Raw genomic sequence first — 251,867 nt, 5'->3', positions numbered from 1 at the left:
GTTTGAATCTCAGCCAGTCCCTGCTGAACCAGCTGAGATTCAACCTGTCTATGGCCATTGAAGGGGGCAACCAGCATTGAAGGGGGCACACTATACCTTGATTACTGAAGGCCCCTTTCACACTTGTGTGACTTCAAAGTCAAACAATCTTTTTACCGCATTTTTGCCGCGAAGCAATGCCTATTACATTTTTCTTTTTGCGCGCCCCCCCCCCCCAAAAAAAATAAATTTTGAGCACCAGCCGCCACTGGGTTGGACCCCGCTGTTGCTGCCTACTCCGAGATCTTGAATGTTAGTGGTGGGGAAGTTGACATGGATGATGACGTGTCTATGGAGGTCACATGGGTGGCCACAAGAGAGGAGGAGGAGGAGGGGAGTTCAGAGGGAGAGACGGACCAGCAGATAGGGAGGAGAAGCAGGAGGAACTTGCATTGCACAGGAGGGACAAAGCCATCAACCATGTACAGTCACATCTGGCGCTCCCAGGACGCCGACACATGGCTGACAACAGTGTTGCCATCTGCAGCCTTTGCAGTCAACACATAAGTCGCGATAAGCCCAACACTCACCTAGGAACAACCGCCTTAAGAAGGCACCTCTACTCCCATCACTGAGCCCAGTGGGAGCAACGCCATCAGAACCCACAAAGCCACACTCCAGGCTCTCACCGTCCAGCCTCTTTTCCTTCTCCTTCTCCTCTCTCCTCACAATTGTCCTCCACTCCACCTTCCACCATGCCGTCCTCACGTTGTTCTGGAAAAAGGCAGTCTTCCGTGGCCCAAATGTTGGAGCGTAAAAAAATGATGATGCCGGATAACCCTCTTGCCCACCGCTTGACTGCTGGCTTGTCGGAACTGATAGCCCGCCAACTACTGCCATATCAACTGGTGGACTCGAAGGCCTTTCGGAAATTTGTGGCCATTGGAACACCACACTGGAAGGTCCCAGGCAGGAAATATTTCTCGCAGAAGGGCATTCCAGAGCTGTATTGCCATGTTCAGCGGTAAGTGAATGTATCTCTGGCACACAGTGTCGGTGCCAAGATACATCTGACCACAGACACGGGCAGGGAAGGTATATCACTTTTACTGCCCACTGGATGAACCTTCTGACAGCCGTTAAGCATGTAAACCATGGCACCCGTGTAGATTTTACCGCCACGGATTGCATGCAGGCCTGCTTCTTATTCTCCTCCTCCTACTCCATCCTCCCTCTCCTCCTCGGCTGACTCCTCCTTTTCCGCTGCTTCCGTTTCTTCCTCTGCGCCGCCCAAGATCCCCAAAACCTATTCCACATGCCAGGTGAGACATTGCCATGCTGTGCTGCGTCTGTTGTGCCTGGAAGCCAAGAGCCACACTGGTCCTGCACTCCTTTCAGCTTTGTGTTCACAGGCAGATCAATGGCTGACACCACTCAATTTGACAGTTGGTAAAGTGGTGTGACAACAGTGCCAATCTGCTGGGCGCGCTGAAACAGGGCAAAATTACACACGTGCCATGCATGGCACACGTCCTGAACTTGGTCGTGCAGCGATTCGTTGCCAAATACCCTGGGTTTCAGGACATCTTGCGGCAGGCCAGGAAAATCTTGGGCCGTTTCCGAAGATCTTACACAGCCATGGCTCGCCTTGCTGACATTCATCAGGGACACAACCTGCCCGTCAGGCGTCTTATTTGTGCCTGCCCGACGCGATGGAACTCAACGTTGCATATGCTTGATAGGCTGCTCCAGCAGAAACATGCAGTTAACGACTACCTGTAAGAACTCTGCAGCAGGACAGGTTCTGGGGAGCTTGGTTTTTTTTCACCTCGCCAATGGCTGCTCTTGCGCGACGCATGCAGACTTCTGCGGCCATTTGATGAGATCACCAAACTGGTCAGTCACGGCCAGGGTGCCATCAGTGACATCGTACCTTACGCCTTCTATCTGGAGCATGCATTGCGTTGTGTCATTGATCAAGCCGTCGAGGAGCAGGAGCAAGAAGATGAGGAAGTCGCAATGTTGGATGAATTCCCAGGGGGTGCTACTCCATCTGAGACAAGTCAACAACAGGAGTCTGAAGAGGAGTCAGAGGAGGATGGTGCCGGGGCAGATGAGGAGGAGCAAGAAGAGCATGCTTTAAACCTATCTGGGATCCCTGGTGTTGTCCGTGGATGGGGGGAGGAGAACGAGGACGAGATTATCCTGGATGACAAGCTGGAGCCAGGCCACTACACCGCGTCCAGTTTAGTGCGAATGGGGGCCTTCATGCTCCATTGTTTTAAGGGGGACCCCGGTATAAAAAGCATAAAAGGCAAGGACCAGTGCTGGGGGGCAACGTACTTAGAACCCCGGTACAAACAAAAAATGGTGGAAATGTTACCACCATCACAGAGGGCGGTCAGAATGCAGCACTTCCAGGCCTTGCTGCGAGAAATGCTGCATTCTGCTTTTGCGTGTGCTGGCAGAGGATTTTCCACTCACAGAGAAACAGTTGCGAGTAGCAATCCAATAGGGCCTGCAAGAAGAGGGCGGTTTGAAGATGTGTTGGTCACTTCAGATATGAGATCCTTCTTCCAGCTGACCCATCGACAGCTGTACTCCGGATCCAGCATCAGGGAACGCCTAGATCGACAGGTGTCCAACTACATCGGGTTAACGGCCGATGTGGACGCTCTGAGGAGTGATGAACCCCTGGACTACTGGGTGGGCAGGCTTGACCTCTAGCCAGAGCTTGCACAATTTGCAATGGAACTGTTGGCTTGCCCTTGTCCAGTGTCCTGTCCAAAAGGACGTTCAGTGCAGCTGGGGGAATCGTGACTGATAAGCGCACTCGCCTATCTCACGACAGTGTTGACTACCTCACATTTATAAAAATGAATGAGGCATGGATCTCTGAGGAATTCAACACATGTGACCAGTAGACCATTTTTGATTACAATTCCTCATGACAGGCCGAAAATATCCGCCAGACCGCCATCCACCCACAACAATTCATGGTCCTTGGCTTCAGTAAATACAGCGGCATAAAAGGCATTTTATGTCCATTGAATGCCTAATTTTTGGGGCCTTTCATGGCCGACAATTATTTTTTCTCTCAATGCCTAATTTACCTCCAGCCACAGAATACAACATTCTTAGCTGTCAGGTAAACCCATGTGGGCTAATTTTTGGGGCCTATACTGGCCGACACTTACTTCTGGATCCTGTCATTGCCTAATGTACCTTCAGCCACAGAATACAACGTTCTTAGCTGTCATGTAAAGGCATGTGGGCTAATTTTTGGGGCCTGGAATGGCCGACACTTACCTCTTTATCCTATGAATGCCTCATTTTTCAGACTGGAATTGAAAATCAATGGGTCTGTAAACGTTCTGCCAAATTGTGGAATGGATGCGGAGCCATTTTACAGATGTGTGAATGGACCCTATATGTATTTGACATGTATTTACCGGCTGCTGTCAGTTCTGGCTGATTTAGAAAAAAAAAAAATGGTGGGACTATTTGTGCACAGCTAGTAAGTCTTTTGTGGCTGCAAATATGACCTAAACATTTTTAAAGTTCGCCTCCCCTTAAAGTCAATGGGGCCCGTCGCGAACTTGTGGTTCGCGGACATTTGAGAACGTTTGCGGCTAACATTCGCCCGGCCGATGTTTGTCCATCACTATTGACCATCCTTGCTAAATGAAGAAAAACAAGTTTTATTTACTTCCATTGTAAATTAAAGTGGAGCTCCACCCAAAAGGGAAAGTTCTGTTTTAAGGACTCATCCCTCGCTCCTTTTGAAGAATTGGCATTTTTGTGGAGCGGGGGGGAGCGAGTACCTGATTTTGACAGGCACCCGTTCCCACTTCCGCTCTGATCTCCTAGGCAATGGGAGCGGAAGTTCTCCTCCCTCCACCCCCTGCAGTCTTCTGGGATACATGACAGATCCCGGAGTCTGCATCCACCATTCACGATGTGCAGCACTGCTCACGCATGTGCAGTGGGCACCCGGCTGTATAGCCGCAAGCTGACATCAGCTATGAAAGACATACAATTAGTTTTTGTTTGTGTATCGCAAGCATATTACTGTACATAGGCTCCTTTTTCCTAAGCTAATGATAATAAAAATTGAACTGAGTTTTTTTTTTTTTAACCAAAGTTACCAGTTGTCTTAGGATTGCTACCCAGTTTCACCAAACGTACACTGTACATCTGCTATTTATGTAATGTTGGGTGATCTTACCTCCACTACCCAGTCCAACATGAGACATAATTGTTATTTTTTTAAATTGAACAAGACATGTCAGCTCACCGATACCCTTTGATGCCTTTACGATGACATAAGTTCATCTGCTATGTTTATACCCACTGTCTATTTTGGGATTGTTGCATAATTGCTGTGAAATAGCTTGTGTCATGCAAAAACCTAATTCATTATATAGCTGCCTTCAACACTAGGATTTTCAGTTGATAACCCTGTGTAATCACCTAGAGGAGGGTGCTGGTGCTACCAAATAACTTCTTTAACAGTTTATTCCAAGAAGGGGATAGGGAAGTTACAACATGTTGTATTAGAGTTCACCATTTATTTGAAACAGCGAAATACACAGATTAAAGAGATGTATGGGAGCCTCTGCGTTTGGATCAATGCACCCACTTCTGCCCGCATTAAAAAACCATGACATGTTATTGTGGATGTGCAGCTGCTGCATGTGCATGCACTTATATGGGTTACCTGCATACAGCTCCTAGGTGGATGCATACGCATCTGCTAGTGGCCCTGCACAGAGAATGGATTTAATTGCTCATCTGAATGAGCCCTTCATACCAGTGACAGACTCTACGCTGCACCTGAGCTGCCTGAATAGAGGAAATACACCAATTAGCTAGGGGCATACTTAGAGGTCGCAATTGCGACACAGCCCCATGTGGACCCTCTATACACCTGGGTGGGAGGAGTGGTGGGGGCAGCTGCATATAGAGGAAACGGTCTATCCATTTTCCTCCTGCAGATGCTGAATGTGGAGGAGGAGAAGGGGGGGAAAATGGTGAAATCGGTTCTTCTATATACAGCCCCCCCCTACTGCCCCTTCTATCCAGCTTCTTTCTGCTACCCCTGTGTGCTCTCCAGCTCCCCTGAGCTCTTACCTGGCCCCCGTGCTCCGTCCTGGCTCCCTCCCCTTGTCAGGTTCCCCCCTCCACACTCTCCCCCTGGCTGCTGCGGAGGATATGTCAGGATGAAGGGGCTGGTAAATGTGTTATTTACCAGCCCCTTTCTTTTCTGAATGGAGAGTCACTAACACTGCCAATTCAAAACTGAAACATAGTAAACTGTGTTTACTATGCTTCAGTTTATGAATGAATGGGAAGCTCTGTACAGGGCTTTTCCTGTTCATTCATTTAATGCAGCTGAGGCTGCAGAGAAGGAGAATGAGGGCTGTGTCCTCAATCTTCTTTTCCTGTCTCAAAAGGTGAAACGTCAGAGGTCTTGCACTAAAATGATTGCTCTTGCTCTAAGGTTTGCAGCGATAACTCACATTTGTGTTTTGAACGTCATTTACATATGCAGACCCGAACTACATATACATTTGCTTCTGCAGGGACATAGGCACTTTAATTTTATGTTTTTTTATTGTTTATTTTATTTTTATTTTTTTATTTTTACACTTTCACTTTACTTTTTTTTGTTTTCGATCACTTTTATTGCTATTACAAAGAAGGTAAACATCCTTTGTAATAGTAATAAGGCATGACAGGTCCTCTTTATGAAGAGATCTGGGGTCTATAAGTCCCCACATCTCTGCTCTGGGCTGGAAAGCCTGAGATAAAAAAAAAAAACAAAAAAAACATCTCAGGCTTCCCAGCCAAACACACGGCAGTGTTTACATCTGCTGGGGCTGGACATGACGTCATGACGTCATAACGTCACGTCAGGGCTCCGAGAGTCATAGAGATGACCGGAGACCATCTGGTCCTCGGTCAGCTCTATGGTAAACTCCCGCCGCCAGTGGATTCTTTCCCTGGCTCACCAATCACGAGCTAGTAGAATCACCAGAAGGCGGCAGGAGGGGACGTCCCCTCCTGCCACCTGTAAAAACAATCAAGTGGCTGAACTTCTGCTATGATTGTTTTTTATGTGCAGGGAATCCCTGGCAGAAAAAAAAGATATCTTACTAATGCCTGCAGCTGCACCCATCATTCAGATATCTCCACTAAAAGCCCAGGACGTCATATGGCACTCAGCGGTATGGAAGTGGGTTAAAGAAAGCGGGATTCATCAGACCAGGACACCTTCTTATATAGCTTCATGATCTAGTTCTGATGCTCACATTCCATTGTAAGTACTTTGGGCTGTGGACATAGGTCAGCATGGGCACCCTGACCAGTCTGCACCTAAGCAACACCATGCACAACAACTGTGATGCACATTTTTTCTGTTTTTAACCGCTTGCCGACCGCCGCAAGTAAATTTACTGCGGCGGTCAGCCCCTGCCAGGCAGAGTGACGTTAATTAACGTCACTAGCCTGGGAGGGTCTGGGGAGCGAGCGCGCGCCCGCGGAGGCGCGCGCCCGCACGGTCACGGACCCCCCTGCGCGTGTGACTAGCGGACCCGATGTCCGCCGGTCACTCGGCGATTGCCGGGGGAGAGGGAGAAAGTCAGGCGGCTTGTGTAAACAAGCCACCTGTCATTCTCCTCGGTGTAAAAACACTGATCAGACAGATCTACTATGTAGATCCGTTGATCAGTGTCCTTACACCTCAAGCCACAGCCAATCACAGTAGAAAGCACGCCCCTAGGGACACACACAGCCCCTCCCTCCCAAATAAAGTTAACCCCTTCACTACCAGTGTATTTTTACAGTAACAGTGCATATGTATAGCACTGATTAGTGTAGAAATGTCACTGGTACCCCCAAAAGTGTCAAAAATGTCAGTCAAGGGTCCGATCTGTCCGCCGCAATGTCGCAGTACCGCAAAAAAAAATAAATCGCAGATCGCCGCCATTACGCGTTAAAAAAAAAAACAACAAAAATGACAAAAATCTTTCCCTTTGTTAGTAAACGCGATAACTTTTCCGCAAACCAATAAAAATATGCTTTTTGCGATTTTTTTTTACCAAACAGGTAGGATAAAACAAATTGGCCGAAAATGTTAAAAAAATTTTGATTTTTACATTTTTTTGGGGGGGAATTTCATATAAAAAAATGTGAAAAATATTGTTATTTTTGCAAAATTTACGCTTTTTTTGTTTATAGCGCAAAAAGTAAAAAGCGCACAGGTGATCAAATACCACCAAAAGAAAGCTCCGTTTGTGGGGAAAAAAAGGACGTCAAATTCGTTTAGGTACAGCGTTGCACAACCGCGCAATTGTCCGTTAAAGTCACGCAGTGCCGAATCGCAAAATACCCCCTGGTCGTTTAGCAGGAAAATCCTCCGGGGCTTAAGTGGTTAACACAACAACTTCAGGAAAAACATGTTTACATGCTGTCCAATATATCCCACTGACTTTCAGAAGTCATTTTAATAGATATTAAGTGTTATTACCTTAACCTGTCAGCATTCATAATTTTATGGCTGATCAGTGTACACCAGCAGTTACGCTGAACAGGCTCAGCCGGCCCATAACCAAGAGCTCTAAGGCTACATTTACATAAGCAGCCAGAGGCGCATAGTTTGCTGCATTCAGAGGTGGCTAAATGCCACTTTTAGACACAGAAAAATTCTGTGCTATTATTACTACCTATAAACTGGCCAATCAGCTGCGGCCAGTTTGTGTGCAGAAACGCGGACTCTGCAGTGGTGACATGCAGACAGCAGCAGCGTTAGACATTAATTGTACACAGTGCTACTGTTCACACACACTATGTATAGGCAGCTTTTACAACCGCTGTCAAGAATCTATTGATTCTTGCTGGTGGCTGCCCCTGTGCAGCCATATGAATATAGCCGAATACTATTAGACAAATCATATGTTTCTATAGTGTGTACTTGTCTGAATTGAGAGCACTTTAGTGTCATTTCTGTCTGCTGCAGCTGAACTCCAGCAGATTGACAGCCTTCTGTTTTATTTCTGTGTGCTGTGTGAATAGTAGGGGTGGCCCTTTCCCTGTGCATAATATAACTTCAGCTCTCGGCCCGCTTTTTTTCTCACAACTCAGACAAGCTTTATAAATTCTGGACTGTGAATGGAATTTACAGAAGAGAAGACTGCAGATAAACAGGTACAACTTAACCGCTTCTCAACCACCCGCCGCCTATTTACTGCGGCAAGGCTGCTCTCCTGCCCAAACCGACGTAGGTCTACGTCGGTCGCGCGCAGGCAGCTAGGGGGCGAGCGCGCGCCGCCGCCGGTGCGCTCCCGCCCCCACTCGGCAGCGGGGAAGCCGATGCACGGGTCAGGCGACTCTGATTGCTGCCTGACACCTGCGATCGTTCCCCGCTGAGAGAGAAAAACGTTCAGCTGTTGTAAACACAGCTGACCGTTCTACTTCCTGGAATGACCACAGAGCCCCTGTGATCCTTCTATATAGGTCTCTATGATCCATTTCACAAGCCCCGCCCCTCCAGAGTTAGAATCACTCCCCTAAGCTCACATTTAAGCCCTTGATCACCCACCCCTTCCCTGCCAGTGTCATTATTAGAGTAAAAGTGCATATTTTTAGCACTGATTACTGTAGTAATGTCACTGGTCCCCCCAAAAGTGTAAAAAATGTCAGTCAGGGGTCCGATCTGTCCGCCACAATGTCGCAGTCCCGCTAAAAATCACAGATCGCTGCCATTACTAGTAAAAAAAAAATTTAAAAAAATGACATAAATCACTTTTGCACAAACCAATCAAAATATGCTTATTGTGATTTTTTTTTACCAAAAATATGTAGCAGAAAACAAATTGGCCTAAAATGTTAAAAAATTTTGATTTTTAATTTTTTTTGTTTGAGAATGGTATATAGCAAAATGTGAAAAATATTGTTTTTTTTCAGAATTGTCGCTCTTTTTTTGTTTATAGCGCAAAAAAAAAAAAAAAAAAAAAAAAAAAAAATCGCACAGGTGATCAAATACCACCAAAAGAAAGCGCTATTTGTGGGGAAAAAAGGACGTAAATTTAATTTGGGTACAGCATTGCATGACCGCGCAATTGTTAAAGTCACGCAGTGCCAAGTTGATAAAAGTGGCCTGGTCATTAAGGGGGCAAATCATTCCGGTCTTAAAGTGGTTAAGTAGGAGCACTTGTTTTATCTCTGTGAGGCCAGTCACTTCAATAGGTATATGTAGGGGATTTACAACCAATTTAAATCTTAGGTATAAAATATTATTTGATCTTTTGATAAATATGTCCCACGGCCAATGTAATGATGAAGGGAAGTTCACAAGATTTAGAGCTGTGAACTTGTAGGGGGCTTCCTGAAAATTATACAAGTTGTTGCTCTCTGCTGTACTTGTAATTGGAAGGGCACCACCTGCCCATACACCCCCCTCCTGAAATGTTTTCCTTGGGCGGGTTGCCTAAGCCAGTTTTTGCATCTGACATAGGTGGAAACAGGAGGAGGAGAGCTGCACATAGCTAACAAACGTACATTCATGTTCTTAGAGATCGCATTGAAGAAGCTAGGCATACTGTGCATCCATGAAAAGCTAAATACACAGCTTTCTAACCTTGCGGACAACAAATAAAAATACCTTATTGTATGATTTTTATAAAGGAAGAACTATATGCATTATAAGACAGTCGTAAAGCAGGCAGTTTTCTAAGATGCCCATCCGTGTCTGTGCCAGAGCTGGTAATTGGGGGTGAGCCACACATACACTATCCTCTCTGTGTGTGAGCGGAGTGCAACGCCAAGGAATAAGGCGCTTACTGTTTACTTATGTCCGGCAGTAGAGTGGGTCAGGAAGGGAATTGCTGTTACTGGCAAAGAAACACTGGACACTTGTCTGCAGGTGTGTGTCCATGTGCACAACTGAATGCTATTTAGCACATTTTATACATTCAGATTTCTAGAGCAGATTTATTTCTGCATTGAGAAAGAAAACTATATTTTCAACAATCGTTGAAAATTAGAAAAACTGGCATTAGCTAATAGTTTTCTTTAGCGGTTTCTAACATATGTCAACAAATTAGGAAATTCTGTAAAGTAGAAGAAATGGAGAAGTGGAAGAGTTTCACACTGTATAATATAGTTTCTGTACTTTATACCTTATTAGCTCAGGTCTCATGTGTATGTCTGCTGCCAGCATATCCAGCTATTTTCAGACAAATTCAAAATAGCGTTTGAGCGCAAAAACATCCCAATGGATTTATGCAACCCAACAATAATTGTTTGGATTCCTTTAGTAGAAATCATCAGTGGAAGGTTGCCTTAACCACTTGACCTCCGGAAGACCCCCCTCTTCATGACCAGGCCATTTTTTTGTGATTACGGTGCGGCGTTACTTTAACTGAAAATTGCGCGGTCATGCAATGCTGTACGTAAATAAAACTTAGGTCATGTGATGTAATTTTCCCCCACAAATAGAGTCTTTTTGGTGATATTTGATCACCTCAGCGTTTATTTGCCCTATAAACAAAAAAAGGTCAACAATTTTGAAAAAAAAATATATACATATTTTTTACTTTCTAGTATAAAATATATCCAATGTTAAAAATGTAAAAAAAATCTAATTTCTTCATAAATTTAAGCCAATAAGTATTCTGCAACATGTTTTTGGTAAACAAAATCTCAATAAGCGCATATGATTGGTTTACGTGAATGTTATAGTGTCTACAAACTATGATACATATTTATGGAATTTTTATTTATTTTTTATACTAGCAATGACAGCAATCAGCGACTTATAGAAGGACTGCGATATTGTGGTGGACAGTCAGACACTAACTGACACTTTGCGGGAGCCAGTGACACTAATGCAGTGATCAGTGCTAAAAATATGCACTGTCACTGTACTAACGACACTGGCTGGGTGGGGGTTAAACATCTAGAGTGATCAAAGTGTTAACTGTGTGCCTAGCCAGTGTTTTTGTGATGTGTGCGCTGCTTTTACTAAGGTAAGAGATGGATTTTATTGCAGGGACACACAATATTTCCTTTCCCCCCTGTTAGAATGGAGACCTGCCTTGTTTACTCAGGCAGATCTCCGTTCTTTGTGTTTTACCAACGATCGGTGGGTGCTGCTGGAATCCAATGCCTGGCACCCACAGATCGGCTTCTGCTGTGACTAATCACATCAGAAGCGGCGCGCCCCCTGTAGATGGAAGTGCAGAATCACACACACACACACACACACACATATATATATATATATATATATATATATATATATATACACATACAAACCCAATTCCAAAAAAGTTGGGACACTGTACACATTGTGAGTAAAAAAAGAATGGATGAATTTACAAATCTCATAAACTTATATTTTATTCACAATATAATATAAATAACATTAAAAATGTTGAAAGTGAGACATTTTGAAATGTCATGCCAAATATTGGCTCATTTTGGATTTTATGAGAGCTACACATTCCAAAAAAGTTGGGACAGGTAGCAAAAAGAGGCCGGAAAAGTTAAATGTAGATATAAAGAACAGCTGGAGGACAAATTTGCAACTTATTAGGTCAATTGGCAACATGATTGGGTATAAAAAGAGCCTCTCAGAGTGGCAGTGTCCCTCAGAAGTTAAGATGGGCAGAGGATCACCAATTCCCTCAATGCTGTGGGGAAAAATAGTGGAGCAATATCAGAAAGGAGTTTCTCAGAGAAAAATTGCAAAGAGCTTGAAGTTATCATCATCTACAGTGCATAATATAATCCAAAGATTCAGAGAATCTGGAACAATCTCTGTGCGTAAGGGTCAAGGCCGGAAAACGCATACTGGATGCCCGTGATCTTCGGCCCTTCGACGGCACTGCATCACATACAGGAATGCTACTGTAATGGAGATCACAACATGGGCTTAGGAATACTTCTAGAAAACATTGTCGGTGAACACAATCCAACGTGCCATTTGCCGTTGCCAGCTAAAACTCTATAGACCAAAAAAGAAGCCAAATCTAAACATGATCCAGAAGCACAGGCATTTTCTCTGGGCCAAGGCTCATTTAAAAAACTGTTCTGTGGTCAGACGAATCAGAATTTCAAGTTCTTTTTGGAAAACTGGGACGCCATGTCATCTGGACTAAAGTGGACAAGGACAACCCAAGTTGTTCTTGGCGCTCAGTTCAGAAGCCCGCATCTCTGATGGTATTGAGTTGCATGAGTGCGTGTGGCATGGGCAGCTTACACATCTGGAAAGGCACCATCAATGCTGAAAGGTATATCCAAGTTCTAGAACAACATATGCTCCCATCCAGACGTCGTCTCTTTCAGGGAAGACCTTGCATTTTCCAACATGACAATGCCAGAGCAAATACTGCATCAATTACAACATCATGGCTGCGTAGAAGAAGGATCCGGGTACTGAAATGGGCAGCCTGCAGTCCAGATCTTTCACCCATAGAAAGATTTGGCACATCATAAAGAGAAAATGCGACAAAGAAGACCTAAGACAGTTGAGCAACTAGAAGCCTGTATTAGACAAGAATGGGACAACATTCCTATTCCTAAACTTGGGCAACTTGTCTCCTCAGTCCCCAGACGTTTGCAGACTGTTATAAAATGAAAAGGGGATGCCACACAGTGGTAAACATGGCCTTGTCCCAAATTTTCTGAGATGTGTTGATGCCATAAAATTTAAAATCATTTTATTTTTCCCTTAAAGTGATACATTTTCTCTGTTTAAACATTTGATATGTCATCTATGTTGTATTCTGAATAAAATTTTGAAATTTGAAACTTCCACATCATTGCATTCTGTTTTTATTCACAGTGTCCCAACTTTTTTGGAATCGGGTTTGTATATATAGATATATATATATATATATATATATATATTTATTATCCTGCAAAGGAGGGCTGTGCTGTAGCAGTAAATCTGGAACTGGTTAAAGAAGAAGAATCACCAGAAGTTGTAAACCTCTGTATTTACCGTCATTCTTTGTACTCAACTTTGTACCAGACCTTCCCACCAGTTGCCTACTGTGTCAGAGGAGAGAGACTACAGTAGTAATTGTTTACTTGTGTTGTTGTGAATGACCATACTGGAGAGGAGTGCCATCATTCTCAAAAACATGAACACACAACATATGCCAGATACTACATTTGTCTCTCTCGGACAACTGAGCCCACACAAAACTCACCTGCTATCCTGGGGAAAGAATCTAGTGTAGTTAGCTTGTGTTTGTTGTTTTGGGCTGGTGTTTTTATGAATGACAGCGCTGCTCTCTAGCAAGCTCATTCACAATAACAAAAGCCAACAGTTACTACATTAGTCTCCCTCCCCTGAAAAGCTGGCACCTGGGTCTGGGCTCAGTCTTTTCTAGCAATATAAGGAGGTCTTTTAGTCTTTCTTATATGATTAAAGGACAGTCTTTTCTGTAAAAGGAATATGGCAGAGGAGGCAAAGGGCTGCAAGGTTAGATGGGGGCCACAGAATGAAGAGGAAGAGGAGATGGCTTCAGTGCTGGCTGTATCTCTTCTATTACAACATCCATAATTTGGGCTTTAGCCTGCTGTTGAAGCTACGGCAAGCACAGGCTTTTTAAAATCCCATCTGGTCCCACAGACTTTGGCAGTTCTCAGCTGGGTTTAGAACTGGAACCAATGTGAGTTGATCAGCTCCTAGACTTATGAGCCAGCTATAGAGTGCTCAGTAAAGTGACTGAAATTTTCAATTAGTGTGTGGCTGTTCCTGTTTGACAGAAGTTGATCGTTGGATTATTGGCACTTCCTATGCTGAGCTCCAATAAAAATCTTTATATAGGGCAGAGCTGGATAAGCTAATAACGATTTGTAATAGGTCACTAATACATATGATTTTTTGCTGTATAAGATTTTCCTGACCAGATCCATACCTCCACCCCATGAAGACAAAGGGCCATGTAACAGTGGCAATTTAGTACCAGTGATTATTGGCTTCTACAAATTGCCAATGCCAGCGATGACACTCAAATTTGTAGCTTGCTATTCAATTGCTATAGCTGCTGGTGATCTGTTGCTGCTTTTTTTTCAGATGAATTAGGTTAACTAATTTTCTGCATAGCAATATGCACTTAGCTGCTTGCTTGTAGGTGCATATATGTGTCTAGTCTGACTTGCACAACTGGCCTCTGAAATGCCCAGCAGGTGCCTATGACTCAGATTTCAGACCACAGTGCAGTCACAGGGTTGGATGCTTCAGAGCTCCTGACTCAGCTAGACACAATCATCATAAGCTCTTTTTGCTGCATCAGCACACATTCATAGTAAAAACATCAGAGGGTAACAGCGCCAGAACACAGTTCAAAGTTGTCATTTAACGGGTCTAATCTTGGGGCCAATCAGTGACGCATTAAGGAATGTGTAAAGTGCAGTAATCCACAGCAACTAATCCACAGTAACCATGACCATCTTTCTTTTTTCTGTCTGTTCTAGTCTAAACTGATGAATCCTACAATCTGTTTGGCTGTCTGCTACTGCACTTTGGTCATAATCCCCGCTGGTTGCATTGCCTCCTCAAACAAGCAACGCCAAACACAGGGATGTTTTTCTTTTCGCTTTGGTGTGGTGTCTACACACATACTTTTATTTTACAACACGTAGGGAAATATCTAGGAAAAAAAAAAAATATTTATATATATATATATATATATTATATATATATACACACACACACACACACACACAGTGGGGATCGAACGTTTGGGCACCCCAGGTAAAAATTTGTATTAATGTGCATAAAGAAGCCAAGGAAAGATGGAAAAATATTCAAAAGGCATCAAATTACAGATTAGCCATTCTTATAATATGTCAACAAAAGTTAGATTTTATTTCCATCATAAAAAAAATAAATTTCCATTTTATTTCCATGTAAATGATGGAAATAAAATCGAACTTTTGTTGACATATTATAAGAATGTCTAATCTGTAATTTGATGCCTTTTGGAGATTTTTCCATCTTTTCTTGGCTTCTTTATGCACATTAATAAAAATTTTTACCCGGGGTGCCTAAACTTTCGATCCCCACTGTATACATACATACACGCACGCATGCACACAGGTATTCCAAAATCCTTTGTAAAATGTATTTTATTGTGTTTTTTATTGAAAACCACAGATACGTAGAATGTAAAATGTTGTGAACTGCAAAAACGATCTTGCTTTTGCGTAGAAGATCAAATGTTATTCATTTTAAATAAAAACAGTGTGGATGAGGAAAATACTGCATTATGGCTGCTAGATGGAGCTGTATTTCCCATGATCCTCAGTGCCATCTAGTGGCCATATTGCAGTATTTTTCCAGGTAACAGGTTTTATTTTTTTCCATTGAATGACATTCAACCGGCAAAGAATATAAGCCAAGAACATTCGATTTTGCAGAATAAATTTACAAGTAATTTCAATAAACCAACAGCTATGCAAATTTTTAAAAAACACACCCCAATATTTTATCACACACATCTTCCATTTCCCCAGCAATTACGTTCTGGCTGTGCATAAGTAATACTAATAATTACTGCTCTAATGCAATGTTTCCCAACTCCATTTTTCAAGTACCCCCAACAGGTCATGTCACTTTTTTCAGGCAGACTTGACCAGATGCTCCATGCATCCCTATTCAGCGGTGACATTCCACTGACACCTGCTGCTATCCCATCCAATCCTGTGTGGGAAATCCAGACGGCAGAGGGACAGGCGGTCCATTTTCATCCAATATCCCCATAGAAGAGAGCGGGGATCTGACAGGTCTGTCTCTGCACACAGAGCCGAAATGGACCTGTCATCTGCCTTTTCAGCGGGGATCAGCAGATCGATCCCCGCTGAGCAAAACGTCCGCCGGCAGAAAGCCTGTGTGTAAGGACCCTTAGGCAGTGAAACGAATCAAATCACCTGTGCAAAATAATGGAAAGCCTGAAAATATGACCTGTTGGGGGTACTTGAGGACTGGAGTTGAGAAACATTGCTCTAAGGTAAAGGTTTATAACCCATTTAAGCTTTGTGGTGTGGGCAGCCATACAAGCATGCTGAGAAAAGAAAGTTATGTTTACGTAATTGGTTGACAGCTTAATAATGTGAATATAGGGTGCTTGAGGATTCAAGAACACTAGATGAGAGATTCTCTGCCAGCCCAGCATTGGGTAATTTGTATAGTGTATGATATATTTAAAAACTTATAAATATTGCACTGATTTTCCTTTTTGCACCTTTGTAGAATGAAACAAAAATATGAGATCTCCCAAGCGGAAATGCTCAATTCTCTAAGAGGGAACAGAAAGTAGCTGTTTCCTGTCATTACTGTCTTCTCCTCCTCTTCACATTAGTCCCCTTAGATGTAATAAAAAATAAATGTGCTGACCATGGATAAATCTAATTACAGGAGGAAAAACATGTATCATAAATAAAAATATATATGAGAGAAAGAGAGATTCCAAATATACTCAATTCATAACTAATGTTGCAAACGAGTGATTTATAATTTAATTCTTGCATGTGACTGCAAAGCCCTGTTTTCAGTAGGCTATTCTGCACCATCCTGATGGTAAAATCTCTTAAAGCTGAACTCCAGGCAAAACAGTTAGACCCGGTTCACACTTCTGCGTGTGCCGGGTTCGCATGTCATGTCGGAGCGCACTGCTCCGACATGACATGCGATCAGCTGTGCGGTGCGAGTTTAGCCATACAGTTTGTATGGCTAAATTCGCACCGCACCCGCAGCAAAGAGGCACAGGAGGCATTTTTGCTGCCGCATCAGGATCGGATCGCACAGCGGTTCACACTTGTGCGATCCGATCCTGTGCGAACTGCACGATCGCACTGCGATATGCGATCAAACTGGGGGTGTCGTTAAGATTACATTGACACCCCCAGCGGATCGCATATGGCAGTGTGAACTGCCGGGGGTGCGTGTGCGATGCGGGAACAGGCTGCAAATTCGCAGCCTTCCCGCATCGCAATAGTGTGAACCGAGCCTTAAACACACAGATATAACACATGTAATACTAGGGTCGTTGGTTTGAATCCCAACTATGGCACTACCTGCACAGAGTTTGCATGTTCTTCCTGTATCTGCATGGGTTTCCCCTGGGTACCCCGGGTTCCTCCCACACTCTAATGATATTGTAGGTTGATTAGCTCTAAATTGCCCCTAGAATGTGAATGTATGAATGTGAAATAGGGACTTTAGATTGTAAGCTCCTTGAGGGCAGGGACCGATGTGAATGTATAATACATATGCAAAGCGCTGTGTAAATTGACAGCGCTGTATAAATGCATGAAATGTATTTATAGTATGACTAGGAAAAAACAGCTTGTTCGTGTATTTCTGTGAGACAGCGGGTGACGTCACAACTCCTCCTACCCTCCGTACTCATTACGCCCCAAGGGGAGGGACTTCAGAATAACTCTGCTGATGAAGTCCCTCCCCTTTGGGACATAACGTGTACAGATGGATGCGTAAGAGGCGCATTTTGTTCTTTAATCAAATCGTGTTTATCAATATTACACTATGATCTGCTTAAATATTCTTCCTGGGCTGATCGTATGGGCCAATTGATATCAAGAGAACTACTCTGTTTGGTCTGTCTGATCTGGGTCCGATAAGGAAGTGGGAATCCGGACGGAGCTCCAGTGATCTAATTATCCTTCTTTGGAGAAGATAAAAGACAAAACGTTCATTACCTGCTGTTAGTTCAGGGGTCCACTAGCAAGGTGAGAGGCCAGCATATATGGTGGAGGATATGCACGATTGTATCACACCCATTCATCAAATATACCAGATATATGTTTCAGAGCACTCTCTCTGCACGGGATTCTTTTGCATGGACTTTTAACTTGGACATGTTTTTTTGAATTTATATTATAGGGGCTGAATTTTCAGCTTTATTTATTAAGCGCTGCACTATTGATTTTTGATTGTACAGTCAGTCTGGTTATGTAAAATGACCACACGTGTTCAGCAGCTTTTTCATAGGGTGACATATTGATATTTGCACTGATACAATTTTCTATCATAAATCAGACGATACTGACACCAGGGGGCCACCAGAGCATCTGCGGCGTCTGACAGAGGACCCCGAGACCTCGCAATGAATCTCAGAACCTTCCGGTTGAGACGAGAGGCCAACAGGTCCACATCCGGGGTCCCCCACCAGAGACATAGTTGTTGAAACACTTCAGGGTGAAGGGATTATTCGCCCGGGCACAGAGCCTGATGACTGAGGTAGTCCGCCTGCCAATTTTCCACCCCTGTAATGTGCACGGCAGAGAGCACTGGCACAAAGCATTCTGCCCACCTTACAATACCGGCCACTTCTTTGGCCGTTAGGGTACTTCTTGTGCCCCCTTGGTGATTGATATATGCCACGGCCGTGGCATTGTCCAATTGAATCCTCACTGGACACCGCTGCAGATGATCCATCCACTGGGACAGGCATAACCTGATCGCTCAAATTTCCAGGATGTTAATCGGCAGACTGGATTCCTCCCTGGACCAGAACCCCTGGGCTGTTGCCGTGCCCAGGACCCCTCCATACCTGGACAGGCTGGCGTCCGTGGTAACCACTGTCCAGAACAGAGGGAGAAAGGATTTCCTTTGTCAAAGCCCCGGGAAGCGGAGCCACCAAAGCAGAGATCTCTCGCGTCCTTACTCAACAGGATCAACTTGTCCAGAGACTGGGGATCCTTGTCCCATTTGGATAGAATCTCCTTTTGCAATAGTTTGGTATGAAAATGTGCGAATGGAACAGCCTTAAAGGTGGAAGCCATCAGGCATAGCACTTGCATGCAAGTTCTGAGAGAAGACCGACTGTTGGACAACAGGAGCCGAATCGCATGTTGCAATTTTAAGAGTTTTGTTTCTGGGAGGAACACCCGGGCTGAGGCTGAATCCAGAGTAAGCCCCAGGAAGTCCCAATTTGGTGGACGAAATCAATGCTAACTTTTGAAAATTCAGTCCAAACTCCTGGAGAGTTCTCACTGTGATGTCCAGATCCTTCTGCAGGACAGATGAGGATTCCGCCCTCAGAAGATGATCATCCAGGTACCCCAGTACTGAAATCCCTTGCTGTCTGAGCAAGGCTAGCACCGGAGCCAACACTTTCGTGATGGGTGTTTGTCTCTGGCACCTATAGTTACAACGAACTATGGTAGTACAACTAAGAGCTTTACTGCATTGGTTTTAAATGTTTGTACATTCTGAATCCTATATTAATATTTGTAACAAAATGTATATTTTTTAAATTGACTCTTGTTATATGCCTGAAAAAAATCCTATTATGGGGTAATTGTACTGCCATTCGCGAATACCCGAGCAGCGGAAGCGAGACCGAAGGGCAACGCCACAAATTGATAGTGCTCATCACCTTTGGCAAAACGTAGAAAACGTTGATGTCCGATGTATATCGGGACATGAAGGTAGGCGTCCTTGATGTCGATGGAGGCCAGAAAGTCTCCTTGATGAAGAGAAGCCACAACTGTACGGATGGATTCTATTCTGAATTTCTGAACCCGCACAAAGTAGTTCAGGGCCTAGAGATCCAGAGATCCAGGATTGAGCAAACTTTCCCCTCCTTCCTGGGTACTGTGAAGAGGTTTGACTAAAACCCCTGAAACCGTTCGGACAGTGGAACCGGGACTATTACCCCTTGTGACAATTCCTGCACTACTCCCAGAAGACCGAAGCCGATCAGCGGACAGACTGAGATTGGAGGGGGAAGAACCCCGCCGGAGTGCTTCTACCAGCGCTTTCTCATGCACAGAGAAATCATCCTCTCTATCTGAGCCCTCGAGATGCGTGGGCGAAGATCCCGCAGGGTGGCTAGCGTCCGCAGCGGCCATTTCAGTCTAAGGAGGTAGATGAGGCAGGTGAAGGCGGAGGGCGCTTTTTGCACGACCAGGTCCACTTTACCCACTAATGACTGTAGGACCACCGTCATGGCCGAGGGAGACCCAGAGGATTCCCCCCCCCCCTCAGAGTGGGTCCGATGGTGAGATGTGTTCTGTAGGCTCCATGTACCCTGGTGCCACAGTGCCCCAAAAAAACAGGGAAGAAAAAACACCTATGTATATATGCAAGTATATAGCTATAAGTTGTTGGCACCCCACAATACTGACACCCGTGAGACTATAAGTCCCAGCGCTACTGCGAACAGGGTGGGAGATACCCCCAGGACTCACCAACCACTGCATCTCAGATGAAATGGAAGAGAAAAAGCACCAGCTGCAACACACCGATCCCAGGAAATAGCAAGCGGCCGTGCTAACACTACATGTCACAGCCCACTCGCCACTCAGTGCAGCTACAGGAAAATGGCCGCCGCCGCTGTTGTCAAAGCAGCCACCTCAAACATGACTGCTGACTCCGGGAACATGGCAGGCTAGCATGTTCCCACTCACTGAAGTGATAGTGCAGAAGACAGAAAAACACAAGCAAACCACCCACCATCCTGGGGAACAACCCCTACAGAGGGAACCCAGGAGACCTACCAACCCCAGGAGGACCCCGCAGACACCCCAGAATCCCGAGGGAGCGGGGGCACTACTCGCCATACTGTAGAAGCCAGGCGGGGGTTCACTCTGAGCAGGTTACCTTCCCATCTCAGTACAGGGGGTGCTGCGGCCCAGAGGAGTGCTGAGACTCTGGCCGCGACCAGGTCGTGTGCGTCCACGCGAAGTGTCCCACTTGCAAGCCAGTCCTTTCCATGTGACCCTGTCATGGCCGACCTAGCACAGAACACGCTCTCTGGCCAGACTGGGACAACCATAAAGGTCTAGGATATCCAGTGCATCACCCAGTCTGGCGGTTGATTGCAGTTCTCACAGGAACAACTTAATTGTAGAAAAATAAAAAAACAACAAAAGGAAAAAAATACAGTTTAAAAAGGAAAAAAGTGCCAGGACCAAAGATCCCAGCAGGGAGCTAGGTCCTTACTCCTGACAAGGCAGAAAAAAACTGAGATCTTAGAGCAGGAAGTGGGAGTATACCACCTGGCACTGCCCCATAAGCTTTGATAACTTCTGTTAACCCTTTTCCACCTAGTGTCCTACTCCTAGGAAGCGCAGCATAACCCATCCATCTAATGAAGATATGAAGCTGTGTCCGTCAATGAACGAAAGAGAAATATCATTGTTTCCTGATTTTTCAGCGAAAGTCCAGAGGCAAAGGGTGAAATTTCTGAATATCAAAAAAAAAAAAAAAAAAAGGGCTACGTGCAATACTATATGCTGCACCCGGCAAAGCTAAAGATCATGGCTGATGGCTCCCCACATTTTTCTTTGATAACCCTACCTCTGCTATGCACTGGCTTGACAGAGAAGCGAAATCTGGGGCAACGCACACCATACCGAGGATAAGCTGCTTTTTTTTCTCTTTCTAATATGGGTGCTTTTTTGTCTGAAATAGGCTATATGGCAGAGAAGACTATGACTGTTCTATTTTTTTCTTTTCCTTGCATAACCTGTTCACCTAACCTGTTTGGTTGGCATTGAATTGCCTGAGTGTTCTGCAGGTTCAAAAGATCGCTCCAAGTTACATGGAGCATTTCCCCTCAGGGCTGCACTTTGACCCCACAAAATGGTCCTGAGTGGACTCTACTCCCCTCATGTTAAGGAGCATGTCTTGTTTCGTTTGGTCCTGTTGACTTGGCACTTTATGTACGGTTACATTACTTGGATCTTTTTTTTTTTTTTTTTTTTTTTTTATACAGGGCGGACTGAAATTTTTTCATACATTGCTGACTGTTCTACATAAGGACATTAGATGGCGCTCCAAATATGCTTATCTATCCCTGAGGGATGTGGTAATATGTCTGCTGTTTAAAAATATAGATATTTCCCAGGCTAGGAGGGTGACTTCCGGCATCCTCCTATTTTTTCTATATCATTAATACGTTGGCTAACTCTGCTATAGGCCTGCTTATCCTTTAATGAAATGCGAGGGGCTTATGGGACAAAGCTAAATGAGGGGCGATTTTCCAATATTTTTCTAGATGGAAATCCCATTTAGGGTGTCTCCAGGAGACGCATCTGCAGCCAGATTCTGTCCACCTGTTACACTCCCGCAAATTCCCTATTCAGTCCCACTCAATATATTCCTCTTTCTCTAGGGGAGTAGGCGAGTTGATTTCTGATATCATCTCCTTTACCTGCCTGGAGCAGCGGGTTGACAGATGGTAGATTTGTCTTTTTGGTTTTGCAAACTTAGGGGTTCTTGTGCCTTATTGCAGCTATACCTCCACCCTTCTCTTCAGACCCACTTAAGAAACTGGCACAATTTATGGCCTTGCACCATGGTGTTCCTGTTGAAGCCTTAGGAGACTTTAACAATGTTACTAATCCACAGTTGAATAGATGGTCGGTCCATCCGAGATCTACGCCTGCCGCCCCTGATAGAACCCCTTTTGCCTTCCTGCTTTCTGAGATGGGTCTTTGGGATGTCTGGCAAGAACGAAATGCCGATATGAAGTGTTACTCCTGCCATTCTGCCTCTCATGGTGGACTATCTCGAATTAATTTAGAATGAGGGAATAATGCCATCCTCCCCTATATTAGACTCTACATATGAACCCAGTCTTCTCTTGGATCATGCTCCCTTCTGGGTGCATTTATCTACTGCAAACTTACCCACTCGACTAATTCTGGAGCTAGGGCCATTCTATTTTTAGATGCTGCCAAGGCTTTTGATAGTGTTGAGTGGCCATACCTCTGGGAGATTCTGTCTCGGTTTGGCTTGGGGGACAACTTTATCAATTGGGTGCACGTTCTTTACTCTGCCCCCCGTGCCAGGATCCGCATTAACACGCTTCTCCTTTTTCCTTGCTTAGAGGAACTCTTCAAAGGTGTCCATTGTCCCCACTTCTATTTGCAATGGCAGTGGAACCCTTGGCCATGTTGATCTGTAGGAACCCTGTATTGTAGGTTTCTGTAGAGGTCCTTTAGCAGATAAGATATCTCTTTATGCGGATGATGCATTGTTATATCTGGGAGACATGAATGACTCACTGCAAACTCTAATGGGAACTGTCATTGCATTTGGGGAATTCTGTGGATTCACCATAAATTGGTCTAAATCGTTTCTTATGCCCTTTGATCCGCTGGTATCGCCCCTCCCCGTAGATGCCTCTCAGATACCTGGGGGTGGTGATATCCCTGGATTAGTCAGAATATCGGACACTTAATCTAACTCCTTTAGTAGGCAAACAACAGATTAAATGCCAAGGTTGGTGCAAGTTACCATTGTCAGTAGTGGATAGAGTGAATTAAAGATGATCCGGGCCCCACAGCTCTTATATATCTTCCATAATTCACTTATTTCTAATAAATGGTTTGAACCAATAGACTCAATTTCGTGACCTCATATGGATGAAGAGGCAGGCCCCGTATTAGCTTGAATAGCCTACAATATGGCAAAGATATGGGGGGTTGGCGGTTCCACATACCAAAATGTATTTTTTTTGGCATCCCAATTGCAGCAGTTCGCAGGTTGGGGGATTAGGGACACTAATGATCCTATTGCCCAATCGGTGTCTTCTTCTAATCCCGTGCTGACGGCTGGTTCTCACTTGGAGATGGGTCTCCCAAGTATCCCCTTTATCTCTCCAACAGCAAATCTGCTTAGAAAGGTTTGGCAGGCAACCAGGGAGGCACTATCCATTGCCGGACCTGAGTTCACTCCATTGTGGAATAACCCCAATTACCCTGAAATATGCAAGCTACAGGGATTTTCCTTATGGAGGCAGCAGGGGATATGGTTTTTCAGTCAATTCTACTCTAGTGGCACTCTCAAGGCGTATGTGCAGAATTCCGCTTACCACACAAACAATTTTAACAATATTTCCAACTCAGGCATGCAATACAGACCTAAAAACAAACGCTAAATCTGGTCCTCTCTAGCTCCTTGCTGCTGCAAGAGGTTATGCAGGCAACCAACTGCAAGGGGTTATCACGACCATACTGTACTATGTATAGATAGTATTGTTATCATTCATTCAGGATCTTGCTTTACTTAAATGCAGAACCCATTGGACCACTGATATTGGAGATATAGATGGTAATCAATGGGACATGGCCATAGAGTCTCTTCCAGTTGGGTCAATATCAGCTTCCTATACATTTTCCCAACCGTTTATCCTGCACAAAAAACTTATCGTACGCCTACTAAATTATTTGATTGGGGCCAGAGGCATTCTCCGCTATGCCCAAAATGTTCAGTCCACAGAGAAGAGTTTATAAATATATGGTGCTGCATGAAACTTAAACGATATTGGGCAGAGGTTATACAGACTATTTCTGATCTAGCCCAAGCACCTATACCTCTCACCCCGCTGGTGTGTCTGTTGGGTGCGATTGATGCTGAAATGTATCCAAAAGGTATTTATACAATGGTAACCAGATTACTATACCTTGCTAGGAAGTTGATTGCCTGATTTTGAATGGCATCTACTGTGCCTCCTAGGGCCCAGTGGGTTGCCTATGTTAACCTTCTTAGGTAACAAGTGGCCTATCGCCATCGTAATGCGATCAAAAAATTCATCCTGGTCTGGCAGAACTGGCTAGATAACCCTAGCCTTGCCCCTCCACAGCTAGAGATGGATAGAATGTTAGGGATTTAAACCCACCAAACGTCTTAGTGACGTTTGCCTGAGCTTGGGACTTTTCCTATGTTCTATATATAAAGTAATAGGTGCAGCGCTAGAGAACAAGCGTATAAAAGTTCCAAAAAAATCTGTATGTAGTCCTATTCGGTTTAAATCAGCAAATGTCTATGATTCCAAGATGGTATTGCTGGGTTAAACATATCACCACCACCAGATGTCACCAAACACACTGACCCTTACCGTCAGGCTGATAAGACTGCACCAGATAAATAATCTCCACGCTGGTTCATCCAAACTTAAACCATAGATCTACATAAGTTCTCAGGAACATGAATGGCAGATGAGTCACAGATCCTCATATGGCCCCAAAAATAGTGAAAAGGCTCATAGTGCAGTAAGTTAAATTAAAGTAGTGCTTTAATAATAAAATACACTCACATTCTATCAGGATGGCTTCAGCGTATAAACAGTGTGGGTTATTTCCTTCCAAGAAGATGGCCGCTGCGTCCTCCAGCGCAAAGACGTCACACGTTGCGTAGCGACTTATATAGGTGTAGTTAAACTGATATCTTGAGCAGATGTCCATTAACAAGCTCAGGTGGTTTGATTAGTCCTTTTTGCGTTTTTTTGCACAAAAACTGCACATGTGCTACATATCCGGTGACTGACCTTTTTTTTCTGTCTATATATGTAATACTATTTCTGTCTATATATGTAATACTATGTGCAGTAATTGCGTTCTGATTGATCATACTAATGTACTGTATTAGTCACTTACAATCCTTGTCAAAAAAAAAAAAAAAAGTTTTTTTTTTTTTTAAATCAAAAGGATAGGGAACTCTTTGCTTGGCTGAACAGGAGCATTGGCAAATTGAGAAAATGCACTAGGCCAACAAGATAACCAAAAGAGTTCTTAAGAAAAAATAGCACTGCTTCAAAAGGAGGCTACTATTATGTCTAGAACTCTCATGGAGAATCTCAATGTAGAATGTCTCTTGGATCTCAAGAATCAATCATGTCTTCTTAAAGAAAGCATTTTCTTTTCTGGAATAAAGACTATTGTCTTATGTCAAGGACCAGGCCCATGTATTCCAGGTGAAGGGAAGGCTGTAGAGCAGATTTGTAAAAATTAATCACCCCACCGAAGGCCTAGAGAATCAAATTTGTCTTGGTTATTTTCGGATAGCTGCAAGGAAGACAAGTCCTTCAGAAGAAGGTCATCTAGACCTTGGGCTGAGTTATAAGTAGGGCAAGCAGAAATGCTTAGATATTAGTGAACACTCTGGGAGCCATGGATAGGACAAAGAGCAGTGCAACAAACCTGAAGTAGTTGCCTGCCAATACGAAGTGAAGAAAGTTCTGATGAGATGGGTAAAAGGGAACATCTAGATAAGCATCTTGGATGTCCACAGATGCCATGTACTACTCTCATTTTAGAGGAAATTACTGAACTTGTGGATTTCATGTGAAATTTTGGGATGAAAGGCATTTGTTAGGGGTTTTTATGTATAGGATAGGTTGGTTACCCCCCCGCTGGGCTTTGTTACCATGAACAGGTTTGAGTAGAATCCTCGGAGCCTGTCTTCTGGAGGTATTGACACAATGGACCCCTGGGACAAGGGCTCAGGACATTTTGCAAATCTAGCTGTCCTTGGGCGATTTTTGGCTGATTTGAAAGAAGTGATGTGGTAATTTTGAACTACATTTTGAACCCATTTGACACCAATGATTGAACCCACAGGTCTGGGACGTCTCTAACCCAGAAAGATGCAAACTGTAACAGACATGAAGTGAGGGGGCACTTCAACATGAAAAGGGTTTTGGTGGAAGGCTTGGCGGCCTTAGGGGGCCACGTTATGTACCAAAAGGCATGGCTGTACTCAGGGTTTTAAGTTGTAGCCTGGTAAGAGTGGACAGGTGCCCTGCGTTTTCAGGAGTTAGAGGTTCCTGTATAGGGTGGTTTTGAGATCATGCACTGTGGTCCCACGTGACCTCTTTTAAAAAAAGGTGTCTCACCAAAAAACACCTTCCTTGGAAAAGCATATGTGCAAGGCACCTTTTGGAGCCAGTTTCAGCTGTCCAAACGTCTAGCCGGTAGGTTATGTAAAGATTACAGACATTCTGGAAACTTGTCTCAGAATATTCTAGAGCATGTTCACAGAAAAGTAGAGCAGAATGCAATTGCTGTGTAACAGCACAATCATGAAATAAAGGGTCATGTTAGTTGCTCATTGTCCTAGTCCAGTTAGCTGCATTTTCACATACTGAAATTGCAGCAACAGCTGGTTGCAGGGCTGGGCCTGCAAGAATAACCATTTGCCTAATGGGCACTTTTCCCCCCTTCCTGCCCAGACTAATTTTCACCTTTCAGCACTGTCACACGTTGAATGAAAATTGTGCAGTCATGCAACACTGTACCCAATGGGTTTATTTTTTGCTAAACGTTTGGAAAAAGACCGTAAATTCAGAAAAAAACAAAAAACGAACAGTTGTCAGTTTATAAAATTTTGCAGGCAATTTTTCTCCTTCACTGACGAGCGCTGATGAGGCAGGACTGATGGGCACAGATGAGGGTGCATTGATAGGCTGAAGGGCACCGACAGGGGGCACCGATAGGTGACACTTATTAGGCATTGATTGGCAGCACTGTTGGGACTGCACTGATAATCAGGACACTGATAATCAGTGCCCATGTCCCTTTCACACAAGTCGGCTATCCGCTCTCCTCACGCTGTGAGCGTGAAGAAAAGAACACTGATAACCGGTTTGTGTTTACATGGTTATCAGCTGTGATTGGATACAGCTGATCAACTGGTAAAAGGCCATTTTGATTGGCCGTTTACCCCAATCTGTGATCAGCTGTGTCCTAGTGTCCCTCCCCCCAGAACTGGCCGACTGTGCTGTAGCCCTCATTCGACCGTAGCATTATCGGTAAGTGGTTAAAAAGCTTTCAGGTGTATTTCAAACCAGCTGGTTAGCAGAATCTTTGAAAGGAACCCTGAGATGCTTGTTTAGGACAAAGACAGCAGGATCAACTACAGGAACAGCCCACTTCTTTGTGAACTATTCTTTAATTGGATAGAGTTCTGTAAAGAGTTTGGGGAGGTGTGGAAATTATTTTCAGGAGTGGCACAGTTGTCATAGACTGCACATTCTATCTGTTCAAGTATTGGCAATGTTTTGTAGGTCTCTCTGTACCCAAAGGGATATTGTGAGACGGAGGAGAGTAAAGCATCGTACACACGATCAGATTATCTGACAAATGTTCGTCCGTTTTTTTTGCATGCTAGATTCATATCGAAAGTGAAGAGGTTACTCAACATACGAAAGTTCTCGGACGTCAGAATTCAACTTCAGAAGTGATGACGTGTTGAATTGTTTGGTATGTATTCTTTCATTGCCAAGCATGCGTAGCCTTGTTCTTACGATTTTTTTTCGGACAAAACCTGTATTGATTAACCACTTGCCGACCGCTCACGTTGAGGGTACTGCGGCAAAGTGGCTCGTTATCGTCCAGCGACGTAGACCTACGTCGCTGGATCCCGCCCCCTCTCGGGGGCACACGTGCACCGCCGGAGGCTCGCTCCCGCTGTATTCAGACACAGCGAGAGTCGGGCCAGGGGAGGAGAGGCGGTGATCACCGCCGCTCTTCCCCGATCGTCGGGGATCGAGTGAGTAAATCCGCCCACTTGTGTAAACAAAGCGGGCGGATCTCCTCTGTGACAGTCACAGATTACAGGATTCAGCATAGCTGAACCTGCGATCTGTGTCACACAATCCCCACCCCACACGTCAGCAAGCATGAGGCTTACATTTAACCCTTTATATTTATAGCCTGCACATTCTGCTTTTGTTGTATAAAATTTGTAATTGGCTGTGGAAAGCACTATACTAACAATCTGAAAACCGAAAGACGAAATTTTACTTCCGATTTTCTTAACGTGTGTATGGGCCTTTAGTTTGCATAAAAGGCTTTTGCGGACAGTGGCAATGAAATTTGCTGAAGCTCCCACTTCGATAAAGTGACAATTTGGGAGAGAAAGGAAAATCTTCCATAGCTTCCTCAAAATCCTCTTCAATTCCTTCTGTGTCTGCATCCTCTAGGACTGGCATATCAGGATCAGACTCAGAAACGGGAGTAGGAGTAGAGGCGAGGCATTGCGTTTTTGAGCCCTGGACAAAAATGGATGCATTAGGCTGCAATCTGACAATAGGAAATATGACATATGCATAGAATTCTGATTTAGTCAAATAGACTGCTTGTTGTGTTCCTGAAATAGAGCTAGAATCAGATGTGGAGACTGCTCGGGTGCAAGAGACATCTTGACTGAGGTTGAGTGTTCAGCAGCAGAGCGAATGCTTGCCTGCGATTTTGCCTTTAGCTCTCTTTTCCGTGGTCTCCGCCATAGTTACAAGTGAGGGTATTCCTTTGTAAGATACTCATGAAATAGGGTGCGGGGTTATAGGGAAAGCATGTCTGTAAGGAGTACACAGAACCTCGGGTGTAGACAATCCTGTAAAAAATCCACGTGGTGAAAAGGCTGGAGTACCTTATAAGGCATCTAGGCGGAAATGGTGTTAAAGTATGCGACTAGTGGGGTAATGCAACACCTGGTCATCCACCTGAGCTTGAGCAGTTGGATTTCAGAACCGTATTTGAACAGTTTTACACTGAGGTGAATACATTTCAAACATAGACCCGTGTTTTATAAAGTAATGGCCAGTGATCCTGTCTTACCGGTCAACGGCACTAGAGTGTAAAAGTCCAGGCTTTGCCCATCGCGGTGGGCATAGGGGTCTTCAGGAACTGAGTACCAAAGTGATGGACCATGGCCCTGGACATGCATAGCACCCTGCAGTTATCTCAACATGTTGCACCAAGTGCCAAGATGAATGTGAACGCAGGATTTAGTACCTGAAGCAACAATACAGGCTATCTGCACAGCTTGGGGTTCAGGTACAGCTCCCAAGGCTTTACCGAGGATGCGCTGAACCAGATAAAACTGCCATTAGAAGACAACGAGGCATTGACAGAGTAATGGTAAGCTGAAAGAAAAATAATAAACGAGTTACATTAAGAGTCTCTCTGAAGGAGAAAAGGTCCATCACCTTCAGGCGCTAGCTCAAAACCAAGGACTCAGAGTGTGGGGAAAGGTTATAGGAGAGGTGCCCAGTGGTGGTGTCCTGTAAAGCTTTACCGGTGCCCAGTCACGTGAAGGTACACGCCTAGAACCCATGATGTATAAATATTCTGCCTATATCCTTTACTGTACGATCAATAAATACTTTAAGGACCCCTGCACACCTGAATGGGATGCACCATAGCATAGGCTTTTCCATGCATTGAGGCATGTTGCATTAAGCAGCCAGTTCAAAATGAATAGGCTGTTCGGTACCTGAATAAAAAAAATGCAGGTCTTGTTGCATTTTTCACAGCGCATGACAATATGCACATTATGTGCCGTGGACCGCTTAAGTGTATGGTTACACAGGTATGTGTCAGTCGTGCCTTAGGGTGCCATTCAAAATAAATGGCATCACAATGCAGGTAGTGTAATTTTTCTTATATATTGATCGGTCTGTGTGGGGTCTGCGAGCGAGGCATTGAAGGAAGAATCTACCAGTCTCCTTAGGTGGATAAATTACCATAAGAGTTGTGGCGGAATTCCATCTTATCTGAGACCTGGGTACAGCATACCACTTACCAAGGCTAGACCCCAAGGGGTCATCTGGTAAGTGTGTTGGACATCTGGTGGTGGATTTTCTTTTTCCTCTTGCTACCTCGCCAGGAGAAGGCACCTTTTTGCACAGCACAGAGCACTTTATAAGTCACTGGACTAATTTTCGTTATTTGATACTTTATTTGCAATTTTGCACATAAGGACTGTTTTTAACATGAGCACAAGTTGTGAACAAGGGGAAGTGGTCCCCTTTCGAATATAGAAGCACCTTAAGTTACTATATTGTATTTTGCTGCTAATATTGCATCTGTGTTTTTGCACATAAGTGTTTGTCACCAATTTCTTATTATAGAGTTCATGCACTGTCACTTTTTGCGACACTTGCACTGTGCACGGTCACTTTTATTTGCTTACTCTATTAAGAATATTTATCTGTGTAGATTTTGAATAATTTATTTGTGAGCGCTGTCCCCCTTTTTTTCAATATTTATTAAATACGTGTTGTTTTAGGACTAGCAGCCCACCAACAATTTTATGGTTTATCACTAGTACAATTTATATTAATTAACACTAATTTCCTAGGCGCGGTCACGTGATTTATAAAATCACCCCTTGGTTTGTTTCAGTGTAAATGAGCACCGAGATAAACATTGCAATACCCACTCAAAATTCCTCCATACATTTCCTATAACACATTAAAGAAAATCTGCCTACCATAGTTGAAAGGTTGGAACAGGCACATACATGTATACCAAAACAGTATAACTTGTAAGCTATTCCATCACTGCAAGGCACCATGTAATGTGGGTACTCAACAAAGTGTCATGCATTCCATTGCTGAATGTGCTGGAGCACAAAAAATAATAGATCAAACCAGAAGTCAGAGACAATATAGTTCACTGAATGCCATGGTAGAGACAGAGCATGTGTGTGCTTTGGGGATTGGAGAATGCTTGCTAAGACAGACAGCACATGACACAGACAGGATGATCAAGCCCTGACCCATACCTCTCTAAAATTGATGGAGTTGCTCTCTTGGACAACCAATGCATCTATATTATGGTGGCGTCAACTTTGTTATAACTCCTAGGAACAGGAAGGAGTGTAGACTGTTCATACACACAAAAAGGTATACATACATCGCAAACATACTAAATACATCAGAGGGCTTTTCAAAGTTTTATTGAATAACTGTGTAGTTCTTGCAGAATAGAAAGGCTCCATTCTCTGTGTCTGTGTCACAGCCAAAAAATATACATTATATATTTATATTAATAAACCCACCCCAAGAAACTCCCATTCATTTCATTTGTTGTTGTAGTTTTCTCACAGAAAGCCATAAAAGCCCTAATTATCACTTTATAGAGTTAATAAGAAAATATATGTGGAAGTTAAATGAAAAATATACACAAGAAATGTTAACAGAAAAAAAAATGTGTCTAAGTGCTGGGACAGAACCGTCCTTTTTAAGGTTAACTCTTGCCTGTCAAACCAGTCTGCCATTGTAGTAAAATGTTTGTAGGCTGATCTGGCAGTGAGAGGGGAAATGTGGATGGGGGTCCAGAAACAGGAAACAGTCGGTAATCCTGATTAATCAGCTCTGAGATTAAGATCCAAAAATGCGCTGCACAGCAATGCGCAACAGACCTCATTCAGCACTGAAGGAGTAAAAAGTCTGACAGCATCAGGCAGATGTAGAAGCAGAAGAAGAGTGTTACTCTATAGTCTCTAAAAGGCAAGAGGTATAATATTTATATATTTAAAAAAAAAAAAAAAAATGGCAGGAGAGAAGTAGCACAGTCCGGCCTGTAACCGAGTCCCTTGGCAGTTATGATATAACTTTTGCTTCTGGTAAAAATGCTTCCCAATACTTAGCCAGCTGAAATAATAAAAAATACAAGTCAGTATCTGAAAGAAAATGTTGACAGGTTGTTAATACTTGTACACAGATATTTGCTAATGTCCACCAAATCAATTGCGTGTATATACATCCAATGCTTTTTTTTTGTTTAGTTTTTGATAGAGCACAGAATGGTTAAAATCTTCTGTTAGGGTCCTTTCACACGAACGATCCGATCAGATCCGCCTGTCAGTTTTTTTAGGCGTCCCTATGGGGACGTCTTTTTATTGCATCCCTATGGGGCAGCAGATGTCAGCGGAGACATGTCGGCTGACACCCGCTGCTATTCGATTCCGATCCTGTCCATGAAATCCGGATGGATGGAAACCCTATTTTCAATCCGTCCAGCGGATCAGATCAGATGGGATAGGATGAGAACGGACAGGCGGTCCGTTCTCATCCGATTCACCCATAGAGAGCAGCGGGGCTCTGAAACCTCCCTCTCTGCACACAGAGCAGAGACGGAGCTGTCATCCACCTGCTCAGCGGGGATCGGAGGATTGATCCCCCGCTGAGCAGAGAACGGACCTCGTCGGCAGCGCAGCGTGTGAAAGGACCCTAAGGAAGGTTTTTAAATGTACCTGTGCCCAGAATATGAACATTAAAGTATTTATACTGTAGATTCCCAACTACCCAAATCTCTATAGCGGCTTGTAATATTTAACCAATTCATTTAGGTTTTAGTTTCTGACAGTTTAGAAACATTTGCTGTGTAGTTACATATAAAGGGGCTGGCAGGTTGCCAAGGTTCGGTAGTAACAGAAAGCAATAGTCAAAAGCTAAGATTTCAGTGCCTCTGTGTTTTGAACTTTTGAGGATGAAATTCTTTCGACAGCACCTTGCCACCTATAGTTAATTGTTTGCTTTAGCTGCACTAGCAGGAACGGAAATGCTCCAGGAAAGCTCTTTTCATGCTGAGCTAATCAAAATGACCACAGCTGATCACAGTTGATAGTCAAATGGCTGTGTGTCATTTAGAAGTTGATTGGCTACACCTGATTGCGTTTACAAGTCATTTTTAGAAGGGGGCAATCCTTTGTAATTATGTTTTTGAATTTTTTTCCTGATATGTTAATGTTATAGCTTTCACTTGGATAGCCATCAGAAAATAATGTGTGTGTCCTGCCAATCTCCTTCTGAAAATGACAGTTGCCTAGCTTTGCCTAAATTCCATACTTATGAGTTACAGACCTGGAATAAAAATCAGAATTCTGTACTGCACTAAACATGTTACTGGACAGTAGAGCTGCATGATTCTGGATAAAATGAGAATCACAATTTTTTTTGCTTAGAATAAATATCACGATTCTCTCACAATTCTCTGCGTAACATCTTTTACATTACACAAAACATTGGGCTAAGTTTACTGTTTAATTTTTTTAAACTCATTAAAGTGTATTTTTTCCCAAAAAACTGTTTGAAAGACTTTTGCGCAAATTCAGTGTGACATAAAAGATTGCAATGATCGCCATTTTATTATCTAGGGTCTCTGCTCAAAAAATATAAATAATGTTTGGGGGGTTCTAAGTAAATTTCTAGTAAAAGCTACTGATTTTAACTTGTAAGCAAAAAGTTTAGTCTTTAGGAGGGTAAACTGCCCTCACAGACGGAAATACGAACTGATATATTGTAAAGCATTGTGTTTATAGTTATCTAGCAGTCTTAATGTCTCCTCTCCGTGGCCGCCGGCCACTGTCTCCCCTCTGTTGGGCACGGAGGGGAGACAGTGGCCGGTGACCAGGTGTCGTACATTGGAAAAGATTGAAGAAATTCCAAGATTTCTTGCTTACAAATATGGTCATTTTGCAAAGCGGCTGGATCCAAGCTTTAACTTATTACAGAGCTATCCAGGGTCACCAAATTGAAAGGATATCATTCAACTTATTCTATTAAGGAGAAGATCTGGCATGCTATTAACCTTATCAGCTATAAGTACAGATTAGATGATCCCACTCAAATACAAGCGTTTGTGACCCCTAACAAGGGTCCATCCTTTCTGGTAAGTAGGGTTCTTGAAGGGGGGGGGGGGGGGTTCAAGTCACCTGGCACGAGTGATCATCTTTCAGCACCTTTGTATGTACACTGGAGCACTTCATTGTACTATGTTTATATGCCAACAGTTTTTAGTTCTATTTATTTTATTTTATTTCATTTCAGGTACTTATATAGCGCTGTCAATTTACGCAGCGCTTTACATATACATTGTACATTCACATCAGTCCCTGCCCTCAAGGAGCTTACAATCTAAGGTCCCTAACTCACATACACACACAGTAGGGCCAATTTTTTTTGTTTTTTTCTTTATACAGGATCCAATTAACCTATCAGCATGTCTTTGGAGTGTGGGAGGAAACCCACGCAGGCACAGGGAGAACATGCAAACTCCAGGCAGGTAGTGTCGTGGTTGGGATTCGAACTAGCGACCCTCTTGCTGCTAGGTGAAAGTGCTAACCACTACACCACTGTGCCACCCACTTTAGTGCACTTGAACTTTCATTTGTGGACTTTATCTATGCACTGGACACCTATGAGCTAAGAAAGAAGGCCCACTTCTATGATGAGGTTCCTTGTCCTTAGTAGCCTGTGGAAGAAAAGTACTCCCCCCGTGACACCTTTAATGAGATCATCCAGGGTAGCTCCAAACAGGCGATCTCCTTGGAAAGGAAGATCAATCGTGGCCTTTTTTGAAGGCTGATCCGAAGACCAACACTTAAGCCAAGACACGACGAAGGACCACTGCCAAAACAGAGAGGCGAACCCATCAGGGGAGCCGCATCCAAAAAGGCATCACAGATAAACAGCAGCCCCTGGACCAGCTGGTCCGCCAGCTCGACAAAGGCAGGGGGAAGCTGCTCCCCCTCCAGGTCATGGCGTAAGAGCTTAGCCCACTTGGTTAGAGTTTGCGACACCAGGGCAATAGTGAATACCGGCCTCATTGCCAAACCAGCTAAAGTGCAGGCCACAACCACATCCTCCGTCGGATCCTTAAAGGCCAGGGACTCTTCAACCGGATTCATGGTTGCCTTGTTTAATCTGGAAACAAGAGAGTCCACCACCAGTGGCACAGTGCACTTCTTAAGAAGGGACTCCTTATGGGGTAACACCTAGTAAAGCGCTTAGGGACCCCCACGGGGACGCTTTTGTCGTCCCCAGTCTTTATCGGCAAGTCTGTCAAAATGGGCAGGCAAAGGAAACACCTTTGCTGCTCTGGAAGGCTTCTGAGTGCCAAAGGGTACCCTGCACCTCCGTCACAGCTTCAGCTGCATCCTCCATCTTTAGGGTCTCACACACAGATACAATTAGTGCATCCACCAGCACCCTCTCGTGTGCGGTCGCAGACGTGGAGGAATCATCCTCAATATCGGAGGATTCCACGCGCATGGTTGCAGACCCAGCAGGGTGACCCACGTCTGAATCAGAATCTGATGAGACAGATAAGGCAGGGGAAGGCGGGGGGCACTCTTTGCTAGGCAGTCACCTTCACCCAGGAACACAAGGGACTCCAGGACCACTGTCAGTGCATGGATGGATGGTTGGGACCCGCAGCCTCAGAGAGGGGATCAGGTGGGGAAATGTGCTTCCAAAGACTCCATGAGTCACCAGGGGGACCCCCACAAAAGGTGTAAAACACTGCTAAGGGACAACCCCCACTGCCCTGGCACCACCACCTGGTTGCCAGGCACAAAGCACCAAGCGATCCTCAGCAGAGAGGGAGAGGACCCCACCAAACTCACCACCCGCAGAAACAAGCGCCTGCAGCCACCAGGAAAATGCACTACACATGCGGCGATCAGGAAGTAAAATCACCCTGGAGTCAGCACCTGGGAATGAGGGGGGGGGGCTCTCACCGCCTGTCATGGCCACCGCTATTTTCAATGGCAAACCACAGCAAAATGGCCACCAGACTACAGAAACATGGCCAGTGTGTATAGGTATACACAGGCTACAACAAAATGGTGGCACCACGAGGCATACAGGTAGACCATGCCTCAAGGACAGATCCAAGCAGGATGGAGGGGCACTGAAAGGAGCCCCCACCAGGTACAACCCTCCCCTCCGCACAGTCGATCGTCTAGGGCGCACCCCCCTGGCCCCCATCACTAGTAAGCACCCTGCCCCCACCCCAGGAACAGTGGCCAGACCACCCAAACAGCCCCAGCGTATGTGGAAGGGGGGGGGGGTGGGGCAGGTGAGGGATTTGGCAAGGGGGGGTGCCTGCGGGAAGGAGGGGAACCCGGGGGTCTGATCGTCCCAAGGAGGAGCCAGGGTCCACCCAAAAATCCTCCAGGGGGAGAGGGGGCCCAGCTACTCACCATACCAGGAACCATGCGGGCACCACTCCAGACAGAACCCCTCTCCGTTGAAATGGGGGGGGCTGTCGGCTAGGAGGAGTTCTGCGACTCAGGCCGAGACTCGCTCGTATGCCATTTCGCGAGGAGTTCAACTCGCAGGCCAACCCCCGTCCAGTGGGGCTATGTCATGGTTGACCTAGCGCAGAGCTGAGGTCTACGTGCGCTTGGTGGCCAGATTGGGGTGACCACTGGATCTAGATTATCCAGCTCGTCGCCCAGTCCGGCAGTTAATTGCAGATCTCACAGGAAAAATCCAGGAGAAAAATGTTCAATCTAAAAAGAAAACAAATGTTGCCAGGGCCAAAGATCTCAGCAAGGAACTAGGTCCTTACTCCGGACTAGGCAGAGTGGCTATAGCAGAGAGAGGGAGTATACCCCCTGGGACTGCCCGTAGGCGTAGCCAGAATTATTTTCTGCCTAGTGTCCTACTCCGATAGGAGGCAGAATAACCCAATGGTTATGAAGCTGTTTGTTAATAAACGAAAGAGAAAAAAGTTTTTTTGACTCACCAATAAAATCTGTTTCCTGAAATACAGTATTTCAGGATACAGGCTTCTTTATAGGATTATGACTATATGCTGCTTAAAGTGTTACTAAACCCAGGACCCTGCATTCACTATATTTTGCCTCCCACAATACACAGAACATGGAAATGCAATAATTTTAATAAATATAAACGGATACATACCTTTTCTCATCAGCAGTATACAGCAGTCTTCATTCTCCACTGATTGTCCTACGAGGGTTGCAGGGCCCCTTACCCCCTGTCTGGACAGTGCTGTTTGGAACTGTGCCAATCACATGCACCCTCCAAGGGAAAAAAAAAAAAAACTCTCTAGCAATACACAAAAACTGAGCATGTGTAGTATCTCAAATGCTCTGTTCTATCAGCAGATAGATTGGGAACAGTGGAAGAATGGGAGGATCAGAAAAGACAGGATCAAACAGCCTTTTTACACAATGCGAAGGATTAACCTCATTTCTTGATGTGAGTATAACAAGCATGCGTTACTGCATATACAAACTGATTTTATTGATTTTACTGATGTGGGTTTAGTAACACTTTAAGGTGATTGAACACTGGCAAAAAAAGAAGGCTACTGGTACATCCATCCCTAGCTAGCCATGGAGGGGAGGATCCTATGTCCTGTACTGTGCTCCAGGAAATGCATTTTACTGGTAAATGAAAAATGTTTACTTGATGGTACATTACAAGACACAGGAATCTTTAAATCGTTACAAATGGAATGTCCAAAAGTAGTCCAACTAAGGTGTGGGCAACACAGCGAAAAAAGCCAGAAATCCAACATAACCAACGGGTCAAGATGGGCTCAAAAGACTAAGCATGTGAACAGAAGCCCAGACACCAGCATTGGAAGTCTGAGTAAAAGAAGCGTGATGGGGATAGAAGGAACCATATCCTTTAGATTATAGGCTCTAATGATAACTTATTTGATCCATCTAATAAAAGTGGCGTGAGAGGCAGGAAGACCCTTACTAGAACATTTAGGAAACAGGTAATCAGATTTCCTTAAAGCAGAAATAGCTGACAGGTAAACTCTGTAAACAAACTCAGGTAAATCGGGCACACCATGTCCAGATAGTAGAGAGAAAATTGGTAAGTGGGTGTAAAATTCCGCGCTAATAAATGAGAGAGAGAAAATAAAAATTATAATAAAGACTAGCAGCTGCACATAGGAATCATAGAAAAAATCCCCATAGTATCTGGTAACAGTATGTGCTGCGCTGGAAAATATGTGGTTAGAATATCACTAAATGTGACATTAGTGCAAAAAAATTATTTCTAAATACAAATTATAATAATTCAACTAATTTCTTATAACATGTGTATTGTCCAATATACAAAACAATCAAGTCCATGCAGAAAAAAGGAAAAAAAAATCTGTATCCAAAATCCTCGGTGATGTGGTAAAGTGAATAAGAAAATAGAATTCAAAAAGCCAAGCGTATGACGAAACCGGTCGGGCGAGTCAGACGTGACGCAACCACGCCCCCAACAGCCGGCTTCCACGATTTGCCATACCGTAGGAGATGTTCGTTCTCTTCTAGGCGTTGGTCTACCGCTTTACATGCATAGGTCATTCATCCAAAATGTGAGTTTGTTACTATTTTAACTAAATAAACGGATTATATTTACGGAATTACGCTGTCCCTGTCATCATCTCTCTTGTATATACCATATGGATTTCTGCTTTGAGTCGGTGAGGTGACACCCTGTGGCCGTTTCTGGTATTTCTACCCAAAAGCCCATATAGGTCTACTCATTAATTTGAGTGACCCACTCAATTTGGTAAGCTGTCAACTTATTTAATCACACGGTGACCTGCACTATGGTGTTCTCTTTATCTTCAAGATACCTTGTGGATGTAATAACTACTGGGACTTATGGCTTTTTGAATTCCATTTTCTTATTCACTTTACCACATCACCGAGGATTTTGGATACAGAATTTATTTTCTTTTTTTCTGCATGGACTTGATTGTTTTATATATTGGACAATACACATGTTATAAGAAATTAGTTGAATTATTATAATTTGTATTTAAAAATAATTTTTTGCACTAATGTCACATTTAGTGATATTCTAACAACATATTTTCCAGCGCAGCACATACTGTTACCAGTAGAGAGAAAATTCCCTAGGGATTTTCTGAGCCAGCCATAGGGAAGGACGGACAGACAATATACTTATTAATGTAGAAGACAGACATCACCTTTGGGAGGTGGGAGGAAGAGTGGCTTCTGAAGAGCTGAGTGAACCAGAGTGATATCCGAAGGTGACACCAGGTAATGAATACAAAGAGAAATGTGAGCTAAGGCCAGAGGTCTCAAACAAAATAACTAAGGCAGAGATTTGTCTAAGGGGAAGTTCCGTGACTTGCACCAAGCAAAGTTGACCTTCAAGGTGCGATGGTAGACTTTGCAAGAAGTCAACTTCCTAGCCAGTCGCTTAAACAACCATGCCATTAAAGCACGTGACTGAGGAGCAGGATGGGGTCCTGGTCCTTAAAGTGGTTGTAAACTTTAGACATGAAATCATAACAAGCATATCCTTATCTATATTATGTACTGGTCTAAATTAAGCTCACTAAGTGTAATTTCTGTATGATGCTTCGTTCCCCTACTATCAACATCAATCACATCTGACAAGTTTTCCTAACACCAAGAGAAAAAAAAAAAAAAAAAAGAAGGAGACAGGGGAGGGAGCTCCAGCAGATTGAAAGCCTCAGCTCTGTTCCTGGGTGCTGTGTTAAGGGGGATGTGCCCTCTCCCTCCAATCAGCTCCCAGAGCTCTGCAATGTGTAACTTTTTCTGAACTCTCAGTAAAGCTTTCAAAATGTAGCACTTTGAGCAGATGTAGAGAAGATAAGACTGCAGATAAACAGGTACAACTTGGTACGATTGGTTTAATCGCTGTATCACCTGAGGCCAGTCACTTCACTGGGTATATCTAAGGTTTTACAACCACTTTAAACGTATGAAGTCCGGACAATTAAGGAGCACCCACAAAGCCTCTGCTAGGAACTACAGTATGTCTTGAGACCATGCCCTCCTGGGCCAATCTGGCACGATGAGAACTGCTGGAAAGTCCTCCTTTTGAATCTTGCAGAGAAGGGGAAAAGAATATGCAGGGGCAAAAAGGCATAAATCAAGTTGAACTGATCCCATGGCGTCATCAGAGCATCCACTCTGAATGCCTGAGGATCCCTGGACCTGGCAACAAACAAACCTGCCTAGTTTGTTGTTGAATCTGGACACCAGCAGGTCCACATTTGGAGTCCTGCACTTGCGGCAAAATCCTCTGAATGGAGAGCCTATTCACCTGGATCCAAAACCCCAGCAATTTTTCACGCCTGGAATGTGGACTGTGGACCTAGCTGGAACATGAAGGTCTGCCTAAGAGAGGATCAAGTCAGCTTCCCTTTTTGCAGTGCATCTTCTGATGCCTTACTGACAACTGACGTAGACCATGGAACTGTCCGACTGGATTCTAGTTGGATGACTTTTCAATAAAGGAATACATCACTGAAGGGACAACCGAGGTGCCCCTGTTGATGGAAAGGTGAACTTCCTTTGGCGACTAAGTCCCCTGCACTGGGATGTTCAGGACTGCTCCCCAGAGCATAAGGCTGACATCTGGCATGAGAACCTTCCACAACTGTGGAGGAATGGGCTTTCCCAACTCTAACGTGGTCCAAGGGTCAAGTCTTTTGTGTCCCATAAGGCCAGAATATTGAGTTGCAATGATCTAAAGTTAAACTGGGTGTACATGACAACAAGTTTTTCCTGTGCCAGAATGACCCCAGATAGAACATGCCCAGTGTTGGAACGATGTACTCCAATCTGTGAGATGGGTCCAACGATGACTTCTCAGGGTTGAGGATCCAACCGAAGTTCTACAGAGCCTGTACATTCTATTGAGCAAGGAGCAGAGCCAAAACCAGGAAGCACCTTGGTAAAAAACCTGGGGGACCATAGACCGGGCAAAATAAAGGCGATCAACTGGTCAATGGATTAAAATTTAATGAAACCAGGAGCCAGCAGTACAAGGAACAATACTCATTATTAGTAACTCCTGTCCCATCTGCTGATTGTTGTGGTTTTTATTATGACTACATTTAGGCTTTAAGCCAGAGAATCCTGCTCATGTGTACAAAGAAAAAAGCGCATCTTGGAAATTTGGTAAAGTGTATCTGCTAAGCCATTCAAGCAGTAATGCAAAGTGGTGGGCAAAAGGTCTGACAATAGACAGAGGGAATCATATGAATGGAGCTGGGATTCTGGGCAAAGCATTTGGTCCAGACAGCAATGGTCTGACAGACAGCCATAGAAACAACTGCGGGTTACATGGCAGGGGCTGCAAAGACAGCCTTAAGGAGGGCCTCTAACTTATCCACTGGGTCCTTACATACAGGACTATCCCCCATGGAGGATAGTGAGCTCTTGTGAGATCTTGCTAAGGCAAGAAATAGCTGGATCCACCACAGGAAGCACCCATTTCCGAAGGGAGCTCTCCTCAAATAGGATACTGTAGAGCAAAATGTTTAGGAAGAGAAAGACATGTCTGACTGAGGCTAGTCTCCATATAGGACAGGTCCAACCTTGGGTTAGATACATTGTAAAGACATAAAAACCAAAAGACATGTACTTATAGAAACTATATAAAACATTGTGCTGGACAAGTGGAATGTAAAGCACTGGAAAACCGTATTTAAACCAGTTTTATGTTCAATAAAGTAATGAAATGTATTTTAAAACATTACTAGTATAACTAAAATTGTATTTCTCCTACCTACACAGTCCCCTGTAGAGGTAGAAATTAACTGCTTGCTTTGCAGGGGGGAAATTTGTTTCGGGTTTTAAAAATACTGACAATCACTTTAACCATTTGCCTCCCAAGCCTATTTTGACACGTCTCATATGTATGTAAAAATCTGCTTTTTTTAAAAAAAAAAAAAACCAAAAAAAAAAAAAACGAGATTATTACTTAGAACCCCCAAACATTATATAGCCCTGCCTGGGTGAAAAAAATGTTGGTTGTTGCAATTTTTTGTCACACAATATTTGCTGAGAGGTTTTTCAAATGCAATTTTTGTAGGCAGTGCTCAGGAGTTGCTGAGAGATAAAGACAGTGGGTCCTTGATTTGTTAGCATCCAAAAAATCGAAATATGAATTTTAAAGTAACAGAGTTGAAAAATATCCCAAAATAGCATTAGCCTCATACTACACATTCACTGGTTGGAATTTTTATCTTCTCCAGCTGCAGATTTACCATGACACACAAGATGGAGTTTTTCCATCGCACAAACAACTATTTTCAAGTATAGTTATTAACTACGAGACTACAGGTCAGCTTACAAGTCAGGGTCTTACTTTGTGCTGTGAATTCAAGAGTGTTTCTAGGTATTTCACAATATGACTTTTAAAGTCCTTCGATTTTTCTTTCTGTAAGAGGAAAAAAAAAAAAGGTAAGTCCGACAATAAAAATTACCCCCTCAAATATTCAAATTAAACGGTTCTGAAATCAAAACATTTTACACAATAAAAAGACTATGGAACCCCTCAGGTATGAAAGTATTTAAAAGAAGTTTGTCTATAGCAGCCAGTTTGACTTCTACCATTTTACAACCAATACTGTATCATTGAAAGGAAGATTTTAGGCAGCACAGACATAAGGACCATTAGTCATTACAGATAATTATTATAAAATCAGTCACAAATTGCAAAACACCAACTAAAGGCAATAGCAACAGCAGATGGAGCTACAATCTCAGTGATCGCTCTTAGCACTTTGCACACAATAATAATGAAGACACCCCACAGTTCATCCTCCAACAAAAAAAATACACTGAAGCAAAGTTATGATTATGAAAACTAATTTGCTCTACCATGAACGTGATGTAATATTATGGGGTGGAAAAGTCTGGAGAGTTCTCTACAGTGAAGGAGGATAAGGGCAGGCTTTCTGCTACAAGCAAGAGACTAAAGTGACTGATCCCAGCCACTAATAAAAGTATGGAAAAGGAGGACCCTAGCACATACTCAAGATGTCCTTGAATGTTCATTTATTCAGGTCATGGTATAGCAATAGTTAGTCACGTGTAAGATATTATAACTGAGGAAGCTTGGAATGGTGAATTACAAAACAAGTCCAGCTGTATGTTACTACTTGTAAGATTTATCATATGAACAAACCGTTTAAAAAGTATCCTTAGCATTAATACCTCCCTGATTGAGGCAAACTATAATTTTTTCTTGAGATGGTATCTAGTTCCAGTCAGATTGGCGTCTGCTGTCCAGGGGACCTCCTCCAGGTGCTTTCGTGGTTGCGGCCAGGAGGGAACGGTCCTCCATACCTTGTGGACGTGCAGGAGGGTAAGGCAGTTTTTGACCCGCACATACAATTTTATCTATTCCCTCACTCAGGTAAATCTAAAAGTTTCCACAGCAGGCGCTCTTGGGGAGGCCAATGGAGGGGATTCCAGGATATGCAAGAGGCCTAATCGCATTTATTTTCACAGCAGCTAGGATATCCATCGCCCGATCCTGGAAATCACCCATGGTCCTTTTTGATCTCCTAAAGGCAAAATTGACATGGATCATGATTAATAAAACCTATGGCGGCTATCCTTCAGGATAAGCTGGCCTACTTTCAGAAAATATGGAGTCCCTGGACAAAATACTTGTCAAAATCCACCTGGATGTAGAGACACCAGCCCCCTGTGTAGGACTAGCCCACAGCCTAATACTTAAGACACTTACACTTTCTTCTTATCTTTTCTCACCTCCCCTTTTTCTTTCTCTATACTCCACCTCCACCCCCCCCCCCTTAATTTATCTGTATTCACTTCCACAAGATGGATTTTAGTCAAAGCCACTCTTGGTCCTGAGCGACCAAGCCACTTAGTAAAACTTTGAAGGGCTAGAAAGAGTCTATATAAGTGAACAGAACGCAAGTAAGAATATGTTCAACAGATTGCTAAGTATTCATTACTATTCGTCTGTTATTTTTTATTCAGTAGTTCCCCCCGTTGGGAACTATAAACATGATATTTAGGTATGTTGTCCACAATTCGACCTTTAGTTCATCGGAGATATAGCTACTTTACCAGTGAATCGGTGGACACACAGAGGTCCATGAGTAGCTAGGCTGATAACGCTAACATTTCCTTCTTTTTATTATTTATTTCTTCTTTTATTATCTGGCATGTACCTGGTTCTATGTAATATGATGGACCAACGAATGGTTTCTGTACTGTACTACACTTTTATGATGTTGAAAATTCAAATAAAAACCATTGGAACATAAAAAAGTATCCTTAGCGTTTTTTTTTTTTTTTAAAAAGGTAGAACTATGAGCTCCCATTGAAAATATATGACGCAGCTCTTGTGTCCTAAAGCCAATATGCCAGCATAAATGTGCGGGCAGTAAACAGAGATCTTGGAGAGTGAAGGAAGCTGTCATAGAAAGGATAGTACTCAAGTGAGCTCAGCCCAACCTGCCAGTTATACTTGCGACAGAAGCTTGTGTTGTGAATATTGCTCATCCCCATCTCATGCATTTGGTGACCAGAGGGATTAAAAAACGTATACTTCCTTAAGTCTGTCAGTGAAGCCCATCTATTGCAGCTTCCTGTGATTGTGGCAACAACACTGCACTACTCAAAATTAGGAGCAGAGTTGCCACTCTAATGTAGGCTGTGCCTGCTTTAAGTATAGTGGGTGTGGCTATCCGCATCGTCACTGCTAATTCACAAGCCTGCGGCTTTATCATCAACCAGCAACTGGCTACACCTAGTCCTGCCCACGGCTTTCTGGATTGACAGCACTGCCTCTGCTGCTGAAATCTGTGAGCTGCCTTTAATAAAGGCTTGTTAATCACATCACATCACAGTAACTGGATTTGGTACTTGTTTGACCGCTTCCGGACGACCCTACTACTGCATATATACTGTGGCAGGACAGCCCAGCCTGGGCAAAATCAAGTACCTGTACGTGATTTTAAGCACGAGATCTGGGGCGCGCGCTGATCGTTCCAAGGAGATGCAGACCGCCATTCTGTCACAGAGGAAAATGGAGATCCCTTTGTTTCTGCAAAGAAGAAACACGGACCTCTGTTTCCATCTAGTGCATCCATTCCCCCCCAGTTAGAAATCACTCCCTAGGAGCACACTTAACCCTTTAATCGCCCCTGATGTTAACTCCATACCTGCCAGTGTCATCTATACAGTGAATTTTTTTTTTTTTTAGCACTGATCACTGTATTGGTGTCACTGGTCCCCAAAAAGTGTCACTTAGTGTCAGATTTGTCCTCTGCAATGTCGCAGTCCCACTAAAAATCATTGATCGCCATTAACTAGTAAAAATGTAAAAAAAAAAAAAAAGTCCATTAATCTATCCCATAGTTTGTAGATGCAATAACTTTTGCTCAAACCAGTCAATATACGCTTAGGATTTTTTTTTTTTTTTTACCAAAAACATGTAGCAGAATACATATTGGCTTAAAGAAATGAAGAACTTAGATTTTTTTACATTTTTTTTTATTGGATGTGTTTTATAGCAGAAAGTAAAAAAAAAAAAAAAAAAATTGGATTTTTGACTTACCGTAAAATCCACATCTCTGATATTAATTGACGGACACAGCTCATGATCGTCTTAACCATTGTTTATACTGCCCCCTACAGGAGTAGGACACTAGGCAGACAAAAAAGTCTGGCTACACCAATGGGCAGTCCCAGGGGGTATACACCCTCTCTCTGCTATAGCTACTCAGTTTTGTTTGTGTCAGAAGAATTACAAATCCACAGAGGGGTGGGTGCTGTATCCGTCAATGAATATCAGAGAAATGGATTTTACAGTAAGTCAAAAATCACATTTTCTCTTTCGTTCATTGACGGACACAGCTCCTGATCTTCTTAACCATTGGGACATCCCAAAGCAGTGGTAAACAAGTGGGGTGGGAACAGCGAAAAATAAATTCCCATGGCTAACTATAGCCAACCAGGTGAACAGGAGCTGAACGAAAACTGGAGCTTACCTGAAAAAAAAAAAAAATACACCCTCAAAAAGGACCAGATCCCTAAACAGAGGCAGAGGCAAATGTCCACCAAAAGGCCACCTTCTGGGACAGTGTGAGCAGGGGAATCTCCCGAAGATTCTCAAAAAGAGGCTTCTGGAGGACAGAGCACCTAACTCCCTGTAGAAAAGTATGCACCAGGGAGTATGTGGCCAAAGGCCATTGAAATAAGATCACTAAGGTCGACACCTGACCCTTGATAGTACTCAAGGCCAGTTTCTGTTCAAAAGGAAGGTCAAGATCCAAGCCACCTAACAAGAGCGAGGATGAACCCCAAGAGACTCACACCACGCGATGTACGTCTTCCACGTACGATGGTAGATCCTCCTAGCTTTTAACAGTGACTGTAAAGCAGGACAGAAGATTGATCCTTGGGACAGCAGATCCTCCCTGAGAGGAAGCTTCCAAGGAATGTCGGCAACCAGCCGCACCAGATCAGGGTACCAAGCCCGGCGAGGCCAATCCGGGACCACTAGGATGACTGGAATCCCTTCTGCCTTGATTCTGCGTAGAAGTCTTGGCAGAAGCTTGAGAGGAGGGAAGGCGAAAATCAGATTATACTGACTCCACGGGGCAACAACCGCATCTGTGGCATTTGCCAGATAATCCTGTGACCAAGCCACAAACCTCTGCACCTTTCTGTTGAGCCGGGAAGCCAACAGACCTCGGGGATGCCCCACCGGAGACACAACTGATGAAACACCTCCAGGTGAAGGGACCAACTCCCCTTGGTCCAACTCTTGCCAACTGACGTAATCCTTCTGCCAGTTTTCCAATCTGGGAATGTGTACGGCGGTGAGGGCTGGAACGAACCACTCTGCCCACCTTAGAATCCGGGTACCTCCAGAGCCGCCAGTACACTTTTTGTGCCCCCCTGGAGACTGACCTAAGCCAATGCTGTGGCATCGTCCGATTGAATATGCACTGGATATCTGATCGCTCTGCGTTCCAAGATATTAATCAGTAGTTTTCCAGTGTCAAGATCCCAGAGTAGAATATTTGCAGAGGACGCCTCCCCAACCAGACAGGCTGGCATCCGTGGTGACCACTGTCCAATACAAGGGGAGGAACCTAAGACTGCAGATTCTTGTCCCCATTTGGACAGAATCTCCCTTGCAAAGACTTTGTATAGAACTGTGCAAATGGAACCGTCTCGAAGGTAGACAGCATCAGGCCCAGCACCCGCATGCAAGTCTGGAGAGATGGCCATCTGCTGGACAGCAGGAGACGAATTTCAGCCTATAGTGTCTGGAGTTTGACCAGAGGAAGGAGCACTCTGGCTAAGACAGAGTCCAGAGTCAGACCCAGATAGTCCAGCTTGTGGACGTAACAAGAGTAGACTTCTGAAAATTCAGAAATCAGCCAAACTCCCTCAAGCTCCTATGGTGATTTCCAGGTTATCCACCAGAGCAGTAGCAGACTCCGCTCGCAGAAGGAAGACGTCGAAGTAGCCCAGTACCGTGATCCCCCATTGACATAATGCAAGGACTGGGGTCAACACTTTCGTGAAGACCCAAGGAGCAAAGGTGAGACCAAAAAGTAACGCCACAAACTGATAATGCTCCTCCGCCACGGCAAGGCGGAGGAAGTGCTGGAGACCGACACATATTGGAATGTGAAGGTAAGCTTCATTGATGTCGATGAAGGCAAGAAAATCCCTGATGCAGGAAAGTCACCACTATGCGAACAGACTCCATTCTGAACTTCTGCACCCGCACAAAGCAGTTCAGGGCCTTGAGGTACAGAAAAGGCACCTGCCTTCCTTCCCGGGGACTGTAAACAGGTTTAAGTAAAACCCCTGACAACTTTTCAAAGTTGGAACCGGGACTATCACCTGTAAAGAAAAGGTTTGCACCGCCCCAAAAAGAGCCTGTAAGCGGACCGGGGACAGTCGTACGTCGGAAGGAAGAACCTTACCGGAGTGTAAGAACGAAGCTCGAACATGTACGCTGGACCGAATGACCTCGTTGACCTACTTATTCTCGTACCAGGAGAGTCCACGGGTCAGGGAACCAGCGAAGACGTCCCCTACCCCAGATACGGGTGAGAGCGCACCTTCCTGCTGAAGGGGCCTTGTCCGCGGGTCTGGAGAAGCCCACATTTGACTCGCCAGACCAAGTTCACTTGGATCCTCCAGAGGGAGGCCCAGAAGGGCTCTGATCCCTTGTCAGTCAACCCTGAGGGACGAAACAACTTCCAGTAAGCCGAGAAGAAGGGCCCACGTCTATGAGGGTCCTTGCCCTCGGTAGCCTGGTGAGACCTTTAATAATGTCATCCAGAGTAGCAAACAGGCGATCTCCTCTAAATAAAAGATCAGTCAAGGCCCTGTTAAAGTCTGGCCTGCAGCCAAAAGCCCCCCCCGAAGGACCACTGCCAAAAGAGAGCTGAGACACTAGGGGAGCCGCATCACAGATAAACTGCAGCCCCTGGACCAGCAAGTCCGTCAGTTGAGCAAAGGCAGGGGGGAGCTACTCCTCCTCCAGGTCACTTAGCCCACTTGTTCAGAGCCTGCAACACCAGGGCAAAGGTGAATATTTGCCTCAGTGCTGAACCAGCCAGGGTGCACAAATTTTAGGCCACAGCCTACGCCTTCCTGTTAGCTGGGTCCTTAAAGGCCAGGGGACTCTTCAACTGGAATCATGGTTGCCTTCTGGAAACCGGAGGGTCCACCGCCGGTCAAACAGTCCACTTCTTAAGAAGCGACTCCTCATAGGGGTATCGCCAAGCAACTCGCTTAGGGACCCCAAGGGGACGCTTTGGTCGTCCCCATTCTTCAGGGACAATTCTGTCAAAAGAGGAGGGGAAAGGGAACTCCTTTTGCCGCTCTGAATGGCTTGTGAATGCCAAAGGGAACCTGCTCCTCAATCGTAGCAGCAGTTGCCTCCTCCAACTTAAAGTCTCAAGCACAGATACAATCAGTGCGTCCACCAGCACCTTTTCGTGCACGGTTGCAGAAGTGGAGGAGTCATCCTCACTATCTGAGGATTCAGGGCGCGTGGTCGCAGACCCAGCTGGGTGACCCACGTCTGTGGCGTCCAAATCAGATTCCGGATCTGAAAAGACAGATTAAGCAGTGGAAGGCAGGGAGGGCACTTTTATGCCAGCCCATCGCCCAAAAACCACCTCCACCCAGGAGCACAAGGGACTCCAGGAACGTCGTCAGTGCATCAATGGATGGATGGGAACCGGAGGGCCCCGCAGCCCCAGAGAGGGGATTCAGGTGGGGAGAGATGTGCTCCAAAGACTCAATGAGTCCCCAGGGGGACCCCACAAAAAAGTGTAAAAAACACTGCTAAAAGGACAACCCCCCACAGCTCTGGCAGCACCACCTGGTTGCCAGTCACAGAGCACCAATTGATCCTCAGCAGAGAGGGAGAGGTCCCCACCAGACTCAACACCCCACAGAAACCAGGCACCACAGCCACCAGGAGAATCTGCACTGCATAAGTGACGATCTGGAATCAAAAGGATCCAGGAGTGACCTCTGTCCATCAGACGGCCCAGGTCAGAACCAAGCTCACTGACTTTGAACGCTTATGGGCAGCCCGCGACCCGCATTTGCTCTCGCTCCTGTATAAATTGTTAGAAGCAGCCAAACCCTCCCCCAAACCATATTTTATCAGGGAATGGGAACGGGACCTGCACCTTGAGTTTACCTCGGAGCACCTCTACCGCCTGTATCGTTTGACCCACTCTAGCTCCGTGGATTCCAAGACACAGGAGAATAATTATAAGCTGCTTACAAGATGGTATTGGGTCCCAGGGACTATAGCTAGATTTTGCCCTGGTGTTTTGGATGAGTGCTGGAGGGGCTGTGGGCAGAGGGGGACGCTCCTTCACATATGGTGGACATGACCCCTGATCAGGCCTTTCTGGGAAATGGCAAGGAGACTCTTCCAGGATGGCTTGGGTCTGGATGTGCCGGACTCTCCAGGGCTTTTCCTACTGCATGTCCCCCCCCCCCAGTGCCCATCCCAAGATATAAGTGGGGAGCTCTCCCACACTTACTCAACGCCGCCAAGCGCCTCATTCCTATCCATTGGAAGACCCCCATATCCCTAGCGAGGCGGATTGACTTCGCAAAGTGAAGGAGATTATGGAGGCTGAGGAGTGAATGGCTACGTGTAGGGGTACCCGGGATAGGTTTGATGCAGCTTGGTCACAGTGGCGTCGTTACGCACCCAACTAGCTCCCGGTGTCCTCCAGTCTGGATGTGGCCCCCCTGGCTCTAGCCGACCCCTCATTCCACCAGCAGGTACTGCAGGCCTCCCACCTTCCTGCTACGTAACATTGCATATGTTCCCATGTCAGTTGCCCCTGGAGCCAGGTGTGGACACCCTCTGGTTACCTGACCTTTCCCTTTTGGATGGCAGAGTTCCCCCCCTTTGTTTTTATTTATTTTTCATTTTTCCTTTTCTTGAGCACTGTGCGACAGCTCGCCCTGTTGTGGTGGACCTAGATGGCCCGTGCTGTTTTTGTTCTTTTTCTTTTATAAGCTTTATTGTTTGGGGGCATGGGCTCGCTCTCTCTCCTACCTCATCGGAGGGGGAGTGGTGGGTCAGATGGGGCCAAATGCCTGGACCTGGGGGAGCCCTGCCACCACACAGGTTTATGCCGGCCTTGGTCTCCACCCTGGGGCTTAGCCTCACCTTTTGATCTACTGGTTTGCAGATTTATTGTGGTTTGTCTAGTCTCTACTGTTGTTGCTCAGTTATGCACCATTGGCCTTGATTTGCCTCATGTTGAGTTTTCCTCTTTTTTTTCAGCAACTTACTGTATTGTTATAACTCTCTCAATAAAAACTGATTATCCAAAAAAAAAAAGATCCAGGAGTCAGCACTAGGGAATGAGGAGCAGCTCCCATTGCCAAAATCGCGGCCCAGACGGCTCCACTGTCATGGCCACTGCTATTTTCAATGGCAAACCACAGCAAAATGGTCGCCGGACTACACAAACATGGCCGCCTTGCATTGAAGCACACAGGCTACAAGAAAATGGGAGCATCACAAGGCTCCTAGAGACCCAGGAGGGATCCCTAGGCCTCAAGGACTGGCCCAGGCAGGATGGCCACCCCCCCCCTGCACTGCCCCCATAGCTTGCATCGTGCCCAGCCCCCACCCCAGGGAGTGTCCAGACCACCCACACAGTCCCAGCCTAAGGGGGGGGGGGAGAGATATGATGGGGGGGGGGACAAATGAAAGGGGGTGCCTGGGGACAGATGGAGGAACCCGGGAGTCTGAACATACCAAGGAGGGGCCCACGTCCACCCCAAAACCCTCTAGGGGGAGAGGGGGGACAGCTAGTCAGCATACCAGGAGCCAGGTGGGCCCTGCTCCAAACAGAACCCATCGCCATCGAAATGGAGGGGGGGCTGACAGCCAGAAAGAACGCTGCGACTTGGACCGAGACCCGGTTGTATGTGACCTCATGAGGCATTTAACCCGCAGGCCGAACTAGCGCAGGGCTAAATCTGCGCGTGTTCAATGGCCAGACTGGGGTGACCACTGGATCTAGATTATCCAGCCTGTCGCCCAGCCAGGCAGTTAATTGTAGATCCAGAGCGGTGTCCATCAATGAATGAAAGAGAAAGGTTTATTTCCTCAAAATTGACGGCCTTTTTATTTGGGTACAGCTTAACGGACCGTGCAATTGTCACTAAAAGCAACGCAGTGCCGTATTGCAAAAAAATGGCCTAGTCAGGAAAGGGATAAAACCTTCCAGAGCTAAAGGGGTTAAACGGTCATACATAGTTGTATTTTAAGTATTACAAAAAACATTTTCATTCAAGTTCTTTTAACATGCTGAAAGAGCTAACGAAAACCACTAATATTCTTGTCTACAACAGTAACAAAGGTACATGATTAACATAAGCTAAACAAACATTCACAAACGGAGTATGGCAAATGCCTAACTCACAAGCTTCAATCTTAAAAGCACAATTGCTACAGCACTTAATGATGCATAGAACACTTCAAAATGTTGAAATTCACTGTAGATGATATTAGCACAGGTACTTCTGGTGTAGACACGTCAGTATGGCTGTAATCATTCAGAAGCTGCACTTTTCAATGTACATGCAAATATTTTTACAATACTAGCAGCAATTCAACCATGATAAACAGCAGCTTAAATTGTCATGCAGTTCCCAGAAGTGGTTTAAACACAGTTATTACTGACTGTCTCTTAGGAAATGACTAGGTTTATCTCGATTACTGTTCAGGATTCAGCTTGTCACCATCACATTGGTTTTCTTGTCCTTAGAGAGGATGAAACATCTTTCCTAAAGAATATGGAGCAGTTTTTAAGCTGCGCAGCCAGTTTGTGTCTAAGGACATAGTACTTACATGAGCAGATTGGATGGGAACCCAATATTACCTCTTCAACTTATAAAAGGCCATAAAGCGTATATCAAGCCAAAAACTTGTTTATAGTTTTGACAGTGTGGGGAAGGACTGCTGTTTTCTTTTTTACACTGCTATCCAGGAAACGGTTGGGGAGATTTAGCTTCACTTGTCCTAAAGACAAGGATTTCACAAGGCACAAATGAGTGAACATTTGCAACTGGGACACAAAAAAATAAAAAAAAAAAAACCTCACAGGGGTTCTAGCCTTCCCCTACTCTACTAAAGAAAGCTTTTTCATTTTGTACTGCTGTTGGAGAGTTCTTTTTGGTAAAATGTCAGCTGAGCAGGAAGAATAAATAAAAAATCTGGGGATCCTAGACAACAAAAAAAAATGAATGGAATTCTAATTATTTTCCACGTTATCCAAAAACGAAGAAAAAAAAAAAAAGAAGTGTGGCTGGACCTACACTTCAAAATGACAGTAAAGCATATTTCAATATAGCACATCATGCAAATAGTAAAAACAGCAGGTTATTCACATTACGCTGAATTCTTATAGCAAACTGTAAAATGTAGGTAATCATGGTTATTCATGATCAATATTAAAATGTTCAGCAATTAAGTGGCCTTACCTCAAACCTTGTGACCTCCTTCCGAACAGTAATAGAAATTCTTTCAAAATCTCTCTCATACTGGGTGACTTTGGACTCCCACTAACAAAACACATGACCAAGGTTTAGAATGTAAATCTAATGTAAGCAGCAACATAGGGCTAAATTACAGAGTTTAGAAGTTTAAGTATAAAAAGCGTGCCAAATAAAAAAATGATGTCCTTTTCCATTGAATTTAGAATCCTGGTTTAATTTTCAATTTCACAGTATACTAATGAAATTAGGCAAATGAGTGGTTGCTATTAGCAACAAGAATTGTTTTGCTTGCAAACTTATCATGAACAAAAATGAATAGTGGTTTATTTCTACTTGTGCCTAGACTGTAAACCAGGGGGTCCCCAACCCCCAGGCCAGGGACCATTGCCTGTCTGTGCCTTGTCCGTAACAGTTTGTGGCCTATTGGTAACCGGGCCCCACAGCAGGGGGTGGAAGGAGCTTCAGATCGGAATAGAGAGCTCCTCCCACCCTCTGCCTGGCTGATAGGATGACATCGTCAGCCAGGCTGGTGGGCGGAGGAGCTGGGAGGACATAGAGACTTAACAGCCTCTGCCATGCAGGTAGGAGTCCTGTGCAGGGGAGGCAGAGATTATTGTTAGAGAGGAAAAGAGGAGGAGGCAGACTGCAGGAGTACTGTAATGTAAAGGTGGGCTGTGATGTAAAGGGGGCACTGTAATGTAAAGGGAACTGCACACTAAAAGGGGGCTGTGATGTAAAGGGGGCACTTTACATGGCAGTGCCCCCTTTACAGAGCAGTCCCCATTACATTAATGTAAAGGGGACTGCACTGTAATGTATAGGGGAACTGAGGACACTGTGGGACTGCTTTATAAGGGGGAACTGTGATGTAAAGGGGGACTGTGGACACTGATCTAAAGGGGGGGGGGCTGTGCTGTAAAGGGGAGTTGTGATGTAAAAGGGAGTTAAGGACAGACTTTGTGAATAACCCATCCCATGACCCGTCCACAACAACCACCATCATCATCATCATCATTCCTCAGGCTCCCTAGGAAAATTGGCTGCCATGAAACAGATCCCTGGTGCCAAAAAGGTTGGGGACCGTTACCGTAAACTATACACATATGCTGAGTAGCTTGTAGATACAAACCCTGGAAGGATTATATGAATGCTTATTTATGAGCAATTTAGGACAAATAAGCATTAAAATCATTAAATTACTGCAAGGAGACCATTTACTACTGTAGCTGTAAAATGCATTAACTTATTTTTGGTGGGGCTGTGCCTGCTACTTGCCAAGTGTTAAAGGTCACCATATTCATAAATCTCTATTCCAGGGATTCCCAAACTATTAAGACATTGTAAAACTCTGACATTCCCATACATGACTAGGCATGATGGAATAGTTTCTGAACAACTGCAGGGCCGTAGTTAGGGAATCCCTGCTCTATTCTAATCACAGCCTGTAACCTATAATGGCTCGGGTGCATTAACTAAACTCACAAAGCAACCAGTTTGTGTACACTTGGGCTGCTATCTGGATGCACACCAGCAGTATCCCATCCTAGGTTAAAGTCAGCTTAAAACACATCTAAACCAAAAACAAATATATTTGCAGCTTACCAGGCCCTAATTTTTTTCATCTTTTCCCCCTTAATTTTTACCAGGCGATCCACGCAGTAACACACTTCTTGTCCTAAGGAGATGTTTACTCACTGTACCATGTCTATGATGTCTATGAAGAAGCAGCGTTTTCACCCAAGGTGGCTCTCCTGATCTGAGCCACAAAACATCCCCCCCCCCCCCCATATCTCTGAAATTGGAGAAAGGCATTCCATAGTCCAGGAAGTTGAAATATATATATATATATATATATATATATATATATATATATATATATATATATACACACATATACACATATACATACACACACACAGTACTGTGAAAAAGTTTTAGGCAGGAAATCGCCCCCCAAAAATCGCCGAAAGTAGTGCAGAAACTACTTTTGGGAATCGGTACAGCACCGCAAAGTCGCACCGATTTGGTTAATTGAATAAAATAAACTATTAAAGTAAAAAAACAGAAGAGAAACCCAAATCAAATCAATATTTGGTGTAACCACCCTTTGTCTTTAAATCAGCATCACTTCTAGGTACACTTGAACACAGTGTTTGAAGGTAGGTTGGAGAACTAACCACAGATCTTCTCTGGATGTAGGCAGCCTCAAGTCCTTCTTTCTCTTCATGTATCCCAGACAGACTATGTTGAGATCAGGGCTCTGTGGGGGCAAAACCGTTACTTCCCAGACTCCTTGTTTACAGTGAAGGTAGTTCTTAACGACATTGGCTGTAAGTTTGGGGTGGTTGTCCTGCTGCAGAATAAATTTGGGGTTAATCCCACACCTCCCTGATAGTATGGCATGATGGATAAGTATCTGCCTATATTTCTCTGCATTGAGGACACCATTGATCCTGACCAAATCTCCAACTCCATTTTCAGAAATGCAGCCCCAAATTTGCAAGGTACCTCCACCATGCTTCACTGTTGCTTGCAGACACTCATTGTACCGCTCTCTAGCATTTCAGCAAAAAAAAAAATGGCCTCCTGCTACAGCCAAATATTTCAAAAATCTTGACTCCGTAGTCCAAAAGCACCTGCTGCCATTTCTCTGCACCCCAATTCCTACGCTTTCTTGAATTGTTAAACCTTGTTTCCACGTCCGAGGTTTGACTTTTTAGGCGCAATTCTTCAATGAAGATCACTTCTACCAGACTTATCTGGGCAGTAGATGGATGTACCTCGGTCCTACTGGTTTCTGTCAGTTCTGCGATGATGGCACTGCTGGACATCTCTCGATGTCGAAGGGAAGCAAGATGTGTCTTTCATCTGCTGCATTACGTTTCCTTGGTCTAACACTGCGTCTACAGTCCTCAATGTTGTCCGATCAATGGCGCCCTCAGGCAGATATTTACCCATCATGCCATACCATCAGGGAAGCTTGTGATTCCCAAATTTATTCTGCAGCAGGACGATGACCCCAAACATACAGAATACTGACATTAGGGAACGATTATCAGAGTAAAGAAAAACAAGGAGTCTTAGAAGTGATGGTTTGGTCCCCACAGAGCCCTTAGGTCAACATCAAGTCTATCTGGGATTACATGAAGAAACAGAAGAATTTGAGGAAGCCTACATCCACAGAAGATTTGTGATTAGCTCTCCAAGACATTTTGAACAACCTAAATGCAGAGTTCCCTCAAAAACTGTGTGCAAGTGAACCTAGAAGAATTGATGCTGGTTTGAAGCCAAAGGGTAGTCACACCAAATATTGATTTGATTTAAATTTTTCTTCTGTTCTCTCACTTTGCTTTTCCTAACTGGATAAAAATAAACAATTAAAAAATATATTTTTGAAACCATTCTTACTTTACAGGATTTGGTCACACCTGTTTTAAGCGTTTGCACTGTACTGTATAGCTCAAATTACACAGTTAGCTTGTTTATGATTTAAGACAGATTGTCTGAGAAGGTTCTTCTTCAAAAAAGTAAAGCTTACATTTGCAAAACAGTCTTCTGCATGCACCTTTCCTTTTCCTTGCTTACCTCAGAGATTTCATCCTTGGCTTGCTGTAATTTATCTGGTTTGTTGGCCCACAACAGTCTAGCCTCATTCTCCCTTTTTTTTTGTAATGTTGACTGGGCATCCTGCCAGCGCTGCCAGGCCTTCATTCGCTGGTCAAAAGCACCCTTCAGTAGGTAAAATACAGCAGTTAATCACTACATTAAAAATTTAAATCACAATCTATATGAACACTAGGAGGAATATGTAAAGCCAAGCCACTCACCCGCACTGCTGACAGTAAGCGGATGTAATCTGCTAGAAGCTCAGCTAGCAAGTAGAAGTCACTGTTGGCCTGTTCCTGATGTAGTTGTTCGATCTTCTCTTCCACCTCTGCTAACTGGGATAGAGCTCTGGAAAGAGCTGTGTTATCCTCAGAGCTCCCCAGCATGGCCAAACTCTTGGCAAACTGAGCAGTATTCACAGCCAGCTCTGTAATCAGAAACAATACATTTAAAAGGTGTTGCTCAAGCCAATATTTATTTTACAGTTGGATAAAGTAGTGATGGGTTAGAACCTATTTAGCTTTCTTGCCCCCTACTTCACTACAACAGCCAACCAAAAGACTCCTCCTCCCATCTGATCAGGCCTGGAAACAAAGAAAATAAAAGTAGAATTACAGGCAAAACTTTTTATTTCCATTTTGGATAGAGTAAGGGAGGGTAATAACCCGACAGATTTATTTTTTGGCCATCTGTTTAATATTGTGGAGATTTCCCTTCACTTCCTGTCTCCTAGCCAAACAGGAAGAGAGGAAACCTCTGCAAATAAAGGGATATCCATGGGGACCCCCAGGTCCCCTGAACTAGTGTTCCCACTGGAAGATTTTCCCTCAATTACTTTTCTGGGGACAACCCAAAATGTAGCAATATTTTACTTTCACTTTTAGCGATAATGGTAAACAGAACAAAGAAGTTGAACCTCCCTACCAGGGGCACAGACCACAATAAAAACTGACAGGCATTCTAATCCCAGTCTACTCTATCCAAAGAAACAAAAACATTTGCCTTTAGGTGTATTTTAAAATCCCCACTGTCACCTCCTTTCCTTTTCCGGTCAGGATAGAAAGTAAGATTATAACGTTGGTCCATGATTTTTATTTCTGGGCTTCCTCGGGGAGTCACAGGGTTTTCATTTTGAAAGATTTAAGGGCTTACCTAGCCAGTATGCTTTTCAGGTGAAGGCAAACCTTACAGTCTTCACTCAGGACTATTATCAAGTGATAAGCTTCTGTCTATCAGGACCTGGGTTTTAACAGCCTTGCCACCTGTCAGACAGCAACCAAGAAGCAGGGTGGAAGATCAACACTGCTTAGAATAACACATCTGTCCAATCTGAAAAAAGGTCATGGAGTGTGAACTAGTGGATGAACGTGGTCACGTACAACACTTTCCAAAGACAGTCAAAAATGAGAATGACTGGAATTGCTCTCGGGCTCGATCCTTCAAAGACTACAAGATAAAAGTTCCAGCAAAGGAACAAAACAGTTCAGGGCATACTCTGCATTTGCTGTCGGGTCACATGTCCTGGAGATGAATCAGCATCTAACTTCTTAATGAGCCAAGAAGCCAGCAAATCCACAATTGTTTTGCAATTTAGACATATGATCAGGAACACCTTCAGACAAAGAAAACATTTCCCTGTGTCCAGATGTCTGTTGGAAAAAAAATAAAAAATCTGCCTGCCAGTTCTACAACAAGAGAATGTGCACCACAAGCATTGCTAGAACATTCTCCATTTCTGCTGAAACGCTCCAGGTGCCTCTATGATGACTGATGTAGGCAATTCTGATTGAACCCGATGGCTTGAAAGGGAAGGGTTCCAACAGACTAACTGCTTGTAACTCCAGGATGTTAATTAGAAGAACCGATTCTTCTGGAGACTAGCAACCCTGTGCAAACATGATCCTGAACTCTACCCCAACCAAGAACAATGGTGCCCATCATGAAAATCTTCTAATGTAAGGGAATTAAAAAAACTCTGGCCTCTGATAATACCTGGGAGAGAAGCCACTATGGCAGACATCTTGGTTTGAGGACGTAAAGGATCATATTGTAAGAGAAAGACTACAGGCATACCCCGTTTTACGTACACTCACTTTACGTACACTCGCGAGTACGGACATGCCCCGAGAGTGTACGTAAAGTGCCTCGCAAGTACGGACGTTCCGACATTCCCGCGCCGCGCAGCCGCAGTATACCCTGGAGTTGCGAGAGGCCAGGTTCCTGCCCAGAATACGCCCACAGACAGCTCGCCACGCAGCCGCAGTATACCCTGGAGTTGCGAGATACGCCCACAGACAGCTTGGAGTTGACCCCCAGCCATCCGCGAGTTGCCTGCCAGCCATCCCACAGCCTGGAGTTGCGAGTGAAGAGGCCAAGTTCCTGCCCGGAGTAGCCAGGCCCCAGTTACCGCCAGCCAGGGCCCAGTTACCGCCAGCCAGGCCACAGTTACCGCCAGCCAGGCCACAGTTACCGCCAGCCAGGCCACAGTTACCGCCAGCCAGGCCCCAGTTACCGCCAGCCAGGCCCCAGTTACCGCCAGCCAGGCCCCAGTTACCGCCAGCCAGGCCCCAGTTACCGCCAGCCAGGCCCCAATTGGTGCCAGCAAGGCCCCAGTTACTGCCAGCCAGGCCCCAGTTACCGCCAGCCAGGCCCCAGTTGGTGCCAGCCAGGCCCCAGTTGGTGCCAGCCAGGCCCCAGTTACTGCCAGCCAGGCCCCAGTTACCGCCAGCCAGGCCCCAGTTACCGCCAGCCAGGCCCCAGTTACCGCCAGCCAGGCCCCAGTTACCGCCAGCCAGGCCCCAGTTACCGCCAGCCAGGCCCCAATTGGTGCCAGCAAGGCCCCAGTTACCGCCAGCCAGGCCCCAGTTGGTGCCAGCAAGGCCCCAGTTACCGCCAGCCAGGCCCCAGTTGGTGCCAGCCAGGCCCCAGTTGGTGCCAGCAAGGCCCCAGTTACCGCCAGCCAGGCCCCAGTTACCGCCAGCCAGGCCCCAGTTACCGCCAGCCAGGCCCCAGTTGGTGCCAGCCAGGCCCCAGTTACCGCCAGCCAAGCCAAGAGTTACCGCCAGCCAGGCCAAGAGTTACCGCCAGCCAGGCCAAGAGTTACCGCCAGCCAGGCCCCAGTTACCGCCAGCCAGGCCAAGAGTTACTGCCATCCAAGCCAAGTGTTACCGCCAGCCAAGCCAAGAGTTACCGCCAGCCAAGCCAAGAGTTACCGCCAGCCAAGCCAAGAGTTACCGCCAGCCAGGCCAAGAGTTACCACCAGCCCATAGTTGCCAGCCCACAGCCAGCTCAGAGTTGCCTGCCAGCCATCCCACGGTTGCCGACTGCCCACCGTTCACCCAAAAACCTGCCAACATACAGGTAATTGCACTGCTGTAAACATTAGAGCAAATGTACTGTACTCGTACGTTACCTGTACTGTGTATTTTTTTTTGGTAACACCTGTATCCACTGTTCTTTTGATTGTTACAGGTACTTTTCGTGTACAGCACTGTACATCAATAATGACAGATACAAAAAAAAAACGTCAATCTATTACCTTGGATATGAAGGCTAAAATTATTAAATTGTATGATGAAGGTGTACCTCAAGCTGAAATAGGCCGAAGGCTAGGCTTCACTCGGACTACAGTTAACACCATCATGAAAAACAGAGAAAAAATTCTTGCAGAAATTAAGAGTGCTACACCCGTTAACGCAACAACAATTCGAAAAAGAGATAGCATTGTTGCAGACATGGAGAGACTCTTAACACTTTGGATAGAAAATCAGACTACACGTCATGTTCCTGTAAACCAGGCAATTATACAAAGTAAAGCCTTAAGCCTATTCAATGACTTGAAGGCTAAGAAAGGTGAGGCAGCAAAGGATGCAGAATTTTTTGCAAGCCGTGGATGGTTTGATAGGTTCAAGAAAAGGTCTAACCTACATAACATTAAAATACAAGGAGAGGCAGCTGCTGCAGATACTGAGGCTGCAGAAAGCTATCCAACAGAATTGGCCAAAATTATTGAAGACGGAGGCTACTCCATGGATCAAATTTTTAATGTGGATGAGACTGGGCTATTTTGGAAGAAGATGCCTGCAAGAACCTTCATCGCAAGACAGGAAAAATCAATGCCAGGCTACAAGCCAGCTAAAGATAGAATAACCCTTCTGTTAGGTGGCAATGCTTCTGGTACCTTAAAGCTAAAGCCTTTGCTAATTTACCGATGGGAAAATCCGAGAGCTTTGAAGAACTACGTTAAAACTAGACTTCCAGTGCACTGGAGAGCTAACAAAAAAGCATGGGTAACTGCAACCCTTTTTGAAGATTGGTTTGACACCTGCTTTGTTCCAGAGGTGAAAGCCTATTGCAAGGACAACGGTGTCCCTTTCCACATTTTGCTGCTTGTTGATAATGCCCCTGGACACCCTCGAACGCTAGATGAGCTGAACCCTAACATTCGAGTGCAATTCCTACCACCAAATACCACCTCACTACTACAGCCAATGGATCAATGTGTCATAGCCGCCTTCAAGTTGAACTACTTGAAAAGAACATTCAGCAAGTGTGTTGCAGCAATAGACAAAGAAGAAGGTGATGGTAAAGAAGTTCTATCCAAATTCTGGAAAAGTTTTAACATCTTGGATTGCATTAAAACTGTAAGAGATGCTTGGAATGACATAAAGGAAACCACAATGAAAAGGGCCTGGAAAAAATTATGCCCACAGTTAGTTGATGATTCTGAAGGCTTTGAAGAACATGTAGCTAATGTTACTGAAAATATTGTAGAGATGGCAAGGCAGTTAGAGCTGGAAGTGGAGCCAGAAGATGTTGCTGAACTGCTTGCATCCCACACTGAGCCCCTCAGCAATGAAGATCTTCTAGAACTTGAAGAGGAGAGAGAAGAAGATGTGCAGGATGAGGTTGAGATCATTGAACAGCCTGAAGGCTTAACTACAAAAATTCTCTTTGAAGCTTTTCGTCATCTTGATAGCGCCATGGCTCTTTTTGAAAAGCATGATAGGGATTTTGAAAGAAGTTCCAAAGTCAATGCTAACATTTCAGGGGCTTATGCCTGCTACAAAGAAATCTACAGGGAAAAGAAGAGAGCAACACTTCAAACCTCCATAGACAGTTACTTTCCTAAAAGTCCATCAGCACGCACATCATCCACATTGACTGACAGTCATTTTGATCCTAGATCATCATCAACGGACAGTCCATTTTCACCTCTGACATCCCCATCAAGCCCTGCTTCTACTCTGATTGATCTTTGTAATACACCCACTTTGCCAGCAAGACAGTATCTCGCCTTTGAAGACTTGACTTGTGAAACAGAAAATTCTTGTATGCCTGCCAGTCCATTTTCAGCTCCGACATCATCATCAAGTCCTGCTCCTACACTGATTGCTATTTGTAGTACACCCAATTCTCCAGCAAGAAAGCGTCTCGCCTTTGAAGACTTGACTTGTGAAACAGAAGATACCTGTATGCCTTCCAGTCCATTTCCAGCTGCTCCTACTCTGATTGCTACTTCTACTTGTAGACCCAATTCACCAGCAAGAAAGCGTCTCGCCTTTGAAGACTTGGCTTGTGAAACAGAAGATACCTGTATGCCTTCATCATTCCTACTACATTAAACTCTCTCAGCTTCTCTGGCCTTGCGACAACAATCAAGATGGGGTAAGCTTACAATTTTTTTTTTAATACTGTACTGTATTATGTTTATTTTAGTTATCAATGCATTATTTATATCAGTTATGCCTCTAAATGACTATTGGAATGTAGTACATGCATTGAGAAGTGAAAAAAAGGTATTGCTTCACTTTAAGTACATTTTCGTTTTACATACATGCTCCGGTCCCATTGCGTACTTAAAAGCGGGGTATGCCTGTACATTAGTCCCACACAGTGGAAATATTCTGTAGTGAAAGAGCAAATGGGACTGCTTCACAGGTTGATACCAGCAATAACAGACAGCTTCACAAGAAAGATGGATGTCTTGAAGTAGTACTTTTGTCAACGTCTCCTGAGGCAAGAAGGCCTTGGCCTGAAAAGGAATCCTGGAGGAGAGGGCCCCAAGTACTCCAAGTGAGGTGATCGAATCAAAGTTGACTTTTTATGTTCTGATGCCACATAAGCTTTCCAAATCTCTGCAAAAGTCATCAAGCACCCCCCACCTAAGAAGGAGCGGGACCTTTCTACATAGGTTGATTTATCCACAAGTTCTGATCCTTTGATTTGCCATAAATGTTTAGAACCCCCTAAGCCAGAGAGGATGGAAGAACTGTGGTCGGGGAACTGAAACCTAATGTGAAAGAACAAAAAGGAATGTTTTGATGCAGGGCAGGATAGTGTCGACCTGCACTGTTGAGTCTTGTTTTTGCATGCCTGGGATAGTACTATTACTAAGAGTACTATTACACTTAATTGCATTTTTTAATGATTTTATCCAACGAAGAGCCGAAAAGACTGCAGCTCATAAAGGATACTGGTGAGAAAGCCTTACTACACCACAAAAAATAAGGATAGAGAGACAGATATAGCGTTCTCTATTTAATACATATATACACTTTATATATATATATATATATATATATATATATATATATATATATATATATATATATATATATATTTCTATTGCTGGCTGAAATTCAGTAGGTGGGGTCTCCTCCTCTAAGGAAGGGAGAGACAGACTCAACCTCCGAGTTCTCTGGATGACCTGAACAGATATAGAAATGTTGGAGATCTCTGTCAGATTCTGCTGAAGAAGATTGTGAAGGGTATTTGAAGCCCTTGCGATTAGGGGAAGCAACAAGTTGTACTGAGTCATAACAAAAACAATACTCCCACTGAATACAGGAAGCAGAATGAGCAACAGAAGATGAAAGAGGAAACTTGAAAATGGCCACTGATGCAGGAAAGTCTGGCTAGGTCTGTAGGAGGCATAGAAAACCAAACTTTTTCTGTACTTGGTTCAGCTTTGCACAGAGTACAAATTAAGTCCTATTTGGTAGATCACCAGCAACTGCAGAGCAGCCATCCTTACCCTGAGTACAAGACATGTCAAAATAGCAGTAGCTGCAACACCAGAAAAAAAAGATCCAACTCCTCAAGAATGTTCATGGACCGCACTAAGTGAGGGCCTGGAGAGGTACACAGTTGTGTATGGCTATTCAGTTTGCATCTCTTCCTCTAGTAATAATTTTGGGCTTCTCAAACTGCAGTAGGCTAACCAGAATAGCCCTATTAAAATAGGATTGCCTCATAAATGCTTGGTGCACTCACCACAGCAGATATTTGTCCTCTGAGGAGGGTATTTTTTCAGGTTCCCATGAGGCATTTGTATTCTGCACTGTCAGACTCTGGACCTAAAGGTGGGGACTTTGGAAAATAATATAATATATCTTACTGAAGACTTTAATGTAGAAATGCTTCCACTGTACCAAGTTATAGCCTTAAAGTGGTAGTAAACCCAAAAGCAAACATTAAGTTGCAGCTTACTAATTCTTTCTTCTATTTTCACTTGGCGATCAAGCAGTAAGTCTAATTTTTCAAAAGAACAAGCTCTCCAGCAGAATGTATCAGTTACAGAGATCAGAAAAAACATTTAACTACAGCTGCACGATTAATCGTATAATATTTGCGATCTTGATTCACCCCCCCCTCCATCTCAATAAGGAAAGAAGCCATCGGTTGCGGCAGAGTCAGCGCTGAAAACAAACGACACCGATACAGGAATTTATGTCAGCTGAGAGACAACAGGATGCGGTGGATGGGCGGTACTGCATTTCTTCGTCAGACAGAGGCCCCGGTGACACTGCATCCTTCATCCCTCTCCATGAAGTGTAAATTCGTGCCATGCTTTTTCAAATGTGAGCTGTCTTTATTTAATCCATTATCATGACAAAGTAGGGGGTAATCCTAGTCAAAGCTTTAATTTAAATGGTTAATAAAAAAACATATATATTATTTTATATTTATTTTATTATATCTTTTCATGTGACAACACTGAAGAAATTACACTTTGCTACAATGTAAAGTAGTGAGTGTACAGCTTGTATAACAGTGTAAATTTGCTATCCCCTCAAAATAACTCAACACACAGCCATTAATGTCTAAACTGCTGGCATCAAAAGTAAGTACAACCCTAGAGTGAAAATGTCCAAATTAGGCCCAAAATTTCAATATTTCATGCGGCCACCATTTTCCAGCACTGTTTTAACCCTCTTGGGCATGGAGTTCACCAGAGCTTCACAAGTTGCCACTGGAGTCCTCTTCCACTCCTCCATGACGACATCACAGAGATGGTGGATGCTATGCTAGAGACCTTGCGCTCCTCCAAATTCTGTTTGAGGATGCCCCACAGATGCTCAATAGGGTTTAGGTCTGGAGACATGCTTGGCCATCTTTAACCTCAGTGTTTTGAGGTCTTTATGTTGGAATACTGCCCTGCGGCCCAGTCTCCGAAGGGAGGGGATCATGCTCTGCTTCAGTATGTCCCAGTACACGTTGGCATTCATGGCTCCCTCAATGAACTGTAGCTCCCCAGTGCCGGCAGCACTCACGCAGCCCCAGACCATGACACTCCCACCACCATGCTTGACTATAGGCAAGACACACTTGTCTTTGTACTCCTCGCCTGGTTGCTGCCACACACGCTTGACATCATCTGAACCAAATAAGTTTATCTTGGTCTCATCAGACCCCAGGACATGGTTCCAGTAATCCATGTCCTTAGTCTGTCTTCAGCAAACTGTTTGCGGGCTTTCTTGTGCATCACCTTTAGAAGAGGTTTCCTTGAGGGAAGACAGCCATTAAGACCAATTTGATGCAGTATGCGGCGTATGGTCTGAGCAATGACAGGCTGACCCCCCAACCCTTCAACTTCTGCAGCAATGCTGGCAGTACTCATATGTCTATTTCCCAAAGATAACCTTTGGATAGGATGCTGAGCACTTGCACTTAACTTCTTTGGTTGACCATGGCGAGGCCTGTTCTAAGTGGAACCTGTGCTGTTAAAACCACTGTATGGTCTTGGCCACTGTGCTGCAGCTCAGTTTCAGGGTCTTGGTAATCTTGTTATAGCCTAGGCCATCTTTATGTAGAGCAACAATTCTTTTTTTCAGACCCTCAGAGAATGCTTTGCCATAAGGTGCCATGTTGAACTTCCAGTGACCAGTATGAGACAGGTAAGAGCGATAGCACCAAATTTAACACATCTGCTCCCAGTTCACACCTGAGACCTTGTAACACTAACAAGTCACATGACACCGGGGAGGGAAAATGGCTAATAGGGCCCACGTAGGGGTGTACTTACTTTTGTTACCAGCGGTTTAGACATTATTGGCTGTGTGTTGAGTTATTTTGAAGGGACAGCAAATTTACACTGTTATACCAGCTGTGCACTCACTACTTTACATTGTAGCAAAGTGTAATAATATTTACAAAAACGAGAGAGGTGTACTCACCTTTGTGAACTATATACAATTATATAATAATAATAATTTGGACATTTTCACTTAGGGGTGTACTCACTTTTGTTGCCAGCAGTTTAGACATTAATGGCTTTATGTTGAGTTATTTTGAGGGGACAGCAAATTTACACTGTCATACAGGTCTACAGGTGCGTGATTATGCCTGTACAAGCCGCCCACCTGCAGTAATATGCGTGCAGCAGGTCGGCAAGTGGTTGAAGTACATTTGGCAAATTTTTCTAAAGGGAAGCTGTACACTCACTACTTTACATTTTAGCAAAGTGTAATTTCTTCAGGGTTGTCATATGAAAAGGTATAACAAAATATTTACAAAAATGTGAGGTGTGTGTGTGTATATATATATATAATTAATAATTCGTGAACAAATCGAGAAAGAATTGGGAGAATCGTGATCTTCATTCTACGCAAAAAAAACTGGATTCTCATTTTTGCTCTGCATTTAACACTAACAGAGGTGCTTATAATGATCAGCTTCTTATTATGTAAAAGCTTTATCCCAAAAAGAATAAAAAATTGCTTTGCTGTAACTGCTTATAAAGTATTAGCTGGAGTTTGGCTTCAATTTGTTAGTGTATCTTGATCTGTTAGCACATCCAAAACTCCTCTCATCCCTAGACTCAGAATGCTGCTCATTCATCCAGAATTGGGGCACTGTAATACAGGTGGTGTGTTACTGACCAGATCACCAGGTGAAGATGAATGAGCACAGGAGGCATCTTTAGACAGCAGCATTCTGAGTCTAGGGATGAGAGGAGTTTTGGATGTGCTAACAGATCAAGATACACTAACAAATTGAAGCCAAACTCCAGCTAATTCTTTATAAGCAGTTACAGCAAACCATTTTTTAATTCTTTTTGGGATAAATGTTTTACATAAAAAGAAGCTGATTATAAGCACCTCTGCTAGTGTTAAATGCGGAACTGAACGATTCTGGCAAAAATGAGAATCCAGTTTTTTTTTGCATAGAATGAAGATCACGATTCTCATAATTCTTTCTCGATTTGTTCACAAATTATTAATTTTATATATTATATTATATATTATACATACACACCTCACATTTTTGTAAATATTTTGTTATACCTTTTCATATGACAACCCTGAAGAAATTACACTTTGCTACAATGTAAAGTAGTGAGTTTACAGTTTCCCTTTAGAAAAATTTGCCAAATGTACTTCAACCACTTGCCGACCTGCTGCACGCATATTACTGCAGGTGGGCGGCTTGTACAGGCATAATCACGCACCTGTAGGTTGGCACTGCCCCCCCCCCCCAGCCTCTAGCTGTGATTGGACAGGATTTTGTCAACAGGTTTCAGGCAATGATTCATGGCTGAGGCCTGCTGATTGTTGACAAACACATAGGGCTCTGTACAGAGGGAACAATCTGTTTCTTCTCCCAGCAAAGCAAATTTTAACAATACAGCACCCCGTGATTACCCTGAGATGTTAACCTCTTAACATCCAGTGTCATAAGTACAGTGACAGTGTATGGCATTATCACTGATCACTGTACTAGTGTCACTTGATGATGTCCATGTCAGATAGTTATTGTATCTCCCAGCCAGCGTTAGTGACCGATTGCCCAGCGCACTCATAGTCCCACTACAAGTCATTAATAAAAAATTAAATACGTTAAAAATTGCAGCATTTATACAAAGTTTGTAGACGCTATAACTTTCACACAAACCAATCAATATACACCTATTGGGATTTTTTTTTTTTTTACCAAAGATGTAGCAGAATACATTTTGGCCTAAATTTATTAAGAAATTAGATTTAGCACTGATCACTGTATTGGTGTCACTGGTCCCCAAAAAGTGTCAGTGTCTGATTTGTCTGCTGCAGTGTCGCAGTCCCGCTATAAGTCACTGATCGTCGCCATTACTAGTAAAAAAAAAAAAAAAAAAAAAAAAAAATATTCCATAAAAATATCCTATCGTTTTTAGACACTAAAATTTCTGTGCAAACCAATCATACGCTTATTGGGATTTTTTTTTTAAACCAAAAACTAGTAGCATAATACATATTGGCCTAAACCAGGGTTTCTCAACCAGGGTTCCGTGGAATCCTAGGGTTCCTCCTGAGGTTGCTAGGGTATCCTTGAGCAATGGGCAATTTCTGCCTATCAGATAGTTTCCAATGACACCATTGTTCCTTTTAGCTATCTGTAAGGGGGTAATTCTTCCCAATGATGACAAGAGTAAGGAGCAATCTTCCCACTGACGGTCACACTAATGTGTCATGGAGTTGTACATTTTTCATTTTTAGCAGGGGTTCCCCGAGACCAGAAATGTATTTCAAGAGTTCCTCTGTGTTGAAAAGGTTGAGAAAGACTAACCTAAAAGAAGGAAGAAATTCGATTTTTTAAATTTTTTTTTTATAGGATAGGTTTTAAAGAAGTAAAACAAAATAGTTTTTTTTTTTCTTCAGTTTTTGGTCTTTTTTTTTTCTGTTTATTTTCCTTTTTGTTTATATAATACAAATAATGGCCTGGTCATGAAGGAGGAAAAACCTTCCTGTGGTCAAGTGGTTAACAATGTTCATGATGGCGTTTTTTGGTAAACATAACATCAGTTAAAGATATTATAATTTCTCTGTATAAAGCACATATTAGGATTCTGGAGGACATAACAAAACTGGAATTTCTGCCATCTTGTTAAACCTAAAGTGGCTTCAAAATTCCATAAGATTGAGAAATCGAAAATCCTTTTTTCTTTTGTAAGAACCCTGCTAGCGAGTTGCAGGAGAAAGTTTAATCACTCGATGTATAAGGTTTCATCCTATTCTTTTTGTTCAGTTTGAATTTCCATAGAGATCAAAGGCTTTAAAAATACCTTCATCAAGCAACACCATCATTTGGCTTGGTTGGTGAACCAGGAATTGTACTTTCAATGTAAGGTACTACTGGCTGTTCCCCACTCTGAGGGATTTATTGTTTCATCTTGGCTGGCTGACGTGGAGGAGGGGGAAATATATACGATTACTCTTGCCGGTAATCTTGTTTTCAATACCCCTTCCTTACAGCCAGTATCCTACCTAATTATGTAAGTAGGTCCTATTCAACCACTGAGCAGGTGAAATGGGATGGGGCATTTAACGTTCTTTGTTTTTCATCCTGATCAGAGGGAAGGGGCGGTTATGGAAACAATATTACGGGTAAGCACAATCCAACATCTCCACTTACTCTTTCATCTGATATTCATCATCAGAACAGGCCGTGAAAAGAATCTACCCAATCAGGGCATAGAGAGCAACAAAAACATGACATTATATTGTTCGCATTCTGACTAAGATTGTTTCTCAATTTCTCTCCTGGTGGCATGCAACTGGAAAGCTCTACAATGGGGATGAATGCAAAAATTGCGTCAGTAGTATTATAGACTTCGATAGCAGCAGGGAGCTTACCTTGTTTTGCAGCGAGCAATTAGGATTCTTGTAGAATAAATTAAATACTGCGCTAACTAAAAACGTGTAAAAGCGGCTAGCACTAATCACTAGACCATAAAGTGATAAAGAATACAGAAAAAAAGAACAAATGTGCAGCGCTAGTGATAAATGAGAGTCCGACTAAAATTGCAAAAAGTCCCATATAAAGATAATTGGTGATAAGGTGATCCAAGTGTAATTATACATTGATAGTGCGACTAATCCCAACTCCAATGAAGGTATAAGTGAATTGCGCTCACCAGATGGATGGGACCCCAATACTGTACAGCAAGGGGGTCAAACAGGCTTAAAGGGTAAAGCTGTATCCCAACAGATTTCACCGACCATGGAGGGTGATGTGCGAATCCTTGATAGATGTGATCAATCAGAGACTCCACTCCCAAATGGTAGATGGTAGATCAAAAAAGAAGGGGGATATACATAGCGTAATATTGCTAAAAAACTGGTTAATTGATAAAATAGCCGATACACTTACAGACATCCGTAATGAAATGGCATATCAAGCAGCTATTCCCAACACCAATGCATGCAGCTAATCACACCACCAATGGAGATAATAAATGTGAATTGCGCTCACCAGATGGATGGGACCTCCAAGCTATACAGCGAGGGGGTCAAATGGGCTTGAAAAGGGTATGGATATATCCCCACAAGATTCACCGACCACTGAAGATGATGAATGGGTCCTTGACAGATGTAATCGTCAGAATCTCCACTCCCAAATGATGGATGATATATCAAAAAAGAGGGGGGGGGGTATACATAGCGTAATATTGCTAAAACTGGTTTATTTAGTAAAATAGCCGATACACTTACAGACATCCGTATTCAAAAGGCATATCAAGCATATACAGCTGAGCTGACTGAAGTCCTCTTAACATGTTTCGGCACAACTGCCTTTTTCAAAAGATATTATGTCAGCAAAGTGGTGTCCATTATATATAACTTACCCATTGGTTCAATCAACCCGCAAAGGTAATTAAGGTAATGAGTAACAGGAAATGCCTGGAACACACCAGCGTGTGTTCCAAGCCTCATTATAGAGAAGCGCCAAAAAAGCCTAGAAAGGCAGTTAGGTGGTGGACCAGGAAGTAATATATTAAATATATCGGCGTGCGTTCCACGCCTCATTTTAAAATACCGCCAGAATGAAGGGGGGCCAAGGGTCACCGCTTCAGAGATAAACAAGGAAGCAACATCACTTGGACTCGCCGCACAGGAAGTGATGTTAGCATCGTGCGCCTCCAGCAATGTCAACAGGAAAGACCCGGCCGTGCCGACGTCACATCCGGGACTCGGAGGAAGTGGCGTCATAGCGGCACGACATGGTCAAAAATAACGAAATCGCCGGACAAAGGACGAGAACTTATTAAGAAAGAATCTAAACTTAAATGTCCCGACACATCTCAAGCCGAGGGAGTGGATTAAACCTGAAATCCCAACTTAGCAAAACAGGGTGACACAGAACCAATGGATATGTCAGTAAACAATAAATACATACATGTATATAAAACCAATTAAAGGTATAAAAACATGGATGTGCACATTATTGAATAGATAAAACCTATATATTAATGAATCATTAAAATGAATAAATTAAAACAATAGTGTGCAAAGTCATTTTATAAAAATGCTCATTTTGTAAAAATGTTAAAAACTGAGATAAAAGGAAGATGGGGAACTAGTAAAAAGAGAAAAAAAATGCACATTATGCTGTATTTATAAAAGCGTTGATGTCCCACTCAATGTTTAAACCATAAGGATGGTAGGATTTAAGGGTGTATATCCAGTACACCTCTCTCCTGGAGACGCCTCTAATTTTAGAGCCACCCCTCCAAGGGGAAGTGTACTGATCAATAACCTGGAACAAAGTGCCTGTAGGATCCTTATGGTGAGTTAATAAATATGTGATGCTCCTGAGTTAGTCTTTTGGATGCGCTACATAGACGACATCCTCCTCCTATGGAAGGGGGACTTACCATCTCTTGAATCTTTTATGGTTTTCTTGAATGATAACACTAGGGGTATCCAGTTATCTTTTGAATACAGTTCTAATACCATACATTTTTTGGATTTAAATATCACATTGGTGGATAATCAATTTGTCACTAGCACTTTCTTCAAAGAGACTGATCGTAACTCTTATTTGCTTACTGACAGTTGCCACCATAAGGCTTGGTTGGGCGGTATACCTAAAAGCCAATTTATTAGGCTCAGGAGGAATTGTACTCATGATCAAGAATTCCTCCAACAAGCCCAACTATTGAAAAATAGATTTCTGACCAAGGGTTATAGACCTGATACCCTTGAAGTCTGCCATTGCTGAAGTGGCACAGATCGATAGAGCTGAGTTATTATCTGGATCTAAAAATAAGAACAAAGATCAGTCTGACTTTGCAAAATGGTCCTTTTTTACCAATTTCTCTACACAGCACAGGTCCATTAAGAAAATATTTTCAAAACATTGGGACGTTCTTAGAAACGATCCGGTTTTGAGCACTGTTTTACCTGGTCGGCCATCCATTATATTTAGGGGAGTTCCTGCATTGAGAGGGAAACTCGCCCCCAATGTACCAGATGAACCTATTAAGCCCAAAATGTTTTTTTCTGATCTGATTGGGTTCTACCCTTGCCGTAAATGTAAGGTTTGTGACTACAATTGTGACAGAAGAAGAAAATTCACATCTTTTCAATCCACTGTCACTAGTAGTGTATACCAGATAAAATTCTTTGCTACATGTATAACCACTCATGTCGTCTACTTGATGACCTGCCCATGCAAAAAGCAGTATGTAGGGCGTACTATTAGGTCATTCAATGTACGGGTTAATGAACACATTACCAGTATCATTACAGGTAAAGATAAACATAATGTGTCCAAACACTATTTATTAACTCACCATAAGGATCCTACAGGCACTTTGTTCCAGGTTATTGATCAGTACACTTCCCCTTGGAGGGGTGGTTCTAAAATTAGAGGTGTCTCCAGGAGAGAGGTGTACTGGATATACACCCTTAAATCCTACCATCCTTATGGTTTAAACATTGAGTGGGACATCAACGCTTTTATAAATACAGCATAATGTGCATTTTTGTCCCTCTTTTTACTAGTTCCCCATCTTCCTTTTATCTCAGTTTTTAATATTTTTACAAAATGAGCATTTTTATAAAATGACTTTGCACACTATTGTTTTAATTTATTCATTTTAATGATTCATTAATATATAGGTTTTATCTATTCAATAATGTGCACATCCATGTTTTTATACCTTTAATTGGTTTTATATACATGTATGTATTGTTTACTGACATATCCATTGGTTCTGTGTCACCCTGTTTTGCTAATTAAGTTGGGATTTCAGGTTTAATCCACTCCCTCAGCTTGAGATGTGTCGGGACATTTAAGTTTAGATTCTTTCTTAATAAGTTCTCGTCCTTTGTCCGCCGATTTCGTTATTTTTGACCATGTCGCGCCGCTATGACGCCACTTCCGCCGAGTCCCGGATGTGACGTCGGCGCGGCCGGGTCTTTCCTGTTGACATCGCTGGAGGCGCACGATGCTAACATCACTTCCTGTGCGGCGAGTCCAAGTGATGTCGATTCCTTGTTTATCTCGGAAGCGATGACACTTGACCCCCCTTCATTCTGGCGGTATTTTAAAATGAGGCGTGGAACGCACGCCGATATATTTAATATATTACTTCCTGGTCCACCACCTAATTGCCTTTATAGGCTTTTTTGGCGCTTCTCTATAATGAGGCTTGGAACACACGCTGGTGTGTTCCAGGCATTTCCTGTTACTCATTACCTTAATTACCTTTGCGGGTTGATTGAACCAATGGGTAAGTTATATATAATGGACACCACTTTGCTGACATAATATCTTTTGAAAAAGGCAGTTGTGCCGAAACATGTTAAGAGGACTTCAGTCAGCTCAGCTGTATATGCTTGATATGCCTTTTGAATACGGATGTCTAAGTGTATCGGCTATTTTACTAAATAAACCAGTTTTAGCAATATTACGCTATGTATACCCCCCCCCCCTCTTTTTTGATATATCCATCATTTGGGAGTGGAGATTCTGACGATTACATCTGTCAAGGACCCATTCATCATCTTCAGTGGTCGGTGAATCTTGTGGAGATATATCCATACCCTTTTCAAGCCCATTTGACCCCCTCGCTGTATAGCTTGGAGGTCCCATCCATCTGGTGAGCGCAATTCACATTCATCTCCATTGGTGGTGTGATTAGCTGCATGCATTGGTGTTGGGAATAGCTGCTTGATATGCCATTTCATTACGGATGTCTGTAAGTGTATCGGCTATTTTATCAATTAACCAGTTTTTTAGCAATATTACGCTATGTATATCCCCCTTCTTTTTTGATCTACCATCTACCATTTGGGAGTGGAGTCTCTGATTGATCACACCTATCAAGGATTCGCACATCACCCTCCATGGTCGGTGAAATCTGTTGGGATACAGCTTTACCCTTTAAGCCTGTTTGACCCCCTTGCTGTACAGTATTGGGGTCCCATCCATCTGGTGAGCGCAATTCACTTATACCTTCATTGGAGTTGGGATTAGTCGCACATATATCAATGTATAATTACACTTGGATCACCTTATCCCCAATTATCTTTGGGACTTTTTGCAATTTTAGTCAGACTCATTTATCACTAGCGCTGCACATTTGTTCTTTTTTTCAGGATTCTTGTAGAAATGATCTAGGTGGTTGGAAAGCCACCTGATAATTCTACATGTACTGCACAGTCTGTGTTTGATTAACTTCAATAGAGTGCAGGGGCGGTCAATCACATTCACAACTCTGCAGTGATGTGCAACCTCCTCAGAGCTCCACTTCCTTCACCAGCTGCTCTGACTGGCTGAAACAATTGTGTCCTCCTTTAAGCCCTGTCCCTCTCTCCTGCAGCTTTCCCCTGGCACTTACAGGCATTTCATGTCAGTTGGGACTTTAAATTAAAGTGGTAGTAAACTCTCTTGCTTTATTTTTACCTACAGGTAAGCTTATAGTAAAGATTACCTGTAGGTTATAAGGAATATCTCCTAAATGTGCATAGTTTAGGAGATATTCCTGCGAGCACTGGCGCATTCCCTCTGAAGAAACAGTATACCCAAACTGTTCCTTCAGAGCTGTGTACCACGGCCAAGACTCCTGTGCGCAAGCATGGGAGTGACGTCATCACGGCTCGGCCAGTCAGATGGCCAGAGTCTGTGAACCGGGGAGGAAGGTCGGGTAAAGATGGAAGCCTCTGCAGCGGCGACAGCATGCTGCTGGAGTGCTTTGTTTTAAAAGGAGATGTACAGCCAAAGCTTGTTTGGCTGTACATCTCCTATGGATCACACGAGTGCAGTTTATTCTGCACTCCTGTGACCCATTTTCAGCAGAGAGCGTGCTGAAGTCCCCTCTCTGCTGATGTCCCAGAAGCCAGACCAGGCACCGCATCATTGAGACAAAGGAAGTCGGGATCCGCCAGGTGCCTGGACTGACACCCGGCTCAGCCTCTCAGCAAGCTGCCCGCTCCGTCCCCTTCACAGCCTAGTGCTTCAGAGAGTGAGGAGGGGGCAGAGCAAACAGCTGCTGACTGACAGTCAGCAGCTCTCTGCTCACGGAGCTGTCAGAACTGAGCGATCATCGGTGTTCGATCGCTTGGTTCTCAGTGTGGAGGCGCTGGGGACCAATGCTGCATCCACCTAGGTAATTATATATCTAAAATAAAAAGAAACCCCATACATCCATTTAAGGGAAGTCTTTCATAATGTGCTAGTATGCATTGCATACTAGCAAATTATGATATTGCCCGGCAGGTGGAAACTTTTGTTTCTTTCCCCATAGTTTTTTTCCTACCACAGACTAACATGTTACTTTGTATTTCTTCTGGATTGCCTCTGCTGTTTACAAACACTGCTTAGACAAGATTCAAAAAAAGTACAAAGTAACATTATTTGTGTTTCCTTCAGAAGACACCTTTGATCTGTATCGGATCTCAATTAAATCTTTTCTTATTTAACCCTTTATTAAGCCACAGCTAACCATAACCTACCATATTTAACCTTTTCTCCCACAGTACATGCATACTGCGTGTTACAGTAATGCACGAGTGAATGGGTCTTTAGCTTTATACTAAAATAAAGCTCCTAAACAGAGCAAGCAGGAAGTCCCCATACACATGGTTCAGTGCACTGCTTTACCACACACATATTAGAGATGCTGTCACTTTCTGTAAAAAACTCATGTTGCATTTGTGTTTGCCAACAATGATATCTCTATTTTTTTTACTAAATACATATATAGTTTTTATAAACGTTTGAGGGAAAAAAAAAAAACAAAAAAACATGGGGCATACGAAATCAGTAGTACCATCTCTAAATTCTAGAGGTCCTGTGCTTTCAGAAAATATGATTTGGGGCGCTTACTTTTAAAAGTTGTAAGTCAAAAACATGGTCTGGCCACATCAGGTGAAAAATGTAAGGCAAAGCCCAGCAGCAAAAAGAGTTAAACTGTTAAACAGAGAAGTGTCAATTACCATAAGTCATTCACATAAATCATGCCACTCTATTTAGATTTTTTTTTTTTTTTTTAAGTACCTTATGCCTGTTGTGTGGTCACATGATCTTTCCCTGTTCTTTTGCATCTGCAGTGAAGGATGCAAAAGGGGCATAATATTACTGCAGAGGGGATTGTGTCTGAACAGCCCTAATTGGTGCTGATCCTTGGGAGGGGCATACATTACTGCAGAGGGGATTGTGTCTGAACAGCCCCAATTGGTGCTGTGCCAGTTTAAATGACTAAAAAAAAAAAAAAAAAAAACGTAGAGCAATCCAATTTATATTAATATCAAAAAAAGTTTTACAGCTCCCTATAAAAAAAAAAAAAAAAAAAAAAAAAACTTTATTGATCACCAAATGTGTATTTGTTGTGCATTAACCACTTGCCAATTCTGGCACTTCTCTCCTACATGTAAAAATCAACATTTCTTTGCTAGAAAATTACTTAGAGCCCCCAAACACACACACACACATACATATATATATATTTTTTTTTTTTTAGCAGGGGCCATATAGAATAAATTTATGGGATTGCCATTTTTATGTCACACTGTATTTGCGCGTATTTTTTTTTTAGCAAATGTTTTTGGAAAAATACACCAAAATTTTATTGCACAAACCCAATATAACACCCAATTTGTTTGTAAAATATAAAAGATGATGTTGCGCAGAGTAAATAGATAACCAATGTGTCTTGCTTTAAAAATGCATATGCCTGTGGAATGGCGCCAAACTACGGTACATAAAATCCACCAAAGGAAACACTAACATTTTTTATAGGTTATCAGTTTAGTTACACAGGAGGTCTGGCATTAGAATTATTGCTATTGCTCGAACGTTCGCAACGATGCCGCACCTGTGTGGTGTGATCACTGTTTACATATGCGTACAGGACGTACGTATGCATTCCCTTTGCGCATAAGCACGGGAGGACAGGGTACTAACTTTATTGCTACAACCCATTCATGATCTATGCATTCTATGCAATCTTATCTTTAATTTGAATATACAAAATTGATAAGCTTTTATTTTGTTTGTGTGTGCTGTTCATGAAAGGTTAGTAGCGGAAGTGCATACTACCGACTACTCAATGTTCCTTTACCATTTTCCCTTTTAATTTTTGTTTTTGTAAGAAAATAACCAAATGTCAATAAAAAAAACTGCTAGGTAAACAGAGAGGTGGAACTGGACATGACTAATCCTTATCGCTCCCGGTTTCCGGTCACAGAGTGTGCTCTCGTCGCTGCCGTCAGCAGCACTCCCAGGCTCCATGATCGGATGGGAGAGCCCAGGAAAGTCAGCGGCCGGAGGGGGACCCTCTTTTACTACCCACAGAAGTGATCGAGCCGCTAAATCACTTTTGCCTCACAGGGAATTGCCAGGTGAATATGCCGATATTGGGATGATGCCTGGAGCTACAGGCATCACCCCGGTATAACCACTGCAAATCGAGGATGTCATATGGCGGCCTACGATCGGCAAGTGGTTAATATGATGTAGGCCGAGTCAAAGATGATTGACACTAGCTTTAAATTTTGTTCTGATCGCATCTGCATCTAAGGCAAATTTTTCTTTTTACAGTTATTAGAAATTACACTCAATATATTTAATACTGAATGTATTATACACAAAATATTTAATAGTGAATGTAATCAATTAGCATACTTTATCCCACCCCCATAGTGTTTAGCAATAGGAGGATATGGAAAAGGGGGGAAAGTGTCATTTACCACTGTGTATATGCCCACAAGTGTGACTCTATAGCCAAACGGGAAGGGAACTGAAACTGCAGCATGTATAGTAGATGACAACAGCGGGTCTACACAATCTTAGCCTGCAATGGGGAAACAGAACATGGGAGGACAGCTGAAGGGAGGATTAACCAGGTATATTTCACTCTACACAAAATTAAAATTTTAGTGGCTTTGTGAGTATGCACACTTTGTTGTATGGCATGCAATGAGAATTCGTCATAGTCAGCCAAGCTCCACCCACAAGGGTGTCTGCCCCACCCCATTCCACATTTGGCAGCTTTTGATATGGGGGGGGGGGGGGGGGGGCCCATTCACAGCACGCTTCACGCATAGGCAGTAGGGTGCCAGTTATTAGGTCGCAAGGCTTTACTGACGGGTTCCCTTAGTGGAGATAGCGGTGGCAGCACCCGATAGCCAACTGAAAAATAGGCTTGGGTAAGGACTCTGCTGGATTCCTGGACAGGAAAGTGTTTTTTTTCTGGAGGAGCCTGGAGATCCTCTTTAAAGCAACCTGTACTCTGCCAAATGTTAGCAAACAGCACTTGATTCTGACTTCATGGCTTTGTACTTGTGTTTCTTTCTGATAATATGTTACCACTATTTAAGCCCTATGCCCCATTAGTGTATTACTCTGGCTTAAAAGTGGGATCCAGTGAGGTCCCAAAATGATTGTTTGTGATGCCTGTTGTTCTATGTGAAGAACGAGATTATCACTATACTAAGATATACTGATGAAGATCTTTATTTTCAAAGCAAGCAGCACCTGACATATAATAGCAGACCTCTTAAAGCTGAACTAAAAGTTTTGCTGGTACAAACTGCGAGCAGGCAGGCTCTTTATTGCAAGAAGCATCCAATGTCTATTCAGCAATAAAATACACCTACTTGCTGATCGCAGTGTACTCTGGCATGCAAATTGAGTTTCCCATGCGCAGCTCAGCTTACATTGCTGACACGGTCCGGCACTGGCAAGGGAGAGGGGCCATTGAAAAATTTAAAACTAAATATAGATTTCAGTCCATAGTACAGGTTCCCCTTTCTTATGCTTATTTGTTGAATGTTCAATAGAAAACACTACTTTTAAATATAAAATTACCTTTTCTGTGATTTACCAGAGTCTCCACCACCGCATGTAGTTTCCGCAGATGCTGCTCCTCATATTCCACCTCTTGCAATTTGTCCTCAAACCACTAAAGAAAACATTACATTTTTTAGCAAACAACAGTTTTAAAGAATGGTCAGAAGTAAAACATATCATTAGTATGAACACATTTTACAGCATCCTGAGTCCTGGTTCACATATGTGCGATGACAGACATTGAATGTGATTCAGAGCGCACTGTCCTGAAAATCACATGCGATGTTTGTGCAATGCAAATCAGCCATACAGATTGTATGGCAGAATTCGCACTGGATTTGGACCAAAGTCGCATAGGACCTTTTTTTGGGTCCGCACCAGAATCGGATCGCATGGGTGTTCACACCTATGCGATCCAATTCATGTCCGAACTGACAGTTCGCACTGCGATATGCAAACTGATCTGGGGGTGTTGTTATCTTTGTATTGACATCCCCTACGTTTCGCATGTGGCAGTGTGAACTGCCTGCGAGTTGAATGCGATGCGGGAAACCACAGTGGATTTGCAGGGTTCCTGCATCGCATGTGTATGAACTGGAACTGAGTGTTACAAACCAGAGCATCTACTATATTTTTCATATTTAGCACCTGGGAAATGGAACAGGTAAATAAGCTTTCATTTAGAGCCCATTCACACTAGCGCGACTTGTCAGGCGACTTGTCAGCCTGACAAGTCGCGGTATGTCGCGGTCCATTGAGTAGTACAGGACCCGTTCTAAAAGGAGCGACACAAGTCGCTCCGACTTAGAAAAAGGGTCCTGTACTACTTTGGGGCGACCTCGGAGCGACTTGCATAGACTTCCATTATGTGAAGTCCCTGCAAGTCGCGCCAAAGTCGCGGTGCACGCGACTTCACAGGTCGCCCCCCCGAAGTCGGATCGCCTCAGTGTGAACCGGCTCTTACTGTGATGTTGTGAAGGAACTTTAATAAAACAAGAATATACCTGGCTGTTTTAATACTCAATTCATACAAATCATAACTTTAAAAATGCTCATTTGTTTTAAGCCAAGTGAATCGTTTTAGTCTGTGTGTGTGTACTGATAGCTGCTTACAAAAAAGGTATACTCAAACTGGGCGTGATTCAAAGGGGTTTCATTAAATAGTAATAACATACTGTGAGATATGGCCAATTTGAAATTGATGGCAGCAACACAACTCAAAAAAGTGTACCACAGTTTATCATCCCTTTTTAACAACACTTTGTAAATGTCTGGGAACTGAGACCATTTGCTGGCATTTTGGGAGAAGAATGCTGTCACATTCTTGCCTGATATAGGATTCTAACTGCTCAACAGTCTTGAGTCGTCTGTCGTATTTTTCTGTTCAAGATATTCAAATATTTTTAAATTGGTGAAAAGTCTGGACTGCAGGCAGGCCAGTTAAGCACCGGGGTTCTACTAGGAAGCGATGCTGTTATTATAGATGAAGTATGCGGTTTAGCATTGTCCTGCTGAAATATGCAAGGCCACCCCTGAAAAAGACTGTCTGTCAGAGCATATGGAGCTCGAAAACCTGGATATATCTTTCAGCATTGATGATCCTTTCCAGATGTGCAAGCTGCCCATTCCCTACATACTAATGCACCAGCAGATCATTTTATCCACTTGCCAACCCCGCTGCAGTGTACATATTATATACTGTGGCTGGGTGGCTCGAACAGGCACCGTAACAGACCTGTACAGCGGGGCTTAAGTAAAAAATAGATTTTTTTTTCCAAAATGTTCGTTTTTTTCTTTAATAGAACAATAAACCCATTGGTGATCAAATACCACCAAAAATAAGGCTCTATTTGTGCTAAATGGTCACGAAGAGGGTAAAACCTTCCCGGAACTGAGGTAATTAAATGAGCTTTGGCCCAGAGAAGACAGTGGCATTTCTGGATCTTATTCAGAGGTGTCTTCTTTGCCTGACAGAGCTTTTTGGAAGTATTGCTGAGCCCATACAGTAACGCCCGCCACAGAATCATGCCCGTTTGTAATGTAGTTCTGTTAAGGGCCTAAAGATCACGGGCATCCAATATTGCATTTTAGCTTTATGCCACGCACACAGAGATTTCTTGAGATACTTTGAATCTTTTTGATTTTATTATGTACTGTAGATGATATATTTAAAGCGGAGCTCCGGCCTCAAAACATTTTTTTAGATAAAAATACCCCCGGGACAGTCAGGGCTAGTGCACATCAGCAACGATAGCCTCTGAACTGTCCCCGGTTTCACGTACCTTTTACAAGAAATACTTACCTTGAAAATGTCTTGTCCAGCGCTGTCATCTCAGGTTTGGTCAGCTAAAGCCAGAGCGTCCTCTTCGGGGTCCTCTTCGGTGACGTCGGAGTCCCAGAATGCCCTGCTCTTTACTTCCAGTGCAGGCGCGTCATCCCTGCACAGCTTCTGGGCATGCCCAGAAGCTATTTAGTAGGGAATGACGCGCCTGCACCGGAAGTGACGAGCAGGGCCGGAACAGGCACATTGATTTCTGGGAGCGATGACGCTCGGCTCCCAGGAGTCAATGCAAGCAGGAAGTCACGGTGCGGGCCACGGCCGCAGAGGGAGGAAGTGGAAGGAAGGTAAGTATATTTTCTTTAAAAACAAGGAACAATAAATAACCCCTGAGGATTGGGACTTTCAACGGCAAGAACCAGGACTTGAGTATGAAAATATATAAATTTTATTACACGTATTACAAAGATGAAACATACATAATCACAAATAAAATATATGATAAAAACATGGTCATAGATACGTCTTGGAACCAAGAGGGTCTGAGGTGTCTGGATCGGACTAGACGCGTTTCGGTCCAATTGCCTTTCTCGATAGTCCAGAAAACACCAGAGCTCAGACTAGGAGCATAAAAGGTAACAGTGAGTATGATGCAAATGGTAAGTATAGAGTTAGATTTCACATGTATTAAACAATGTTTAAACAATACATCACATGACTCATTATACACAGTGTTTGTCGCATTCAGATACAAAAAGGGGGCGAAAATGCCTCTATAATTACATACCAGATATGTAAGACCTCCGTGGAATCCAGGACGTAAAACCAAAAGGATGGGCCTTGGTGGATGAAAAAAAGGCCTTCAATTGTCTATGGCCGCAAGTAGTATATGCCAATTTGGCTGGGTCTATGCAAGATAGGCCCAGAACAATTTATTTATATTGTATGGGCTTCCAAAGGGGATTTGAATGGTTATAAGCCAAATACTAGTATTTGGTATTTAAAAAAAAAAAAAAAGTATTTGGCTTATAACCATTCAAATCCCCTTTGGAAGCCCATACAATATAAATAAATTGTTCTGGGCCTATCTTGCATAGACCCAGCCAAATTGGCATATACTACTTGCGGCCATAGACAATTGAAGGCCTTTTTTTCATCCACCAAGGCCCATCCTTTTGGTTTTACGTCCTGGATTCCACGGAGGTCTTATATATCTGGTATGTAATTATAGAGGCATTTTCGCCCCCTTTTTGCATCTGAATGCGACAAACACTGTGTATAATGAGTCATGTGATGTATTGTTTAAACATTGTTTAATACATGTGAAATCTAACTCTATACTTACCATTTGCATCATACTCACTGTTACCTTTTATGCTCCTAGTCTGAGCTCTGGTGTTTTCTGGACTATCGAGAAAGGCAATTGGACCGAAACGCGTCTAGTCCGATCCAGACACCTCAGACCCTCTTGGTTCCAAGACGTATCTATGACCATGTTTTTATCATATATTTTATTTGTGATTATGTATGTTTCATCTTTGTAACACGTGTAATAAAATTTATATATTTTCATACTCAAGTCCTGGTTCTTGCCGTTGAAAGTCCCAATCCTCAGGGGTTATTTATTGTTCCATATTTATCAGGGATGTTGGCAAGATTCCAGGTTTAAAACACAGAATCCGAATTTATCTTTTCTTTAAAAACAAGGTAAGTAAACCAAAAAAAAAAAAAATGTGATTATCCAATTCTTTTCAGGTTACTTAGAGGAAGCGGATGGTAAAATTTTGTTTTGAGGCTGGAACTCTGCTTTAAAGTCGTTGCAATTTTACACTGAGGAGCATTATTTGAGGAACATTATTTTGAACTTGTTTAACTGTTTTTGTGCTTTTCACAGACTGGGGAACCTTTGCCCATTTTTACTTCTTTAACCACTTAAGCCCCGGAGGATTTGGCTGCTAAAAGACCAGGGGGTATTTTGCAATTCGGCACTGCGTGACTTTAACGGACAATCGCGCGGTCATGCGACGCTGTGCCCAAACGAATTTGACGTCCTTTTTTCCCCACAAACAGAGCTTTCTTTTGGTGGTATTTGATCACCTGTGCGATTTTTTGATCATGCGCTATAAACAAAAAAACAGCGTAAATTTTGCAAAAATAACAATATTTTTCACATTTTTTTTATATGAAAAAAATGTAAAAATCTAAATTCTTTAACATTTTCGGCCAATTTGTTTTCTGCTACATATGTTTGGTAGGAAAAAAAAAAAAAAAAAAAAAAAATCGCAAAAAGCGTATTTTGATTGGTTTGCGCAAAAGTTATCGCATTTACTAACAAAGGGAAAGATTGTCTTTTTTTTTTTACGCGTAATGGCAGCGATCTGCGATTTTTTTTGTGGTACTGCGACATTGCGGCGGACAGATCGGACCCTTGACTGACATTTTTGACACTTTTGGGGTTACCAGTGACATTTCTACAGTAATCAGTGCTATATATATGCACGGTTACTGTAAAATTACACTGGCAGTGAAGGGGTTAACTTTTTTGCGAGGGAGGGGCTGTGTGTGTCCCTAGGGGCGTGATTCTAACTGTGATTGGCTGTGGCTTCAGATGTATGAACAGTGATCAACGGTTCTACATAGTAGAACCGTATGATCACCATTCATACACAGGGGAGAATGACAGGCGGCTTGTTTACACTAGCCGCCCGACTTTCTCCCTCTCCCCCGACGATCGCAGAGTGACCGGCGGACATCGGGTCCGCCGGTCACACACGCGGGGGGGGGGGGGGGGGGGAGCGGGGGCGCGCGCTCGCTCCCTAGATCCTCACAGGGTAGCGACGTAGACCTATGTCACTCTGCCTGTGAGGGGCTGACCGCCGCACGACTATTTACTGCAGCAAGTGGTTAAGATGCTCTTTTTATACCCAATCATGTTACTGTCTTGTTGCCAATCAACCTAATTAGTTGCAAAATGTTTTTTTAGCTTTTTTCTTAGTGCCACTTACTATGCAAGTCTTTTGTTGCCATGTCCCAACTTTATTGAGACTTATTGCTACCATCAACTTCAAAATAAACCCTATTTTTTTCTTAAAATGGTACATTTTCTTAGTTTAAACATTTCATGTTTTCCATTTTCTATTGTGAATATGTGTTTATGAGATTTGCAAATCATTGCATTCTGTTTTTATGTAGATTTTACAGTGTCCTGACTTTTTGTTTTTAGAATTGGAGTTGTAGGTGAAGCTATAGAGAGCTGAAAGATCGTTATTGAAAACATTTTTAATGTTAAAGGGGAGTTCCCACTGGCTTTGAGCCTTCAGTGGTGAGGACAGGGAGATGTTCAAGATCTCCGATTTGGAGGTGTTAATTTTAAAGTTACGGAGATTTACAAATCTACAGAATTCTGATAAAACATTAGGTAAAACTAACAGAGGGTTGCGTGAGAAAAAGGAGGTCATTGGCTAAAAGAGCCAACTTATGGGACTCTTCACTGACCTAGACACCTTCAACCACTTCAGCAAACCGACGTACCTGTACGTTGGTTTGAAGAAGTGGTTGTACCGGGGTGATGCCTGCAGCTAGAGGCATCACCCCAGTACCGTTTTTTAGAGCCAGCGGTCGGCTTTCTGGAGATAATCAAAGCGGCTCAGCAGCCGCTTGCCTGTTATCCCAGCGAGCAGGAGAGTACGTCCTTCCACCACTCTGCCTGGTGGGACAGGAGACCCGAGCAACCAGCCGGAACGTCCGCTGGCTGGTTAGAGTCCCCAAAGAAGCCGGGTTCGGCTTTGATCGGGTCTCCGATCATGTAACCTGGAAGCGACGTCACTTCTGGTTTACTCGGCTGCCGACGGCGCCGATTTAAAAAAAGTGTCAGTACTCAAAAATGCAGATTTTGGCATTTTGAATACATTGAAGTGCAGTGGAGGGGTCTTTTAGACCCCAGATCCCTTCATAAAGAGTACCTGTCACTGCCAATTACTGTCACAAGGGAGGTTTACATTCCTTGTGATAGCAATAAAGTGATCAGATTTATTTATTTTTTTTAAAAAAAAACAAAGTGTTAAAAATAAAATAAGTAGGATTTTTTTTTTTTTAAAGCGCCCACCCCCCCCCCCCCCTGCTGTAAGCTTGCGCACCAAAGAAAATGCATATGTAAGTCACGGCCGCAAATGTAAACTGTGTTCAAATAACACGTGAGCCATCGCCGTGATCGCCAGAGCGAGAGCAATAACTCTAGCAAAAGACCTCCTCTAACTCTAAACTGGTAACCGTTAAAAATTTTTAAAGCGTTTATGGAGATTTTTAAGTACCTTAGTTTGTCGCCATTCCACGAGTGTGCGCAATTTTAAACCATAACGTTAGGTATCTATTTACTCAGCGTGACAATCTTTCACAACATACAAAAAAATTGAGCTAACTTTAATGTTAAGTTTTTTTTTTTTTCAGTGAAATATATTTTTTCCCAAATTGCGTTTAAAAAACCGCTGCGCAAATACAACGTCACAAAAAATGTTGCAACGACTGCCATTTTATTCTCCAGAGTCTTTGCTAAAATAAATAAATATGTATATATATATATATATATATATATATATATATATATATATATATATATATATATATAACGTTTGGGGGTTCTAAGTAATTTTATAGCAGAAGATACTGATGTTAACTTGTAAACAACGTGACAGAAATAGGCTTGGTCATTAAGTGGTTAATATGAGCCACTGCCAAATATTCCACAAGGAGAACATAGAACATGGCAAAGGGGGAAGAGGGCAGCCCTGACGGGTTCCATTTTCAGTATTGAAATGAAAAGAAAACCGCGCAAATGGACCCCACAAAAAAAAAAAAAAATTGTAATATTGTTTAAGTAAAAATAAACGAAAAAAAAAATAAAATAAAAAGATAAATAAATTGACTGTTGTTTAATGAATACAAATGCAATTTTAACAAGCTGTTCTTATAGTGCAAACATCTTGAATTGAAATAATACACAGTCTCTGCATAAAGAAAGCCCATTATACCGATGTATATACCATACCAAGCCTTTGTGTGTGACACAAAAGATGGGAGACACTGGCCAAAGGAGAAAACAAAAAGTTTCAGCCGATACAAGTAGTTCACTTTATTATCAAATGAAATTGTCCATGCCGCTATGTGGAGAGGTTCCCAGATGGATGGCTCAACAACAAGCTCCAGGGTCAGGAAGAAAGGGAACAGATTTGACAGCTAGGAAAAAGCTGGAGAGGCACCTAGAGGAAAGCTGCCGGCAGCCGCTGCTGACAACCAGGGAGCTGCGGGACCATGAAGGATGATAAACCTGCTGGGAGAACCCTCTGCAGCTGCTGAGATACTGTAAATGTCAAACAACCACCGCTGAGCACAAAGGACTCAAAGCAAGAGAGGCCGGGAAGCACACTGACAGAAGGGATAATCGGCTACTTGCAACAGGGACACAACCACCGCCAGGCTAAGCCGCTCACAGGAATTGGCCACCACAGACTACACACATGGAAGAGCAGGATGTAACCTCCAATGGCAACATGCGTTTCAGAGCACCGCCCCTTTGTCAAGGTGACTTTGGAGATTATGTCCTGCTCTTCTATGTGTGTAGTTAGCATGGACATGTGAGTGGACAATTTTCATTTCATTTGATAATAAAGTGAACTACTTCTATTGGCTGGAACTTTGTTTTCTCCTTTGCCCAGTGTCTCCCATGTTTGTGTCACACACACAATCTTGGCATGGTATATACAGCGGTATATTGGGCTTTCTTTATGCACAGACTGTTTATCTCAATTCAAAACATTAGCACTTAAAAGGACTTTGCACTAAGGACTAGATTACTTTTGTATTTTATTAATTCATTAACAATTTATAGGTTTATTTAATTTTAGTATTATTACAATTTTTTTTTGTGGGGTACATTGGCGCGGTTTTATTTTCCTTTTTACCTACATAGTTTCCACTGGTGCTTTACAGCTGCACTTACCTAATTTTGTATACCAATTATAAAGACGCAGTCTTTCTCAGTGAGTTAGTGATTTTGACAAGCTGGCTGCATGCAAATGCAAGGAACCTCTGTCATCACCAGGGTACATAACCACAAACCTCCACACGTAGGTTTGCAGGTCTGTGCACCTGTGTGAATGAAGTCTAAAATGAAAATGATCTGCCTTTTGGTCTGTTATTAAAATATTGAAACCATTTTGGTATTATCTGCAAGTGCAAAAATACCTGCTGATCCTGACAGAAATCTAGGGTTGTCCTAAGCAATTTGGTACTTACAACATCAGATTCATTCATCTTGATTGTCATTTTGTTGACAGCATCAGTAGCTCTATTGAACATCTTTAGGAGTCCAGCTCCACTCAGAGCCTGAGTGCTGACAGCACGAGGAAGCTAAAAGAAAGGGGAAACTTGTCACTTGTTTTGACCTCTTGGAAAACATATTCTTCAGATAACTCTCTACTAAGAGCTCCTAACCAAAAAAAAATTACCTCATCCTTTTCTAAAAATTCACGCACATCCGGGTCTTGTAATAGTGTTGGGTGGCTGACAATCCTCTGCAGGTACCTGTGGTAGACCACATGTGGGTTTATATATAATCCATCAGTGTGACAACCTCTAATATACAGGCGTAAAAAGTTAATTTCAGTAATTAAATTCAAAAAGTGAAACACATATTATATAGATTTATTACACAGAGTGATACATTTCAAGCATTTATTTTAATTTTGACGATTATGGCTTACAGCTAGCGAAAACCCAAAATTCAGTATCTCAGAAAATTGGAATATTGTGAAAAAGTTCAATATTGTAGACTCATGTTGTCACACTCTAATCAGCTAATTAACTCAAAACACCCGTAAAAGTTTCCTGAGCCTTTAAATGGTCTCTCAGTCTGGTTCAGTAGGTTACACAATCACGGGGAAGACTACTGACTTGACAGTTGTCCAGAAGACAGTCAAGGAGGGTAAAGTTACAAACGGTCATTGCTAAAGAAGCTGACTGTTCACAGAGTGCTGTAGCCAAGCATATTAATGGAAGGTTGGGAGGAAGGAAAAAGTGTGGTAGAAAAGGGCGCACAAGCAAAAAGGGATAACTGCAGCCTTGAGAGCATTGTGAAGAAAAGGTAATTCAAGAATTTGGGGGAGATTCACAAGGAGTGGACTATGGCTGGTGTCAGTGCTTCAAGAGCCACCACACAGACGAATCTAGGACATGGGAGTAAAAGACTAGACTGTTGCTCAGTGATCCAAATTCTCTTTTTGGATGAAAGTAAATTCTACATTTCCTGTGGAAATCAATGTCCCAGAGTGTGGGAGAAGAGCAGAGAGGCACAGAATCCAAGTAGCATGAGGTCCAGTGTGAAGTTTCCACAGTCAGTGATGATTTAGGGAGTCTCATCTACTGGTGTTGGTGCACCGTTTATCAAGTCCAAAGTCAGCACAGCACTCTACCAGAAAATTCTAGAGCACTTCATGCTTCCCTCTGCTGACCAGCTTTATGGTGATGCAGATTTATTTTTCCAGCAGGACTTGGCACCTGCCCACACTGCCAAAAGTACCAATACCTGGTTAAATGATCATGGTATCACTGTACTTGATTGGCCAGAAAACTCGCCTGACCTAAACCCTATAGAAAATCTGTGGGGTATTGTCAAGAAGAAGATGAGAGAGAGACACCAGACCCAACAAAGACGACAAGCTGAAGGCCGCTATCAGAGCAAACCTGGGCTTTCATAACACCTCAGCAATGACAAGCTGATCGCTTCCATTCCACACCGCATTGATGCAGTAATTCATGAAAGGAGACCCAACCAAGTATTGACTGCATACTGTATTGTACATGGACATACTTTTCAGCAAGCCAACATTTCTGTATTAAAAATTCATTACATTTTATTGGTCTTATGTAATATTCTAATTTTCTGAGAAACTGAGTTTTGGGTTTTCACTAGCTGTAAGCCATCATCATCAAAATTAAAATAAATAGTTTAAAATATCACTGTGTGTAATGAATCTATATAATATATGGGTTTCACTTTTTGAATTGAATTACTGAAATAAATTACTGTATATACTCAAGTATAAGCCCACTCTTTCAGCATGTTTTTTTCATGCTGAAAAAGCCCCCCTCGGCTTATACTCGATTCACGGTCTCCCTTACCTTTTCCCCGGTCAGTGCGCATGTGCCAACGCCGCTCGGGAAAGCCCGTACACGTTCGGCTATTCCCAGGCAGACAGCACATGCGCAGTGACGTGTTGGCGCCGGGGGCGCCATTTTTAAATGTAAGGCGGAAAGGTAAGTGAGACTCCTCCGCAGCCCCTGCATCTCCTCAGGAGATGCAGTGCTGCGGGCACTGTAAAGGAGATTGTCCTGTACCATGCCCGCAGCACTGCCTCTCCTGTACCATGCCTGTACCATCTATGCCATGCCTGAACCATCTCCTGTGCCATGCCTGAACCATCTCCTGTGCCATGCCTGAACCATCTCCTGTGCCATGCCTGAACCATGCTCACAGCCCTGCACCTCCTGTGCCATGTCCGCAGCCCGTTTTGGGTCTTGTGGTGGTCCAGTTGGGTCAAGTAGCGGCTGCATTTCCCACCCTAGGCTTATACTCGAGTCAATAAGTTTTCATAAATTTTTGTGGTAAAATTAGGTGCCTCGGCTTATATTCAGGTCGGCTTATACTCGAGTATATACCGTAACTTTTTGATGATATTCTAATTATTTGAGATGCACCTGCAAAGTTGTCCAAAGAACCCTCTTCTGTGAAAAAATAGAGAGCACTATACTATAATTCCTATTATTAGGTTTCTTACCTCTCCAGAGCAGCTCGTCTTCGCTCCAAAAAATCAGCTGAGGAGGAATCCTCTTTCCCAACTTTCATTTTAGTCATACCTGAATAAAAGCATAATAAAAACTATAAAAATGGAAGAAGTGCAAAAATGTGAATCAGGCAAATTGACAAATCTCTGTTCCTATACTCTCTACAGGACTGTTAAAGTGAGGACGTCTCTTGAACTCGGACATTCTTTTTTAATTTTGTGCAAGATCTAACCATATAGTTTTTGATGTGAACCTAAACTCAAGAAGTGAAGATTTGCAACATTATAGAGGAGAAGAGTTCGAAATTTTAAGTGTGCATAGGCAGTACCCTGAAAATGTTAAAATTTATCTTTGATTCCTCCTGAGAAACAGCAATGCAGTTCCTAGTATGGGAGTGTGCCTAGCTACCCCTGTGGCTACAGCCTTTATAGCTGTATACAGGACATGGACAAGTCGTAAGGGGGGGTTGGTGGTGTTAGAGAGAACAGGAGGGGGTGCTACTCTGCACCCTCCTCATCATTTGCGTGTACTCTACATATACTCTAGTCCAATTGTTCTCACCTAGTAGGCCATGGATTCTGAAAAACAACTCCCTACAACACAGCACTGCTTCCCTGCACATAGAGTGTCTGACCAAATGTGACAGTGAAGCACACTTTCTGTCCATCTCATTTGCACAAGCAACTTACAGCCTATAACATTCAGCCATGGAACCTTTCCAGGGGTAGTGTGTGAGGACGGTAATCACTTCTGAAAGGAGGAAAGGGAGCAGTGCAGGTAAGCATAAGTGCAACTAGGAGTGGCACTGGTGTTCTGCTATTAAGTCCCATTACGTCCTATGCGATACCGGCTTCTTAGAAAAAGAATGGTGTAAAATATAATGTGAATATAAATATAATATAATAGAATGTGTCAGAGCACCCTTTAAAACCTACGGTAGGTTAGGTATAAATAAAAAAAATAAATAAATAAATAAAATCAGCACAAAAGGATAGTACTGTCAATATGAAGTGTCCTCTGTAGTGCTGGATGCAGTATTGGTTGAAATCATCATCCGATCCTCCTAAGATTAGGACTGCTGGGGTGAATACGAGCCAAGGGAGCTGTCGTAGGTGCTTTTCAACAGTGCTAACTATGTCCAACCTATCGGCCCCTCTCTTCCATTCTGAGAAGCTGTACTATGGTTTCTTTCTATAAAATGTGATCTATAAATGGAGGATGAGAAAATGAATGAAAGGTCCGTCTATTTCATTCCTAGATCACGCTTCTAAGAGCTATAGTACAGCTTAAAAAATGGAGGAGGGGGTAAAAATGAAAGTTCCAACTAATCTTAGAAAGCATTATTTTACTGAAAGGGTTAGTTGATGCTTGGAATAAACTACAGCAGAGGTAGTGAGCCAGTCAATAGTAAATGGCTTCAAACACGATTGAGACAAACAGATCTACAGACAAAGTTACCAAAAAAAAAAAAAAAAAAAAAAGTGCAGACTCGATGGACTACTCTGTCTTTTTCTGCCGTCACCAAAAATAAGACATAGTTGGCAGGACATTCCACTAAAAACAAAGCCAGCAGCACAAGGGACACTTCAAATTAACTGAAAGATATTTTTTTAAAGTTTTAATCAAACTTAAGTTTATTGCCACATTTTTCAACACTGCAGTTTCAATAGGGAAGGCTTTTTTCTATGTTTCTGCCATGTTGCTAGGCGATCAGGGATAAATCAAAGCCTGCTCATGCAGAATAACCATGTTTGTTTGGTAGCAGTGTCCACCTTGCAATTAATTGGTAAGGTTGCAACTACATGGGATGGGAAGATGACCCTAGTTACTACACAGTGAGATAAAATGAGGATAAAAGAGAACAGGAGAGAAAAAAAAAAATGAAAGATTGAGAGATTTGAGGTTAGACAACTGGAGAGAAATAAAAGGTGAGCGATCAAGACAGTAATTTTGTCATTGTGTATTTATTGTACAGTAACTCCTAACTTTTCAACTGATTACTCTTTTTATTACATTTTAAATACATATATTTTACATTTCTATACTTTCACTGTATGTGTATACACCTAGGTTTTGGAAGAATATACACAGCCCTGGTGTCACTTAGGTTGAAAACCACTGATCTACATTGTCTGGTGCTCTCTGGAACCTGCCTTGTTGTGCTATCCTCTTAGCATTCTATCCAGGAGCTTCCCCCAACTAGCTGCTCTTCACCTCATTGAGGTGGCCTGGCCTCCTGCCTGCATGCTCTTTCAGTGGCTCTCACTTATGGTGGCAATGCACAGCAAGTGGACAAAATAGCCTGTGCCAGGACAGACCATAAAACAGAAGGAGTTGGTCGCCAGCGGGCTAGGAACACTAAAAAAAGAAGAGATATGAGAAGGAAGCACAGAGGGAGGCCAGTGCATCAAAGGGAGGAAGCTGGGAATAGCAGAGAAGAGACCCAGAGTCAGGAGGAGGAGCGTGTTGGGTTTGGTCTGCTACTGATTAACGCAAGTCACATGACTCCACCACCCACAATGTTGTGTACTATATGTGTAGTGTACTACACTCACTGCTTACTCAGAACACGTTAAACACTTTACTTCCACACTGCTTAAAAAGGGTAGATTATAATGTTCACATAGTAAATGTGGCATTTCTAAAAAACTTTCATTACCTCCATATTGCATACACATTAATTTTACCTCAATATCTCTATCTATTTATAAATGCGCACACTGCTCATTATGTATGACTACTCACTGATTTTTACTACAGGGGATACAAGATACAATTACTTATACTACACATGCAACACAGAAACTAATTTCATAAACAAGTACACATTGCAACATACTACATATGCAATAACACTAACTGCTTGTGTAATAAATCTATGCACCAGGACGAAGAGGGGGGAAGCTATGAGTGAACTTTGGTTTGATTAATTAAACCCTTTTTTGTTTTAAAAATATTTAAATAAATGTTCTCGTCTTGAAAAGACACATAAATCGGGGGAATGGGCCCATCCTTACCCAGGGTACTGGATGACTTTGTTGCTGCCCTGCATCTACAGTGAAAGCTCAAAGGCAATACCTCTGCCTCTTCATACTACTCTAATGAGGCTTTAAAGTGGTACCAAATCGAGGACCCTGCATTCACTAGATCTGGTCTCCCACAGTACATAGACCATGAAAATGCAATTATTTTAGTGAATATAAACCGCTAAATACCTTTTCTCATTAGCTGTATATAGCAGTCTAGCGGTCTTGTGATTTCTACGAGTTCCTGGTGAAGCTTTTCATACAGTTTTCATACTGTAGGAGGCTGCAGGGGCCCTGACCCTCTGTCTGCACAGTGCTGATTGGCCCTGTGCTGATCCCATGCACTCGCCCAAGAAAAGAAAACACCTCTCTAGAAACACACACCAAACTGGGCATGTGCAGCCTGACTCCAAAAAGTCTCTGTCTTATCCAGACATGTTTTGGAGTCGGTGAAAGAAGAGGATACAAGATTAAGCAGCCTTTTTACACAATGCAGAGGATTAACCCATTAGGTTCCACAGTGAGTATATAACAAGCATGCTTTACTACACATAGACTGATTTTACTATTGTGGGTTTAGTAACACTTTAAGTCAGAGTTAGTGATGTCAATACAGTTTACGGTTCTCCTCTGTCATAAGGAAGCACAGTCCTGCTTCTACCATGGTGACTTCCTCCATATAGACAGGAAAAACAAGTCATGGGTAGGTCAGAAATGAGGAAAGATCAGCTTTACTGAGACCTTAAGCAATAGCGGTGACTAGCCCTTTGTCTTATGCTTTGCTTTTCGGCACTGATTCCAGAGATCAAGAAGAACTATAGGCATAACATTTTTTTAAATTTTAAATAGAGTAAGGGAGGGTTATAACCCCTGTAAGGGTTGTTTGCCATTTTGTCCCATTTGGGAGATTTCCCTTCACTTCCTGTCCCATAGCCAAGCAGGAAGTGAGGGGAAATCCTTCCAAATCAAGGGAATTTTTTGGGACCCCCCAGGTCACCAGTGACTATTGGAATATTTCCCCTATTACTTTTCTGGGGACAACCCAAAACATGGGATTTTCTTTTACTTACACTTTGAAAGAGAATGGTGAAACAGGACACAGAGGGTGAATCTCCCTAACGGGGGCACAGAGAGCAATAAAAATTGTCAGATGTTCCAATCGTCCTCTACTCTATCTAAAACTAAAAAAAAAGTTTTTCTTTCAGTTCCTTTTGCTGGAGAGAAATTATCCTCCACCGGGAAGTATGTCACATCGCACTTTTAGAAGGATGGTTCCCATTTGCATTATATACATACATTTCTAAATACAAGTAGTGATATCTCACTAGACACCTTGTTAAGTGTTGCTTAACCTATGGGAGCACACAAACTAGGATTTACCTATTCCTATGCATTTCTTTTTAACTTTACATTTACTTGCAGGTGTTTTCACTTTATTGGCAAACAGGATTGAGTTCTAGGAACATTTTGATGTTAATTTGCAGCCCAATCTGAATTCCATTTTCCCAGCTAGTTAGAAATTCAGTGGGTGGTTGCTACTTTTATAGTTTTGTCCTAGTCACACATTTCGCACTGGAGACAATTTCTAGTGTGAAGCTTAACTAAGGAAGAGTCCCACAAAATATCTATGAAAGAGACAGCCGGAGGCAAGTGCAAAATGTTAAATATACTTACCTTTTTGCCTTCCGATTTCTAAAAGCTCAGACTGGAGCACAACAGTACCTGCAGCCTAATGGCTCTATTATGTGCACCCTCTATTTCCTGTCCCTGCTATCAATGGAATAAACATTGCTGCAAACGATGGCCCTATATAAAACTGAAGAAATAGGAAATTGGGGAGTGCACAGTTACAGTTTCAGAGAACTGTGTCAGATAAAAGGAAAGATTGAAGGTAAGTGTAAAAAAAAAAAAAAAACTCCAGGCAGGTAAAAAATCTACAAATTAATGCTACTCTGACATCATCCAGTACGAAGAAGGAGCAGCAGTCCTGCATTGTACAAGAGGGCATGACCACACACAATCTGGAGAGGTCAGATAGTAGTGGAGAGTACAAATTGCTGGATTGAGGAATAGGACAAAACATTTTTACTTAATCTTTCCCCTACCTAGCCAGATGAGCTCAACGTACAAAGCCAATCAGTTGTACTGCAGTGCAGGGAGCATACTAATAAGAAGAGAGATGAGATTATCCATTTGTTGCCTTTCCTTTCAATGTCCAATCAAAGGCTGGGGTGCAGAGGAGATCAATAAGTGTAACCGTCACAGAAAAAATATAATTTTTGTAAGAACTTACCGCAAAATTATTTTCTCTGAGTCCTCTGACAGTCACCGCCCACTCATACAATCTGCATGTCTGGGTATTGGTCTTATCCACAGGAGTAAGCTAGGCAGAAGATTTTGTTAGAATATACACAACAACTTTGTATAGACACACCTACAGGGGGCTGTCCCTCTGGTCCAATACCCCCAACTAGCTGCAGTCTCAATTCAGTTTGGTAGCAAGCAGTATAGAGATCCATGAACCCCAAAAGAGGGGTGGGGGGCAGCGACTGTCAGAGGACTCAGAGAAAATAATTTTACGGTAAGTTCTTACAAAAATTCTATTTCTCTTACGTCCTCTGACAGTCGCCGCCCACTCATAAAATCTGCATGTCTGGGACGTCCTAAAGCAGTGTAGATGTGAGGGGTGGGAAACTTAACCGTCAAAAGGCAACGCAGCACCCAGGTCAGAGAAAAGAACCTTATCTGAACCAGAAAGGTAAAACACTGGGGGCATGGCTTGCAGCTGATGTAGACAGACGTGCTGTGCGCGCTCTCCGCCACTGATCCTGACATTTATCCTGCTCCCTGCAGAATCCGATACCATCCATCGTTTCTACTTACCTCCCCGATCTCCTGTACCTTCCACCTATCTGCTGGCTGTGTTTCCCGGCTTGGAGAGATGACTCGGAGGGGTAAAGATACGCCGGTACTTGCGGACCCCACGATCCAAGATGGCACCCGACTGCCCCGCTCCGCCAGGGAGGCCGCGATGAAGCTCTTCAGCAAACCGTCTTCTAAGGAGACCCCACAGAAGTCTTCCCCTGGCCCTGAGGTTCCCGGCGCTCTGTCGGTGGGGATGGATGACCCTTGGCCTGTGGATGCGGCCTCCAACGCCTCCTGGGATACCGTGAGTACTGCCCCCCTACTAGGCCTGAGTCGGACCGGGGTGTGGTAGTTGCGGACTACCCGGAACCTACTCTGCGGGATATCTTTGCGGTTGTCACATCCAATAATAAGGCCATTACTACTCTTACATCGGAGCTTAAGGGGGTGAAAATGGAGGTGAATCTAGTGAGGCAGGATATGCAAAAGTTGCGGGACCACACGGCTGCTGTTGAGGACAGGTTGGGCACTGTAGAGGATGAAATGGCGTCATTACAGCGGGATGTCCATCATATGCAACTCCTCACATCAGGACATTCCTCTCGCCTGGAAGACATGGAAAAGAGGCTCCGCCGTAATAATATCAGGGCGGTGGGCATACCTGAAAAGGCGGAGGGGAAAGACCCAGTCACTTTTATGGAAAACTGGCTCCTCAACTCATTTGGCAGGGATGCCTTTACTCATATGTTTGCTATTGAAAGGGCCCATAGAGTACCTGCTAAGCCGCCACGACCTGGAGAGCCTCCACGCCCGTTTCGGTTTAAGCTTCTTAACTATAAGGATAGAGATGCCTGTCTATTCCTTGCCCGCACTAAAGGGGATCTTATGAAGATGGATAATACTCGCATTTCTTTTTACCCGGATTTTTCGGCTGAGGTGCAACGCAGCAGGGCCAAATTTATTGATGTCAAGAAACGCTTGCGGAAGTTCACGGTTAACTATGCTATGTTATACCCAGCCCGCCTGAGGGGGGTGGCGAATCATGAAACCCACTTTTTTGATAATCCGCTTGCTGCATCTACTCTGCTGGACAGAGTGGAACCTACCCTGGATCGGGCTCGTGTTGCCCCGGCTTAATGGACTGCCTTTATGTCCCCTATACCCTGGGAGGAAGTATGTGCTCGTCAAGTTACCTGAAAAAATTCTGCACCATTTCTCCCCCTTTTTTTTTATGGCGGAGAGTGTGAACTGATGGTTCCAGTTGTTCTTCTTACTTTGCATGGCACTGTAGGTACTGTAAGTTCCCTCGGATCCAGTTTTGCTGTGACGTTGGGGCCCCCTCATTGCTCTGTCCTATGTGGACGCTTGCTATGGGGTTTTACCCCCCTTTTTTTCTATTTTTCTGTGATTACGGACTGCACCCTATTTTTGAATGCTATCACCAGTGTTTTTTTTGCTGACTACCTCACCTGTTGTGAGTACTTGGCTGTTGTTCTATTTGCTCTTTTTTTGCTGCTGCCAACCGTTTTACACCTATATGTGGACATTGTACATGCCAACACTTTCTTCTGTACCACCTACATGCTGATCATGTTGCTTTTTGTGCTATTGTGGTTTTCCACCTGGGTTCTATGGGAGACTCTGTCTGCCCCCAATATGTATGCCATGGTTTTCCCATTTGCTCTGTCTCAGGCTAGTCCCCATTATGCTGTGAGGTGCTTCCCCTGGTTTTCCATTATCTATCTCGAGCATGGCTATTCACTGTACTGTGGTCTCCTGGAATGTTCGTGGACTGGGTGATAGTGTGAAACGGGTGGCGCTGTTTTCTACTTTAAAACGATATACTCCTGCTGTGGTGTGTCTCACCTGCAGCCTGCCACTCTTCCTCCGTCGTAATTACGGTACCCAATCTCACTCCACCCATTCTGCCTACTCTAGGGGGGTCAGTATTTTGATTTCTGACACTGCACCCTTTCAATTTTTGTCTTCTAAAATTGATGACCAGGGTAGATATATTTTTCTATTATTTAAGCTGTTTTATTTTCAATGTATACTGGCTTGTACCTATGTGCCCCTGGCCCTTCTATCCAGTGGTGCTCCAGGCCTTGGCTCAATTTATGAGTCCCTACTCTGCTATACCTGTTCTAGTCCTGGGGGATTTCATTAATTTGCTGGACAGGGGCTTGGACAGGTTTCGCTCAGGGACCGGCTCCCTGGGCGCCTCGGGTCCTACCCCCTTCTCCAGTTTGTTGGCGGAACTGGGCTTGCAAGATGTGTGGAGGAGTAAGAATCCAACATCAAGCTGTTACACCTGTTACTCATCCTCCTATAATGGTCTGTCTCGCATTGACTTTTGTCTGGGTAATGCTGCTGCTTGCTCGGTGATTCAGTCTGTACTTTATGCCCCTAGAAATATTTCGGATCACTCCCTGCTCGTGGTTCAGCTGGGGGGTCTCTAACCGGCCGGCCCCCCGACTGTGGAAGGTCAGCTGGCTCCCGCTCCTCCCTGCTAGCGACCCTATTTCGCCGGTCTTGCGGGATTTTCTCTTACATAATGAGGCCTCCGCATCGCCCTTGGTGGTGTGGGACGCCTTGAAGGCCCATCTTAGGGGGATCCTTATTACTAAAATTTCAATGATTAAATCTAGGACTAAGGACTGGGAGAATCAGATTCTCGCTAGGGCGGGAGATGCAGAGCGGGCATTTGTGTCAGACCCCACACCTGTTAATGAACGGCATTGGCTGGAGACCCAGGCCCTATATAGACAGATTTCTATTACTACTGCGGAAAATAAACGTTTTTTTATACAGCAACGTTATTTTAATGGAGAAAATACTGGTAATCTGTTGGCTGTTATTGCTAAGGCTCAACAGGGTATCTCTCCCACATTGCAGCGGTTCAGGCTCCTGATGGCACGCTGGCTCAGGACCCTGTCCAGGTTGCCTCTGTGTTTACTGAATACTTTAGGGCCCTATATTCCTCTCGGGTCTGTACTTCCGAGTCATACCTGGAGGGCTTTCTGGTCGATTGTGAATTCCCTCAAATTTCGTGTTCTCAGCGGCGGGAGTTGGGTAAACCTCTGACTGTTGAGGAGCCGTCTGTGGCTGTCTCCCAGATGGCGAACAATTAAGTCGCCCGGGGCTGATGGCTTCCCTACCGAATTATATAAAACGTACGGGGATACCCTCCTCCCGGCCTTGCTGACTACCCTGAATGAGGCTCACAGGGTGGGAGAATTGCCAGACGCTATGCGGGAGGCGATAGTGGTTGTTCTCCCCAAACCTGGAAAGGATCCATTGCTCCCGGACTCATATAGGCCTATCTCCTTGCTTAACACGGATGTCAAGCTGTTGGCTAGAGTGCTGGCTAACAGATTGGCGAAGGTTGTCTCCGGGTTGGTACATGTTGATCAGTCGGGTTTTATCCCTGCCAGGTCGACTTCTTTGAATCTTCGCAGGCTGTTTTTAAACCTTCAGCTCCCGGTTGATAATCCGGGGGGCAGGGCTATTCTTTCGCTTGACGCTGCCAAGGCTTTGGACAGCGTAGAGTGGCGGTACTTGTGGGTGGTGCTGGGCCGGTTCGGACTCGGTGCTGCATTCATTTCATGGGTTCAATTGCTCCATACTGGGCCTAAAGCGCGTATTAGGTATAATGGATCTCTTTCTGACCCTTTTTCTCTGTACCGGGGTACCAGACAGGTTTGCCCCCTCTCCCCTTTACTGTTTGCGATAGAGCCCCTTGCGATACTGATTAGGAACTCCCCCTCTATAGTGGGCTTTTGCCGTGGTGATAGGGAGGACAAACTCTCCCTCTATGCGGACGATGCTCTACTGTATCTGGAGGACTTGGGAGGCTCTCTGCAGGAGGTCATGTCCCTTATCACCAGATTTGGTACATTTTCTGGCTTTGCCATTAATTGGGACAAGTCGGTACTGCTCCCCCTGGACCCCCTCCAGGGGACGCTGCCGTCTGCTTCCTCACAGCTGCAGGTGGTCTCTACTTTTAAGTACTTGGGCATCGTGATATCCGCTAACCCTAAAGATTATATCACTTTGAATCTCAAACCCCTGCTCACTCGATTTTGTGCTAATTGTGCTAGTTGGAGCAAGCTTCCTCTTACGGTTACGGGTCGGGTGAATTTAATTAAAATGATATGGGCACCTTAATTACTCTATATTCTGCATAATTCCCAAATGTGGATACCTAAATACTGGTTTGATAGGGTGGACTCCCAGTTTCGGGCACTTATATGGAAGGGTGGTGTGGCCCGTCTGAAACTTGAAATTCTGCAATACCCTAAGGACAGGGGTGGACTAGCCCACAGATGTATTTTTTTGCGTCACAGGTGCAGCACTTCACGGGATGGGACCTCCCTGACTGCACAGACCCCTCCCGGGCTTTGCTTGCGCTGTCTAACTTGGGTTTTACTTCCTTCTCTCTGATGGAGATGGGGTTCCCTGAACTGCCCCTACACTGCCCCACTGCATATCTTTTTATTCGATTATGGAAGGCGGTTAAACTAAAGTTTGGTCTCTCTGGCTTCTTTGCTCGTACCCTCCTGTGGAATAACCGTCTATACGGGGAGATTGCCAGATTGGGAGCCTTCCCTGGGTGGGTCCGGGCAGGGGTTAAATATTTTTCCCAGCTGTATGGCCATATTTTTAAGCCTCTGGCCCAACTGCAAGCGGAATACCCGCAGCTTGGAAATTGCCGCTACCAATACTTACGTTTATCTCATGCACTTCAGAGCCAGGGTCGCCATACGCCTCTGCGGCTGACTGAATCTCCATTTTTAGAATCCATCTTTCGGGATAGTGAGAAAAGGGGCATTATCTCTAGAATATATACCACTCTCCTAGCCTACCTCCAGGACTCTTCCCTGCTCCCCTGTAGGGATAAATGGGAAAGGGATGTTGGCACCATTGACGGTGACAAATGGGAACAAATCCTTGAGGCGGGCCCCCTGGTTTCTGTATCTGCTAGCCATAAATTGTCCCACTTGTTTGTGCTACATCGTATATATAGAACCCCGAGACAGCTTCACGCATGGGGCAGATGCTCTTCGCCCCTGTGTCCTAAATGTAAACTGCACACCAGTGATTTTATCCACATGCTCTGAAAATGCCCTAAATTGGTACGCTACTGGCGATTTGTAATATCCACTATCAAGGACGTATATCAGGTTCAACTTCAATTGGATCCGCTGGTGTGCCTACTGGGGGGGTTGGATGAGACGCTTTATCATCCACATATATTTGTGGCTCTACTTCGACTGTTGTATTTGGCTAAGAAGCTTATTGCTTGATTGTGGATGTCTTCTAGCCCCCCCACTGGTGCGCAGTGGATCCATTCTGTTAATTCTATTTTGACACACGAGAAACACCTATTACCATAGGAAAACTCCTTTAAAATTCGAGAGCATATGGGGCTCCTGGTTAGCCTCTCCTGGAGTAGCTCCCCCTCAACTCATCTTAAACCGATTGCTTATGTAGGCGGTGGTGAATTGTTGGCAGTTGAGACGATTGCAGCACACTATGTTAGGTTTGTTGTTATAAACTTTTTTTTTTTTTTTTTTTTCTTTTTTTAGTTTTATCCTTCCATACTCCATATGACATGGCATGGTTATTCCCTTGAGGTTATGCTCTTTGCACTGGACAGCATTGTCTTCTGTGATCCTTTATGGTTGTATGTACATCTGCACTGATTTTTATATCTTCTGTACAGTGTTTTTTCTGTTCTATGCCATTTCTCAATAAAAGTTTTTTTCTGATTTAAAAAAAAAAAGAAAGGTAAAACACTGGGTAACAAGAAAGCTCAACAGGAGCGAAAAAACCCAGGAAAGCAAAGTAAACAAGGGGAAAAAACCCCAACAGGAGGAGACAGGCTAAAAACTATCCTGTCTCCGCTAAGGCACTGCCGTACTTAGAACTTTGCGGCCAAAAGAGGCATCTGCTGATGCCAGGACATCAAGTTTGTAAAATTTGGTAAAGGTATGCACGGACGACCAGGACGCCGCCTTGCACACCTGAGTCACAGACGCCTGATGGCGGAAGGCCCAAGACGCACTAACCGCCCTGGTAGAGGACAGGGAAAGGCGGAACCTGATCCCTAATGGAATAGGCCTGTACAATCGTCTGTCTGATCCATTTGGAAATGGTTGCCGCAGACGCAGCCGTACCCTTCCGAGGTCCCTCAGGAAGGACAAAAAGACAATCCGACTGTCTGAAAGATTCAGTAGACGACAGATAAACCCTGATCGCCCGAACCACATCCAAGGAATGCAAGGCAAACTCCTTAGGATGCTTAGGCTTCGCACATAGCGAAGGCAAGACAATGTCCTTGTTGAGATGAAAATCTGAAACCACCTTCGGAAGGAAGGACTGATGAGGTCGTAAGACCACTTTATCCCTATGAACAACCAAATATGGGGAGCGGCAAGATAGTGCTGCCAACTCCGACACTCTGCGAGCAGATGTGATCGCCACCAGAAAGGCAACTTTCCGTGACAGCACAGGCAGAGGAATCTCCCGGATGTTCTCAAAGGGAGGACGTTGCAAAACGGACAGAACCAAATTCAAGTCCCAAGGAACAAATAAAAAGCTATCTTTTTAAAAGAAAAAACACTTTTCTAGAGATAAAAAATAAGAAAAAAGGCTGAGACTGCAGCCCCAGCCAGGGAAAAGCCAGCCTACTCTTATGCTAGGCAGAAACAAACTGAATTGAGAATGCAACTAGATGGGGGTATTGGACCAGAGGGACAGAGCCCTGTAGGTGTGTCTATACAAAGTTTTTTTGTATAACAAAATCTTCTGCCTAGCTTACTCCTATGGATAAGACCAATACCCAGACGTGCAGACTGTATGAGTGGGCGGCGACTGTCAGAGGACGTAAGAGAAATCAGGACTCCTGCCTTGCCAGACAGAGCTGTACTGTGTGGCAGAGCTGTGTAGATCTCATATCTGAACAAAAATATAAATCCCTAGGTGGGTAAAGCAGCTCCCTTATGTGTGTTATATTTGTGTAGTTAGTGGTGCCTAAAAGGACAAAGTATAATTTTTCTTAACAGAAAGGGAATTAACACAACGGACACATCCTACTGACTATATGTCCCTAATGCCTCGTACACACGCATCGATTATTGGCCGGGAATTTTCGGCTTGTGAGTATGATGCTTTCGACAACCGACTCCGACTTTTCAACCGAAAAAAATCTGGTGTGCAGGCTATAAAATTTTTGTTGGCCATCAACACAACGACCGATTTTCCGTCAGTCAGTACAGATTTCGGCAGACAAAAATCTGATGAGCAAGACTGGGCATGCTCAGAGAAGAAAAAACACACAGAAAGTAAACCAGCACATGACATCACTTCTGAAGTTGATTTTTGTTGGCCGAGAAAATTCGTGTGCAGTCTAGGCACATTCCAACCAACAAAACACCACTCTGGACAAAATTCTGATGTTTAGGTTTGTGATTTTTGCTGCAATTAAGCTTTAAAACAATCACATGGCCTTTGCTGAACTAAAACACTTACCCAAAGATAGTAGGGCTTTGTCTGGCCATGCATAACTTACTTCTCCTTTTGGAGGGAGAAGTTTGCACACATTTCACTGCACTCTTTGAAGCCTCGCTATTGTACTCTAGAGCTGCTGAATACAATAAACACTACTATGACAGAATGGGATTACATTGCAAACAAGATGTCATTTTTTTTTTTTTAATCTAAAACATTATTGCAAACACAATGTTCTCCAGTGTCAACTACCCACCTATAAGGTTTTTCTCAGGAGGTGGAGCAACAATGAACCCACTCTGGGAATGCTTCTCCGACAGCTTCTCATACAGGCCCAGAAAGTCACTGAACCTTCTCTTCACAGTGAAATTTTTGCTCCGAAACATTGGTAAATTGGTCTGTTATAGTAATAATAAAAAAAAAAAAAAACAATTGAGAGCCACATACAGTAAAATCTTGAAATGCGACTTACTTGGTCTGCGAGTGTTTATCTGGATAAACGAGCGATACGAGTAGCAACTGAGTATAAAAGAGAAGAGAGAGACACCTCGAAGTGTAGCAATATGGTTACATTTAAAAGAGAAGTATGGGGTTATTGCCCATTTTTACATACCTAGGTGGATGCAGCATCGGTCTGATGCTGCATCTGTCCCCGAAGCCTTTGCATGGAGAACCGAGCAATCAAACATCACCGAACGCTCGGTTCTGACAGCTCCCAGAGCAGAGAGCTGCTGACTGACTCTCTGCTCTGCCTCCACCTCGCTCATTGGTGCGCTGAGCTGTGGAGGGGCGGGGAGCGGTCGGCTCAGGCTCTCAGCACCTCACTGAGAGGCTGTGCAGGGTGTCAGTCCAGGCACCTGGCGGATCCCTATCCCTGGCTGTACATCTCCTTTAATGAAGGTACAACATTTAGCAAATCACATGGTTTATGACAAACAGGCACAGCAAGTATGTAGACATTCAGAATAAAGCTGTCCACATAAGACTGTCCTCCGCACCGCCGGCCCTCACCACTGTCAGTCTGCAAATGTGACTAGGAAGACTACCCCTGCAGTAGAGCGATCTCAAAGCAAGGCTTGATGCGTGGTAGAGATGACGTCGATGGCAGTGCGGAGAATGGTCTATGTGGATAGCTTTACCCCGGAATACCTGCATACTTACGTGTGCCTGTTTTAATCATCAACAATGTGAGTTGCTAAATGTTGTACCTTCATTAAATGTAATAATATTGCTACACTTAGAGGTGCCCCTCTTTTTTATACTCTGTAGCTGCTGCTGGATTCTGCTTTATGCATTCCCTATTGGCACTTTTTTTTGTCACCACAGAGGTATTCCTACCTACCTACATTTTTATTATTAATTGGTTGTGGAACGAATCATCTGAGTTTCCATTATTTCTTTTGATATACGAGTGATTTGGATTACAAGCACATTTCCGGAAGGAATTATGCTTGCAAATCCAAGGTTTTACTGTACACATCTGCGATTACTCAGAGATTAGTAATGTTACAAAATGCTCATCTGTCCATTTTACGATTGAAGTTTCAAGCTGCTTTCACACTAATCAGTTTTTATTTTGATTTTGCGTTAAAAAAAAGCGGAAGAAAATGCATGGCCATTAAATCCTATGGAGCTGTTCACACCAGTGTTAATTTTGTCGACTAAAACAGATTAAAATGTTTTCGTCGACTAAATTAACACAATTTTAGTCGACTAAAACTAAAACAATTCAGATGACTAAAATACGACTAAAACTAAAATGGCATTTTAGTCTTAAGACTAAAATACGACTAAAACTAAAATAACATTTTAGTCATAAGACTATAACTAAAACTAAATAAAAAATTGACATCATCAAAATTAACACTCCTCTGCTGGCCATTTCTATATCGGCAACACAATTCCATCCAGAGCATGTAATAATAGCACATTAAAGTTTAAATATGTATTACACCACCGCATACGCATAAGTAAGGAGCATCTACTAAGCTGCTGAAAACAAAACAATTAAGAAAAAGGCTTTTCTTATATTTTTCCCTAATATTTAATGTTGGTAATATATTCAGGTAATATGTGCAATGACATTACAGCCAATGGAGTTTACAGCAGTGTTAATTTCTTCAACGAAAACGTTTTCGTCACCGATTTCGTCACTGGCATTTTTCAACTGACGAAAACGAGACGCAAAGTATAGCACATTTTCGTCAAATGACGACAACTATGACGAAAATCAAATTCGTTTTCGTTAACGAACGAAAACTAAACGAGAATGTGAGGCAGGGACGTTTACCCAACTTCCGGTTTTCATGGAGCTCCGCCTGTGTGGCGTCTGGCGTGGTGTGCCCCGTGACATCCAAAGTGAGGAGTGGACTACTACAAGAGAGTCGACTCGAGACCAGTCACCTGACCTCACCAGAGCACTGCAGCTGCAGCACTACAGCCAGACGCGCCAGGCCGACTCATCCCACGGCACTGGCACCCGGCCACCACCACATCCAGAGCAGAGCACCCACTGTGAGTTAACAGCCAGGCCAGCTATTACTGCCTCCCCTCAGACCACTCACCAGTCACCACTGGCATCCGATTCCGCCATCCATCCAGGACTGTGTGCGTGCATATAGGCCGCTGAGGCCCGCCCGGCCCATCCTGTTCAACAATTTCAGTTCAGAGTCAGACCAGAGACCACTCTTAAACCTGAGACCCCCATCCAGCACTCTGAGCAGCACTGTGTGCACTCACTGCATTGACTGCAGGCAGCAGCATTACAGGCCTCTCTGACCTGAGCATGACCATTTAGATGACTAAAATTAGTTTTAGTTGACCAAAATGTAGGACGTTTTAGTCGACTAAAATGTACTGGAGTTTTAGCCGACTAAATACGACTAAAACTAAAACACTTGCAGTAGACTAAAATGGGACTAAAACTAAAATACCATTTTAGTCCTAAGACTAAGACTAAATTGAAATTTGCTGCCAAAATTAACACTTGTTCACACTGGTCAGTTGCATTTTTCAAAGCCCTGCTTGCTGCATTTTTGGTGCATGTTTTTGTGCAGTAAAAAAAAGGCACCAAAATCATTGAATTGAATGATAAACAGCACAAAAACGCACCTAGGGTTGCATTTTTGATACAGGTTTTGAGTCATGTCTTTTTTTTACAGGTGCAAAACGCACTGGAAACACGGTAAAAACATTTAAAAAATGCATATGCGTTTTTTCAATGGAGCAGTTAAAGTAGCCTTACAGCCTACCAGTTTGAGTAAACAGTAATAGAGTGCATGGTATGTTCACATAGTAAAAGGTCAAAGATAAACAATTATATAATAAAGCAATTCAAACAAATGGTAAATAAAAAAAAACATGGAGCATAGGTCATATGCTCAGTTTGAGAAAAGCCACAACAGTAAAGAATTGTGCTATTTAAAATAAAATTACACTTTTACAAAGAGGAGATTAAACCAGAACTCATATTTCTGCTGCTTACCCGGGTTGAAACTTGATAAGCTACATATGCATTCATTCCATCACCTGGGGATAAAATTTTCAGTTATTACTCTAGCACAGCAATCTTTTCAAGTATCAAACATTGATTAAAATAAAATATCAGTAGAGCTGTTTATTAGCTGTGCCTTGTTGGCCATTTTCTGTAAAATATTGTATTCTTATTATCTGCCTTTTTTTTTTTTTACTTTTTGGAACATTTACATGCAGAATGATTGAAGCAAAAAAGAGAAGGCTGCACAAACCAAACTTCAAAATATTGAAAGACAGAGGCTGAACAGTTCTGTTTGTAAAGTGCTTGCTGGAAAAATCAATGAGGTTGCTTGACATCTCAGAGGGATACAAGAGGTAACTACACGTTACACAGAATAAAATTAGTCAAACTGAAAAAACGCTCACCAATCTTCTCTGGGTCCGTGATATTGATGTTAAGCTCAAACTGGTCCTCTTGCTCCTCTTCTTCTAACTGAGAACAACCACAATCCAATCAATTATTTAATTTACATGCAATTACGATCAACTTCCTCAGTCTCAGTGGGCAAAATGACTGTGCAGGAAACAGAAAGTGGCAAGCAAGCTTTGGTACTATTGGAAGTGTTGGTACTATTGAAGTGCTGAAGCTTTGCTGTCGTTACAGTCTAGCGTTTGATTACGTAAAAGCATGGTATTAGAGACACCTCTCGGTGCCTGTACATTATACCTGCAGTTTTTTTTCTTTTAATGATAGATTCTCTTGCACAAGTCCCAAGATTAGTTAGAGATTTTCCTGCATGTTTGATTGTTTCTATGAAATTGAAGCAATAAACTAGACACAGTTCCTTGATGGCTTCAGGGGCTGGAACTAACACAGTCATCCTCTTTCAGACTCTTTTTTTAAGTTATAAAAGCTTTATTAAAATGACATGTTTTAACATAACATTTGAGTCAACCATCATGTGTTCTTGCTCTACACACTAATTTATACAAATTGACAAACTTAATGATTAGTCTGTAAAGTGCTTTGTTCTGTTTGCTTATTTTTCCTTTGCTTTCAGATGTTTTTCCTTCCGATACTCTTTTGCTATTACCTAAGGCCCCTTTCACAAATTCCGGGCCGTCGGCGGACTCCGTTTATCTCAGCGGGGGATCGATCCGCCTATCCCCGCTGAGCAGGCGGATGGCAGCTGTGTCTCTGCGCTGTATGCAGAGACTGGGCTGTCAGATCCCGCTGTTCTCTAGGGGGGAATCGGATGGGAACGGACCATCTGTCCGTTCCCATTCGATCCTATCCACTGGACGGATGGAAAATAGGGTTGACGGATCGGATGTCAGGGGACATGTCTTCGGTGACATCCGATGCCCCATGGAGATGCATGGGGCATCCGTTCAGACCTGCCAAAAAATGGACAGGCGGATCTTAACGGTCCCCCTGTGTGAAAGGGGCCTAAGTGTTCTTTGTATGTACAAAAATTGTTAATAAAAATTACCCGATTTAAAAAAAAAAAAAAAATTGACACGTTTTATTGTTTCTCCATCTAAATTACCTCTTCATATGTTTTCTCCTTGGGGGATGCAGATGCCGCTGCAATGAGCATAGGGGTTGTGAGTTGTGGCTCCTCCTTCTGAGTACTATGAGAATTGTCCACTGACAGCTTGACGGTAGATTCTGCAGGATAGGAAAGACTGTTAAGATGGTGACCACAAAATGCAGAAGAGATGCACAAAACATAAGTGTACCTGCAAAAATATCCTGGTCATCATCATCCAGAAAGAGGCCATTTTCTCTAGAGGGTTCTTGAGGAGTCTCATTCTTGGGCTCTGGAGTGATCACTTGTTTACTCTGAAATAGAAGTGTGCAGGGAGCAGTTAGATTAGGAGCTTAAGTCAAATGAGGACAGGGGACATGGATACAAGTAGAAGTCTGATGGTAAAGTTACAGACAGGATATCAATAGCAGTTTTCCACTATTCAACCTGGAAGCAAGCCAGCATGATATGTCCTTTACGCTGAGCCACACGCTACATCTACCTATGGGTGCAGTTATTTCATCTGTCTAGAAGACAAACTTTACAAGCATTTCAGGCATCACTCACAAAACGTGGCTGAGTAAAGAATATATTGTGTCCCACAGCAACCCAAAAATGATACCACTTTATATTTTCACAGAATTGGCAAATGGATGACAGATTTGGTTGGAATAGAAAATAAAAATGTTCTTTCTTCAAAGGCTGTTAAAACACAAGAGTAAATTACTATGATTGGAGCAGATGTGCATGGCAACCAATCAGCTTCTAGCTTTCATTTTCAAAGCAGAGCTAAAGCTAGAAGCGGATTGGTCACTGCTCCAGTTTTAGTCAATTCCCTCCAATGTCTGGTACATCATAAATCATCGGCACTTTCAACTGTTGCCATAATGTTTATCATCACGGACTGTCACTTGAGGGCTACATAGTCTATGAAGACAGTGATATTTCTGGGAACCTAAAGGTCAGTTAGCCAGAAAATTAAACATTGACACTTATAATATGCACATTCTAGTCGCCTCAACGGCCAGCAGAGTATAAGAGATGCAGTGCCGATCCCCCAACTGACAGCAGAGTATAAGAGATGCAGTGCTGATCGCCCAACTAACAGCAGAGAACAAGAGATGTAGTGCTGATCCCCCAACTGACAGCAGAGTATAAAGAGATGCAGTGCTGATTGCCCAACTGACAGCAGAGTATAAGAGATGCAGTGCTGATCGCCCAACTGACAGCAGAGAACAAGAGATGCAGTGCTGATCCCCCAACTGACAGCAGAGTATAAGAGATGCAGTGCTGATCGCCCAACTGACAGCAGAGTATAAGAGATGCAGTGCTGATCGCCCAACTGACAGCAGAGTATAAGAAATGCGGTGCTGATCGCCCAACTGACAGCAGAGTATAAGAGATGCAGTGCTGATCGCCCAACTGACAGCAGAGTATAAGAGATGCAGTGCTGATCGCCCAACTGACAGCAGAGTATAAGAAATGCAGTGCTGATCGCCCAACTGACAGCAGAGTATAAGAGATGCAGTGCTGATCTCCCAACTGACAGCAGAGTATAAGAGATGCAGTGCTGATCTCCCAACTGACAGCAGAGTATAAGAGATGATAGTGTTTGTTATAATGGTTTCAAATCAATTCTGACAGTTTTAGAACTGACAAATAAAAGCTGCTCCTAACTGTAATTAAGGGTTTGGTTGGCCCTTTCAGCTTATCTGGCAATGATGATCTGTCAAACATACATAAACAAAGTCTCCTAACAGTGTGAGTAGAACCAGGTATGCTTAGAGCGCGATAAATAAACAAATTCCTTAGTGAGAACATGTTAAATCTCAGACATAAGGCCGTGTTAGTGCTTACCGATTTATTGGTAAAACATACTTTAAGAGTCATTTTTCTATAAATCCCTACAGTTTTCATAAGAAATGATGTATGTGTACGGTATGCATATATGGGGAATAACATGCCAGCTTTTTTAAAGTTGTATAGATAACAGAAAGTGACTCACTCTTCTTCCTCCGAAGTTAGTGCTAGTGCTTAGCAGATTAAGCACCCAGTTCTATCCGAGTAGAGGAGGGTCCTTGTGATGACTTGCAGCTTACTCATGGTAACCTTTCCTCACTTCCAGCAACCAAACACAGAGGCAGGGGAGTGACAGGAAGGTAAGTTTGTACAACAGGAGAAGACGCTCACTGTTTAACACTGCATGAACAAAGAGGTTTCACTTAGGCTCAGTTCACACTGCTGCAATACGATTTTGGCCCAACTTTCAGTGCAATTATATAGTGATAATCGGATACAACTTTGATAAGGCTTAGGCTTGTATATTCTATTGGCAAAAAAATCGCACTTTCACTAATGTAGTACAGGAACCTTTTCCAAAATCGTTTAATGCAGCGTCACATTTATGTGAATGGGCACCATTAAAATCAAATGTGATTTCCCTTGTCATGTGATTCTGTGCATCTAAAGTCACATTTGAAATCGCACTAGTGTGACCTAGGCCTTAAAGCTTTATTTGTTATTTTAAAAAAAAACAGGTTATACTTACCTGCTCTGTGCAGTGGTTTTGCACAGAGCAACTCTCATTCTCTTCTTTTCAGGTCCCCCGCCACGCTCTTGGCACCTCCCGCTTGAGCAGTGCCCCCAGAAAAAGCTGCTTGCTCTGGGGGCACCATTGCATGCTCGCTCCCGAGCCACTGCTCTATGCATCCATAAGACACAGGTCTGTGGCTCGGTCCCGCCCCCCCACTCTCTCCTTATTGGCTCACTGGCTGTGATTGACCGCAGTGGGAGCCAATGGGATCCCGCTGCTGTCTTACTCAATGAGGAGGGAGAGTCCCGGGACAGTGGAGGATTTAATGAACATCGCTGGATTGGAGGAAGCTCAGGTAAGGATTTTAATCTGACTTTTGGCAAAACTTGCCCAAACAAGTTATTTCCTTTACATAACTATGTGGACGTTGTGTGCGCTGTCATTTACTGTAGTAGCATTAGCTACATAATCGGAGCTGTGTTCTAGCAGAAATGTGTTTCTTCCCATCTGGTGCAGCATTGTATGTCAATTAATAAAAACAAGGTTTCCTCTGAGTGGCCAAGGTGGGTGGATGACATAAAAAAGTTTTACATAAGCCAATCAGAGGAAGCCTTGTATTTATTGATCAACATACAAGGCTTGTCCTGAATAGCGGAGAAGCATTCAGCCCGACTATTTAACTCTGGTAGCAGATAGAAAGTCGCTTGTACTGCTTAGAGAACACAGCGTCATTTACTGGGTGTAGGAAACACTACTACAGTATACTACAGCTCACACAGCAGTGGGGAAAGATTAGGACTCTGGTCTGGATTTTATGGCTACCCGAGGATCAGTTAAGCTGGAATAGATAATTCATTCATTTTTGTTGGCTGATCCCCCACAGATTCCTCCATCCACACAAACAAGATAAATGGAGGAATTCCTTCCTGACAGGACAGTCTATTCTGACAGTGCTCTGTCAGAATGCACTAATCATCGGCTGCAGCCGCTGACTGCAAACGTTTTACAACATTTCAGACTGACTTTCGTTAAACAGGAATGGTTACATGGATCAAAATTTAACCAGTCTATGCTGAGCCAAATTTTGATCCAACTATGTCCAGCTTTGGAGACATTTCTCCTTACTTCCCGTTCTGCTCACAATGGTTTTACTTGACAGGAAGTCAGGGCAAAATCTGTAACAGACAGAAAATAAAAAAACCGTTACAAGTTTTAATCTTCTTTCCTCTGTTGAAGAAATACATTTTTTGTTGCTTTTGGAGAATTCCCCTCACTTCCTGCCTGGTAAAATGAGGTCAACAGAAAGGAAGGAAAGGGAAAGAAGAAAAACTATTTTGGCTGAAATTCATAATTCCACTGTATTTTCAAGTTATTTATGCGACCCCCAATTGGAAAGGGTTACTTCCTATCTCTGCGACACCAGGACAGGATATGGAGGACCAGGAAAGAAAGGCACAGACGACAATAACAAACGCTGTCATAAGTTAGAACCCTTCCCCATGCTACCGAAATGTGTTTTATCTTTTACTGGAGCCCTTTAAAAAAATATTTCCCACCACCTAATTTCCCCACAGGAAGTAAAGTGGAAAGTTCAAAACATACAAAGAAAATACAAACAAATCACTACACAGCCTCATCTATTTTACACAGTTCGGCATATAACTGATGTCTATTCCAAAGGCCTGTAAACACGATACGAAAATCGGAAGGAAATTTTTGTCCGAACGAACGATCTGCCGATTTTCGGATTGTTAGTATGGTGCTTTCGACAGCCGATTACAGATTTTCGGACGACAAAAACTGGATGTGCAGGCTATAAAATTTTTATCGTACGACAACACAATGTCTGATTTTCATTTAATTAGTAAAGTTTTTCGTCTGAAAAAAATCGTAAGAGCAAGACTAGGCATGCTCAGAAAAGAAAGAACACATACAAAACAATTCAACACATGACATCACTTCTGGAGTTGAATTCTGTCGTACGAGAATTTTCGTATGAAAGTAATCTGAGGACGTCACCGGAAGTGACGAAACGCGTCAGCTTGGACCGCACAGTGTCATTACGTCACGATAGAGGTGGAACGCAAGCCGGAAGTGAGTCTGTTGCTCCGCAAGGACGACGAACAACTCGCACCGCTAGACCACCAGTGATGTGTAACAGCTTTTAACTTACTTTACCTGAGTTACGGGGAAATAAAGACTGCTTTCTTTAAACCTTGTCACACTATTTGGAGACTCCTTTCTCCCCCACATGCTACTACTGATCGAATACCCCGGAGCATAGAGGAATTTCAGCATTCCGGAGGACCACACAGAGGGGAAAATCTATGAAGCCCAGTGGGCTTTGCAAGCGTGAATGGTTCTAGTGCCATACAGCATATAGAGCCCACCTCATTTGGTAAGTGATTCACTTCACCTATTCACAAGGGATTTGTTTGTCACGGCCAGAGCACTTGCACTTTTGAATTGAAGATATATTTGCCATCAAGGACATTTTTATAAATTTGGAGCACAAAAGTCACTTTATATGTTTTGGACAATTTTTTTCCGGCTATTTATGTACATATATATCTTTTAGTGATTTTTACTCCTCACATACAAATTGATTCTGTTTTTTACATTTTTATGCTTATTTATCTTGCACCGATTTGCACAATCAATTGATGGAGTCTACCTTGATGTTTTTTTGATATTTGTTATATTTTACACTGGTAATACACATACAACATTATAGAGCAATAAAGATATTGGCATTCATGGTTCTTAGCAAGCGCTGTATTTGATCTTCCATGAGATCATATATATCAAACTTTCCATATGAGACTAGCATGCAACAAAAAAACGGACGACAGATCGTTCCATAATCGGATCGTGTGTACGAGGCTTTAGAGTATGTCAGGTGTGTCAGATAGTTTTCTAATTAACCCCTTGAAGACCAAGCCTTTTCTGGCACTTTTTGTTTACAAGTTTAAATCAGTATTTTTTTGCTAGAAAAGTTAAGTATAAGGCCCCTTTCACACAAATGATCCGATCAGATCCGCCTGTCAGTTTTTCAGACGGACCTGATCGGATGCTCCATGCATCCCTATGGTGCAGGGAATGTCAGCAGAGACATGTCCACTGACACCCGCTGCTATCCGATCCTGTCCGTGAAATCTGGATGGATGGAAACCCTATTTTCCATCCGTCCAGTGGATCTGATGAGAACGGACAGGCAGTCCGTTCTCATCCGATTCCCCCATAGAGGACAGCGGGGTCCTGGCAGCTCCGTCTCCGCACACACTGAGCGGTCATCCGCCTGCTCAGTGAAAAAATACACTAATGAATTAAAAAAAAAAAAAAAAAAAAAATATATACCCCAATTTTTTTGTAAAATATGAAAGAGGATGTTACACTGAACGGGTCATGACGCTCATGAAATGACGACAAACTACGGTACTTCCAAATCTTCATAGGCGGCGCTTTAACATTATTTTCAGGTTACCGGGTTTAGAGTTACAGAGGGGATCTAGTGTCAGAATTATTGCTCTCGCTCTAACATTCGCAGCGATACCCCACATGGTTGGTGCAAACACAATAAACATATGCGTGCGCAACCTACTCATGCGTTTGCATCTGCGCACGGGCAAGGAAGGGATTAGGGTGCATTCAATCCCCCCCCCCCATTTTATTATTACGCTGTCCCTTTTAATTTTTTTTTTTTGTATCGAATGTAAATATCCCTTGTAATAGAAATAAGGATGACAGATCCTCTTTATGGAGAGATCTAGGGTCAGCCATAAACCCGGTAAACCACCTGCAAATCTCTACATATATATTCGCATTGCAGTCAGCAAGTAGTTAATTTTCACTGTCTTAGGTTTATGGAAATCTATGAAACAGTGATCGTAAACCAATATGTATCCAGTAGAGTTTTATCAGTCTCCTCACTGTGGTGTAATGAGTCATCACCTGTACAAAGTGGATTCTGTACGACAACTTTAAGAAAAATAAACAGAGGTGATCTCACAGATGTCACGCTTTAGATGTATTAAAGCAGGCTGTGCACTCTTCTGTTCTTCCTGTAGCCACCTGCATGCTTAAATGAGTCTGTACTGCTGACAATGACATTTGTCTAACCCAACCTGGAGGCAGTTCCTTGTAGAAGACGTGTAAGGAAAAATAAACCTTACCTACAGCAGAAACTCAATTATTTACACATCCACTGTATCCTGCATGAAGCTCTAAATTTTTCTAGCAAGATCAACTATCGATCCACCATAACACACCCTACAACTCAATTATCAACAGATTGATTCTTATACTATACAATACCCTCTAAAATTGATGAGATGATGAAATGACAAATTTCATACAGCTGTGTTGCCAGTCCAAAGGTGCAGTTTAAGTAAGGTAATTTTTACATTGGTCCAGCTTGGACCATACCTGCGGGATTCCCGTGGAAGCTGGAAATCACTGTAGTGGGTAACGCTACTACAGTAACGACGCTTGCTTCTGACTTCGGCTCCCATGCCGATGGCTGCCCTGCTGCTTACTGAACTGAACACAGGTGGTCACTTGCTTGGCATGCGTGCCATTCAGAGAACACTTTCCCAGTGAATCAAAAAGCCATCTCTGATTGGATGAGGTGGAAAGGATTAGGTCACCACCCTGCCTCTCCCCCTTGACTAATCAAAGAAGGCTTTGCATTAATTGAGAAAATGCAAAATGTGCCCAAGTGTCCCCCTATGTTCACAATGACACAAGACAGCAAGTCAGTGCAGGGCCCGCAAGCTTGCAAAGATTACTGTAGTAGTGGGGCTTACTACAGTGATTTCCAGCTTCCATGGGGATCCCACAGATATGGTTCAAGCTGGATGAAATTATGTAAAAATTGCCATAGAGCCAATGACTGTATACTTGTGCACCTAAATGCTTACTTCATGTATTTGTGTTGTAGTGGAAGTTAATTGCAATAAACCTTTTTTCTTTCTGATAAAAAAAACAATAAATTGCCATTGAGACTCAAAAAAAGAGTGTATATGGACCTGGGATTCTTCATTATGTCTAATGGTACCAACATCCCAAGTATAAACAAAAAAAATAAGAGGGAAAAAAAAAAACGTAAGGGATCTTTAAGGCCCCGGAGAGTGTTAAAGTACATACAGTATAATAAAAATAGCAGTTTTTATGTAATCAAATCATAAAATAGCACATACTCAAGCCTGATATAACAAGGCACACATAGTGAAATACTACACCACCATTCTAATATTCCCCATGCCGGTTTACTATTCTCAATAATTTGAAAATGGTCTTCATCCATTCCAGTTATAGCATAATCACAATACTGGAGAGAGATGAGAAATCAACTCTACGTGTATTGATGATTTCTAACTTCTTCAGGAGTTAATGGTGGGTAAACAATCATGTGGAGATCAGAAACGGGAATAAGAGGCGGCACTGCCTGGACCACAGCGGAACACTACCCAAGCATGCGATCCCAAGTATGGCAAAGAGTTTTCCCATGCTTGGGATCATAAATACCGTACCTGCTGGATAACAACGATGCTGCAATTTTGCTCGACATTGCTGAAAGACTGAAAGGTTGTAATACACAATGTTTCACGCACAGTCACTTTGGTTGAAGTGCTCTTTATTTCCAGTGGACTGTTTAGAGCTGATCACACTTCTTTATACTTAGATCTTTGGGATAGTGTTCTCCTGTGGTCCCTAGCAGTGCCTACCCTTGTTCCCGTCTTGTTAATGCTGATCTCCACATAATTACATTTGGATGGTTTTGATCATATTTACCGTTTATCCACCATCACCCATCATTAGAAGAAGTTGAAAATAATCGAAATGCCTTAAAGTCAATTGCTCATCTCTCTCCAATAATAATAATGTTGGCATTAACTTATCAATAGACCTTTAGAAGGCAATGGGGTTTATTTACTAAAGGCAAATCCACTGTGCACTACAAGTGCATTGCAAGACACATGGAAGTGCAGTCACTGTAGATCTGAGAGGGACATGCAGGGAAAATAAACAGAATTTTTGCCTGCACATGATTGGATGATAGAAACCAACAGAGAGCTTCCCTTCAGATCTACAGCGACTGCACTTCCAAGTACACTTGTAGTGCACAGTAGATTTGCCTTTAGAAAATAAACCCCAGTGTTCGAATTATTTAGAATAATAGACAGGCAGTATGCGGAATATGTGCACGGTGGTACATAATTTTGCTACGTGTTCGTTTTGTTATTATATTAGGCTTCAGTATGTACTATTTTATGATGCTCAAGAATAAAAAAAACTACTATTTTATTATATGGTTTGCACTTCATGACTCTTTCCATTATCTTAAAATTCCTTTTTTTTCTCCTATATATTGTAAAAACTGCCATAACTGAACTTCAGCTTTAAGTGGAATCATGTGTGGGTCTTAGCCATGGGCCATATCCCTCTAGTACAGGGCTTCAAAAAATTTGCTTGGAATCTAGGAGCCAGCTAAAAAAGTTAGCAAGTTTTATTTTTTTTTTTTTAACAAAGCTTTATTTTCAATGACAATCTCTCTCCACTGATCCCTGCTGAGCAGGTGGATGACAGGTCCATGTCCGCTCCGCTAAGCAGAGCGAACACTGACAGTCCCCGCTAGGGCTGAACAATATTCGATGTAACATCGAATATCGTGCTGCAGGAGTGGGTGATAGTCACATCGCCGGATCAGCCGATATTGGGGACTCACAGTGAAGGAAGGTAGAAGAATACAGCCCGACCGTCCCGCATGTTAAGTCCGTCCTGCAGCTCTCCTGACTGAGCGGTGAGCAGCGCGCCGTTCGCAGCAGCACAGGGAACCAATCATGCGTGCCTGCACACCTGATTGGTTCGCTGTGCCGCGCTCAACGCTCAGTCAGGAGAGCTGCAGGACGGACTTAACATGCGGGACGGATGTCGGCATTGTCGGGCTGTATTATTCTACCTTCTACCACCACTGTGAGTCCCGATTTCTCTGCTTATGCCTAAGCTCCACAGCACAGTCACAGTGTCATGATCATCTTTTTAACCTGCAGTTCCCTAATTAACCCTGGCCTGCCCTGTATGGTGCAACTGCAATGACATTTAGAAGAAGGCTGCTGCTGCACTACTTCCCAAATCCTACTACAGTAACATTAACCCTGGCTTGCCCTGTAGTACAATCAGAAGAAGGCTGCTGCACTGAATCCCTACAGTAACATTAACCCTGTATTTAGCCTGGATTGATGGCTCTCTCAATATTGCAATATATATCGTTGGGAAAAAAAATATCGCAATGTACTTTTTTTCCAATATCGGGCAGCCCTAGTCCCCGCTCTCCTCTATAGGGTGATTGGATGGAAACTAACCGACCGTCCTTTCCAGATGAAAAATAGGACCACCACCTGTCTGTTTTTGGCAGACAGGATCGGACCAGATGGCGGCGGGTGTCAGCGAAAGTAGGTGTACATTGAACTGAGGTTGTTCCAGCCAGGTGCCCCACTCACCATGTCTACTCACCATTAAGCAAAGGGCGCAAGATCAAGCCCACAACAGCTTCAACCTCTTCCCTCTTGGGAAGGAGATGTCAGAGGTGGGCAGGCAATAAGAAATGGCAGGGGAAGCCCTCAGCGCTGTCTGTGACTGTGACAGCCCTGGCCACCAAAAGGACACCAGTTTTCCGGCCAATTTAAGCATTTCGCTCCAGCAGGCCGCAAAGCCACAGCCTCAACTACTGGCTTGCGCGGCATCTTAGTCTGCGCACCCACGTGGAAGGGGAGGGGCACATGGAGACAAGACACCTGCCGCAGTGTAGCCCAGGCACAAGGCCACTAAGTCTGGTCACCAATTCGACCTGGCGCCTGGGGTTTGTTGAGCCCTAGTAAAAATCTCCAGAGTATGAAATCTCAGTGCAGAGAATAAAGTACTCTATGCCCTTCACATCTCTTAACCACACATTCGAGCTTCCCCAATACAACTGCATGGCTCATATTTTGCGCATTTAAATAAAATTAGATGAGCTGACATAGGCTTAAGGGCTGGTTCACACCGGTTGTGTTTCTGCATGCACGTTTTTAACACATGCAATATATATTAAACTAACGGAAAAGAAGCCCTGTAATGTTGATATGTTCTTTCATTGGTAATAATAACTGAGTATTTCTACAATTCCATGACATTACCCAGCTCTTTACCCCATTTGCTTGGCTACTGAAGCTCACAGTCTAACACGCCTACACATTTTATTGCACATGGCAAGTTTAGGTACAATTCTATTATTCCAAAATGCCTGAAGTACAGTTGTGCTCATAAGTTTACATACCCTGGCAGAATTTATGATTTCTTGGCCATTCTTCCGAGAATATGAACAACACAAAAACTTTTCTTTTCACTCATGGTTAGTGTTTGGCTGAAGCCATCTATCATCAATCAACTGTTTACTCTTTTTAAATCATAAATTACTTGAAAATATATGAGCCTCATATGTGGAAAAACTACTAAAAAAAAAAAAATCAACAGGAGGACAAAGGGCCGGACATGGCATCCACATACTGAGAGGAGCAGGCATAGGCAGTCTAAGGCATCCAATTGTCTATGAATTGGTCCTCTCTATTATGAAGCAACGCTGTAAAACGCTCTATAGTTCTGATTTTGTCAAGGCCGGTGAACCAATGGCTTAGAGCTGGTGGGGCGGTCTTCCTCAATAAATTGGGGATGCATGTCCGGGCAGCATTCAGCAAGTCAACTGTCAATTACTTTCTGTAACAACATAGAAATCCTGGGTTAAGGTGTAGGAGAGATCCTAAGAGGTCTGTGTCATGATCAACAGAGATCAATTGTAAGACCACACTCTTCACTCCCGTCAAATTGTTTTAGCAGGGGGATTGTCAGAATATGCGTAGGAGCGTGTCAGGCTTCTTATTGCAACATCAGCACATACTGAAGACTTGCAGGTAAAATTTGTTAGAAACCACCTAGAAAGGAGTTTAAAAACACTGATCTTGAAAACTATTAGCAATAGAAAATTTGTGGGCTAGAGTTATGATCCTATCTAATTGCTTTAGAGTGAAAGTGGCTTGTAGGTCCATCTCCCACTGACAAATGTACACAGTGAAGTTCTCCAGGGGGAAAGTTCAATTGTTTCTATAAGCAATCCTTTAATTAGTATTAAATCAGGCAGGTCCTTGTACTACATAGTTGATGGTAGCGCTTAAGGAGATTAACAGTCAGACTGTATAGTGAATGGTCTGAGAGGTCTGTAATGCTGCACAGTGCTCTGGACGGTGGTCTGAGGAGGCCTGTAATGCTGCACAGTGCTCTGAATGATGGTCTGAGGAGGCCTGTAATGCTGCACAGTGCTCTGAACAGTGGTCTGAGAGGCCCGTAATGCTGCAAAGTACTCTCGATGGTGGTTTGCGAGGCCTGTAATGCTTCAAAGTGCTCTGGATAGTGGTCTGAGGGGAGGCCTATAATGCTGCACAGTGCTCTGAATGGTGGTCTGAGGGGAGCCTATAATGCTGCACAGTGCTCTGAATGATGGTCTGAGGAGGCCTGTAATGCTGCACAGTGCTCTGAATAGTGGTCTGAGAGGCCCGTAATGCTGCAAAGTACTCTCGATGGTGGTTTGCGAGGCCTGTAATGCTTCAAAGTGCTCTGGATAGTGGTCTGAGGGGAGGCCTATAATGCTGCACAGTGCTCTGAATGGTGGTCTGAGGGGAGCTTATAATGCTGCACAGTGCTCTGAATGGTGGTCTGAGGGGAGCTTATAATGCTGCACAGTGCTCTGGATGGTGTTCTGGGGAGGCTGTAATGCTACACACTGTGCTCTGGACAGTGGTACGAGGGCCCCGTAATGCTGCACAGTGCCCTGAATGGTGGCATGAGAGGCGGGTAAAGCTACACAGTGCTCTGGACTAGGGATGCACCGAAATTTCGGCCACCGAAATTATCGGCCGATAATGGGTTAACATTGCCGAAAATAAATATGGCCGCCGTGGGCAAGGAGGAGGGCGGAGCGCAGGGCAGGTTTTAAAAGTCCCGCCTCTGGCCGGCCGTCCGCCTCTCAATGACGTCCCTACTACGATCTGTGCATTATGAATGGACATACCAGGCGGGGGGGCGGGGCGAGCGGCCGCTATAGAGAGAACTAATGTGATCCTTCCTGTCAGCTCAGCACGACTGTGACTATGTGTGAATGAGAACAGAACTGACCTGATCTGACACCGGGCGGAGCGGCCGCTATTAGCTGTAACTAATGTGAGAGCTTCACTTCCCTGACAGGCATGTATCTCCACTGACAAGGAAGTGAAGCTCTCACATAGTTACAGCTAATAGCGGCCGCTCCGCCCGCCCCCCGCCCGGTGTCAGGTCAGTTCTGTTCTCATTCACACATAGTCGTGCTGAGCTGACAGGGATGGATCACATTAGTTCTCTCTATAGTGGCCGCTCGCCCCGCCCCCCCGCCTGGTATGTCCATTCATAATGCACAGATCGTAGTAGGGACGTCATTGAGAGGCGGTGCCGCCGGCCAGAAGCGGGACTTTTGAATGAAGGACACCCGAGGAGGGGGGACGCTGAGGCAGTGGGGGGGGGGGGGGGAGCTGAGGCAGCTTACCAATGGTATTTGTATTATGAAGCATGAGGGGTTAATGTATAGTCACTGCAGGTCACTCATCTATTAGTGACCGACCAGTGGCAGGTAATTAGCCCCTTTGTGCTGCATTGGTGCAACCAGTATCCGTGTTAATTAACACTGGTTGCACTAATACTGGTTGCACTAATACTGGTTGTACTAATGCAGCACAAAGGGGTTAATTACCTGCCACTGGTCGGTCACTAATAGATGAGTGACCAGCAGTGACAATACATTAACCCCTCATGCTTCATAATACAAATACCATTGGTAATTAAATTAACCTCTTGCCAACCCATCACAGTACATATACTGTGACAGGGTGGCAGCGACAGGTGTACGTCACTACCTGTTTTTGGTGTATGCCCCTGTTCTATCCATTTTAAAAAAAATTTGGGGAAAAAGTCATTTTCGGTTTTCGGCCAAGGGCATCCTGCATTTTCGGTTTTGGCCCAAAATTTTCATTTCGGTGCATTCCTACTCTGGACGGTAGTATGAGAGGCCTGTAATGCTGCACAGTGCTCTGGACGGTGGTATGAGAGGCCTGTAATGCTGCACAGTGGTCTGAAGCGAGGCCTGTAATGCACAGTGCTCTTTGATGTTGCTCATAATGAGAAAGCATGTAAAGGCCAAATGTAGCCAGTGACTTCACATGTAGGGCTCTGGATGTGAAATGCATGTCATATTTGCAAAGGTTGCCAGTACTGATACACTAATCTCTAATAGTACACATTTGTAACATTTAGAAGACTCAACCATACCTTGATACATATATATGTACTATAAATATCTTTAAGTAACTGTGCCATGTAGCTTAGGCATAAATGTGATATACAGAGGCCCCTCAGATTCTGTGTACTTAGGAAGTCACCCGAGGTGAATTTGATTTTTTCGGAGTTCCAGCACACAGCATCATATATGAGATGTTTTAGTCATGTGCTTTAGATACTGGGTGGGGGAGGTGGTCTGTGAGGTCAGAAAAAGCTGAGTAATTGTTTTCCAATGAAGAATGTCTGACTTGTTTGATAAATCCAGCATCCCACTAAAATGGCTCACATCAGCAAATGCTTTGTAGTATTGCGAAAGCTCAGCTTATGAAGAAATTCTTTAGCCATGTAACTTGTCAGTAATATTAACTGTACAAATGGGGACAAAAAAACTGGATTGACTTCAGGCAGTTCCTAGTTGTCACTTCAAACAATGGAATTATTCCTTTCATATCCCGGACAGTAATTAAAGTGGTTGTAAAGGCAGAAGTTATTTTTATCTTAACCACTTCTGGACCGGCCTTTTTCTGACACGTGTCGTTTACAAGTTAAAATCAAGTTTTTTTTTTGCTAGAAAATTACTTAGAACTCCCAAACATTATATATAAATATTTTTTAGCAGAGACCCTAAAAAATATTACACCGTATTTGCGCAGCAGTCTTAAAAAAGCATTTTTTAAAAGAAAAATACATTTTTTTAAATTAAAAAATAAGAAAACAGTAAAGTTAGACCAATTTTTTTCTATAATGTGAAAGAATGTTACGCCGAGTAAATAGATAGATACCCAACATGTCATACTTCAAAATTGCGCATGCTCGTGGAATGGCGTTAAACATTGGTACTTAAAAATTCCCAAAAAGGCAACACTTTAAAAGTTTCTACAGGTTACCAGCTTAGAGTTAGAGGAGATCTATGGCTCAAATTATTGCTCTCGCTCCAACGATTGTGGCAATACCGTTTACATATGTGGGCGTGACTTGCGTATGCGTTCACTTCTGCACGCGAGCTAACGGGGATAGAGCGCTTTAATTTTTTTTATTTTATCTTTTATTTTTACACTGTCCTTTTAAAAAAAAAAAAAAATGTTTTTTGATTACTTTTATTCCTATTACAAGGAATGTAACAGCCTATGTGTGCATGGACACATAGGATACATGCTGGGGAGTTTACTGGCTGCAGGAAAAAGATGTCTGACGCCAAAAACAGCTGCTGTATAAACGTCCAGTGTGCATGAGGCCTTAAGAGGAGTTTTGTAGCTGTAAAATGCTCTAACTCTGATAAAAGCTGAAAAACTCTGAAAAACGCAGATATTCAGCATTTATCAGTGTTTTGAGCAATAATCTTTTGTGGGATAAAGTTTTACCAAAAAAAGCTAAAACAATGCTACTGCAAAAAAGCTGCATAACTTATTCTACAGCTCCAGCTTTCTATAGCGAACGCTACTGGCGTTTTTAGAACGTCCAGTGTGCATGAGGCCTTCTACTTACCTGAGCCCATCTCGAACCAGCGATGTTGCATGAGTGCCTCAGCCGTCCGGGACTCCCCCCTCCTGATTGGCTGAGACCTAGCAGCGGTGCCATTGGCTCCTGCTGCTGTCATTTAAAGTCAGTTAGCCAATCAGGAGAGGGTGGCGTGGCTGTACTGTGGCTCCGTGTCTGAATAGACACACAGAGCTGCAGGTCAGCTCAGGTGCCCTCATAGCAAGCTGCTTGCTGTGGGGGCACTCAACTGGAGGGAGGGGCCAGGAGTGCCAAAGAGGGACCTGAGAAGAGGAGGATCTGGCTGCTCTGTGCAAAACCACAGCACAGAGGAGGAAAGGATAACGTTTGTTATTTTTAAAGAGGAAGTAAACCCTCCTCAGTAACTTTTACCTATAGGTAAGCCTATGATAAGGCTTACCTATAGGTACTGTAAATATCTCCTAAACATGTACAGTTTAGGAGATATTTACCTTACACGCAGCCAGTGACGTCACTGGCGCATGCGCTCTGAAGGAACGGCCGATCGTGCCGTTCCTTCAGAGACCCGTGCCGTGACTGTCGGCTCCCACGCGCGTGCGCGGGAGTGACGTCACCGCGGCTCCGGCCAATCAGATGGCCGGATGCCGCGATCCCGGAAGATGGGCGACTGGACATGTCGCCCGCCATACAGGTGAGTGAGCGGCACGGCGGGGGCTCGTTCTAAGGTAAGTATTTCATAATGAGCTAGTATGCGATGCATACTAGCTCATTATGTGTTTCTCTTGCAGGTTTCAAAAAAAAAAAAAATGTTTTGGGGGTTTACAACCTCTTTAAAGAAAAACTTTAAATCTACCCAAATCATAGAGATGCATATTTACTTAAAGGGCCAGTTCACCCAAACCTGTTTTAATTATAGATCAAGTGACATGGAAATGTCAGCCTTCTGCTTCCAATAACTCTCAAAGACAACAGTGCAAGATTTCCCTCTCCAAAATTCTCATGGGAGTTTGCACCCACTTTTGGCTTTTCCCTTCCTCCTCTGGAATAATCCAGAAAAAGTGAGACAGTTGGACCCTTTTTAAGGCCGGACCAGGCAAATCAAAGGACAACATAAAAAATACCCTGCAGTGTTCTCCTCCCTGTACTGTAAAGGTCAAATGCTTGTTACCTCATGTTAAGCTCCGGAACATTTTACCACTTCACGACCAGGCCATTTTTTGATATTCGGCACTGTGCCACTTTACCTGGTAATTGCAATGCTGTACCCAAACTTTTTTTCACACAAATGGGGCTTTAGCACGCTTCTTTCTCCCTGACACTCCAGACCGTGGTCGGTCCTGCACCATGCTTAAATACCATTGGCCCTGCATTGTACTTGATAGAGTCAGCGTGCAAACACAAGTCAGGCACCTCAGAGAGGAGACTTCAGGGGGCTGTCACACAGTAGCAGGAAGCCTGCCCAAGGAAGAAATAAGACGAGCCAGAAGAGCTGGATAGGGGCTGCTCTGTACAAAACCATTGCACGGAGCAAGTAAGTATGACAGGTTTTGTGATTTTAATACAAAAAAAAAAAACAAACAGTCTTCACTATTACTTTAAGGTAAAAAAAACTGCCTTTAGAATCACTGCATCTGAAGTACAACAGGTGGAATGATTAATAAATATGATATATTCATGATAATCTGAGCTAGGATTTAGTTTGTAATATGGATTTTCCTAAAGCTCAGCACACAAGTTACAATCTTAGGCCCCTTTCACATGGGACGGACTACGCCAGGAGTCTGCCAGCTCTGTAGAGAATCTGTTCACTGATCCCCACTGAGCATGCAGATGGCCGGTCCATGTTTGATCCGCTTATGCGGAGCAGACACAGACACAGCCCGCTCTTCTCTAGGAGAGGTTGGATTTAAATGGGCCGCCTGTCCATTTACACCCGACTGTCATCCGATATGCTAGACAGATGGGGAATGTCTGTTTTTAGCGGATTGGACTGGATGTCGGCGGGTGTAAACAGACACGTTTGTTTACACCCACCGTTGCATAAAGGGACAATGGAGGGTCAGATCAGGTCCCCCTGAAAAACTGATGGTCTGCTCATGTGAAAGGGGTCTAACTTTAAAGGATAAGTTCACCTTTGGGAACATGTTCCACCTGTTTTTAGGGTGGATTATGCAACATGTCCCCACTCCTGCCTGCTCTGCTGTCTCTAGTGACAGCAAGCTGGGGAGGGGAGCTTGTCCCTTAAATGCTTGCCCAGATGCGTCATTCATTCACAGAGCTCTGAGACTGAAAACTACAACTTGTAGTTCTCAGTGAACTACCAGGGTGATTTTGAGAATTCTGGTACTTCACTGTCTCTGTCAGTGTATATCTGTCTGCCTGTATGAGGTACGAGCAGACAGATACACTGACAAGTCTGTAGGAGTCCTGCATGGCACCCGCGATCTGCTGATAACAGGTGTAGTGATTTACAGGCTCCAAGGAAAGAAATAATAAATACAAAATTGTACCCAAGATGTGCATTTATTTATTTTAAGGTGAACTTATCCTTAAAACGTTTGTTAGATCTACCAACAACTATATTGTACAGTGTGCCAGGGTCTGCCTGATTGGGTACCAATTAGGGCTGCACGATATTGGAAAAAAGAATACATTGCAATATTTTTTTTCCCCAACAATATATATTGCGATATTGAGAGAGCCATCAATGCAGGCTAAATACAGGGTTAATGTTACTGTAGGGATTCAGTGCAGCAGCCTTCTTCTGATTGTACTACAGGGCCAGCCAGGGTTAATGTTACTGTAGTAGGATATGGGAAGTAGTGCACCAGCAGCCTTCTTCTAAATGTCATTGCAGTTGCACTCTACAGGGCAGGCCAGGATTAATGGTAATGTAGGGAACTGCAGGTTAATAAGATGATCATGACACTGTGTGTGACTGTGCTGTGGAACTTAGGCATAAGCAGAGAAATTGGGACTCTCAGTGGTGGTAGAAGGTAGAAGAATACAGCCCGACAATGCCGACATCCGTCCCGCATGTTAAGTCCGTCCTGCAGCTCTCCTGACCGAGCGGTGAGTGCGGCACAGCGAACCAATCACGTCGTGAGTAGCGGCACAGCGAACCAATCAGGTGTGCAGGCACGCGTGATTGGTTCCCTGTGCCGCTGCTCATGACGCGCTGCTCACCGCTCAGTCAGGAGAGCTGCAGGATGGACTTTACATGCGGGACGGTCGGGCTGTATTCTTCTACCTTCCTTCACTGAGTCCCCAATATCGGCTGATCCGGCGATGTGACTATCGCCCACTCCTGCAGCACGATATTCGATGTTACATCGAATATCGTTCAGCCCTAGTACCAATGCATTAAAAGTTTATGTGGGTCCTCACTTCACAGTTTTGTTAAATCTAAAGTAGAATGTGCAGAGATAATACAGCCAGATTGTAAAAGTATGGCAAGATTTATAGCAGGATGAGACATAATAAAACATTGACTGTGTAAAGCAAAACTGAGGATCCAGTCTGTACAAATCTAGGAGTCATCATGTCATAACAGAAACACGACGTCTGTCACCGATTACCTCTTTGTAAAAATTTTAGTTGTTTGGCTGTTTTTGGCTTCAACACACAAATGTGGAACAAATACACAGAAAGTTAAAGTGTTTGTTACCCAAACACTTCATATTCCTGATATGTGCCTGCTGTAGCCTGTACTTATACGAGAAAGTATCCTGTTCTCTTTGTATTACTTCCTTTATATTAAATCACTGGTGTTCCTGTCAGTCCCTCTGCTTTCCTAATAAAAACTGACCACACTAAGCAGGAGAGCACAGCATTGGTCAGTTCACTAGCTATGCTGGAATCTTAGCCTGCTCTCCTGCAATAATTAGACTTGTCCTGACACGCCCTCACTGCACAGCCATTCACCAGCATGCTCAGTGTGCTGCTGCTTCTTCTCCTCCCTCCAGCTGTAATGCAGCTGAGAACAGAGGGAATGTGATCATTTATTTAAAAAAAAAAAAAAAGGTATTCATAATTTTTTTTTTTTTTTATAGCCAAAAATGTTTTGCCTTTCATTTCTATTTTAAATGGAATGGGTTGTTTTACAAGGTAAACATTTACAATCACTTTAAATAAGAACTCCTGGTGAACAGACTTGTCTTAATGGATGTCTGGAAGCCATGGGCTCTGTGAGAGCCAGACAAATATTGGGAGATGACCATAAATGCAGCCTACATGAGTTTAGTATTTCATCGGGGCCTGTGTTGAAGGCCTCTTATTTGATACAGAGCTGCTTTTCTCACATACAAGTCAGTGAGAATGCAAAAAAAACAACCTGTGGTATGATGCAGCTCAGAAGGAAGCCAACTGACTGCATCTGTGAATGAACTGTCTCTGATGTCAAATACAAGCTGAACACACCTGAATGCACAATGTAATTGCCCACCGACAAAAGTCCAAAGTCTACCACCACTATGGGCCCATGTACACTATGAATAATGGCAGAACCACTGGCATTAACAGCAGCATAAAAATTGGTCAGAGTGACTCATATTTCACAAAGGTTTATGAGCATTTGCTTTTATAAGTGTTTGTTTTCCCAAAACATTCCCCTCTGCTAAATTTTCACTATAATCAATGTACACATGAAAACACCAAACACTTCTTAAAGAGGTTGTAAACCCCCCAAAATGTTTATTTTTGCAACCTGTAAGAGAAACACATAATGAGCTAGTATACTAGCTCATTATGAAATACTTACCTTAGTACGAGCCCCCGCCGTGCCGTCCGCTTACCTGTATGACGGGCGACATGTCCAGTCGCCCGTCTTCCGGGATCACGGCATCCGGCCATCTGATTGGCCGGAGCCGGAGTAACGTCACTCCCGCGCGCGGGAGCCGACGGTCACGGCACGGGGCTCTGAAGAAACGGCACCAGCGGCCGTTCCTTCAGAGCGCATGCGCCAGTGACGTCACTGGCTGCATGTAAGGTAAATATCTCCTAAACGGTGCATGTTTAGGAGATATTTACAGTACCTATAGGTAAGCCTTACCAAAGGTTTACCTATAGGTACCACTTGCAGAGGAGGGTTTACTTCCTCTTTAATGCATGGTTGAACAGCGTTTCTACTGCCTTCCCCCTCAAATACTATCCTTTAAACTGCACGGCAGCAGACGAGGGTGTACACATGACATGGCAAGAAATAACCCCCACCAAATGTGACCAATTCAACACTGCAGGCAATGTTGTGGGTTTTTAAGGGTTAAAACAGACAGTAGAGACAACATATTGCCTCGACACCTCTTAACTGCACTCTGAAGAGTGATTCCCCACAGATCACTCTTCAGTCAGCATCACACATATGAACCTTTAGGATCCACACACCAAAAGGGTTGGCACATTTTTTTTTTTTAACCCATGTCCATGTAAGGACCTGAAAACATTAAGTTATATAAATGGCAGCAGTTCCCTCCATTTTTTTTTCATCACACTGCAGCGCATGCTCAATGTGTGTCAGCACAACACATCGGAGAAACAGCAGGACAGCACAAGTAGATCAGGGATCCTCAAACTACGGCCCTCCAGCTGTAGTGGAACTACACATCCCATGAGGCATTGTAAAACGCTGACATTCACAGACATAACTAGGCATGATGGGAATTGTAGTTCCTGAACAACTGAAGGGCCATAGTCTGAAGACCCCTCCTGTAGATCCTTCGCATAATCCAGGAAATGAGGAGAATAATGTAAGTTAACATGAAACCTATGTGCCCGTGTACCTCTCTAACTTTTCAAAAGAGAAAACTTATTTTTTTTTAGTTTTGGATAAAGTGGAGAGGGATTAGAACCCCCATCAGGTTTTTATATTAGGGATCGACCGATATCGTTTTTTTCATTGCCGATACCAATATTTTGGTCGTTGCGTATCGGCCGATATTTTCATACATTTAAAATACATTTTTATTCTTTTCACTTGACAGGTACTCTTGTGGAGGGATCTGGGGGTCTAAAATACCCCAAACCCCTCCTCTGTACTTAAAAGCATTCAAAATGCCAAGTTTGGCTGTTTTGAATGCTGTCTATTTTTTTAACTGGTGCCAGAGAGTACCCGGAAGTGATGTCACTCATGACATCACTTCCAGGTTTTTGCATGGAGACCCGATCAGAGCCGAATGCGGCTTTGATCGGGTCTTCGGCGGCCGTGCAGGCTGGTTGCCTGGGTCTCCCGGTGCAATGGGAGACCCAGGCGAGCCGCGGAAGGCGGATGGGGGACTTCTCCTACCGCTGACAGCCAATCGGCTTCTCAGCCACATCGGTTGTCATTATAAGACAGCCGACCGTCAGCTATGGATGCCGCTACCGGGGTAATGCCTCTAGCTGCAGGCACCACTCCGGGAACAAGCACTTTCCTGAAACATCGGCAATATCCGTCACCTTGATATATCAGGGAAAGTACATATCGGCCCTCGATATATCGGCTTTGCCGATAATCGGTCGATCTCTAGTTTAAAGTGTGTAAGGGAACGGACCCTTTGTTCAGTTTAGCTTCATTATTTGTCATTTGCCTGGGCCTATTTGTTGCCCCAATCCGCGCCACGTACTGGATGCACACATTGCAGTGTGAAAGAACCCTATGGGCTCGCTCACATGTGCTTTGATCTCTGAAGAGCGATTCCTTTTTGGATTACGCTTCAAAGAGCATTTGACAGGCAGGGAGGATACATTGCCACTGCCTGCTTTAACCCCTTGAACCCCACACTAGAACACTGCAGCCCTGTGCATTGCCCACTATTGTGGGGTACTTGCAAGAGCAGCCACATTTACTTGAAAAGATTGCACTAGGCGGGCGCTATGCCTACAGAAAGGGACAGGGGGCAGAATTCCTGCAGCAGCAAAGCATCATGGTCACGGCATGGTTTTTGATTCTGACATATGCAGATTTTGTAGAATGTACTATTTCTGTGCACTAGAACCCCTCCCCTGAGAAGGACTCTAGGAGTTGAAACGCGTAGGGGTTACTACACTCAGCCCATGTGGCAGATTTAGAACAACATGTTACACCCTTTATACCTCTTCAATGTGTGACGTTTTATACCTCTCTGAGGTTTTAAAATGATGTTCTAAATCATTTTATATATATATATATATATATATATATATATATATATATATATATATATATATTTTTTTTTTTTCTGATCATTGGTGCCTAAAAGTCCCGCCCATTTTGTTATTGTTGCATGGTCACACCATATGTACACCACAAGCCACTGCAGCTAATAGGGGGAGGGCAGTAAAAATGTGGCTCAACCACAGTTTTACCACCCCTCGTTTAAAGGCGTGACCTCAAATGCAGATAAAATCAAGCTGGCCTAGCATATGTTCCCCCTAGACCACCCCCACATCCAGCATCCTCAGTGTCTGATGCATTGTGGGTCTGGTTGTCACATCTGTACAATCATAGTACGGGGACACAGTCATTGTCCTTTATTTACACAGGTCAGCCTGCACACCTTCCATAGTCAGAACACATCACTGATCAATACTTCAGCAGCAGTGTACCAACCAATCAGCTTCTAGCTTACATTTCATCAGTCCCCCTGAACAAGCTGAAGCCAGAATCTGATTGGTCGCCATGCACAGCTGCTCTAGTGTTTGATAAGCCCTTCTCCAGTATATAGAATTGTATAGAGAGAACACAGGGCTGTGCTGGACTCTGCAGCTCCCATATACACAGGGACTCCTTACTCTGCCTGTCAGGGACTGAGCCCAGCCCTGCCATAGGACCCTCACATTCTCTGTCACCTGCCCTACTCACAGCGCCCGTGAAGATGTCCTCCCCCTCGGTGTCACTGTCACTGCCCGCAGCCTCTTCATCCTCATCTAGTTCCGGGGGATCCCGCTGCGCGGCTCCACTTTCATCCGCCATCACTCGAGCAGCCGGAAGCGGGAAGATTACACAGGAACTCCGGAGAGTAGCGGACAGGGGGCGGAGCCGGACTGACGTCACCGAGGAGAGGAAAAAAAAAAAACAAAAAAAAAACAAATGGACGACAGCGGCCACGTGCGGTCGGTATGGGGAATAGCATGTACCCGGGCTTTCACAGACCTCCGCCCAACTTCCATCTTCCAGTTCAGAGCTCAATCAAAATAAATATGTGGGCAATGTTTTCATTTTTTGCACACATGTTAAAATCTGCATTTTTTTTTTGCTAGAAATTACTGACCTCACCCAGAAGTATTTATTTTCTGAAAGCAGAGACCCTGTAAAATAAAATGGTGGTAGTTTCTATTTTTTTTCATCTCACTCAATATTTGCGTAGTTATTTATCAATCGCATATTTTCAGGGCAAAAATATACTAAAAGGAATTTAGTGCACACAAACACAACAATATATATATATATATATATATATATATATATATATATATATATATATATAAGATGGGGTTGCATCAAGTAAATAGATACCAAATATATACACTGCCTGGCCAAAAAAAAAAGTCGCCACCTGGAATTAACGAAGCAACTAACCAAACTAAGCATGCAGAAACTCTCCTATTGGATAGTTACTGTGCCCAAAGAATGAGGTCAGCTGACTACCTGAATATACTGAGTGACCAGATTATTCCATCAATGCATTCTTTCTTCCCTGATGGCCCGGGCATATTCCAAGATGGCAATGCCAGGATTCATCAGACTCAAATTGTGAAAGAGTGGTTCAGGGAGCATGAGACATCATTTTCACCCATGGATTGGCCGCCCGCCCCACAATACCCCATTGAGAATCTTTGGGATGTGCTGGAAAAGGCTTTGCGCAGCGGTCCGACTCTCCAATCATCAATACAAGATCTTGGTGAAAACCGAATGCAACACTGGACGGAAATAAATCTTGTGACATTGCAGAAGTTTATCGAAACAATGCCACAGCGAATGCATGCTGTAATTAAAGCCAACAAAATATTAGAGTGTGTGACCTTTTTTTTGGTGGCGACTTTTTTTTTTTTGGCAAGGCAGTGTAGTTACATAGTCAAGTTGCAAAAAGACACAAGTTTATCTAGCGCAACCGATAAAAAAAAATTAAAAAACAAAAAAAAAAACATGTCAAGTCTTAAAATTTAACACAGCTGTGGTATCACAGAAAACGACAGTACCCCAAATTTTCCATAGGCGAAGCTCTAAAAGCCTTTACAGGTTATTAGTTTAGATTTAACCATGAACTATGGCCCTAGAATTGTTGCTCTTACTCTGACGTTCACGATGATACCTCACATGTTTGGGGCAATTAATGTTCCCATACACATGCTTACCCAATACTGCGCTTTTTATTGGTGGTGTGATTGGGAGTAACTGGGGTGCTTTTTTATTATTATTTTATTACATACAGTGGGTATAGAAAAGAATCACCCCCTCTAAAATAATCACATTTTGTTGCTTTGCAGACTGACTGGAGACTGCACTGACCAGTGTTAACACTTTCCTTGCTTGCTGTGGGGGCACAGTAGGAAGGAGGGGCCAGGAGCAGGAACGAGGGACCCGAGAAGAGGAGGATCCGGGCTGCTCTGTGTAAAACCACTGCACAGAGGAGGTAAGTATAACATGTTTATTATTGAGAGCAAAACAAAAAAGGTGACTTTACAATCACTTTAAGGCTCCGTTCACATTAGGTCGCTCCGACTTAGGGGGCGACCTGTGAAGTCGAGTGCAGCGTGACTTCGGCGCGACTTGCACGGACTTCACATAATGGAAGTCAATGCAAGTCGCCTCCAGGTCCCCCCCGAAGTAGTACAGGACCCTTTCTCTAAGTCAGAAGGCGACTATTAGAACCGGTCCTGTACTACACTATGGGAGCGGCGGTGCACGACTTGTCAGGCTGACCAAGTCACCTGACAAGTCGTACCAGTGTGAATGGACACTCAAGAGGAAGTAAAGCCTCTGAAAAAAAAAAAGAGAAAAAAAAAAGAGAGAAAAAAAAAAAGAAAGACAAAGGCATAATCAGCTAGTATGCATCGCATACTAGCTCATTATGAAGTACTTACGTTAAAACAAAGCCCCCGCAGTGTCGCCCTCTCAGCGACAGGACGGCTGACATGTTCAGCCGCCCTGCTTCCTGGTTCACGTCCTCCGTCATCTGATTGGCCAGAGGTGCGATTAAATCACTCCCGCGCATGCACGCTGGAGCCGCCGTTAACGGCAGAGGGCTCTGAAGGAACGGCACGGGCGGCCGTTCCTTCAGAGCGCATGCGCCGATGACGTCATCGGCTGCATGCACTGTAAATATCTCCTAAACGGTGCAAGTTTAGGAGATATTTATAGCACCTATAGGTAAGCCTTAATATAGGCTTACCTATAGGTAAAAGTCTTTAAAGTGGGTTTACAACCACTTTACCTGACCTCCAACTCATCCCTTTGATTTGTAGATTAACAGGAATAAAGGTGCAGCACCCTAATATAGCAACAGCAAATTAAGTATTCAAGTAAATAATAAATTAAAACATACACTATAAATGTGCATAAAAATGTGAAAGTGAAAATCACACACAAAAAAATGCATAAATAAACTAAAATGTTTTTTAATTCCAGAAATGTCCGTGTATTGCTTCCACCATCCAAACAAGGGGATACCACGTGCAACTGAAGTTAAAGTAGAACTATTGAGTCCATTACAAACTAAATGGATGTTGGGCTCAAGTTCTAAGGGCTGTGCAGCAGAGAGACATACCGGATTCACCAGCTTGGATCATGGCTCCTAAGGGATTGAATGAGGGATTGGACATCCTTGCCGTAATACAGTGAACTTAGGTCTCCTATTAAATGGGGCTCTTTGTGTGAGGGTCTGTGGGGGAGGGGGCCATCAGTGTAGGGGGTACAGCGACACAGAGTTGATTTAGTACACCCACGTGTATATACACCAGGTAGGGTGAGGGCATTAGGGAAGTCTTTTAACATTATGATGGAACATCAGTACATTGGACCTTTGAGTGGACTTTTTCCATTTGGTATAACATTTAAAGTAGTTCCCATATTGACATATATGATTGTAGTTCCATTTGATATGACGGTTTTAGCAGGTATAATGGTGTAGATCACCATTATTATTTCAAAGGATATATTAGCTTTGATATTAGCTTTGATATATTCACTAGTATGGGTATTTTTTATACTAAACTGTTTTTATTTATTTTTACTTTCACTTTAATTTCCGATATGCATTTTTTTTTCTGCACTTTTAAGCAGGTTGCACAACCATTTAGTTCACTTGAGTTGTGTCGATAGAGCTTCTTTTTCCTTTATGGCAGGGGTGGGGAACCTTTTTTCTGCTAAGGGCCATTTGGGTATTTATAATATCATTCGGGGCCGTACAAAATTATCAACTTAAAAATGTGCCTATTATATTTGGTCAAACATTTAATTAACTCACCCCTAATATGATGGCTGCAACTGCTTCTCTTTGGTGAGGTGTGTGATGTTAGCTGGTATTGATGATGTTGCTACTGGCAACTGGTTTTCCAGGTTTGCGTTGGGCAGTCTGGAGCACAGTTGACTCTTTGTGTTGGTAAGTTTTGAAAAGAACTGCTGTCGGGTACAGCTGGCTGGTACTGCTGGTGGGTACAGCTGGCTGGTACTCTTGGCTGGTAATGCTGTGGGTACTGCTGGCTCAGGCTGGTACTGTGCTGTGGGTACTGCTGGCTCAGTCTGGTACTGCTGTGGTTACCGCTTGCTGACTCAGGCTGGTACTGTGCTATAGGTACTGCTGGCTGGTACTGCTGTGGCTACTGCTGGCTCAGGCTGGTACTGCTGGCTGGTACTGTGCTGTAGGTACTGCTGGCTGGTACTGCTGACTCTGGCTGGTACTGATGTGGGTACTGCTGATTCTATTGGGGGTACTGCTGGTTCTGCTGTGGGTATTGCTGGCTCTGGCTGGTACTGCTGGATCTTAGTGCCCCCTTAATGCAGAATGATTAGTGCCCCATCAATGCAGAGTGATTAGTGCCCCCTTAATGCAGAGTGATTGGCCCCCCCTTAATGCAGAGTGATTAGTGCTCCCTTAATGCAGAGTGATTAGTGGCCCCTTAATGCAGAGTGATTAGTATCCCCCTTAATGCAGAGTGATTAGTGCCTGAGAATTAGACCGCTTCCTGAAAACAAAGAGCAGGGTTCTTCTCCTTACCCAGCGCGGGCGCTCTCATACAAAGTCATGCCTCCTGGACTGACTCCTATGATAGACGTCACCACTGTGCTGTCTATCATAGGTAGGAGGCGTGACTTCGTATGACAGCGGCTGCGCCGGGTAAGGAGAAGAACCCTGATCTTTGTAATCAGGAGGCGCTCACCCTCCCCTTCCCCTCCGGAGGCAGCCCAATGGTAGGCCCAGCCCTGGGCGCCCCCCGCCCAGAATCGGCTATGCAAAGTGGGGACAGTGTCCTCAGTCTGGGGACGTCTGGTCACCCTAGAACAGGGGGCCGGATCAGATGGCTTTGCGGGCCATAGGTTCCCCACACCTGTGGGTATGATTGGGCATGGCCGACTAGTATGCAAAGTAGGTCTTTGGCATTTTATTAAAACGTTTTAAAGGTATTCAGGGGTAATGCACTATGTGTTTGCAACTCCTTTTTTTCTTTCATGCGTACACCTTGGCACGTACCTGTATGTGAATACGTATACATCTATGTGCATAAAGATGTTAACGGCAGACCTTAGGTTCTTGACACTGTGTTTTACATTCTAATAAATGGTACCTTTGTAATGGATTAGGCTGGTGCACCCTTCTTGCTTTTTTGTTGACCAGAGTTTGGGACCCCTCATCCAACAAAGGCTGTAAAGCCTGCAGGCTGCCTAGTGACAGGTGGAAAATTCAAGCCTACAAGTATATCCAGTTGTGTTTTCCAGCTGCTTGCCACTGTGATTTATTGCACTTGAGCGCAGAGAAGATGTCTTTGTATTTGTTTTATGAAGACTTTACTTTGTTATGCACTGAATAGAGTTGAGGGCTTTTTGTAAATTATTTATTATGAGTGTTGTACAATTCATGCCAGAATCATGTCACATAAAGCCTAGGTGTACATACTGTTAACACAAGGTGAGTACAGTATATTTGAATCAGAATCAAAATGAATTATCATTTTCCAAAAAAATAAATCATAAAAGGAAATGCAGAAGCAGCCTCCTTACATAAAATACATAACTCACATGAACATTATCTTCATAAAAACAACACATACTCTATATTGTCGAAAGTGTTGGGACACCTACCTTTACACGCACATTATTATTATTATTATACAGGATTTATATAGCACCAACAGTTTGCGCAGCGCTTAACAAAATAAAGACAGACATTACAGTTACAATACAATTTGGAACAAAAGGAATCAGAGGGCCCTGCTACATGAACGTTGATGGCATCCCAGTCTTAGTCCGTAGGGTTCAATATTGAGTTGGCCCACCCTTTGCAGCTATAACAGCTTCAATTCTTCTGGGAAGGCTGTCCACAAGGTTTAAGAGCATATCTATGGAAATGTTTGACCATTCTTCCACAAGCGCGATTGTGAGGTCAGGCACTGATGTTGGATGAGAAGGCCTGGCTCACAGTCTCCGCTCTAATTCATCCCAAAGGCATTCTATCGGGTTGAGGTCAGGACTCTGTTCAGGCCAGTCAAATTCCTCCTCCCCAAACTCACTCATTCATGTCTTTATGGACTTTGGTTTGTACACTGGTGTGCGGTCATGTTGGAACAGGAAGGGGCCATCCTCAAACTGTTCCTAAAATGCTGGGATCATGAAATTGTACAAAAGAGTTTCCTTCACTGGAACTAAGGGGCCAAGCCCAATCCATGAAAAACAACCCCACACCATAATCCCCCCTCCACCAAATGATTTGGACCAGGGCACAAAGCAAGGTCCATAAAGACATGGATGAGCGAGTTTGGGGTGGAGGAACTTGACTAGCCTCAACCCAATAGGCAGGCATGCCAATAATTTTGACAATATAGTGAACATTGCAAAAAAACATATTTAATTTAACCCAAAAAATCCTCTAGTATTCAAAAAATGTATGGACTGCCGAATGAAGCTGGAACAGGTACATCCAGGCTACTACCTTCTGTGTAATGCCTGGTCAGCCTCAAGGACACAGCACCTAGCATGGGAAGTCTCTGCAAACCTCCATGTGCAATCTGTGCAAAAAAGGGAGAAAGGCTGGTGCCATGGAAATCGGCTAAAATATAATTTTATTAATGCAAAGAACAACAATCAAAAAATCCAATACGTTTCAGTCATAGGGCCCTAATCATGGCTCCTGATTAAGGCCTGATGGCCGAAACGCTTTGGATTTTTTGACTGTTGTTCATCCGCAATAAAAAAAACAATGTTTTAGCTGACTTCCATGGCATCAGCATTTTTCCCTTTTTTTGCAGAAAGATGCTGTTTTTTCAGCCTGGTGGCATGAGAGGTAATACTCCTAAATCGACTGCCAGAGGGCAACACTGTAAATAAGGCATTCGCAGGAAAGGAGCTTTGCAACAGTAACTGATTGAAATAATGTAGTGCAGTCATATTCCTGCATGTGAGGATTCCCTCAGGTGTGCAGCTAAAGGAAACAAAAGAGTTTAGGAATCTTAAGCATCAGCGCTCTGCCCTCATCTGCAAAAGTGAAATCAAAAATAATGCCATGTTTTGTGAAATGTTTTACATATGTTATGAGATGAGAGCTTATGGTCTTTCATACTTTTCTTTTTCTCAAATGTATTTAGTCACATAGCAACTAAAGTGGGGTACACACTATAAGAAAATCAGGCGAACAATTGTCAGATTTTTCTCATTGTTTCACAGCAAATCGGAACCGATGAACGAAAATTCTTAAGAAAATACATACAAAAATTCTCATACGACAAAGGCTTTTTTTGTTGTTTATTGTTTCTGATAATGCGCAGTTTTTCTTTTCTGATTTTTCTTGTACAAAAATCGTATGAAAACTGTACACATTTAACGAAAATTGTTGGTTTTTTACCGTACGAGAAAAATTTTTGAGTTTGTCCCTTCCAGATTTTTCGTACGAAAAATGTAGGAAGTTCTGTACACACTATACAAAAATCGTATGAAAATTCTTTGGACAAAAATGTTCGCCCGATTTTCTTAAAGTGTGTATGAGCCTTGAGGGAGGTGTGGGATCCCACCATCTTCGGAGGAATACAAGCTTTGGCTGTGTTGAGAAGGTTCTGTAGGATGGATCTTTTGTAGGTTTCATAGAGCTGTGGAAGTTAAGTATGAGAAAAAAAAGAAGGGTCCTCTGCAATAGGGAAATCTATTGGCTCTTTAAATATTATCCCATTAATATTTCAAAAGTCCAGAAGTTTCCAGCAAGACCAGAACAGATGAAAGATAAACCCACTTTTCTGTTTTGAATCAGCAACATTGGTCTGGAACATTAGGATACATTTTATAAATGGAAGATTATGTTCTGGTTTCTTGGTATTTGGTACAGCTTTAGGATTTTATTGCAGATGTAGTATCTTTTGGCATTGTTCCGGTGCTAAGGATAACTGTAGTGTCTTTAGAGTTGATGGCTTTTTGATTCCTTTAGTCCCTTTCTTACCACATTCTATATGGATATACTGTCTCTTGGGTCCCAAGCCCTACTCCATAGATGCCATGGTTCCCATACACTATACTGATGATGATCAAAAGCCTGAAACACTTGTAGGCTGTACGCAGTTTGGTATAAATGGCTATATTTGCACTATACACTGACAATTCTAAATGTGCTTTTGGCTGTTTTGAGACCTTCCTTTTGTTTTAGGAAGGCTTAATGTGCTACGCGCTGATTAGGGGTTAAGGGCTTTTTACTAAATTTAGTCCCTTACTTACATTTACTTCTATGGTAGAAATCACTAAATGGCAGACTGTGGTCTGGACCTGGGCTGAGTGACAGTTCTGTCTAAACAGTGATGATTTTCTGGTACATAAATTCTTTTCACAGTGGGGTATCCATAGTGTGGCATTCTAAGGCACATGCTCTGGGCACCACTTAAAGGGGGGCTGCTACATCACTCAGTAACCTGGGTGCCTCTCTTTCTCTGCCTAAGCCCCTTGCCTGGCTCTCCTGTATTCTTCAGCACAGGATTCCTCTCCTGGGTCTTCTGCCCTCACTGATTCAGTCATCCTCTGGTTGCTAAGACCACCCTGCATCCTAACAACTAATTCATTCATTTATGTAAAACCTTTACCCCAAAAGGAGAAAAAAACTTATGCTATAACCACTTAAAAAGTTTGCCTTTATTTTGTTATTCAGGTCCATCTAAAATAAATCTGCTAATGCATCTAACACTATCCTTTCCTCTGATAAAGCTGCTGTCCAAAGGTGTTTCCGGTACTCCTCCATCCAGAACGGAGACACCCTAAGACAGGAAGTGTATTACTGTCGGGATCACCAGGTGAAAATAAAGGAAAACGCCTTAAAAAGAAAATAATGCAGCCACTACATTTAAGGACTGGTAAGATGCAATATATTCTTCCCATAATAAATAACAGATCGTTGATTGTTGTTATACCCTTTTGTGTAGATTCGTTATACAAATATTTCCCCACAATAAAATTCGGAAGAATTTTGAAAAAAAAACAAAAAAAAAAAAAAATCACGCCTAAATGTCCACAAGTCACATTGCTGGTAATGAAGAGGTCTGCTTAGTGCTGACAAGTTTTTGAAGTGGGAGAGTTCTGAGGAGTAATCCAGCTGGAGAGTTGCGTATCTGGGACACACTGCAAAATAGAAATATGTATTATTCCAGAAGCAAACAGCAATATCATAAACATTCAGTTGTTCTGTGTAAACGAAAAGGATCTGTTCAAAAAATCTGGAGAAAAAGGAGCTCAACAAAATGGAAGAACATTTTACTGACCAATCAGATTTCTTGCCCCATTTTGTCAGAGAACAAAAAAAGTAATTCTTTGGTCACTATAAGCAAATACTTCATGTTTACAGAAATCCAGGAGACCCCAAACTGTAAAGAACGTAGAAAATAAATCAGGACAAATAAAGAAGTAATAGGTCAAGGTTACCATTTAGTTTTTAGTTCTGGTACTAGGTTATGTTGCAATATTAACCTCCTAATATTCACAAGCAGATCTACAATGTAATAAGCAAGGTCTTTTCCCATTTGGCTGTAGACCTACTTTTGCAAATAACTGTAGTCCCACGCACAGTTCCATGCATATTTATATCCAAGTGGACCAAAAGCTTGCTCTGATATTTACATGATTTATTATTATATTAGGTTTTTGACCTTGCACTCACCTGCATTCCTTGCACGAATACCTACGCACATCCATCTCCAGCAGTTTGGGGGTGACCACTACTGGTTGTATTTCTGTATCAGTGTACATGGTCTTCCACTCTTTGGGCACGTATGGTGGGGCTTTCCCATGGCACAAAATACCATCCTGTTAATGAAGAACAAACTTGTACTCACACACAATGACAATCAAAAAGGCAAATATTACTATTATGTAGACCTCTTAGCTACACCAAACTCTGTAGCAGGTATACATTAGTATCTAACAATGATAAAAGTATTCACATTTGGGAAGCATGACCTGCACATCTCTTTTATTCCTGAGCAAATAGATCACATGATTTACTTCTCGCATTGCACATCCATTAGCAACAAATACCAGGAAATTCATTACAAACTCCTGACAAAGTGGTTCACATTAGCTGTGGCCACGGCTCACAGCAGGGGTCTGGTGAATCCCTGTTCTCCATTTCAGGTACGAATTAGGTCTGAATTTTTGCCTGAATTCAGACCTGAAACTGAGCCAAAGACGCACAGGACCCTTTCCAGTGTGGCCTGTGGCCGCCCGGGGGTAAGCACCGGCTCCATTGAGAGTCAGGCACACTTTCCGGTCATGCAAAATGGATGCGGGGAAACCCCCATTCAATTCACATAAGTGTTAAACCAGCCTTAGTGGTGCATTAACAAGGCACATCTCAGGCCTACTGTACACTAGGGGTCAGAGCAACTACATATTGAACTTTTAAACTTAAGGTTAGTTCGTAGACCACAATGGCTTGGAAATATGCCTGGTATAAACTGTATTCATTCGTAGAAGGGGGCCTATACCTCCAGGGGAGGGGAGCTGCACCCCTCATCACACAGAAACAAGCCTTCACCCCCTTAGTTAGCAGTAGCTTCTCTAAATTTAAAAGGAATAGTGGTGAAGACCTAAAAGATATAATAGCAAAGACTGAGAAGGGAAAATGAAAAGGGGGGAGTGTTAAGAGGGAAAGTAGGGTAAGACCATGCACTCCGAATCCTAGCAATATTACATTTTAGTAATAGCAGCTCGTATCACCTCATCACATTTTGAGTGGATTATTATTTAGAAGTGTAGGGTGCATACAGTCATCTTCTCAAAAAATATTTATTGGTATACCTTCCTAATGCAACCTGCATTCCCAGTTTCTGGAAACAATCCACGCATGCCTTGCTCACACATTAGTTTACAGGGGTAAATGATAAGTCACATATGGAAGATTATATGTTGCAAGACCCTGCCTTGTATGATTTAATTGAATTAAGAATAGAAATAAAAAAATATACACTTTGTTGTTGTTACCTGATCAAGTGGTGGGAACCTACTCCTCTGAGGAGATCTATAATGTGGCAGAATTTGTGAGTGACCCTCCTGCATTGATGATCTACAAATAAAAATATAAACTGTTTGATGGAACATTAACATCAGGTAATTCATTTAAAATTTACACATAGTGCAGATCCAGTGATTAAAGATGGGTCAAGCTTATATTCACTTTAGCACAGGAACCCCAGACATTTAAAGGGTATTGAATAAAACGTTGGTGCTTTTTTTATAAACATTGTAAGAATGATGGGTATTCTTGTATTCATGATCTTTGATAATAGTATTCATCAAACCACCTTTACATTCCATGCAAGTAAGTCCACGCCTGACCATATAAAAAAAAATCAGGGGAATACCATAATGAACCTAATGTTTTCAACACAGTATAATAAAGTCCCCCTTCCCTGAATGTTTCTTACTTTTTTCAGTAATGAATTCTGAACATGTTATAGATTGTTGTAATCTAATATTTCAGCATAACTTTCTTTTACCTTCCAGACCATGACAGCACAGGTTTAATCAGAAAAATCCCACTGTCCTCTTGAACTCCTTGTAAGATCTGCTGGAGGGACATAGACAGATTCAGCTTTTCCTCTTGACTTTGCTCTCTCTTTTTTTTCCAGCGGAGGAAAACCTAGGACATTGACACCGAACAGTATATTACAGATCTGGAGCACAGTATTCACCGAACAGTAAAGCACAGAATTGGAGCACAGTGGCCAGCAAGCAGTAAAGAACGGAATTGGAGCACAATAGTCACCAAACTGTACAGCACAGAATTACAACACAGATGGTAACCACAAAGTTCTGATTTTAGCAGGTTTTTGGAACATATTTCCTTAGTACATAAAGCAGTGCTGTATCCTGTCCTAGGCCAACAAGGCCCAGGCCTAGGGCGGCACTTTGCAGGGGGGCAGCAGAAAAAATATTTCATTATTTGTATAATGACTATGGACTTCCTATTTATTATACAAATAAGTGAAATAATGCTATAATTACAATCAGTGGCAGCAAACACAAGTCCAAATATCTTAAAAGAGTAATCTTACTAATCCCATGACATAAGGCTGTACTAATGGGCACTGATGGGGCTGAACTGGTGACCACTGATGAGGCCACACTGATATGCTGCACTGATGGGCAGTAAAGAGGCGGCAATGATAAGGCTGCACTGATGAGGCTGAACTTATGGGAACTGATGAAGCTATGCTGATGGGCACTGATAGACTGTGGTTGTGGTCTGTGGTTTACAGATAACAGGGTGAGTCATAAACAGGAAGGGGTGTGGCCTTTACAGAAAGGGGTGGGTCATATTTAAATTAGGGGGTGCACAAGTTTAGTCAGGCCTAGGACAGCACAAAACCTAAATACGACACTGACATAAAGGGGCACAAAATGACAAAAGTGGGCATGAGTAAAGTAAAGATAGTCATTGAGCTGATCTAGGGTGATGGCTAGAACCCTGCGAATCAACTGCAGGTTCCTGCATCGCACGTGACTCCCAGGCAGTTCACCTCCATATGCCTATCACTGGGGGTGTCAATACAAAGTTAATGACACCGCCAGATTAGTTTGCATATCACAGTGTGAACCCATGTGATTCGATTCTGGTGAGGACCAAAAAAGGGTCCTGTGCGATTTTGGTCTGAATGCGATGCAAATTCAGCCATGCAATCTGTATGGCTGAATTCGCAACGCACAGACATCGCATGTGATTTGCAGAGCAGTGCGCTCCGAATCACATGCGATGTCTGTCATCGGATATGTGTGAATCGGCTCTTAAGGTGGGTGTGGAATAGATGATTCTCTTTTATTTAATTCCTACTACAGCCACCTTAAATGACTGCAGATAATGAACTAAGCTGCTGAACTGTTGGAAAAGATAACAAGTAATCTGGGATGGAAAGGGTGTCAGGTAGACAGTCAGAGACTGCAGGCATGGTGGCACAGGAGACAGTCAGACTGCAGGTATGGTGGCACAGGAGACAGTCAGTCAGACTGCAGGCATTGTGGCACAGGAGACAATCAGTCAGACTGCAGGCATGGTGGCACAGGAGACAATCAGTCAGACTGCAGGCATGGTGGCACAGGAGACAATCAGTCAGACTGCAGACATGGTGGCACAGGAGACAATCAGTCAGACTGCAGGCATGGTGGCACAGAAGACAATCAGTCAGACTGCAGGCATGGTGGCACAGGAGACAGTCAGACTGCAGGCATGGTGGCACAGGAGACAGTCAGACTGCAGACATGGTGGCACAGGAGACAATCAGTCAGACTGCAGGCATGGTGGCACAGGAGACAGTCAGACTGCAGGCATGGGGGCACAGGAGACAGTCAGACTGCAGGCATGGTGGCACAGGAGACAGTCAGACTGCAGGCATGGTGGCACAGGAGACAGTCAGACTGCAGACATGGTGGCACAGGAGACAGTCAGACTGCAGGCATGGGGGCACAGGAGACAGTCAGACTGCAGGCATGGTGGCACAGGAGACAATCAGTCAGACTGCAGGCATGGTGGCACAGGAGACAATCAGTCAGACTGCAGGCATGGTGGCACAGGAGACAGTCAGACTGCAGGCATGGTGGCACAGGAGACAGCCGGACTGCAGGCATGGTGGCACAGGAGACAGCCGGACTGCAGGCATGGTGGCAGAGGAGACAGCCGGACTGGAGAGATGGTACAGTAAATCAGTAGATGGCCAGAGACTGCAGACATGGTGCAGGTACTGTGGAGATGGATGCTTCCCCCCTCCCCATCTCTGTAGAGGGGTGATGTAGCAGATCAGTGTACACAGCTCAAGGACCTGGGCGAACATGTCCTCCCTCTAGAATATTACTGTTCAGTGTGATTTCCTGTTCCCTCCCACTCCGCTGTGTGCAGGCATGGACAGACTCCTCTGTTTACTCTCACCCCCCACCCTTACTCACATCTCATCAGCAGTGTCCCGATCCAGACTGCACACAGATCCTGCAATCCAACACTCACAGCCAGTCAGCTCAGCAGTGTCCCAGTCCAGACAGCAAGTTCTCTCCCTCTCTCACTCAGCTCCGGCATCCTCCTGTGTATCAGCAGCAGGGAGACAATGGAAAAACGTGTGGGCGGGCTCAGGCAGGAAGCAGACAGTGACACCCAAGCACCGCCCCTATGACGTCCACTCACAGGAAGCATTCAATCACAGGACAGCAATCGGAGTGGGAGTGTTCAGGGCGCATCAATCTGCGCCCCGGGGACACTCTAAAGAGCCGCCACTCAGCATACCAAAAACTGGCACATGATGGGAAAATCTCCACCCATCTCCATAGCAGCAATGTGTCCGGCGCCCCGCTGCATTAAAGGTACACTTTTTTTTTTTTTTTAATGCTCATGCTACAATGACTAGCCTGAGGGGGGCGGCGCCCCTGCGCCCCCTATTGAACAGCAGCCACTGACCCCCCCACACATACACACACACATGGCTCTTTTTAACTTATATTTTAAAATATGTTAAAGATAATATCAATATATTTCTATATATCATCTAAAAAGGTACAGTCTCCTAGGCTAGAACCCACAAACTTCACCATGATAAGCCTGTTACTCTAACCCCCACGCTACAGCCTTATGGTTGCTACATCTGGCACTTTTATAGATCTAAGTCTCTGTAACAGAGCCATATTAGTCTGGACAAGTAACTGTTATGATTGATCCGTTATGACCATAGACACACACGTTTTCAGCGTGGCTCCTTATGATGGAGTAGATGGCAGAGCAGGAGGATGACTGCAAAATGAGGAGCTTTTAATAAAGTAGAGGAACCACAGAACCCAGCACTGCCCTGCTTCCCTATATATATCTACTGTGTGCTGGAACTAGGATACATTTACAAATCTTACAGAGCAGAAGATATGTATGTCTGCAGAAAGATGGTCTGTGGGTGTTACTACATTAATTCTCATTGGTTCAAAAATCATCTTAATAAAGACAACAAAGTCACACAAATGGGTGGACTAGGGCGCACTGCTCTGCGCCCCGGGTCCACCCTTTTCTGAAGCCTATTAGAGCCTCTGGCTCTAATTAGGTGATTCATGAAAAAAAAAAAAAAAAACCATGAATGATACATCCCTGCCTGCAGGCCAGGTTCAAGACCCTGGAGGGCCGCATGTGGCCCGCTGGCCGTAGCTTGAGGACCCCTGATTTAGAATATAAGGCTAATTGTCTGCAAGAAAGCTGTATTAGTCTAGATAAGTAATTGTAATGATTGACCTGTTATGACCATAGACACGCACTGTCCTGCTGCCTTCTAACCATTCACAATTCCCTCATGTAGGGGCAACAGTGTAATGTTTCCTACAAGTTGGGGTACAGAACTGTGCTGGCCATTATGTTCTGATACCTATGGAAGTGGAAAGCACAACGAGCTGTAGTAGAGGAACCACAGAACCCAGCACTGCCCTGCTTCCCTATATATACTATTTGCTGGAACTAGGATGGATTTAAAAATCTTACAGAGCAGAAGATATGCATGTCTGCAGAAAGATGGTCTTCCATGGGCATATTTATTTTCCAATGCTGGTCTTACACTGTAGAGCCAAATTTGTATCTGAGCCAAAATTGAAGGAGTGGAGAAAAGGAGTCAATGGTGGGTCCGTCCTATCTGGTGGAGAGGGCGATGACCTGAATGTCTTGTGAACTGCTCTTAAAAGGCAGGTAAGCCTTTTATTCATCTAAAGTACTGGGGATCCTTATGCTTTAACCACTTAAGCCCCAGAGGATTTGGCTGCTCAAAGACCAGGCCCTATTTTGCGATTCGGCACTCCGTGACTTTAACAGACAATTGCGAAGTCGTGCAACGCTGTACCCAAATGAAATTGACGTCCTTTTTTCCCACAAACAGAGCTTTCTTTTTGGTGGTATTTGATCACGTGTGTGATTTTTATTTTTTGCGCTATAAACAAAAAAAGAGCGACAATTTTGAAAAAATATAAATATTTTTCACAATATTTTATATGAAATTCTCAAAAAAAAAATAAATGTAAAAATCTAAATTTTTTAACATTTTAGGCGAATTTGTTTTCTGCTACATATTTTTGGTAACAAAAAAAAAAAAATAAATAAAAAATCGCAAAATTTGCGCAAAATTTATTGCGTTTACTAACTAGGGGAAAGATTTATGTAATTTTTATTGTTTTTTTTTTTAACTAGTAATGGCGGCGATCTGCAATTTTTTTTTTGCGTGACTGCGACATTGCGGCGGACAGATCAGACCCCTGACTGACATTTTTGACACTTTTGGGGGTACCAGTGACATTACTACAGTAATCAGTGCCATAAATATGCACTGTTACTGTAAAAATTACACTGGCAGGGACGGGGTTAACTTTATTGGTGATCAAGGGGTTAAGTGTGTCCCTAGGGGTGTGATTCTAACTGTTAGGGGGTGTGGCTAGTGAAGTAATCACAGAAACATACGATCCTACATAGCAGGATTGCATAGCCTCTGTCATCACTTCAGGGAGAATGACAGACGGCTGTGTTTACATCAGCCGTCTGTCTTTACAACAGCCGTCTGTCTTTCTCCCTCTCCTTTGGGAGATCGCGAGTGGCTGGCAGACATTGGAGCCGCCAGTCACACGTGCTGGCTAGGCAGGGAACGAGCGGGGATTGGAGCGCGCCGCGCACTCGCCCCCTACAGGCTTTTTGGCAAGCGACGTAGGTCTACATCGCTTTGCCTGTAAGCGGCTGACTGCCGCAGTAAATAGTCGTGAGGCAGACAGCAAGTGGTTAAAGGGGTCTGAAAAATTTTAGAACATGCTTCACTATGGTGCATGCTTCAGTGGAGGAGAGGAGCTGGTGCTTGTGGCAATTCACATTTACCTGCAAGGAAGAAAAAACTGCAGTGGAGAAGGGAAAAGCTTGGGTATCCTGGTCTTATTGGTGGAAAACGCTTCAATACCCCCTGATGTATAACAAGTCATGAAAGTTTGGTGAGCCTTTCATTTATCTATAGTGTTGAGATTCTAGAAACACAAAATGTCTATTGCCATGTGAGTATATTAATTGATATTTTGGATATTACACATACTACACTATGGAGCTATTTGTGTTTTAATATTAGTTGGAGCTGATCTGGTAATCTGGGACAGCATTTGTGTGTAAGAGAGGAGTGGAGAGGGAGACAATGTGCAACCCTACTTTTACTGGACCAATAAGCCCCGACTGAGAGGGAAAGTTCTGATGTCCTGCTAAGTAAATTCATCTATGAAAAGTGTTGCATGACTCAGTTATAAGGGGTAATGGGAGTTTGGTGAGCCTTTCATTTATTAATACTACACAGAGCACAAGGGTAGAAATACAGTTGGGAAGATGTGGAGTTGAACTCAGACTGTTTAAGACTTAATCACTAATAAAATTTCTGTGCATTGTCCTTTATGGGAATTTATATTGTACTTTATACATTTTTAGCACTGTATTCACAATATATTTGATATGTCTCTGTCCCTGGCAATCATATTCCATCACTTCCTGTCCTTGTGACACCTGGACAATCCGAAAGTGAGAGTAAATCTCCCTAGTGGAGCACAGATAGCAATAAAATAATGATAGCATTGCCAAAAAGTATAAAATAAAAGAAAAACAAGTTAGCTGAAGTTGAGCAAGCTAAGCAATTATACCTTTTGTTTCAGTACTTTTATCTTGGACAAGGCAGGTATGATGTGTGGTCTGGTAAGGCACTGTCTTTGTAAGTGGTTCTCAGCTTTGTTCCAGGAAATATATTGCACGTATCCTGAAGCTAGGGAACGCAGCCGCTCTTGGCGCAGTCTACGGTACTCTGACATTGCTCTACTGGCCTCCTGTAAAAAAAGAGGGATGCTCACAATGGAATTCACACATTATAAATGCCACACCTTGACAAACTCACCTGGTGTACATGTAGTGGTATCTTGCCCTGGTCACTTGCCCGTTGCAATATACGTCTGTTGTGCTCTTCATCAAGATGGGTAAATATTGAAGCTTGAAGTATACTGGTTGAGTTGCTGCTGGGGAGAATTCTGCTCTATGCACAAAAATAAAAAAATTTAGTAAATCTGTAAGTTTGTGTAGCATCTAAAGCTACAAAATAGAGCCATGCTTCTCTAAGATATAGCTTTTTAGCATTGCTGTTTTATTTATCCTGCTTTTTATTGTATTACATTGTTCTAATGCTAAATCAAAGAACCATGGAAAAGCTATGTAAACACCAAAATTCCTTTCTAGTAGGCTTTGCCACCAGAAGTCTGAAGTTCTTTTTTATGTTCTTACACATACAGTACATAATATCGTGAATTCTGAAACTTCGGTTGTTTAGTGAATGAGATAAATGTATATGGACAGCACTAGCCACCATAGAAATCATATCAGTTACTGATACTCACAATTTCATCTATGCCAAACTACAATACAATAGCACTGCTTCTTGGCATCGCAAGTAGGATTTTCAGCCACATTGCATGATTTTCAGCCATTTAGGTCTAAGTTTATTATAAGACTTGTATGTGCATCTTAGAGTCAAACTTTAGGCAAATCGATAAATATAGGGTTTTAATGCATGTATTTACTGTTTTTTGTTTCTAATTTTTTGTAATTCTGCACAGCCAGTTCTGCAATGAATGCACTTCTGCCACACTGCACAGTCAGACAGGTGACATATGTGGTTCCGCACTGCAGTTTCTGATGTCACAGATATGCCTTCAGTTTGTTTGTTCACTGAACAATGAACCACTATCATCTTCTTAGCAAGAAGAAGACCAAGGACAATCTAAATCAATCAATCTAAAACCACTATCATCTTCTCAGCAAGAAGAAGACCAAGGACAATCTAAGGCTGAACCAGTAACAGTACAGCTGAACCAAGAGGAAGTATGGTGTTCTTCCTGCCTATGCAGTATGCCCAGGGGCGGCTCTACTATTGGTCCCACTGGGTCCATTAGACCCAGGCAGCACTTAGAGAGGGGTGGCAAATTGACTCTCAAGATTATTTTTCCAGCAGTTTTGTGTGTCATCAGTTTGTGGCATGTTACGGGTGGCATTTCCCCATCTTATACTGCCGCCTGTAGTGCAAACTGATGAGTATGAAGAGGCGGAACATCTCCTCCGTGGAATGTCCATCACGTGATTGTGGTGTGCGCAAGGACGTCAGACATCATCGCACTCCATCTCACACGGTAGGCTGGATTCTCTAGGGGGGGGCGGTGGGCGCGGCAGACAGAGGAGTGTCAGGAGTACTAAGGATAGACAGTGGGTGTTTGGGGGACCAGTCTGGTTGTAAGTTATGGAAGAAGATAACAGTATATGTAATATTTTCTAAATTTCATATTTATATTGGATGTGATTTTTTTTTTTTTTGAGGGGTGGGGAGGATGACTTTCCAAACATACTGTAGGAGAAGTCTGCAGACAGGGGGCTCAAAAAACTGAAGAGTTCAGCATAAACTGAAATCCAACAGTGACTATACTCAATGTAGATTCAAGATTTTCCAATGATTTCTCAGGAAGACTAACAATTGTCTCTGATCTCACATCAGTGCTGCTTGATTAATAATATCTACCTGTCTCCTTTGTATGAAAGATATGCCTAAGAGGGTACAAATTTAGAAGCCACAGAGCAAACTGAGACAAGAATTGCTTACAACGGAGGATCACAATCTTAGCTATAACATTTTGGTATTGTATCCACTGATTAGAGTATTTGTTGCATAAGTATATGAAAAACCAAGGAGGTAAATCATTTTTGCTTGCTGCATATATTGAGTAGTATGGGTTGTGAATCTTATAACACCAAAAGTAATCCAAGATGTATGTAGCGCAGTGTATACTACAATTTTTTGTAAGAGTTTGCTGTACTCTTTTAACGATCATTCACATGGACAACAGACTCTACCATGTCTACCAATGTCTTTATGGACCTTGCTTTGTGCACTGGTCCGAATCATTTGGTGGAGGGGGGATTATGGTGTGGGGTTGTTTCTAAGGGGTTGGGCTTGGCCCCTTAGTTCCAGTGAAGGGAACTCTTAAGACGTCAGCATACCAAAACATTTTGGACAATTTCATGCTCCCAACTTTGTGGGAACAGTTTGGGGATGGCCCCTTCCTTTTCCAACATGACTTCGCACCAGTGCACAAAGCAAGGTCCATAAAGACATGGATGAGCAAGTTTGGGGTGGAGGAAGTTGACTGGCCTGCACAGAGTCCTGACCTCAACCTGATAGAACACCTTTGGGATGAATTAGAGCGCAGACTGTGAGCCTGGCCTTCTCTCCATCATCAGTGCCTGACCTCACAAATTCGCTTCTGGAAGAATGGTCAAACATCCCCATAGACACTCCTAAACCTTGTGGACACTCTTCCCAGAAGAGTTGAAGCTGTTATAGCTGCAAAGGGTGGGCCAACTCAATATTGAACCCTACGGATTAAGACTGGGATGCCATTAAAGTTAATGTGCATGTAAAGGCAGGCGCCCCAATACTTTTGGTAATATAGTGTATCTAGAATGCATAACTGATAATTTACAAGCAATTTCTAATTTGCTTACTTACTGAAATATCTATGGAGTGTTGCTCACCAGCTTCTGCGCTTCTTACCACCAAACGGCTGAAAGTTTTGGAAGAAAATAACAGACCCTTTTACATATACTTTAGTGCATAAAAATAAATAAATAAATGTATTTGCTATTCTATGATTTTATGTTTAAAGTGGAACTTTAGTCAGAAAATAAAGTCCTGCTAGATCACTTCAGGCTGGCCCCTTTTTCAGGTATAGCTATGTAAGACATGAAAAATAAGTGTCTATACTGTTAAAAATCCAGTAACACAATGTCTCACTGTGTTCTGCACATGCTCAGTTGCCCTCCACTTTTAGGCACTGCCGCATTGGTAGAGGCCGATCTGCTGACAGCCCTAAAGTGGAATTAAACTCTCCTTTCCATTACAGCCAAGGAAGCTGCTTCTGTTTGATCTGCAACTGCCATTTTGCTGCACATGTCATCAATCAGTTATGACACCAGCCTTTGATGGTTTGACAGTTAGGTTGAGGACACAAGCAAATGCAACAGTTCGCAATCGCGGCATTCCAGGAAAGGAACTGTTTTTTGAAACTGTTAAATCATTGGGTTTAGTTCTGCTTTATGATTTACTGCTGTTCAGGGGCTCTGGGCTTCAGCAAAATGGCCAGCAAGAAGAATCGGGAGCAATGCTGGAGGTAATTTACAGCACACACTAATTTTGTTAGCATAATTATTAATGTGGAATGTATGTTCCTTTTATCAAATTGTTATGGTTAAGGTTCTGCTTAATGTTTCTGTTCAGAAAGAGTAAATAAATAGTTTAAACAAAAATACACTATTAATGTAAACATTTTCAAAATGGAACATTACACAGGATTTTACAAAATTGCAAACCTGTCAGTCTGAGTTTCCATGCTTCTATGTGTTATATCATCACCTTGTGCAGGTTCATCAGCTGTCTGATTGTGTTCATCATTACTCTTTGGGGCAGATTGTAGTAAACTGTGCAACACTAAGGAACAAAATGAATCACTCATCATGTATAGTGTAACACACAGTCAAGTGACACTATGTGGTTGTGAAAATAGAATGTGCACTTTGCAAGCACAATTACGCTCTGCAAGTGCAGTTGCTCCAGAGCTTAATAAATGAAGTAAAGCTTCACTTTACAAAGAATACCCAATCATATGTAAGAAAAAAAAAAAAAAAAAATTTGCCTACACATAATTGAATGATAAAAGTCAGCTGAGCTTCCCCTCGCTTACTAGGCTCTGGAGCAACTGCACTTGCAAAATTACTAACAGCAAATAGACTCTGAAATCAACCCCTATATATGAAGGGTCTGCACAACTGACTAGCCAGATGTACAATACATGTGTAATCATAATGAAACTAATACCATAAGTGCCAAAATATTTCTGTCTCGCCTACTCATACACCAGTAAAGCCCCGTACACACGTACCGATGGTCGGCATACAAATGTTCCTCTTTTCTCCCCGGGATGTCGGTGTCTGTTGAAAAGTGCAAAGACAGCACAAGGACAGCACAAGAATTTTGTCTGCAGACTTCAGCTGACTGCAGAAGTGATGTCATGTAATGGTTAACTTTCCCTGTGTTTTTAATTTTCTGAGCATGCCCAGTCTTGCAAATCTGCGGTCTGTCGGCCGAATTCTGTACTGACAGGCGAACAATCGTCCGTTCTGGTGTCCGCAGACAAAAATTTTCATGTTTGCACGAAAGACTTTTGTCCGCGGATTGTGCGCAGACATCTGTCGGAGGCACCATACTAACACGCGTACAATCGGCAGATCTTTCGTCCGCCGACGTTTGTATGCCGACGATCGGTACGTGTGTACGGGCCTTAAGTTACCCTGTGTTTCAGCTGGCAATAAAGTGCTCATAGAAAAATCCTAAAACATAGTGACTTTCTGTATTATCTTTTCAAATAGCGACTTTTTCAAAATCTTTATTTGCATCACATAACAATGCCCAGTCATGCTATTAGGTTGTTCAGGCATCGGGCATAGCATTGTGGAATGGAGTTCGGGGTTGCCCCTAATCCCCATTATAACATAGAAATAGAGAAACTGAGGGGGAACTGGGCAGGGCCGCCGATAAAGGGATACCACTGGGCCTCCTGTAGAGGGCCTGGGCACACAGGGGGGCACGGACAGCAGGGTGCTCAGTGCGGCAGGATGAGAGTACAAAACAGAAAGATGCACCGTGTCTGTGTCTCTCCCTCCAGCAGCTGAAATTCAGTTTCTCTCCCTCTCGTTCCCGCCAGCTTTCAGCTGCTGGAGGGAGAGACACAGACACAGTGCATAGTTCCTGTAACTGTCCTCTAGCCCTGCCGCACTGATTGCCCTCCCTGTGCTGCCCACATCTGATATCCCTCCCCAGCGCTGCTGGCTTTCCTCTCCAGCTGGCTGTTGCAGGTACACAGGTGGTTAGAGAATGGGGGAAGGGGCTGGCAAATATGTCATTTACCGACCCCTTCTATTTCTAAATTGGACACAGTGAGCGATTGGTATTGATCACTTCTGTGTCCATTGATAGCTAAACATAGTAAACTGCTTCAGTTTATGAATGAACAGGAGCCTCTGTCTCCCATTCATTCATCTTCTGTGCAACTGAGATTACAGAGAAAGGAACGGCTGAATCTGTGTTCTCAATTCCTTTCTCTGTCTCAAAAGTGAGTTGTCAGGGTCTAAACCCCTAGATTTCGGACCACTGACTTTTTATCCAAGCCCCCACCCCCAAATAAAGCATTGTTAAAAAAAAATAAAGTTGTAGACATTTTTAAAATAGTAACCAAAAAAAAAAAAAAACATTTTTAAAAATTGGAAAAATTATTTTCAAAATGTTTCATTTTTATAATTGGAGGGGGGGGTCTGTCTGGTAGGCTGTACGGGGCACTGTGATTTCTAATCCCTGGCTCTGGTTGGTGGTTAAGGCACAAATTCTGAAAGGTATGTTAGGTAGTTAATATTATTATTATACCCATAGACTTGCTTTATACTTTTAGTCTCCATTCAATATTTGTAGGTCAGTGAAACAAGTGCATTGGTTATACCGTATCACAATTTAGTAAGAAGATATTTGAATATCTCATTTATCCACAATCAATCACTGCCATTGTGCTTGATTTGCAACACATCAGTAGGATGATATTACAAAAAAAAATGCTTTTTCTATGGCAGGAGATGACAGAGCTTTAACACGGGGATTACATTCTTTTCTTGCTTCTAACGACTCTTATAACATTGGCAGTGTGACATCACCTCTTTATAGAAAACCCACATAATGGCTCCACAAAAGTGGCTTCAGACCAGGTCTATTTTGTTGCTTGACCACAAAACTTGTTTTGCATGCACATGTAAAAGGTTTACCTGCTGGCAAGTGTTTAAGCTGTGTAAGATTACTGGATATTTCATCTCCATTACAGTCTTTTAATTCTGCAGTTAGACCATCAACTAAAGAGGAAAAGCCTATTGAAGAAGATAAAGCAGAAATGAAAACGAGTAAACTAGGGAATAAAAAAAGAATATGATAAAGATGGTATAAAATCAGTGGCGGCCGGTGTGTTGGGGGCGCAGGGGCGCCGCCCCCCTATCCATGCGTCCGGCCCCCTAATATGCATGCAGGGCGCCGGACGCATGGAGCTTAATGGGGTTTTTTTTTTTTTTATACATCACCTGATTAGAGCCAGAGGCTCTAATAGGGCGATGCAAAGGGTGGGCTCGGGCGCCGAGCAGTGCGTCCCAAGCCCACTCATTGTGTGACAATAGCGAATGAAAATTCGCTATTGCCACACCGATCCTCCTCCTGGCCAATCAGGAAGCGCGTCCGATACACGCTTCCTGATTGGCTGCAAGGCAAACCCCATGCCATTGGCCGAGGAGGAGGCAGAGCGGGAGGACTGCAGGAGATGCGCCGGGGGACAGAGTGAGGAGAAGCCGCCGCCGCCGGGACTGAAGAGAAGCCGCCGCCAGGTAAGTGCATTGGTCTTGGGAAGAAAACCACACTGCATTGAAGGGGGCACGCACGCTGGTCTCTGGCACTCTGCATTGATTGGGGGCACGCTGTGGCACTCTGCATTGATTGGGGGCATGCTGTGGCACTCTGCATTGATGGGGGCATGCTGTGGCACTCTGCATTGATTGGGGGGCACGCTGTGGCACTCTGCATTGATTGGGGGGCACGCTGTGGGACTCTGCATTGATTGGGGGCACACTGTGGCACTCTGCTTTGATGGGGGCATGCTGTGGCACTCTGCATTGATTGGGGGCATGCTGTGGCACTCTGCATTGATTGGGGGCACGCTGTGGCACTCTGCATTGATTGGGGGCATGCTGTGGCATTCTGCATTGATGGGGGCATGCTGTGGCACTCTGCATTGATTGGGGGGTGGGCATGCTGGGGCACTCTGCATTGATTGGGGGGCACGCTGTGGCACTCTGCATTGATGGGGGCATGCTGTGGCACTCTGCATTGATTGGGGGCATGCTGTGGCACTCTGCATTGATTGGGGGCACGCTGTGGCACTCTGCATTGATTGGGGGCATGCTGTGGCACTCTGCATTGATGGGGGCATGCTGTGGCACTCTGCATTGATTGGGGGGGGCATGCTGGGGCACTCTGCATTAATTGGGGGGCACGCTGTGGCACTCTGCATTGATTGGGGGGCACGCTGTGGCACTCTGCATTGATTGGGGGCATGCTGTGGCACTCTGCATTGATGGGGGCATGCTGTGGCACTCTGCATTGATTGGGGGGCACGCTGTGGCACTCTGCATTGATTGGGGGCACGCTGTGGCATTCTGCATTGATTGGGGGGCATGCTGTGGTGCTCTGCATTGATTGGGGGCACGCTGTGGCGCTTTGCATTGATTGGGGGCACGCTGTGGCACTCTGCATTGATTGGGGGCACGCTGGTCACTCATTTTTCTGTTTGCGCCCCCCCCCCAAAAATTTTGAGCACCAGCCGCCACTGTATAAAATGCATATTGCTCTAGATTACATATTCACAGTTTACCCACCGTTATTCATAAGCAGGTCCCTTATTTCTTGTACACATGTGTTCAATCCTTGTAAAATATCCCACATTTCTGCAGAGCTATCCTCACTGCTCAGCCTTTTCTCATTTGGTACATTTCCCTGTTCTTTATGTGGGGTCTTTGTTGCCTGCAACAGTACCAAAAGACCCACTTAAAACATTTCCTAATATTTTTGTGTCTTATTTGTCAAGTGAATCGATCAGTATCTGAAGTTTTTGACAAACATTTTTGTCCTTGTATCTAAAGACCACGGTACCCACATTTATACAGTTATTATGAGTGTTGGGCAGTGTTTATTACATCCAAATTTATGTTAATAGAATTCTGAATACAAACATAGGGACCAGAAGTATATAAAGCTTCCCCTTTATTTTATCATTGGTTGTCTGATACACCTAACTCAAAAACATAAAGTAACAGAAACAATTACCTTTTTCATTTCTATTTCCTCAGCATCTCCATACAGAACGGGAGATCCAGTTGGGTGAACTACAATGAAGCACACTTAGAGGATGAATAAATCTTAATTTGCACTTGATGTAATGTATATGACAATTATCTCATCTGGCTGGGGTTTTGTAATTTATGTGGAAATACAATGTTTGATAAGAAATCATGCACTGAAATCATTATACTCTGATATTAGTGTTTGTAAACCCCTCATATACCCAGTGAGGTGAATAGCCTCAGATGATACAAAAAGATTTAAAAAATCTAAAGTTTTACTTGTTTATCCTCAGGCTTCTCTTGTCTACAACCCTTCAAGAAAGCACAATTGTGATAAAATCCTTTTGCATCTGTCAGGAACAGAGAGGAGGGGGTGGAGAGCTGCAGTTACAGTGTGTGAGAGCTGACTGGAGGAAAGGGACCCCCCCCCCTCTCCGCCTCCACATAGGCAGAGGAACGAATGAACATGCAGAGCTGTATTCTGAATAGACAAGCTGTGTACTGAGCTCCCTCCCCGTCACAAATGTTATGTGTCTGGAAAACTTCTCAGAAGTGACTCTTGCTGATAACTGAGGAATAAAGCACCAGAGAGAAACAACACTTAGAGCTTTGGGGAGAGAAAAATAAACACTACAGATATATGTGCTTATTCAGGTTTCATTATATATATATATATATATATATATATATATATATATATATATATATTATCAAAATAATCTAAACTTCTAACTTCTATTAATTTACTCTTGATATGTAAAAATAGAAAAAAAAAATAAAAATAAAGAGATACCTATATCTCCCACAGAGTCATTGACTGTATAATGGATTGTCTTCGCAGGTATAGCAGGTGATTCAATATGAACGTTGTCTTCCATTATGGTATCCACAGTGTGTAAAACTGGTGATGTTACTGGAAATAAGCTATGAGTTTCATGAGAACGCGAGTCGACAAGGTTACTTTGTACAGAAAATGATGTAAGCGGTGCAGTATTGTTAGATTCTGGTACTAATGTTCTATGATGTGCCTCTTGACTCGAGGATGATCTAGAATATAGATTGTTCAGATTTAAAGAAGAAGAATGTGATTCAGTGGTATAGGATGCAGAGGGGATTAATTTTACACCCTCTTCCAGTTTGGTAGAGAGTTCAAAATGTGTATTTTCAGCATTTCCAGGTGATGAAATTAATAAAAAGGAATTCTTGTTGGGGTTAGGAATTAATGTTAAAAAGTCTGTATCCTCAGTGGGCATCACTGATGGACCAGGACTTTTCTCAGTCCCCAGATGTACAGTGACCTGACTGTTGCTGCTGCCTGTTGGGGAAGGCAGTTGTTGCTCCACAATAGGACTAAAATGTTCTTCCTCGATAGCTACTGACAACAGATGATGGTTACTTTCACATGGCTCCTGATAGGGTTCATCAACATGAGACTCATTACTAGGCATGGACAATAAGTGCATAACATCTTCTATCTGCTCAACTGTCTGAGATACCATAGACTCATCTATGCTTTCTGTCACAAGAGGTGCATTTAGAGGATCAGAGTTTTCTTCATTGGATGTCACGTTCTCTTCAGATTTATAAGATATGGAGTTTGTCTCTATACTTGCCTGAGAGCCATCACAGAGTTTCTCAGACTCTGCTACAGATATATTACTGTCTATGCTGTCATTCATTATAATGCTTGGTTCTAGAGGTAACATGTTACCATCATGTATTGGTGCTGGTTTCTCACTAGGTTGGTTGATCTCAGATGAAGTATTAAAATCATCATCCTCTTTTACATTAACTGACGCAGTAACAGAATTGTGCTCTTTCATCACAGCTGAAAATGTAGTGTCCAAAGTGCTTTCATCAAATTCTTGTAAACAGGAGACGGGCTTGTCATTTTCTGTGGCGCTCCTGTCAGTATCCGTGACCTGCAGCTCCATTTCTGATGACCACACTTCATTGTGTTCACTGGTAAAGTCCTTCAGAATGTAAGAAAACAGACATATGGGCAAAGATTATTTTTTTGGGGGGAAAAAATAAGGGAAGAAAACACAAAGTAGCAGACCATAGTAAGATGGGGGAGTAAAAGTTGTGCACAATGGCTTTAAATCATTGGTACATCATTTAATAAGATCAATACTAGCAAATTTCATTACCGTAAGTCATTCAAAACTTCTTTCACGGCCATAATAGCTAAAAGTGTATCCAAACTTTCCTTCCTGCTTAGATGAATATAGCCATATTAGTGCATTTGCAACAGAAACAACTGAGAACTGTCCATGATACTTTTTTTATTTGCACTAACATCCTGAAAAACTGGATGTTAGTGTAAATAACAATGTATCATGGACTGTACTCATTTGTTTCTGTATCTAAATCCAAGTTTTCCTTTTAGATTTTAATAGAAGAATGGGGGTTGTCAAGCTTTTATTGCTACCTGCATCCATGCAGGGGAGATTCAGGCATTTCTCTTGGGGACCATTGTAACTGGGACCGAAAGTGATGGAAAAATCCAATACGTTGAGCTGCCACCAGAATAGAAATAATAGTAAAATCTTCCAATAGGGACACTTGCACCTGTGACAACTGAGGGGATATCCATCACTTTGGATGATTTCTTCTCACTTCCTATTGTGGCTACAGGAGGTTGAGGGAACTTGCCCCAATGTGACACAGGTGGCAAAAAAAACATGTTAACCACCTTGGCGGTAATCCCGAGCGTGACTAGGGGTGGATTTTTCATTGCAGGAGCGGTAACCCCGAGTCATGCTCGGGGTGGATGTGCAGAGAGCGCAGCGGTGTTCTCTTACCTTCTCCTGGCGATCCAGCGATGATCTCTCATTGCTGAGATCGCCAGCCGAGAGTCCCGCCGCTCCTCCATCCTCCGTCGGTGTGATCACTTCCTAGTTCCGTTCCCTGCAGCAGCAATGCTGCATGGGAGCGGAACTAGGGAGGGAAATTCAAAAAAAAAAAAAAAAAACGTTACACAAAACACATTTTATATTATATATATATATATATATATGTATATATATATATGCACACACACACACATATATATAAAATTATATTATTAATTAAATTATAATTCATGCGTTATATATTATATATATATATATATATATATATATATATATACACACATACACACACACACATATATCTATATATAATATATAATGCATGAATTATAATCTAATCAATAATATAATTTTATTATATATATTATATATTAAATAATAAAATAATATTATTGATTTGATTATAATTCACGCGTTTGTGTTTCAAATTTATCACATCTGGGATGTCTACTAGACTCTTGTTTTGGTCAGGTTTAAGTCAGTAATTACTAAGAATTGTAGGCCTATAATACATAACGCCAAATTTCCATGAAAACAATTGTACCGCTTTTGGTATGTAATTCCTGACATAATCATACCGCCAGGGAGGTTAAAGGGCTTTAACCGTCCTATATTCTAATAACGCTTTAGGCACACTTTAAAACTAAATTTTATTATACATGAATAATGATGTGCCCTTTCTTAGATCAGTTACCATTTTAAATAGATATTCATTTGAAGGGGTTACTTAAAACAAGTAAAAACAGTAGTTGCAAGGGTTATATGCCTTTTTTGGAGATATACTGTATCAACTGCAAGGGTTTGGAAAAAGACATCTTTATCTTAAAGCCCAAAGGAGTCTCACTCTTTTTTCTGTAGCCGCTACCTGCTATATGCTAATATTTGTGACAATTTTCTTATTTGGAAATTACTTAAAGCGGTGTTTTACCCAAAAGCTAATTTGCTTCCTCCCTCCGGTGCCACATTTGGCACCTTTCAGGGGGGAGTGGGGAACGGTTCCTTCACGCATGCGCAGTAGGGACCCACCCGTGAAGCCGCAAGGCTTCACTGCCAGGTTCCCTTACCGGTAATGGCAGCGGCAGCACTCGACAGCCAATGGAAACATCCGCTGCGGTGCTGACATCGCTGGACTCCAGGACAGGTAAGTGTCCTAATATTAAAAGTCAGCAGCTACAGTATGCATAGCTGCTGACTTTTAATTTTTGGAGGGGGGGGGGGGCGTAACTCAACTTTAACCACTTAAGCCCCGGAAGATTTTACCCCCTTTCTGACCAGGGGGTATTTTGCGATTCGGCACTGCGTGACTTTAATGGACAATTGCGCGGTCATGCGACACTGTACCTAAACTAATTTGACGTCCTTTTTTTCCCACAAACAGAGTTTTCTTTTGGTGGTATTTGATCACCTGTGTGATTTTTTGATCATGCGCTATAATAAAAAAAAAAAAAAAAAAAAAAGAGCAACAATTTTGCAAAAATAACAATATTTTTCACATTTTTTATATGAAATTCCCCCAAAAAAATTTAAAAATCTAAATTTTTTAAAATTTTTGGCCAATTTGTTTTCTGCTACCTATGTTTGGTAAAAAAAAAATCACAATAAGCATATTTTGATTGGTTTGCGCAAAAGTTATTGCGTTTACTAACTAAGGGAAAGATTTGTCATGTTTGTCGTTTTTTTTTTAACGAGTAATGGCGGCGATCTGCAATTTTTTTTGCAGGACTGCGAAATTGCGGCGGACAGATCGGACCCTTGACTGACATTTTTGACACTTTTGGGGGTACCAGTGACATTACTACAGTAATCAGTGCTATACATATGCACTGTTACTGTAAAAATGGCACTGGCAGGGAAGGGGTTAACTTTATTAGAGATGCAGTGACTATGTGTGTCCCTAGGGGCGTGCTTCTTACTGTGAAGGGATGTGGCTGTGTGTGTGTAACAGCACAGATCAATGGTCCTACATAGCAGGACCGTTAGATCAGTGCTTTTACACAGGGGAGAATGACAGGCGGCTTTGTTTACATCATCCGCCTGCCTTTCTCCCTTCACAGCGGACGATCGCGAATGACCGCCGGTCACACGCACGGAGGTGTCCGTGAACGAGCCGAGGCAGGAGCGCGCCTCCGACGGAGCACGCCCGCCCGCTATTGGCTCCCAGGCTAGTGACGTACCGGTACGTCGCTTTGCCTGGCCAGGGCTGACCGCCGCAATATATGTACTTGCGGCGGTCGGCAACCGGTTAAAATGCATTTCTATATTAGTGGAAATATGCTTCTTGTCTCTATGCTGGTGAGTAACAGGAGTCTTCGTGCACACTTGTAGTGCAGGTGAAGAAATGGGGTGTGCCTGAACAGGCCTGTTCAATTACAGTCAGAATACTGCACAGTCAAACTCTGGTGTCCGTTGTACTGCACAGTTATATTTAGACACCCTCAGGCTTGTTAAACTAGTAGAATACAAGTAAGACTATTAAAATTGAGGTTGTTGGTACTATGGCAATCTGACTGAACTGGGCTTTAATTTCCCAGACTCATAGCTTTTACCTGTCATATGCTTTCATGGGGTGAATAAGCCTTACACATGATCAAATAAACCTAGTAGTTTCATGCCTTTATTTTACTTTTATCTTAAAGTGTTACTAAACCCACAACAGTAAAATCAGTCAGTAAAGCAGGGGTGTCAAACTCAATTTCATAGCGGGCTGTCTCAGCAATATGGCTGCACTCAAAGGGTCGGTTGTATCTGCCAGATTAGATTTCCAGAGTCACCACCCTCCCTTACTTCACTGTGTACCTCCCTTACACATTGTGCTACTGAAGAAGCTTGAGGTGGAGCTGAGAAGCAGAAAGTGCAGGGTCTGAAGGAGGACCAGAGGGGGGCTGGAGTCTTCTTGATGCAGAGAACAGGGGACATGGAGATGAAGGGGGTGCTGTGGCTGCACAAATAAGTGCAGGATCTGTAGGAGGAGTTCTGTCCTCCTCTCTGCTGCCAACTGCTGAGATGGGAGGGGACAGAGACAAACCTCTCTGCGGCTGCCTAGAGAACAGCATGATATGGCAAAGGAGTTTTGTCCTCCTCTCTGCTGCTAACTGCTAAGACAAGGTGGAGGTGGAGGTAGAGATGAGGGAGTGCCGCAGCTGGAGGAAAGGTATGAGGGTCACATCAAAAATGGCCTGGAGGGCCGGATTCGGCCTGTGGCCCTTGTGTTTTACACATATGCAGTAAAGCATGCTTGTTATACTCACTGTGGAACCTAAGGGGTTAATCCTCTGCATTGTGTAAAAAGGCTGTTTGATAGTGTGTTCTCTGTTCCTCGTCTTCTTCCCAAACATGCTAGAACAGAGGCTAGGGGACAAGCTGCACATGCTCAGTTTGATGTGTATTGCTAGAGAGTTTTTTTTTTTCTTGGGAGAGTTGGCTACTTAGGATGTCTACTTAGACGAAACGTGGCAGCTCTACTGCAAATGCCCTTTTTTATCTACTTGTACAATCGTTATACCATCAAGTCTGTGTAAGTGTATTTCTCCTTTTTACCATTAAACGTCTTAAAAGATACACACTATGTGAGCTTTTTATTTTTTGAGTGTCCGCAAGAGGATTTCTTGCTGCTCTTACTGCTAGTGGCTATAGCATTCCTTATGAGTGGATGACATTGGAGGATTGAGCCATTGATCTTTGGATATTATATTGGTATCAAGTCCATCTATTTCTTAGAAGCCTGAATGACCCAAAAGGTGTATACTTTATTGGGTCCACTACATCTGGTAAGCCTTCATTACAGTTGCCCTGTTGGTGATGGTCATGCACCTGAATTCATAATAGAAGACTTATCAGCACCTTTGCACGTCTATGGTGGAATCTGTGGACTTTTTGCTATGATGAGGAATTTAGTATTAACATAATCAGTCACTTTATCACCCATTTACTTACATTATATAAATATATATATATATATATATATATATATATATATTTTTTTTTTTTATGATTTTGTTGTCCATATATAATTTTGCACTTTATGTATTGAAGTACTAAGTTACTTCATTTTAGCACTGTTATTATGCGATTTTGCACATGGTTTATGCACTTTATTTTTGGTTAACATATATTTCTATGCATAAGCACTATTGCACTTTATAACACAATCCAATAGCGCTGCAAATTTTTGCTTTCTTATTGTTTTCACAAATTGTCATTTGTTGTTGCTGGCTGCTGTATATTTAAGGTTGGCGCAGTATATATTACAACCAAAATTTAAAATTCTAACACCATAAAGTTCTCCATACATTGGGGTTGATTTACTAAAACTGGAGAGTGCGAAATCTGGTGCAGCTCTGCATAAAAGCCAGTTAGCTTCTAATTTCAGCTTTTTCAGTTACACTTCGACAAAAAAACTGGAAGCTGATTGGCTCCTATGCAGAGCTACACCAGATTTTTCACTTTTCGCAAATCAACCCCATTCCCAAGGAAATGACAAAATGATATGTATCAATGTGCTCTTACTTAGAACTGGAGTTAATTCCTCACAGCCACCAGTCAGATGGAAACTTTCAGGACAAGATTTAAACTGATTGGTAGCTAAGGGGAAACAGGTCAAGTTCCTGATATATCAGACCTTTATTTTGTATTTATTTATTACAGGCATTTATATAGTGCTAACAATTCGCACAGTGCTTCATAGATTATATATATATATATATATATATATATATATATATATATATTGTACATTCACGTTAGTCCCTGCCCTCAAGCTTAGAATCTAAGGTGCCTAACTCACATTCATACATACACATACTATGGACAATTTAGACAGGAGCCAAATAGCCTACCATCATGTCTTTAGTGGGTAATTAGCTAACATCAAGCCTTGTTTCTTGCCTTTCCCCAACACTGTGGGGTTGATTTAATAAAAGGCAAATAGTCTGTACACTGCAAGTGCACCCACAAGTGCACTTGCTCTAGATCTGAGGGGAAGTTCTGCTGATTTCTATCCAATCATGTACAAGCAAAAACACAGTTTTTCATTTTCCTTGCATGTTCCCCTTAGAACCAGAGCAACTGCAATTGCAGTGCACAGACTATTTACCTTTAGTAAATCAACCCCAATGGTTATGATTTGTTTGAATCCCTGAGCGACTTGTTTTACTTACTGTAAGGACAGTTTGCGTAGCTCTCTCCATAAAGTCCTTCACATTCTCCTCCACTTCCGTGATGGTTTGGACAATTTCCTCTTCACTCAGGGAATTTAAGATTTCCCACTTAATAAAAATGGTTAACATATACGGTAAGTGTAAGAAATACATGTTTTATCTCGGGAATAACTGAAACATTTAATGGAGAAGTGATATAAAAAACAATAACGGCTATGACTAGTAGATTAGATAGAGAAGGGAAAGTAATAATGTTAGAATCCCTGTCATGTATTTTGCTGACTTTGGCTCCATTCAGGAGGATTTCCCACAATTCCTAGGATGGTGACCGTGATGATAATGTTGATAGGTCAACTGAACAACAGACCTTAAGCCCTCTGAGCACTGTCTTCTCTTGTAGCTGTGGAAACCCTCATCTTGAATCTTGTTACTCCAAATGAGTAAAGAGAGGCCAAACAAAACTGTATGGAGTTATATGAGTTTTTTACATTTTTTATCGTTAGCATTAGATACCTGAGTACTGGCATCTGTCAGCTGTTCCTGTTTTGCAAATTCTTGATCTTCAAGATCCTTTAATTGTCCTTCTCGTCTCCTCAGCTCAGCCTCAAGAAGGCTTCGCTGCACTGCTGTCTCATCCTGCAGGGTTTGCAGGCTTTTCTAGTAAAAATAAATCAAAACCTAAGATTAACAGTATATGCATGAGTATAATCTAACAGCTTTTATAAACCAGAAATACAGATGTACATTTCAGTTTTACTTAAAGTGGAACTTTAAGAAAAAAAAAAACATGGGTGAACAGGCAGGATTTTTGATGCAGAAGACACATCCTTCGTCTCTTCTGCATACAAGTTCAGCAATGCCAAGTTGACTGAACTCCCGCAAATGCATGGGAATTACATCATCTCAGCCAGGCCAATGATAGCAGCTGGTGATCGATACCCAGAAGCCAGCTGCCCAAAGATGTCAGAGGCCTGTGGGGTGCTCTGGGGCTCTGCATCGCTGGAGCCAAGATGAGTATAGTTCTGTTTTAAGAACCAACCAAAAAAATAATTATTTTTTGTTATTCTCTGACTCTATTTGGTTGACATATTTTTTTGTTGTTGTTGAATTAGGCACGTTAAGACAGACAGTTAGAGCCGGTTCACACTAATCCGACTTGTCAGGCGACTTGGTCGTCTGACAAGTAGCTTCCAATGCTGTGCAATGGAACCGTTCTAATCAGAGCGACTCAAGTCGCTCCGACTTAGAAAAAGGTTCCTGCACTATTTTTTGGCAAAGTCGGAGCGACCTGCATTGACTTCTATTATGAGAAGTCGTTGCAAGCCGCGCTGAAGTCGCGCTGCACGGGCGACTTCATTAGTCGCCCGAAGTCGGGGCAACTTTGAGTCGGATTACAGTCAACCGACTCTTAAACCTACGGCCTTTATTTTATTATCCCATGTGTTGCACAATTCCACCACAGTATTTATTTTTCTGTCTCCTAGATTGTAAGATCTAATGAGCAGGACCCTCTGATTCCTGATTAAATTGTATTGTAACTATACTGTCTGCCCTCATGTTGTAAAGCGCTGCGCAAACTGTTGGCGCTATATAAATCCTGTATAATAATAATAATAAAAATAAACTTTTGCTTTTTCTAAAAAAAAAAGTACTTACATCTGTATAAAATGATTTATGTTATATTTTGCTATTCAGTTCTATGCCCTTTCCGAGACAAGGGTTTTCAGAAAACCAATGAATAACCTTATTGTGTTCTTAGTTACCGACCTTTGTGACTTCCAACTGACTTTTAACATGTTGGATCTCGAGAAATCGTCTTTCATTCTGTGTCACCACTTCTTTTAACTGTTGATCTTTTAAGGTTAGATCTGTGATTAGGGAAAATTTTAAAATAAGTCTTAAGCCATGTAGATCTCTCCACCTTTTCTGCCAGGAAAGCAGACCATTCAGTGCTGGGACAAGGTCATCTAGAGCCCAGGTCGAACATACCAAATTGCCCCCCACCCTAAATGTATAAGCATTATGTGTCAGCAAAATTCCCACCCCCCCAAAAAAAAATTTGGCATTCATCTGCATGCTCACCCCCTAAGCAGCCAGCTCAAATCCTCTCTCTCCCCATATAACTCCAACACAAATCCCAACGGAACACAAGAAATTTCCACCTTCTTACACAAACCCTCTACCCCTCAGTTTTCTCCTTCAAGCACAAATCCCCCCCTCCCCCCCACACTCCAAATACCCCCTTTTCAGCACAAATTCCCCTTCCCTAATCCCCCATCCTAGAACAAATTCCCACCAAATTTCCCCTTTTGGCACAAACATCCCTACAATCAGGTCTACTAGCACAAATACCCCCCAACCCCCCAACCCCCCAAACATATTTCCCCTGTACCATATTACTTTTATAGCACAAACCCCCCTAATCCCCCCCCCGCACAAATATTCTTTCCTCCATCCCTCTTCCCAACACAAATTCCCCCAAATCACCACTCCTAGCACACCTCCCTATATTTGACATCCTAGAACAATTCTTACCCCCTGTCGACCCCCCCCCCCCAAATCTCCCTTCTCAACACAAATCCCCTCCCCCAAATCAACGTGTGGTGCCCCCAACCTCACATAATACTACAGTGCCCAGGGCAGCCGGCCTTCCCGCCCACCTCTTGTCCTGGCCCTGAGACCATTCATTACAATTATAAAATGCATGGCTAGGATAAAGACATAATATAGTAAAGTCCATAAGAGTAGGGTTACAGAAGTAATCCTCAGGTGAGACCGAGTCACTGCTTGTCTGTGCTGTTTAGAGAAGTGACATATGTGCAGGGGAGTGATGCTAGTGCAAATCAGAAATAAAAAGTGTGCTGCTGCAGGTTTCTCTCACGGGGAGGTGCTGTAGGACACAAATACTAACACATGTCCATCAAACAATTTTGTAACATTCAGTGCCAAAGTATAGGTTGGTTTTAAATCTGAACTGTAGCTAAAAATTATTTTTGCTCCACAGCTCTAGCTACACTTACATTGTAATGAAGGATGTCCCATGAAGTGCAGGCTGCTGGATTCTGTAGAAATCTTCACTGCAGGGCTGCCCTGTCCTCTTCCTGCTGTTGAAATTCTGGAGCTGTGGGGGTCTCCGGGCTTAGTTGTACTAAAGATAATCAAATAGGGGCATGCCCCTTCCTCCATTGAGAAAAGTTCTTTCACTGATTACGCTGCATTCAACACAATTTGTAAATGGGGGAGAGTCTGGTCAATCACAGGATTCTCTTCTCTATTTACAGATTGTGTTACAGGCAGTGTAATTAGAGAAATACGTTTTCTGAATGGAGGAGATACCAGAGGGGGTCCCTGTTACATAATACTAATACATCTAAATCCAGAGAATTTACGTTGCTAACCCCCCCTGCCCTGGAGTTTCAGCAGCAAGAAGAGGACAGGCCATCACTGCAGTCAGTGGTGTATTTAGGTTTTGTGCTGCCCTAGGCCTGACTAAACTTGTGCACCCTCTAATTTACATATGACCCACTCCTTCCTGTAAAGGCCATGCCCCTTACTTTTTATGACCCCCCTGTCATCTGTGAACCACAGACCAAAAGTCTACGCCCATCAGCGTAGCCTCATCAGTTCCCATACGTTCAGCCTCATCAGTGCCCATCTGTGCAGCCTTATCAGTGCTGCCTCATTAATGCTCATCAGTGCAGCCTCATCACTGACCACTTTACACTTTATGGGGGTGCCAGACTGATTTGCCTCCTGGACTCTTCCCTCTGGCCCAATTTACCCCATAAGACTGGCACTATACTAAAAGTGTAGCGCAAGCTGGCGGAGACCCTTTTCGTGCAGGACCCGGGAGGAGGCTGTTTTTTTTTCGTGCAGGGTGCAGCTTTTTTGCTGCCCCCCTGCAAAGTGCCGCCCTAGGCCTGGGCCTTGTTGGCCTAGGCCAAGATACAGCACTGACTGCAGTGAAGATTTCTACAGAATCCAGCAGCCTGCACATCATGGAACATACTTCATTATAGGTAAATAATGTAACTAAAGCTGTAAAGAGTGCCACAAATGAGCCCTCAAAATTCCTATTTGATACTTCCATTATTGAAGTCAACTATAAAATACTCTTAAGATGGTACATGGTGCTGACTAATAGCTTCCTATGTCCCAGGTGCCTCCCCTAGAGGTTTCAGAGGGTGCGGACATGAGTGAAAACAATATCACATTTGTTAGACATGCTCAAAGTTAAGAGGTTTTGGATCTGCGTATATAATTTTGTTTATTCCTTAAACCAGACACACCTAAAAATATCTTTATGACAAGCCCTACTAGGTGGTCCATGGGAAGAGGTAGCGAGACATACAAGAAAATTGATATAGTTTGTATTTCTGGTAGCTAAAACAGCAATTGGCAGATCTTGGAGGTCTTTGTGGTCCACACAAAATTATCATGGATAATAGTAAATTAAAAAGGATCAGCTATTTTGATTGACAATGTGCATTTATCTGAAAAATGATGGCACCATGGGTACACTACATAGCAGGAGAACAATAACTGGCGTCTATAGCAGGGCACGTTGGATGACTGGAGGGGTGTTATTCATCTCTTCCCATTTCTCTTTCTACCTCTCTTATTCTTTTCCTCCCTTTCTCTCCCATTGTATTCAATTATCCATACATTCAGTCTCCCATTTAGGTTGCACAAAATGCAAGTTTCTTCATTGTTGAGGTTATATTGTTCTATAAAAAAGTTGATTGATCAGACAACACAGCTGTTACCCTAGAAGGGGACATATTCAAAAGGCAATAACAGAGGCTTCTAATCTCTGCTGGTCTGGTTTCGTTCAACTACCTGGTGAGTCACTGACCTGGAACAAGCAGGTATCAGGACCAAGTAGCACATTAAGTTGGAGGAGGCGGTGAAAGGGTGTTTGGAGTACTGGAGCCGACCGATATCCGGGGGCAAGGGCTTATGCAGCTGATGCATACAGGCTATGATCAATGCGAGATGTGGTGAGTGTCCATTACTAAGGGGAGCACGAAAGGTGTGGTGAAGGCTGCTGATCCAGAGCTAAGGAACACGGGTGTTTGTTAGCCAAAGAGTGTTTCAACCTCAAGTGTTATTTTCCCTGCTGAAAGACTGGACACTACTATTATCATTTTACATTCATGTGAAAGGGACTTTTTTATCATGAATTTTTCATCATTCTTTTAATAGAGTGATTCAAGCGCTGCTGAATGTGTTGCATGCTGGACTATGACCATACACTGTGATCCGCTTTGACACGTTTTTCCGATATATATATATAATTATTTATTATCCAGCAATTTTTACTATTTATTCTCATTAGTGCTTATCATCTTTTAAGCCTTTTCTTAGGTTTACGAATTTTTGTGTTTTATATTTATATACATTTATTCACGTTCACTTTGGTACCTTCAGCACATTTGTGAAGATTGATATTTATTATCTAGTGTATGTTTCCCCACTTCTAGAGTGTTTGCGCTGATTTATTCTCTTTATTTAAATTTTATTGTATGTGGTGACACTACAGAATTAGCTGCAGACTTCTAGTGCTCCATTCATATATCTTCATTTCCTCCTCTTTATCCGTTCCCTTTTTCTCCTTTGGTAGCGCATAGGTCCACTTTTACAAATATCCAACTTGGCAATTATTTCACTTGGCACTAAATGTGCTAATAGAAAGGGAGCTAATACATACAGCCTTTTTTAGTAAACGAGTCTTTATTCTTAAGTGCTGAAGTAATTAGAATTCACTTTGCTGATGTCAGACCAGTAAAAAGAGAATTCTGATTAGTTGATATGGGTTAATAAGAATTCTTTATTGAATAGGGCCAATAGTCTGTTATGTAAATAGAATATAGGTAAAACCATAGAGGAGCACCTCACCTTTTTCAGCTTGCAGTAGTTGATCAGTTAGCTGTCCAATGTCTTGCCTTGCTTGGTCCAGCACCTTTTCTAGCCTTTTCCTTCCCCTACAATATCATTTTTTTTATTTACATTACAAAATTGTTTTTTCCAAGATTCTTTTCTATTATCTGGAATACAAAACCTTGGCTGATAGATATACTTTAGGTGTGATCATTTAGAGACAGTTAGGACACAATTAAGTACAAATGCTAATTTATAAAAAACACAGTAAATCTGCCATGTACTAGAACGACACTAAACATTACCTTATGAATCTCCAACTGACACCATGATAGTCTGTTAATGCAGACATAAACAGGAAACTATATTGATTTTGGCTCTATTTTTTTTATACTTTAGATTTTTATTTGTCTTTCACCTTTCTCTAGAGAACTATGAGATTTTACAAAAATGAAGCATAGCAGAAGCTATTTGCCTGCCTGTCTGTAATTGAAATTTGGAGTGGAGCCAATATAAAGTGACTGTAAAGACAGAACATTTTTTACTTTAATGCAATCTTTTCTCATTAAGGTAAAAAAAACTTCTGCATGCAGCTCCTCACCCTCACCCCCACCTCTTCTTATGTTTACCTGAGAGTGATCTCAATTCAGTGATGTGCATGAGAGCAGAGGCTCTCTTGTCTCTCTCCCTCCTCATTGGCTTATAGACAACAGTGGGAGCCATTGGCTCCCACTGCTGTCAAACACAGGAGTTAATGGACACACAGAGCGGGGCTCGAAAGCGAGCATGCACAACTGCCCCATAGTAAGCTGCTTGCTATGGGGCACTTGGCGGGGGGGTTGAGGTGCTGGAGGAGCTAGGAGCGCTGACAGGGGGACTGAGAAGAAGAGGATCAACTATCCTCTGATCAACAAACTATTACACAGAGCAGGTATGCATGACATACCCTTGGTGGTATCCAAGTGGTATTGCGGTCTGCACCAAACCCTAACTGTAAGTGTATATTTTATTTAATAAATATTATTGGAAATTACTACACTATGGTCGGTCTATTCTCCTTCATGTGGGGCACCATATTAGACAATCCGGAGACACCAGGAAGGGCCAGAGGGTTAACGTGGAGGTATCCATACAACCAGGACCAGTACCAGAACCATAGGCAAGCAGGAACCCATAGAGGGATAAACGCAGGATCTCCTGGACCACCCATATTGCTGTGCAGAGCTTGCTACCCCTTTCAGGGGGAATCATTGTGGTGAGTGCAATTCTTATAGGGGCACTGCATCACCGCAGAGAGCACAGCCAAGTAAGAATTAAAGCACAGAACCACCGTCTCACTTAATCCTTTGGCTTCTTATATATTTGGGATACTAGTAGCTCCTCAATAGGATCACCACTTAAACTTTACTTTGGACTTTTTTAGCACTATAGTATCTCCATAGAGTTATGTGGCTGATAGTCCATCACAGCACCTAACATTGGGACTTTGGAAAATATTTGATCTGGAGAATTTATTTATTTATTTACTCATTTATATAAAATTTATTTACCTATATTTATTTGTCATATCGAGTACCCTCAGGAGGTATTCACTTGTTCACCAGTTTGACACTACAGCACTTTAATTATCTATTTGTATCTTACATATTTAATTTATAAATCTATTTATTAATTTTTATATATCATAGAATATATTCACCTATTTCACAGGATTTGTATTTATTTTTCACATATTTGTGGCACTGAGCACTAGAGCACTTTACTATTAATTTAACATATTGAATGCCGTGTATATATATATATATATATATATATGTGTGTGTTGCTTATGGTATCATATGTCATACCCATAACACCACAACAGATACATTACCACATACCAGTGTCAAATATATCAACGTACATTAGAAGTAGCGTCCATACCCTTTATTATTTTTATCTCATAAAATGATTGTAAACCCTTACATTTACTCAGTAAAGTAACTTACACTCAGGTGATACATAGAGATAAAACAAATTCTCCTACCTACATAAGTTGTACCTGCTCTCTTATCTGCAGTCATTCAAAGTACAGAATTTAGATAGCATTTATCAGCTTCAGAAGGCTAAGGACAAGGATGCGATCTAACACACATCACAGAACAGGGAGCCGAGTGTAATATGAGACCTGGAGTGGAGGGAATGGATACACACGCACACACGCCCCACACAGTCACTCAAGGAAACATGCACAGCTAAAGCTGTCGAACACCTACTATGTGCTGAAGGGGATGGGGGGGGGGGGCGCAACTCCTGGGATTGTGTGGTGTCAGCACAGACTGTCAGAAGTGACTCATGCAAATAGCAGAGGAATGAGAGAGCAGACAGATAACATACTAGGTGCTTTGGATAGAGTGTGCTCTATAGAAGGATATGCTTCGTAAATTTTTTATGCAATATGCACATCTTCCTGGTTTAAAAATATATTTATAGATTTCCTACATTCTTACCTGCATCCTACCTCCCTCCTGTAAGCATTTAACATACCTGTCATCTGAAGGCTTCCTGTGAAAGATTATGACAAAACAGTTATATGGTAGTTGAACGAAAAAGATGTGTAAATATAAATATTTTAGATCCACAGCAGAAATGTAAACTCTACACAGTTAATACTACAAAATTCACATAATATTCACTTCTATAATAACATGTACACCAACCATTAATTTACCTTTTAATATGTATTTTAAACCAGTGGTGACTCTAGGAACAATATATGGGGGGAGGGCACATAAGATACCACAGTCAAAACTGGGGGGGGGGGGGGGGGGGGTTTACTCTTAATTTTCACCAATATATCATACCACTGAAAAAATGAAATAAGTATATATATATATATATATATATATATAAATAAGGAATACAATATACAAGAGTAATGCAGTATGCAATGATACCTTTTTATTGTACTAACTTAACACTTAACACCTAACAATATAAAGACAAGCTTTCAAGAGCTTTCCTTTCTTCCTCAGGTATTGCTTCAGACCTGAGAAAGAGGAAAACTCTGAAAATCTTTTCTTTATAGTTTAAAGCAATTTCAGCAAACAGCTTACGCCGTAAAAAACCCCTAGTATTGGTGCCAGTTTACACAGTAATAACTCCTAGTAATGGTGGCAGTTTATGCAGTAATAGCCCCTAGTATTGGTGCCAGTTTACACAGTAATAGCCTCTAGTATTGGTGGCAATTCATGCAGTAATAGCCCCTAGTAATAGTGGCAGTTTACGCAGTAATATCCCCTAGTATTGGTGCCAGTTTATGCAGTAATAAACCCTAGTATTGGTGCCAGTTTATGCAGTAATAACCCCTAGTAGCTGTTCCCGTTTACACAGTAATAACCCCTAGTATTGGTGCCAGTTTACGCAGTAATAGCTCCTAGTATTGGTGCCAGTTTATGCACTATTAGCCCCTAGTAATGGTGGCAGTTTATGCAGTAAAAGTCCCAAGAATTGGTGCCAATTTATACAGTAATAGCCCCTAGTATTGGTGCCAGTTTATGCAGTAATAAAGCCTAGTATCAGTGCCAGTTTAGAAGGCTTGAAGGGGGTTTAGGGTGAGCTTAATTGCTAAATGGATAACTGTATTGTTTATGCTTTGAACTTTGAGAATGAATTGCTTTACAGTGCCCGAGGCTGCAGGGAAAAGTTAGATCATGTTGTAAAGCTTATTTGCTGCTTGTAATTTAGTTGTAAATAATATGCAAACATTTTAACGTGTCCATCTTAATTCACTAAAGGAGAATTTCAGGTGAATCTTAAAAACCCAGTTAAGTCCTCGATCACACCAGTATGATTTCAGGCATGACATACAATTTACAAATTGTACCTGAAGTAGCATCTAATGTGTTTCTATAGCAGTGACTTATTAGATATGATTTCAAGTAGTATGATATGAGAAGTAGTTCAAGTATTACTTTTCCAGGACTTCAGCATTATTTCACTGCCATAGACTATAATTTAAATTGTGCTGCTAATCGAACCTGTGTCTATATCAGTACTACTTGAGCCCTGACAGAAGTTAAATAGTAACTTTAAGATAGTTAAACTTTTGTTAATAACATAACTGTTTCTCAATGTGACATGGACAGCCCCTCTCACTGAAGTAGCACTGAAGTCATATCAACTCATTACAAATCTCACAGTAGTAGTGCTGAAATCAGATTTTAAATTGTCCTATGTTAAATCGTACCCTGTGTTACCGCAGGCTAAATGTATTTTTACATATTCTAGCATTATGTACCTGAATATTGATATCGGCCACCTGTGATTTATTACATAATAACACTCACTCTGGTGGCAAGGAGGCAATCTATACTTTTCACAGTGCTGTCAATCTCCCTTGCTGAAAATGTTTAACAGAAAGGAAGAGGACAGGGCCAACTTTACTGATTTTCTGCTGCAGTCTGGTGACCATGCGGTGTTGCTTAAAGCGACACTGTCACATTACCTTTGTAGTGTCTCTGGCAAGGGCATCCCTGACCTCCATATAGTAATCCTACCTACGATCCTTCACAACTGCTTGCTACTGTGCAGCTGACACTTAGATTGGCTGTGACACGGGGGAGTGAAAACATAATTCCTTGGTCATGTGACAGTGTCAGGGCCTAGCAATGGTCTGTTATGCCCAGGCATCATCACAAGATGCAAGGTCATATTTTCCTTTATACAGGCTGCAAAGGAGCAAGAAGCTGCGATGGAGACCAGATAGGCTAAATGGGGGGCAGTGGATGCCCTTTCCAGAGACACTGCAAGGTTGATTTGGTAAAATTGGAGAGTGCAAAATCTGGTGCAGCTCTGCATAGAAACCAAACAGCTTCCAGGTTTTATTTTTCTTCTCTATTCAAACTGCTGTCCTAGAGTCCTATTCATTTTACTATTTCAACAAAGAAATATTCAATACGTTTATTAAAAAAATAAAATAAAAAGTTGCAGTAAATAGGTGTACCATCATACAATATTGCTCCATATGTGAAATTGTCTTCATACATCGAAAAAAATGTATATATATAAAAATAAAAAAAATTAAAGTGCTTCAAAGATTCTTCTTTTACATTTCTTTAGTGCTCCTTATGCAAAGTGCTTCAGTGCAATTCATACTGCATATACAAAGTGCCTCTGTGCAGCTTATACGTTTCTGTGCCACTGCCTCCTCCACAACTCAGTGTGTTATAACACTCACCAGATCTTTTTGACTTTGTGCTTTTCAGCTACAAAGTCTCCATAGACTTGTGGATATTACCCTCCTGGGTCTTTGCAGGAATCAGGCAGCTCCTCCACTCCTCCAGCTCTCTCCTTACACCACTGTGTATTCACTCCTCAGATCTCATACAAGGGGACAGAAGGGGAGCCCACATAGTATAATACCAATTAATTAAAAGAGATTCTTTACAAAGACATGTTTACACTCACTTGTCCAAAGTTTTAACATTGGTAGGAGACCAGAAAACGCTGCTGCGGCGTGCATTCCACTGACCGGAAATTACTTTACCGGATAGTCCCGACCATTTTATTGTCAAAGCTTAATTGAACAAGCTGAAGTTAGAAGCTGATTGGCTACCATGCACAGCTGCACCAAATTTTGCACTCTCCAGTTTTTATAAGAAATCAACCCCTGTCACTTGGCCCTGCGTTGAGTACTGAGCTCACATGTCTAGCAGGACAGCCTAGATCACAAGAGTGTTTAAATACAATAACCAATACTTTGAAAATACATATACAGTATATATATATAAGTATAAACTTCAACAGTGCATTTAGGTATTTGGATTTGTACCTCTGTACTATGTATAACATTATCTTCTTTATTTGTGCCATTTCTTTTACTGGTGTTTCCTTAATTTTTACTACTATAAATAGCAAAGCATTGTTCACTAAACCCAAGTATCCCACGATCTTACCGTTTATCCTGGGCCCTTGCAGACATTGTTTGGTTCACACAGCTCATGATCTCTGCATGAATGTCAGCCAGGCGAGACATGGCAGCTTCTGATGACCTCACTGCTTGTGTCACCTGTAAAAATGTGCCTTATTTAAAAACAAAACAAGCACAGATTTTTTCAAAACAAATTATATATACACTCAAAAATCAGTTTTTTAGATACATCTACCTTCAATCCAGAAAAAAGGTGATCAACAATGCTCAGGTATGCTGTTGCATTATAATGATGCTCATTTGGAATGAGGCTGGGTTCACACTGGTGCGATCCGTGAAACTCTGCGAATCCCGTGCAGATTCCCGCATTGCACCTGAATCACATACGGTTCACACTGACATCTGTGAACTGTTGTGGGTGTCAGTAGAAAGTTAATGGCACCCCCAGATCGGTTTGCAGGTTGCAGTACAAACTGTGAAATGGTACAGGAATCAGATCGCATTAGTGTGAACACCTATGCGATCCAATTCCAGTACAGACCAAAAAAAGAGTCCTGTACTCTTTTGGTCCGAATGCAATGCAAATTCAGCCATACAAACTGTATGGCTGAATTCGCATCGCACAGACATCACATGTGATCTGCACAGCAATGCTGTGCGAATCACATTTGATGTCTGTGTTCGCACCAGTGTAAACACAGCCTAAGAGATGTGGAAAGAATACTTTCCCTACAGCATTACATCGCCGTCATGATCACCACTCAGATGTCTAGTTTTGGTGATCATATGCCCACTGTAACCTCCCTTTACTGATCTTAATAGACAGAAGTGGAATGCATTGTAGTCACTGGACATTCGGCAGTAAAAAAACTGATTCACTGTCCAATGAAGAATGTGAGCTCCAGCAAACTGACACTTCTGTTCAACAGGAAGCAGGGAAGTGAATACAACTTTGCAAAGAAATATCTTTTAAGGCCCATTCACACTGTCTGCACACTTAATGACGAGACTGGTTTAGTGTGTGGGCAGCTGTTAGTTCCAGCTGCAGTAAGCCATCTTTTTTTGAAATGCACAAAATGACACTGTAGGACAGTGCGTTACGCTGCTGTATGGTGGCATGCAGTGCGTTCCTGTGCACTGCAATAAAATGCTGCTTGTCTGCATTTTATTGCAGCTTACTGCACCACACCTCAGTGCTGTACTGCAGTGCCAACAGAGCACGTGGAAAACAACTATGGCTTTTGTTCCAACTTGGTGTTTTGTCCTAATCATTCCAGCGGTTGTATATTGCTATTGTGTGTGAAGTAAAGTGGTTGTAAACCTCTGAAAAAAAAAAAACCTGCAAGACAACGATATAATGTGCTCGTATGCATTACATACTAGCACATTATAAAATACTAACCTTAGAACGAAGCTACCAGCAGCACCCATTCACAGCTGAGAGGGCTGACATCTTCCCCCATCCTTTCTTCCGGTATCGCGTGCTCCGGTGTTGTGAGTGGCCAGAGCCCTTGGTTCCGGCAAAAAGCTCTGAAGGTCCGGCGCGGTATGCTGGACTTTCAGAGTGCTTGAGCCCCTGACGTCAGTGGCTGCATGCAGGGTGAATATCTCCTAAATGGTGCATGTTAAAGAGATTTTCTTTTTACCTACAGGTAAGCTTTATTATAAGCTTAACTGTAGGTAAAAATCACAAAGCGGGGCTTAAAACCGCTTTAAAGTGGAACTAAACTGTCCTAATCAACATTAACTATTTTTAATCCTTATGCTGCTAGCCTTTGTAAATACAGGAAGGTATATTATATTCACTTGTTTAAAAAAAAAATGACAGCTCTTTATTTGCTTCCTGGTTATTGGTCAAGGAAAAAGGATGTCATACCGCCCAGACTTCTTTATGGAAATTTTGTTTTCTTTCATCTGGAGGAGAGGCCTTTTCAGCTAAGCACACCCTTCTGCCTACATGCTTGGGCTAAGAGCAGGCGAATTCAAAGAAATAAATACTACATTAATCATCTGACCTTACTCAAGATGGCCATGGCTAGAAGTACTAGGGGGTGTTTTTCAAAGTGATTTCTAAACTAAATAAAGCTTGGAGAAATGGATGAATAGATGAGTTTGCTTTGAATATTAAAATTAATTAAAAAGCATTTTCAGTTTGTGGTGATACAGTTAAATTCCACTAGTTTTTCTATTTACTATTGCTTCTTGCTCAACCTGCTCCTCTGTCAACATGTTATGCTTAATTTTAGCTAAAAGCCCTGCCTAGTTGGCAGCCAAATGATTCATAGGTCCTGATGTCCCAGTCCAACTTTAAATCACCAAATGCAAAGTTTGGAGTAATCTCTGAGACTCTGACAGAAGAAAAGGTAGCAGTCCATGGGCTTTCACACTGATATACAGAGGTTGATTTACTAAAGGCAAATAGGCAATTCATCTTGCAAGGGAATTTGCCCCAGAACATAGTGAAGATCTGCCAACCACCATCATCCAATCACGTGTAAGCAAAAATGCTGTTTTTTAAATTTTCCTTGCACATGATAGAGTCTTCATTGAAAAGTGAATCTTCACTAATTAATCCCCATTGTTACTAATGTATACTTGTCCTCGGTATTCAGTATGTCTGTGTCAAAATGAATCTAGTTTTGAATTTGACTTTTTTAGTTGGAAATGGTGTTACCTTAAAGTATAGAGTAAAGAGTTTTTTAGTGGACAGAAATCTTGGTGAGGACAGACAGTTTAGCTGGATGCAGCATTACGCTGATATTTTCAAGCGGTACTCCCAAGGTTTAGGAGTTGTTAGAATACTGACTCTCCATATTTACTGTATAAGCTTTATGCATCAGCTCTATAACTGTTACTAATACAAAAGCAGTCTCACATAAATCACACTCGTACCTGTTGAGCTATTCCATCCAAATCTATGGTAGACTGGACTAGCTTCTGGTCTCCTTCTTCATTCGGGTTGGAGTAAATACTAAAAAACTTAAGGAATACATTTTTATAAAGTACAGTTCTATGAATTGTATAATGATGTAATTTGTACACAAAAATGCAGTGCAGTATAGGCCCTTACCCCTGTTGGAGACTAGTAAAAAACATTGGGATAGAAAAAAGATGGGGCTTTACGGGCCAGTGGGAGTAGAAGGATCAGAAACAAAACCAATTGTAAAACCAAAAATACATTTTATTGATATAAAGAGTAAAAAACAAGCATGGGCTACCATGCATATATACTGGTAACAGACTGACATACAATAATAAAATCAAACATGTAACGTCACTGGTAATATAGAAACATATCCCATAAGGGGATTATAGCCAAAACAAAGCCTGTATAAGATGGAAGATGGGTCTCAAGCTGGATTCGGTCACGGAAGGTCCCCAGCAAGCCGACGCGTTTCGCTCAAGGCTTCCTCAGGGCCTGAGAGACCATAACAGACCGATGTTTCCTTCTTAGCAGTGACTTGTGTTAAGTGACAGGGCTGTAGCGATACAGAGGCTGTCCGGAAGATATTGCTTCCGTATTCACCATACAAAATCTATATAAACATCAAAGACATATTTCTTGCACTGGATCCGGTATATTGGGTCCCAACTGTGTCATCAAGGGCAGGGCTTCTGGGGATAGCTCCACTGTAGCCTCTTGGGGTAGGTTACCCCTCAAAAGGTGGATGTCCTCTCCCTGGTTTATTCGTCCTTATATGTGCAATCACCCCCAGATATAATAAATCTAAGGATATGAGTACATATATTGTTCACTAGTATATATATTGCAATAGTTTGAGCTGGGCGCAAAGCACCTTTCTCTGTGCAGTTTATCGGAAGTATATCCCCAGCCTAAGGGTCCTTGATGGCGACAGAGTTGACCTCTCCTCAGTCTAAAGAGTGCTCCAGGCAGGAAAGGAGGACCTATATAAGCATATATTCCAATTAGGTGGACCAACGGTCCTGGGCTGCCCAAGCCCTCTGTATTTCGTACGCTCACCACCTGCCTGTATAATGATGTACTTGTGTATCAAGACATGAAATTATATCCAGTAGCAGAACTTGATGAATTCCGACAACATTCATGGTTTCTCTCTTTCTATGCAATTGCTTTATGATTACTAGAACTACAAAAAATAATTACCTATATGCTATCTGTTTGCAATAACTGCTAAAACTTGTGTAGGGAAGTGTTCTTTTGTACACTGTCTGCGAGGTTGTATACATTCATGCCTGGTAACTACCATAGAGTTCTTGTTACAAACAGATTCTCCCTGTTAAGAGGTTGTTTCCTGTTCCTGCTTAAGGGTCAAGAATATTTATCTGGATGTCTTACAGGAAGTGGAGGGAGAGGGTTGGCCAGCCACATGCTGTGCATGCCAGAGGTGCTGAAGGCTGATTTTGTGTTGTATCCATCCAGATTGAAAAGGGACAAGTGTTGCTGCACTGTGTATCTCACTGTTTGTTATATATATATACTGTCACTCCCAAGTGAGAACTTCTGTGTGGGAATCAGAGATATCTGTTAGAGGCTTTTCTGATTCACTGAAACTTTCTATTTTCATATTGCAATAGACTTGGGCTATTCCCAAGTGTATGAGACCAAAGCTCATTTGATTATAACCTATCAAGTCACTGGTTTGTGTTGAACAGTGGTGTATCTAGGTTTTGTGCTGCCCTAGGCCTGGCTACACTTATACACCCCCTAATTTACATATGACCCACCCCTTCCTGTAAAGGCCACACCCTTTACTGTTTATGAACCGCCCTGTCATCTGTGAACTACAGACCACAAGTCTATCAGTGCCCATCAGCGTAGCCTCATTAGTGCCCATCTGTGCAGCCTTATCAGTGCAGCCTCATCACTGACCGCTTTATGGGGTTGCCAGACCGATTTGCCTCCTGGACTCTGCCCTCTGGCCCAATTCACCCCATAAGACTGGCACTATATTAAAAGTGTAGACGGAGACCCTTTTCGTGCGGGACCCAGCTGTTTTTTCTTTTGTGCAGGGTGCAGCTTTTTTGCTGCCTCCCTGCAAAGTGCCGCCCTAGGCCTGGGCCTTGTTGGCCTAGGCCAATATACAGTACTGGTGGTGAAGTGTGTATCTACCACTTCATTATTTAAAGCAACAGTGTCCCTTTTTGGTCTGAGGGCTTCCTATCTAGTATTAGCCTAGGGAACAGTAAACAGCTCAGGGTAGCGACAGGATAGGCTTCCGATGGCCATTTAGATAGGTAGAGGCCCTGTAGCATTGTTAGTCTATAGTCAGGTAAGGGGCCAAGAGATAGGCTAGATAGGCCTGATTTGCCTTACAGGTGGTGCATTCCAAAATTCTTCATCTTTGATGTATTTATCTGTACAAGCGTCCCCAGGAAGCCACCACTCCACAGATGCGTCGGCGTTCGTTCTCCCAAGCCGGATTGTATTACGCCTTACAAGTCAGCTCATCGGGGGCCCCTGCAACTGAACTGTGCCACAGTGCCTGATTGGAGGTATTGGTGGTAAAGGCCTTTAGTTATATATCCGGATATACAGTATCTCACAAAAGTGAGTACGCCCCTCACATTTTTGTAAATATTTTATTATATCTTTTCATGTGACAACACTGAAGAAATTACACTTTGCTACAATGTAAAGTAGTGCGTGTACAGCTTGAATAACAGTGTAAATTTGCTGTCCCCTCAAAATACCTCAACACACAGACATTAATATCTAAATCACTGGCAACAAACGTGAGTACACTCCTAAGTGAAAATGTCGAAATTGGTCCCAAATAGCCATTTTCCCTGCCCGGTGTCATGTGACTTATTAGTGTTACAAGGTCTCAGGTGTAATTGGGGAGCAGGTGTGTTAAGTTTGGTGTTATCGCTCTCACTTGCTCATACTGGTCACTGGAAGTTCAACATGGTACCTCATGGCAAAGAACTCTCTGAGGATCTGAAAAAGAATTGTTGCGCTACATAAAGATGACCTAGGCTATAAGAAAATTGCCAAGATCCTGAAACTGAGCTGTGGCACGGTTGCCAAGACCATACAGAGGTTTAACAGGACAGGTTCCACTCAGAACAGGCCTTGCCATGGTTGACCAAAGAAGTTGAGTGCACATAGTCAGTGTCATTTTCAGAGGTTGTCTTTGGGAAATAGATGTATGAGTGCTGCCAGCATTGCTGCAGAGGTTGAAGGGGTGGGGGGTCAGCCTGTCAGTGCTCAGACCATACGCCGAACACTACATCAAATTGGTCTCCATGGCTATCGCCCCAGAAGGAAGCCTCTTCTAAAGATGATGCACAAGAAACCCCTCAAACAGTTTGCTGAAGACAAGCAGGCTAAAGCCCCGTACACACGTAGCGATTGTCGGCCGTAAATATTCGGCCGCCGAACGATCGGCCGATTGTCGGCTTGTTAGTATGATGCTTATGACAACCGACAGCGCATTTTCGGCCGAACAGAATCTGTCATGCAGGCATTAAAATTTTTGTTGGCCAACACCAGAACGGCCAATTGTTCGCCAGTCAGTACAGATTTCGGCCGACAGACAGCAGATTAGTAAGACTAGGCATGCTCAGAAAAGAAAAAAGACAAGGAAAGTTAACCATCACATGACATCACTTCTGCAGTCGGCTGTTGTTGGCCGACAAAATTCATGTGCAGTCTTTTGCACTTTTCAGCGGACAGGACAGCCCTGGACAAAAGACGGCCGATCGTTCGGCCGACGATCGGTACGTGTGTACGGGGCTTAAGGACATAGATTACTGGAACCATGTCCTGTGGTCTGATGAGACCCAGATAAATGTATTTGGTTCAGATGGTGTCAAGCGTGTGTGGCGCCAACCAGGTGAAGAGTACAAAGACAAGTGTGTCTTGCCTACAGTCAAGCATGGTGGTGGGAGTGTCATGGTCTGGGGCTGCATGAGTGCTGGGGAGCTATAGTTTATTGAGGGAACCATGAATGCCAACATGTACTGTGACATACTGAAGCAGAGTACAATCCCCTCCCTTCGGAGACTGGGCCGCAGGGCAGTATTCCAAAATAACGACCCCAAACACACCTCCAAGATGACCACTGGCTTGCTAAAGAAGCTGAGGGTAAAGGTGATGGACTGGCCAAGCATGTCTCCATACCTAAACCCTATTGAGCCTCTGTGGGTCATCCTCAAATGGAAGGTGGAGGAGCACAAGGTTTCTAACATCCACCAGCTCCGTGAATGTCGTCATGGAGGAGTGGAAGAGGACTCCAGTGGCAACCTGTGAATCTCTGGTGAACGCCATGCCCAAGAGGGTTAAGGCAGTGCTGGAAAATAATGGTGGCCACAAAACATTTTCATTCTTTAGGACCAATTTGGACATTTGCACTTAGGGGTGTACTGACTTTTGTTGTCAGCGGTTTAGACATTAATGGCTGTGTGTTGAGTTATTTTGCGGGGACAGCAAATTGACACTGTTATACAAGCTGTACACTCACTACTTTACATTGTAGCAAAGTGTCATTTCTTCAGTGTTGTCACATGAAAAGATATAATAAAATATTTACAAAAATGTGAGGGTTGTACTCAGGTTCGTGAGAAACTGTATACAGGCTCTCCTCACTTAACGACCAGGTTCCGTTCCAGCAACCAGGTTGTTAAACAAATTGGTTGTTAAATGAGGAGCCACAAGTAATCAATATTTTAAGCATTCCTAACTACTGTACTATACTGTATTCTGAAAAAAAAAAAAAAAGGTCTAAATACAAAACTCCAACTCAATAACATTGTTTTAATTTGGATAAGTACTGAAAACAAAAATATAAACAACAAAATCCTGTACTGTACAATACAATGATGTACAGTGCCCAAAAAGCTGGTCGTAAGTCTGAGCGGTCGTTAACCACTTGACGACCAGCCAATGCAGATGTACTGAGGCAGGCTGGCTCTCCCAGGCAAAACCCCGTACATGTACGGCGCTCGCCTGGGTGGAGCTAGGGGGCAAGCGCGCGTTGCCGGCGGTGCGCTCCCACCCCCACTCGTCAGCGGGAAAGCCAGTGTGGGTGTCAAGCGGCTCCATATGCCGCCTGACACCGGCGATCTCTCCCCGCTGACAGAGAAGGACAGACGGCTGATGTAAACACAGCCATCCGTCCTTCTCCCTCGGATGATCACAGAGACCATGCAATCCTGCTATATAGGATCGCATGTCTTTATGGTCATCTCACAAGCCCAACCCCCCCACAGTTAGAATCACTCCCCTAGGCTTACATTTAACCCCTTGATCACCAATAGGATTAACCCCTTCCCTGCCAATGGCATTATTACAGTAACAGTGCACATTTTTAGCACTGATTACTGTAGTAATGTCACTGGTAACCACAAAAGTGTACAAAATGTCAGTTAGGGGTCCGATCTGTCCCCCGCACTGTCGCAGTCCTGCAAAAAAATCACAGATTGCCGCCATTACTAGTAAAAAAAACCAAAAACAATAAAAATGATATAAATCTTTCCTATAGTTAGTAAACGCAATAACTTTTGAGCAAACCAATCAAAACACGCTTATTGCGATTTTTTTTTACCAAAAATATGTAGCAGAAAACAAATTGGCCTAAAATGTTAAAAAAAATTGATTTTTAAATTTTTTTTGAGAATGTCATATAAAAGAATGTGAAAAATATTGTTTTTTTCCCACAATTGTAGCTTTTTTTTTGGTTATAGCACAAAAAATAAAAATCACACAGGTGATCAAATACCACCAAAAGAAAGCTCTATTTGTGGGGGAAAAAAAAGGCGCCAATTTTATTTGGGTACAGCGTCACACGTCCACACAATTGTCCGTTAAAGTAACATCGCAAAATAGGGCCTGGTCATTAAGCAGCAAAATCTTCCGGTCTTAAAGTGGATAAACAGGTAGGTCGTTAAACGAGGAGTGTGTGTGTGTGTGTGTGTGTGTGTATATATATATATATATATATATATATATTTGCACTGCTCTTCTCAGACATATGTACATTCTTCCTGTTATTGCTTTGGTTGTATGTAATACCATCACTTTATCATATATAAAATTACACTAATCACATGCCGGTATGTCTGCATATCTTTACTCTTAGAAATCTATGCTGGGTGTATTAGGGTGGTATTATGCTGGGTGTATTGGGTGAGTTACTAGTTATTGTCCTAGAAAGGAAGCATCACTTCATACCCTGTTCTAGCTGTAGGCACTGCCAATTATATATTCATAGTCCACTCTTCCTTTGGCTCATTTGGTTACCTGCAGGTTAGCAAAATAGCCTGTCTGGAGAGGACAACTTCATATGACCCCCCCCCCTATAACAGGGCTACACTAGCCACAGATACTACAATCAGACTTTCTCTTTAAATTTACCAGCTACTATGAAGTGGCAGGGCCTGCCTAAACAATAAAGCAGGTATGTCCTCACACTAGTTTTTGGTAAATTGAAAGGAGAATGTTGAACCAGATTGTGTGGCCACCTTAGGACAGACCTCTTGTAACTGTGTTAGGAGATGTCTCCTCTGTCCACAGGTCTCCTCATATCCCACAATAAAGACGGTGAGCTTCTGCTGGTATCTCTTCCTTTGAGCAAGGTCATGTAGGACATTTTCCAGATCCTCCTGTATGAAGATGAATAATGACCAGATGGGTTAATTCATTCAGTAATAGGCACATACCAAATAATATGGAACAAAAATGAATGTTCTGTATATGCAAGTTCAGGCATCTCTAATAATTAGCAATCTGCATTGTTAGTTTAACCCCTTCGTGTCTAGGGGGTAAAAAAATCTAAATGCCTAAGCCCAATTTTGTGACTTTAACATGTGTTAGTATAACTGTACATATCATCACAACTACTGCATCCAGATGAATTATACCTTTTTTTCAGGACAAATTGGACTTTCATTTGGTGGTAAATGGTAATGGATATCCCCTGCTTTTTTTTATTATCAAAGTAAAACTTGCCCAAAATAGTAAAAAAAAAAAAAAAAAAAAAATGAATTTAGATGTATATTTCTTGGTACTACCATAACCTACCACCAAACTCAAAATAAATTCTCCTGCTCCTGGGCATCGCAGCGATACTACATATGTGTGTGTTAGGCATTGTATGTGCCCGTAGTACAGTCCAAAATAATAGTGTACATTTTGCTTTTTTTTTTTATCCTACCTAAAACACACTGACACCAACTGACACTGATACTAATTAAAAAAAAAAAAAAATGTTGTTCCCCCCCCCCCCCAAAAAAAAACACTGACCCTGACCCTTCACCCTGATCTTGACCCAAACACTAACCCTGGCACTGTCCTAGATCAAACCTTGATCTAGGTATTTTTTCTTTGTTATTTTATTTTTATTATTATAATTTATTTTTTTTTACATACACTTTTTTTTCTGTGCAAAGATAGAGAGTGACACAATGTATCTCTGCCCTCCATTCACAGAAATGGGAAACAAAACACAGGGATGGACTGATCACTGTGATAGCCAATCAGAGTCTATCGCAACGATCAGGTGACCCAGATTTGGGACTTTGGGGTCCCGATCGTTAGTACAGGGCCCGTGCTCTGCGCTCCCAGCACAAAGGGAGAAATGCAAATATGCAGACCCACAGCAAAAAGCCCAGTACAGTAGGGCCGCATATTTGTGTGACGTTGGCGTGAAGGGGTTCATAATCTACAACAGCCAAATCCTCAGTTCATTCATACTGCTCACCATGTCTTCCACTATTTCCATATGAGGGCTTTGCCCATGGCTTAGAATTCCCTCTGTTCGTTCAAAAGTCTGGATCATCTAAAGAAAAAAAACACAGATTTAGGCCTCATGCACACTAGAAAATTAAAAACTGCTGTCTAATGTTTTAGCGTTTTTTTGATGGTGTTTAGCAGTGTTAGCCTAGTATTTAGGCTACGTTTAGTAGCTGCACCAGTAAAGCCACTGACGTCCTTACCAACTAGAAAAGAATTGGTTAACCACTTAAGCCCCGGAGGATTTGGCTGCTAAACGACCAGAGGGTATTTTGCGATTCGGCACTGCGTGACTTTAACGGACAATTGCGCGGTCGTGCGACGCTGTACCGAAACGAATTTGGCGTCCTTTTTTTTCCCACAAACAGAGCTTTCTTTTGGCGGTATTTGATTACCTGTGCGATTTTTTGATCATGCGCTATAAACAAAAAAAGAGCGTAAATTTTGCAAAAATAGCAATATTTTTCCCTTTTTTTATATATAAAATTCCCCCCAAAAAAATGTAAAAATCAAAATTTTTTAATATTTTCGGCCAATTTGTTTTATGCTACCTATGTTTGGTAAAAAAAATCGCAAAAAGCGTATTTTGATTGGTTTGCGCAAAAGTTATTGCGTTTACTAACAAAGGGAAAGATTTTTGTCATTTTTGTTGTTTTTTTTTTTAACGCGTAATGGCGGCGATCTGCGATTTTTTTTGCGGTACTGCGACATTGCGGCGGACAGATCGGACCCTTGACTGACATTTTTGACACTTTTGGGGTTACCAGTGACATTTCTACAGTAATCAGTGCTATATATATGCACTGTTACTGTAAAAATACACTGGTAGTGAAGGGGTTAACTTTATTTGAGAGGGAGGGGCTGTGTGTGTCCCTAGGGGCGTGATTCTAACTGTGATTGGCTGTGGCTTCAACTGTATGCAGAGTGATCAACGGATCTACATAGTAGATCCATGTGATCATCTCTCATACAGAGAGGAGAATCACAAGCTGCCTGACTTTCTCCCTCTCCCCCGCCGATCGCAGAGTGGCCGGCGGCGATCGGGTCCGCCGGTCACACGCGCGGGGGGGTCCGTGACCACGCGGGAGCGGGAGCGCGCCTCCGGCGGCGCGCGCTCGCTCCCTAGACCCTCACAAGCTAGTGACGTAGCCCTACGTCACTTTGCCTGTGAGGGGCTGACCGCCCACGTAGATAGTCGTGCGGCGGTCGGCAAGTGGTTAAGGAGTGGGACGAGAAGCCGGCCGTCGCGTCCCTAACAACGGCTGAGTCAACAGCTGTCAGCTGGGTTAAGGGCATGTGGTATGGTATGGTTTGGGGGGGCGCTCTCTCGTCTGCATGCTCGGACCAGGGTCTGGTATGGATATTGGTGGGGACCCCACACCATTTTTTTTGTTTATGTTGGTGTGGGGTTTCCCTTAAAATCTATACCAGCCACAAAGGTCCTGGTATGGGTTGGCGTTAGGGGGGGGGGGGGCCTCCATTTTTTTCCACATTTTTGTATTACTGGCAATGTTTTTTTTACATTCAGATTCACTTCTGACAGCTGATGACTCATCTGTTATTAAGGATGCAGCGGCAGGCTTCCCAGCCTGCTCCCTAACAACCAGCTTGTCACTGGTTGTTAAGGACACAGCATTTTTCCTTCCAAAATGCTGCTGCTCCAGAACACTATTGCCCTTGGTTTTTTTTACAGCTTCTAAATGCCTATGCCACTAAAAGCTCCTAAAGGTCTATGTGTGCATGGACACATAGAATAACATAGAGAGGCATTTTGAAGCTGTAAAAAAAAAAACAAAAAAAAAACAAAAAAAAAAACGCCTCACGCTGCTAAAAGTGGCAGTAAAAACACCCTCTGTGCCCTAAAGCCCAGGACAGCACCCATGAACAGTTAAGCTTTCTTCATATATGTAGGTATGTATGGCAAAACAGACAAATTAACTTTTAACACTAAATAACTATTGCAAAAATAGGCAATTCATCAAAGAGAACTGAGCGTGACTAGTGGTTGCCAGGTACCCAGCGACCGATTGTTCCACAGCAGAAGGAAAACTAGAACTACTTGGCAACTGGAGCCAAACTAATTAACAGGAAATTCAATTACTCACCAGGAGCTTGGCCAGGCACCACAAACCTCTTTATCAAGGCAGCTGTGCATAGCAGGATTATGGTCCCTTTCACACAGGCTTTCCGATCCGGTCCGCCTGTCAGTTTTTCAGGCGGACCTGATCGAATGCTCCATTCAGCCCTATGAATCAGCAGATGTCAATGGAGACATGTCCGCTGACACCCACTGCTATCTGATCTGATCCTGTCCATGAAATCCAGACAGATGGAAACCCTATTTTCCATTCGTCTGGAGGATCAGATCGGATGAAAAAGGACATGCGGTCCGTTTTCATCCGATCTCCCATAGAGGAGAGCGGGGATCTGACAGCTCCGTCTCTGCAAAGTAAGTGGAGACTGAGCTGTCATCCGCCTGCTCAGTGGGGATTGGCGGATCGATCCTCGCTGAGCAAAACGGAGTCCGTTGGGCACACTGCCCGTGTGAAAGGGGCCTAAAGTAGACCTGTCACAAATAAAGGCACTTCAGAAGGAGCAGATGTTATAAAGATCATAAGTAAAGGTGCTTGATGAATTGATCCAGAGACATAGGCAGGTGAGGTTATATGCAAATATTACCTTTTTATGTAAAAAAAATCAGAACTTGCCCTGTCCCATTCTGATTCATAAACATCCCGACTGGTCAGTGAAGACATTCAACTCATTAAAGGTCCAATAGAAAAGGCAGGGGGCAAAGCCAAGTTTAACTTTCACAAGAAAATTATAAGCCTTCATATACAGTATCTCACTGTATCAAGTCACTGTCTCAAGTGAGTATACCTCTCACATTTTTATAAATATTTTATTATATCTTTTTATATGTGAATACATTTGCAAGGCAATGTATATGTAAGAGTTCACTGTCACTGTAATGCCACAAACTTGTTGCCAGGGGTTTAGACATTATTGGCCATGTGTTGAGTTATTTTGAGGGGACAGCAAATTTACACTGTTATACAAGCTGTACACTCACTACTTTACATTGTAGAAAAGTGTGATTTTTGTCAGTGTTGTCACATAAAAAGATATAATAAAATATTTACAAAAATGTGAGAGGTGTACTCACTTTTGTGAGATACTGTAAATTTACCTGCCTATAACCCAAGAACTAATGTTTGCTTTAGAACAGCAACCTCAACTTTATGCATTTGTTTGTTACATGCTAATTTGTAAACACTCAAGTTTGTGGCATTACAGTGGCAATGAATTCTTACATATACTGTACAAAGTGAAGTGACTAGCCTCAGGTGATACACAAAGATTAAACAAATCCTCCTACATACTGTAGGTTGTAACTGTTTGCAGCCTCTACAGCCGTTTAAAGTCCAGAATTTACAAAGCATTTCTCAGCTCCAAGAGGCAGGGGTCGGGGACCTGATGTGACACACTGCATAGTGTAGAGAAGGGAGCTGAGTGTAATCTGAGACCTGAGTGGAGGGAGTGGACACCCCTGTCTATAAAGTCTCAAAGGAAACAATGCACAGGTTAGGCTGTTAATCACCCGCTTTGTTCTGGAGATCAGTGTACATACCTTTTTTGAAGTTGCTCCGGTCTGGTCCGGTCTCCAGCAGCGGAAGCTATGCAGAGGAGAGAGCTGACAACGGCTGGGAAATGAATGGGGAGTGACGTCACCCATAGAGTTACTTTGGGGCTTCCATTGTCGGCTGCCTCCCCTGCACCCCCCTACACAGCGAAGCCGCAACTGACAGCTCACCGTGGGACCGGACCGGAGCAGCTTCAGAAAAGGTATGTACTGTATACCGATTTCTTCTTTACAGGGCTAGATAGGTTAGTCTTAGATTGTGGGTGCCTGTAGATTTAGAGATTTTAGTGTTAGGGTGGACTTCTACTTTACAAAACAATTTAAATGTCAGTACTGCATAACAAAATTTGTTAAATAACAGAAAAGTCTGTGCAACAGTTAGATACTGGATTTCTCAATGCATCAGAACTTTTTTTAAGTGGTTGTAAACCTCAGACACAATATATGAAAAGTATATCCTTTTATACTTTACCTATTTTGTACTTGTCTCAATAAAGAGCATTGAGTGTCATTTCTGTCTGCTGTTTCGTTCCTCTGCTATCAGCATGAGTCACTTCTAACAAGTTCTCCTGACACCAAGATAAATACTGTATGGTGACAGGGGAGGGAGCTCCAACGGATTGACAGCCTCAGCTATGTTCCTGTGTACTGTGTGGAGGGGGTGTGTCCCTTCCCTCCAATCAGTCCTCAGTGTAACTCCAGTTCTCTGCTCCCTTTTTTTCTGAACTCTCAGACAAGCTTTATAATTCTGGAGTTTTAACAATGTACAGGGTTGAAGACTGCAGATAGACAGGTACAACTTATGTAGTAGGTTCTCTGTGTATCAGCTGAGGCCAGTCACTTCACTGGGTATATGTAAGGGTTTACAACCACTTTAAAGGTAGAATCAATCAAGAGGTTTTCCTATCAGTTTGTGGCTAAAAACATAAGATAGCCACCTGATCAATCAACCCATTTTGTGGTGATCATTTCATGTGTACAATGGCAGGCAGATGCTGGCTATCTGACAGCTCTGTGTTGGGGGAACGCTGGACATCGAAGAACGCCTGTCATAACTGCTATTGTTCTGCCATCAGATAAAGAGCTTGTGCCAATGATACTCACCTATTCTTTTCTGCATTGGCATAAATCTGCTACATTACCCAGACTGACCTTGCTAATGTTTGGAGAAATCTGCTATGTTCAAAAGATCTGCTGTCATGGGGGCAGTTGGTTTATGCCTGCATGTTTGACCTCCCTTTAAGAGTCATTGGGCAAGCTTACACATTAGATCGGTTTGGGATTTTTATCAGGTGTTTTTTACCTAATCAATGACAATAGAACCCTCACCTTTAGACACCAAAAGACATCTGGCCAGAATTTTCAATTTGCTCACCAACTTTGTTCTACAAACACCCACATTGTGCATTGGGGGGGGGGGGGGGGAGCTTTAAAATGTTACTTATGGTAGAGGGAGGGGAAAGCACATGGACACTGGTTTACCAAAAGGGGAAAATAAATTACGAAGAGTCAAGTCAAATTCAACACAACACAAATTGCTTCCTACCAACAAGAAGGAGGTTGGGTTAGGAATGGCATACAGTATATATAATATTTTTTTTTTCTTTCATTAATGTACCTTGCTACATGTTTAGTTCCATATAGCTGATATATATATATATATATATATATATATATATATATATATTTTTTTTTTTTTTCTTCTTTCATTGCGTTACCCTTGTTTTCTCTTTTGTATTGATGGTCTGTTGCTATGTATCGTATGAGCTTTTGTCTATTGAGTGTTTATTTTGAGTAAACAGTTCAAAAAGGTATTTTGTATCGGTTGGTGCATTTGCAGTGTTTGCACTGCTGTCATCAGTAATACAGTTTAATACTGAGTCAACATTGTCAATATATTATTCTACATGACAGCCAGTACAGCCTGTTTACAAAAAGGGCTACGAAACTGCTACATAGTATTAAAAAATGTTCTGAAACAAGATCATCCAACATAGATCATAGTTTGGATTTTGGAGAATATCCATAAAATGCAGAAGAACCTGAGAGAAGCATGTAGCTGCGAATAGCTTCAAATCCAGATAGAGTTTAACCTTGGTGGAGCTTGTATGTTCTACCAATGTTTTCCTGCTCAGTATTGTAAAAATTGTATTTTAATAGTTTTTAAAGGGAATCTGTGAGAAATATGTCACTGATCCGCAACAAACATGCATCCAGTAAACTTGGCACACCTAACCCTCATGCAGTGATAAAAAAAATTGTGAAGAAAATTTAGGTACAACAGTTTTGGAGCTCGCACTTTTGCAAACACGCTAGCAATAACAGTACCCATGTATCTTTATTCAGATTAATAATATACATATTATATATACATCATATATAGTCATATCATATACATACATATCTGCTCACTATTTATCCAGGCTGTACTTCCTGTGTACCAATGCTGCCTAATATACACTATATTGTCAAAAGTATTGGGACAGCTGCCTTTCCACCAGTGTTAATTTCGTCAACGAAAACGTTTTCGTCACCGCTTTTGTCACCGTCATTTTTCAAATGACGAAAACGAGACGCAAAGTATAGCACATTTTCGTCAAATGACGACAACGATGACGAAAATCAAATCCGTTTTCGTCAACGAACAAAAACTAAACGAGAATGTGAGGCAGGGACGTTTACCCAACTTCCGGTTTTCACTGAGTTCCGCCTGTGTGGCGTCTGGCGTGGCGTGCCCCATGACGTCCGACGTCTATAAGAGAGTCGACTCGAGACCAGTCACCTGACCTGAGACCTCATCACCAGACAGCACTACAGCCAGAGCCAGGCCCGACTCATCACACAGTCACACGGCAGACGACCAGGCAGTGGCGGCGCGGCACACCACCACATCCTCCAGAGTGAGTTGCAACAGCCAGCTATTATTGCCCCTGAGTCCCCTCAGAGCTCAGACCACCGCTATGATCCAGGACTGTGTGTGCCGCCGCGTGAGGCATAGGCCGCTGAGGCCCGCCCGGCCCATAACTTCTAGTTAGTTACTAGTTAGAGACCACCACCCTTAAACCTGAGACCCGAACCCCCATCCAGATCCAGCACTGATTAGACCACCATCCAGCAGACCAGCACTCACTGCAGCAGCATTTCAGGCCTCCTATGATCCAGGACTGTGTGTGCCGCCGCGTGAGGCATAGGCCGCTGAGGCCCGCCCGGCCCATAACTTCTAGTTAGTTACGAGTTAGAGACCACCACCCTTAAACCTGAGACCCGAACCCCCATCCAGATCCAGCACTGATTAGACCACCATCCAGCAGACCAGCACTCACTGCAGCAGCATTTCAGGCCTCCTCTGACCAGACTGAGACCACCTTCAGCCCTGTGTGCAATACTGCAATGCATTACAGGCCATCCCTGGCTTAGACCTGAGACCACCAGGCTCCAGCAGCATTACAGGCCTCCTCTGACTGTCCTGACCAGTGACCACAACAGGCATCCAGGGCATTACAGGCCACCCCTTAGCCTGAGACCACCAGGCTCCAGCACTGTCCAGCATACAGGCCTCCTCTGTCTGACTGTCCTGACCAGTGACCACCACAGGCATCCAGGGCATTACAGGCCATCCCTTAGACCTGACACCAGACCACCAGGCTCCAGCACTGTCCAGCAGCATTACAGGCCTCCTCTGTCTGACTGACCAGTGACCAGTGACCACCACAGGCATCCAGGGCATTACAGGCCATCCCTTAGACCTGAGACCACCAGGCTCCAGCACTGTCCAGCAGCATTACAGGCCTCCTCTGTCTGACTGTCCTGACCAGTGACCACCACAGGCATCCAGGGCATTACAGGCCATCCCTTAGACCTGAGACCACCAGGCTCCAGCACTGTCCAGCATACAGGCCTCCTCTGTCTGACTGTCCTGACCAGTGACCACCACAGGCATCCAGGGCATTACAGGCCATCCCTTAGACCTGAGACCACCAGGCTCCAGCACTGTCCAGCAGCATTACAGGCCTCCTCTGTCTGACTGACCTGACCAGTGACCACCACAGGCATCCAGGGCATTACAGGCCATCCCTTAGACCTGAGACCACCAGGCTCCAGCACTGTCCAGCATACAGGCCTCCTCTGTCTGACTGTCCTTACCAGTGACCACCACAGGCATCCAGGGCATTACAGGCCATCCCTTAGACCTGAGACCACCAGGCTCCAGCACTGTCCAGAATACAGGCCTTCTCTGTCTGACTGTCCTGACCAGTGACCACCACAGGCATCCAGGGCATTACAGGCCATCCCTTAGACCTGAGACCACCAGGATCCAGCACTGTGTCCAGCAGCATTACAGGCCTCCTCTGTCTGACTGACCTGACCACCACAGGCATCCTGGGCATTACAGTTACAGGCCATCCCTTAGACCTGAGACCACCAGGCTCCAGCACTGTCCAGCAGCATTACAGGCCCCCTCTGTCTGACTGTCCTGAGTCTCCTGACCATTGACCCCCACAGGCATCCAGGGCATTACAGGACATCCCTTACAGACCTGAGACCACCAGGCTCCAGAGTCCAGCACTGTCCAGCAGCATTCCTCCTCGCTCTGACGACCACTGTCATCCACAGTTCCACACAGCACTCACTGTCATCCAGAGAAATGTCAGCGACCGCCGCGTCTGTCTCGTCTGTGACTGGTAGAAAGAGAAGAGAAGATCTATGGGTGTATTTTACATTTGATGCTAAGGACAACAAGACCCTTTGCAAACCATGTGGAGTGACACTAACTGGCAAAAATACAACAAACTTGAAGCGTCATTTGCGGACAACTCATCCCGAAATTCATACAAAGGTAAGCAGTGCATGATAGCACTTAACTCCACTTTTGTATAAAGAGATAACTTAGCGCTGAGTGCGAGAGAATGTAAAATCAGAATAACTATAATTTTTTCCCCCTAATTTAACCCCACAGATACAGAAAACCTCAAATGATGGACCAAGTCAAGCCAGTGCACCACCACAGCAAACAATTTATGCTGCTCTTTTCAGTGCTTCAAAATACAAAATTGACTCTAAGGAACAATAGGCCAGGGAGGAAGCCATAGCAAGATGGATTGGGCGCTCCGGATTACCAGTCAGAACGATTGAAGATGAGGACTTTGTTAGCATGATGGAGACAGTAGATAGAAAGCTGACTGTTCCAAAGAAAACTAAAATAAGCAATCTAATTGACAAACAATATGAAGATGAAAAACAAAAATTCAAAAAGAGACTGACTGCTGCTCGGAGAGTATCTATTTGCACTGATTTGTGGACCAAGAAAGGACTCTCAGCTTCATTCCTTGCTATAAGTGCATGCTACTTTTGTGTTGAACAACATAAACCTGAACACATATTGTTGGCCCTTGAACAAGTAGCCCACCCACACACTGCACAGTCAATTAAAACATGTGTGGACAAATGCTTGCAAGAGTGGGACATACCAAAGAGGAAGATCCTTACAGTGATAACAGACAATGGGAGCAATATGGTGGCAGCATTTAAACAAACCGCAGCAGCAGCAGCAGCAGCAGCAGAAGAACCACCCAGCTCTAGTGAGGAAGACTCCCCCATGACAGAAAGTGACTCTGAGGCAGAGTCTGAAATTGATGACCTACGGTGGGTGAGCCAATTTTGATTTTATTTTACATAACACGGTACGGTTGACAGTTAATTATCACATGCACATGAGATGATTGATGTGGGGGGCTGGGGGCACTAGTATCCGTGCTCTAGTCTACTCTATGGGTGCATCTTTGTTATTTTTCCAGTAGTCTTTTCTAAAAGTATTCCCATAAGATGTTAAATGTTAAAATAATAGAATGGAACAGAAAGCTTTTCTATACTTTATGCTTATTTGGCTGTGTTCCACTGTTAGGTACCAACAGATCGACATGGACCGGACACCATGTGTAGTGCATACCTTACAACTAGTGGTCCACATGTTGCAGAAGGAGGCAAGTGTGAAGAGAATACTGGATAAAGCAAGATCAATAGTGCACCTCTTCCGCAAGTCTTCCATCGCAACTGTAACGCTCCTGCGTTTTTATATGGTGTGGATTTTCAGCTGCAGAAATAGTTCCACGTCAGTAGTCATGTAAGAGATATGCTGAGATACCATTCCCAACCTCAATGACTCATCATGTGTGGAAGGTCTTATTTCAGCCAGTAAATACACACAATTAGCAAGCTGGTTCCTAGAGTGACTTTATGTATGTGGTAACACAATGATGAAGGTTGAGGGATAGGTTGAGTGGAGGTGGTAGGTGATAGACACTTGAAGGTGAGACAGTAGCAGATGGATGCAGGAAGGTTTAGCAATGTTGTATGATAGCAGATGATAGAATAGCAGGTGGACATACAAAAGAGATCAACCCAGTGCAGAAAAGTAGCAGTAGTCTCAAGAGCTAGCAATCTAGTTATGCAGATGTGATAAACAGTCTTTACTATGCAGAGCTAGATAGTGTAAGCTTAGTATAAGTTTATAGAGAATTCCCCTGCGGGGTACTTAGCACTATTAGCGATACAGCCGAAGGGTGGTTCAGGAGAGGCGGATGATCCAGTAGCGGGATACAGGGATCAGCGCAGCGAGGTTCCGTCAGCGAAGTAAGCTTGCAAGCATGGAAGCTTCAAGCAAGGTTAGCATCCAGGTAAGGGTGTTTGAACGAACACATGTGAGTGAGAACCGGCGCTTTAAATAGCCATCTAGTCCGGCGCTGGGTGATGACAGCTCCAGTCTTAAAGGTGTATGCGCACCTTTTCCAAAAGTAAATGGTGGGGCGCATACACTTGTGGAAAGTGTAATTTAGGGTACCAAAGGTACCGGAACATTACAGCAACACAGTAGATATTGGAGCATTGTGGCCTGACCATTTTCAATGACTGCCCCACTCGCTGGTCAAGCACATTCAACATGATCGCAAGACTCCTCAAACTGAAAGAGTCAGTCTGCCAAATCGCGAACAACATGGGATGGGACAGCTTGCTCCCTAGTGAATGGCAAAAGCTCACATCATTGCATGACCTATTGCTGCCTTTTGCAGAACATACTAAAACCCTCCAGAGTGACACCATGTCAATGTCCCTAGCTGTCCCTGCTCTTTTTGATCCACTCAGCCACCTTGAGGACTTTAAACAGAACACTAGCTCCCAAGACCTTGCCACAATTGCACAGAAAATGAAAGGGAATGTGAACCAGCGTTTTGCTTCATTGTTAGATCCAACAGATGAAATGTTCTCGCCACTTGCAGCAGCTGCTTGTTTTGTCAACCCTACTGTCTGTGAAACCCTTGTTGATGTGGCAGATCATGAGAATATTCAGGAATTGCTTAAAAAGGCAGAGGAGTATGTGATAAGAAAATCCACTTCGCCCCACATGCAACATCATGAATTGTCTGAAGATGATGTGGAAGAACTAGTAGAACAGGAGAAAATTGAAAAATCTGAGGAAGTTGAAGAAGCACCGGCATCCACATCTGAGCAGCCAATCTTTCGGTTTCTTGCTAAATGCCGCAGAAGACCCAGGCAGAGGATCTCCCCAAACAGCATAAAACAGCAGATCAGAAAATATAAGGAAGAGCTTTTGCATCAAGTTGAGGACAACACTGCAACAGATTTTTGGCTGTCAAAGAGTGACACTATTTATCACCAGCTAAAACCTTTTGCTTTAGACCTGCTGGCTATGCCAGCTTCTCAAGCCTTTGCAGAGAGGGTATTCAGTGTCACAGGTGACCTCTCTAGAGGCCGGCGGAATAGAGCAAGGGTCATTTTGGCACGAAGTGCTTTCCTTAAAATGAATCGAAACAAATAGAAGTGTTTTATTATTGTTATTTCTATAAAAAGCATAACTAATACTTGTGCTTCAAAAACAGTTGTAATTGTCAATTCAATTCATTGGAAAATTGCTGCACAGTGCACACAGGCTACAAAATGCATTTGTATGTGGAACAATAACACAACCACAACCACTTATTAACCTCTCTCTCTCTTAGCATTGACATTGACAAATGAATAGAGACAAATATCACACTAATGAAAAAGAAAAATAGATCAGTAACGGTCAAAAAGGGCAGCCTTACATCGGGGTCCTGCTGCAGATCTTTTTAGTGTAATATTTACCTCTATTGTCATTGCGAATGCTGAGACTCAGAAAGAGGAGAGAGGAGGAGTTGATAAAAAGTGGTAAGTCTGTTATAATTCTTACGCTAATGGCATTATTAGACTGTGTGCACTGTGCACATTTTTATTGAATACATCTGAGAATTAGAACTGTTAAAATAATAAGCTGACACTGTAAATGTATTGGGTTCTTCTTATTTAGAAATAAGCATTACCCTCCTCAAGTTTTACAGTATTGGTTTATTATGCAGTGCCAGTGCCAGACTGGCAGTGACAGTGCCTGTGCAAGTGTGCACTGCAGCTGTTCTTGGATGGTTGAGGCAGGACGTTGTTCTCTCTGAGGATGTTTTTGTACCATTCTTTATTCATGGCTGTGTTCTTAGGCAAAATTGTGAGTGAGCAGTGAGTGAGCACACTCCCTTGTTGGCTGAGAACATAGCAACCCCCCCCCCCCCCCCCCACACAGTGTTCTCAGGTCTCAGGATGCTGTACTGTTGCCATGAGCATGACACAGGACTGATAAAGTGAGCTGATGCATATTTTTTCTTCCCTGGAGTCTCTGTAGCTGTTCTTGGATGGTTGAGGGGGGAGCTGGGACTGGACTGGAGGAAGGAAGTTGTTCTCTTCTGAGGATGTTTTTTTACCATTCTTTATTCATGGCTGTATGTTCTTAGGCAAAATTGTGAGTGAGCAGTGAGTGAGGCGAGCACACTCCCTTGTTGGCTGAGAACTTAGCCCCCACAGTGGTCTCAGGTCTCAGGACAGGATGCTGTACTGTTGCCATGAGCGTGACAGAGCAGGACTGATGTGAAGTGAGCTGATGTCTGCAAAGTTTTTATTTTTTTGTATTTTTATTACATTTTTACATTTTTATGTTACCCCCTTTGGTTTGGTCAAGAAAGCAATATTATTGGCATTGGCAAAACAATTTTGCCTTAATAAAGACAATAATGACTAACTCTGTGTCTGTGTAGTAGTGTGTAGTGCTGTGCTAGTGCATGCTCAAAGCTTAATACCATAAATAATAACATATTCGATTTTTCATTTACTCCAGGACCAGCAGTAGTATATAATGAGTTTGGAAATTGTAGAGAAATGCTTAAATAATGCATTACAAATTACAATTGAACTACACCCAGTCGATTATAGATGACTAAAATGAGTTTTAGTCAACTAAAATGTAGGACGTTTTAGTCGACTAAAATGTAAGATGTTTTAGTCGACTAAAATGTACTGGAGTTTTAGTCGACTAAATACGACTAAAACTAAAACACTTGCAGAAGACTAAAATGGGACTAAAACTAAAATGCCATTTTAGTCCTAAGATTAAGACTAAAACTAAATTGAAATTTGCTGCCAAAATTAACACTGCTTTCCACGCATAGGAACTTTAATGGCATCACAGTCGTAGTCTGTAGGGTTCAGTATCGAATTGGCTCTCCCTTTGCAGCTATAACAGTTCATCTCTTCTGGGAAGGCTGTCCACAAGGTTTAGGAGTGCGTCTATGGGAATGTTTGACCATTCTTCCAGAAGCGCATTTGTGAGGTCAGGCACTGATGTTGGACAAGAAGGCCTGGCTCGCAGTCTGCACTCTAATTCATCCCAAAGGTGTTCTATTGGGTTGAGGTCAGGACTCTGTGCAGGCCAGTCAAGTTCCTCCACCCCAAACTCGCTAATCCATGTCTTTATGGACCTTGCTTCATGCACTGGTGGGCAGCCATGTTGGAACAGGAAGGGGCCATTCCCAAACTGTTCCCACAACGTCGGGAGCATGAAATTGTCCAAAATGTCTTGGTATGCTAGTGCCCTTCACTGGAACTAAGGGGCCAAGCCCAATCCCTGAAAAACAACTCCACACCATAATCCCCCATCCACCAAAAGATTTGGACTGGTGCACAAAGCAAAGTCTATAAAGACATGGATGAGGGAGTTTGGGGTGGAGGAACTTGACTGGCCTGCACAGTGCTGACCTCAACCCAATAGAACACCTTAGAGATGAATTAGAGCAGGGACTGCGAGCCAGACCTTCTCATCCAACATCAATGCCTGACCTCACAAATGTGCTTCGGGAAGAATGGTCAAACATTCTCATAGACACACTCCTAAACCTTGTGGACAGCCTTCCCAGAAGAGTTAAAGCTGTTATACCTACAAAGGGTGGGCCAACTGAACCCTAAGCACTAAGACTGGGATGCCATTAAAGTTCATGTCCATGTAAAGCAGGCATGTCCAACCTGTAGCCCGGAGTCGCAGGCAATGCGGCCCACTGGCCGCGGACAGTCTCCTGCCTTCACGATTTTTTTTTTCTTCTTGTGGCTTCTGCAGAGACTTGAGAGCAGCGCAGCCAGACAGGAAACTACAACTCCGAGATCTTTGAAGCAGGCAGAGGCAGGGCGCGCTAGGGAGGACACATGTGACTTGATTGAGGCTATGGGGCTGAGCACTGGCAATTTTACTTAACCCCAGGACAGGAGCATACACCCCCCCCCCCCCCCCAGGACTGGAGGAGGTCATGCAGGGACTTGCTGAGTTGGCAGCTGCCGTTTCTGAGGTGAGAGCCTGACATATGACCCCCACCATCCCAGGTGCTCACCCAGCAACCTCAAAATAGCCCTCAACACTGTGGATTCTGCGTGCCACGGCCTGTGGGGTCCAGCGTGCCACAGCCTGCGGGGTCCTGCTGGCCACGGCCTGCGTGTCCTGCTGGCCACGGCCTGCGTGTCCTGCTGGCCACGGCCTGCGGGGTCCTGCTGGCCACGGCCTGCGGGTTCCTGCTGGCCACGGCCTGCGGGGTCCTGCTGGCCACGGCCTGCGGGGTCCTGCTGGCCACGGCCTGTGGGTCCTGCTAGGAGCTGGTCATGGCCTGTGGCCCACAGGTTATGGCCAACTCCCAGCAGAACCTACAGGCCAGCAGCCAGCAGGACCCAAAGGCCATGGCCAGCACTCAGCAGAACCTGCAGGCCAATGGCCAGCAGGACCCACAAGCCATGGCCACCTCCCAGCAGAACCTACAGGCCAGCGGCCAGCAGGACCCACAGTGATGGGCACAGGTGCGGCTGCATTGATGGGCACTTGTGAGGCTGCATTGATGGGCACCGGCTCTCTACTGCAGCCGCTGCTTCCTCCAGCAGTACCCGACGTCATGACCAGCAGTACCAGCATGACTAGTTTTACCCACCAGCAGTGCCAGCATTACCCGCCAGCAGTAACCGCCAGCATTACCCGCCAGCAGTCTGCAAAATAAGTAGAAAAGGTATGTGCATTAGCGTGTGTAAATTGTTGCAATATGTTTTTTAATAACTAGTTGTGTTTTGTCATAATATGTCACGTCCTTGTTTATACATGTATGAATAAGGACATGACATTTTCTGGCTGCCTAAGTCACATGTGCTAGGGGTGCAACTATCCCCCAGCACATAACTGTAAATATCCCAGCATGTGCAGTGTTCCTGACTTCTACCACCATCACCGCTTCAAATCACTGAAGTGGTCACGGTGGTTAGAGTGTTCCTTTACTATTTCTCAGAAGAAGTAAACCTCTGTATACTGATTCCATTTCATTTGATTATTCTCTAGTTGTGTTAAATTAGTGCGAGGGGGCGGCGCAGCAGCGTTTTATTACTTATATACCTTAACTATAGTATATATTTTATATGCGGCCCGAGAAAATTTCTCTACACTCAATGTGGCCCAGAGAAGCCAAAAGGTTGGACACCCATGGTGTAAAGGCAGGCGTCCCAATACTTTTGACAATATAGTATATATACTTTACTGCTCTTCTCTGTCAATGCCATGCCAGGTCTATAGGAAGTATTTCTAAAAAAAGATTTCCATAGCAGTGCGCCCAGGTAGAGAGCCTGTATTAGGTTATTTCTTGTACTGTTCAGATTTTTACACTAATTCACAGTGTTACTAAACCCACAACAGTAAAATCAGTGTGTATATGCAGTAAAGCATGCTTGTTATATACACTGTGGAACCTAAAGGCTGTTGTATCTGGTCTTCTCTGATCCTCCCCTTCTTTTACTGTCCCCAATCCATCTCCTGATAGAACAAAGCCTTGGAGGCACTCTGCACATGTTCAGTTTGGTGTGTATTGTTAGAGAGATTTTTTTTTGGAGGGTGCAATCAGCACTGTCCAGACAGAAAGTCAGGGCTCATGCAGCCTCACAGGACTTTCAGAGGAGAATGAAAACTCCTCCTACAAGCTTTAACCAGTGCTCGGCCGGACACTGATAGAAGTCACAAGACTGCTGTATACTGCTGATGAGAAAAGGTATTTAGCGGTTTATATTTACTAAAATAATTGCATTTCCATGTACTATGTGCTGTGGGAGCCCAGATATAGTAAATGCAGGGTCCTGGGTTTAATAACACTTGAAGATAGGAAAAAAAATGCATTTTGCCACCCATTAGGGCTATGTATCCTACACTTAGTGCCATTTAGTGGCCAAAAACTGTCTTTTTCATTTAAATAAAAGGAAAAACATTTGATCAGCACAGCAAATACACCTCATAGACTTGGCAAGCTAGGCAAGTTGCACTTATTAAACAAGCCGCAAGTATTTGCTCAGACTTAATAAAACAAAGCATTCTAGACCTCTAACTGGCTTTCTGTTAACATTCACTCAGAAAAGTTATTTGGTGCACGTATTAGACACACAGCAAATTAAAAAATAACTTTCATGAAATACCGCCCTAACAGAGAATACACTACAGTACCCTTAAAGTGACTGTAAACCCTTATTCATACCAATTGAAGTGACTAGCCTCAGGTGATACACAGAGTTAAAACAAATCATCCTATATAAGTTGTACCTGCTTATCTGCAGCCCTCTGTTTATTATAACCTCCTAAAGCACACTTTTTACACAGCATTTGAGAACTTCAGAACGCAGAGGGGGGCGATCTGACATCACAAACTGTACAGCATATAGCAGGGAGCGGAGTGTAATCTGAGGATAAGGAAAGGACATACCCCTCTCGTAGTCTCATAGGGAAACATGCACAGCTGAGGTTATCAATCAATCAATCACCTTCTGTGTGATTGGTGGGATGGAGCTGTCTTCTGGGATTCTATGGTGTTGGCATAAGCTGACAGCAGTGACGCAAATACCAGAGGGAAGAGAGAGCAGATGGAAATCACACTAGGTGCTTTGGACTAAGGCTAGTACACACTCTAGGGGGATATGTTTGTGCATTTTTCACTTCAGAGGTTTATAGCCAATTTAAGGAAAGAATATAATTGTTTAAAGCTCACCTTGTCTACTCTCTGTCTTATCTTAGTCACCTCCTCTGTGATATGATTGGCTTTTCTTGCCATCCTGGATAAGTGATTAGATGCAAGAACCACCATTGCAGGCTGGTCAATGTCCTCAACCCAGTCAGGTCTGGAATCCATTGGAAAGTGACCTGTCAGAAAAAAAATATTTGGGACAGTGCCCTGTATTTTTTTTTACACTCTACATAGCTCCCATTTAATACACAATAAATGGGGATTAGCATCAAATACAGTAAAACCTTGGATTGCGAGCATAATTCGTTCTGGAAACATGCTTGTAATCCAAAGCACTCTTATATCAAAGTGAATTTCCCCATAAGAAATAATGGAAACTCAGATGATTTGTTCCACAAGTCCTTCAGTTTATAGTCTATATACAAAGATTATAGCAATGTGATAGGTTGTGTAACCATAAAATGTCCATCCACAATATGCAGCCTCCACAAGGGGATTAGAAGCAAAATCTAGCAGAGCTACAGAATATAAGAGAGATGAGAGGAGCCTCTAAGTGTAGTAATATGGTTACATTTAATGAAGGTTCAACATTTAGCAACTCACATGGTTGATGATTAAAATAGGCGCACCTAAGTATGCAGGCATCCGGGGTAAAGCTGTCCACATAGACCATCTTCTGAACCACCGGCTCTCACCACTGTCAGTCTGCAATCGTGACCGGGAAGAATAGCCTGCAGTAGAGTGATCTGAAAGTGAGGCTTTGAATCACTCGTGGAGTGCAGCGGGGAAGGGATGATGAAGATGGCTGTGCTAAGGATGGTCTATGTGGACAGCTTTACCCCGGATGCCTGCATACTTAGATATGCCTGTTTTAATCATCAACCATGTGAGTTGCTAAATATTGTACCTTCATTAAATGTAACCATATTGCTACACTTAGAGGCTCCTCTCTTCTTTTTTATACATGACGCTACTTGTATATCAAGACATCGCTTGTATATCAAGTCAAAATTTATTTTAAAAATGTGCTTGTCTTGCAAAGCGCGTCAAACCAAGTTACTCTAAAAAAAAAAGACTGTTTAAAGGGAAACCTGCAGAGCGCAGAATTCAAAGGGTGCCATTTCTTTCCTTCTTTAGTTACAATACTCTGAGTTCCTGATCTAGAAAAAGTATGCAGCAAATGAAGTCTGAACTGCTGATCAGCAAATCTGTACCAGGTCAGGCAGACAACTGGCATTTCCAGAGAGAGATTAGCTTACATATTTCAGTACAGTAGATTGCTCTAGGGGACTAGGAAAGTGTATTTGGCTCTCTTTGGAGAAAGGATCTTCGTGGACACCTCCTTAAGTGCACAGCATACCTTACTGTTCTCTTCTGCTGAGATTATCCCCATCACTTACCTGAGGATGTGATAGTGTGAAGAGTGTGGTGCTGCTCCCTGCTTGTTACTATAAACAGGTCTGACTCAACCGTCTGCTTTGTATACTAGAGGTGTACATCCAGCACACACCCTGCTATCCATGACTGAAAACAGCAAACACCATCAATGCTGGCACTTCTCTCCCAAAACAATGATAGAAACAGAATGTACTAGAAAACATAGAAAGATCTATCATTTTTATTTCTGATCCAGTTCTGTCTCCTATGGGAAAAATACATGTAGTAATGTGTCCCATGTTGCTAAGTGCTTTCTAACCATAGTTATGAGGTCCAACCCCTGTTTTTAACGCATACTGTTTGACAGTTCAATTCGGTTGGTCACAGGCTGGTCGGTTACTAGTTGCCATTACTAGTAAAAAAAAAATAGAAATATCCCATTGTTTGTAGACGCTATTCCTTTTGTTCAAACCAATCAATATATACGCTTATTGGGATTTTTTTTTACCAAACATTTGTAGCAGAATACATATTGACCTCAATTTTTGAAGAAATTAGATTTTTTCAATTTCCTTATAGCAAAAATATTGGGTTTTTTTTTTTTTGGTTATAGCGCAAAAAATTAAAAACGCAGGGTAACCAAATACTACCAAAAGAAAGCTCTATTTGTGAGAAAAAAAGAACATAAATTTTATTTGGCAACAGCATCACACGTCAATTTTCAGTTAAAATAATGCAGCGCTGTATCGCAAAAAAATGACCTGGTCATGAAGGGGGGTAAATCTTTTGGAGGTCAAGTGATTAATGTTGTAGAGTCATCCTTGGGGGGAGAACCAAGAAACTCCTGTTTATTTCCTCACAATACATATTTCTGCATATTTTTTTGGATGTAGTGTCTCAATATTAAATGAGTTGTAAAGTCTCAAAGTTTTTTCACCTTAATGCATTCTATGCATTAAGGTGAAAAACCTTCTTGTTTGCAGCTGCCCCCCAGACCCCACGTTATTCTTACCTGAACCAGAACGTTCCAGCGACAAGCACGAGTCCAACAGCTCCAGCCGATGTCTCGGGTCCTCATTGGATAGATTGATAGCAGCAGGAGCCATTGGCTCCCGCTGCTGTCAATCAAATCCAGTAACACGGGAGCTGGTGGAGTCCTGCTGTCTGTGTCAATTGAGCACGTCCACACGGATTCCCCCATGGAAAGCGGCTCTCCATGGGGCATCCGATAAAGAGGAGGAGCCAGAAGCAACGCCGTAGCACCCCAGAAGAGGAGGATCCTTGCACAAAGCAGGTAAGTATAACATGTTTGTTATTAAAAACAAAAAAAAAAAAAAACGAACCTTAAGTCCCGGTTCACATTAGTGCGATGACAGACATCGCATGTGATTCGGAGCGCAGTGCTCTGAAAATCACATGCGATGTCCGTGCGATGTGATTCAGCCATACAGATTGTATAGCTGAATTTGCATCGCTTTTGGACACAACTCGCACAGGACCCTTTTTTGGGTCCGCAGCAGAATCGGATCGCATGGGGGTTTACACCTATGCGATCTGATATCTGTCCAAACTGACAGATCGCACTACGATATGTGAACTGATCTGGGGGTGTCGTTAACTTTATATTGACACCCCCAGCAATTTGCATGGGGCAGTGTGAACTGCCAGCGATTTGAATGCGGTGCGGGAACCCGCAGTGGATTCGCAGGGTTCCCGCATCGCATATATGTGAACAGGCACTTATAATCACTTTAAGTTTGTTGGCACTTTCAATAGAGCATTAATCCCTATATTTTGCCGAATATGTTTAAGATCATCAGCTCCATCTAGTGGCCATAATGCATATTTAACTGCTTTTTTTTTTTATTCTTTGTGAGTATGATCACTCTGTTATATACTGTAGCATGCAATGAGAGTTTTTTTTTTTTTTATGGTCTGGGTTAATGACACTAATAGTCCAACAACTATCAGGTATCATATTTTGCTTTTTCTCAAAAACGTTGGTTCCACAAATTCCGTAATTGGTATTTGATCAATGTAGCGAAACAACTCATGTGTTAATGTTGTTAAATATAATATTACAGCTTCAAAAAAAAAGTGGCAATGTGTAATAGTAATAAGTAATGCAGACTCGTGGAAACTTCTTGCTCATCTAGAAAATATTTTTTATAAAACCAGTTGCTCTGTTTAAATTTTCAAAAATAAAACATTTTCTGATCCCAACACTGCAGACCCATAACTGAAAAGTAGGATGATGAAAAGTACTTTGCCAAAGTTGCAGTTCAATATTAGCTGCAAGTAATATACACCAATAATGTTGAAGTATATTTACTGTTACATAGTTGATAAGGTTATGTGATGTGATCTTTTCACAATAAAAATTTTGGACTGCTATGCAAGATCCATGGTGTGCTGGAGAACATGTATACTTATCTGTGATATATCCAGTGTCCAGCTGGTGATCACTGCAGCACCCACTATAGATGCGCCTTTATCCAGGAATGTGTGCGATAGGAATATGAACAAAACAGGAGCACCTCCTGAACTCCTGCCAACCGCTGCAATTCTGCCCTCTGAAATTCAATCCAACACAGATCGCCTTTCAGCAGGCGGAAACCCTTACTACCTTTCTGAAAGTGGCTTTCTTCTCACTGCTGAACGTTTTCTTTCAAACTGGGTGGTATGATGAAGGAATCACTGTGTCGCCAAGTCCAAGCCATACCTGGTGTATTTCTTCTAAAGAGACCACTGATCTTGCAAAACAAGCAATATCACAAGTGAATGATATCATACTTCATTATTATATTTGAACCACCTACTCCTGTGATTGAAAGGTTTGCCTTGTGTAGTCAGCAATACACATACTGTATATACCATTAGCACCAACAGAAATCCTTAAAGTATGTCTAAAGGCAAAACCCTTTTTTTTTTTTAGTTTAGGATAGAGTGGAAAGGGGCTGGAACACCTGTCAGGTTTTTATTGCTGTTTATTACCCTTGTTAGGGAGATTCACCCTCTCTTAATATGTCATGTTTGCCATTATTATCAAAAGTGAAAGATAAGTCTGTTTTGTCACCAGAACAGGATAGAGGGGGCATCTTCTGATTGGGACACTAGTTTTGGTGACAACTAGGGATTCCCTAACTTTGGAGGGATTTCCTCTCACTTCCTGTTTTGGCTATGGGACAAGAAGTGAAATCTCCCCAACAGGACACAGATGGAAAAATTTTTGACTTTAGTTTTACAATACATACTTGGCTTATCACGTCTACTAACTACGGGAAAGATTTATGTAATTTTTATTGTTTTGTTTTCTTTTTTTAATAGTAATGGCGGCGATCTGCGATTTTTAGCGGGACCGCGACATTGCGGCTGACAGATTGGACCCCTAACTGACATTTTTGGGGGGACCAGTGACATTACTACAGTAATCTAATCAGTGCTAAAAATATGCAGTTACTGTAATAATGACACTGGCAGGGAAGGGGTTAACATTGTGGGTGCTCAAGGGGTTAAATGTGAGCCTAGGGGAGGGATTATAACTGTGGGGGGGCGTGGCTTGTGAAATTATCATAGAGACCTGTGATCCTATATAGAAGGATCACAGGGGCTCTGTGATCATTCCAGGGAGAACAACAGCTGGCCGTTCTCTCTCAGCGGTGAGCGATCGCGGGTGTCAGGCCTGCCCCATGCATCAGCTTCAACCTAGCTGCAGGCGTGCGACAGACATAGGTCTATGTCGGTTTGCGCAGGAGGGCTGCACTGCCACAGTAAAAAGGCAGCGGGTGGGCGGGAAGAGGTTAACTGAGACATCTAAAAAAGGGAAAGACGAACAGACCTTAGTTCAGCCTCTGCTTCAAGCCTGGTCAGAGATCCTATCCCCAGTGTTAGATGATTCACACAAAGTCAGATCTGCCACTAAAAACCAAGAATCTCTTCCTGTGTAACCCTCAGCAACCATGGCTGCCAATGAGCGTACTTTACCCCCTGTAGATCAGTACCCTGCTATTAATAACCATACTTAGTCTGTATCTAATTCACTGAAGGTTTCCCTGCAATACTGGTACCCATAGCAAACCTCTCAGATCTCTTCTTTTTCTGTTATGCCTTCCTCTATGCTCCCCAGTACTGTTACTACTTTTTCCTCAGCAGTACATTCTGGTCAGCACTATGGAAATACTTGCAGGACTCCAGTATCAAACCTAAGAAAGAAACAGGGGTTTTCTCCTGCTACTATCCACTGCTGCTTCAATTATTATTCACCAGTTACTGATTCCATGCTGCCTGCCGTTGAGGTCCAGCCTGCTGATGGTGTCCCACCCGCTGCCATGTTGCCTGCTGATAGGGTCCATTCCTCCTCCATGCTGCCTGGTAAAGGGGTCCATTCCTCCTCCATGCTGCCTGCTGATGGGGTCCATTCCTCCTCCATGTTGCCTGCTAAATAGGGCCATTCTTCCTCCATGCTGCCTGCTGATGGGGTCCATTCCTCCTCCATGTTGCCTGCTAAAGGGGGCCATTCCTCCTCCATGCTGCCTGCTGATGGGGTCCATTCCTCCTCCATGCTGCCTGCTAAAGGGGGCCATTCCTCCTCCATGCTGCCTGCTGATGGGGCCATTCCTCCTCCATGCTGTCTGCTTATGGGGTCCAGCCTGCCTCTGTGCTTGCCAAGGGGGTTGAGCCTGCCTCTGTGCTTGCCAAGAGGGTTGAGCCTGCCTCTGTGCTTACTGTTGGGGTTTAGCCTACCTCTAAGCTTGCAGATGGGGTTCAGCCTACCTCTAAGCTTGCCGATGGGGTTCAGCCAGTGGCGGCTGGTGTATTGAGACCAGACGCATGGAGCTTAATGTTTTTTTTTTTTTTTAAATCACCTGATTAGAGCCAGAGGCTCTAATAGGGTGATGCAAAGGGTGGAGCCGGGGCGCAGAGCAGTGCGCCCCGAGCCCACCCATTGTGTGACAATAGTGAATGAAAATTCACTATTGTCACACCGATCCTCCTCCTGGCCAATCAGGAAGCGTGTCCGATACGTGCTCCCTGATTGGCCGCAAGGCAAACCCCATGCCATTGGCCGAGGAGGAGGCGGGAGCAGGAGGACTGGAGAAGCCGCCAGCCGCCGCCGCTGCTGCTCCAGGTAAGTAAGAGGGCACGCACCCTGATCTCTGCATTGGGGGAATGTATGCTGGTGACTGCATTGAAGGGGGCACGCACGCTGATCTCTGCATTGGGGGCATGTATGCTGGTCACTGCATTGAAGGGGGCACGCACGCTGATCACAGCATTGAAAGGGGGCACGTACGCTGGTCACTGCATTGAAAGGGTGCACGTACGCTGGTCACTGCATTGAAAGGGTGCACGTACGCTGGTCACTGCATTGAAAGGGGGCACGTACGCTGGTCACTGCATTGAAAGGGGGCACGTACGCTAGTCACTGCATTGAAAGAGGGCACGTACGCTGGTCACTGCATTGAAAGAGGGCATGTACGCTGGTCACTGCATTGAAAGAGGGCATGTACGCTGGTCACTGCATTGAAGGGGGCATGTACGCTGGTCACTGCATTCAAAGGGGGCATGTACGCTGGTCACTGCATTCAAAGGGGGCACGCTGGTCACTGTGCATTGAAAGGGGGCACGCTGGTCACTGTGCATTGAAAGAGGGCACGCTGGTCTCTCTGCGTTGAAAGGTGGCATGCTGGTCTCTCTGCGTTGAAAGGGGGCACGCTGGTCACTCTGCATTGAAAGGGGGCACACTATACCTTATTTACTGAAGGCCCCTTTCACTCTTTTGTGACCTCAAAGTCACGCAATTTTTTACAGTGTTTTTTGCAGCAAAGCAATGCCTATTACTTTTTTCTGTTTGCGCCCCCCCCCCCAAAAATTTTGAGCACCAGCCGCCACTGGGTTCAGCCTACCTCTAAGCTTGCCGATGGGGTTCAGTCTGCCTCTGGTGTCCTTCTGTCCTGTGTCAAGCCTGCCTCTGGTGACCTGCCGTCCTCTGCCAAGCCTGCCTCTGGTGACCTGCCGTCCTCTGCCAAGCCTGCCACTGATAAAGCTAAAAAGGGACTCTGATGATTGAGTAGCCTCAAGGAGCAGAGGGTAACATATTTTCAGGCTGCAGAGGAGATGTGCTGCTATGGTTAGTAGATTGTGAGCTGGGGCACCTGGTACAGTAGGACTGACCCATCCCCCCCCCCCCCCCCCGCGTCTGCAATTGGACAAGTTGCAGCCACAAATCAGTAAGGTTCAGGATAAGAGGCAAGACATCAGGTACGAAAGAAAGGAAAGACCCCCTAAGAAGGGTGGGACTTTAAAGGTAACTAATAAGGATCTCTCTTGAGAAAGATGAAATTTAGTAAAATTATTTTACTAAATTTCATCTTTCTCAAGAGAGATCCTTATTAGTTACCTTTAAAGTCCCACCCTTCTTAGGGGGTCTTTCCTTTCTTTTATAAACTTATCAAGGGATTATGGTAACACATTATCTGAGAATCACCTACATACCTGTCCAAAGACATCAGGTACGAAACACAGATGGCAGGTTTTGCAGCATTAACCATTTCTGGTGGGGACGGGGACCTAAGGGTGCCAAGCGACCTTACTCCAAAGTGCAATACTAGAAGCTCTCTAACTGGAAATCACTGCACAGCCAACTTTTAGCAGAACAGGGTCTATGTCCTATCCAGTGCCTGAAAATCTCTTCTGGATGTGGCACTCAAAATGTAAGGCTAGGGATGGCTGCACTGGAGAGCTGGAAATCAGTCAAGCTCTTACAGCAAAAAAAAATAGGCTACTTTTTTCACAGCAGAGCTGAATGAGGAAACAAAATCCAGCCAATTCTGGTATTGGGAGGGGTTACCCTAAGTTAGTTTTTTTTTTTTTTTTTATGGCGAATGTCCAATCCTTCTGTAGCCAGCAGTATAGCCTGACAGTTAGACTTTCCTGTGTCCATGAATGACATTTGTTTGTCCTCATGTCTATTTCAGTCAGCTACCATGATCAAGCTGACTGAAATTCCAGGTGTTCCAAAACTTTCTATACATTGAGCTAGAAGTATGGAGGGTCATTCAACACTTAAATTAAGCACAAATAGGCTGGAAATTGAAATGCATTTTGTAATATTTTTCATTATTTTATTGATTTCTATCAATTATTATTGTTAGCGCACTATTTATTTGTCTATTCTTCATTTTGTAATATAGTGTTGTGGCAATGTTTTTTTTTTTTTCAAACTTTTCATCAGTATCAAAGAGTAAAGAACAAAACAATCAATGCATTCCACACATCTCAGGAGTAACCGGGATCAAATAAAAAAGTAAAAATTGTTCAGATAGAAACATACAGAAGTAAGAAAACAGTCAAATTAAAGATAACAGCTGTTTTCTTTAGATTACAAAATTTTTGTCATGTAACATCCTAAAGGCAAGTCAATTTCAGAGCAGCAAAAACAACTGGTGGGCACATAACACCACCTCTATTAATAGGGAAACCTTCAACACTCATATCTGTAGGAGAATATCCATCACCAACTGCGGAGGGGCAATCTGGGGGTGTCTAACCAGCTCTGCCAAATTTGATCAAATTTACACAGAGCATTGCAATGACGTTAGGCAAGCTGTAGGAGATTTAACATAATCTTATTATTTCCTAGTATGTGTTGTAGAGGACATCCAATACCTAGCAATTTGTTTATTGGCTAGACACAAAAGGCGAATTATCAATATAAGATATATATGATATATATATATATATATAAATATTTTGTATAATCAAGATTTATTGATTTTCAAAAAATACAAAAGAAGCGAACCAGGAGTACAGATTCAAGCATTCTGATTTTGTTACAGCCTTATTCCAAGCTGCATTACATTCATTATTTTCCTCAAAATTCCACAAACAATACCCCATAAAGACAACATGAAAGATGTTTGTTTGAAATATTTGCAAACTTATTAAAAATGAAAAAAGGGGGAAAAAAAAAAATCACATGTACATAAGTATTCACAGCCTTTGCCATGACACTTAAAATTGTGCTTAGGTACATCCTGTTTCCACTTATTATCCTTGAGATGTTTCTACAACTTGATTGTAGATCACCTGTTGTACATTTTGTTTTTTGGACACGATTTGGAAAGGCACACGCCTGTCTACATAAGGTTCCACGGTTAACAGTGCATGTCAGAGCACAAACCAAGCAATGAAGCCAAAAGGAATGGTCTGTAGACCTCTGAGACAGGATTGTATTGAGACACAAGTCTGGGGAAGGGTACAGAAACATTTCTGCAGCATTGAAGGTCCCAATGAGCACAGTGGCCTGCATCATTCGTAAAAGGAAGAAGTTTGGAACCACCAGGACTCCTCCTAGAGCGGGCCACCCAGCCAAACTGAGCAATCAGGGAAGAAGGGCCTTAATCAGGGAGGTGACCAAGAACCCGATGGTCACTCTGACAGAGGTCCAGCATTTCTCTGTGGAGAGAGGAGAACCTTCCAGAAGAACAACCATCTCTGCAGCAATCCACCAATTAGGCCTGTATGGTAGAGTGGCCAGACGGAAGCCACTCTTTAGTAAAAGGCACATGACAGCCCGCCTGGAGGTTGCCAAAAAGGCACCTGAAGGACTCGGACCAGGAAAAAAAAAAAATTCTCTGGTCTGATGAAACAAAGATTGAACTCTTTGGCCTGAATGGCAAGCGTCATGTCTGGAGGAAACCAGGCACCGCTTATCACCTGGCCAATACCATCCCTACAGTGAAGCATGGAGGTGGCAGCCTTTATACTGTGGGGGTGTTTTTCAGTGGCAGGAACTGGGAGACTAGTCAGGATTGAGGGAGAGATGAATGCAGCAATGTACAGAGAAATCCTTGATGAACACCTGCTCCAGAGCGCTCTGGACCTCAGACTGGAATAAAGGGTTATCCCCCAACAGGACAACCACCCTAAGCACACAGCCAAGATAACAAAGGAGTGGCTACAGGACAACTCTGTGAATGTCCTTAAGTAGCCCAGACTTGAACCCGATTAAACATCTCTGGAGACATCTGAAAATGGATGTGTACCAATGCTCCCCATCCAACCTGATGGTGCGTGAGAGGTCCTGCAAAGAAGTATGGGAAAAACTGCCTAAAAATAGACGTGCCAAGCCTGTAGCATCATATTCAAAAAGAGACTTGAGGCTGTAATTGGTACCAAATGTGCTTCAACAAAAGTATTGAGCAAAGGATGTCAATACTTATGTACATGTGATTTTTTTCATTTTTAATAAATTTGCAAAGATTTCAACTAAACTTCTTTCAGGTTGGTATTGTTTGCAGAATTTTGAGGAAAATAATGAATTTAATCAATTTTGGAATAAGGCTGTAACATAAAAAAAGTGGAAAAAGTGAAGAGCTGTGAATACTTTCCGGATGCACTGTACATAACAGGTAAAGAAGGCTTGGTGAACAAAGTGCTTCAAAAGCTACATCACACTTAAAAACATATTCATTTAGTGAAAAAAAGTACAAAGGGCACAAACAGCCTATACACTGTGAGGGTAGCTTACTGTCTGGAGTACACCAGAGTGCTGCAGAAAAGGGGGAGAATAGAAGGGATGAAGAAGAAGAAAAGAGAAAAAGGCATTGCAATGCAAATCTCAATAAGTGGGGGTAGATCATAATGCTAATCTGGTTCAAAACTTACAAAGAGGTGACTGTGGGTTTTGAAGAGGTATAGTCAATCATCTGCTATCTCCGCCAAATAGCATATCCACCCCATCCAGACATCTCTAAATTTCTCTCGTTGATTCTTAACTGCATGCACCCAACATTTTGTCTCCATAATGGCATCTACATTCCTTTTCCAGTCAGAAAGTGTAGGACAAATAGTTTATTTCCAAAATCTAGGGATTTCGCTGCATTCAGCAGGTAAGGAATTACACTACTTTTATAAACCTTTATTGAGGATGGGATCCTGTGGAAAAGAAATTGGAATAGGGAGCTAGTGATCAGGGACAATTTCTTTATCCAGGGTGTGATGGCTTCCTAAAACACAAATTTTGGGACAGGACCACCAAATATGAAGGAAGTCCCACGTTGAGCACAACCCATCCAGCAATTGTCACTAGCGTTAGGGAACATCTGCGCTAAGTGGGATGGGGTTTTATACCACCTAGTCTGGAATTTATAAGATAACTTTTGAATACTGGAGCTAACGGATGAGGTACCAATTTATTGATCCGTTGGATCGAAGGGGGTGGAAGTCCAGTCCAAGTTCCTTCTCCCATTCCCTAATGTCTACACATAGATTCAAACGGTGTGACGGCATTTCTAGAGCTCGGCTTATGTTCTAATTTAGATAGAAAGTCAGTCAGTTGGCAGTACCTCCAATTCACAAAGGGGAAGTTTCTGTAAGAAGATTGTAAGACTTGAAGGGGTAAAGGTTCTTCACCTGGTTGAAGCCAGGGATATTCCTCTAAGAGTGCTAACGGGGATGTCAGAGGAGCATAGTGGAAAGTCCCATTAAACCTGTCCCAAATTGCGAGGGTGGACCAAGTCAATTGCAAGATCCAATCAGAAAGACCTCTGGATGCAGATGGGATCTAGGGAGTGACTGCCAAATTCCTACCCGTCATCAATTTTTCCAAGGGGACCCATAGTTTGGAAGATGCGCTGTGGCAACAATTTAATATGCATACGAGAGCAATAGTCCTATAATAAAGGGCGACACATAGGCGTGTGCAGCCTATTACATTAGGGTGTGCACCCCAAACACACCAACACAGAGCCAGGGTCTTAAAAGCATCATGTGCCCTGTGCAAAGTAATACACAGGGGCCCCTACCGGGAAGATGACAACACAAAATGCGTGTGGCAGGGTGAGAGGTTTTACCTTTTACTGTTATGACCACAAATGCAGAAGGGGGGGGGATTATGGGCTAAAATATTACTACTATAACTACAAATGCCGGGGGAGTCAGTGGCAGTGAAAGTTAACCCCCATTCCTGCATCCATGTCCCTTTCCTCAATCAGAGCTCTCTCTCCCATTGTGATCACTTACAGTACATGATCACAGGCTCCTGTGCCCTTATTTCCTGGCCAGGACTTTGCTTGTACTGGGGGAAAAGAACTTGCTGCACCATCTTTTTTCATAGAGAATAGGTGTAGGAACTCAACAACGCTCCCACCGAACCGTTCACTATCAACATTATCACCTCTCCCACAGGAAGACAGCATGCCACATCAAATGATCGGTGTGGCCAAACTGCACTAGCTGTAGGGGAGTGTCCCAATGGGGCATTGTTAAATACCATGAGTGTGCTAAATAAGAGTGCGGTGCAGAGTTCAGGCCCGCGCTACGCACAGGGTGCAGAGTTCAGGCCCGCGCTACGCACAGGGTGCAGAGTTCAGGCCCGCGCTACGCACAGGGTGCAGAGTTCAGGCCCGCGCTACGCACAGGGTGCAGAGTTCACGCCTGGGCTACGCACAGGGTGCAGAGTTCATGTGCCAGTAATGCTTCAGGAGGCAGTGGATTATTAGAAGTAATAGAATTAAAAAGTACCTGCAAAGGGGGTCAGAAAGGGTGGAAAAATGTTTTGTAATATTGAATAGAGAAGCCATCAGACCTTAGGCTTTTGCACAATGGCAGGTCAGCCAGTGTGGATCCTAGTTTCTCAGAGGTGATCAGGCGCTCCGGTTCTTTAATCTGGGAGGATAGACAGGAAAGGTAGAGTCCTGCAATCAAGCCCGAATGCAATCTACGAGACATACCTCAGCATCAGGAGGGGAAGATGGGGGTAATTATAGAGAGTGGAACGTCGAAAATTCTTTAGCAATGGAGCAATTATTCACTACCTGTTTCTTCTAGGTCTAGGTTGTCAAGCTATGGACATGGCAAAGGGCCCAAAGCAAAGGAAGTAGACATCTGCTTAGGCACAGTTATTTCTAGATGTTCCCAATTACATTGGAAATCTTCCCAATTTTGTTTTTCAAATCTTCAATATTTTCTTTGTATTATTAGGTAATGAACACCAACATGGAAGGGGGAAAAACAGTTGGCTCACAATCAAAAAGAGCTGCAGTGTACTGTTCTACCCTTGGGCAGAACTTGGACTCTGGCAAACTTATTACCAGCTATAATCAGACTCTAGCTCATCCTCAAAACAACTGCTTTCCATTGTATAATAACCCATGGCAGGCATTCATATTTTGTAGCAGCGCTGCATTCTTGATAAAGAGCTTTTACCCTTTTCCTTCCAAAAAAAAAAAAAGAATACTCCAATATTGGTCCTTTTCAGCATACCGGACTATATCTAGGCTTAGTGACCCTTTAAAACTGCCATGGATGCGATGTTCTACCAGGTAAGAACGTTTTTATTATCGTTCTGTCAAACAATGAAGTGTATAACGTGGAGGATTGCTGCCAAATTAAATGGGATTACTTATGAATGTAAAACCTTTCTAGCAGTTTTTAAAGATTACATTAAGTGCTGGTCCACACCACAAAAATGCACTCCGGATCTATACTGGATGTGTTTCAGCATGTGCTTTTTTTATGCGTTTCCAGATGCTTTTTACTGTACTGGGGTTTGGTACATTTTTGATGTGTTTTACTGCATTTCAGTACAAGGAAAAAAAAAAAAAGCAGCATGTTATATTTTTTTTCCATAACAAAAGCCCTGGAACTGACTGCACTGGTGTGAACTATGCCATTGGAAACCATATAACCTACTTTCAAAGCATTTTTGATGCAGAAAACAATGCACTTGACTGCATGTGGTGTGAACTGGCCCTTAATGACGTGGTGGCTCTTCACCCTTCAAAGTAAATAACACCGTTAGAGGTTCACACTGAGGCCAATTTGAAATCATGCGAGTCCGGCAATTGGCTCCGATTTGACATGTCAAATCCCACCAATGTGAACATGGGCTTAACTACTTGCCATCCGCGCTACAGCCTATATACGGCTGCAGCGCGGACTCGAATTTTCGGGAGGCCGTTTTTAAACGGCCTCCCAGTGACACGCCCCCCGCGCGCTCCCGCGAGCGCGCAGCGGGGAGAATCTGTGTCGGCCGTGTCCCTTGGACACGGCCGATCACAGATCGTGGTGAATGGCCAATCACAGCGGCCATTCACCACGTGATCGGATCATCCAATGAGAGATGATCTCATATGTAAACATATGAGATCATCTCTCATCGCCGGCGCTCCTTCCTCACACAGAGCCTGCAGTGTGAGGAAGGAGGGAGAGCTGCACAGCGCCAGGGACAAAGAGACATGTAATCAGGGCACTGATCACCAGTGCCCTGATTACTACAAGGTAAAAAACATACACAGTGCCCCCCCATCAGTGCCCACAGTGCCCGCCATCAGTGTCCCCATCAATGCCCACAATCAGTACCCATAGTGCTGCCAGTCAGTGCCCATCAGTGCCTGCTCATCTAGGCACTGATAAGCACTGACTGGCAGCACTATGGGCACTGAGTGTGGGCACTGATGGTGCTGCCCATCAGTGCTCATCAGTGCTGCCCATCAGTGCCACCCGTCATTGTCCATCAGTGCCATCCGCCAGTGCCCATCAGTGCCGCCTCTCAGTGCCCAGCAGTGCCGCCCGCCAGTGCCGCCTCTCAGTGCCCAGCAGTGCCACCTCAGTGCCCAGCAGTGCCACCTATCAGTGCTCATCAGTGCCCCCTATCAGTGCCGCCTATCAGTGCTCATCATTGCGGCATATTAGTACCTCCTCATCAGTGCCCATAAGTGCCGCCTCATCAGTGCCCATCAGTGCAGCCTATCAGTGCCCATCAGTGCCGCCTCATCAGCGCCCTTCAGTGAAGGAGAAAATTTTATTTTCAAAATTTACTCACAGAAAATAAGAAAAACTTTTTTTTTTCAAAATTTTCTGTCTTTATTCTTTTTTTTTGTAAAAAATAAAAAACCCAGAGATGATTAAATACCACCAAAAGAAAGCTCTATTTGTGTGAAAAAAATGATAAAAATTTCAAATGGGTACAGTGTAGCATGACCGCGCAATTGTCAGTCAAAGTGTGACAGCGCTGAAAGCTGAAAATTGGCCTGGATGGGAAGGGTGTTTAAGTGCACAGTAGGCAAGTGGTTAAGATTATTCCCAGCAACTGTAGAAAACACAAAACAGTCCATGGGTGTACATTCTAAAAACTAGGATATAAGCTGCAATATGAATAAAGATCCCAAAACCACCACAAGGCTTCACTACTTGGAGCTGAATGCTGCATCTCCAGGTAGGGCCAGAATGTAACCAACAAAGGAACTCTTCCCAAACATCCATCTTTGGGACCCAGCATCAAAAAGGTTTTACTTTCCTAAAATAAATTTGTTTTTTTTCCTCCCTATTTTTGCACTTGTAACTGTCTTGCAGTGTTCATTGTTGCTCATTTAGAATTTGTGGGCGCAAAAGACCGATGCAATTAGCAAATTTCTGGTTTTGAGACAAGTTCCTTTGTCATCTTGGCAATAAAGAGGATTATTCCTAGACTTGCTTCTCCAACTTTTCCCTCATTTCTCATTCATAATCTGATTGACTGGCACTCACATTTCACGTTGTGGAATCTCAATTCTGTTTTGCCTCTTACATAAATGGACATTTCCTGGGTTCAAACACTCCAGGGTACATTAGGTATCTAGCCTTAATCTCTGAGCCCAGAATCTAGATTAGAGACAGACACAGACCAAGTAGGATTTTTAGTACTCTTCCCTCACAGCTTCCAAGGATGCCTCTAGACCAGTGGTGGCGAACCCCAGATGTTTTGGAACTACATTTCCCATGATGCGCAAACTACATTGCAGCATGCATAAGCATCATGGGAAATGTAGTTGCAAAACATCTGGGGTGCCAAGGTTCACCATCACTGCTCTAGACCATACTCTGCACGAAGGTGATTTGGAGTGCAAGGTTAAAACCATTACTCCTCAAAATCATCTTCATCCTGGCTCGTACCTTTTTCCCCTTCTGTTTACGAATGGAAGTTTCTAATCTGCTGTCTACAGCACATTCCTCCTCATGCGTAAACCCCTTTTTCAAGTATTTTACTTTGGGAAGAACAGTTTTGACTGTTTATTCAAACCTATTTATTATACCTGGGTTATCGTCATCCAACCCCTTGCTACAGCATAGCTGCTCATCACCCTTCTCACGCTGTATGGTAAATCAAGATTCTGAAACAAATTTCTACCTTCTTCAGAAGGGACTGTATTTCTATGAGCATTTCTTCCATTGCCGCCCTAGCTTGAATGGCCTCTAGAAATCATACGTAGTACGTTATTTAGGTTTTTGAGTGGTTAGTGACATCTCGCTCAGCGTGCACTGTGCTCAAGCACTGCCACGGGTCTACCACTCCTCTGCTGTACAGAACTGCAGAGTATGGGTTCTTCTTCTGCCAGATGCACTCCTGGTCGGGCACTGTGCTCAAGCACTGCCACGGGTCTACCACTCCTCTGCTGTACAGAACTGCAGAGTATGGGTTCTTCTCCTGCCAGATGCACTCCTGGTCGTGTATAACACCAGCACTGGCTAAGTCCACAAGGCTTCCACAGTCCCACCCCTCTCCTCACTCACAAGCACTGCCCTGGTTCTACCTCCCCACTTTAAAGTTTAGGCCTACTGTAAATGTGTGGGCCACCCTCAAAAATCACTTTGCTTTCACTCCCCTGCTTCCATTGCTCACAAATATCTGTGCTACTCCCTTTTATAATGGAGTGCTAAAAACCCCCAAATGCTAGGTCACAGTGTGAGAAGATAAGAATTTTCTTTTTTTTTTTTTTTAAGCCCAATACAAAACTCCCACCACATTTTTATACAGGCTTTGTATCTCTTTAAATAAAGTGGCACCATGCAGTTCTAAAGAAAGGATGGTTGGGGAGGCTGCTAATAAGCTTACAATTCAAGTTTAGAAAGTAATATCCAGTTGCTAGAGTGGAAGATATAATCACCTAAATAGATGAGTTTTCATCTTCCGAAAGAAACAAGATTAGGACACAACCATACAAGGTTAGAGAGCGCCCGAGGATGGGAGAAACCGGGACACAAGCATAGGAAAAGGTGCTAAAGGAACTAGATTAGGAAATATTAGTTGCTATTTCGAGAGGAGATGGGGGATGTAGCTGGGGCAGAGTTGTCAATGGCTTTGTAAGTAATATTTTGAAATTTTTTTGTAGGGTGCATTAAAGCTAGTGGAGGAATTGGCAGAGAGGGATAGCAAACACTGCGCGACTGAGAGGGGCAGGAGTCTGGCAGCAGCTTTCATAGACTGAAGGGGAGAATAGACCATAGCCTTGGAGCCCATTCACATTAGCGCAACTTGACTTGTCAGCCTGACAAGTCGCGCTCCATTGATTAGCACAGGACCCGTTCTAATAGGAGCGACACAAGTCGCTCCGACTTAGAAAAAGGGTCCTGTACTACTTTGGGGCGACCTGGAGGCGACTTGCATAGACTTCCATTATGTGAAGTCTCTGCAAGTCACGCCGAAGTCGCGGTGCACGCGACTTCACAGGTCGCCCCCCAAAGACGTGTCGAGCTAGTCTGAATGGGCTCTTACAGGCACACCTTGGCTTTAGTCACACAGAGTGCCCGATAAGCAAATGGAAGGTGAATATAATACAGTGTTAGCTGCTATTTGGGATACTTCCTAAAAATATTGAAGTCAAGATACTGTGGCTTTAGTACTAGAGTTACTAACCTGCAACAATTATCAGATCAGGAGTTTTAGGTTCACTTTACAAATGCTTGGCCCAACTCCAAGTCTGAAGGTACTGGAACCAGTAAAGCCCCGTACACACGTACCGAATGTCGGCCGTCTTTTGTCCGGTGCTGTCCTGTCGGCTGAAAAGTGCAAAAGACTGCACATGAATTTTGTCGGCCAACAACAGCAACTGGCGAACAATCGGCCGTTCTGGTGACGGCCAACAAAAATTTTATAGCCTGCACACCCAATTCTGTTCGGCCGAAAAGTCGCTGTCGGAAGCATCATACCAACAATCCGATCGTTCAGCGGCCAAATATTTACGGCCGACAATCGGTATGTGTATACGGGGCTTAAGGTAGCAAACCATCTTTTTAGTCCACAATAAAAGGCTAGACATTTTAGGGCAAGTGTATTAACCTCAATAAGACAAGTACTTTTACCTGTAAAATGGATTACATGAGCTCAAAATATGAGCAAGAACTAAAAAAACTTTGTACAAGTGGCTGCTCTGTGAAAGTTCTTGTATAAAACCTTTGCTGGAATTAAAAAAAGGAGTCTACTGAAAGTGGCACTTTAAAAAAATAAAAAAGTGGACAGGTAGGATTTTAAATGCAGAAGAGACACCATGTCTTCTGCATTAAACATACCTTACCTGCCTGCGCAGCTGTGTGGAAATTTAACGATGCCGAATTATTTAAACCCATGTGCACACATAGGAAAGTTGCCATCTTGGGCTGGCCAAATAAAATGGCTGCAGATCAATACCCAGAAACTGTCAGCAGCCATGGAGAGAACTCCAGGAGAATCACAGCGCTGGAGAACAGGTAATTATAGTTCCACTTTAATGTGCTGAAACCCATCAACTTTACAAAGTATTTAAGTAGAAATTTAGTTAGATCCATTCAGCCTTCCCCTTTTGCAAGTATAGGCTTATAAGAATATTAATCATATTAAAAATGTGCCTATACTGTATAAAATAAAATGCACCGTCTCATCCTACTCTGGACATGCTCAGTTGCTCTCTATTCACGGCACTGTGCCACTATAGGCCAATCAGTTAACCGCTTTAAAATTTACTGTTGAAGGGGAAAGAGACTGTGCAGACAGAACACAGATCAGGGAGGGAGGAAAAAAGCAGGAGAGGTGACAGGGAAAAACTCCTCTGCCAGGGAGACACAAAAGGTTAAACTTACAAGCATAGTGTATTATCTCCCCGATATCCTTTCCATTCTACCTCATTGGCAGCCTGCAAACTTCAGCACTGTAAGGCTTCATGTATACTACTTTGACCGCAGGAAAACGTGGCAAAATCGCAGCGGACAAAACTTTCCCATCATGAACTCGATTCTTCTGTGTTCAGGAGAAGGAGGTTGAAGCTCCCCTAACCGCAGCAGCTCCGAAACTCTGGTAAAAGCCTATGTGTACACTGACAGGCTTTTATGGAGTTGCGTTTAGCTTTGGAAAAACAAAAAAAACGCCAAGCTCCTAAAGTTTAGGAGCTGTAGTGTACATGAAGCCTACAGCTTCTGTCAGCCTCTCTTTCAGAGACAAGACCTACAATCAAGGCTGAAAATGTACTTTTATTAAAAGAAAGGGACAGTTTTTGAGACCAGGGAGAAAGGGAGAGCTCCAATAAGGAAGTGACTGCTCAACAAAATGAAGGCCTCCAGCAAGAACAGGAGCAATGCTAGAGGCAATTTACACACGCTAATTTGGTAGCATTATTAATAATGTGGAACGCATGTTATGTCATCTTGGTGTTCTGGCATACACAATGAAAACACAGTACATACATATTTGGTTTTCCCAAGTTTAATGGAAATTATGATACAAACAATTAAACACCCCCCCTTGGCGTTTTGAAGTTCATCCCCACAGTGGGCTGTGTCACCTGCAGGTTGGACAGGCCGCCAAAGTCCTGAAAAAATCAGAAATAACAGGAAGACACATATTACCAAATCATACACAACTTTTTTGCCCTGAACTTGCAATTGTTTACTTTAAATTCCGACAGTCTTGTGACTACCACCAAGTAAACGGGCATTCATACTGAAAACTGTCTGAAAGGAACAGGGTTTGGAATGTACAAAATTACAACCAAACACGGGAAAATCTTTCAAGGCTTGCTTTCCCTGCAGTATCAATGACTGGGCCACTGATCAAACCACAATCACTTTCGATGCAGGTGTCAAACTTAGGTTTGCAGAATTCAGTGTTTTTCATACTCATGTACACTCACCCAATCATCAAACCCTGAGAAGGTGAATACAATTTTAATACTAAAACTATAGTTTATCCTGGGTAAATGATGTGCACTTACCAGCAACTTCAGCATTTCCTTGGTGTCAGGATCAACCTCAATAATCTCTTGATCCAGAGCAGAGACCTACAAGAAATGGAAAAAACAGAATATAAAAACACTATAAAAAAAAAAAATACAGCATTAACATCTGCTCAGACACATGGAAATGTGGTAAATTAATGGACTTAAAGTGGTTGTAATGTCTTTTTTTTTATATAAATAACAAACATGTTGTTATACATACCTGCTCTGTGCAGTGGTTTTGCGCAGGGCAGCCTGGATCCTCCTTCTCTGGTCCTTCTTTGCTATCTTTTTATCTTATGCATTGATAAAAAAAAACTTCTGCCTTTATAACTCCTTTAGAGAGGAGCTCCAGACTCCTCTCAAAAAAGTTAAAGTCAGCAGCTACAAATACTGTAATTGTTCTTCTGTGACCCATAATTCAAGTATGGTAAAAAATAAAACGCTTTAGCCATACTTTACTTTTATAAATATCTGGTAAATAAGGAAAAAAAAAAAAAAGAGGGGGGGGGGGGGGGTGACGACTAATGCAGTCCTTACATCTAGGAACTGGTACACTAAAATACTTCCTCATGGTTTTTTTTTTAGCACTTTATTTGTAAAGGTTTTGAGAACGTGTGCTCAACTCCCATTGGCCGTCACTGCTGACAACAGTCATTACTGAACATAATGTTCTTTATAGCTTCGTGTATGCACCCCTTCAATTTATTTTTTAGCAAGTACACCTATACCAAAATGGGATGCCTTCCGCTGTGCTCAGAAGCCCTTTGTGAAGCCCTTTGAAGCCAATGGTCTATGTGCACTACAATTTCATCATTTTAAGTATTCAATTAACTACAGTGGCAGTGTCAAATCCACTCGTGTTTTACCGTGAAGGTATTGAGTACTGAAAATATTCACTGGGATCTTCCAAATCTGAAGACGTTTCTTCACTATATACAACTCCAGTGGGTATGTATAGACCCATTTTCTCAAAACAGGATTTAGGCAATTTTCAAGATCTGCTTAGCAAGTATACAAAGTCAATTCAATGTTGGAACTTCACTTTAGGCCAATGCTGTACTAGAACTAAGAACTATTCAGGACAACACATTCAAGTCTGTACACAATGCAAAATCAACCTCATTTGCGAACACAAAATATTTTTACTTGGCATCCAAAAAATACAGGATAGCTCTTAAATGATTCAACAAAAGCAGAAAATCTGCAAATCATTGCTGACCTTTCTATAATTGCCACTGTTGCCAAGATGTCAGGATTGAATACTTGCAGACACTGACCTGAACAATCATGACAGTCAGGTAATTTCTCAGGTCAGCCTATTTAAAAATGTCCTTGAACAGTTAACCAAGTTGCTTAGATAGATTTGCAGTACTCCAAAGTGGAAATTCAGTCAAAACCCAAGGCAAAAACTACTTAACGCCCTCATTCCAAGACTATTCTATCTACCAGAGGTGGGGGACTCGAGTCACATGACTTGACTTAAGTCAGACTTAAGTCACCAGTTTGAGGACTTGAGACTTGCTTGACTAAAATAAAAAGACTCGACTTGACTTTGACTTGGTATTCATGACTTGATACTTTGACATGAGACATACGACTCGAAATTACTTTACTTTAAAGTGGAGTTCCACCCTATTTTTATACTTACCTCCATCTTCTCGCTCCGGGTCACCTGAAAAAGAAATGGATAATCGCATATTTTTTTTTTTTTTTTTTTACTTACCTCGTAGCGAAGAAAAAATACTTACCTTACTTCCTTCTTCCTCCTTCCTCGGCCGCGGCCCGTCGTCACTTCCTGGCTCTGCAATGATTCCAGGGAGCTGAACGTCATAGCTCCCAGGAATCATTTCCCTGCACCGGCCCCGACGTCAGTTCCGGGTCGCGCGCGTCATCCCCTTCTAAACAGCTTCTGGGCATGCCCAGAAGCTGTAGAGGGATGACGCGTGCGACCCGGAAGTGACGTCGGGGCCGGCGCAGAGCATCGTGGGACCAAAGAAGGCGGAAGAAGACGCCGAAGGGGATCTCCCTGGCTTCAAGCTGCCCACATCTGAGATGGCAGCGCTGGACAAAACGTTTGCAAGGTAAGTATTTGTCCTAACAGGTAAGTGCAACCCGGGACAGATCAGAGGCTAGCCATTGTGGAATGTACTAGCCCTGACTGTCCCGGGGGTATTAAAAAAAAAAAAAAAAAAAAAATCCAGGGTGGAACTCCGCTTTAAGTTATTAAATATTTGCATTTTCTCAAGATGTGTTAGAGCAAAATTATTGTGCCTGTTATGTTTCTGACACCACAGTCACCTAAAACACCTCAGTGTTTTGATTTTTAGGACACTGGCTGTTTAACAATGGAAATACAACATGTTTTTAGTGACTGTGGTGTTGAAACATGACTGGACGAAGGATTTTGAGCTGTTTGGCCATTCAAAGTGTTTCTTTAATATGCCAAGAAAAAAGCACTAAGTTTTGTTAATATTGAAAATAAAAAAATCTTTCCTGACCACTGACTTAACTTCTTTAAGCCCCAATTCACACTGGGGCGACGCTACTTCGCACCGCGACCTCCGAGGTCGCGGTGCGAGCAGCGCGCCGCGACCTCGGAGAGGCCGCCACGGACTTCGTAACATTGAAGTCTATGGCGGTCGCCTCCTGGTCGCCCCAAAGAAGCTCCGGACCCTTTTTCTGAGTCGGAGCGACTTGTGTCGCTCCTATCAGAACGGGTCCGCAGCTTCCCTATGGGAGGCGACCTGTGAGGCGACCAGGTCGCCTCACAGGTCGCCCCAGTGTGAACGGGGGCTTAAAAGGTGAAAATTGGGGTAGATCAGTATTTTGACTTGACCAAAATAAATGACTTGACTTGCTTGCTTTTTGCCACAGTAACTTGGGACTTGCTTGAGACTTGCACATGTGTGACTTAAGCCTCGTACACACGTACCGATCGTCGGCCGACCGATCGGCCGTCTTTTGTCCCGGGCTGTCCCGTCCGCTGAAAACTGCAAAAGACTGCACACGAATTTTGTCGGCCAACAACAGTCGACTGCAGAAGTGATGTCATGTGATGGTTAACTTTCTGTGTCTTTTTTCTTCTCTGAACATGCCCAGTCTTGCTCATCTGCTGATTGTCGGCCGAATTCTGTACTGACTGGCGAACAATCGGCCGTTCTGGTGTTGGCCAACAAAAATTTTAATGCCTGCACGACAGATTCCGTTCGGCCGAAAGTGCGCTGTCAGCAGTCGGAAGCATCATACTAACAAGCCTACAATCGGCCGTCGGCCGAATATTTACGGCCAACAATCGGTATGTGTGTACGGGGCATTACTCCCATGTCTGCTATCTATCCTGTGAAAGTAATGCTGTTCTATCCATTAAGAAGCCACTTTGGACCGGTAACATGGCCTTTCAGCTTCAGTGAAGAGGAGAGCTCGTCGACAATGGCTGCAAATGCCTGTGCAGTGATGTCACCCATAGGCTTACTATGGGGTATCCGATGTCGGCAGCCCCACCTCTACACAGAAGTCGGCATTGGAACCTGATCAAGAAAAAAAAAAAAAAAAAAAAAAAAATCGCTTGATATACCCCCAAAATAAAATGGGTCAATGTTGATGGGGGAATCCCTTCAGCAGAGCCAGTGAGACAGGATGGTTAAATCAGAATTTCGGCCAATCCCTGTTATGGCCTGCTTTAGTTGGATTTTGACTGAATTTTCACTTCAAAGAAGAACTCCAGCTTTTCCTCCTCAAAACAGATGCATTTTGCATGTAAATAAATTACAACCCCTCTATCAGTTTGTGTGCAACTTGCCTCTTTTAGCTGTATATAGCAGGTTTCTGTATCTGATGTCTCTGCTCCTCCTGACTGAATTTCAAAGTTCTGACTTCCTGTTTCCAGTCCTGCTACTACATGTGCCATGAACCTTTGAACTTTGGGAGTCACTGGTACCAGGTTCTGGGAGTTGGGGGTGAGTGGGTCTAAGGGTTACTGTGGGAGTTTCTGGGCCTTCATGTAGGTGGCGAAAGGTGTAAATGTGTCATACCACCCCCTTTTTGTCATTCCTGTCTAGCAGCATCCCAAAGAAAAACAGCTTACTGTAAGACAGAGGAAGGGCTACGGGAGTTTATAATAAAAGGGGTTTCTTTCATATGTAAAATGAATCCCTTCACAGAGAGGGCTTTGGGAGTGCAGGATCTAAGGGTGGGACTCTCCTTGATCAATACAGGTCGAAATATTTAACTGGGCAGGATTGAATTCTAATGGTGATCCATTCAATCCTGTCCAGCAGCAGCAGAGCTAGCTTTCAGAACAGGCTGTGTATGAAGAGGTCCGCTGTGATCTGTGAGGTGGGACTTGGGAGGTTTGGACTCTTCCTGTAGGTGTGACTGGGCAGGATTAAATGCCAGTTAGGATGTATTCAATTTCACCCACCAGAGCTATGAAGGAAGTTACATCATTTGCAGAGTCTGAAAGACTACAAAGGGGAGTGTTCTAGACACTAGTTGCTGCAGGAAGTGGCTGTGGAAAGGACAGTATCAGCAGGATATACAGAGTGTCACATGATACAAAGTCATAACGAAACCCAGAATGTCAGGGGATCTGCAGACAACAGAGTAACATAGTACAGGAGGTATGATCTATGCTAGGATTGGTCATTCTATTTAGTTCCGGTGAAAAGAGATTTGGAGTTCAGCTTTACCTTTCTTTAGCTTGTATAGGTACTCTGCAGGAAGACATCTACCAGCACAAGTACCTACAAGTCAGAACCCTTAAAAAATGCAGTAAATGCTAAAGCTGGCCATACACCAGTGATATTCCAAAATTAACATTTATGCGAGTATTCTTATGAAAACTCTTCTTAGAGTCGATGACTAGACAAACGTCATTCGGAAGTAGATCAAAAGGTTTCCTTTTACCATTTTTGGAATGAATGTTGTTTCACAAAGGAAAAAAACACATGGTAAGAAATTCTAGAAACAATTTTCATCCTGCAAATTATTACTGTGGTTAAAAACAAGAGATTTGGGGGTCTAATAGACCCTAAACCTCTATAAAGAGAACCTGTTGCAGCCTATGCCATCACAAGGGATGTTCATCCATTGTAATAGCAATAAAGTTTGTACAGTTGTAAGAAAAAAAAAAAAAAAAAAAAAAAAAAAAAAAAAACTTAAATAAAAATGTAAAAGGGCCCCCGTCCCACCGTGCATATGCGCAAATGCTAAAGCATACATTACTCCCGCACGCATATGTAAATGGTGATCGCACCACACGAGGCATTGTCGTGGACAGAGCAATAATTCTAGCACTAGGCCTCCTGTGCAACTCTAAACTGGTAACCTGTAGAGGAGTTTAAAACATTGCCTATGGAGAATTTTAAAGCACCGCAGTTCACCATTCCACGGGTAGATGCAATTTTGAAGCGTGACGTTCGGTATCCATTTACTCGTGTAACATCTTTCACATTATACAAAACAAATTGGGCTAACTTTACTTTTTTTAATCATGAATGCCTTTTTTTTAAATCTTAACTCAGCACAGTGAACACTCCTGTATACTGTCAGGACAGTTACCCATGAGACAGCAAACATGGACCAAAATAGCTGCCCCGTAGCCTGAAATTTTTTGCAGGTGTTCCTGAAAAATAAATCTGGAAGAAGGTAAAAAGGGGCGCTACTTTTGCCATCTTGTTAACCACTTGTCATCCATAGGATGCCGTGACAACCACCTTTGTGGCTTTATCAGGATGCTTGCCTACAGCTTCAGGCATCATCCCGGTATCAAACTTTTCAGCCAGGAATTCTCTATACAATTCACTAAACATCCACAATCGCACAAGAGGTGGAAGTGGAACCGCCCCCCCCCCCCTCTCTGCCTTTACCAGGCTCTCCCGTTTGCTTTAGGATCCAGATAAACATGCGACAGCTGCAGTCACATTTCCTAGGAAGAGTGGAATGAACAGAAGTTCCTACCCCTCTTCTGTGACATCAGAACCCAGAGGCAACAAGATTTTTATTACTTCTCGTTTTGGTTTCTGCATGCATGCTTCTGGGCTGTCATACACAATCTTAGTTAGCTCATTTATTGGGCCACTCGGCCAGTAGTAGTAGGTCTGAATCTGGTATTCCAACACGTGATAAGCATATACTTGTTGATTTCAAACAGAAAAAGACTGCACTGGGTATGCAAATAGCTCTCCAAAACAAGCATAGGATCTTAGTACCCCAGGGGAGGGAAAAGAAAAAAAAAAAAAAACACCCCCCATGATGACTTTTGCCAGCACAGTAATAAAAAGTTGTGTACGGTTTACAACACCTAAAAATCAGAGTAACTGACCCAATAAACTACTATAAACTGAACCAACTCACATGAAGAACACAGCTTTATTCAAATACATACTGCATGATATCAAAATCAGTGTGTGAAAGCCTCAGGGTTTGGTAGCTAGAGTGAAAAGGACCCCAAACACGGGAAATGCTTTCACATGCTACTATTCCTGCAGTATCAATGACCGGGACACAAACAGTACCACAATCACTTTCGATGCAGGGCCCCTACCTGCTCTACTAAATATAAATGAAGAATATTTTTCTGCCATCATATCCCTGTTAGACTTTCCTCACTTTTTCCCCTTGTGACCAATAAATTGTGATCAGTAGTTTTCATATTCAAAAGATAAAATAGCCCAAACTGGGTATAGGAATAGCTCTCCTGCAACATAAGCATTGGTTGCCACTTGCCAGATTACTGTTGAATGTAAGTGGGGTGAACTAGTGTACTACAGCAATGCTTAGATGTAACATACAAAGCAGGAAGGATATGTTCCTTCTATGCTTCATTAAAGTGGTAGTAAAGCCTACCTTGTTTACTTGTACCTACAGGCAAGCCTAAAATAAAGCACTGTGCACGTTTAAGATATATTTACTAGAGTAGCAGCCAATGACATCAGCGGAGCATGCGCACTGCACTCTCAATGGACAGTGTGCTGCCCATTGAGTGCTGTGGGAGAGATGTCATCTTGGCCAGTCAAACAGCCGAAGCCGGCGAACCCAGAAGGAAGACTGGGGAAAGATGACAGTGTGCCACTGGAGTGCTTCGCTCTAAAGCAGCCATGTCCAACCTGCGGCCCGAGGGCCGCATGCAGCCCAGAACCACAGGCAATGCGGCCCACTGCCCCCTGACAATTTTTTTTTTTACTGGGGAGGAAGGAAGTCGAGTCACGGGGTATGGCCACAGCGGCTTCCAAATAACTGTAGGCAGAGGCTGCCTCTGAGCCTCTGTCAATGATAGACAGCACATTGGTGACTACTATCATAGGAGCCAGTCCAGGAGGCAGGACTTCGTATGGCAGTGGTCGCCGAGTAATTGGGAGATCCCCGCTGTGTAATCCAGCGGCTCTCCTCTATCTTCATTGCAGACTGCACTGGAAGGGCACGCACTGGTGGGGCTGCATTGGAAGGGCACGCACTGGTGGGGCTGCATTGGAAGGGCACGCACTGGTGGGGCTGCATTGGAAGGGCACGCACTGGTGGGGCTGCATTGGAAGGGCACGCACTGGTGGGGCTGCATTGGAAGGGCACGCACTGGTGGGGCTGCATTGGAAGGGCACGCACTGGTGGGGCTGCATTGGAAGGGCACGCACTGGTGGGGCTGCATTGGAAGGGCACGCACTGGTGGGGCTGCATTGGAAGGGCACGCACTGGTGGGGCTGCATTGGATGGGCACACACTGGTGAAGCTGCATTGGATGGGCACACACTGGTGAAGCTGCATTGGATGGGCACACACTGGTGAAGCTGCATTGGATGGGCACACACTGGTGAAGCTGCATTGGATGGGCACACACTGGTGAAGCTGCATTGGATGGGCACACACTGGTGAAGCTGCATTGGATGGGCACACACTGGTGAAGCTGCATTGGATGGGCACACACTGGTGAAGCTGCATTGGATGGGCACACACTGGTGAAGCTGCATTGGATGGGCACACACTGGTGAAGCTGCATTGGATGGGCACACACTGGTGAAGCTGCATTGGATGGGCACACACTGGTGAAGCTGCATTGGATGGGCACTGTTTAGGCTGCATTGGATGGGCACGCACTAGGCTGCAAGTGCCGTGCGATCTCCCGGCTGCTGTGGGAGACTTAGGATGTCTGCAGTCAGTGACAGAGCCGCTGCTTCCTGTATAGTTCCAGCTCCATCACAGGGGGGAGTGATATGAAATGCACTCCGCCTGTGACAGGAGCCATACAGGAAGTAGCAGCTCTGCTCTCTACTGCAGCCGCTGCTTCCTCCAGCAGTACCCAACATCATGACCAGCAGTACCCGCACGACCAGCAGTACCCGCCAGCAGTCTGCAAACTTAGTGGAAAAGGTATGTGCATTAGCAAATGTAAATTGTTGCAATATGTTTTTTTAATAACTAGTTGTGTTTTGTCATAATATGTCATGACCTTGTTCATACATGTATGAATAAGGACATTACATTTTCTAGCTGCCTTAGTCATGTGTTCTAGGGGTGCAACTAGCCCCAGCACATAACTGTAAATATCCCAGCATGTGCAGTGTCTGACTCCTACCACCATGACCACTTCAAACCACTGAAGTGGTTATGGTGGTTAGAGTGTTCCTTTACTATCTCTCAGAAGAAGTAAACCTCTGTGAACTGATTTCATTTGATCATCCTCTAGTTGTGTTAAATTAGTGCAGGGGGCGGGGTAAGGGCGCAGCGGTGTTTTATTACTTCTGTACCTTAACTATAGTATACGTTTTATATGTGGCCCAAGAAAAATTTCTCTACACAATGTGGCCCAGAGAAGCCAAAAGGTTGGACACCCATGCTCTTAAGGAAAGTCTTTCATAATGTGCTAGCATGGGATGCATACTAGCACATTATTATTTTGCAGGGGACATTTTTTTGTGAATTGTGGCGATGTACTACCACTTTGACAACTGAATTTAGAGTATCTTTAAACCTCACATGGAAGCCAGCAACAAAGCCATATATGGCTATAATCCTGAAGGTTCAAGACAATTAGCACTTAAGATTAAATTCTGCGTTTCAAAAAAAATGACTTCCATATACAGACCAATAATCTACATTGGGAATTGTAGCAGTAAACTGCTCATGTATTAATGTTCAGACATGTACACATCTCTACAGTTAAGCAAAGTCACCAATTCCAGACAAAACCAAAGACTTAAAAAGCTTACAGTCAGAGGACCCACTATGGCTCATTCACCTCAAAATAAATCCTATTGGTCCAACTGTAATCGCTATACTCACCTCAGGAACATAGTTATCCCTCCTCTCTCTCTCCTCCTCCTGCAGTTTGATGGAGATGCCTCTGACAGGGCCTCTCTGGATGCGCTTCATGAGATGTGTGACATACCTGCAAATATGAAACACTGAAGTGAATATTTCACAGTGCAAAGTTTAGGGGCAGTTCAAACACTGATGCACAATAAATCTGTGCTTCCATATAAACATGTAGAAATGCATCCAGATAAAAAAAAACATTAAAAATGCACAGCAAAATTAAAGTACTATAGGCAGTTTTTTTCTTTTTTGGATAGAGTAAGGGAGGGCTATAACTCGTCAGATTATTTTTTTGCCATCTGTGCCATCCTGCCCCAAAGCCAAACAGGAAGTGAGGAAATCTCTGCAAATTAAGATAATTCTTTGGGGATCCCCAGGTCACCAGAACCAGTGTCCCCATTGGAAGATTTCCCCTCTTACTTTTCTGGGGACATCCCAAAATTTGGGATTTTCTTTTATACTTTCAAAAACCATGGTAAATATAGAAAAAAAAAAAAAAAAAGGAGGGTGAATCCCCTTAATGGGGACACAGACCGCAATAAAAACTGAAAAGTATTCTAATCCCTCTGCATTCCATCCAAAACTAAAGGTTTTTGCCTTTAGTTATACTTTAACCATCAATGTTAAAAAAAAAATTCTAACCTGCATCATCAGTGACTAGGCAACCAGCAATTACTTTTTATATGGACTGGCTTAGTAATTGCATACAAAGGACCAATCAAGATCCCATTTCTGTTTAAAGTTCTAATAACAGAACATGCATCCATGGAAAACAAAATGCACCTGCCTTATTTTTTCTGTTGCAGATTGTGGCCCATTGAACAGCAGGCATTTTGTTTTGCCCATTTATGCATTTGCACAAAGATGTGACTGGTGCATAAGTCCATGCATGACATACTGTATTTCACATGCCTAAAAAGGTATGACAGCATATTAAAAAGGAGTTGTAAAGTCAGAAGGCTTTTTTTTTTATCTTAATGCATTCAGATAAAATGCTTTGTGTGTAGCAGCCTCCCCAGCACCCCCCAATACTTACCTGAGCCACATCTGTATCCAGCGATGTCCACGAGTCCCTCGGGCATCCGGGACTCTCCCTCCTGATTGACTGAGACGCAGCAGTTGTGCTATTGGCTCCCGCTGCTGTCAAAGTCAGTTAGCCAATCAGGAGGGGGCGGAGCCAAATGGGAGCTCTGTGTCTGATTGTACAGAGCTGCAGCTCTGCTGCCCCCATAACAAGCTACTAGACAGGAGGGAGAGGTCCGGAGCCGTGAAGAAGGACAAGGGAAGAGGATTTGGGCAACACTGTGCAAAACCACTCCACAGAGCAGGTAAGTATAACATGTTTGTTATTAAAAAAAAAAACCTACCCATGAGACTTTACTATCACTTTAATAAATATAGCATTAAAACTCCCTTACCCAGCGATCTTGTTGCGCAGCTTTTTGCTGGGGATGATGGCGATCTCTTCGCAAACACGCTTGTTGGTGTGGAAGTCATTGCCCAGCCGGGTGTAGTATTTTTCAATGATGACCCGAGCAGCCTTTTTCACGGTCTTAGTCCTGACGCGTCCCTGCAATAAACACATAAATAAAAAAAAAAAAGTGATAATTACAGTATCCATAAGAAAACTTTGTGATAAAACAAAAAAACTGACCTATTTTACAACTTTTACTTTCCACGATTACAAGGCGCAGTTTTACTTAACCAATACATACTGCACAATGCGCATATCAGTGTGTGAAAGCCTCAGGGTTTGAAAGCTACAAATAAACCCCAAACACGGGAAATGCTTTCACATGCTACTATTCCTGCAGTATCAATGACCGGGACACAAACAGTACCACAATCACTTTCGATGCAGGTCTCCAGAGCGACATCGCATTAGGAACATTACTGACACCATATTTGTTTCTTCTTTCCCCTCTTACCTTGTCTGCTGGGATGCCTATTAAAAAAAAAAAAAAAAACACACACACACACACACACACACACACACACCATACTCACATAACCACCAAACCCAGCGTTGTCCTACTGATCCGCCGACCTGCTCCTGTACCGCCATCTTTATTTATGACAGAGTAGTCTCTTACTGAGAATCTCTTCCTGGTTCAGACAGCTGCCCCCCTGTCAACGTTCCACCAGGTTCACCCTCCTCCGCCTGCTTGAAGCTGATGGCCCCTGGGATATGTGCTGTGCATATCCCATGAGGATTTAGAAGCAAAGGAAACGTCATTCTTGCCTAGGCGAGAATGAAGTGCAAAAAAAAAAAAAAAAGCATTTCAGATTTTTTTTTTTTAGATCTACCAAAACTATAATATATGTGGACCTACCTAAACCATCCAATTAGGCAGGAATCTGCAGTACATACTGGTTGGCAGATCTAAAGGAGGATTTTATAGATTGCAACCTATATAGTCAACTTAAAATAAGTATAACTAAAAGCAAAACTTTTTTTTTTTTTTTTTTGTTTAGTTTTGCAGAGTGCAGGGGGATTAGAAGACCTGTCAGCTTTTATTGCTGTCTGTGCCCCAATGGGAAGATTCGCCCCAAGTCTCCATTTAGTTGTTAGACTTGGATGTGACTTGTTGTCCATCTGCAAAGTCAGACCCACTGTTGCATGTAAAACATTCAGGTACGACTGTCACACAATTTGAGGGTCAACATTGAAGTCTATGGCCCTCAAGTTACATGAAAGTCGGACTAAAGTAGAGCATTAAACTATTTTGAAGTCACTGTAACTAAGTCGCACAGATATGAATAGTTACAATTGGAAAACATGGGGCACGACTGGTCATGCTTCTTTGATATCCAAAGTCGCATGACAAGTTGCATAAGTGCGATTGGGTTGTAAATGTGCGGTTTACCATCATTACTGTGAGTGAAAAAAATAAAATAATTTTGGGTTGACTGGGCAGAACAGAAGGGAAATCTTCCTGTGGGCACAAAAGTTCCAGGGATTCACTTCATGCTCCAGCTTCAAGGCAGGAAGTGAAGGGAAATCTTCCTGTGGGCACACAAGTTCCAGGGATTCACTTCACTTCATGCTTCAGCTACAAGACAGGAAGTGAATGGAAATCTTCCCGTGGGCAAAGGAGTTCCAGAGAGTCTCTTCACTTCATGCTTCAGCTACAAGACAGGAAGTGAAGGGAAATCTTCCCGTGGGCACAGAAGTTACAGGGATTCACTTCATGCTTCAGCTACAAGACAGGAAGTGAAGGGAAATCTTCCCGTGGGCACAGGAGTTACAGGGATTCACTCCATGCTCCTGCTACAAGACAGGAAGTGAAGGGAAATCTTGTGGGCACAAGTTCCAGGGATTCTCTTCACTTCATGCTTCAGCTACAAGACAGGAAGTGATGGGAAATCAGAAATGCTACACAGATGGAAAAATAAAACATCAAAGTTTATAACCCTCCCTTACCATATATATAAAAAATAAATAAAAATCAACTTCGCCTTTAGTTCCCCTTTAAGACCTCTTGCACATGAGTAAAAAATACATCTTACTGCTCTGGGTATAGATGTAGTCTATGGAAGCGCACACACCCATAAGACAGTTTTCCATTTGAGTGCAGTAACTGATGCGTGTTTATGCACTTATATGCAGGTTTACATGCATATATTGCAAATCTGGCAAAGAATTTTACGCTTGTATACGTTTACAGGTCTTTATTGGACATTTTACTCGGATCTTTTAGTAAAAGAGATCGAGTACAAGCAGCATCTGTAAATTCTTTTACATCTGCATGCAACTAGCCTAAGGCCTCATCCACACAGGGTGACAACGCATGGCCCTGGGAGGGCCGTCTTTACCTGCATGGGGTGTACAGGTGTTCCATGCACCCCCATTCAGGTCAATCATGAAGTAGCAGTTGCATAGACAGAGCACAATGTGACAAGCCCTGAGCACAGTCTGCATTCCATGTCATACACAGCCCCTGCACTCACAGGAACAAGGCCCAATGCCACACACAAACACAAAGTCATAGAAATAATAATAATAATAAAGTATCTTGTATGCAACAAACACACCTGAGAGGAGGAGATCAGACAGTCAGAAAGTTCCTCACTGAGAGGATGGAGGAGCTTCCCCTCCTCCACCCAGGAGCCGGCTGTGTGGTGTACAGGACACCCCTCTATACCCCCCTAGGCCCAGTCCTGAGCCCCCCTCCACATGCACACAGCCTCCCCACCCGCTCTCCTGACAGAGCCCCACATCCGGGCCCCGGACTCCCAGCGACACCCTCCGCTCCGGCCAAGGCCGCAACCCCGGGCTCTACTACGAGACAGGCCGACAGAGGAGCCCTCACCGCCCACTACACAGGAAACCCGAGCACAGCACACAGACAACGTCCCCCAGCCACCGCACGGGAGAAGCGGCCGAGCCTCCCCTCCATGGCGCCTGGCTCCGCTCCGTCTCTCATACTACACTCAGCACCGCCAGCCGCCGCTCATATCCCACACAGGAGACATGTGACAGGGCCCGGCAGCCTGCCCGGGGGTGAAGGAGCCGGCTCTGGCGGTTATCACACAGGATGGCAATGGATTACACAGCACATACGTTCGCAAAGATGACCCACCATGTTGGACCGAGCTGGTAGAAGAGGGCAAAGGATGCCGGGAGCGAGGCTATAAACAGGCGGAAGCGGTAGACAAGAGTCTTCTGGTGGTGGCGGCCTCTAGTGGACTGGAGGAGAAGTGTCGCTCTGGTTTTACTTCCACTCGTAAATGTTTGCTGTATTACCTGCCCAGTGCTTGTCTTTATTACATTGCATACTGCATTTCACACTCATGCCAACCTCCTGCAGGATTTTTTATTTATTTTTTGACTGGCAAAACATGGAAAATGTACTTTTTTTTTTTACTGACAATGTGAAACATGATACAACTCTAAGATAAATATTTAAACAGTGTAACAATATGCATGTCTCCCATCTGTCTCTGATTTCGAGGGACTGTCCCTGATTTGGAATAAAGTCCCTCTGTCCCTCTTTCTTCCTCATTTGTCCCTCATTTTGGTCTGATCTGAATAGTTCTTTATAAAATGCATTCTTTATCTTTCAAAAAAAAGTGTTTCCCAGTACTAAACCTTTCATCCAATTTCTAAATTTTGGCATTTGTAAATTTTAAAAGCCAATATAAAGGAATATAGTAGTGGAAAAAAAAAAGCATTTGTGGGTTTAACTAATATATTTTTTTCTTTGTATAATTCTCTTTTAACCACTTCAGCTCCGGAAGGTTTACCCCCCTTCATGACCAGGCCATTTTTTGCGATACGGCACTGAGTTTAACTGACAATTGCGCGGTCGTGTAACACTGTATCCAAATACAATTGATGTTTTTTTCCCCACAAATAGAGCTTTCTTTTGGAGGTATTTGATCACCTCTGCGGTTTAATTTTTTGCTCTATAAACAAAAAAAGACCAACAATTTTGAAATAAAAAAAAAAACCAACATTTTTTTTACTTTTTGCTATAAAACACATCCGATAAAATAATATGAAAAATCAAATTTCTTCATAAATTTAGGCTAATATGTATTCCATTACATATTTTTGGTAAAAATGCGGTAACAGGATTGCGATATTGCAGCAGACAAATTGGACACAGCCCTGACACTTTAGACACTTTTTTTGGAACCAGTGATAGTTTTACAGTGATCAGTGCTAAAAAAAAATGCACTGTCACTGTACTAATGACACTGGAAGGGAAGGGGTTAACATCAGGGGCGATCAAAGGGTTAAATGTGTTCCTAGGGCGTGCTTGCTAACTGTGTGGGGGGTGCTTGTACTGTGGGAAGGCTGAGATCCGTGTTTTTGCTTAGGAGAAATACAAGATCACTGCCTGCCTTACCTTGTCACAGAACGGCGATCTGCTTTGTTTATATAGGCAGATCACTGTTCTGCCTGTGCCTCGAATGATTGGTAGTTCCCAGCAGACATCGCGTCCTCCAGATCCACTGGTTGGCTCTCGCTGTGTCCAATCACAGTGGGAGCGGGTCGCCGGCAGCGCGCGTGTACTCTCCAGACTAGGAAATGCAGAATGATGTACCTGTACATAATTCTAATCAGAGGACCCACCGCCCCTCAGTAAATGTACGTGGGGCTGTCAGCAAAGGGTATCTTTTTGTATAATTCTCCTTTAAGAGGGCATGGCAGGGGGTGTGTCCTATTCCTACTTACTTTTGCTAATAGGTGTCGCACGTTCCCATCACAAAAAGCTGGGAGGTATACAATATGGAACACTGGCAATACCCATAACAAGTAATTTTGCCTGGTTCACACTGGTCAACACAGCACGACAAATTATCAGCCCCTGATATTTACAGACAGTTCTAAAAATCACTGTTTTTTACTAACTGTTCGATAAAATTACTGACGTTTGGCAACCCTAATATTTCATTGTCAAGTTTGCTACACTTTTAAAAACGCCCTCAACGTTTGTACCTTCTACCTGTTCATTGAAGAAGTGAAATGCAGTAATTAAATGCAACCAATAAAAATTTGCTTTGCCAAAGTCAGTCCTGTGCAACATAAATTCTGATTGGTTGCTAGAAATATCGCACTTTACTATACACCGATCAGCCATAACTTTATGACTACCCACCTAACATTGAAAAGGTTCCCTTTTAGCTGCAAAAACAGTTCTGACACGCTGAGGCATGGGCACCACTAGACCCCTGAAGGTATGCTGTGGTATCTGACACCCAGCCATCAGTAGCAGATTCTTAAAAACCTGTAATTTGCAAGGTGGAGCCTAAGTAGATCAGAAGAAGAAGAGTTTGTAGCCAAATATTGTCACCATCACCTGAATTTTTGGATACATATTGTCATTCTTTCTTGTTTATTGTAAACATATTGTCACAGTTTCCTATTTGTTGTCTCATTTTGTTACAATTGCCTGTTTGTTGCCTGGATACTAACACGTTTATCAGTTTAATGCCTTCATAATGTCACATTTTGCTGTTTGCTGCACATGTGTTGTAATGCTTGCCCATTTGCTGACTGAGTATTGTAACAATTGATTGTTTTTTTTGCCTTTGATATATATCTGATTACCCACTTGGGCCCATGCATTGTCAAAATTGCCACTTTTAACCTACAGATTGTCAAGCCATCAGCATTTAGAAGACCATTTCACTATAATTTAGCCCCAGTAAGCCTGACACTATCAAAGCATGCCACTATTATCTTACATAGTTACATAGTAGTTAAAGCGGTTGTAAACCTGAAAAAAAAAAACCTGCAAGACAAAGGCATAATGAGCTAGTATGCATCGCATACTAGCTCATTATGTATTACTTACCTTAGAACGAAGCCCCGACAAGGACCCCCGGACACCGCTGTGGGAGCTGACATGATCCCTCTGCATCTCTTCTGGGTTCGGCGGCTCCGGTGCTGTGATTGGCCAGAGCCGCGATGACGTCACTCCCGCGCATGCGCACGGGAGTCATTTTCCGGCAACCTCCCGGCATGGAAAGCTGAAGGTCCGCCAGACCTTCAGAGCGCATGCGCCGCTCGCGAGCGGCTGCATGCAGTGCAAATATCTCCTAAACCGTGCCGGTTTAGGAGATATTAATTGTACCTACAGGTAAGCCTTATGATAGGCTTACCTGTAGTTAAAAGTGTCAAAAAGCGGGATACTACCACTTTAAAGTTGAATAAAGATAATAGGGATGAGGAGATGGAGGGCTCTCTGGATAGTGGATTCTGGCCAGAGGCGATGTCCACAATGGATTGGACAGAACAGGCAAGCGGATGTCGAAGGCAGCACTAGGACAGCAACTCCAAGAGGGAAGCAAACTCTGGTAAAAAATAAAACAAACAGAAGGTGGCTCTAAGTGCAGACAACTAAAATAATTTTATTGTCAAAGGATATAAATGTACCTACTAGCATTAAAATAAACCAGGCTTGTCATAGGATGTGGCAAGGACCGCCTGTCACTGGATTCCTTGTCACATCCTATGATGAGCCTGGTTTATTTTAATGCTAGTAAGTGCATTTTTATCCTTTGGCAATAAACGTCTTTTGTTTTCTGCACTTAGAGGCGCCTTCTGTTTGTTTTCTTTCTGACTAAGGATAAAAGTACATCCAGTTCAACCTGTGTAGGTGTGTGTGTGTGTGTCAGTATCAGGGTACTAGGTAACCAGACCACACAGGAATGGAGGTAAAATAAAGCAGTTTTTTGGAGAAAACAACAATAAATGCACAGCAAGAGTGAGGAAGTATGAGCAGGAACAAGCCAGAGTCGAGTCCAGAAGCGGGTCGTCTACCGGTGCGGAGTCGTCTGCCGATGCAGGGTCGAGAGGCAGGAGAGTCATCAGCCAGGCCAGGAACACAGAAAACAGAAGACTGCTAACAGGGATGCACCGTGGAGCACAAACGCAAGAGCAAGGACTGCAACCCATCAGGTGATAGATATAGTCAGGTGTGCAGCATCATCACTCTGCAACACCCAGGCAGCAGGCAAGTGATGATGCAATCAGAGTTTATAAGAGGCAGCAGTCTGCACATGTCCAAGATGGCTGCCAACAGGAGGGCAAGGTAAGACCTTAGGAAAGCGAGCTTGGAAAGCGCAGAGAAGGGCTGGAGCATGAACATCAGCGGAGGGAACCCTGCTTCTCAGGACCATAACCCTTCCAGTGCACCAGGTATTGAACCTGACCTCGGAACAGATGAGAATCCAAGATGCTGCTAACCTCATACTCCTCATGATTTCCCACAGGAATGGTACAAGAGCGAGGAAGTGAAGAAGTAAAGCGATTGCAAACCAGTGGCTTCAAAAGTGACACGTGAAAGACATTGGATATACGCACGCCAGAGGGAAGACCAAGGGCATAGGCCACCGGGTTCAACTTACGGAGGATGTGAAAAGGCCCAACAAAATGGGGTGCCAGTTTTGGAATGGGCACCCTGAGGTTGAGATTACGGGTCAACAACCACACCCTCTCCCCGACCTGGTACAAAGGAGCAGATAAACGTCTCCGGTCTGCCTGGAGCTTCTGACTCTGTGCAGAGAACCATAAAAAACTCTTAAAATCTGCAAGAGGAAAGGAGGGCAGGAAGATGATCCTCCACAGCCAGGATGTCTTGTGGCGAGAATAACTCGGGCAACACAGTGGGCTGGAACCCATAATTGGCCATGAATAGAGACATTCCGGAAGACGAGTTGATGGCAGAGTTCCTGACAAACTCCACCCAGGGTAGCAGATCAACCCAATTGTCCTGATGGTCAGAGATATAGCAGCAGAGAAATTGCTCCAGAGCTTGGTTGGAACGCTCAGCAGCACCATTGGACTGCGGATGGTAGGCCGGGGAGAAGGAGAGTCAAACACCCAACTGGGAGCAAAAGGTGTGTCATAACCTAGAGACAAACTGGCTCCCATGGTCTAAGACTATCTCCTTACGCAACCCGTATAAATGGAAGACCTCCCTGGCAAACACCCAGGCAAACTCCTGAGCGGTAGGCAGCCTCTTAAACGGGAACACAGTGGCACATTTTGGAGAACCGGTTGACAAGCATGAGGATAACCGTATAACCTCGAGATGCGGGAAGTAACAATAAAATCCATGGCCAGGTGAGACTAGGGACACTCCCCATTGGGAATGGGATGCAGTAGGCCCGAAGGAAGGTGCCGAGGAGATTTGTTCCGGGCACAGACCAAACAAGCAGCCACATACGCAGCAACATCAGTGCGAAAAGATGGCCACCAGAACTTACAGGAAATAGCCCAGGACATCTGGTTCTTACCAGGATGACCATCAGTCTTGGAATTGAGGTACGTGCGCAACAGTCTGATGCCCTACACCTCAGATACAAAACATTTGCCAGCAGTTCTCTCTGTGGGAGCATCAGATTGGGCAGCCAAGATCTTTTCCCCAAGAGGAGAGGTTAAGTTGGTGCTGATGGCAGCCAGGATATGATCTGAAGGTATGACATGTGTTGGCACGGTGTCCTCCCTGGACAACTCAGAATACTGGCGAGACAAGGCATCAGCCTTAACATTCCTGGAGCCGGGCAAATAGGAGGCCACATAGTTAAAACAAGACAAGAATAAGGCCCATCTGGCCTGGCGGGGTGTGAGCCTCTTGGCCTCTGAGAGATATGTCAGATTCTTATGATCAGTGAGAATGATAACTGGAACCACAGAACCTTCGAGCAAGTGTCTCCACCCTTTTAGAGCCAGGATAATGGGCAATAGCTCTCTGTCTCCAATCTCATAATTGCATTCAGCTGGAGACAGCTTCTTGGATTAGAACCCACAAGGAAGTAAGGGTCCATCAGGTGTCCGATGCTGAGACAGTAGGGCGCTTTCTCCTGTCTCAGACGCATCGATTTGTAGGACAAAGGTCGAAAGCTTGGATGGTAGCAGGCATCCAATTGTGGGAATCGCTGCCCCTCTTGGCCAGATCTGAGATAGGTTTGACCAAAGAGGAAAAAGTTCCTGATAAATTTGGAATAGTAGTTGGCAAACCCAAGGAAACACAAAATGGAACAGAGACCACTGGGGCGAGGCCATTGTAGAACAGCCAAAACCTTCTGAGAGTCCATGGAGAACCCTTCAGCTGAAATGATGTAGACCAAGAAGGCAACCTGAGACAGGTGGAATTCACATTTCTCAAGCTTACAGAAAAGCCCATTCTCATGTAACTGTTGCAGCACCCGTCTGACATCCAGGTAGTGTGATTCAATGGAGTCTGAGTAAATCGTCCAAATAGACTACCACGCATTGCTGCAACATATCATGAAAGACATCATTGATGAACTCCTGGAAGACAGCGGGTGCATTGCACAAGCCAAAGGGCATAACCAGAGATTCGTAATTAAACGGTTCTGGTATTAAACGCGGCCTTCCACTTGTCACCCTCCTTGATCCTTATGAGGTTATACCTTAGGTCAAGCTTGGTAAAGACTGTTGCTCCATTGAGGCAGTCGAACAATTCAGTAATCAAAGGAATCTGGTATGCATTCTTGGCCGTGATGCAATTGAGGCCCCTATAATCAATGTAAGGTCTCAACTCAACCCACTATTTCTTTACGAAGAAAAAACCGACACCCGCTGGAGAAGTGAACTTGCGAATGTGCCCCCCGGGAGAGCACATCTACAGCGTACTCCTCCATGGCTTTATTCTTTTTTTAAAGGTATTTTTATTGAACAAACAGAACACAATACACCAAAAGAAAAAAGGCAGTACAGTATAAAAGAGAGGATACTCATAAACACACAGAGCTTCCTCTCAAATCAAATGGCATAACAGAAGCAGTACATATAACATACAGTAGTCATGTCAAAAGGAGCACAATAAAGATCCCCTGGAGGGGCTCCATGGCTTTATTCACAGCAGCCGAAAGAGGATAAACCCTGCCACGATGGGGAATGGCACCAGGTTGCAAGTCTATATCACAATCGTACGGACGATGAGGAGGAGGAAGAGTACCAGCACACATCTTGTCAAATACACCTTGATACTCACGATATTCAGTAGGCAACACTGAGTCCCTGGAGATACAAAGTACCTTAACAGGCCCATGGATACAAACAGCGCCACATTGTGGAGACCAAGAGAGGATCTCGACCGACTGCCAATCAAAAGTCAGATTGTGTCTCTGAAGCCAAGGGTACCCCAAAACATGTAGTGCAGGGACGAAATAACTTGGGAACAGGTAGACTCCCTGTGAACAGCCCCTATCGCCATATCAACCGTACCAGTCTCGTGGGTAACCTGTGCTGGTTACAGGATTCTGCCACCAATCGCCTTGATGGCTAGTGGAGAAACACGAGGATGCAAGGGTATGGAATTCGCAGCAGCAAACATATTGTAAATAAAATAACCGCCAGCACCGGAGTCTACCAACGCCTGAGTAACCACCAACCCACTGCCCAGGAGAAGACAACTGTGATTAGCAGTTTATCTTCATGGTAAACTGGGGACGAGGAAATTCCACCTAAGATCTGCCCCCGACAGGACCTTAGGTGTGAGCGTTTCTCGGAATGGTAGGACAAGATTTCAGGAAATGTCCACCAAGACCGCAATACAGGCACCGGCCCTCCCTCCTCCTAAAGGTCCACTCAGCCTCGGAAAGGCGAGTGAACCCCAGCTGCATGGGTTCACAGCCAGATGCGCCATCCCCAGGAGGCGAGGGAGGAATGGGTGGGAAAGAAAACATAGTAGCCAATCTCCCGCAGACTCTCCTTAAACAATGGTCTCTCCCTGAGCCTGGTATCGATCAAATTCAGGAAGGAAATGAGAGCCTCAAGCTCGTCAGGGAAATCCTTGGCTCCAATCTCCTCCTTCAATGCATTGGAGAGACCATGAGAGACAGCCACCAGAACCTCATTATTCCAGCCCTCCTTTGCTGGTACGAAATTCAATGGCATACTCGGCAACGGTTTGCATAACCTGTTGAATGGACAGGAGCTGCTTTGCAGCAGAGGCAGAGCAAGCAGGCACATCAAAGACCCTATAAAAGGAGGCAACAAAACTCTGGAAATTGAGTATCACAGGATTATCATTCTCCCATAAGGGATCCGCCCAGGCCAAGGCCTTGTCCAAGACCAATGAGATTAGGAAGCCCACCTTGGACTTATCAGATGAAAACGCCTAAGAGAACCATCTCATAGTAAATGCCCACTTGGTTTAGGAAGCCACGCAGGGCTCGAGTCCTGGGGGAACGCATTGGAACGACGTTTCTGTACTTTTTCTATAGCAGGAACACCGTTCCCGTTAGCAACGGCGTCCCCTGACACGATCCCAGCGCCTGCCACCATATCCTGCTCTGGGATGGCGGGTCGGTAAGCCCAGATTGCGGGTTCCTGACCCGCCATCCCCGAGCACAGTGTGAGGAAAGGAGCCGTACTGGAGGAAGCAGAGCCGATGCTTCCTGTATAGTGTCGGCTCCTGTGACAGGCGGAGGGATACCAAATGTACTCCGCCTGTGACAGGAGTAAAACAGAAGCATCAGCTCTGCAGATGAGAGAGGGAGGCAGGGCAACTGCCAAGTAAGCCCAGACTGCCTGAAAATCAGGAGCCCCATCAGTCTTGTCCAGTCCACAGATGTGACAGCCGAGGAAGCAGCAGGCGGGGCCCTGAGCTCCAATGACACTCTGACCCCGCCCCCTACTCTGCCTGTACATCGGGACCTGAGAGGCCTCTGGTAGGAGCTGATTTCAGAGTGCTAGTGGCAGCCAGAAGCACCGTGTGAGCTCACAGATGGGATTGGAGCAGACCAGGGTCAGGTAGGTCCTTCTCCTCCCCTGGCTCCCCATATATAGAGGTACTACTCTGGTTCTAAACTCTGACCTGGCTGTGGCTGTTCATTAGAGAGCAGTATGGCTCACAAGACCCATGGCACTGTGCTGTCATCTTCTACAATGTGAAACTCAGCACTGCTTGATGGGCTTCTGTTAGAACTGGTTCTCATGTATGCAGGTTTGTTCAGGCACAACAGCTTATTCATTTAAATGTCAGCATTTCCCACAAAAAAAAGGTACATGCAACATTTTAAAAATGCAGTGGCCTTGAAATCGCATCATGCTTTTGCACCATGTGACTTACATGTGGTTCCTGCACCTGCAAACATGCTGCATTTTTAGATGCGTGGGCCACATGAGTCATATTGTGTAAAAGCATGATGCGATTTCAAGGCCACAGCTTTTTTTAAATGCTGCATGCACTTTTTTCAGTGGGAAATACAGGCACGGCAGCCCATTCAAATTAATAAGCTGTTGTGCCTGCACAAACCCACGTACATGTGAACCAGGCCCAAAGCGGTAGTAAAGTCATTTAAAAAAAAACAACTCATCCCCCTGCAGATTTAAGTCATAATGCACTAGTGTGCACTGCATACTAGCACATTATGACAGACGTATCTGCAAACTGAGCCCCTCACGTCTCCCCTTGGCCCTCAGCACATCCCTCTTCTCCCAGTCTTCTTTCTGGGCTCTCAACCTTTGAACACTTGAATGGACAGGCTGCGGTGACATAATTTCTGCGCATGCTCACAGGAGTCACATCGCTACAGCACACAGAGTGGGCTCTAAATGTGATGGGATCTGCGCATGCATGGCTCCAATCACATTATTGCTGACAGGCATTTATAACAGAATAGACCACTAGGGTCTCCTCTGTTATAACCACTTCAGTGCTGGACACTTTTACCCCCCTTCCTGAACAGGCCAATTTTCAGGGCTGTCAAAATAAATCTCCACCTGCTTTTTTTTAACTTTTTTTTATGCTAAATAAACAAAAAAGACTGAATATTTCGAAAAAAAATGTGTTTCTATTTATTTCTGTTATACAATTTTGCAAATAAATAATCTTTCTTCATATATTTATGCCTAAATATATTCTGCTACATTTTGTTGGAAAAAAATAACCCAAATGAGTGTATATTATTTAGGGTCCTTTCACACGGCCGCTCCGTGTGTCCGCAAATCATCCAATCCGTTTGCGGATGATTTGCGGACATAATGTAAGTGAATGGCACTGCGGGTGTCAGCGGAATACCACCCGCTGACACCCGATTTTCCTCCATTCAGTTCTGTTCCGTTTTTACAAATGGAACAGAACCCATTTTTTCTTCCGTGTAAAACACGGAAAGGAAGGAAAATCGGATGTCAGCGGTGTTATCCGCTGACATCCGCAGTGCCATAGACATACATTATGTCCGCATATCATCCGCAAACGGATGGGATGATATGCGGGCACACGGAGCGGATGACAGAAATGTCATCCGCTCCGTGGAAGAAAAAAAAAAAAAGTCCCGCAGCGGACCTTTCACACGGAGCGGCCGTGTGAAAGGAGCCTAATTCTACAGGAAAGGTATAGAGTTCCACAAACGTTGGGATATACACTCACCAACCACTTTATTAGGTACACCTTGTTAGTAGCGAGTTGGATTTCCTTTTGCCTTCATTCTTGGTGGCAGAGATACAACAAGGTGCAGGAAACTTTCCTCAGAGATTTTGCTCCATTTTGACATAATATCATCAAGCAGTTGCTGCAGATTTGTCGGCTGCACATCCATGACGCGAATCTCCACCACATCCCAAAGGTGCTCTCTTGGATTAGGATCTGGTGAGTGTGGATGCCATTGGAGTACAGTGACCTCATTGTCATGGTGAAGAAACCAGTGGTGAGATGATTTGAGCTTTGTGACATGGTGCATTATCCTGCTGGAAGGAGCCATCAGAAGATGGGTACACTGTTGTCATAAAGGGATGGACATGGTCAGCAACAATACTCCGGTAGGCTGTGGCATTTAAATGATGCTTAACCCATTCAGCCCCAGAAGGTTTTACCCCCTTAATGACCAGGCCATTTTTTGCGATATAGCACTGCGTTGCTTTAACAGACGCATGGTCGTGCGACGCTGTACCCTAATAGAATTGATGCCCTTTTTTTTTCCCCACACATAGAACTTTATTTTGATGGTATTTGATCACCTCTGCGGTTTTTATTTTTTTGCACTAAAAAAAATAAAAAAAGAGCGACAATTTAAAAAAAAAAAAAAAACAATGTTTTTTACTTTCTGCTATATAACATTCCCAATAAAAATGTCTTAAAAAATCGAAATTCTTTATCAGTTTAGGTCAATTTGTATTCTGTTACATGTTTTTTGGTAAAAAAAAAAAAAATCCCAAAAAGCTAAGTGACACTTTTTTGGGGACCAGTGACACCAATACAGTGATTAGTGCTAAATAATATGCACTGTTACTGTATAAATTACACTGACAGGGAAGGGGTTAACATCAGGGGTGATCAAAGGGTTAGGTGTGCTCCTAAGGAGTGTTTTCTAACTGTGGGGGGAATGGACTGACTGCAGGAAGAGAGAGATCTGTGTTCCTGATTACTAGGAACACACAATCTCTCCCTTACTGTCTGGCAGAACAGCCATCTGCCTTGTTTACATAGGCAGACGGCCGTTCTCTCAGTTTCCTGGACAATTGCAGGAGGCCAGGGGCAAAGCAAAGCAAATTCCCGTATATGTACGTGATTTTGCACTTAAGGGCTGCCCTGCTGCAGTAAATGTACAGTGGACGGTCCTTAAGGGGGTAATTAGTACTAAGGGGCCCACCCCCACACACCATTACACCACCATCACCAGCAATTGTAGCCTCAGTTTCCTGTGCTTAGCTGACAGGAGTGGCACCCGGTGTGGTCTTCTGTTGCTGTAGCCCATCTGCTTCAAGGTTTGATGTGTTGTGGACTCAGAGATGGTATTCTGCATACCTTAGTTGTAACGAGTGTTTTTTTGAGTTACTGTTGCCCTTCTATCATCTGGGACCAGTCTGCACATTCTCCTCTGACCTCTGACATCAGCAAGGCATTTTCCTCCACACAACTGCCGCTCACTGGATATTTTCTCTTTTTTCCCCACCATTCGCCGTAAACCCGAGAGATGGCTGTGTGTGAAAATCCCAGAAATACTCACCACCAGCCCATCTGCCACCAACAAACATGCCACGTTCAAGGTCACTTCAATCCCTTTTCTTCCCCATTCTGATGCTCAGTTTGAACTTCAGCAAGTCGTCTTCACCACATCTAGATGCCTAAATGCATTGAGTTGCTGCCATGTGATTGGCTGATTAGCAGTTTGTGTTACAAAGAAATTGAACAGGTGTACCTAATAAAGTCGGTGTATATTCTTAGCTCAAAAGAAAGTTAATTCTCTTGCTCTCAGCTTTTTCCAAATTACCGCTTTTATTTTTTTATTTTTTGCTGCTGTGATCTGACTTTCTGTTAGAGGGTGGATAAGTTCCCACTTCATGGTCCTACTGTAAGTAGGAATTATAGCCACCCTCCAATCCATATTAAAGATTGCCCTGGAGGGAGGTAGAGGTAGAGAGAGGAGCGAGAGAGGAGAGAGAAGGGAGAGAGAGAGTGAAGGAGAAGGGAGAGAGAGAGAAGGAGAAGAGAGAGATAGAGAGAAGGAATAGAGAGAGAGAGAGAGAGAGAAGGA

At 43.4% G+C, this 251,867-nt stretch overlaps 4 protein-coding genes across 4 annotated transcripts; 1 reads left to right on the top strand and 3 right to left on the bottom strand.

Moving 5' to 3' along the window:
• Positions 1-31,476: 31,476 nt before the first annotated feature.
• SNX1 (sorting nexin 1) lies at positions 31,477-131,987 on the bottom strand. The gene is made up of 15 exons (XM_082254708.1): positions 131,826-131,987; positions 108,833-108,935; positions 108,640-108,761; positions 107,516-107,582; positions 107,100-107,143; positions 103,872-104,013; positions 90,206-90,284; positions 87,878-87,953; positions 87,666-87,779; positions 79,115-79,208; positions 56,980-57,185; positions 56,738-56,881; positions 53,138-53,218; positions 42,459-42,530; positions 31,477-32,189 (listed from the first exon to the last, which is right to left on the bottom strand). Exons 1-15 carry the CDS (start codon positions 131,934-131,936, stop codon positions 32,139-32,141), a joined length of 1,506 nt encoding a protein of 501 aa, XP_082110834.1. The 5' UTR covers positions 131,937-131,987; the 3' UTR covers positions 31,477-32,138.
• LOC309554553 (tigger transposable element-derived protein 1-like) lies at positions 60,020-62,382 on the top strand (the record flags this gene model as incomplete). The annotated part of the gene is made up of 2 exons (XM_082256293.1): positions 60,020-60,118; positions 60,230-62,382. Exon 2 carries the CDS (start codon positions 60,262-60,264, stop codon positions 62,380-62,382), a length of 2,121 nt encoding a protein of 706 aa, XP_082112419.1. The 5' UTR covers positions 60,020-60,118; positions 60,230-60,261.
• Positions 131,988-140,662: 8,675 nt separating the features above from the next.
• LOC309552548 (uncharacterized protein) lies at positions 140,663-206,659 on the bottom strand (the record flags this gene model as incomplete). The annotated part of the gene is made up of 22 exons (XM_082253503.1): positions 206,610-206,659; positions 205,234-205,385; positions 188,156-188,233; positions 186,930-187,058; positions 180,366-180,452; positions 177,499-177,611; positions 174,089-174,106; positions 171,581-171,666; positions 167,450-167,550; positions 166,196-166,339; positions 165,683-165,790; positions 158,465-159,644; positions 157,655-157,713; positions 157,207-157,351; positions 155,557-155,655; positions 153,049-153,178; positions 149,549-149,678; positions 149,301-149,480; positions 143,138-143,280; positions 142,623-142,704; positions 141,301-141,446; positions 140,663-140,765 (listed from the first exon to the last, which is right to left on the bottom strand). Exons 2-22 carry the CDS (start codon positions 205,372-205,374, stop codon positions 140,663-140,665), a joined length of 3,402 nt encoding a protein of 1,133 aa, XP_082109629.1. The 5' UTR covers positions 205,375-205,385; positions 206,610-206,659.
• An 18,407-nt stretch (positions 206,660-225,066) lies between these two features.
• RPS17 (ribosomal protein S17) lies at positions 225,067-239,576 on the bottom strand. The gene is made up of 5 exons (XM_082252668.1): positions 239,486-239,576; positions 236,321-236,472; positions 234,870-234,975; positions 225,591-225,656; positions 225,067-225,188 (listed from the first exon to the last, which is right to left on the bottom strand). The coding sequence occupies exons 1-5, from the start codon at positions 239,486-239,488 to the stop codon at positions 225,108-225,110; spliced, it is 408 nt and encodes a 135-aa protein (XP_082108794.1). The 5' UTR covers positions 239,489-239,576; the 3' UTR covers positions 225,067-225,107.
• Positions 239,577-251,867: the final 12,291 nt, after the last annotated feature.

Source organism: Pelophylax lessonae (genome assembly GCF_965119305.1).
Source record: "Pelophylax lessonae genome assembly, chromosome: 4".
In the NCBI taxonomy this organism is placed as follows: Eukaryota; Metazoa; Chordata; class Amphibia; order Anura; family Ranidae; genus Pelophylax; species Pelophylax lessonae.
This window is presented reverse-complemented; position numbering and strand designations above follow the sequence as displayed.

Excerpts from the sequence above, each read along its gene's own strand:
- SNX1 (XM_082254708.1), bottom strand. The coding sequence starts at position 131,936 with ATGGCGGATGAAAGTGGAGCCGCGCAGCGGGATCCCCCGGAACTAGAT. Across the intron at positions 108,762-108,832 it reads TGACCAGGATATTTTTGCAG|AATCTACCGTCAAGCTGTCA; the intron begins GTACACTTATGT and ends CCTATCCTGCAG. Across the intron at positions 56,882-56,979 it reads GCTTACTGTCAGCAGTGCGG|GGTGCTTTTGACCAGCGAAT; the intron begins GTGAGTGGCTTG and ends TACCTACTGAAG.
- RPS17 (XM_082252668.1), bottom strand. Across the intron at positions 225,657-234,869 it reads GGGATAACTATGTTCCTGAG|GTCTCTGCTCTGGATCAAGA; the intron begins GTGAGTATAGCG and ends CATTTCTTGTAG. Across the intron at positions 225,189-225,590 it reads AGGAAATGCTGAAGTTGCTG|GACTTTGGCGGCCTGTCCAA; the intron begins GTAAGTGCACAT and ends TGATTTTTTCAG.